Raw genomic sequence first — 243,793 nt, 5'->3', positions numbered from 1 at the left:
GAAGCAAGGCATTTATTTTTTTCTGATTTGTATTATATTTTATTTATTTATTAAAAAATTTTTAAATTGGAGTATAGTTGATTCACAATGTTGTGTTAGTTCCTGCTGTACAGCAAAGTGAATCAGTTATACACATAAATATATCCACTCTTTTTTAGATTCTTTTCCCATGTAGGCCATTACACAGTACTGAGTAGAGTTCCCTGTGCTATACAGTAGGTCCTTATTAGTTATTTATTTTATATAGAGTGTGTATATATCAATCCCAATCTCCCAATTTACCCCTACCCCTCTTACCCACTGGTAACCATAAGTTTGTTTTCTACATCTGTAGAATTTCTATTTCTGTTTTATAGATAAGTTCATTTTTACCCTTTTTTAGATTCCTCATAGCAATATCGTACGATATTTGTCTTTGTCTGACTTACTTCACTCAGTATGACAATTTCTGTTCCATCCATGTTGTTGCAAATGGCATTATTTCATTCTTTTTTATGGCTGAGTAATACTCCATTGTATATATGAATCACATCTTCTTTATCCATTCAACTGTCCATGGACATTTAAGTTGCTTCCATGTCCTGGTTATTGTAAATAGTGCTGCAATGAACATTGGGGTGTATGTATCTTTTCAAATTATGGTTTTCTCTGGATATATGCCCTGGAGCGGGATTGCTAGATCATATGGTAGCTCTATTTTTAGTTTTTTAAGGAACCTCCATACTGTGCTCCATAGTGGCTGTACCAATTTACATTCCCATCTAACAGCATAGGAGGGTTCCCTTTTCTCCACACCCTCTCTAACATTTATTTTTGTAGATTTGTTTGTAGATTTTTTGATGATGGCCATTCTGACCTGTGTGAGGTGATACTTACAATGAGGTATTTGATTTGCATTTCTCTAATAATTAGTGATGTTGAGCATATTTTCATGTGCTTACATAGGCAGAACACTCTTTGACATAAATTACAGCAAGATCCATTTCAATCCACCTCCTAGTGTAATGAAAATAAAAACAAAAATAAACAATGGGACCCAATTAAGCTTAAAAGTTTTTGTGCAGCAAAAGAAACCATAAACAAAACGAAAAGACAACCCTCAGAATGGGAGAAAATATTTGCAGATGAAGCAACCAACGAGGGATTAATATCCAAAATATACAAACAGCTCATATAGCTCAATATCAAAAAAACAAACAACCCAATTAGAAAATGGGTGGAAGATCTAAATAGACATTTCTCCAAAGAAGACATACAGATGGCTAAAAAGGAAGGCATTTCTTTGTGAAGGTTCTCCCCTGGGGAGAAATTAATTCACACATTCATTCAGCCCAGATTTATTGAGCACCTACTATATTCCAGGTATGGGTCTAGCTGCAGAGGATAAAGCTGGGAGCAAGACCAAGTCCCTGTCCTCTTAGAGCTCACCTTGAGACAGATGCAAGACACAAGAATGACTTGTTAGTAAAATTTCAGATAGTGATCTATTGAAAATAAAGTGGGGTGAGGGGATAGGAATGGTTGTGAGTGGCTCTGTCTGGAGGGGGGCAGGAAGAACTCTCTGGAAGGGACATTTGAGACATGAATGAAGAGAAGCAGGCACCTGTAATAAGGTCTGGGACAGAGTTTTGGAGGCAGAAGAAATAGCAAGTAATACTAGAACTCACTGCTGTGGATAAGGAAGGGCAAAAAGTCCCATGGGTCGGGGGGAGCAGGGTGAGAAGTGGGGCGAGTGACGGGTGAGAGCCAGCCGCGGCCAGAGCACGTTGGCGGGGAGGGGAGGCGGGGCGGGTCTAAGTGCATGATAGTTAAAGAACTTTCTGGCTGCTCTGTGAGCGATGGACTAAAAGGGGCAGAGCGCAGAGCATCCCCTTATCGGTCACCTTATTCCAGACCTTCCCTGTCACTCTTAAGTCCTCGAAGGTAACTGCCTATTTGAACATGAACTTCCCCTCAGGTTTTCTGGTAGCTTAGGTCAAAGGCAGGTCCACCAGTCAGCTGCTGGGCCGACCAAGAAGTGACTGACCCTGGAGTCCAGAGGCCGGGCAGGGGGCCTCCTTGTATCCACGCAGGTGATGCTCTCAGGTCCTGCTTCCCTCCGCCCTCATTCTTTCCACCTCTGAGTGGCCTTGACCTCTCCTCCTTCCCCTGAGTGCCTCAGCCCGCCTCTCCCCAGTCCTAGCGGGAGGAGAACTGAGCTGACTTCTACCAGGGTTCCCTAGGAGCTTGCACTGAGGATCCAGATCCAAAACCCACCCTCTGGCCGCTGCCCTCGGAAAGGGGGCGGGTGGGGACGCGAACCTTATCTCGGGCTCCGCCTCCAGGGGCCGGGAGTGTCCCTCGCGCGCTGCACCGGCCGCTGCGGGCAGACAGGCTCCGGGCTCCGGGAGGGCTGCTGATCCGCTCTAGCCCAGGTCGTGTCCGGGCCGCGACCATTCACTCCCGGGACACCACAGGCCCACGCGCAGCGCGCAGCGGCTGCGACGGCACCCCTGACCAGGGACGCGCGCCAGGTAAGGTGGCATCTCCTCCTCCAGTGTCCTCGCCCGAATGACAAACAGGGGACTTCAGGCTGGCCCTCTCGCGGCTGCAGTTTCCAGTTTGCACTCCCGAGGGTGCAGTTTCTTCCCGCTCGCGCGGAGGCGGTGGGTGAACTACGAGGTAGAATCCGCGCCCAGGCTGGAGGCTGGGACGCAGGATTTATCTGGCAAGGTTACTGGGTGGTCATATAATCTTGGGAGCCTCTCTGGGTTCGGATTTCTGTTTGGAGTGTTTGGCCTCTGGGAATGAATAATGCGCGGTGATTTACGCCCCTAAGCTCAACCCCCTGGGCCTCGGTCGGTCTTTCTGGAAGGGGCTCTGGTGCCCACACGTGGGGCGCGAGCGCACGGGGCGGTGGGCTGTGCGCGGTGCCCCCGAGGCTCTTTGAGGCTGCTGCCCAGGAAGCTCACTCAGGGGAGCTTAAAAAAATCTGGTGCTGCGGCAGCACCCAGATCAATTAAATCAGAATCTCCAGGAGTGGGGCTCAAAACTTCGCAGGTGATTGCTAGGTGGAGTAGTTTGGGAACCAGTGAGTGAGAGCCGTGGTTCTCCAAGGAAGGGCTGGGAGGGTCTCTGGACAGCAGCGGCAGCGTCACCTGGGAACTTTTAGAAATGCAAAATCTGGGGCCGGCTACGGAGGCCTAGACCTCCTGAATCTGAAACTCTGGAGGTAGGGACCCAGCCCTTTGTGTTTTCGTGGACCCTCCAGGTGATGCTAGCACTTGCTCACTTTTGAGAACTCTGGGCTGGATCTCAGTGGAGGGAAGGGCAGACACCTTCGAATTCCCCTTCAGAGGGAGGAGGGAACAGATCCCTTTTCAGAAAATCTTAGGTATTCATCAGTAGGGTTTTGCCCATATTAAAAAAAAAATGCCGTGGACTTTGGAGGATCCTATAAAGGGCAGAGACTTAGCCATCATCTCGAGCAATTTTTTGTCGTAGAGAACTTTTTCTTTTTTTTTTTTTTAGAGTTGAAGCCAAAGAAGAAATGTACCTAAGAATCTCCTGGCTGTAATAACATGAATGTTTGGCCCCTGATTCGATGCTCCCCATCACCCCTGTCATCAGTGCATGCTACAAGGCTCATATAAAGTACTTTTTTAAAAAGCAATTGGAGGTTTCAGGGATTCATGCCAATTCTCCAGAGTGAAAGGGAATTCAGCATTGCAGGTCTCTGGACTCTCTGAGTGGCTCCTTTTTTTTCTTTTAACAGAGATCTGAGATTTCAAAATTTCGGCGAAGAAAAATTCCAGCTGTTCCTAAGTCATTAGTACAGAAATAGAATGACTTTGCAAATAGGCTTAAATGGATTCAAAAATCTGACGTTGGATAAAAAAGCTAGAATAGGCATGACTGTGGTCCTAGAACATGTGTGCTGGGTGAAGACTGCTCAGTGTACAGAGACTTCCTGCGCAGAGAACATTTATTTTCCGTGCCAATTTGTAATGAGGTAGAGAGACCTTTAAGAGACAGGTCCTAAGCTTGTGTCTAGAGGCTGGCGGGAAATATAGGTAGTGGTGAGGACTAGGAGCCTGGATCTGAGGCCCAAGCTGCAGGTTCAAGACCTACTCTTCTGCCTCTCTGCACTCTGGGGCAGTGGCATAACTCTGCGAGCCTCACTTTCCTCATCTGTAAAATGGGGACTGCAGTAGTACAATGCATACTTCATAATTCTCATGTTGTCAGAGTTAAAGGAAATAATGCTTCCAGCAAGGCAATGAAATATTTGTTAGCTCAAAATGTGCACCCCCTCCCACACACACACAAACTAAAAACAAAACAAAAACCTAATCCCCAAACACTTTGGAATGAAAACTGTGTTGATAACATGGTCACATTTTTTTTTTTTTAATATTTATTTTTGGCTGTGTTGGGTCTTCGTTTCTGTGCGAGGGCTTTCTCTAGTTGCGGCGAGTGGGGGCCACTCTTCATCGCGGTGCGCGGGCCTCTCATTATCGCGGCCTCTCTTGTTGCGGAGCACAGGCTCCAGACGCACAGGCTCAGTAGTTGTGGCTCACGGGCCTAGCTGCTCCGCAGCATGTGGGATCTTCCCAGAGCAGGGCTCGAACCCGTGTCCCCTGCATTGGCAGGCGGATTCTCAACCACTGCGCCGCCAGGGAAGCCCAATGGTCACATTTTTTATCTACAAATATTTACATACCAACCTCACCCTTAGAATTTACAGTTTTTCCTTCTTACTAGAATGTGAACATATGGATGTCCTCCAATTATCTTCCTAATTTTATTACACGTTTTATATAGAACTTTCTAGAAAAAATTTTTTTAGTAGATTATCTTCAAGTCAACAGCCCAGTTATGTATCTACTCATTGTCTGTGGTAAAGGATTTTACCATCTGGTGGAATTTATAGTCTAGTCACATTCAGATTTAAATAGTCTTAAAATCTGGCTCTCCAGAATATCATTCCTTATAAAAGAAAATTCAAATGGTAGGCATGGCATGCTGTATCCCCCAAGAGAACCAGTCTAGAAGTACTGTCTGGTGTTTCCTAGGTACTTGAGAGGGAGAAAGAAATGAAACCTTATTCAGTTACATCAAGGTTTGTTCAAGATAATATAAGAGAAAGCAAATTGAGGACACATCAAGGACTAAACTGGCAAAAAGGGTAGGCGAGGTAGTTCAAGTGTCCTTTTCCTCCTTAAATGCAATAATTTCAAAACGCTTCAAAACCACATACAGAAAAAGCAATTTGATTGGAACTGATCTGGATGATCCTCTTAGGACCAAATATTTGTAGTAAAAAAAAATTTATGGGTATTAATTCCAAAAAAGATGCCAAATGATTCTGTACTTTGAAATGAGTCTTGATTCACCTTTAATTTCAGTTATAAATTGAATATTAGATTTCTAACTTAGGGTGCCTTTTTAGGACTCATCTCCCATCTTTAAATGTAAAAGGTTGTACCCTTGCAGTTTCCAATCTTCTGTGACTTCTAGAAAACTAAACATAATGCAAGTTTCACATATAAACATCTTAGTAACTCCTCCATTCAGGAAATCAGATCTTCATTAGGACACATTTAAAAGTACAATGTAATATTATTAAATTCAATATAATAAGAATGTAAGGTTATTAAATTAAATGTAAACAAATTAATGTAAGTAGGGTTTTCTCTTAGGCTCACTATGTATGAAATGAGGAGTGCCTCTGGGCATGAAAAGGGAAGATCAGAGGCACCTCACTTGATGGAAAAAATGAAGGCATGTGGAAGCCAATTCAAAGGCTTAGTAATCAAATTATGTATCCTGGATAATTTAACCGAAGAGCTGAGCATCTGTGATGTCGCAATTCAGCGACAAGATGTGGCAGCCCAGTGAGTGGCCAATTAGGAATGATCACTACTGCAATGCTCCACAATGATTTCATGATTCTCCACTTGCAGGCACAAGTCCCGGGGCAGAGATAATCAAAAAGAAGTTAGCTAATTGCATTTGTTTTTCATAATTTGGCTCACTTGGAAAGGCCTTGATGGCCTTCATTTCAGTGCATTTATTCTGAGCGCCCCATTTGTTCCAAAGTTGATGGTTTTACCACTAAGGCCAATCTGGAAAGTCTTGTGAGTAAAAACAAATCACAGGAAAGGGCTATATGTTTTTATTTTGTGTTTATTATCTTTGGATTATATTTCTCAGCATGAGTAGTAATTCTTTAGTTTGATTCATTAGCATTCTTGTGGGAAACAAGTTGAAATATTTATTTCTGGCAAGTGATCCAGTCTCACACAAAGAGAATTAGCCATGGAGGCTGAGTTCTCAAACTTTCTCCATCTCATGGTTAAGGACACTCATTCTGAATCCAAAATGCCAAGCCTTGAATCCTGACTCTGTCACTTACTAGTTGTTTGAACCCGGACAAGTTGCGTAACCTTTCTTTGCTTCTGTTTCCTCATTAGTAAAATTGGGGTAATGGTACCTATATCAGTGGGATTATCATGAGGAGTCAATGAGTTAATGTCTCTAACGTTCTACCAACAGTGCCTGGCTCACAGTCAAAGCTTAATAGGAATTTGCTATTCTTTCACCTTGGACGTTAATAAATGGTTTAAGCTGAAGCTCTCTTTTCTCTTTTCACCTCTGAAAACTGGATCCTGAAAAGGCAGTCCTACTTTAGGTTATGTTCATTTGATGCTTTTTCTGTTTTAGCTAGTGGGAGAATTTGTTTCTGAATAAGTGAAGTCCTTCAAGTTTCTCAGAAAATAATACAAGCTTTTGAACAACATTCTAAAGCTTCCCAAATGCTGCTGCTGCTGGCTTGAGACCACACTTTGAGAATCACTGCTTCACTCCACGAGTTCCCAAACTGGATTGCACACTGGAATTACCTGAGATCAGTGTGCTAGCATGTTGATCCTCAAACTGATTAAAAAGTTAACCAGTTGAGTTAATTTATTGCGAAAGTAGTAATCATGAAAAAGAAAAAGAGAGGCTGTGTAACAATACACATTAACTGTATACATGGAATTCCCGTATACTGATAGAATTTTTAAGGATATTAGAATTTGTTTAATCTGAATGAGGAAACAGGGTCTTGGAGACCTTATTCTTGGCTAAGGGCTCAGGAATAGTCAGTGGTGGCACCAGATGACAACAGGTTTCCTGTGTTCTACTCTGTACATTTTTCATTCAACTACCTTGTCTTCTGAAAACAGATAATGTGACAGTAGCACATAATCCAAGATAGGGTGTCCTGGGAATGCTATGGACCTGCCTGTCTCCCTTGACCCAGTTTGATTTCAGGGTTATTAATTGAAAAGCTTTTCTAAATGAAAAACCACTGATACCAATATGGTCAACTTGTAAGAAAATAAACCTATAGCTATCAATTGTGAGAAGGATGATTTTTTTCCCACTAGGTTTACCATTTCTAAGGATTCAATTGAGTTCTTCCTCTTTGCTGTTTCTTTAGCATTTTGGCTTTTACTAATGAAAAGCTCAGAGATATCTTTGAAAATTTCAGGAAACGTTGATAATTTCTCAAGTCCAAGTTTGGTGACCTTCTGGGAATCCTGCCAGTTGCTTGTGTTTGATTCATTGTTTAATTTTTGTTTTGACTTGTCGTGTTTTGATCTAGCTCAATATAGCCATGATTGCAGTGTTATGTTACCCGTTAACTGTTTGTTTTTACAGTTATTGGTGTCAAGAAGAAAAGATTAAGGAGCAACAATATTTTCTTTTTAAATTCAAAGTGAAAAGAAGTTCTAGTGAAGTTTGAGCTTTATAGGAAGTTCTAAATATATTTTTCAGAAATTTAGTCTTTTAACTTTTTATTAGGTAACTTTTTATTAGGTAAATAAAAACAAACACTCAGAATATATGTCTTATATTTTTATGTTAACTTTCAAATCCACATGTGATTCAATGATTGAAACAACTTATTGAATTATATACATTTAGAAATGCTAAACCTTGCTGTATATGTATTTTTCTACTTTATTAGGAAGAGAGAGTTTGATTCCACCTCGAGGGCATGTCTAGGCACGTACCAGTACCCAGAATTAGATAGAATATTAAAGATAAGGCAGGGAGGAACATTCTTTGTAAGTGTTCAGCCAATCATCACATAGCACTGAAGTGCCTACCCAGTGCTGGGCTATCCCAGGGGGATTCAGAGAAGTTGCTATGTTCAGTTTAGTAAGTCTATTAATAGCGAATTGGCAGTTTTCTTTTTTAAATGGAAAAATCCCTTTAATATATAAAAATAACATTTTGTACATATTTTTAAGTGAAAAAATGTATAAGGCAAAAATGGTTTTGATTTAAATTTAGAAAAATCAGCAAGCATGGCATGATGTGTCACTTTGTTTCTTCTCAAACCATTTTTGATTCCCATTTAACATAATGTCCTGAAGCAATCTTTAGAAAGGGTTGAATATGAATTAAAAAAAAAATCTCTTGAAATACAGTTGATTTATAATGTTGTGTTACTTTCAGTTGTACAGCACAGTGATTCAGTTATGTATATGTTGTTTTTTAGATTCTTTTCCATTATAGGTTATTACAAGATATTGAGTATAGTTCCCTGTGCTATACAGTAAATCCTTGTTGTTCATTTTATATATAGTAGTGTGTATCTGTTAATCCCAAACTCCTAATTTATCCCTCCCCCCCTTTTCCCTTTGGTAGTCATAAGTTTGTTTTCTATGTCTGTGGGCCTATTTCTGTTTTGTAAAATAAGTCCATTTGTACCATTTTTTTAAGAATTCACATGTAAGTGATATCATATGATATTTTTCTTTTGCTGTCTTACTTCACTTAGTATGATAATCTCTAGGGCCGACCATGTTGCTGCAAATGGCATTATTACATTCTTTTTTATGGCTGAGTAATACTCCATTGTGTATATATACCACATCATCTTTATCCATTGATACATGCACCGCAATGTTCATAGCAGCACTATTTACAATAGCCAAGACATGGAAGCAACCTAAGTCTCCATCGGCAGATGAGTATGACTTGAATTTTTATCTTGGCAAGAAGTGGAGAGGTTATCCCAGAGAGAGGCACTGCAGAGAAGAGAAACACCCACGATCCTGAGAAGGCAGGCAACTCCGTTACCTCCCTGTAGTAACTCCCCCTTTCCCTCGGACAGTTTGCCTTTCCATCCTTTCACAGTTCCTTCGCTTTTCATTCCCTGTTCAAATCACTTGTTAAACAGCACCTCTGGTTTGAAATGAGAGAGAATGAAAGATGCACTGTGGGGTGCAGTGATGCCACGGTAACTGTCAGCTAGAATGGTCTAGGCATTTTCTACTTAGGTCCCTTTGGAATGAGGAGGGAGCAGAGGTGAAAAGAAAAGGTGGGATTCAGAGCTCTTGATGGGATGTGGAGGCACATGGAACGTTATTCAAACTCCTATATATTTAGTGGCAGCAAGCATGTCAGTGTGGAATGTGAGCAAGGAAGTACCCACAACCTAAGTTATGTGTCATTTCTGTTCTACCGTATGAGTAACAGTATGGTAGAATAGCATTTATATATGAAGTACTAAATAAATAGACACCCTCATTATTTCCAAGAAGGCTATGGACCAGGAAATGGGAAACCTGGTTTCTCATTCCAGCCCACCACCAACTTACTAAGTTGGTAGCTTATCAGAAAAGCCTGCAGTAAGAGAGAGCTGGGAAGGTGTGATTGTAAAGTCTTATTTCATTTTGCTGTTCACATATTTTTCTTTTTCTTGGTGAAAAGCACCATTGGAGACCATCATGGAACATGTAAAGAATGGCAGATTAGAGCATCTGTGCCCAGAGTTTAAATCAATGTGGAGTAGCATCCTTTAGGAAATTAGTCTCCTGAGAAATACAGCATTCATTCCTAAAATTCCTATAACAATGTTCTTGAATGTTCACTGAAGATGGACGTTGCTGTGAATGAGAAATAATGAAATAACATCTTTTTATTTCAAGAAAATTGTATATTCCTTTTCATGAGGCCTAAACAAAAATTTTTTGGCCTCCATGTGGGAATTATGTAAAAAATATTCATTGGTCTTTTCAACACTTGAAAAAACATTTCTGATTCTTAATTATGAGTTTTGTAAGGGGAATCATGTTTATATGAGTAATCAAATTATATTTTTGAGCTCAAAATTGCATGTTTCCCAAAATGTTAACAGTTGCGTTTGGGAGGTAGCATGATAGATATTTTCTTTCCTGCTTTTCTTTGTTTTCTCTATTTTTTAATACATATGTATTACATTTATAATGCAATGATAAATGCATAACTACGTGCCTTGTACAAGGAAACATATGAAATGGTAATTTTGAATTCCTATACAAATGAGAGAGAATGATGTTACAGTGTGATTCATTTATGTTCCTGTAATTCACAAAGTACATGTTGTGCCAGATGTACTTTGAAATACCAGACACACTAATAACAGATAGTAAAATCTGGCTAAAATGACACAAGTAATTTTTCTTAAAATCAGAACATCACTTTATTACTCCTTGTGAATGCCAAAAGAATATTATGTACTCTAATACCTTAAAGCCATTGAAGATTATAGCTGAGATTGGGGTGGGCGTTATGTAGTCGTGGCCCTGACACTTAGCACCTGTGTGACCTTGTGCATGGTTTTTAACCTTTTAAAGCTTAATTTGCCCATCTGTCAAGAGAGGATCATAGGACCTTCTACATACTGTGGTCAGGAGGAGTAAATGGAATAATGCACATGAACCCTTTAGTATAGTGCCTGGCAGGTAAAAGTCCTCAAATTTGCTCAAATTAGTTATTATCATAAGTATTCTCCTTACTTCTAAGCTTGTTCACACGTGTGATTTGGATATCTACCTTGTGGAAAGTGGGTTGCTTCTTCAGATGAGGCTATCCTCTGGGTAGCCTGGGTCATGGAGGACAGGCAAATCCAGATTTTTACCCTTCTCTACTTGTGCTGGGAGATGCAGGGGAGGGTATCTCCTGAAGCTAGCAGTGTGCTAGGGGTGATGACAGAGGCTTTGGAGAGCAACTCCTATGACTCTAAGTGTTGATTCTGGAGTCTGGGAGTCTGGCACCCTTTGCCATATGGCACGGTCCCTGGTCACTGCAATTGTTGTGGGGGGTTGAGGGTGTCCTCAGGTCTGTCTTGCAGCTGCAGGTGGTTTTTCATGAGCTCCTGGATTTTAGCAGTTGTAGAGGTCTCTTTGGTCAGGACCCTGGATTGTCCGTCTTAGGCTCTGGGAAAATCAGAAGATCGCTTTGTCTCTGGGCAGAGGCAGCCCTGAGTTTCAGTACCCATTTGCCTCCTCAGCCAGGGGCCTTTGTGCAGCTGCAGCCCAGACTCTGGTGCATCTGTATAGGATATGCATTAATTCATCCGTCTGGCAAACAGTTTCTCCAGCTCTTTCTATAGATTAATCTAGATCCTAGGGATGCAACAAAAAATGACACATTCTGTTTGTAAATTTCCCCATGACTGCTTGGTATGTCAGGGTTGGTTGTTATACCACAGAGCTCCTAACCCTAGTCCAATGCTGCTCACAGTAGAGTGCTTAAAGAGGGGTGAAGTGGTTGACTTCATATGTTAATTGCTCCCACACCCACTAATCTGAAGGTTTATTATTAGGGTCCCTGGTTGGATCTATGTTTTCCTCAAAACTGCGATGAATTTTACATATATAATGTGCATCAGTAAGTTTCTACAAAGTGTTTAGACTAGGCACGTAATCTACCAATCCAAAAACTAAACTAAGCAAAAAACCATGATGAACTGAATTGAATTGACTGAGGTTTGACAGAAGGAAGTTATGGAGATACTGGGAAAATCAGACTCGATTATTTTTAGACTACACATGTCAGAGCCCTGGAAAAAAGTGTAAACATTTTTGAGCTCTGATTCTTCTCAATTAGTTAATTAAATGAATGTCTGGCCAGTTACCAATATAGGATATTGAGAGCCATTTGTGCATCTGTGTTTCCTTAACGGTGCCTCGAAATAATTTTAATTTTTAGCTGGATAGTGTAATTTCACATCGGACACTTTTTGGCCAGACCTATTACTTCATTAAATGCTAAGCTTGAGTAGGGCAATGAGTTTGTGCATTTTAAATGTTTCTACGTTGTCTCAGATAAGGCTGCCAAGTTGAATTCCACATCTTCCTTCTAGTAACCTACCATGTTTTAGATCTTTGGGCCTAAAGCAGTCTAAGTAAGACTAGTGAAGCAATTATGATTTCATATTTTCAAGCTTGATATGAATACTAATGACTTTAATTTAAAAATAAATGTGTGCATGCTTTCCCCTTTCTCCCCTCTTCCAGTTTTTCCCCAAAGATGAGCACATATCATAAAGGTAGCTGCAAGAAGAAACTTTTTCCTTTTCCTTTCTTTCATTGTTTTCATATTGCCAATCCTTAGGCAAGGCCAATCTGCTTTACTCAAGACAGTGTCTTCAAGGAATCTGGTTGTTACAGGACTGCAATCTTCCCAAAATGCAGTGAAGAGGAGACATAGCCCTGCTTCTCCAGACTGTAAGACTTTGCTACTATTACTCTAGACTCTAGAGAATTTCAAATTTTGACTTTTTTTTTTCCTTCAAAATCTTTCTCCTGGGATTTCCACTTTCTCAGAGCCACCTATTGATATGTGCTAAGGCAAAAGGGAAGACAGTGTATTTTATTTTCCACAAAAGCAGCAAGAATGGGTTTCAGTTTCTATAACCATTGTCTTCATTAGGGAGTTGGGAAGTTTTAAATGCAAAATAAGGAATTTTGATATATCAGGAGGGCAGAGGGGAAACAAGAACTCCCAAGGAAGCTGTTACTGTGTCTTTCATCTCATCACCATCACAAGGAGCTGTTGATAACTGTAAAAACGTTGATTTTGTGCTATATGGGATAAAAGTGCTGAGTCAGCAAGTTAAATTTCAATGGCTCCCTGGGTACCGAGTAGACTGAGGTTGGCCATGGTCCCAGGTTGCTTATGATACAGTTGGGAAATGGACTATTTCAAATATAATTTTGGGGAGCAAATAAGACTCTGTAACTGAGCTCCAAATGGTCTAATAGTGGAGGTAGGCACCTTGGAAGATATGGTCTGTTTTTGTGATGATTTGCTTCATGGAGGATGTGTGGCTTGAAGCTGCTCTTGAAATGTGGTTTAGTTTACACACACACCATAGTCAACATAAATCATAGGGCTGGAAATTATCTTACAAGTAATTGTTGTTTATAATACAAATGTTGTTTATACCAATGATGCTTGATGCGTTAACCTCTCCCTATAACAAAACTGATGAGCACATGATCTCCAGTCTGGTCGGCCTTCCCTGGACACACTGAGTTTTGATTCTTTCTGGCCATTGGTTGCTGAGTAGAAAGGGTGTAGCCCTGTTCTTTTCTCCCTGTAGCCCAAACTAATTTCTGGCAGCCAGCTCACACTAATAACTTCAGTTTATCATTAGCTAAGGACTTTTTGTCTCCTCAGCCCTCCTGCTGTTAGGCCAACAGATTCCTTTTAAGCATTCCACAATCCAGATTTTGGATTCCAGGATTTTTATGTGTTTCTTTTGAATTTTGTCTTATTGCCGTTGTCCCATTATTTATCCAGGTGAGATCTTATCCACAGGCTTTCATTCAGTCAGTTAGAGATCTTTCTCAGCTTTGCTTTGTCTAGAAATTTGATTTGCAGGTCATCATTTTCCTCGCTTGAATTGTGAATAACCAATAGACTGGACAGGGCGCATGCCAGAATTCTAAAACATCTCACTAGAAACCTCCTGCATCTGCTGTTACTCTCCATGGGGGAGCCATTTGATAAGTCTTATATCCAGATTACATTTATGTGCTTTTACTTTTGAAATACCATTAAGTACAGTATTCTACAGGTCATACTGTACAGCACAGGGAACTCTACTCAGTCTTCTATAATAACCTATATGGGAAAAGAATCTGAAAAGGAATGAATATATGTATATGTATAACTGAATCACTATGCTGTACACCTGAAACTAACACAACATTGTAAATCAAATATACTCCAATAAAATTTAAAAAAAATTAAAAAAAATGAAATGAAAAAAGTACAGGTCTGTTTGATGTGATTTATTCTTGGCACTTGACAAACATCGTGTAATGTTTAGGACTCATTCCTTTTGTAAGTTTTTGTAAGTAAGTGCTCACAGACAGGAGTGAGGCTTAGAATATCTAACAACCAGAAAAACCAGGGCATCAACCACCCAGCTCGGGCACAGGGCGGTCAGAAAAGATGGCAGGGCAGCACTGCTTCCTGCCAGCTCACAACTGTTTTAAACCCTCAGCCTTGGGGGTTTACCAGAGGCATATGTGCTCTTGACCTTCAGAGGTATTTCTTTTCTCCTTTCCGTAAGTTCCTGATGTTTATTACTCAGGCCCTGAGCACTGGTTTATATTTCACAAATTAAGATATGTTGTGAAAGAGGCTTAGAACTGGGAATGGGTATGGCTTGTTTAAGGAGCTTGATGGGAAGGGAGGGCTTAGAGTGGGGAGAGTAGGAAATGAGATATTTTGGTACATGGGGCCTGGAGCCCTTCCATAGAAAGCGGTCACTGAAGCAGTGAGGGTGTCTTTGTTTCTGGGCAAGGGGCAGTGGCCAATTGGCTGAGCACAGATCTGTTAATCACAGGCCAAAAAGAAAAAGTCCAGAAGAAGAAGACTAATCAAGACAAGGCCTATCTTTTAAGAGATAACTGAAGAAAAATTGCCAAGGGCACTGTAAAAGCATTGATTATCTCAAAGAAGAATAACTCTTGTGGAGGGTATGATCTTAAACAGAGGGAGATAACGGAGCAGGGTATGGGGCGTGGGTGAGGGAAGCCATTCATTTGGGAGATAAGGAGATCATTGATATTCAGGTGAGCATTTCCATTGGTGATGAGGATGTAAGCACAATTTTACTGAATTTTAGAAAAAAATGAATGATGAGCTTTTGAAGCTGTAAGACGTGTATAATAATTGCTTGCAATGTATGGTCAATGGAAAACAGTAGGGAAGAATCAAGAAGGGGCAGATTTAAGCAGAGAAACATAACCTTTCTGCCTTTCTAGTTACCATTACAGTTTCATTGTTACAAAATATTCCTTCATTAAAGAGAATACTTAATATGTCAGTGTGAATGCACGTTTCCCCGCTAAGTACCGCACTTGGAAAACCCTTGTGGCTCTATTATTCAAGTGCTAATTAATTTGCAGAATATCCTCCAAGTAAAAGTACAAAGATTTGTGTTCCTCCAATTTTAGAAATATTCAGTCCTGGCCATCTCTGAATCTGTGAAGGGGAAGGGATTTTGAATATAAAGAAGAAGGAGGGTATGTATGAGGACGCACCGGAGGAGCTGTGGAAAGTTTTCTGTGGGCCATTGTGAATTCCAAATATGACCTTCCAGATGGTTCTAGGCTATCATTGTACCTCACTTTAATACCTGAGCTACAAAGGGGAAAGGGGGGTGGGGAGAGGGATAAATCAGAGGTTGGGATTAACAGATACACACTACTATAAAAATAGATAACCAACAAAGACCTACTGTACAGCACGGAGAACTATACTCAATATTTTGTAATAACCTATAATGGAAGAGAATCTGAAGTTATCTATATCTATATCTATCTATATATCTGAATCTCTTTGTTATATACCTAAAACTAACATGATATTGTAAATCAACTATACTTTGATAACAAAATTAAAAAAAAAAAAACCTAAGTTAGAGAGCTCTTCTTCCCTAACATTTGCCTTGTGTTTATTTTATGGAGTTGGTATTCCTATTAAAAGAAATACTGAGAGGGAAGACAAAGGTTTGTAACACATTATTCAGGTTATTGTCAACTCATTCACAGAGATGATACATTTAATAGGGGAGAGCAGAGTCTGGCATTAACTGTGGACTGGTTGGTGTGCATGTTGTGGTTCCAAGCTCCTCAAAAGTGTCTGCATTGAGCTGGATAATATCAGTCAGTTCCCATGTAACCAGCATCCATTTCTCTTTCTGTCTGATGGCCTGAGGGTCTGAGAGTCTGAGGTTCAGTTGGCTGGTGGATCTGTCAGTTGGGTTACCAATTTCACTGCCTCTTTATCTTTCTTTCTTTTCTTTTTTTTAGAAAAAGTATCTCTAGAAGTGTTTATTATTGTACTATTTGTATAAGATATAGAAAATATCCAAAATGTTCAGTACTAGAGAGAAGGTTGATATTTGCATTGATTATGCAACAGCATTAAAAGTGATGTTTAACAGTAAACATGTCTTTAGATATAATAGGTAGAAAATAGTAAACAAACTTACATACAGAAATGTTCATGTCAAAATATTCAGAGAAAAATGGATACAGTTTTAGAACTTATTTCTTAGGAAATGGATCTTTTATAAATATGAAATATTCCTTTCTTGGCCCTGTTTAATACTTTTTTGCCTTCAATTCTATTTTACGTTGTATACCTATTTAGTTTTAATTTTATTTATTTTTGGCTGTGTTGGGTCTTCGTTTCTGTGCTAGGGATTTCTCTAGTTGCGGCGAGTGGGGGCCACTCTTCATCGCGGTGGGCGGGCCTTTCACTATCGCAGCCTCTCTTGTTGCGGAGCACGGGCTCCAGACGCGCAGGCTCAGCAATTGTGGCTCACGGGCCTAGTTGCTCTGCACCATGTAGGATCTTCCCAGACCAGGGCTTGAACCCGTGTCCCCTGCATTGGCAGGCAGATTCTCAACTACTGCGCCACCAGGGAAGCCCCTATTTAGTTTTATTAGCATTTGCCTAGTGAATTATTTTTCTGCCTCTTTATTATCAACATTTTCTGTCACTGAATTTTAGGTGGGTTTCTTGTAAGAAGTATATAGGTGGACTTAAAGAAAGTCCACAATCTGAAATATTTCTGAAATCGAAAGAGTCAAATGTAACTCATTGAATTTTGTTATGATTGCTAATATGTTACAACTCTTTCTCTGCATCTTACTTTATATTTTCCATGTTTAACATGCTTTCTTATTCTTTATTATAATTGTTACTCTTAGTTTTTCCTTCTTTGTTTGGAATTAATTTTATTTCATTTTCTTCCTCTACCAGTTATTTCTGTAAGTTACATTCTTATTTATATAATAGTGATTACTATTACATTTCTTTATATTAATTAAAACTTGTATTTTCCTACTAATAGCTAGTTGGTATCTATCCCCCTCCCCCAAGATAACTTACTTGTTCTATTTACATGATTTTTATCACCTTCACTGCCCTCCAACCCCATTCCACAACCAGCTCCCATTTTGAGGGCTTGTGTTTTATTTCCAGAATGTTATTAATATTTTTCTGGTAACGATTTTAGACTGAAGTTTATTTTGAAGGAATGGTTAGCGGAGGCCAGCAAATTTTGTTGATTTAAAAAAAATTTCTATCCCACATTTAGCTCTTTGTTTTATCTTCTTGTAATTTTTTTGAAGAGAGTGAATAGACAGTAGAGTTCTGAAGAGTTCAAATGTCCAAAATATTCAAAAATGAAAGTTTCTTTGGTTAAGTCCAAACCTATTTCCTTCAGGTACAGCAGAAACTAACACAACATTGAAAGCAACTGTATTCCAATAAACAAAACAAAAAACAAACAACAACAACAAAAACTATTTCCTTCAGAACTTTGAAGATTTTGATCCATTATTGTTTAGCTTCACTTTTGTGATAAGAAGGCTCTAGAAAGCTGAATTTTATTCCTTTTAGATATCCTCCCCATTCCTGCCCCCTACCACTCAGCCTTACAGAACCTCTTAGGATGTTTTGCTTTATCCTTTGAATTATGATTTTTCACCAATATTTGTATAAAAGGTCTTTTTCCTCCCCATTCAAGCAATTTGGTGATTGTCTGACCCTCTCAATCTGAAGATTCAAATTTTATTTAGCTCCAAAAGCTTTTATTTTACCTTTTCTTCCATTATTTCTACTTATGTGTCATTGTATATTTTTTCCTTCTGAAAACTCTTTTTTAATACTTTGTAAGATCTGTGTCCTTTGCATTGTGGTCTGGTAGAATTCTTCAGCTTGGTTTTCCATCTAGCTACTTCCCTCTTCAATTATTTTCATATACATCTCTGAATATATTAATATTCATATTCAAATATTCTTACACATATCTCTAAATATATGAATGGCATTTAAGCTAGTCTGTCTTCTTCAGACTGTTAACTCTTTCTATGGGTGTTAGTTACTACATCTGCTGAGTTTGTGGGCTTCCTCCACAGTGCTGGTTTTTATTGTTCACATCTTTGTGTTTGCAGTTTTGTGTTTACTACTGTACAGGTTTTTTTTCTGTTTACTGTAGCTTACTGCTACTGATTGTGGGTTGGGCAACATACTGGTGCCATGTCATCTGGACATGGCTATTTCCTGTTCCTCCTGGGTTTGTTCGTGGCACACCTAACTGAGACCGGTTCTGCCCATCCAATCCAAGAGCCCAGACTCATGGCTTCCCAGGGATCCAAAGGAAGAGAGCTGCATAATGTCCAAGAGGCCATGTTCTTCCTCATCTGCACAAATCACTTCCTCAGTCTGAGAGGTATCCATCTCGGTCAGGGTGTTCTTCCTCCTCCTGCTCTGAGAATCCTTTTTCTTCCAGCTCTGAGCAACGCTGTTCCTCTGACCTCCCCAGCAATATAGGCAATGGGGTTCTGAAAGGGTCACTTCCAGTGTTACTCTGACAATATTTTAAAGTGCCTGTAATTGTGGAAAGGAACAAAAGTCATTTTGGCACCTGGTTTATTACTTCCTCTCTGAAGTGAACATTCTGGACCAAGCAATATCTGGATAGCCATAATTGCTCCTTTGGGCTCTTGGGTGATATGGCTTTAGCGATATCATTTGCAATTTCTCGTGAACAGCATTTGGATGCTATAGAAAAAGAAGAACATCTCCTTTTGAACAATGTCTGACATATTGTAATTCTGAGTCTGCACTTGGCACTTGCTAGAGAAATGTCAGTTTTCCAGCAGGAACAAAGTCCAGTGCAGCTGTTTCTGCTTTCACCATGGAATTTGGAAGTCTGTATAAAGAGATTGTAACCAACCATTTTGGGGGTGAACAATGAGGTATGAGATTTTCCCACCTCATGAGTTTCTTGCATTGTAGATGGCAAATTTGATAGTAATGATACTATCTTGAGTTCGGGTATTATGATACCTTTTAGGGCTCCTTTCTGCAAGAATTTTTTTATAAGTATTTAATGACAATGTCACCTCCTATAATTCGTCCCACATAACGTCACACACACACTCATCTCACATAACAGGGATTTAAAGATATCTTTTTAAACATTGCACACTGTTCTCGTTTGCCAAGTTGTGGACCAAAATATTTACAAAGTAGAACGTTTTCTAGTTCTCTTGGGTTGGTTTTTCCCTAGGAAGGTTTCATATTTACTCAGTTTGAGGTACAGTATTGTCACTTTCCAGAATACCAGGCATAGTTTTATTAAACTGTAAGAATAAAACACATTTCAATGCCCAATTGCACATCCTCCACCCACACCCCCCACTCTCTGCCATCTAAGAATATCCGGACTAGTTCTCTCTGCCATCCCAGTTGGCAGAAAATCAAAATTCGACTGTGGTATTTGTTTGCTAACATTTGTGTGTGTGTGTGTGTGTGTGTGTGTGTGTAGAGGAGAACAATGTAAACTAGTTTAAGAAATGCCACATTTTAGGATTCAAAACCCTACTGCAAGCATTCAGTTGGATTTGTGTAGCACTTGTCATTTATTTAAAAGGATGACCATTTTCAAGGGATTCTTTTTTGGTCTGATAACTTAGCAATAATGAAAAAAAAAACTTTCATGGAAAGAGAATGATCAGTGACATCGTGCATATCTTTGGAGCTCTTTGAATGTAATAGAAATAGGTATGCTAATTTTGATTACAAAATACTAACTTAGAGAAAATTCAGAGTATATTAGATCTAGTAGATTCAGTTTGGAATAATGGAAAGAAATAACCTTTTGGGGGGATTTGTTTTAAGAAGCTAATTGTTAACCTTGTATTTAATGGAATAAATAATTCGATAAATTATTTAAGAGAACAGAACCGTGGCCAATTTGAAATGGAAGAGATCTTCTAGCTCACTCCTCTCTTCCCCTCTAGTTTGATAGAGGAGATACTGAAGTCCAGCCAGCCTTGTTTTCTTGCCCGGATTCCTATGGTGTCTTTGTGGCCTTGCTGGGTCTGGGATGCAGATGGTCCAGCTGCCAGTACAATCCCTTTTCCCCCACACCTAGCTGAATAAGGCCAGGAAGGAACTGAGTATTGTTGACTCATCACTTTTAAACAAGTTATTGTTATTGAACTCAATATAATGCTTCTTTAATTGGCAAATGCAGATGTTCATCATTTTCCATGCCAGAGCTTCCTTTTATATGGTAAAAAATTGCACACTAGTGTATTTTTGAGGATGGGCTTTTCATTTTCCATTCTTTTAATGCAGCTCATCATGTTTTATTTGGTTCCCTTGAATGTCAGGATGGTAGATTGTTCACGTTGGCTCTTTTTTTTCCTCAGGAAACATCTCTGGCATACCTAGTGAGGTAGTGGAGCCGTCTGGGAAGTAAAAGAAGATTGTACTGCATGAGATATTTATTTGTTATTCTTGGCTGTTTAGCAGTCATTTCCCCCATAGAAACAAAAGGCTGGCTTTTGGACTGGCAGTGCTGTGAAGGGTACATAGGAAAAGAGCATGACAGTGTATTTGGGGAAAAGGGTAAGGAAACACTGAAATTTGTTGAAAATCTTGCATTCAAATAAGCACTTACAAACATTTCACATGGAAGATAGAAAGTAAGAATTAAGATGAATTCATTTTGGAAAGGAGAAATTTGAAACTAAATAGATAAATACTTCATTTCCCCCATAAACGAACACATAGAATGTGCATATTTCACATTTGTATTTTCTTAGTTGAAGATAAAAAGTAGAATATTGGAAACTGGGAATATTAAGTCTGTGACAAGGAGTGAGATGCAGTAGTTATTTTGCAATTTTGAAATATGTGCTCTGCCCTTAAACATCAAAACATAAGTAAGCCTGATAAAAATCATACATGACAATAAGGTAATAGCAATACAAAGTAAAAATAATTTTTATTACCATTCATCTTGGTCAAGGGTGCCTTTTAAATTAATATAAGAATTGTATATATTCCTCACCAATATAATTAGGCTCTGTAGAATTAAGGAAAATCTTTTGAAACTTGAAATTTTTTATTTTAGGAGAAATAAAAAGTCATGGAATTCTTAAACCTTGGAAGGTGCTAAAAATATGTCACTTCATGATGGCATTTCATTTTTTAAAAATTTTATTGAAGTATAGTTGATTTACAATGTGTTAATTTCTGCTGTATAGAAAAGTGATTCAGTTATAAATATATATACATTCTTTTTTATATTCTTTTCCATTATGGTTTATCACAGGATATTGAATATAGTTCCCTGTGCTATAAGGTAGGACCTTGTTGTTTATCCCTCCTATATATAATAGTTTGCATCTGCTAATCCCAAACTTCCAATCCTTTCCTCCCCCACCCTTTATGGTATTTCTTAATTGATTTATTATTGAGAGAACATTATATTAAAGAAAGAGTAAAACTTGGACTCAGTTCTTTGAGATTGATACTATGGATGTAATACCATGTTTCCCTCAGTCTTCCATGGTAGTCATAGAACATTGGATTAAAGGAGCCCAGTGTGGATATTATTATGTTTCTATGTATTGGCTTAGTTGGGGCTCCATAGAACAATGGCTTTAAAACTTTTTTTTACAGGACCCATAGGAAGATATTTTATATTGTGGCACATCTGTATTATTTGATAGATGTATACCAAATGTTTCATGATAAATATCTACCTTTTCTACATGTATGATGTTCTGACATTTCCTCTTCCATTCATTCTATTAAAAAAACACTGGTAATGACCCACTAAATTGTTTTCACAATTGACTGATGGATCATGGTTTGCAGTTTGAATAACTGCTGTAAAAGTCCTCCATAATTTTCTTTTTTGGGGGGATGATGAATTTGTGATTATTATTAACTTTGTTTGCCAAATATATTTCGGGTACATGATCGGTTGACATCTCCTGACCCAATGTCAGTTCTGGTCAATGAGTTCAGTGGAAATCAACATATGTTTCTGGACTGGAACATTTAATTGCTGGTTCGAGACCCCCCAGAGCTCTTTACCTCTGTCATGGAAAATGGCCATGCTCCTTAGAAGGGGTCTGAAAATGAATAATGTGGAGTAGAGCCTGTAGCCAGCCCCCAGTGGACATAAAATATGAGCAAAATATAAACCTTTGTTGTTAAAAGGCACTACAGTTTTTGGATATATTTGCTATTCAGCGTAGCTTAACCTTTCCTGTTCACTAGATGATAATTCAATTACGTGTTCTGCTGGTGGAAAAGAACCTCCGTTTGAAATATTAACTTTGCCTAAAAACATATAGAAGTTTAAAAATAAGTTAATTATTTCGGATTTTAAAACAATATGTGTTCTTTATAGAAAAATTGGGAAAACATAATAAAAAAGTTACATAATCATGATGCTACTACCTAGAAAACAATTTTGAAATTTTTATGAAAGATATATATATATGTATATATTTACAAAATTAGCTTACTATGTAGTTTTGTATTTTGTTTTTTCTCTTACTGTTTTTTTTTATGTCATTAAATATTCTTGGAATACACAAATATCATGCCTCTGTATATGTGTATATCCATCCTATAGATGAACCAGGGTTTATTAAGTTATTCTTATACTCTTAGACATTTTAGTTTGGTTTAATACAGAGTTTCAATGTACTAAAATCTCAGCTCTGGGCACCCAACAGCAAATAGTAAGCCAGAGTAGGACCCGCACCCGCTAATGCTGCTTTGTGTCAATTGCATCTTCTCATAATCCCACTCTTGGCACATAGTGGGTCCACATATTAGCTGTCAAGTGAACAGTTCCATATGTATGTACCTCATATGAAGTTTATACTTAATTTTCTAAAAATTAAGAAGCTTTTTATTTCCTCTCCTCCTTCTCCCAGCAAACAATTTGGTTCTGCTTCTGAGTTCTTTCGCTTAGGAAGGACCAGAGGCGGGGTCATTCTCATTTCTCCCCTCCACACCGATATGATCCAGCACATGGCCTATCACAACTCCTGAATTTCTCTCAACTCCAGTCCCACCCCACATCCTGCCTCAGGCCCTCCTGACCGCAGAGGCCTTTCTGTTTTCTTGTACATCATTCTCTCTTTTGCTGCTGCAGTGAACTTCCTAAAATGTGAACCAGACTATGTCTACTGAAAATCTCTCTGTAGAATCCCAGAAAGAGCTTTAAAGACAAAATCCATCGCTCTTCACTTGATTTAAAAGGGCTTTCATGGATTGTTTCTTTCTTTCTTTTTTAAAAAAATTAATTAATTTATTTTTGGCTGTGTTGGGTCTTCGTTTCTGTTCAAGGGCTTTCTCTAGTTGTGGCAAGCCGGGGCCACTCTTCATCGCGGTGCACGGGCTTCTCACCATCGCGGCCTCTCTTGTTGCGGAGCACAGGCTCCAGACGCGCAGGCTCAGTAGTTGGGGCTCACGGGCCTAGTTGCTCCGCGGCATGTGGGATCTTCCCAGACCAGGGCTCGAACCCGTGTCCCCTGTATTGGCAGGCGGATTCTAGACCACTGCGCCACCAGGGAAGCCCTATGGATTGTTTCTTGAGGACCCTCTCCATCACTGTTATTCATTGCCCTCACCTCCTGCTGTGGACTGCATTGTGTCTTCTCCAAATTCACATGTTAAAGCCCTTACCTGTATTTGGAGGTAGGGCCACTAAAAAGAGAGAATTTAGGTTAAATGAGGACATAAGGGTGAGATCATAGGATTTGTACTCTTAAATGAAGAAACACCAGAGAGCTGGTACCCCACCACCCAACACACACACAGCCAGCAAGATGACAGCCCACCTACAGAGGGGTCTCAACGGAACCCACCATGCTGGCCCCTCATCTCGGACCTCCAGCCTCCAGAACTGTGAGGAAATAAGTGTCTGTTGTTTAAGCCCCCCAGTCTCTGAAATTTTGTAATAGCAGCCAGAGCTGATGAAAACATTGCCCCTCATCCCCTACAAGTACTTCACTCCAGAAATCTTACTCTAGGAAAGCTGTTTCACTGAGCGCATCCTGCTCTTTAATTGTTTTCCAGGCATAATCAGGTACTATCTTCCTCTCCTCCTAAGGTTACCTACAAATCCCTGGTTCTCCCTCAAGTCACAGGTCAGACTTTACCTCCTTCTGGAAGGCTTTCCCATCTCCCTTCCCAGGTGGAGTTAGGTCTTCATTTCTCTGAGCTCCCCTGGTGCCTTACCTACACCTCCATTAACATCTCTCCTCTTCTATGGCAACTGCCTAGTTGACGTCTTTCCACTGAACCCTACGTTTTTAAAAAATTTTATTGAAGTATAGTTGATTTACAATGTGTTAATTTCAGCTGTACAGAAAAGTGACTCAGTTATACATATATATGTACATTCTTTTTCATATTCTTTTCCATTATGGTTTATCACAGGATATTGAATATAGTTCCCTATGCTATACAGTAGAACCTTGTTGTTTATCCATTCTATGTATGAGAGTTTGCATCTGCTACTCCCAAACTCCCAGTGCATCTCTCCCTCCCCTCCGCTCCTCCCCCTTGGCATCCACAAGTCTGTTGTCTATGTCTGTCATCTGTTTCTGTTTCATAGATATGTTCATTTGTGTCGTATTTTAGATTCCATATATAAGTGATATCGTATAGTATTTGTCTTTCTCTTTCTGATTTACTTTTCGCTTAGTATGACAGTCTCGAGGTCCGTCCATGTTGCTGCAAATGGCATTATTTCATTCTTTTTTATGGCTGAGTAGTATTTTGTTGTATATATGTACCACATCTTCTTTATCCATTCATCTTTTGTTGGACATTTAGGTTGTTTCCATATCTTGGCTATTGTGAATAATGCTGCTATGAACATAAGGGTGCATGTATCTTTTTGAATTATAGTTTTGTCTGGCTATGTGCCCAGGAGTGGGATTGCTGGATCATATGGCAACTCTATTTTTAGTTTTTTGAGGAACCTCCATACTGTTTTCCATAGTGGCTGCACCAATATACATTCCCACCAACAATGTAGGAGGTGAACCCTACATTTTTAAAGGCCATTAATTGTGCTTTTCCATCTTTGTATCTCCAATGCTTAGGATGAATGCCCCATTGCCTGAAATGGGGTGGCCATAAATATTGTTGAATGAATAGATGAATAATAGTGGTAAGGGAGTTATTCATTTATTAACTTTTATCTTCTGAAGATTTTTTTTCCCTCTCTCTTACAATCCAAACAACCAAACTTCATGTGTTCTCCTTATCAAAACCAGCTGTCAAGACAGGATTTAAAATTCATTTACACTGAAGTATAAATAACTGATTAACAGTTTATGTCTCCCAAGGGAATTTCCATTTTAACAAGAGTAGAATTCTTAATCTACAAAAATAAATCTTTCTTGGTGGAATTTCAAGCTTAACAAGCATATGGGATTGGTTTTAATTAGGGGTGGGGGTGGGGCTTAAGAAGTTCTCTCTGCTCAAAATTCAGACCTTAAATGTGAGACCAGACCTATCACCTGCTGGCTCACGGAGGAGCTGGCATGTCAGATTACGCAGCAAATTCACTTTTGTTTCTATTGCTCAGCATGGATAGGATGAACTGCACATCTGGTAAACGTTTGCACATGAAATGTGTATCTGCCAAGCATTGTGGTTTCCTGGTACATCCCAGTGGCTCTGAGTCAAGGTCACAAAACCAGCGTTGCAGAGTTTTGGTGATCTGGAACTACATTCTGCTTTTAGTTATTGAGAAATTTGCTCCCTTAGTTTCTTTGAAGACCCTCCATGTCACCATTATAGGCTTGGAAAAGCCCTTGGGTGATTCAGAGCCCATTCAACTGTTTGAAGCCATCCCACAGGGATGAGAATCTTGTCTCCTTAAAAAAAAATCTCCCCAGAAAATGTTTCTCAGTTTTTCTCAATGACCCATTTTCATGTCTGATCGCTCATCAAATTTTCATTCTCTAAGAAAGAGGGGATATATGTATATGTATAACTGATTCACTTTGCTGTACAGCAGAAAGTAACACAACATTGTAAATCAACTATACTCCAATAAAATTTTTTAAAAAGTTTCATTCTCAATACTAACTTAAATCTTGCCTAATTTAGCTTTGACACCTTATTCTGTACTTCGTGAATGTGAAGAGCATCTGATTTTCATATAAACTGCAATAGTAGAGATACCAAGCAGTACGTTATTCCATAAAAGCAAAGCAAACCAACGAACACCATCACAAAAACAATTCAAGCTAAATTAAGTTAGGAAAATGGGGTTTTCTGAATACAATGTGACTCAAAGCAGACCTGCTGGTTAGCAAGTCTGCTGGTTAGACTGGAAGGCTAACATTTTGGTGTTGTTTATATTCTCAACATCCCCAATGAATTCTGTCCTGAAAAGCCAGATAACATCAAAATAATTGAGGAACTGGTTTATTTTATATTGTTTTAATTCAGAAAGCAGTTAAAACATTTCCTAGTAGTTGTCTTTTCTCCTCCAGGATTATGAAGGAGAAGGACAAATACTTATCTCTTGAAAAGTGGAATCATTTAGTAGATGCATCCATGTAAATTCAAGGATGAGGGAAATTTAGTTGGAAGTTACCTTTCTCTAGTTTCTAGAAAGAAATAATATGACATTACTATTATTCCAGGTGAGGGAATAAAAGTGACTGATCTTGGTGTAGACTTGACTGAAGCTACCCAGTTGGGTATTCTGCTATGCTTGATCATTTCAGTATTTTTCTATTTGGTGAGTGAATTAACAATTGGTAACTTTTTGGATGTTGGGTTTGAAAAATAAAAGTCAAGACATATGGATTCTTTAAACAATTCTGTTTAGTATTTGTATTGTATAAACAATTCTGTTTAGTATTTGTACTCTGTCTATTCTTGGGAAGAGTATTTAAAATATGACAGAAAAAAGCACAAAATAGCAGGCATAATACTGATGCTAACTTGTATAAGTATATACACCTTGAAAAATATAAGATGTTCTGTTAAATGATTAATGTATTTGAACATTAAAAGCCATGAATATATTTAAAGTTTTCAAAATTTTGCCTGTGATTCATATTAGTGATCCCTTCTTACCATCTGAAGTCCTTTTTTAAAAAAAGGTCTTTTTGTGCTCAGTCTTGACCAGATTCTTGTATAATGTAGTTGATTTTCTTTTCATTAAGTACCTGAAAACAATACCTCCTTTGGCCAGGAACAAGCTGAAAATTCTCCCAACTGGCAACTTGAGGAGGCCAAGTGCCAGGGCTCTGTGATCAGAGTAGGTTTTTGTTGCCCCCATTCTACCAATTACTGTAGGTTCTCTCTGTACTTGAGCAGAGAACTTAGCTACTTAAAGTTTTCCAGTTTCCTTACTTGATGAACCAATAGCAACTGCTGAAAGTGAAGCTCTGTAAAGGGTTTCAGAAACTTTGAGTCATTGTCTCACTCAACGGCAGGTGTTCTGAACCAATAGTGATCAGTTGACCCAGTGGTGAGATAGTTTCTCGTCAGCTCAGGGTTTCAAAATGATTTAAAGAAATGGTCATTTAGTACAGAGGAAGATGTTTGCTTGAATAGCAGCCTTATTGTAACTTGCATAACGTTAAAGGAAAATGGAATCTTTTAAGGGTTTTCTGGGGAGAAAATTTAAATTGTGGCTTCGAAGGAGTCAGTGGTGTTTAAACGAATTTAGTGGTTAGAATGATCACTTTTGGAGTTTTGAGGAAAAAAAATCCTGGAGGGTCAGGATTTTGTCTTTTTTCTCTGTTTATTGGCTTCAGTAGTTGTGTTATGCTATAATTTACGTTGCATGGTGTCTTACTCAAGAGCCTGCTATCCTCCATCATTGTCAGCTCCGAGAGAGTTAGGAAAAGTGGTTGGCGTGATTTGGTTCACTAGTCGTGATGTTTAAAGCACTATTTTTTGTTAAATACATTTATTTAAATACTGGAGTTACATAGAATGGGATACTGTCTAACTATAACATTTCAGCATAGTTGTACAAATGAAATCTATCAATAATATGTCATTATTTTCATCAAATGGCTCATCCTGATGTGTTTTTTCCAGTAAAGGACTTGGTAAAATAGAGCAGTGTTAGGAAAACAACAGCCCATAGTGTCAACTGTTTTTATGCTTTGATTCAGTCAAATCTGCTGATTTTTAGAAACACAATCCTTTTTTTGAGTATTAAATATGATTTTTTTGTTTGTGTCTACCATGTTCCAAAGAGATTGAGACTTGTTAAGTACCAGTCACTTATTGAAATAAAGTGTGTAGATATCAAAATGAAAAATATTAAAATAATCAGTATATTTTGTTTTAATTGTGCCTAAAAGTATAGACTGTAATGTATAACTTTGCTAAAGAAAATTGTAAATCTACATAATAAATAATGAAGTTCAGTTAGACACAGTAATTTGGCCTCTTTAACCAATAATTATTGTGTGTCTACTCTGCTTACATCAAAAATTGTGAAGAATCTGAGATTTTACCCTACATGCAATCTAAGAAGTTAGTCTGCCATAGTTTCAGATTGGCAGACTGGAGACTCTTGGGTCAGAGATAAAGGACTTTATTATTTACAACACAGCAGACTGTATGAGCTTCATATTTGCATTGGTTCATCTTGGTCCCCTGAGTCCCATGAGAGCCATGTGGAGGGACCCAGGTAGATGCTGCTTACACAGTGGTTTATGCCACAGCTGAGGAACTCTGAACTTAAGAAATACTTTTAATAAAAAGGATGCTAGAAAACTTGCCCAACATTTGTACTGGAGGAAGAAATCATCTTTACTAAACCAGTCAGGAAACAAATCCCTCATCTCAGGAGGGAGATACTATCTATCACCCAAGGCTATTTGGGATATTCCCAGCATCCTTGGAAATAGTCTGAACAAAAGCTGATTCAAGAGGCACAGAAACACCATGCAGAATTGTCTTTCAGTGCTTTACAGTTGAAAATTAAAATTCAAAATTTTAATATATATCAATTAATTTAGTTCTGATCAGGTGGAAATGTTTTTGATGATTGTCCAGAGGAACCATGGTGCATTTTGTTACTCTGGAATTAGCTAATGATATCATATTCCCGAGTATCTTTGATTTAAAGGTAGTTTACCATGAATACATTATGCAACTATAGTTTTACACTGATTAAAAATGTTATAGAGTTTTTGAAATTAGAATTATTCCTTTACCTGTGAAAACCAGTGTAATAACTGTACCAGAAACCATTTACTGGTGGCCTCCAGAAAATTTTAATGCACTTTGTTTGCCAACATATACAGCAAATGACATAAACCTAGTACCTAAATTCCTAGAAGAATTTCTTATAATTTTATGTTAAAATTTAATGATTTAGTTTCTTGGAAAAGCAAATAAACCAGTGTTTCTGCAAAGCATGTTATAGAATAAAGACTACTGCCTATCACATCCAAATAAAGCATGAATAAAAATATGAAATAAGAAATTACAGGCCTTTTCATTCATATTGCCTTCATGGAGGACACTTATACACTTCAGTGGAAAGGGAAAGATAAAATCAAGATGATAATTAAAGAAGCAAAGAGTATAGAAGAAAACATGTTACTGTCACCATCAGCCCTTCTTCAAATGAACACAACTAATACATGGATTGATTATCATGGAAAGTAATATTGGTAGGACTACTGTTTACGCCAGAGATGACTGGCCGCACCATAGCTTAGCTAGGGATTGCAACAGTTTTTTATTCTGAATAGACCAAGGATATGTCTCTCCTCAATATGTACCTTCTCAGCATTTAATAAAAAATAAAGGACTTCCCTGGTGGTCCAGTGGTTAAGACTCTGCGCTTCCACTGCAGGGGGGCACGGGTTCGATCCCTGGTTGGGGAAGTTCCACATGCCATGCAGTGTGGCAAAAAAACAAAACAAAAAAAAGCTCTCAAAAATAAATTATAAAAAATAAAAAAGTAATAAATAAATAAATAAATAAATAATAAAAATATGAGCCACTCACTTGGGATCTCTTTGGTATTAGAACAAAAATGCAAAGGATGGAAAAAGGAAAGGACATAGAATTACTGTAGTTCACTCACCTACCATTGCTAAAGTCATCAAGTAAGCTTAGTTTTTTGAAATCTGGGAGCTCTAATCTGTGTGATCCACTTTGAAATTCCTCCAAAACCTCTCAGAGTCCCTTTTTTTGAAAAAAAAATATGGGCTTAAACTTAATGAAAATATATCCAATTGACAATCACACGAAAATCCTCTAGGCTCAAAGCCAGAGAATCTTTTTGTACACGATTTTTTCTGAACCTTAAATGTAATCAGATGAATTTTTGTTTAGTACTATCCTACCCAACTGATTTAAATGAATAATACGTCTTCCAAGGAGAAATCTGCATTTCATCACAGAGATGGATTACATGCCTTAAACTTTACTCCATAGAGAAGCAGTACCTCTTTTGTATTATATTCTTTAAATATACTAGAGACTCAGATAATATAACAATTTTATTCTAGGCATGATATCTTAGAGCTTTGCAGATGTATGGATTGAGAAACATGAAAAATATAACCACCATTATCATGTGAGTGAAGAATAAAAAAAATTCTTACAGGCAACATTATTATAATGTTTTACAATTAGTTGTCTGTGAAACCAGAATAAAATAGAAGGAAAATACTTTCAATTTTAAAAGGACTCTCTTGTTCATGGTCAAAAAATGAAAAGCAAATACAAGCGATGGAACTGTGTGTGGTAGGTTTCTTTATTTCCTTTTAAATTATTATTATTTTTTGAAATATCGTATCTACTGTTTTAAGAACATTTGATTCTGAAATACAAGCAAAACCCTAGAAACCCTGATAGTAAAAGAATAGAGCTTATGTCAAGTCTGAAACAGAAAGGCTAACCAACAGATTCTTTTTAATGTCTTAAACAAAGTGTTGTTTTTACCTTATTGCTCTATTCTTTGGGCAAAGGATTATGAACATGGTGGTTGACTCCTAGTATGAAATCTAAGACTTACAAAGTTCAAATGCAGTTTCAATCATCAAGGTCTTCTAAGTGCCAATCCTTGAGGCAAGCCTGTATTGACTAAATTGGTGATTTTCAGTGGGGTTGATTTTGTCCCCTAGCCCTGTCTGGGAACACCTGTAGTTGTCACATTTGGGAGGGGGTACTACTGGCATCCAGTGGGTAGTAGTCCAGGGATGCTGCAAACATCTTAAATGCATAGGACAGACCCCGTGTTAAAGACTCATCTGGTCCCAAATGTCAATAGTTGAGAAACCCTGGACTAAATAAATAGTAGTGCATTTACTGCATAAAGAGGAACCACAGCATATCAATTAACAAGAGGCAGACTTTTGCCTCAAATGCAGCATTGATGGGTGTGGTAGAAAGCAGGGGCCATATGGCCTCAGAGGGACTTTGCTCAAACTTTTAGTTCTCCCTTTGTGTGACTAGGTTTTTAAAAATCTCTCTGAGACATGCCGTGCTATTGTAAATAGAACCAATAGTATAGTTGCTACTTCAAGGGCTTGTAGGATTAAGTGAAGTAATGTATATAGTTGCTTAGTCCATTGCCTGGTTCTTATAGGATCTCAGTGAAGTTAGCTATTATTCAGGAACTATCAGGAAGAACCTCGTAGCAATTAGAACTGTCTAAAGATTGATATTTAGGAGGCAGCAAGTTTCCTGTTCTTGAATAAGTTCAAGCAGAGTGTGGACAACATCTTGTGTTCCTTCTGACTCTATAAAATGTTCCATTTTTCTTAGTTATACAAGACTATTACTAGCTAAAACATAAAATGATTGATGGTTTTCCTTGAGTCTTTAAGAAATTTTAGGTAAGGTTGAGTAAGCATAGACAGCACTGATATTGTTACCGAAAGCAAGTTTGTGTGCCCGACACACAGGGAGGCCTAACAATATTGAAATGTCGGAGTTTGGAGCAGAGAAAGGTTTACTGCAGGGCCATGCAAGGAGACAGGTGGATCGTGCTGCCCAAAGCCCCAAACTCCCTGAAGGGTTTCAGCAAAGCACTTTTAAAGGCCAGGTAAGGGAGAGGCCTGGTTGGTTGTTGCAACCTTCCTGGTGTAGGAATCCTTTGTTCTTGCAGCTGTCCATGTAGGTCAGGTCACAATGTTCCTGCAAACCTCCAACCAGACAAAAGTTATTCTCTCTTCTGCAACTTTTTACCTTTATATGAATGGACCCTTAAAAGTCAGAGCCCTGAGAATAGGCTATCCTGTATATTTCAGGCTATTGGTAACATTCTTTTACAAAAGGTGCAGAGCCAGCATGACTAAGCACAAGCAGCAGAACAGATCTAATATGGAGTCAGACTTGTTCTTCCCTATTACAGCATTACTCAGTGATATTAAACTTGCTTTGTATTTTGATACTGAGATGATGACTCTCATTCCTTGCACACATGTTCCCTGAGTTCCCTCTGCCAACTAGTGTTAGTTATTTGCTTGGATTCCCCCAGGCTGTTTTCTGTGCTTCTACATCATCATATTTCTTTGTACATCTATTGTGTGCCCCTTGCCTAGTATTGATACAAGTCATGGCTGGCTATTTATCTTACCATCTAACATGACATTTATTGAACTCCCCTGTGTGCCAGGTGCCATGTAATGCACTGTACATGTGTTATATCATTAGTCAGACAGGCAATAAATGTTTGTTGAATTAATAAATTAAAAAATATTTTAAGAGTAAACACAATATTAATTAAGTCTTTACTATGTATTATGTAATATTATTAAAAATCAAAAAAAAATGATACATATCAGCCCATACCCTAAAAGCTCCTAATTTTATCGGAGAAACAGGATGTATTCATAATAACTTCCTCTACACAGTTAAGTGCTTTGATTAAAATGTGATTACTGCATCTTCATAATACCTTAGTGCTTATCAGGCTTTCAGTAAATGTCAGGTATTAAATAAATCAGGTACTCGATAAATGTTTTCTCAAGAAAAGAATAATAAAGTGCCATTCAGTGGATAGATCAGCAAAATATTTATTGGAATAAAGGTCAGCTGCTCGACAAATCTTAACTGTGTATCATAATTGTGTAATGAAATGGAATTTATCCTGATGATATAACAAAGGATAGATATGCTTCAATAAAGCAATAGATGTTGTATTGAAATTTTTGCTAATTACATTTTTGTAAACCAAATCAGATTTCTTTATCTTAAATGATTTAAGTTTGTAACAGCTTTCACCACTTTGGCTTGCAAACTCTGCCCATGTAAGTTGACTTTTCAAAGAAAAATTATAATGGGGACAACCTCCTTCCTCTAGAATGGTTTTTCTCCAAGAGTAAAGTGTCAGTTTGATGACCCTGCCATTAACCTAATCACTGATTTTAGTCAGTCACTTGGAGTACTTAAATACATACTTAAACCTAAACCAATTTAATTTTTTTCTTCCCGCTTTATGTGGACAGATATAAATACTAAACTTATGCCTGAGATAAAGACAGCACAAGAAGGAGAATCCCTTTAGTGTTACTTCTGAAAATAATACAATTCCAAGATTTAAAAACAAGTATGAAATAGTAAATACCAGTTCAAAAGCCCCAAACAGATGTGTTCAATATTTTATACCATATGCAACATAAAGAAAGGAGACATAATACTCCAAGAATTAAAAGACATTTCAAGAAGCTATATAACAACCCTCACTTCATACAAGGAAAAACAATTATTTTATTTATTTATTTTTAAAATTAATTAATTAATTAATATCCTTGGCTGTTCTGTGTCTCAGTTGCTGCGTGTGGGCTTTCTTTAGTTGCGGCGAGTGGGGGCTACTCCTCGTTGCTGTGGGCGGGCTTCTCATTGCAGTGGTTTCTCTTGTTGGAGCATGAGCTCTAGGCTCATGGGCTCAGTAGTTGTGGCTTGCGGGCTCTAAAGCGCAGGCTCAGTAGTTGTGGTGCACAGCAGGCTTCCTGGACCAGGGCTCGAACCCGTGTCCCCCGCCCTGGCAGGCGGATTCTTAACCACTGTGCCAACAGGGAAGCCCAAAACAATGATTTTAAAATGGTGATATGTGATAGGAGCTACAGAGTACTATATATATCCAGTGTTTTCTCTGTGATTGAAATGGATGAGGGATGCATTCTATTTCCATCTAAGAGGGAGATGTTACCTTGTAGATCTATAGCAATGACAACCCATATGGTGATTTTAATGCACAGTTAATTTAAGGAAAAGCTTTTGATTTTAAGAGGTGTTGGGAAAGGTACTAAGAAAAAAATGATACGGTGAACAACTTTCATGAAGTTATTCTGATGTTTTACTTATAGTTTCTTTTTTTTACAAAGAAACTGCTTTTTTTTTTTTTTTCTTACTTTTATGCCTGGAAATAATATTAGAGAAGAGTTAGACGTATAAAACTACTGAATATTCATCAAGTATGTTTTCTCTGTACTTTGAAAGCATGGTACCTTAGAAAAGTTTGGGTACCTTTCTAATATTTTGTACCAAGCTAGTGTTCTATAAATATTTTTAATGCACTCTTCTTTAAAGAAAAAGGTACTAAATTGTATTCAGATAGTTTTATAGTACAGATCAAGGACTGGGTATCTTATCATTTGGGGATACAGAATATTTAATACTTTGTATAGCATGTCACCATATGAGAAACTAAGATTATCACCTTTGGTCCTCATGGACTAGGATTGCCTCCTATCTCTGGATGCACCTGTGGCCTCTGGCTCTTAGAGGGGCCCTGTGACCAGGAGGATCAGGGATCTGATGCTTGGCAGAGCCTGGGCTAGAGTGTGATGTTTCTGCTCAGTCTTAAGGAATGGGTGGAGTTTTCTTGAGGTATCTTGAGATACTACAGGTGTATAAACCATAGTCTGACTCCTACAGGTTGCTTCTAGAACAAGAACATTGAACCTTTTCCCAGTTAAGGGGGGCAGTATGGTAGATGGGGGAGAACCCTATTTGGGAACACAGTTTCTGATGTTGGCTCTGTCACTGCATTTAATATTAGTTAGAATATTTAACCTCACTGAGTTCCAACTTCTTAAATCAATGAAATTGGGTATGAAGGACTTTCTAGTACCTTTCAGTCCTTTGGTTAATTTTTCTTAAGGGCCATTCCGTTTATTTTTCCCTTCCTAGGGAATTTCTTGTTCATTCAATGTATTTAATGCATACTCTTCTGACTGCCTGAGAAAAGTCAATCCTTGGTTTTCACTGCTGTGGTGCCCACAGTTGGACTGGATTTCTATTCTAACCTTGTGATTAAGTTAACTGAGATAAAGTCTGGACTTCACTAGTAATTTGTCTTCAGATGACCCAGCCGTGGGACCCCACCAAATGGAGTCCAGATAGAAGACACCATTCAGTGAAACTTATATAGTGTCCATTCATAGAAATCTCATTTTAATTAAAAAGCTAACATCATACTTCGATCACTTTTGAGACTATTCTCCAACACTAGTTCTTCTTATTTTGTAACTTAATATATTTTATAATTGGCACTCAAACTCTACACCTTAAAAAACGGACTGGCCATATTTTTATAAGAACTCACACATTTGAAGAATATGTGTACCACTGAATATGATATGTTTGATTAATATAGGAAATACTTGTAAGTTGCTTTGGAATATGTAATTAGGGCTCTTCTTCTAAATACACAAATTTGTTTTCTCATGTTCTTAATTTTCGGAAAGAAATGACTGTAATTATCTTACAATTTTAAAAATAATATGAAACAGAAACAGACTCACAGAAACAGAGAACAGACTTGTGGTTTCCAAGGGGAGGGGGAGTAGGGGAGGGATGGATTGGGAGTTTGGGATTAGCAGATGCAAACTATTATATATAAGATGAATAAACAACAAGGTCCTACCTTATAGCACAGGGAACTATATTCAATATCCTGTGATAAACCATAATGGAAAATAATATGAAAAAGAATATATGTATGTATAACTGAATCACTTTGCTGTACAGCAGAAATTAACACAACATTGTAAATCAACTATACTTCAATAAAATTTTTAAAAATAAAAACTAAAAATATGAAGAATGTTGAGGCAAATGATCTCATACTTTAAAAGATTTTTTGTTTACAAATGCAAACAGATGTGGAAGAATGCAGTTTAGCTCTCATGTGTTAAGAAGTTTTGACAATGTCAAGAAAACATAGCTTCAAGACTCTGCAGGTAGTTAGGGATGGGACTTGAATTGGAATCTTCCTATAGTCAGAGGCAGTGATAATGCTGACCCAGCACTGGCTACGTCCAACTGTCCACCCTCACATCTGTGTGAGGTTGACTGTAGTCAAGAGGCTCTGTGAGTATTCCAATGGGAATTATTGGGATAACAGAGCACAGAGTAGAAGGAGAGAGAATGGGATTCTCAGCATTTCTTTGAGTCATCCTAGTGTGGATTGGGTTTTAAGTCATCCTGGGCCAAAAAGGAAGTTTATGTGTATGTGAATAGGGAATGGATATCTTTTTGCTGTTTTTATATTTTGTTGTATTACCTTTTGGCTCTAGTTGGTTTACAATTTCAAAGCTAAAATATGAATTTTATAAAAATAAATTCTTATCCAAAAATAATAATGTTGATCTTCTTTGTGGAGTTGGATGGTATCTGGGCTGGCTAGGTTGGTTGGTTGGAACATGGCCACTGGTGTGGGAAAATGTCCCATGTGCCAGTTGACTTTGTAGCCCTCCACAACTGCATTCGGTACACTCTGTCCTAGCCAATCATTCCATGGATGTGTGACCCCAAAAGAAATCATCTTAGAAGGTGCAGATGGATTAGCATAGATCTATCACCATTTTGAAAACAAATAAAACTCAATACCAGTGGTGGATGAGCCATCAAAATATTAACTGATGGCCTCTAACATGTAAAGCATAGTGTGGTTTAGGGAATTAGTGGTTTTAAACCTTGCCCTCTAGGAACTCATGTTACCAAATGCAAGTTCATGTGCCCAGTGCACAGTGAGGCCAAAACGTCTGAGTTTGGAGCAGAGAAAGGTTTACTGTAGGGCCATGCAAGGAGACAGGTGGATCATGCCCCCAAAACCCCAAACTCCTCAAAGAGTTTCAACAAAGCATTTTTAAAGGCAAGGTGAGTGAGGGGTGTGGTTGTTTGTTGCAAACTTCCTGGTGTAGGAATCCTTTGTTCTTGCAGCTGTCCATGTAAGTCAGGTCACAATGTTCCTGCAAACCTCCAAGGAGACAAATATTATTCTCTGTTCTGCAACTTTTTATCTCTGTATGAATGGACCCTTAAAGGTCAGAGCCCTGAGAATAGGCTATCCTGTATGTTTCAGGCTATTGGCAGCATTCTTTTACAAAAGGTGCAGAGCTAGCATGACTAAGCACAAGCAACAGAACAGATCTAATGTGGAGTCAGATTCGTTCTTCCCTATTACAATCTTGAGAATTGCATTGAACTTATAGATTAATTTGAGGGAAGATCTGTCACCTTTATATTAAGTCTTGCCATATTAATGCACTTATTTTTCCATATATTTAGAACATTTTGTCCTTCAATTATAATTTTGTTGTATTCACCTAGATGTGCCATTATTTTTACTGCTACTGTGAATAAAGTCTGCAAAAATACATTTTTGAATTTCTTGCTGCTAGAATAAGGGATGGTATTTGATTTTAAAAAGCTCAGTTTTGTATGCAACAACTTTGCTGAACTCTGTTCTTATTTTAAATTATTTTTATGAGATTTTTTAATTTAGGTAATTTCCCCTAATAATGTTGATAATTTTATTTCTTTCTCAAACCTTACACCTTATTTTTATCTTATTTTCTTAGATAGAATGTCTAAGTGCTAAACAGAGATGATTGCAGGCCTCCTTGTATTACTTCTGACTTTATTCAAAGAGAATTCTTCTAACATTTTACCATTAATTATTATGGTTCCTAATGGTTTTTGGCTTTGTCATATTAAAAAATCTTGTCTTTTTATTTTAAAATAAGGAATGGGTATTGTATATTTCAATATAATGAATGTATTGAAATTCCCAAATGTTTCTTCTGCATCTATTTCAGTAGTGTGGTGGATATGAAATGATAAACCCCAAGCCTACAACAGTGACAGTGGATGTAGAGGATAGAGTCTTGAGGTTTTTTTTGTTTGTTGTGAGAGAGGATGGACAGAAAATAGCTTTGGGAAGATACTCGTGGTTCTGATTTAGGATAGCTGGGTAAATAGTGGAGTCATTACTTGAATAGAGAGTAGAAAGACAATAGCCATTTTTCAGGAATAGATTTTAAGCTCACGTCAAGATTTGTTGAAACTTTGAAACTGAGATGCATGTCGCTGTATAAAAGTTGATGTTCACTAGACTTTTGGATATAATTATTTAAAAATGGACTCTTGAATGAAAGAGTGAAGTGTGCTCTGGAGATAAACATTTGTGATCCAGTGGTATCAAAGTGGATGTTAGAGCTGTAGGGGAGGATACATTTCTCCAGTGACAGTTTGCAGAATAAGAAATGTAGAGACTCTGGCTAAACTCCAGGAACCTAAACACACAGTGGATAGTAGGAGGGACTTTCAGAGGAGTCTGGAAATAAGTCACTCCCAGGGTGAATGATGTCAGGAAGACTTAGGGAGAAAGTTAAAAAAAAAAACCAAAAAACACCTGTATGAGCCTAACACAGAGAGGTTAAGAAAGATGGCCGGAGAGAGTTGATTTACTTTGGCAATTAGGAAATCACTGGTGCCCTTGACAGGAGCAGTGTAGCAGTAGCACACTGGAGTCAGACATTGGATTGTAGTGGGTGAAGCTTTAGCAGGAGGTCGGGAAATGGAGGAAAACAGATGAAGACCTTGCTCATGACATTTGGCCATGAAGGGAAGGAGAGAAAGGAGCATGCACGCAAGACAGTCAAGGGAAGAGTGATCCTTTGAGAATTAATTGTTAGTTTCCCAGCTTTGAAATTGTTGGGTGGATAAAACCTAGAAGGCTCAACTTTAGTTACGTATGATTGTGAGCTGGTTACTGGATGCAGTGAAGAGTTGAGCTAGGTTGTGTGACTTGACAGGTTCCTTTCCCTTTCTCTTTCTTTCTTTCTTTCTTGTTCTTTCTTTCTTTCTTTCTTTTCTTTCTTTATTTTTTATAGTTGATTAGCAATGTTGTGTTCATTGCAGATGTGCAGCAAAGTGGTTCAGTTATACATATACATGCATCTATTCTTTTTCAAATTCTTTTCCCATTTAGGTTATTACAGAGTATTGAGCAGAGTTTGCTGTGTTATACAGTAGGTCCTTGTTGGTTACCTATTTTATATATAGCAGTGTGTACATTCAGAGTTGATTGTTTGGGTACATATATGCCTGGGCTTTGGCTCTTCTGACTTGTGTCTGAAAGCTAGAGTGATGCAAAAGAAATTCATAAGAAGCAAATTCAAAGGCTGGGGCCAATCCTTGTATGACAGTGAAGTCCTTAAATAAGAGTAAAGCCTTTAATGAAAGTAAAAAATAGGACAAAAATATTTTTTAAATCATTACTATAAAACATAAACATTTTGGTGACTTATTTGTGGCCGAATATGCCCGTGATCAAATGGATCTCTAATTTGAACAAAATAATCTACATGAAAAAAAGTAGCCTTGCTGTTTGGGATAGGATTGTGAGTCTATTTTGGTTATCATGATTCAGTGAAAGCTGTTAAACCCACAGACTCTGCTAGTCTGTAATAGAGGAAGTCTTTGTCCTTGTTCTTGCTCTAACATTAGAATCAGAGGAGAACCATATTCTAGATTCTGTTTATTCTGGCACAACTTAGTTCATTGGATTTGTTTCCAATTTAAATGATATCTTTGCCAGGTGAAGTTGGTAATGATTAAAGAAATTTAAAAATATGTCTTAAATCCAGTGAGGTGATTTCTATGTATTTAAATATTATTTGAAAATGATATTCATGATAAGATGGGGTAAATTTTTTTAAGTTGCCACATTTATTTTTATAGTTGAAATTAGCCAAAATTGCCAACTTAAGTTGGGCTGTAACAAACCATTTCAGGGTTTCTATGGAAACATGATTTCATCCCGTCTATGAAAACCCATTTTGTTTTTTCTCCTTTATCACGGAACTTGAATCACTGCAATGTTTTTCCTGTGAGTCCCGCTCCAAGAAAAAGAAAACAGGTTTCCAATTAGACAAAAATTTACTTTTTGCTCATTAGAGTTTAACTCTAAGGGACTTTCATCTAGGGTTATAAACAATGGCTATAACCTCAAATCTTTCCTATTTAGGTATGAATATGCATTTTTGTTAATTTGTATTGTATTTTTAAATACTCTGGTCAACCTCTAGTTAAAATTGTTCCAAGTTATGTGAGAATTACTTCATACTTCTAATATCCTTATGTGGTATCTAGCTGATTTACAAATCTCCAGTGAAAGAGCTGTAACATTCTTCTTCATTTTTACTTTCTCCCCATGCCTACCCCAAAGCCTGACACAAGTTTATTCTCAATAAATTCTTATTGAGTCAATGATGCTACAAATATTTCAGTGCCTTCTGAGAACTTAGTGCTGTTGAGGGCTCTGCAGGATACAAAAGACATATGTAAAATACTTTCTTGTTTGTAATTAGGAATCTAGGGAGGGTAAAGAGTGAAATGTAAAGTGCTTGTGACTTGCAATTTAACCTCACATGAGTGAGAGCTTTACTATCTCACGTAATCTTTACAATAGTCCTAGAAGGGGTGTTTCTTGTTTCAGATGAAGAAACTGACTAAACAGGGTTTGAGAACATGCCCAAGCTAGTGATTGGTGGACCAGGGTTTGAATACCAGCCCTGCATTAAGTACACGTACTAGTTGTAGAGACGATTCTTCTACACAGAAAACCATTAGTGAAGTAGGAGATGTTACTGGTTGGGAGGAGATCATACAAGGAACGATGAGGTGGATGAGAGTAATCATGAATAATTGTAAATGAAAGCACTATTTACTACATGGTGAACTTTAAACTGTATCTAATCAACACTGCATATTTGTATTTTATGCACTGGAATATAGTATCTTGGCTCTGATACTTGTTTCTTAAATGTCTATGATTTGTTTTTTTGTAAAGCAGCAATGCAATGGTATAATTATACTTTTGTTTAACCGCATGCTGCAACTAAGGAGTATGCATGCTGCAACTTAAAGATCTTGCATGCCACAACGAAGATCTCGCATGCTGCAACTAAGACCCAGTGCAGCCAAAATATAAATAAATAAATAAGCAAACAAAAAAATAAATAAACACAAAAGAATACATGTAAATTGATTTTGCTGATTATCACAGATTCATAGAATTTCAGACTGGTCAATCCTTTTCTTTTTATAGAAAAGAAACCAAGTCCCAGGGAGCAGTTCCAGCTGATTTTTTTCTTTCTCTCTTGCTTAAATTCTTATGATGGCAGAATCAGGCTAAATATCATCTTCCAACACCCAGTCTAATATTTTTAAGCCACATAATGCTTTCACTCATTGATTTGTAGCAGATAGGTATACATCATTAATGGATAAAGATAATTCTAATAATGTTTGAGTATATATCCTTTGTTTTCTCATGCTTCGATAAGCTACTGTAGAAATATCTAACTATGGAAACCATGCATATAACATCTTTATACAACATATTCTTAGAGATCACTAAGAACTTTAAGTACTGTATTAAATTAGATGACAATGATGCTTTGTGTTTATCCTTTGCCTATTTTTTGTGTGTGTGTGCCTCTTCCTTGGTGATATTTTGTTTCTTTGTCAATGACTTTAAATTTTAGTTTTTCCCTGTGTCTTCTCTTGGGTTCCATGCTAAGTGTCATGCATTTTTATTTTCCGTGATTAGTTGTTTTCCTTGAAAGGGAAAAATTGTAAGTTCAGAGAGGTAATTATAATCATATTCTAATTAACTGCTGTCTTTATCAACGTGTTATTTGTCTAACAAAACTAGAATTTCTTTTGTAAACCTAGAATACCTCAGAGTAGGATCAGTTATTGTATTTGTAGCAAAACTATAGTATAAAATCACTTAAGTGCTTCATATTCATTATAGAAATCTTACTATTTTGTAAGGGGCTCTGTTTCTGACTAGCAATTAATATTAAATAATATATCAGTGGTTAACTCTCAATAGCAGTCATAGAGCCATGATAATTCAAAATAGAAGAATAATGATCTAAACCTTTAAAAATGAACCTAAATACACAGTACATATCAATTATATGAGGCCCCAAGTTACTATAAAGCATTTCTAGGAAACCCTCTAATGTATCATAACTACAGTTTGAGAATAAGGAATGTTAATGAAATGCTTAGCACTAATTCTTTTAGAATTAAGAATGATTTAGGAGTAAATTATTCAGGTTAAACCAAGTCTCTTAAACTCTCCAGGAAATTTGAATTGGTGCCGTCCTTTTCTCCAGTGTTCACTTGACCATTTCACAATCTTTGAAACTCATCAAACTTGGTTAGAAAAATCAGTAAAATAACTACTCATATAGCATCATGCTTAGAATTGCTGATGTGGGCATAAACAGTCATTGAGTTTTGATAAAGGTATAGAGGTATTTCATTAATTAGGCAGCTTTAAATTAGTTTAATTTGAAACTAGTAACTGTGGGGGGGGGCCACTTAATGAAGAAAAATAAATTTGAATTTTCAGAGAATGACCCACTGAAATAACATTTGTTTTAAAAAAGGGAGGATAATTACACTAATTACTATGCATATCACATATACATTTAAGCTACAGCCCTCCCAATCCTTACCCCCAATTTGGTTAATTAGTTTAGAGTAGAAACACTGCAAACTAGATGAGGGTTTTTTTTTTTTGAATGGAGGTAAATACTTCAATATATTGCTTTCTTCCCTGCCATGGCTGGTGTTTACATTACTATCACACATGCTCTGTTAGTACAGTGCTGCTATTAGCCTCACCTAGGAATTTCATGGCATATTTTTTAGTAAACTCTGGCCATTAAAAAGATTTAAAGTGAGAATAAGACAAAACAAATTGGGTTTACTATTCATCTTAGAAAACATTTAGAATAGACAATTTGTGTTCTGGATACAATTTTGTGTTGATTATATCTGTTACAAATATTTTCCCCACTGGGTGGTTTATATTGATACTTTTATTATATCTTTTTTTCTTCAAACACCTAAGAAGCTAAAGCAAAAAAAACTACCATGCTACTATCACACCCAATGAATTTTTAAAAATGGTGCATATCATCTAATACCCAGTCCATGTTCAATTTTCTCTGTCTCAAAAATATGTACAGTTTGTTGTTTAAATCAGGATTCCAACAGAGTCCACAACTGCATTTAAGTCCCCTTACTTTTATTTTCTTGCCACTTATATATTAACTGCACAAGTTTTCACTTTCGCTGATTTCATCCTCTTGGTGTCATTTAATAGATGCCTGAATTTCTTATAACTGGGCGGATACAGAGAATTGAGTAGATTCAGGTGTTACTTTTTATTGACCAAAAATTATTCACAGATAGACATGTGCTCTTATTAGGTCATGTCTGGAGGAACATACGTCTTATTCTACTTTAATGATGCTAAGAAAGGTGAGTGGGTTCAGGTGTAGTCAAGTAATGCATCTGTCCTGATTTCCTCTCTAACCTTTCACCCAGTCATATCGGCACACTGGTGATCCTTGCCTACATCCATATTTCATTAGTGGTTGCAAAATATGATTTTCTAATTCTAATTATATTCTTCTGGCATTTATCATTAACTGTTTTATTACCCTGAAGTATTATCCATGTAGGAAAAGTAGGACAAATGCTTGATTCTTTTTCTTTATTTGTACCCTAGCAACCTCCAAAGGTGACCAATGGTTGTTTTTTGTTTTTTGTATTTATCATCATGAACTTATAGGTTTAGTAAATTGTTGTAAATCAGTCTATTGTAGTAACTATTATTTCTAATGATCAGACAGTTTTCTCTTTAGCTCATGGGAGCCCCTCAACTTAGCTCTTGGGTCCTTTTGATCTAATCCCAGTCGCTTTTGAGACATTCCTTGTTTTTAGAATGACAAGATTTCTCTGTCTCATGTCTTATGTCCCCCGGATCTGGAATCCGCTATTCTCCCTAAACAGCCTCATTTCTTTTGATGGGAAATGGTATTTAGAAATCATAATTGGGTGCTAGAGTTGCTTATTTTCTTCATATCACTTTAACATTAATTGCTTATTTCCACCCATTTTCTTTCACCCCAGCTCCTCTTTTATCTATCCATTTATTTTCCATTTATTATCCTGTATTGCTATTTAGCTTTGTAAATGCTTACATTTTATTTTCTAAGCAGGTAAACAAGGCACAGCTAGGACCGGAAGTCACATTGCATGACTTGTTATCCAGCATTCTTTTTTGTGTATCATAGAAGAATTGGAAGATTAGGAAGTTGGAGAACAATTTGACCTGAGTTCCAAGATCAAAATATTATTAGCTTTCCCTTTCTGAATGATGTCTTTGCTTTCCTGATACTTTATTGTAAAAATTAGAGCTGAGTTAAGAAAAAAAAAATAATAAAAATTAGGTTAATATATGTTAATATAAAAGGAATTTAGGGATAGGAAAAAGAGCTATATTTATAAACACAGCATAAAATTACTAACAGAATCCAATGGCCTGATTTTAGTGGATTTGCTGGCATAGGCAAATAAAGTACACTGTACTCCATGTTCCTTGGCTATTTTTTACTGGTCTCATTTCGAATGATTACACAGACATGTATATTCTTTCATTGCTTGAATATTTAGAAGCTGCTATGGCTTCTAAAGAAGAGATAGAAGTTTAAACCTCTCCACCAAACTACAATAACTCCACCAAGTTACTGCCATTCACTTTTTCTTGTGCAGCTTTAATGGATGCTATGTGATATACTCTATAAATGGATCAAGAAAGCAGTCATCCACTCTGCAGTGTGAAAGCAAACTCTGCAAAATGTAAAATAATAGCTTCTTGGAATCCCTTAGCCTCCTGTCTATAAAATGGGGATTTATAATTACCTGTCTGGCTACCATATTAGATTTTTGTTTAGAGAAGTATGATAACAAATGTCAGTTGTTTAGTTGACCATGAACTGTTAACACAATAAAGGTGACATTGATTAATTACATATTTTGAGGGGCATATTTTGACCTATGAAATTCCAAAAATTACGTTTAGTTCTGTTGTTTCAATGATCACTCAAACGAACCAAACTTTACATACATACATATGTACATGAACCCATTCTTAATTCTTTCACTGGTTTGCCAGCATTTTGCCTTTCTCAATTCTACCTGTCCCAATTGATGCTTCCTCCTACCACCTTAATGTTAAAAATATAGAACACAATAGGTGTGTGTGTGTGTGCATGTGTGTGTGTGTGTAAAAATGTGAGGACCAGAATTTCAGTTTCCCCACCTTTTCCTATTTTACAGTTTAGTTCAAAGACAGAGCATATAAAGAAGCATGAGTATTAGTGTCTCAAGAGGGGACTATTTTTAGTCTTCAAATTTATTTGAAGGTTTTACAACCAAGCTCAGCAACCACATTTTGAGATGGCATTTTTCCTGACAGTCCCTCGTTTGCAAAGCTTTTATGCATTCCTGGTGGCTCCTCATGCGAATTCCCATGCCTTTCCAGCCAGTGGACCCAATGAAAGATGCATTCATTGCAAGGAGACAAGGAAGTTGCTTTCATTTGTACCCACTGTTCTCAGAAACTGACTTACAAGTATTTATTTTGATTTTAATAAAATATTAGTGACAGTGGCAGTGGAATATGATATGACAGATAAATTTAGGAAATGGAAGAGAGAAAAGAGAGAAGAAAATTAAAAGAGGATAATTATCAATTGATCTCGTTTCTCTGAGAATCCACTAATTCTTAAATTTTAGAGAGCTCTTTGATTTTGAAAGTGGGATGCTCTACTCAATGTGAAAACCTCATCATGGTGCACATATGCTTCACACCCTCCATGGATTCACTTTGCATTTAAGGGAAACAGTTCAAAATGTAACATACCTCGTGGGGTCCTGCTACCTCCGTGTAGCTCCTGCCCTTCCTCCTCTTCCTCCCTCACTCCTTCACTGACCTTCCTTCTGTTCCTAGAACAAGCAAACTTGCTCCATCCACAGAAGAAAGTTTGGTTCCCAGTTCCTGGCAAGGATGGCTCCTTCACATTCCTTCAAGTGTCAGCTCACAGGTCATCCTTTCAGATGCCTTCTCTGAACTCCAAATTGAAAGCAGCTCTTCCTCTGCTCCTGGCCCAAGTTTACATTATTGTTTTCATTACTTTATAGCACCCACCACTATCTGAAATGATCTCACTCAATCATATATTTAAAATCTGGCACATAAACTCCATGAAAGCAGATTCCTTATCTAGCTTATCTGGGTCACTTCTGAATTCCCAGCACCTAAAAGAGTATCTGTCACATAATAGGTACTTGATAAATATTTGTCATTGAATGAATAGAGTGGAAAGAATTCTGGAGTGAGAGAACCTGAGTGTAAGTTGTGAGCCTGTTTCTTAGAGGCGAGCTGTGTTCTCTAAGTCAGCCTTATTTTCCTCAAACACTTGCCGAGACTAAATGACATAGTGTTGTCTCACACACTGTACATTGTAAATTTTCCTTATCACAATAATCCTATGAGGCTGTAGAATATGGATTATTGTCTGTAGTTAAAAGGAAGATTACAGATCACCAGTTTCATCTCCTTTTTTTTTGAACACTATAAGAAAGATATGAAATTATAGTGGGTTGGGGGCAGTGTTAAATCTATAACCTGGATTGCCTGGTGGATGGATAGTTAGCCTAGTATATATTCCACATTAGCAGGTGAGCTCAGTTTAAATTCCTACATTCCTACATTTTGTTAAAAGTAATTTCCTTTTTCATTATCCACTAAGAGCTCTTTATTTAGCATTAAAAAGTTAAATTTTTCCAAAACAGAATTTTCTATGTTGAAAGATGGCATATGTTCCTATATTCCTTAGAGGCCTTCATTCAAATGAACGATCTTAGGTGGTAAACCAAACCTACTGAATCAGAATGTGCATTTTAATGAATTTCTAACAGATTTGTATGCATATTAACATTTGAAAATTGGGGATGCTAAGGTTGCCTGACTACTCTCTGAGTAGCCAATCTTTAGAAAATTTTGATTGTAGAGATTCTCTGAGTTATGCTTTCCTATTTGGGGTTGCTAACTTACTTCTCTACTGGAGGAATAGGAGTTTTTTTTTCTTTTCTTATCATTTCTGCATTGCCTTATACCAGAATTTCTAGAACTTTGGTGGACATTAGCCTATGGGAGCCTTTTTACTTTATTTTATTTTAAATGTTTGGCCCTTTCCTTGCCCTGCAATCTGAAGCTAATGGGTAGGGCTAAGGCATCCATATGTTTAACAAGCTCCCCAGGTGATTAAAGTGAATGGTAAAACTTGATATGCCTCAGTTTATATGCATCGTGCATAAGCATTTGTACAATTAAATAGCCGTACAATATATTTATGAAATATATGAGTTATGTTTCAATGGTGAGGTAACATGGTGGCAGTATTTATTTAATGCCCTTTTCATATGGTCTACTTTAATGATTGTCAATCTAGAATATAATACAAGTAAACAATTCACTTTAGCCTAAGGATTCTGAAGGAATTAGATACTACATAGAAATAATGAGGATATTTTTGGTAGAGGAGCAGAATAACTTAATTTTGAGGCTTTTGGGGAGGAAATTAGTCAGTATTTATTAGTACACATTGTTGCCATAAAACAGTACATCCTGGTGATGACTCACCAAAAATGCTTCTCACTGACATCTTTTGACCTTTATAGCTCTTTGTCCAGAGGGCCAGCCTAATTTAAAAACTGGCAGTGATGATTTTGGACTCACTGTTTTTCACTGAGCTATAAATTATATACAACAATTTATATAGTTTTTAAGCCTTCAGCCTAATGGCCTTAGACAAATTTATGCACACAAATATCATCACTGCAAATGTAGACTATTTCTAACACCCAGTAAGTTTATTTGTGCCACATTCCAGTTGACTTCTCCCATCAAAGGCAAATGTTTCCTGATTTCTAACACTGCAGATTAGTTTTCTATCTTGGGACTCTGTATACCTGAAATCATGCTCTGTGTATTCTTTTGTGTTTGGTTCCTTTCATTAAATAGAATGTATTTTAAGTTATTCATGTTGTTGGGTATAAAGAAAGTTTATTATTTTTTTGTTGCTCTCTTCCATTATGCGAATATAACCACACAACTTGTTTATCTAATATTTTTCTGTGGATAGCATTTGAGTTATTTTTAGTTTGGAATTATTATGAATAAAACTACTATAAACACTGCTAAAGTCTCTTTGTTGGCACATGTTTTCATTTCTCTAGGTTATATACTTAGCAGAAGGGTTGCTGGTCATAGTTTAATTTTGTAAGAAACTGAACCTAACACTTCTCTGAAGGGGTTACATCATTTTTCACTCTTACCAAAAATATATGAGTTCCAATTTCTCCACATAGCCTCATAAACATTTGATACTGTCAGTCTTTTAATTTTAGCCATTTTAGTAGGTGTGAAATGATATCTTATTGTGGTTTTAGCACACACTTCTCTGATGACTAATGATGAGAACCATTTAATATGCTTATTGGCCATTTCTGTATTTTCTTAAGTAATAATTTAAAAAGTCTGTTGAAGACTTTTACTCATTTAAAAAATTGGATTGTTTTCTTTTTTATTGTTGATTTGTAGGAGTATTAAAAATATATTATCTTTATGAGAGTCATTTTTTGTAAGTATTTTATTCTGAATATTGACTTGTTAATGGTATCTTTTAATTTTGGTGAAATCTAATGTGTATCTATTTTTAAAATTGATAGTGGTTTTTGTGTCCTAAGAAATTTTGCCTAATCCCAAGGTTGTGAAAATAGTCCCACGTTTTCTTCTAGAAGCCTTATAGTTTTAGCTTTTACACTTAGATATATGCTTCATCTAATTTTTGCATATGGAATGAGATGGGGTCAAGGTTCATTTTATTGTTTATTCCATTGATCCAGCACCATTTATTGAATTTCCTTTCCTATTCAATTACCTTGACACTTTTATTGCAAATCACACATGTAAGTGTGGGTCTATTTCTGAACTCTTATTGTGTTCCATTTAGTATATTTATCCCTACACCAAGACACACTTTCTTGATTCCTGTAGCTAGATGACTGTAAGTCAAAATCAGATAGTATAAAGTCTCTCACTTAGTTCTTCTCAATCATGATTGTTTTTTATTCAGATTGTTCTTCTTCATTGAAGATTGTTCTGGTAATTCAAAATCATTTGTATTTTATAAGAATTTTAGAATGAGTTTGTCAGTTTCTTTTAGAAATCTGCTGGGATTTTGATTGGGATTGTGTTGAATCCTTAGATAAATTTGAGAATAAAGATGGAACCAATATTGAGTCTTTTAATCCATGAATATAGATTTCTCCACTTGTTTGCTTTCTTTAATTTCTCTCAACAATGTATTATATATTTTAGTGTAGAGGTCTTTCACATTTTTCATTCACTTTATTTCTAAGTTTATGATGCTTTGATACTATTGAATATATTATATCCCCCCCACCATTTTGTTGCTATTATATAGAAACACTTAAAAAAAAAAACTATTAACCTTGTGTCCTGTGACCTTGCTAAATTCACTTATTAGTTCTAATAGTGTTTTGGTAGATTTCAAATTTCTATGTAGATAATCATGTTGTCTGTAAATAATTACAGTTTTATTTCCTCCTTTATAGTCTTTATTTCTTATTTTGAGTATGGCACTGGCTAGGACTTCCTGTACATTTTTGAATAGAAGTGATGTGAGAATATATCCTTAACTTTTTACTGATTTGGGGGAAAAAACATTCAGTCTTTTACCACTCAATGTGATCTAAGCTGTAGATTTTTCATAGCATTTTATTTTGGCCTCATAGTAAAAGTTGAGAAGAGTTCCCTCTTCTATTTTCATTTAATGTTATTTCATAAAAATGTTTGATTATTATTTTTTTCCTTAAATGTTTGTAGAAATTACTGGTGAAACTATCTGGCACTGGAATTTTCTTTGTGGGAAAATTTTTGGTTAAAAATTCTATTTCTTTAATAATTTCAGTTTAGACCAGTTTTAATAAATAGTGTATCTTAAGACTTTGTCCATTTCATCTGTCTACTTATTATCCTTTTAAGGTCTGTAGGCTCTGTAGTGGCATCCCCTGTTTCGATATTGACTTAGGTAATTTATGTTTTCTGTCTTATTTCTTGATTATTCTTGCTAGGATTTATAAGCATATTTATTTGTTCAAAGAATTAACTCTTTAATTTTATTGTTTTTCAATTTTCTATCTCATTGATTATAATTTTCTTTCTTTTTTTCTTCTTCTTTTTCTTTTTACTCTTTAGTTTTAATTTGTTGTTCTTTCTCTATTTTCTTAAGGTGGAAGCTTAGATATTGATTTTTCATTTTTCTTCTTTTCTAGTATATGCTTTTAAAGCCAAACCTTCTCTCTTAGTAGTGCTTTAGCTGTATCATAAAATTTTGATTTTTTTAAACAATTATTGATCAGTTGAAATATTTTAAAATTTCCCCTCTGATATTTTTTAAAACCATGGATTATTTAGAAGTATATTGGTTAATTCCAAGTATTTTGGGACTTTCTTCCTTTTCTAATTAATACCATTTAGGTCAAAGAACATAATTTGCATGATTTCATTTCTTTGGAATTTGAGTCTTGTTTTTTCTCCAGCACATGGTCTATTTTGATGACTTTCATATGCATTACAAAAGAATGTATAGTCTGCTGTTGTTAGGTGGAGCATTCTATGAATGTCAACTAGGTGAAGTTGGTTGACAAAGTTTTTCAAAACTCTGTACTGTTACTAAATTTTTTTTATCTACTTCAAAAATCATTGAAAAGTGGATGTTTAAAATCTCACATTATGATTTGAATTTGTCTATTTCTTTTGTTTAGCTTTTTTTTCCATTTTTTCTTCAGGAATTCTGAAGCTTTATTATTAGATATCTACATATTTAGGATTTTTATATCTTTCTGATCCATTGCCCATTTTATTACCATGAAATTTCCATCTAAAATTCTTATTGTTGTTCCTCCGTATGTCATGTGTCTTTTTTTCTGTGGTTTGTTTCAAGAATTTACTCTTTTATTTTGACTTTCAACTGAGTATGATGTACCTAAGTATGACTTACTTTGTATTTTGCTTAGGGTGTGTTTGATCTGGTTGTTGGTAGCTGAGAATCACTTTCTCCTTTCCATCTGAGAAGCTAAATCAAGACCATTTGATACTGTCCCACAGATTTCAGATGCTCTGTTCCTTTTATTTCTCAACCCTCTTCCCCTGACTTTGGGTTTCATTTTGGATACTTTCTATTGACTTATCTTCAAGTTTACTGATCTTTCCCTCTGACGTATGCATGCTCACTGCATGATTTCTTTTTTGATATATATTTTCATTGCAAGCATTTCACTTGTATCCTTTTTTAATAGTTTCCATCCCTCTTTTGAAATTTCACATATTTTTGCAATTGTTGTCCATCTTATTCATTAGATCCTTTAACATGTTCATCATAGCCTTTTTATAAACACTGCTTGATACTTCTGACATTTAGATAATCTCTGGATCTTCTTATATTGAGTGTTTTTCTCCTGATCAGACATAAAACTTTGTATCTTCTCATATTTTGGGAGACCCTTGGGAGATTTCTCTCAGCTTGTCAGTATGGTTTCCAGCTTTTTGTATTTGAGTTCTATTTTTCTCTCTTGTCCTTTCTGCTTTTTGAGATATGTCTGTCCACTGTAGTGAAGGACTGGAGCACCTTGGAGGGACTTTTCTCAGTTCTGTGGCTTCTCCCCTAACCTTCAGCAAGACAAGGATTTGTATTTGAGGAATTCCCTGGGGACTTGAACAGGGAAAGGGAAGGAGAGGATCTCTCTAGACTGTTTTATACTGCTTTCAATATTCTCTGTGTTACCTGTCTATTCCGTGTACCCAGTTAAGGCTCCTGGGGAAGAATTGCCGGCTAGGGGCACCCTTGCTCTGTGGCTGAGACTCCTTGGGATTCTAATATGTCACTCCAGCTTTGACTGGTTGCTTCTGTACTGTAGCAAATTCTTCCTCCTCCTGAGCAGGGTTCCCTTTCTAGTAGGGACAAAAGCAGCCTTGAATCTTTTCTGTCCTATAAAGTATTAATAACTTTTGGAATTTAGCTCTTTTAGGTTTCTTTAAACCCTGTCTTATCTGCTGGGTCTTAAAAGCCTATAGTTTTATAGTTTATCTGACATGTTCTCATTGTTGAGAGTGACAGTCTTTGGCAATGTTCCACATTCTAACCAGGAGTGAAGTCCTTGGACTAACTTAGAAAACATATTAGTCTCATAACTGAGTGTTGATGAATTAAATAAAATAGATCCTAATGTTTACAAATATAGCCCATTAAAAAATTAAATCCTATTATTCAGCTTTATCCTATAGATATTTTTTACCAGATACCCTTTGAGTGTTTCTTAAATGCAAATACACATTTAAAAGAAGGGTATGTGCTACCACTGAGATAATAAAAAGAATGTGATAGGGCTCTGCAGGCTATGCTAAAAGGTGGATTCTAGTAAATATTTTGAGCAAAGCTTAAAGTTTTAGAAAAGTTTTTGCTTTTCCAAGATGATTATGAATTAAAAACTTGTCACATTCATCCTCAGCTCCCATTCATTGTTGTCTTGTATTATATATTTGAAATGTGGCTATTTTGGGCACATAAGTTAATTTTAAGGTTAGCAAAAATTAACTGTGCTTTGACTGGGTATTGCAATTTAACAATTCAAACTTATGATTGTTAGGTATTTGTCTTATTTTTCTAATATATTTAACTTTCTTTTTTTTTCTCTTTCTTTTTAGGAACCCTAAAACCAAAACATTGGAACAAAAACAGAAACATGGCTCACCATATTACATTTCTTTGGATAATTTTGGTCCTGCTTCTTCAGAATTCTGTATTAGCTGAAGATGGGGAAATAAGATCAAGTAAGAACTATCAGCATTGTCTTTTTGTTATCAACACATTGATTGTGGAAATCAAATTAGAGGAGCTCTAGCAATGGCTTTAAGGATCTTATTCTTAATTGTCTTTGATGCTGTGATTCCCTAAAATAAATGAATTGCTATGTTACACATTAACTGGGAGGAAAATCTATCAGAAGTCATTTTGAGAAAATTCTATGGTAATAGTGCATTTTATTGACCCAGGCTTTGGAATAAACACTCTGGTATTGAGTCCATGTTCAGCCATTTATATAAGCTTCATAATATGGAGATAAAGTACCTCCTTCACAGGATGGCTATCAGGACCATCCTATGAGTTTATCTCATAGAGATAATAAGATAATGCATATAAATGACTTAGCATGGTGACATTCAGTAAGTGGTGACTGTTATTCTGATTGCCTGTAGGAAAGCTTGCATGAGAGAAGTAGGCCATCCTACTTTTAAAAAGACACTTTTAAAAAGACAGCCTACTTCTTTTTAAAAGTGTGCTTATATGCATATTTTAAAACTCATAAACATAAACCCCCTAACTATAAATGAATTATGGTTTCTCTAACAGTTAAATCAGATGATTTGACAATTTGATTCAATTTGGCTTAAAATTTTTTAAAAAAATAATATTTAATGTTTGCATAACCCTTTTATAGTTTAATCCACCCAAGCACTTTATGGGGTAGATACTCTTTGTTTTTTGAGTGGGAAAAGAGAAGCATAAAATGTATGGGCCTTGCATAGTGTCATACATCTGGTTGGAGCTGTAACTAGTATTTGAACACTTCTTTTCATCCTCAGTGCATTCCTTTTCTATGACACTGGTGATTCACCTCTCTGAGGAGGAGGTTTCTTGGAGTGGTATTTTGTCTGGGGTTTATAAATGGCAGTACTTGCTTTTGTGTGCATGCTCTTGGCTAACCTTGCAGTTATGAAATATATGCCCCATGGCTCTGGAAAGGGGTAGAAAGGGCCAAGAATAACCCTGTAAGAATTTGTAACCACGAATCGAATGATACACAAACACTCGCAGGTCCAGGCAATAGTGAGCCTCATAGCATCGAGGAAGGGCAACCTCGAAGAGTCCTGCAAACACAACCTTCCTGTCCTTTTGTCTCTCCCACAAAACCCCAATAAAAGCATAACCCTGTCATCCCTGTTCAGCTTCCAAAAATAACAGGAAAACTTCATTCCCTTGGGTTAGAAAATATGCCTTTGGGCAGAATCCCATTTCTGCCTTCCCTACCCCGATGTCTGGCAGTGGTCACCATGACAGAGGTTGTTGGAATAGTGTCCCTCACACCCCCTGCACTGAGACACCATCTGACCTATAGCATCTTAAGATGGTGTCATAATCACAGTTATATTTGTGAGACAAATCCATGTTTTGGCAATTTTTTTTTTTTGGGAGGGGGGGAACTTCTTGACTGTGATACGTGTTCACCTGACAATAGTGTTTACTTCTGCTAGTTACTGTGATAAGTGAGTTGAGATAATGGTGAAATTGAGGCCTCTTCATGGGAGCTTTGTCATCCTCCCAAATATGTAAATGGACAAAGATAAGGAAAAGAATGGAAAGGAAGGAGAGGAAAGGAGGAAGTGAGGGAGGTGAAGAGAGGGAGAGGTTGGTTGATTGATTGACTTACTCCAAGGAGTTGCAAAAATACTAATTGTCACCAAACATTTTTTTCTCCGATACTGATCTTTGCAATTATAATATCTTATTTGCAATATATACAGAAAATAAACCATCCTTATTATAACTTTAAATTGGGCATCCAAACACTACTTAAGGGAGACCATTAACCTGGGTAAAACCACAGGATGTAAAATTTGTTATCTCATTACCTTGACTCACCTCATCCTCTTCTAACTCATCATGTCCAAGGACATGGGATCCTTGTCCCATGTAGTATTTTGGCTGCTTTGAGTGCAGAAGTTAGAGAAGAAGGCAGCAAGTACAGCTGTTCCTTCCTGTTGGCCACTTCAAACTGATAGAGGTAGATAGAGTAGGATAATTAAATAGTCAGTTTAGAAATCCCACTAGGGGATTAAAGACAGAAAGGGAATTTTAAGGGAGTTTGGGAGACCATTGTAAGCTAATGACCACTCAAGAAAAATATCCAGTAACCTAGCAACAATCTACCCTACCTTGAAGGAAGACCAGGTGCATCCAAGTGCCAGGCACACTCAAGCCACAAACTCTGATAGTTAAAATACAAGACAATAGATATGGGCTCTGAATCTTATTACATGAAGTCAGGGAGTTAATAGTCCTTGCAGAGTAGCGTTTCTGCATGTAACCAAGACAGAAATAGAGGTGAAAAGGGAAAGAAACCAGGTGAAAGGGGATATTATACCCAAACCTGAGATGAATTACCATATTTTAGTATATGTCACCACCCTTTTGCTAATATACATATGATTTAAATAGTGCCATGGCAGTTAGACCTGGTTAGACCGTATAGGGCCAAAGGAGGAACTAGTGATATGAGTCTTGACGTCTGCCCAAGAAAGAGGAAGAAGGTGGTCTTCTCCCCTCCCCACTTTTTCTTTGATTATAAAAACGTAGCCCTCTTTGTTCCTGGGGCTCTTTGTTCCTGGGGTTGCGCACCCTTGCCTGCCCGCTTATCTCTCACAAGCGTCCTATGCTAATAAACTCACTCTTTGCCTTCCACTTTGCCTCACGCTGAATTTCTTCTGTGAGGAGACAGAAGAACCTGAGCTTCAGTAAGTCCTGACCCCAGGTGAGTGGTTTTAATCCAAAGACAGTGGTTTTGAGTCCCCTCCTAGTCAGGGATCACGGGTTCAAGTCCCACTCTGAGGTGTGGGTGGGTTCAAGTCCTACCAGAGAAGGAGTGCAGTTTCAAAACCATTGGAATTACCCAAACAAACCAGTTTGTCTTTGGGTCTGTGTCTGTCTCTCACCTCTGGACCTTTGCACTTGCTGCTCCCTCTGATTAGAATGTCGTCCTCTTGACCTGGTTAAAACTCTGCTTTCTGATCTCAGCCTTCCAACAAAACTGCCCCTGGCTTGACATAGTTAGGTTGCCACCCTCTCCTCAATGTTCTCATAATTATTTGTACTTTCTCTAACCAGCCAGTTGTCCATCTTAACTAGGCTGGGAGCTTTTTGAGATATCTCAAGTATGTTTGAAGCCAGTACCTAGCATGATATCAAGGACAGAACAGGTATTCAATATATACATACTGAAAGAATGAGATAGGGTTAGAAGCATGTTGTGTACTGTGGAAAAGAGAGTTAAGGAAATCTTTTTTTTAATTGAAGTATAGTTGATTTACAATGTTGTGATAGTTTCTGCTGTACAGCAAAATGATTCAGCTATAAATATGTATACATTCTTTTTTATATTCTTTTCCATTATAGTTTATCATAGGATATTGAATATAGTTCTCTGTGCGATACAGTAGGACCATGTTGTTTATCCATTCTATACATAATAGTTTGTATTTACTAATCACAAACTCCCAGCCCATCCCTCCCCCACCCCCCTTTCCCCTTGGCAACCACAGGTCTGTTCTCTATGTCTGTGAGTCTGTTTCTGTTTCGTAGATAAGCTCATTTGTGCCATATTTTAGATTCCACATATAACTGATATCATATGGTATTTGTCTTTCTCCTTCTGACTTACTTCACTTAGTGTGATAATCTCTAGGTCCATGCATGTTGCTGCAAATGGCATTATTTTATTCTTTTTAATGGCTGAGTAATATTCCATTGTATGTATGAACCACATCTTCTTTATCCATTCATCTGTTGATGGACATTTAGGTTTTTTCCATGTCTTGGCTATTGTGAATAGTGCTGCTATGAACATAAGGGTGCATGTATCTTTTTGAATTATAGTTTTGTCCAGATATATGCCCAGTGGGATTGCTAGATCATATGGCAACACTATTTTCAGTTTTTTGAGGAACCTCCTTACTGTTTTCCATAGTGGCTACAAAGAAGATATTTTTTTCTTTTCACACGTGCTTAGAACTTGCCTGGGTATAACTTACACCACAGATAGTCTTTTTTTTTTTTTCCTGGTAGAACTCTAAGATGTGCTGATCACATGTTTCCTGGTATCTTGAAACAAGAATCTTTACAGAGAAAGGAATAGCTTTATGCCCTTGAACATAGATTCACTTCACACGAGCTATTGTTTTGGCTACATTTGTGACTGAAGATGAGCAATCAGACCTTTAAACATTCATCTTGCATGTAGTGCAAGAGTGACTGCTTTCGTAATCTTGGTTCATTTACATTTTCTCAACTATATCAAGAACGTGGATCTTTGCTGGTTACTTCAGTCCTGAAGATGGCAGAAAGTTTGTTTTTAATTTCTTCCCCCCATTCATTGGTTTATATAAATTTTTGTAAATATTTCAGGTTAGCATTAAACTAAACATATTTCACTGATAACTTAAAACAATGATGTTAGTCTATAGCTGAAAATCATTCATTTATTAAAATTTTGTGTGTTTTCATTTATTCAGTGGAGAAATACAATAAAATGTTGCTTTGTAGTAATACCTGCCCCTACAAAGAGGTATCTAGATATCATATTCATATACAGCATCCATTTTTTATTCCCTATTTTTATTTTTTTTTTATTTGGCCACATGGTGCAGTATGTGGGACCTTAGTTCCCGGACCAGGGGTCAAACCCGTACCCCCTGCAGTGGAAGTGCAGAGTCTTAACCACTGGACCACCAGGGAAGTCCCTATTCCCTATTTTTAAAGCTGAATCATTAATATTTAAATTAAGACAAGCTAATTAAAAAATATCAACAAAAATCATAGACCTCATTTATAAAGTATTTTCATAAGCTAGGCAGTGTATCATAGTTAATCTTTACAAAGCTCTTATGAACTGGTTACTATTATCTTTTTTTTTAAAAACTGAGCATTATTGAGGTATAATTGACATATAAAATTATAAGATAGTTGAACTATACATTGTGGCAACTTTACGTATATACATGTGAAAAAATTCCTCCTGTCTGGTTAATTAAAAATTCATGCATTTAAAGCCTCTAATTTTTGTTTTTTATGTAACACATATACTCTGATGGTTTTCTTTTTCACTTAGGTTGTCGTACTGCTCCAACAGATTTAGTTTTCATCTTGGATGGCTCTTACAGTGTTGGCCCAGAAAACTTTGAAATAGTGAAAAAGTGGCTTGTCAATATCACAAAAAACTTTGACATAGGACCGAAGTTTATTCAGGTTGGAGTGGTTCAGTATAGTGACTACCCCATCCTGGAGATTCCCCTTGGGAGCCATGAATCAGGAGAGAATTTGATGGCAGCCGTGGAGTCCATACACTACTTGGGAGGAAACACAAAGACTGGAAAGGCCATCCAGTTTGCCCTTGATTACCTTTTTGCCAAGTCTTCACGATTGCTGACTAAGATAGCAGTAGTCCTTACAGATGGTAAATCCCAAGATGAAGTCAAGGATGTGGCAGAAGCAGCAAGAGACAGTAAAATAACATTATTTGCCATCGGTGTTGGTTCAGAAACAGAAGAGGCAGAACTTAGAGCTATTGCCAACAAGCCTTCATCTACTTATGTGTTTTATGTGGAAGACTATATTGCAATATCCAAAATAAGGGAGGTGATGAAGCAGAAACTTTGTGAAGGTAAGCCTTAATATAATGTGGAAACAAGTAATAATGATGCTTTCTTACATTTTGGTATAACCTGTTCATTTGGGAACTGGGGAAGATGGTTATATTTAATGTCAAATTATTTAAGTTAGAAATGAGGTGAGCATACATTTTTGTGTTATATTTTTCTGGATAAATTTTGTTTTTAGAAACAATTGTTTTCTTATAAAATCTACAGTTGGAAAATATAATATTTTGTGTTTTCCTTTCAATTACAATATGTTTATTGTGGAGATGGTAGAAAATAAACACCTAAATAATAAAAATATATGTAAACCACACATGATCACATCGCTCCTGTTGACAAGTTTTTGTCTTTTTCATCCTAATCTTTTCCTCTTTTGATTTCAGTGTGTCTGAGAGTTTATTCATGTGCCTAAATAAAGATAATATTGTATATATAATTTCATACTCTATTTTCATATTATTTATACTCTTATTGTGTATATAATTTTAATACTCTATTAATATGAGTGGACAATCTTTTAAGATAATCTATTTAATAATTTCTCCATTTTTGTATGTTTGGTTTATTTCTAAGTTTTTCTAATACAAATAACAGTGAATATTCCTCTATCTAATTCTGAATGGGAATCTCTCATCATTTCTTCAGAAAACAAAGATCAAATTACTAACATTTTTAAAACTTTGGAAGAATGTTAAAAATTCCACTTGAGAAAAACTTAAACTCCCACCAGCAGTGAGGGAACATTTGAAAATACAGTACTTACCAGTCTATTAATTATGTTTATATCATTTCATAAAATCTGACTTCATGTGTATGATAGGTTCCCATGGGAAAGTTCCAGTTTTTGGTAAACATTAATCCTGTTAGTGTATAGACATGCTTGTGTTCACATTATTTTTGGGGAAGAATAATTTATTCATATCTTTTATTTTTAATATTATAGGCATTTAATATACTGTATACCTAAAAATAATGTTCATGTAGATGGAAATGCTTTTGTCCCAGTTTACCTACAAAATAATACACAAATAGTTTGGTTCACATTTGATAGAAAAATTTCTAAATGATTGTGGCTTAGAAAACAAATCAATTCCTTCATTTTCTTCATATTTGGGGGGTATGGTAGAGAAAAACATTTTAAAGCTTTTTGGATTATTTCTTTTAAAAAACATGGAAATATTAAACAACTACTTCAAAACAAAGAGGAAAAAAAAGCATAGAAGATTATTAAGCATTTCTTTAATAAAACTTTAAAAAAGGTACTAACAAGTAAGTACAAATGGTCATTACAGTTATTCATTTTATGAATCTCTAACAGTAAGACTGTGTTGACTTTTGTTGTGTTGAACAGGTCAAAGGGATTTATATTTTTAATATGTTGTTAGAATTCTTTGGTTTTGAAACTAGGTATATTTCATTATTAAAATAGACTTTTCATGGTGAAATTTCACTTACCATTCATCTTTTTCTTTTTTTATAAATTTATTTATTTATTTATTTATGGCTGCGTTGAGTCTTTGTTGCTGCGCACGGGCTTTCTCAGGTTGCGGTGAGCAGGGGCTACTCTTCGTTGCGTTGTGGTAGCTTCTCTTGTTGAGGAGCATGGGCTCCAGGCGTGCAGGCTTCAGTAGTTGTGGCTCATGGGCTCAGTAGTTGTGGCTTGCAGGCTTTAGAGCACAGGCTCAGTAGTGTGGCGCACGGGCTTAGTTGCTCCGTGGCATGTGGGATCTTCTGGGGCCAGGGCTCGAACCTGTGTCCCCTGCATTGGCAGGCGGATTCTTAACCACTGAGACACCAGGGAAGTCCCACTTACCATTCATCTTAATCCTAAAATATAAATTTGATTAAATATGTTTAGTATTTGCTTCAGAGACTTTTCCTGTAGATCTGTATTTTGGTAAATGCATTCTCTCTATATAAAAATTTTAAAATACACATGAAAGAGTTGCTGTGTGAAAACGGGTATAAATTCTTTCAGCTAAAATGTATGATCTGTAAAAAAAAAAAATCAAATTCGAAATCTTGCCAAATATTTCTTCATCTACACTCAGAAAAAGAATGTAAGTAATGTCTGTGTCTATTCAGTTCGCATATTCACTGTACAATAGACATCTTTTAAAATGTACTTTTTGAAATTGTACTTGTGGAAGATATGGGCTTTTTTGCACTTGACTTTTTGTACTGTATTAGATTATGATTAATGCACTAAATTAATGCATTGCTGTATTGCAGCTGCTTCAAATCATGTAATTTGTGTTTGATTATTTAACAAATTCACTTTTTTTTTTTGGACAAATAGTTAACTTCTACTTTGAGGTGTTTAGCATACAGGATTACTATTTCCTAATATCGTTCCCTTTTATACTGTACTGTGGTTGATCCATGATGTACAAAATATTATCCACCTCTTTGTTCCCACATGGATTATTTCATCTTCATGGACCTACTGTTTCCTCGGAGGTGTATTCTGCAATACACTCCTTATTTCAGGACCACTTAAGAGTGATGCGCAATGATTTCTTTGTTTATCTGAGAGTCTTTCTTCTAATTTGGGCTTAGTTTGTTCTTTCTTAGTTCTTTGACTTGTAAAGTTAGGCTGTTTATTTGAGATCTTTATTATTTTTTAATGTAGATTTTTATTGCTATGAATTTCCTTTTTAGTGCTGCTTTTGCAGCATCCCATAAGTTTTGGTATGTTGTGTTTTAGTATTTGTTTATCTCAAGATAATTTCTAATATCCCCTTTGACATAATGATTGTTCAAGAGCATATTGTTTAATTTCCACATATTTGTGAATTTTCCAGTTTTCTTCCTGACATTAATTTCTAGTTTCATTCCATTTTGGTTGGAACATATACCTGGTACGATTTCAATCTTCTTAAATTTGTTAAGACTTGTTTTTTTTTTTTGACCTAACATGTTATCTATCCTGGAGAAGTTTCATTTGTGCTTGAGAAGAATATGTATTCTGCTGCTGTGGTGGTGGGGAGTGGCAGTGGGTCGCTGTTCTATATGTCTGTTAGATCCATTTGGTCTATAGTGTTGTTCAAATTCTCTGTTTCCAGATCTGTTTCCAGACAGATCTTCTGTCTGGATGTTCTATCCATTATTAAAAGTGGAGCATTGAAGTCCCTTACTATTATTGTGTTGCTGTCTATTTATCCTTTCAGTTTTGTCAACGTTTGCCTCATATATTTGGATGCTGTAATGTAGAGTGCATATGTATTTATAATTGTTATGTTTTGCTGGTGAATTGACCATTTTTCATTGTTTAATGTCCTTCTTTGTCTCTTTTGACAGTTTTTGACTAATATAAGTGTCACCACCTTTGCTCTCTTTTGGTTAGCATTTGTATGGAGTATCTTATTCCATCCCTTTGCTTTTATCCTGTGTGTGTCCTTAATTCTAAAGTAAATTTCTTGCAGATAGTGTAGATCTTGTCGGTTTTTTTTAAATCCATTTAGCTACTCTATGCCTTTTATTGGGGATTTTAACCAATTCACATCTGAAGTAATTTCTGATAAGGAAGGATTTAATACTGTCATTTATTGTTTTCTGACAGCTTTTTTTTGTCACTCTTTTCTCTCTTGCTGTCTTCTGTGTTTCATTGATTTTTTTTTTTTGTAGTGACATGCTTTGTTTCCTTTTAAATATACTTTTGCATATCTTCTATAGGTATTTTCTTTGTGGTTACTATGGGGGTTACATAAAACATCATATAGTTATATCAATCTATTTTAAGTTGATAACTTCAAATGCTCTGTATTTTTGCTTATTCCTGTCCTCTTTACACTTTCTAATTGATGCCACAAATCACATCCTTTTATATTGTGTATCCATTAATACAATTTCACAGTTATAGTTTATACTTTAGTCTTTTAAATTCTGTATCAGAATTAAAAGTGATTTAAATACCACTGTTACAGTATTACAGTATTCTTGAGTTTGTCTCTATGTTTACTTTTATCAGCAAGTTTTATACTTTCCAGTGCTTCTGTGTTGCTGTTTAATATTCTTTCCTTTCAATTTGAAGGACTTCCTTAGTATTTCTTATAAGGCAGGTCTAGTGGTAATAAACTTCCTCAGCTTTTTTAAATCTGGGAAAGTGTTTATTTCTCTTTCTATTTTGAAGGACAGTTTTGCCAGATATAGTATTTTTGGGTGGCAGTTTTTTTTCTTTGAGCACTTTGAATATATTATCCTGTTCCCTTGTGACCTGTGAGATTTCTACTCAGAAATCTGGTGATTGTGTCATGGGGTGCCCTGTACATAGTGAGTTGCTTTTGTCTTGCTGCTTTCAAAGTTCTCTCTTTGTCTTTGGTTTTCGACAATTTGATTATAATGTGTCTTGATGTGGATATCTTTGAGTTCTTTAATCTGCATGTCCATTTCCTTTCCTAGATTTGAAAAGTTTTTGGCTATTATTTTTTTAAACAAGCTTGCTTCTTTCTTTCTTCTTCTTCTGCAGCTCCCATAATCTATATATTGGTCTACTTGATGGTGGGCATAAGACATTTAGGCTTTCTTCAATCTTTGTCATTCTTTAAAATTTTGCCTGGATAATTTCAAAGGACCTGTCTTCAAGTCTGCTGATTCTTTCTTCTACTTGAACAAGGCTGATTTTGAACCCCTCTAGTCAATTTTCCAGTTCAATTATTATTTTCTGCTCCAAAAATTTGTTTGGTTTTCCTTTACATTTTCTGTCTTTTTTCTCACTTTGTTGATGCATCATTTTCTTGAGCTCATAGAACATCCTATGATGTCTATTTTGAATTCTTTGTCAGATAATATACCTCCCTTTCTTTAGGGTCAGTATCTGGAGAGTTATTTTGTTCCTTTGATTGGGTCATGTGTCTCATAGTTTGTTTCAAGATTCACACATTTGAAAAAACCGTTATGTCTCCCAGTCTTTACCAACTGGCTTTGCACAGGGGAAATCCCTCAGCAATCACTCTGGCTAGAGATTCTGAAACCTTTTTTGGAGATATGTGATTTCTCTGTAATTGTGTGAGCAATTCATTAATTAGAGAGACTGGTTTCTTTTTCAGGAGCTCATAATCTTTCACTCCCTTTGGTGTCTGTCCCTTTGGTGTCTGTCTGTAATACTTCAAGTTCTCTAGTTCTCTAACCACAAGTTTCCCACTCCTTTGTTCTCAGTGGCCACCACGTGTCCAGGTATGCTGGTTCCCTGTCAGCACCCTTAGTCAGGCAAGACCAGTATCATTCCTTCAGGCAGCCCTTTGAAAATCTAGAATGCTGAATACATGCTCCACTCTTTTCTCTTTCTGAGGGAGAAGTCTCAGGTTGTGTGTCTTCTCTTGATCATGCTGAGCCATGCCAGCCACAACAAGCCACCCTCCCACTTTTATTTGTTCTCAGCAGTCCAGTATCCAAATGATTCTGGTTCCTTCAGTGCTGCAAATGAGGCAAGACAAGCTGAAAGCTGGAGCATTGGATGCGTGCTCCCCTTTTCTTTTTCCCTCCTGTGGGAGTCATTACAAGCTAGGGCATCTCTCCTGGCACTTATTTGTGTCAGCTTGGAGAGGGACTGATGTGGGTAAGGTGAAATTATTCTTAATTACCTGTTTCATTGAGGCTGTTCTTGGCTTTGTGCTCACCTGGGGAACTTCAGCTTCCTAACCAGAATCTCACAAAGGTATTTTGGTCCAATCTGTGTTTCAGTGGGGGAATGTGGGTTGGGACTTTCTATTCTGCCATCTTGCTGACTTCACTTCTCTGTTCTTTTATGAGTCAACCAGGCATGGGCTTGGTGCAACAGAATGAGGAGGGAAAAGAAAGTAATTTCCCCTTGTTCTCTGGAAGATACCTTCCTTAGGTGTCTTCAAGGGCTTCCAACAGCTTGTGGCTTGAATGATGAGGTTTCAAGGCCCATATTTTGATTCAGGTGAGCTGAACTTGCCTGTGCACAGGTGTGGGTTGTTAAAAGAGCAGGCCTTAGAAAACTGCCTGTGTATTCTTACTGTTCCATTTTCCACTATCTTGACTTTTGGATGAAGCAGGAAACTTATCTATTTCTTAAAAGAGTATAGGTGTTGACCCAAGAGGGACCAGAGGTCAGAATTAGCAATTAGCTGTGCAAATGTAGCCATATCTTGAGAGACAGAGAGATAGAAAGATGAAGAGATAGAGATAGATAGAGAGAGAGAGAGAGAGGGAGGGAGAGAGAGAGGGATACCACTTGCCCAAGTGGAACTTTGGTGTCTTTCATTCCATAAAACTTAGGGACTTTTTTCCCTCCAGTGCTTTCCACCATGATGCACTTTAACTTGGAATGATGTTCAGGACTTCTGAATTTCTTTTTCTCTCACCGAAAATTACTCATATTTTCTATGACTCTTTGCTTGGTGATTGCTGGATAATTTGATTATCTAATTTAAGTCTTATAATACTTTGTAATAATGGCCTGGTATATTACTCTACCCTACTCAGTTTAACTTGCATTTCAGTAGAAGACATAAAAGGTAAAGGTACACATATCAGGTGCCATGGCCAGGACAACTGAGTTGTTTTTGGAGGTAGTGAGTATTTTAGCTTACATGATTTCATAACATGTATGTGATTAATTTGTCTGCCCTCACATGAAACTCATATTCTTCCCTTCTGCTTCTCCACTATTCGTACACATATGCTTGAATTCACAACCACAGAGATGGGACATGGAAAAATGAGAGGTGGGAGGTGGGGTGAAGTTTGGCAGATGGGATATGATGGAGTATAATATTTCATTAAACCTCATAGAATATTCAATAGCTTTGTATTCTATCTGTAGGTTAAAAGAATTTAAATCTAATCTGAATTGGTGAAAACCTACATTGTCAAGGGCTTGTAGTATATCCCAAAATATGAATTTTCCATTCATTTAATTAGAGAGGCTAGAGCTATGTTTCAAATAAAGGAATATGATATGTTTATATTTTATGTGAAAAGCGATGTTTGGGTATTAAATTGGAAAAAGTAGGATGACTATGGCATGATTCAGAAAATATACAAATTATAGCATACAGACTTTTCTCTCAGTATTTATGATTGGATCTAGATGCAGCTGTATAAGTTAATTATTTCTAGGAAAGGAACAAACAAGAAAACATTCACAATAATTTTCTTAGGAATATGTAAAGCTTGTATAAAATGCTCATTCTCCCATCCTTTCTCTCTCTCTAAAATATGATGTATAATAGCTATCACCTAATTACCTATTTTATGCTCACAAGAGCTTCATCCTTTTTAAGTGACAGTTGGCATGCCAGTAGGAGTGAAAATTGGTACAACCACTTTGCGAAAGCCTTTGACATTATCTATTAGGGCTAATGTACTGCTATCTTATGAAACAGTAATTCTATCCTAGATATTTAACTATGAGAAATAAGTTCATATGTTCACCAAAAGACTATTCAAGAATGTTTATAGCAGCTTTATTTAAAATAACCCCAAACTGGAAACAACTCAAATGATTGCCCACAGAAAAATGGATATAAGTACATCATAGTATAATTCATATAGTAGAATACTACAGAGCAATACCATCAACAAAAACCACATCACTCTTATGTGCAAAACCATGGATAAATCCACAGGCATTATGTTGAGCAAGAGAAGTCAAATTTAAAAAAAGATACTGCATTGTTCATTTATATTAAGTTCAAGAACAGACAAAACTAAATTAATCAATGGGGAAAGAAATCATAACAGTGGTGGCTTCTGGTGGTGGTGGTTATCCTCTGTGAAGGATCATGAGGTTGCTTTCAAGGTGTTAGACAGATTCTGTGTCTTGTCTGGGGCTAGCTATGTGAGTGTAGGCATGTGTGGCAGTTGAACTATTGTATACTTGAGATTAAATCATTTTACTGAATGTAGGTTGTATCTTAATAAAAAAGTTTAAAAAAATTCAGTAAGCACAATGTCTATTAAAGTAAAGCACTTGAATGTTTTTTCTTTAAACCTGGGGCCATATGAATATGGTGGCCCAGCCCAATCTCTGGAGTCAGAATGAGATCCGGGTTTGGTTCCTGACTTTGTCAACGTCACTTTCTTGAACTGAAATCTTAGGCTAAGTGGCTGACTCCAACCTTGGTGATAGAGACCTTATTTTATCTCATTTTATTTTTTTGCAGTTTAAATAATAGTAACATTTATTATCTCATACAGTTCCTGTGGATCAGGGACATGGGTGAAGCTGGGCTGAATGGTCCTGATTCAGGTTCTCCCAAGGAATTGCAGTCAAGATGTCAGTTGAGGTGGCAGGCCACTGAAGGCATGACTGGGGCTAGAGGGTCTGCTTTTAAGGTGACTCACTCACAAGATTGGCGAGTCAGTGCTGGCTATTGGCAGGAGGCTTCAGTTCCTGGTCACATGGACGTCTCCAAGGAGCTGCTGGAGCATCCTTGCAACATGGCAGCTGGCTTCCCCCGAAGTGAGTGGTCCAAGAGAGCAAGGGGGAGCTGCAGCGTCTTTCATGGTCTAGACTTTGAAGCCACACCCCTTCATTTCTACAATATCCTATTGGTTATGAGGGCCAGCCCTGTCAGTGAGAGAGATCGCATCTCATGAACATTAATATCAGTATGCTAGATGTTAGAGCAGCAGAGGGACATGTTAAGATGCATGGATGTTTGTTTAAAAAAATAGAGTTTGTATGTTAAAATGATGCATAAATGTAATATCTGACAAAAATTCTTCCCATTCAAATTAAAAATGGAAAAGAAAAGGAGTAAAGAATGAGTTTCAGGAATTGGACACAGACTATTGTCTGGAAAAGTGTAAAGGCAAGACACACTACCTTTCTCCATCTATAGTATGTAGTCAGAGGAAAGAATAACTTAAAAACATTTCAGACTTCCCTGGTGGCACAGTGGTTAAGAATCTATCTGCCAGTGCATAGGACATGGGTTCGAGCCCTAGTCTGTGAAGATCCCACATGCCACAGAGCAACTAAGCCCGTGTGCCACACTACTGAGCCCGTGTGCCACAACTACTGAAGCCCATGTGCCTAGAGCCCGTGCTCCACAATAAGAGAAGCCACTGCAATGAGAAGCCCGCACACGACAATGAAGAGTAGCCCTCGCTCACCGCAACTAGAGAAAGCCCACCAGCAGCAACAAAGACCCAATGCAGCCAAAAAAAAAAAAAAAAAAAAAATTTCATTACATAATCAATGGTTTTACAATGAAAAATGGCAAAACCAGATGAGTTATTCTGTAATTTTGTAAGCCTTTAAAATTGTATTCTCCTTAGCTATTTTTTAAGACAAGGATGGGTTTCCATTTCTTATATTTTTTTCTTAGTGTTGAAAAATAATATATTCTATGTTGGTGAGGCTAATTACTGGTGAAAAAGATTTTGACTTTTCTGGTTTGTGCATAAGTTGTACTTAAGGCTAATTGGAGTTTATTGATCCCATTGACTCATCACTGAAAGGAGTGTTATAAAAATCTGCACTTACTATGTCCTACTGTCAGCCATGCGTTTGGCAGACATCTTCCTCTGATGAAGGATTCTAAATCAACCTATATTTCAAGACAGTGGGATTACTTGCTGGTAAAAGAGAATGAGATCATTCAGTCATGTGATGAGAAAAGAAACTTTGTGAAGTTGGGCTTTAGTAAGAGAATTTCTGCTTGGATAATTTATTTCAGATTTGCTATTGTTATTTTAGTGTATTTCCAATATGATGGGATGGAATCTAAGTTATCACAATCTTGGTGAATGTGCCTCCTTTTTTATGAATTTGTACATGATGTTAAAGTCCATGGTGATATAATAGACCTTCAGGAAGGCAAATGTTTTAAATTGCCACTGCACGCCACTGAGGGTTGTGTATCTTTGGCACCTATACTCATGTTTGCCTTACCATTAAAACCAAGTTCAATCCAGGAAAGTTTAAAGAAGCTGGCTTGCACAGACCTAAACTGTACCAGGGGCACCGTAGACAACTATGTTTTATTGGATTATCGGGTCTGGATCACTAAAATTACTTTTGGTCTCTGACCACAAATCTCCTTATAAAATTCCCAGTTGTCAGTAAAATATGTGACTTCTGCAGAGGACTGACTTACAAACAATCTTGCAATTGGATTAAGTAGGCACTTACAAACTAGGCTAGGTGTGATCTGGAATAATGTGTTCATTATTAATTAATATGATAGTCCCCCTATCATATTAACTTACAAGTAGAAAGCTGTAGCTAGACACATGTGATTTCCCTGGTTAGACTCAAGAGATACACAGTTTTTGTGTTCTTGTCCATGGCAGGATTTTAAATAAAACACATTTTTATGATCCTAATAAGACTGAATTACTTATACTATTAAGCCCTGGGATTTAACAGAAAGGAAATTATTACTGGGCCCCAGTGTTTAAAATAAGTGGACTAATGTGTGCTCCACCCCAGAAAGTGTTCCTTTTCTGAATACTCTCTGAACATATTAGAGTCAAATAAAATTATAACTGTGTAGTCTGTGTAGGAAACCGTTTGTGAACTTAGGGCTTTGAGGTTTTTTTTTGGTTCTTGCTTCTGAAGGCACTCCTTTAAACTAACTTGCTTTATCTAGATTGTTCTACTTACCTGTTATATGTGTTATAGCAAGTCCCAACTGACTCTCTCTTAGCATTTGATTTTCCTGGTACTTAAAATGACAGCTTCCAAGTTCCAGTTTTTAATTCCAGTTTCCATTCCCCTCTCTGTATGTGTTTGTATAGTTATACATAGATTTCTTTTTTTCTACACAATAGGGAAGTTAATTATTGACCTCTGTTTCCCTAGAAGTTTGTGGAAGAATTGTTGGTTGGTAATCAAAGTAGCTTTTTATATATGGAAACTTTCTTTTATCTGTTTCCTATAGCTAGGTATATGCAAACATACAAACTGTATTTGAGCATTTTACTTTTCAGTTTCCATGTGTAAGGGTATTTTATTATTCTTGTAGGTGAGCAAATTTGGAAGAAAAATTATTTCTTCAAAAAAATATGGGTGTACCAGGGGCTGAGAGGAGAGAGGAATGGGGAGTTATGGTCTAATGGGTACAAAGTTTCTATTTCTGAAAAATAAAACTTTTCTGGAAATAGTGGTGATGGTTATACAACATTTGAATGTAGTTAATGGCAATGAATTGTACACTTAAAAATAGTCAAAATGGTAAATTTTATTTTACGTATATTTTACAATTAAAAAAAATTGAAAGCCAAAAAAAAAAAAAGAAAATATAATTATCTAAATACATTTCTCCTAATGAGATGTGCTAGATGGTAATGAAAATGTGGCTGTATCGTGATTGTTAATTTACATTCCTGATTTCATGAACCATGCCACACTGTTTCCTATACAATTCTGGGGATTAGAATACCGTGCAAAAATTTGATTAAAGAAAAAGGATGAACACAATACTTGCTTTATCCCTCCCACTTGCATGCTATTTTGAAGTTACAAAGCATTTTTACATGCATCATCACATTTGATCCCCAAAAAACCCTGTGAAGGAGATCATTATTCTCACTTCACAGATGAGAAGCCAGAGGTTCATGAGAGGTTAAGAGAGAGGCTGAGGTCTAAACCTCAGGTTCTGGTCTTCAGTTGGAGCTCTTTGTTTAACATCTTATAACTTCTCTTTTGTAAAGCAAATCAGAGGAGCAATTCAAATCTAAATATTCGTATGATGTAATGTTTAACACATTTTCTTTTCAGCTGAACTTCTTTCTTGTGCAGTTTTAAATCAAGTGCATTTGAAGTGAGGCTTCCTATTGTTCTATATTACCCTGCCCCTTGCTAGAAACAAACCCTGCATCATAATGACAGGAAAAATTTAATTTAGTTTATTGATTTGTGATTTCAACTCAGTCATACAGTATTATTGGGACACTTATTCCCTGCTTCTTATGTTTTCATGTGGAGGGACTTCAGCCAGACTGACTTTTTTTTAAATAAGTCATCTTGATTTTATATTAAAAGTTTTAAAATTATAACAAATCTCAGTTTTAAGTAGAGGTGAAAAGGTTTGCTAAATAAAACACTAGTCCAGTAATGTAGTAAAGGAATAATATTTGTCAGAATAAGGATTATTTCAAAATGCAAAGATGGTTTAATAGCGAAGTGTGATTTGACACTCTTCTGCTCAAAATTCACCTGAATTGGCTTTTTTCTTGACTCAGGCAATTTCTTTTTGGTTCTCATTCTTCAAAATTAAAACCAATGCTGCAATGAGTATGTAGATTGACTTTTCTGATCTCTCCCCACCTTCTTTCACTCTTTACCACTGATGAGAAGATGCATTTTCGGATAAGGGAGTTTGATAAAAGAAGCTGGTCCTAGCTGGCAAAGTGCCTTAGACGTTCTTCCCTTTGTATCAGCAGGTCTGTGGAGCTGGTGTTCCGTTTCCTCTTTAGATCATATGTGAACTTAACAGGCAGTCCTGCTCCTGAGGTGGGTGGGGATTGAATCAGCCCTGCTGGGCTGCCAGGCAGGGGTGGTTAATTACAGTGTACAGTCTCATCAGACTCACTGGATCACCCTCTAACCAGCATCTTCTGTTTGACTGGTTCCTGTATCTTCCCATCAGTTGGCTCTAAGCTTCCCAGAGGAAGAAGAATGTGATTGAATAGGTCCCTTCAAAATTCAGCATCCTCAGACCTGAAGATGAAAATACCCCTCCTTTCCCAGGAACACATCTACTTTTATTTATATCAAACCTTTATTTTATTTCCACTATTAATGTTCCAAATGTCCATCAATAAGTATGCAGATAAATTGTGATGTATTCATACAATAGACTTACAATCAGCAGCAAAAAAGAATGAACTACTGAAACACACAACCAGAGTGGATCTAAAATAATCATGCTGAATGAAAGAAGCCAGACAAGAAGGAGTACATACAATATGTGTCCATTTTTATAGAACTATACAAAATTCAAACTTATTTGTAGTGACAGAAGGCATATCAGTGGTGCCTGAGAATGGGGATGGGAGTGGGGTAGTGAATGGTGACAGACAGAGATTGCAATGAACATGAGGAAACTTTTGGGGGTGATGCATATGTTCGTTATCTTGTCGGTGGTGATGGTTTTACAGGTGTATACATATGTCAAAACTAATCAGATGGTAAACTTTAGTTTACTGAGTATCAATTTACCTCAGTAAAGCTACTTCAAAAACAAACAAACAAACAAACAAAAACTCAGCATCCTCAGGCCTGAAGAGGAAAATGCTCCTCCCTTCCCAGGAATACAGCTAATTTTATTTATATCAAACCTTTATTTAATTTCTAATATTCTATGGTACAAGTTATGACAGTATTATTGGGCTAATAAAATTCATCTCCTTACTTTTTACTGTTTTATAAATATGATACTTTTCCCTTTTCTTAACGTTTTGTAAGAGAGTGATTATCTTAAGGTACATTTAGTGGAGTTTGTTGTTTTATTCTCTTAGCTGCTCTATAAAATATAAGCAGTCAGGCTCAATGTGTATGTTATACGATGGCTTTGGAAGAATCTGAAAATATTGCAACATTCTTACAGCATAACAGTTTAATAGCATTGCAACCAAACAAAATTTTCCACATAATTTGAGACACTGGTTTCCCAGAGAATTGAAAAGAATATCACATTTTTATAATTTATATAAATGACTGTATAACTAATAAGAACCTGCTGTATAAAAAAAATAAAATTAAATTGAAAAAAATGACTGTATAATGCAAACCTTAATGATTCTTCTTAAGGAAAAAGTCTTTATTCATTTATAAATGTGATTAATATAATATATAATCTGATTAATCATAGATGAGATAATAGGCCCATTTGAAGAATTTCCATGAACAGAAAAGACCTACAGTTAAGTTTTTTCCAGAGTGAGAGAACCAAGATATTTGAACTGTAGGATTATAAACTGCTAGAACTGGAAAGGATATTGGGAACAACACACATTTTTTACCCCTCAAATCCTGGGAATGCAAGAAAGCAATCAGAATTCATCTCCTAGATCCAAGAAATTTAAGAGCATTATCCAAGTGTGCGTGACTACCAGCAAATCTTGGATGAGAATCACGAATCCTGCTCCAGCCCTCTCCTACTGGCCAGGTGTTAGGTTGCCTCATATTCAAAATAGTGAGGTGTAAATTTCAGCATAGTGTTGCCCTTAAAACAATCCATGAACAAATGTGCCTTTTACATTTCTGTTTTCTTTCATCCCCCTTTAGGGAGAAAGAAGGCAATTGAGACTTCATTCTCAAATACCAAATACACTCCCGCATGTTTTCTCAGAAATACATTTACATACATTTGTGTGCATATAGAAATTTTATAATTCTATGTTCTTTAATATTCCTCCCTTGATTTTCTTTTTGTTGAAGTAACGCATGATTAATCAACTTCTACCCCTTTTGCTTTTGCTTTATAGAATCTGTCTGTCCAACACGAATTCCAGTGGCAGCTCGTGATGAGAAGGGGTTTGATATTCTTTTAGGCTTGGGTGTAAAGAAAAAGGCTAAGAAAAGAATTCAGCTTTCACCAACAAAGATAAAAGGATATGAAGTGACATCAAAAGTTGATTTATCAGAACTCACAAGGTAAACGTTATGTGTTGGTACAGCGTTTTCTTGATGTTTCTGTAGACATGTTGAGAATTCTTTAAGCTCATACATGTTCTTCTTTTTCCAGCAACGTTTTCCCAGAAGGTCTTCCTCCATCATATGTATTTGTCTCCACTCAGAGATTTAAGGTCAAGAAAGTGTGGGATTTATGGAGAATTTTAACCATTGATGGAAGGCCACAAATAGCAGTTACCTTAAATGGAGTGGATAAAACTTTATTATTTACAACAACCAGCATCATTAATGGCTCACAACTGGTCAACTTTGCTGACCCTCGAGTTAAGGTAAAGATGCTTGGGTATGATTATGGTATTCATGGGGAATGACCATCAGGCTTGTGTGTTTTGGGAGAGGAGAGCCATAATTTGAACCTGACAAAAAATATTGATTTCATACTTTAATTTTGCCTCACTGACTAAAAGGAACAAAGGAAGAATATTTGTTTCTTTTTTAATTGAAGTAGAGTTGATTTACAATGTGGTGTTAATTTCTGCTGTACAGAAAACTGATTCAGTTATACATATATATACGTATTCTTTTTCATATTCTTTTCCATTGTGGTTTATCACAGGATATTGAATACAGTTCCCTGTGCTATACAGTAGGACCTTGTTGTTTATCCATTCTGTACATAATAGTTTTATTTACTAATCCCAAACTCACAGCCCATCCCTCTCCCACCCCCCTTTCCCCTTGGCAACCGCAGTTCTGTTCTGTGTCTGTGAGTCTGTTTCTGTTTCATAGATAAGTTCATTTGTGTCATATTTTAGATTCCACATATGAGTGATATCGTATGATATTTGTCCTTTTCTGTTTTATTTAGTTCACTTAGTATGAAAATCTCTATCTCTAGGTCCATCCATGTTGCTGCAAATGGCATTATTTTGTTCTTTTTTATGGCTGAGTAATATTCTATTGTATATATGTACCATATCTTCTTTATCATTCATCTGTCAATGGATATTTAGGTTGCATCCATGTCTTGGCTATTGTAAATGGTGCTGCTAGGAACATAGGGTTGCATGTATCTTTTTGAATTATAGTTTTGTCCAGATATATGTCCAGGAGTGGGATTGCTGGATCATATATGGCAACTCTATTTTTAGTGAAAATTTGTTTTTTAATTCATATGAGATTAAGGGGTGCAGGAACTTACATTTTTGAGTGCCTGCTTCTAGGTGCCAGGAACATTTAATTATAATAATCACCCAGGGAAGAAGCTATTGCTCTCATTTCAAAGACAAAAAGCCAAAGTTCAAGGATATTAAATTCTCTTTCCAAGTAACATGGCTAGTAAGTGGTGACATCAGGAATTTAATTTAGGTCTGGTCACTTTCAAAGTCTGTGTTGGTCTATTTTGTACTGCCATGTCCTACAGAATATTGAGATAAATTCATATTTGTCAGAACATTAAATACAGGTAGGAAATATGTACAGAATTCACATTTATTTGGAGGACAGTTTATATTCCCAAAAGGAGCATATATTTAATAAAATTCATAAACTAAAAGTGTATTTTTCAAGTCAAATGTGTTCAGAATATAGATGTCATGATAAAAACAGTTACATTTTGATTATTACTGTAATTATGATAGTCAAATCATACATTATATAATTTAGGAAATATACAAGGCTGTACATGAAATTATGCATTTATTCAATTTCTTCATTTGGTAAGCAGAATAAATAAAAAAAAATTGTTGTCTACCATTTTCATTAAAGGCAATGTGCTAGAAATGACACATTGTGTGTAAGAAATGACAAATGAATAAGGCATGTTTCTAATCTTCAAGGAATTTATTTGTAATGGGATATTCAGTGCTTCTGGTATCTAATAGAAGTATGAAAAGCTAGTGGACTGTGTAAGGAAAAGTGGATTCTAATACAAAATGTGGGCCAGTCTTCATAAATGAGATGGTTTTTGGACTGGACTTTGAAGGATGTACAGGATTTTGATGGAGAGAGAGAGGGACACGGAAGTCAATGGTTCATTATTGAGTAATCATGTGTAGTGAAATGCAGGTTTTTATTTAGAGAATAGAATGTGGTGCCCCCTGTGTTTGGAGTATAAGATACATGAAAGCAAAAGCTAGAAAGGTATAAGCTCAGTTTGCATGGATGTGGGAACCATACAAAGGGTTTTGCATTTCAATCAGTGGATGACGGGATTCCATCAAAAGGTCTTGATCACAGGCGTGTCATGGTCAAAGTAGCTCTCTCCTCTCCTTCTTTCCCTTCTTCTTTCGTAAAGAATACTTTTGACTCTTTCCTGGAATTGGGCTAAGTCCTAGGAATACAGAAATTAATAATATTAATTCTAGTAGAGGTAAGAAGGTTGGCTTGGAGAGGGAAGTGGTAGGGATTGAGATGTGTTTGAACATTATTCAAATAAAGCAGGACATCTATGAGCCTAAATTATGGCAATGAGAATGGCAATGGAGAAGTGAATTTGAGTCGTGTTTCAGACACATCCTTGATAGAATTTTGCATCTATTTGTTATGGCAACTGAGGGAAGGGGAAAGAGGTAAAGGCACTTGTATGGTTTAGAAGCTGAGGATACTATTATTCCAGGGAAATCGGGAGAGGAAGAAAGTTTGGGGGATAGTTCAAGTTCATTTTGTTACATACTCTGTCAGACAGATTGTGAAACTCCTGGCAAAATTATTCTAGCCAATGTTAGAATTATAGGTACCATATGTGAGAAAGAGGTCCAGGCTGTCAATGTGGATATGGGAGATATTCCATAAAAGTTATAACTGAACTGTCGGAATGAATGAGATCATCGAGGGGAGAATGGAAAAGGTCAAGGACAGGCCTGTGGGGAATGCCCTCATTAAAAGGCAGGTTGAGGAAGATGAGCCCTCAAAGAGATAGAGAATGGACAGTTGGAGAAGAAGGAATGAAGGTGACCAAGATGGTTTGAATCACGGAAGCTGAGTGAGACCATCAATGCGGATGGACTAGTTACAGGGTCCACAGTTGCCATGAAGTAAATAAAATGAGGGAATGAAAGAAGCCACTTGGATTGGGACACTAGGAACTTATCTGTGACCTTGAGGGAGTTGTTTCAGTAAATACTTTGCTACAGCCACTTTGGGACGTGAAATGGAAATGCAGCTAGGGATTAAAATAATTGCTGGTTGGCCTTTGAGACCCAGCTTGGGTCAGGGTGAGTTAGAATATGGTACAATCAATCTGTGTGGTGTGGATTTACACTTGATGACAACAGAATAGAAACAAAGAAACAAAAAGATTGTTTGGAGCTCTATTTATGAATCTGCTGTATTTTCTTCCTACAGACATTATTTGATGAAGGCTGGCATCAAATTCGTCTCTTAGTAACCGAACAAGATGTAACTCTGTATATTGATGATCAACAAATTGAAAGCAAGCCCTTACATCCAGTTTTAGGGATGTTCATCAGTGGGCAAACCCAAATTGGAAAATACTCTGGGAAAGAAGAAACCGTTCAGGTGGATAAAAATGATCTGCTTTTCATATTATATAAAATGGAGCTTTGGTGATAGTATTTACTCCATTTAACTGTATTTAACTTAATTCCTTTAAGAGACTTAATGAAAATGTGGTCAGTTCATTAGTGAAATTGTGTGTTTGTGTGTGTGTATGAAAATGAAAAATCAAACTTAATATAATAATTCTTAGAAATTTGTTCCCCTAGGTGCAGGGTAGAATTCTATGTTCTTATGAACCATCAATTTCATATTTCCCAGGAGAAGCATAGAATATATCATGAATTTGGGAAAGGATTAGAGCTGTGAGTGGGGGTTATAAAAATTTCTTTGCAGCTGTGAGGATAAAATTAGATGAATGCATGTCAGTGTTCTTCATAAACAAAACGTTGACTTTTTTGGTATATCTTTAAACTAGAGTATCTGTGTGTGGGTTGAGAAGTGTGTATGTAAAAGATAGCCATTTCTTGAAAAATCCTTTATTTGAAAAGGTATGTCTTTCCTACTCTGTTTCTATTAAGGGAAGACCGTGTCATATTCAAATGTAGGATTACACGTATGGTCTCTATGTATTAATGTCACACGTCAAATTGTAGTAAATATTTAAATAGTGACAGGTGCTGGGCTCACTCATCACCCAATACTCCGTGCCAAGAACTAAATCTCTGAAACTAAAGATGGTTTCTTGAGCTGACTCTATGCAATCAGGGATGTGAAGAGATGTAGGGTAAACACAGAAAGCCTGGGAAAGCTTTTAAGTTGTCTAGGAAATGCTGTCTAGATGAGCTCTTAATAGAAGGATACTACAAAAGCTCCACTGGGTTTCCCAAAGAAGTCAGAGGTTTGTTTTTGGTGCTAGGGAAGTTTTTCTTAGGAGTTTTGTTGCATCACGTCTTTATACTGTATGTTAAGTATTTAAATTTTGTATGTTTATTGCTTATTGTATTTTTACTGTTAATGAAGCTAAGTGTTTCGATCTATATCTTACATGATTGCTAACTACACTGGCTGCTTCTGTGTATCTGAGTTGCTTTTATAAAACAATTTGCTTGGGCCTCAACTTTAACTTGATTGGTTTTATGTTTCTAGTTTGATGTCCAGAAGTTACGAATCTACTGTGACCCAGAGCAGAACAACCGGGAGACAGCATGTGAGATTCCTGGATTTGTGAGTAGGATGGGTTATCTTTTCCTAAGTGTTGCTTCAGTACTTTCAAAGCAAGAAATAAAATGCAAATAATATACGAGCTTTAATTTAACATATAGAGTTAATTTGTTTCTTCATTGTCAATGCAAATAAAATGACACTGATTAAAACATATTTTGAGGTTCATAATTGAAATAAAATTATAATATATGCTTGTACAAGTGTAAATGGAAGACCACAGGAAATATTTTCTCATCTCAGATTGATTGTTCCACTACACAAGTGAAGCAGGGATAGACCTGCTCTACAAAAACATAGAGTTCGTTGTCTGAATGTCCAGTACGTAAAATACATTTCTATACTTTATTAAATGTGTGGGTGAAATACCTCATGTGACACAATTCTGAAGAGTGGAAAATTATTCATTTTCCTGTTTACTAGCACGTTTTCTCAAACCATAATGAATATAAATTTTTCTTTCTATTGTTGTTGCCACCCAAGCAGGATTTTCTTATAATTCTAGGATATAAGCAAATTTCTATTTATTTAGCTATCTTCATTAATGCATTAGGAAGAAAAAGATTATAAGCTAAAATGTTATAGAGTCTGATCATATACGTGTGTGAGTATGTGTGTGTGTGTGTGTGTGTGTGTGTGTGATCAATCCCTTTTCTCCTGGGCAAGAAACAGTATATTGTTGCTAGTGAAAATAAGGTAAAATGTTGTAAAACTTTTTGGATTTCCAGTCATATTTGAGCCCTACGTGGTTCTTTTCATTTGTATAGTCATGCTGTCATCATTTTCTTATTTCCTATCAAACTGAATAAATTATGGATCCATATTCTGAAAATTTGAGGATGTAGAGCAGCACATTTGAAGGATCTGTAATAAAATCAAAGATGGAAGCTTCTAGAAATGATTCCTTCTGGATTTTCTACTTAAGTAATTGTTTAAACACTGTAACTTTTATTTTATATACTTATAATTTGGAAAATAAATCTCTTTTAACACTATAATATTTATTTTAGATACTTATAACTTGGAATATAAATCTCTCCTAAAAGCATTAAAAGTTATTTCATTTTGGGAGTCCATTGTACATACTTGATTTATTGCTATTTCTCCATTGATGTTATGCCATGACTATGACCCCCCATATAATAGAAGCACAGGGTGAGATTCTAGATTCTGTGTTCTCACATCCACTTTTCTGTGTTTTTATGGCTCCTCCCTCACTCTCAGGTATGACTTCTTCAGGCTTGTTTACCCTTTTCATCTTCATTCCCACCTTCTCATTTTCTGATCTAATCTGTTATTGTTTGGAAAGATTATTAACCTATTTTAAAATTGTGTGTCATTCAGTAAGAAATAGATTGCTTAGTAAGAAGCTTTTCTAAAGTAAATTGCATAAAATTGAATGCATGCAGTTTGTGACTTGCTTAGATGTGTTTTGGCTTTTTCTCTGGTTAAGTGATTCCCAGAAAGTTCAAGAGAGCGTATAAACCCCACCTTGAGGTATTTTTGTTCCTGTGTGGCCGTTATACCAAGCACACTCTCCATCATTGCTAATTTCCTTCCTTTATCCTATCATAAATGTAGGAATAGCATAAATAGGTAATTTTTTAGGATCGTTGCAAGCAAATGTTTTAGCTCTTGCTGGTTTTGATACTTCATTTATCTCTACCCTGGACAAGGAAATATCTGTAAATTAGGAAGATAATTTAGAAATTTAATTAGAAACATGTCTTAAAACACATTTGTTGTTGTTTTTCTTTCAGAACGGTGAGGTAGGCTTGGATACTATTATTCTCCTTAAGGTAATATTTGCATTGTGGGACTGTTTAGCTTCCTTCCAACAACTGTAAGTATGTTAGATAAATAGAACCCATTTTTATGTAGTTTGAATGTATCTAGTATTCATAGCTTTTTTGTGATTCTGAATTTCTTATTGGATTGGGCTAAATAAAATTGGACAGTAAATATAAGATATCTTTACCATTTCACACACACATACAGACATACACAGGCGCATGTGCACATATGTATGTGTCTTGCTGTGTGCCTTTATCTCCATTTTTGTCTTTTAGTGCCTCAATGGTCCCAGTGATGTAGGTTCAACGGCAGCTCCCTGTATTTGTCCTCCAGGAAAACCAGGACTACAAGGCCCCAAAGTGAGTAATACCTAACATGCTACTTTTGATAAAACACACAAATAAGAGCTGAGTAGACACCGAATTCCTAATCACCATTGACTCTGTTGTGAAATTTCTGCCTAATACCTTAGAATAGTTTAAAATGTGAGTTTTAGTGATTTTTTTAAAAAGTGATTCTAATCTGTAATTGCCTTTGAACCTAAAACTGATACCACGTAAAGTGAGGGAGTGTTATTGGTTTGTTTGCTTGTTTGTCTGTTTGTTTTTTCCCCTAATACCACTACTGTATCCCAAGAATGATACCTCCTTACAACCTGGTAAAAAATGAAGAAAGGTCATTTGTTAAAATATGTTCTAAATTCTTAAATGTCTAAATGCTTATTCTGTCAAAATGATTTTCAGATAGAAAAATGAAGTAAACAATTTTAAATTGGTTTGAATGTTGTGTTTGATGTCCAATTCTACAAAGAGAGGCAAGTGTGTATATGTGTGTACATGTGTATTGATTTATTTTACTTAATCATGTAATAATTACTTTTAGTCATATTCATACATGCATATCTCCCAGTTACATTTACATATTTATTTGTGTGTGTATCTGTATATATATTATTTGTGTGTATATGTGTTATTTGTGTGTGTATATATAAGAAAATTTACATATTCATCTGTGTACACATTTGTATATGATTGTCACCATGATGTGCATACTATTTTATAACTAGTCACTTTTTAACATAACAAATACTCTGAATATGTTTCTGTGTTATTAAATATGAATGACTAATATTTTTAAAGTAAGTTGATGCTAATCGTGGCATCACTTAGACACAGCCTAAGATATTGAGATGTTAAGTGGTTTGTCCACTATAGATAAATCTTGTTTATTTAATATTATTTAAAAAATCATCTAGATAAAAATAATGTCTAACTTGAAAGCAAGTATGACTTCCTAGCCAGAAAGAATGTTTCGTGTATTAATCATCTATTACTTGAAGTGACCATAATAAATTTTGTTAAATATGAGTTGTAATGTTCATTTAGATGGAATTTTCTGAGAGTTTTAATCATCACAACTAAACGTTTATAGTTTTTAGACTGATAATCTGAGAGTCGGATTCTTCCTGACTTTTGTGCATATTTCCCCATCTATTTTCAGGTGATAGTTTATGACCTACTTCAAACCTAGCTGTTAAAATCAAGAAAGAAATGCAATTTAAGAAATAAAAGAATGGGATTTCCCTGGCGGTCCAGTGGTTGAGACTTCACCTTCCAATATGGGGGTGTAGGTTTGATCCCTGGTCAGAGACCTAAGATCCCACATGCCTTGGGGCCAAAAAACCAAAAACATAAAACAGAAGCACTATTGTAACAAATTCAATAAAGACTTCAAAAAAAAAAAATGGTCCACATCAAAAAACAAATCTTAAAAAAAAAAGGAAATAAAAGAATACATTCAATACTTCATTCAAAGTAAATCTGTCTGGCTTGGAACTTGACTTCATTCCATTATAATCAATTTACTACTGTGAACAATTTTTAGATTGCCTTTAGGAAAGTTAATCCAAGTGTTCTTCTGTTAAAGTAACCGTGTTATTTAGGATGCCTGATACAAAGGAAAAATACCTATAAGATGTTTCTGGGAGAATTTACCTTGCAAGGCAGCATGGTGTGACCTACCAGCAGACTATCTTTTGAAACATAGTTATACAGCTTATTCAACTTGGGTTGTTATACATAGAAATGATTTGATCTACAAGAGATCAGAGTCCCATGACATCTGACTTCTCTAAGCCCAGAGGACCTTCCAGCCCCTCAGGCCACCCCCAGGGGCTCTAAGGGGCTGTCCACTTCTGGGTGGGGGGCACCTGATGCCTTTCATGTTTCCTGATTCATCATTAGTGGTCCATTAGGCATCTTGAAGTGACACCAATTTTTATGCCTGTATGTTTCTATAGCAAATTTTTAGCACACCCTTTGTCTTATCTGGGAAAGCCTCTGATTTTCAGTATTTCCAAGTTTCATGTGTTCCTCATTTTCATTCTCTTTTCTTAGTCATCATCTAGCCCCACTGCCACCTACTACTTTAAGTGAAATTGCAGTTTTCCACAGATCTTCCAGTTGGCGTGCCTACTGAATCTGCTTTCCATTTTCTTCAGAAAATCTGGCAGGAGGACAGGACACACACACACTCTTCCATCCTTTTAGGGCTCTTTCCCATGGAGGTGGTTCCTTATTCACATCAGGGACCTGCAAGTGAAAAACAGAATCCCTAGCAACACCCTGAATTGTTCTTCCTTTAGAGAATTTCTGGCCTGGGAAATTGATAGAGTTTTAATTAGTTCAACGGAATCAGAACTAAAACAGATGAATCGATTTTACTATAGATCCAACTGAGACGTATTGGCTGTTTTTGTGAGATGCTCTCTGGAAAGTTTTACAGATTTCCATCAAGCAGACTTACCTGTGCAGGAGAATCTAGTCTTCCCATTAGCCAGAAATCGGGTTCTTGGAGCTGAGAGTTTGGTTATAAAACTGAAACAGAGGAGAAATTTGTGTGTGGATAGGTGGGTAAGTGCTTATTCTAAGATAAAGTCGGTCATCTGCTTCAAGTTCTCTCAATTTCCAACAAATATGACATGCCTATTGTAAAACCAGGTTAAATTAACTATGATATCCCATACTTGGACTTTTCATGGCATTATAACTCTTCAGTATTCATAGAAAAATATATTTGTCACGGGGCTGTGAGCCCCTGTATGAGGCTGGCTTATTTATTCTGTGTCCTTAATGTGAAAGGGAGTGATTAAATTAATGAATCTCTGGGAATGATTTTTATATGCAAACACTTCACAATGAAGGTTAATACAAACTAAATTCTCCTTTGGAATTCCACTGTCTAGCACAGTGCTTAATAATAATGTATTTTTTATTTAACATTGAAAAAATAAGATTCACCCCTCCTCCTGATTAACCTATGTGGAATGCCTTTGTTCTATGTGAAAGATCCAGGCAATTCCCAATTTACAAACAGCTCCTTTCCAAAAGACCTATCCATGCAAATGGCAGCTTCTTCTCCCACTTCATAGCTGGAGGAACATTTATGGGGACAAACTCCCCACATTTGATCTAATCTTAAATGTTAGATCTATGAGTGCAGAAGTGGAAAGAAAGCATTTTTTTTCCCCTTTTTTAGGAAGGAGCAATTTCTTAATAACTTATTTTCTCTGAAATACCATTCTTTCTACAACTGTATTGATGCCCTTTGTTTCACCCTGATAATTCTTCTGATTAGAGACTCCTTTGGCTTATCAAAGTAGCCTCTGTCTAAAATACAAAGGCATTTGGGAAATTTCAGGAGCCACTGGGCATTCACATTCTTATGTTAATTTTCCCAAACCAAGTGGATTCCTTCTAGCTGAAGAGAATGTTTGAGTTTTGAGGGAGGGAAGAGGTTGGTTTTCGAGAAAGGAATAGGTCTTAGGTCAGATACTTTTGTGGAGGCCAGTAGTTAGTCTGAAGGCACAAGGGTTTTGAGAAGAGAGCTTGGAAACATGGGATTTGGACCTAGGAGACATTTGTTGTAGATGAGCAACTTAAAATATTAGCTTACTTTTGCAAGCATTACTGTTTCTCACTTTAATTATTCATATTTGCACACTTGCAAGGCCATGTGCAGGGATGTTTTAACTTAGTCCATGATGTTTCCATTCCTGTCAGCAACTCAGAAATCCTGTGGCACAAAATCAATTCATCATAAGTAAGAACTGCTTTTCAGCTGAATACTTATTTTTTAAAATTGCAAATGTTTGAACTAAATTAGAAGAAAGCAGATTGAGAATTTAGTCACAGTTATATAATTATAGGTCATATGTCTAATTTGATGTATTTGGAAAATTTTTTCCATGTTAAATTTGCTAGCTGTCCCTGGGTTGGGTTCTGATCAGTATATGCATTTTGATTTGGGCAGAGAGAGCAGTGTTTAGGAACATGGAGTCTGGAGCTGAATTGGCTGAGTTCTCATCTCTACTGCTGCTTTGTGACCTTGGGCAAGTTACCTAACCTTCCTGGGTCTCAGTTTTCTTATATGTAAAATGGGAACAGTAAAATTACCTGCTTCGTGGGGTTATTGTGAGAATTAAGTCATTTAATACATGTAAATCTCTTAGAGCAGTGCTTAGCATATAATAAACAGTCTGTAAAAGTTGGGTGTCAGATTTTATTACAGTAATAAAATTGAATTTTTATTCTAATTGGGCTTCTCTTCGAAAATCAGTTAGGGTTTTACTTTATTCTTCCAATTTTATGGAAACAACGGCAAACCTACCCGAGTTTTTGCAAATAAACCAGTAAGACAATAGTCAAAATAACCAGTAAAACCTACCAGAAATAATAGAACCTGCAAAAGAGATTATTTTCCCTCTTGGGGCTGTTGACCTGTTCCTTAAAAAGTCACATTGGATTTATCTTGTGGGTGATTTTTTTCTCTTGGAAACTTAGTTTTGATTCATTTAAAATATTATTGTTAAGTATATTTTGTACTTTTATGCAGCATAAAAACACAAATCCTGTTTCTTCTCATGCCAAAACTTTATTTCAGCCTCATCATCGTAGAAGTTAAAGCCTCTCAGATCCTTCTGATGGCCTAGATTTTGCTGATAATTAATATTCTGCAAGTAAAGAGGTCATTAACAGGAGGTTGGATCTGATTGGAAATAGTCAGCAAATAGTTATTGAACTTCTACTTGGTACCCAGCATTGTCCAAAAAAGGAGAAAATATTGACCATGTTTTCAAGGAGTCTCAATCCAAATGATAAATGAAGACCCATCAAGGGAAAATTTTGAGAAAACTCTTGTTATGAATAAATGATCAGTGATATGGGAGCTGCTGTAGCATTTCAGTAGAAAAAGACATCAGGAGAAAATGCAGTAACAAGGAAGGTGCAGTGATTGGAAATTTTGTTATATTAACTCAAATGGAAAAGGAAGAGTCTTCCCAGGAGAAAAAAAAAAAAAGATTGAATCTGTTGAAAGGCAGTGAGGCCAATCTGAACATGTTTAAAGAGAGATGGCAGGGAGGCCAGAAATTAGTGTGGAACCTCTCAAAATAAGAAGAAAAAAATCTAACACCCTAGAGAACAGGAATGCTGCTCCCTTAATGTCTGGCTGACACTGGGTGCCTTTGGATTAGAATTACAAATTGTACCTCTTCAGCAAGAAATTACATGTTCCTGCGTTATTTTTCTCCCTGGATTTACAGCTATTCTTTTTCTATCTCTTTTAAAAATGGCATTTCCCTTCTTCTCAGCCTTTCCACAAGCTAAACCTCTTGGGCAATCGTAGGTGAAAAACCCATCCTTTCTTCATTGGTTCCTTGATAGAGTTCACACAGTTCTTTCCATTTTTCCTGTTATGTTTCAGGAACAAACCTCCCTTGCCAGTAGCCTGAAGTAGAATTTCAGATCAGCATATTTGGCTCTGTGCAAATACCCTTAGCACTGGTGTTCAGTTAATGTATAATCACTGTGGTATGTGTGAATGATTTCTTGATGTAGATATGAAGCACTGTTGAATTGAAATCAGTTGTCTGTCTGTAGTAGTTTACCAATACTGATGGCCGAGACATGATGTTTTTTGGGGAAATACCCCATGTGGACCTCATGGACTCCATAATACATGGATATGATATTATTATTATTTTTATTATTACTACTACTATTATTATTATTTTGGCTACACCCCACAGCTTGTGGGATCTTAGTTCCCCGACCAGGGATCGAACCTGCACCCTCGGCAGTGAAAGCACAGAATCCTAACCATTGGACCACCAGGGAATTCCCTCATATTATTTTTTGAAGTATTTCTTAGAATTAAATGATAAAACACCCTCATTTCACAAAAAATGTTGCTTTCATTGCCTTTTTTCATGGGTGGTGACCATCTGACTGATCAGTACTGACCGTTGGGCCTGGGCTCGTTGCCAGGCTGTATGGAATAATGTTCCTTGAAGGTCTCTGGTTTGTGAGGGCAAAGGTCCTTTTTTAGGTGTGAAATGTACTCAGGGACTCTGGGGGTTGTGCAGAGTTCTTTGGCTTGGGCCTCGCTTTCATGAAAATATTCAAATCTAGAAGTTTATCATTATGTTAAAATGAGATTATAAATGTAGGCAGAGACACACTGACTGGACTGAAAGAAATAACTGTTGTGCAGCTGTAAACTTGAGTCCCACATGGAAGATCACATAGCCTATGGGCTGTTTTTTTCAAAAATACTTTTTTTTAAGGTAGAAATTCTTGTTTTTTATTGAAGTATACCTGATTTATAATTTTGTGTTAATTACTGCTGTACAGCAAACTGATTCAATTAAACATATATATATACACACACACACATATATATACACATTCTTACTCATATTCTTTTCTGTTATGGTTTATTACAGGATATTGAATATAGTTCCCTGTGCTATACAGTAGGACCTTGTTGTTTATCCATTCTATATCTAATAGTTTGCATCTGCTAATTCCAAACTCCCAATCCATCCCTCCCCCACCCCCCTTCCTCTTGGCAACCACAAGTCTGTCCTCTATCTATATCTGTGAGTCTGTTTCTGTTTCATAGATAAGTTCATTGGTGTCATATTTTAGGTTCCACCTATAAACGATATCATATTAAAAAATAATTATCAATTGAATTATTATATCATAGGTCATGGATATCTATAGTGTAACATCTAGAATAGAATTAAATCTATAGATTTCTGAGTGAAATACTACTGTCGTTGAAACCATAGTTGTTCTGACATTGCACAGTTTGTTCAGAATTCTAAAAATGTCTCTTGCTATAAATACTGATGTTTTACATCAGTGAAAAGTACTTCCCTTGTTATACCTGTTGTGCTCACAGAATTAAATCCCTGAAAGTTTTACATAATAAAAAGCCTTTAATTTTTAAGGTAGATATGATATCATTTTTCTAACCCTATTTTGGGATTTCCATCTTTGTTTGTTTATTTTTTGTTTGTTTGTTTTTCAATATACAAAAAGCTGCAAATAATGGAATTGGCTTTGAACCTTGATGGGCTCTGGCTGAATCAGTGTGGTTGGTTGTTTTGGACTGAGAACTTTTTTTCCTCTCTAGGGTGACCCTGGACAGCCTGGGAACCCTGGATACCCTGGACAACCTGGTCAAGATGGTAAGCCTGTGAGTACTGAAAGCTTAGTCATCTCCAGTACTGGGATTATAGGGTCAATGTAACATTGCACTGGGCGAAATTCAACAGGCAGGGAAGACTTTACTCAAGACTATTGTAATAGGGGAGAGAGGCTCAACTCCACGCAGCTGAAACAGGGGGAGGGAGGGCTCCTGAGGGCTGGGTGAGCTGGGAGAAAAGTACTGGAGGACTTTGAGGGGAGATTGATCAATGGGATGAGCAAATGGAGTTATTCCTGAGCATGACAAATGTCTTCCTCAAGGTTAGGCCATCTGTGTTTGCTACTTGGCACCTGTCCAAGTTAGGGTCATCTCCTCTGTTTCCTTAATGGGTGTTGTGGTGCTGTTTCCTTAATGGTTCCATTTCAACGGGATGGCTCTCAGGTCCTGGAGAAAGACCTGGCTTGTAAAACTGGCAAGAAGCTTTTTAAAAGATTTACATCTCAAAGGGGCAGATAAAGAATTTACGATTGATTTTCAGTTTTCTAAAATAAATGCTGTAGGAAAAGGGAGATCAGGGGTGTAGACTTGGGAGGAAGGCCGCTAAAGTTTAGTCAAGCTGAGGGCCACGTTAAGGCTAGCTTGGTCAATGGAAGTAGTGTTCTAGTCTCCTTTTAGGTATCTTCACAACTGCATGCATCTTTGCTACATTAAAAAATTGCCCAGTGAGTTCTCAATATCAATGAATATACGGGCTCAGAAATCCTTTTATTTTTTTCCCTTTGTGTCTTAAAGTTTTCAAGTTAAAAATCTTTCCAAAGGTGATGTTATTTTCCTAAGAATATATGCACTGGAGTATACTTATAATCTGACTTAAACAAATATCTTCTAAGGTTCAAGAGAATTTTAGGGATATTTATGAATTAAGGAAACAAAGCAAAACCACTTTAAAGCAACTTAGGCAAATTTTTACAGGTAAGTTAGCTTGTTTATCACAGTAAATATACATGAGGTAATAGCTTTTGAATGTTAAATAATTGTCGCCAAAAAAAGGTATCTCCTGGGAGACTTTATCACAGCACGTTAACTCTTTCCATGAAGCACGGGAAGGTTTATATACTGTGTGTCAGTAATTTTCAAGGCACGAAAGAACCACAGGCCTCATGTTAAACCACCAACACCCCAACCATCAGGATAGAAGGGAGTTTGTTCAGTCCCTGAGAGAGGTTTGCTGACAAATTTAATACAAAAAATACAGCCAACTTTCGAAGTGGCAGTGTGTTGGCACCTTTCACACCCGTGTTGCATGGGAAAGGGGTTAAATATACAGGTGAGCCTCTCTGAGAGAGATGTCAAAGAAAGGAGTCTGAAGAGGTGACAAAGTGGTGGCCAGCTTGGAGCTGAGGAGCTGCCAGGAGATGGGGATGGTGCTGTTGAGCCGACTCAGTGGGATTCACTCCAAGTGTGATGGATCCATGAGGGGGCCTGCAGAAAGGAAGTGACGTGGTCTGACTTACTATTTAGAAAGATAAATATGAATATTCTGTGGACAGCAGATTATATGTGTCAACTGAAAAAATGCACAACCTAAAAGTTGAGAATTATGTTTTATTTGGCGGACTTTCTGAGGACTTCAAGCCTGGAAGGCAGCCTCTCAGAGAGCTCTAAGGGACTGCTCTGAAGAGGTGAGGGAGGGGCCAGGATATATAGGGGTTTTTGCAACAAAGATCAGGGAGTCCAAACATCAAAAGATTACCGTTAATTAAAGAAAACCAGACATCTCAAGTTAAGGGATTTAGTGCTTTTCTATGTATGGGAAAATGCAAGAGTCCAGGCTCATTGAAATCATTCCTTTGATATGCCCCTCAGCTATCTGGGGTCAGTGTCCTGTGTTTTCCCACCCTGAGTCTCCTCAGGGTACATCATTGGGGGTGGCTGCAGTGGCTGAGGGCTTGATGGTGGGCATCCTGTTTCTATCCTGAGTTCCTTCAGGGATTACAGTCTGGGTGGTTGTAATGTGACGGCTTGATGGCTGCAACATCCTTTGTTTACTGATAGGGCAGGTGGCATTTTTCATTCACATAGGGCAAAAGTGGGAGCAGGAGACCATGGAGGAGGTTATTTCAACATTCTGAGTGAGAAGTAAGGGTGGCCTGGATTAGGGTGATGTGCTGGAAGAGGGGAGAAGTGGTCAGAGTCTGGAGTATTTTTTAATGTGAAGCTGAGAAGAATCACTGTCAAGTTAGATGTGAGGCATGAGAGAAAGTGCCAAGGAAGCCTCAGAGGATCTTAGCTTGGGCAGCCGAGTGAATTGTGGTGCCATTTCCTGAGCTGGGCGACACTGGCAGAGATGTAAGTTTTTTGGGGAGACATCGAGAATGCATTTGTGGACCTGCTGAAGGTGTCTTCTAGGATATTAGAAACAGGAATCTTGAGTCAGGAATGTGTTGGAGAATGAAAACACACAGTTAGGACTCTGTAGCATGTGGATGTATGTAAGCCTGCCAAAGCCGATGAGATCATTCAGGGAGTAAGTACAGATAACAGGAGAAGAGAAGGGGGCAGGGAGTTGAGCTTAGAGCTCTGTTACAGAGAAAAATAGGAGGAGGATCCAGCTGAGGAATTTGGGAAAGAATAGTCAGTGAAGTAGGAGGACCACAGGGAGGGTGTGGAATCCCAGAAGCCAAGTGCAGAATGCATTTGAAGAAGGGAGCCATTCATTGTGTCACTGCTGCCATGAGGTTGATAAAAATGAGCTCTGTGCCTAGACCATTGGATTTCCTTGATAGAGGTCATTAGGGACCTTGATAAATGGGGTTTCAGGGAAAAGCAGGATTAAACAATGGGTTCAAGAGAGACAGTGGGAGATAAAATGGTAACAGTGAACATAGATACTTCTGAGGGGTGTAACGGGGAACAGAGAACTGGAGCAGTAGCATGGGGAGAGTGTGGGATAAAGGGGTTTTTGAAACAATAGGAGATGTTAGAAAATGTTTTTATGATGATGAAAATGAGGCAGAAGGGGAAAATTCGGTGATTTGGGAGATAAGGGATATTTACAGGAAGAAAATCCTTGGGTAGGTAAGAGGGCATTGGTTCCAGTCACAAGAGGAAAACTGTGACCTGGATAAGAGTCTAGGCAGTTAAAGCTTCAAATGGGGGTTAGAGGGCCAAGCCAAAAAGTACAGAAATTGTTAGGTGCAAGGATAAGAAGTTTATCATCAGATTGATTCTATTTGAGTTGAATGAAATGAATAGATTCCAAACCTAGCATCTCCCCCTTTTGCCTTTATCCTCAACTCCCATTATGTGCCAACACTTGCCTTGTCGTTTGTCTTATAACCCATCCCTTTCTTGCGATAACTGCAGGTGTCATGTGACCTTGGTGAATTCCCTCACTGCAACCCCTTCATCCCGCTGAAGATACTGCCCGAGGGCCTGGGGGAGTTCTGCCCTGATCATACTGAGGGGGATGGGTTTTATGAAGATGAGCCCTCTGCCTGGAGACCCCTTCCATGGGACATGCTCTCTCTGTTGCTGGCAGCTGCAGTGGTGTCTCAACTCCAAAGCAGAGACATTTCACATTTCGACTTGTCACCTGCTGGCCTCTGGTGATGACATGGATCTCCCCTGACAGCACTGCCAAATTATTTAGGCTTTTGTCTTTCTAGTGGTGCAAAGTCCTAGGCAATATTGAGAGGTGAGTGCCTTCCACAGGCTATCAGCTCTAGTTTGCCCTTTTTGCCACGAATGAAGTACTGGAAATTAGTTATAATTAGCTTGATACAATAATCATGGATATTATACTCTGTGACTCTCATTTAAGCTATAGTAGGCTCATTGTCTCATCTCATTCAGTACATGTATATTTGTGTTTGTGTGTGTGTGTATGTATAGGTATAGCTCTGTAGTATCTGACATTAGATGTTAGATGCTATTAGGTAATATCTGATGTTAGAGAAAGAAGAAACCTACTGTAGTAGACAGAATAATGTCCACATCCTAACTCCAAGCCCTGTGAATATGTATGGTACCTTACATGGCAAAAGGTACTTTGAGATGAAGACATTTTCTTGGTTAATCTGAGTGGCCCAGTGTCATCACAAGGGTTCTTATAAGAGGAAGGCAGGAGTATCAGTCAGAGAAGGAGGTGTGGTGGTTGATGGAAGCAGAGATCAGAGGGAGGCAGTAGTATCAGTCAGAGAAGGAGATGTGGTGGGTGATGGAAGCAGAGATGAGAGGGAAGCAGCTGCGAGCCAAGGAATGCAGGCAGCTTCTAGAAGCTGGGAAAGGGAAGGGACAGATTCTCCCCTGGAGCCTCTGGAAGGAATTCAACCTCCCAGGGACACCAAGAATTTAGCTCCCTAAGACCCATTATGAACTTCTGACCTCCAGAAACATAAGTATGTGCTGTGTTAAGCCACTCTGTTTGAGGTAATTTGTTACATCAGCAGTGGGCAACTGATACACTACCCCAATCCTGTTTACCTAAAGGGATGACTTTTTCTTAAATATCTCCCCTTTCCCCTGTCTTTTTCCCTCTGCAGGAGATAAGAGGTTAGGTGACCAGGCAGGAAGAGAAAGTGAGCCTGGGAGCCAGAACAGCTGAGGGTCATTAGTGTGTGTCCAGGGCCAGCGCAGCGGGAGTGGGGCAGTGTGGGTGGGGCCTCTGGCTGGTGATTGAAGCCATCTGGCCAAGGAAACTTGGATGGAACAATTCTAAGGGAATTCTGCTTTGTTTGGATTTGGCTCTGTGCAACCCCCCTCAATCAGTAATTTGAATCTTTTTCACATAACCAGGCCAAGTCAACTGAAGCTTTAAATAGGAAATTATTCCACTCTGGAGAAATACTAATTTTCATAAGGAAAATGCCTTCAACCAAAATTAAAGAACTATTTTCAAATCCTTCCACTGCTTTCTAATTTCTCTATCAGTTAAATAACTTCTCTCAGCACAGTGTCTGAGCATATTACTATTTTACTATTTTATCATTATCAAAAAAGAGGCAGAGGAAATATTTATATATCCTGTTAGGTACTTCAGAGTAGTACAGCTATTAAAGGCACTGCACTGCTATGACATTGATTTTTTTTTTTAAAGAAGGCCATTTATGGAAACATAATAGGACTATTTTATGATTTTGTAGAAGTTTGTATTTTTATGGTGCTCATTTCCATCTGTTTTCTGTCGTCATTAATTACTCTTCATGAAGGAAAGTACTTCCCTGAACCCAAAGCCCCAGCTAGTTGTTGGAGAGATCTGGGGCTGTTTTGCCCTCTTCTTTGCTTTTGAAAGTTGGTTTGCTTTTATGGGCCTCAGTTTTTTCATCTGGAAAATAAGAAGGTTCTCTCCAATGCTGATTTTCTAAGATTTCATTAAAGTCATATTTGTTAAGAGAGAAAGGTGGGCTAGACCAAGCTTCAGCATTTTGGAGATAATTTTCCTTATTGGCCTTAAGAACTGACTCAGGAAGACTGACCATGCTGAAGACTGAAGACTGACTCATGTCTACTTCCAATAGACAAGAGTGCACTGGTCAACAGGACAACCTCAGTGATGCAGTGCCCCCCTCCATCCCCACACCCATCAGCGTGCCCCTGGATGGTCCAGAGATGCCAGAAGGGGCCCGCTTTCTCTGTGGGATTAAACTTTGTAGAAGTGGTAGTCAGCACAGGTGGGGAATTTCAAAGTTACAGGGCCTTCTCAAACCACACATAGAGGGGTGGGGCAGGTACTCGAGATGAAGGTGTAAGGTAGGTGGGAGGAAGGAGGGGCCTCCTAGAGCCTTCAGGCCCTTGTGACCACTTGACTTTGGTTTCAATTTGAGTGAACTCAGGAGCCATGGGAGGGTCTTGAATAAAGCTGTGATGTGACAAAACTTATTTGTAAAAGAAATGACTCTGACTTCTGAGTTGAAAATAGATGTTAGGGCGATGAGGGCAAAAACAGGGAGATGAGGACAGGAGGCTCTTGAAATAATCCAGGAATGAGATGAAGGTGACTGGCGTCAGGATGGTAGGAGCGAGGGGAAGGGAATTGCCTACACTCTGGGGATATTTTGAAGTTAGAGCCCCCAGGATTTACTGATGTATCAGATGTGAGTTTGCAAGAGAGCAGTCAAGGGTGACTCCAGTGAGATGTGGTAGAGAAAATCGGGGAAGGGGAGTCAGGAGTTTGCCTTTGGATAGATCAGAATTTTATGTTAGATGTTCAAGTAGAAATTGTAAGTGGGTGATTGAGTATAGAAGTCTGGCATTCAGAGGGAGTTCTCTTTGTGAACTGTCCTTTCTTGTATTTTGCATCTCAATTAATGCACTTCTTATACATTAAGATAATGAATCTTTTGCTATAGATGTTGTCAATAGTTCTTCTCTTTATTTGGTTTACAAATTTGGTTTTAATTTTTAGAAAAGTAAAATTTCCCCACAATTAAATATTTTCTCTTGCTGTTTCTTCCAGTGTTCTTTTTTTGAGCATTCGATACTCTATGTTCATTGATTTAATATGATTTTCAAGAATTTTTGATTCTTGATTTCATTTTGGGAATTTATTTTGGCATTTGGGGTGACATGACGATCCAAAAAGCTCTGGTCAACTTGGAGAATGGCCATTCTAACAAACTGAAATTCAACCAGAATATTTGTCTGTGAGACAGTATTTAAATTTAACCTTGTCGAAAGAGGAATTAACATATGTAATGTGTGGCCTCAAAGGCTAATGCAATTTTTGGTCTTCTTAGTAATATGTGATGTATGTATTATGGAAGACTACAGTCCTGCTTTTGCAGTGTTGGATTTGGTTTGGGATACTACACTTTAGGAGTACGTAGGATCTGGAATTCATTCAGAAGAAGAGAGTAAACTCAGAAGACAGCCGGGTGGGGAGGGGGGGCGCAGTTACTGAGCTTCAGGTGTTATCCCAGCAAAGATGCTCTTCTCAAATTCTAAAATCCTCCAGAATGGTGGTAGAGAGAAGGAGGAAAGGGAGGAGAACTAGGCTTGCAGAGTAAGTTTGACGGGGGGTGGATAATTAGTAATAGAACAATAGGACCCAGCAGACAAGCTTCTTATGCTTTCCTCTTTTCAGACTCTGAATTGAATATGGTAGCAACTGTGGACTCAATCTTTTAAGAGCTGTGGGGGTTTGGGGGTCAAGTGCCATGAAGATGAAGGACCTGGAAAATGGGATACATTAGGATACAGGCCAAAGAAATGGTTATGATGTAGCTTGGAATAAAGAATAACAGGAAGTGGCCTCATTATGAAGTATATGAAACATCCTTCTAGAGAGAACAGTTTCCACCTGAACTCACTTCCCTTCAGTCTTGGTTCCTTACCAAAACTGCTTATGGTCTCCCTGTCTCCCGCTGCCATTAAACAACACCCCCCCCCCCCCCGCCACACACACCTTCTGAACGTCTCACTGATAGATTAAAATGTGGACCATTTGCGTCAAATGAAGTATCCACTGCTTGAGCAGTTTATCTTCCTTTTTTCTAATAAAACGTTATTTAAAACTCATCTCTTCTATAAAGTTTTCCTAGACAAAGCTTAGTGGATTAGCTTCTTCATTTTCCTTCAATACACCCCTTATGTAAATCTCATATATGGATCTTTCCATGTTTATGTCATGCGTCTCTTAAATAGATTACATTATATTTTATATAGGTAGTATATACAATAATAATAATATGTGCATAATCATTACATGTATATGAATGCTAGCTGTATATTTAATTAAATAATTCAAGGAATTGTTTGGTGGCACATCTAGCACTTGTGATTTTAAAGGTCAATTCATGCCGACATTGTGTCTTCTTTTGATTGTAATCTATATGAATGCAGGGCTGTTTCTACTATTATTTTTAGAGCCCTAGGTACTGGTGACTGGTTGGACTCTACATATTTGCTTATTTATTTATTATTTCATTCATCCGCTCACATACTAGATATTTGTTGGGTGTTCTTCTAGGCTAAGGGAATATAGCAGTGAAGAAAACAGAAAAAATATCCTGCTGTTTTGAATATCACATTCCACTGGGGAGAGACAGGTAATAAATTCATAATTATAAAATAATAAATACGTAAATAATATCAGATGGTGGGAAGTACTATGAAAAAGATAGGACAGCAAGAGAGGGAATGAGGTTTAGCTATTGGTCATCGTCCTTTGAACACAAAGCATAACTATAGAGATTTAGGGTGGGAAATAAGAATTACTAAGAAGATATCAGTTACCTTAAAAAGCTGTGCATACTCCTTTTGAAACAAGCTTAGTATAACTTTAAGTGTAACCTCACTCAGGGAATGAGGCAGTTTAGCTAAGTTTAATTGCATCTGTGAATCTGAGAACAGAACCGTATCTGCAGAGATTACTTGTCAAAGGCAGGCAGTGTTTTCCTTTCATGTGCAAAGCTCAAGTCTGATTGTGTGACCCCCTGATTGAGTGGCTTGGATAGAGATCAAAGTCCTTCATCAGACCCACAATGCTGTGTGCATAGCCTCCATCCTCCCATTTTGGTCCTGTTTTGCAGGCTGCTTCCTCATGCTCTCTCTCTTCTTTCTTCTCCATGGATGTGTCTCATCCCGTCACACCGCAGGACACGTTGAAGGGCTCCCTCTGCTGCACTGTGCTTCCTTGACTGTTCCTTTGAGCCTGTGTCTTCTGGAAGCTTCCCCTGACTGCTACCCTTTGACCCTTATGGCATCACAGTTCTTCCTTAGATCTCAGCGCAGGTGATATTTTACAGATATTCATGTGATCTATTACTCAAGTAATTTGAGCAGTCAGTTAAAGCCTATAAACTCCTTGACTCATAGTTGGGTTAGGTGACAAACAAACTAGTTTCTATAGTAGATATACCTGGAAAGACAGATTTATGAATATTCGTAGAATTTAGTTGTGTAGAGTTATAAACTCTGCCAATGCCTACAGGAATCCACAGTGCACATTAAAAGCATACACTTAATTTTGGTTACCTAATTACCCTGGCTGGGTACATAAGAGCCTCTGTTGGAACTCTGGGAAACATTGAAGAAAATTATGTAATAGTATAAAATTTAAATCACCTTCTTATATTTTAAAAAGGAGAGTGACGTCCAAAGAGATTTCTCTAGATTTCATTCTCATTTTTAAGTTTAGAATATTTAAAGGAAACCAACGACTCTATCCTCACTACTGAAACAAATCTGTACACTTAGATTGGCAGAATATTTTATGGTATGGTTAGAACTGGGCTCAGAAGAGATTGTGACCCTTGCACATTTGATGATTTTATTTTCTTAATTTCCTTTTCAAAGCTATACATCTTTCCTGGAGCATCGGAACTCTGAATCATGGAAGAAAGTAAATTGATTCTGTATTCTTCAACCCTACAATTTGGCAGCGAGAATATTTTTTTCCTAAAAATGACTCATTTACAAAGAGACTTTGTGTGAACATGGAAAAGACTTACATACTCTCAGAAATCTTGCAGTTGGGGGTAGGGTGGGTATTTGGGCCTGCTAATAATTGCAAAATGGCAAAGTTAATGTTGAACAGTATTAGTTGGTCACTGATCATGTGAAAGCTACAGTTCTACAAGAAAAGACAGACACTTGTATATTCAGAAAAAGAAAAACTCAGTAAGCTATATAAAAAGCTTATCATTTTTCCTGTTTCAGGGCATTTTTCTTGTTTTAATGTACCCTGCTATGAGTCAACCAATGTTTTATTTTTTGCTCCTCTCGGAAAGTGTTCTGTGTTGTAATATTCCTCCCCATTAACCTTTATTTTCCTGATTTTTAGTCCAAAATTTGTTGTTCTGAATTTCATCCAATTTCTTCTGGTGATTTGCCCTGGGATCTCCCAGCTTGAATGTGGTTTTGGTTTTTCTTTATTTTGTTGCTAATCACGCTTCCTCTAGCTTCTAACATAATCATTGAATATCTTGATACAACTAAGTTTTCAAGAATGCATCTCATTGTACGTTAAGAAAACAACAACAAGCTGGTTCTTATAGTGTGGGAAGCATTGATTATTCCTGTATTGCAGTTCTTCTAAAGACAAAGTAAACAGGGCCATTAAAAAATACACAGAGACCTTGTTCACACGTTCAGCATTAGATCTGTATTCATGCTGAAGAAAGGTTGTCATGATGTGATGCCCAGCCATGTCATTCTTCATGCTCTAACTGTGGCCATTAAGACTACAAAATAACATTCTGCAGAAGTGTTCTCATGGCTTTGCACAATAGTCACTGAGTCTGAAGACAAGAAAGAAGCTCACCTTTACTGAGTTCCTTACGCCTGCCAGACTTTTTCACCTGTGAGTCCATTTGTTTCTTTTCAGAAGCAAAGTGGGTATTATTATCCTAGTTTATGGTGAGAAACTGAGGCTTAGCTAGGCAAAATGACTTAGCCCAAGTCCCACAGAAAGTCAAGAGAGGAGGAAAAATTCAGCCCCAGGTCTTTTCCAATTTCAAAATTCATTGCCTTTCCACTTCACTGTGTTGCCTCTCAGGATTTGGGGATGTGATGAGTCTGCCTGAGGTCACATTATAAGTCAGAGGTGAGCTGGGAACATTGTTTGGGGCATCTCCACATTGCTTTAATCCATTAAAATATGATGTGTCCTCTCTAACAAATGCAACACGTTCACTTATTTCTTCTTCGAAGGGGAGAGATGGCATGACAGCTTTTGATCCTCTACAAAAGGTTAACTTTCTGAAAAAAAATTAATAAAGCAGATATGACATTTGGCTTAACTTTTGAAAAAACTGAAAGCAAATAATTCATTAAATGTGAACTTTTCTGATGACCAACCATTTTGATACATAGTAACTTTCTTTTGAGTAATTTTATGAACATTCCTTTCCTCTGGGTCTTCAGAATTCTAACCAATTTAAAACTAGTCTGGCAAACGGACTCCCTTGAATCCAATGAATTGTTCTAGAATCCTAAGATTGGATGTGCCATGATGCATTTTCTGATAAGAGTGTATTTCCACCTGCTCTGTCAACTTACTTGTTATGCAACTTTTGGCAAGTTCTCAGTTTCCTCATCTGAAAATTGGGATAATGTAGAACCTACATTAAAGGGTGGATATGAGGATTAAGTGAATTAACATATATGAAATATGTAGTCTGGAACATGATAAATACTATATAAATCATTGTTACTATTATTTATTCCAGTTACAGTAGCATGTTGCAAGTCATGTCAGACTATCCAGAGAGTGCACATGGGTTTTGAAGGATCTAAAGAACATCCTAGGAGGTGGCATTTATAGGTAACCTGGTTCTGTGTAGGCATCTGCTAGCAGTGACAGCTGAAATACAATTCTAGGCCCATCTGATTCCAGAGTGAAGGAGATTCAGTGATAACTAGACTGGCAGAGATACCAGGCTGAACAAACTGTGTAGCTTGATTTTCTTCTTTCTCCTCACTGATCCTGAGAACGTGAGCCACGCGGTATTACTAACAGTTTCAATTTGCAACCGGAAGCAGCTCAAGCAAACGTGGTTCCTTGGGGAGAGTTTTTTCACACTTGCGTGCAGCATGGATGACTTGGAAGTGAATTCTTCCAACGTTTGATTAACAAAATATGTAGCAGATGCTCTGTTCAATGCTCTCTATACCTCTATAGAGATATAGAAATAAATGATACCTGGTCCCTAATCTCAAGGGAACATAATCCAGTGACACAGAGACAGTGCCAGCCCAAAGAGCAGATGATGAGTTTGAAAATTGCAGGTTGTTTTGTATGGAGTATGAAGAGGTTGGTTATGAGACTCGTTCACAATGAAGTAAAATGTTTAAGGATGGGACCAATGGACTCGAGAAATATTTGAGTTTGAGGAATATAGGAGAAAACATAATTCTGTGAACAACTGAATGGGGAAAGGCTGATGGTTGGTTATGGAAATTATATAGTCTGGGAAATTATATAGTCTTCATTCTGGGAGTAGCTGAGAGCATTTTACAAAATGAGAAATGCAAGTGCATATAAAAGGAGAAAAACAATAATCTAAGACTGATCTTTCTGGGACAACCATTAGTATTGTTATTATTGTTAGTACAGCTAGCAAAGAATAGTAAGAGGAATATTTGAAAATGGGACTGGAAAAGCAGGGCATTCTGATGTTTCTGATGTTTAGCTGAAATTACAGCTAAAAATGTACTGACAAGTGAGTGGGTGAATACAAAGATCCATGCAGACACCCATGAATAGCCACATGGAAATGAAGGTTTTAGATTCAAGAATGAAGATGTTATTGGAAACATTAATGAGATTTGTGTAAATAACTCTTGACAACAGAATACTGTACCCAAACAGTAAGATCCGAGGAAGATGGGATGTGAATAAGAGAGGTAAATGTTTGCCGGTGCCAAGTGGTCCAAGTCAACCCGACATTGACCCTGGTAAACCTAGATAAATGTTGAGGGACTGCAAGTTTGTTTTGGAGTTTAGTTGCCGTGTGCTGAGTGAAGATTGAATACTTTGCCTCTGTCTGAAAAAGTTGTGCTGTTTTACCAAAGCTCCAGATTCTGGAGGGATGTGTAGGAAGAAGTGGAGATGAAAGTGACCTCAGCAGATGGTTCAGCCTTGGAAGGTGTGGGGACATGTCACAGCCATGTTCGGGGGGTAAACTTTCTAAAATGGGCAAACCAAAGGCTGTTATAGACTTACCTTGAAGAATAATATTCATTCAGGTGTAGTTTATTCCAGAGGTTAACTCGGATGGCCATAAGGTAGTTTAAAAATGTATTACATTTGTTTAATCCTCCAATCCTAGATGTTTTTCTTTTGAATACATTGAATATGTTTCTAATGTGCAGAACATTTCTCCAGGAACTGTGAACATTGGCTCTCTATTTCCCTCCCAGAGCCTGCCTTTTAATCAAAGCATTTCTGGATAATTTTATTGAGCTAGAGATATTTCAGACCTTTTTTCCTAAAGACTGAAGGATGTGAATTCCTTATTAAGCATTTTGCCACTTTGTTATTTTGGTTTCTTAAACAGTCACGAAGTGAAGTCGTAAGGTGTGAGAAATGTGAGAAGGAATGAATTCTGAGATGGAGGGCTGCTCTGTGTAAATACGATGAAATATTAATTACTTCTTGTTTCCTCTTCTTCAGGGATATCAGGGAATGGCAGGATCACCAGGTGTTCCAGGATCCCCAGGAGTACAAGTATGTGATCTGTATATACATATTTTAGAAATACCATTTCTAGTGAACCAAAACACCTAACTAACAGAATTTTATTTTGTGGTTAATTTAGGGAGCACGAGGACTGCCAGGTTATAAAGGAGAATTGGGGAGAGATGGAGAAAAGGTAAATACATACAAGCAAAGGTGTGTTCAGTTGTTTTAGTCACTCAAAGACAAAGGATGCAATCTGTGATGACTCCCATTCAATAGTGTTCGTCTTGGTGAATTCCAAGATGTCAGCTCAGAAGTGTGTCAGTGGTCGTTGGCTGATCAAGCTCACAGGAGGTTTTTATCACTAGATCAAAGTGGTTATCACTAGATGACCACTGTCAGATGGTACAGGTATTGGCATTGTCCTGGTACCATGTTCCTTCTCTGTGATTAAGCTCTATAGGGAGCTACCTTCTTAGAGGGAAGAGCATTATGTGAATGGAGTGTGTTCCCGTGTTAGCCGCAGACAGCCATGTGTCCATCTCCACAGCAGAAATCTATCTTAGCCTTACTGGACTTCTTTCTCTTGTAGGGATTCAGTGGGTACAGACAACATTTGTCTGATTTCCTTTTTTACAGCTCTGAGATTTGCCATGTTCTTGAAATATGTTCAATATTTTAGTACCTCCCCAGGGATCTAGTCCTGCATCCAGGTAGCTGGTCCACGTCCAAGATGCCCATTGGAATTTGCTCAAATCCCCATGATGATTTGTTAGCTTAATTCCTAAAGCACAGTCTTATTTCTACGTTCTTTGAAGACCTTCTGTTTGCTCTTGATAAAAACCTGTACTAATTTTCTAGCTCCAATCCTTGCAAAATGATTACCTTTTAAAAATAGTGTGCACAGCATTCACACCTGAGAAACATTGATCTTGACTCCATCTATTTTATGTTTTTATGGTTGCTTATGCTGGTTATAGAAAATTGTAGCTGCTCAAGTACCATCTCTGGATGGACCCCTGGCAGATCTCATGATGGGTCTGCTGCTTTCAAACTGTTTGATCTTGGCACATGACTTGATGTCTTTGAATCTTATTTTCTACATTGACTCTGGGGATTTCTTTATAGCTTTGTTGTAAGGATTAAATGCGATAATATATGAAAAATACTTAGTGTGGTCCCTGGCACAGGGTTTTCCTTAAATAAATGCCTGTTGTTTTGTTCTGTTTTACTTATCAAGGAGCGAGGTTGTGGTTGATATGTCACATGGGGTGGGCTGGCATGTGTCATGGGCAAGAAATGTTAGAGCAAACAGAAGGGTTAGTGTCTGGAAAAGAAACAGAGAAGATGGAATAGGTCAGGGCAGCTCTGTAATGTGGGGAGAGCCAGGGAAGGCAGAACAACAGCAATAATTGATAGAACTCTGGAAGAAGTGGTACAAAATCCTCTTGTCTCCTCAGTGGCCCTGGGCCTCTATGAATCTTTTTAGCCACTGGCAATCTCTGCCTATTTAAAATGATGGAGGTGCATCTTAAGAGGTGCTGGAGAGCAGGCCTGGCCCACAGGAATGGAGAAGTCTTATATTTTTATGCTCTGGGGGTATCATGAGAGACCTCCAACCTCCTCTAGGAGAATGGGGGATTCCACTAGGAAGGTGTGGATACCTGTTCCTAGGAGACCACATGTCAGGCACCTCACTCACATTCTAGTCTACAAGATTGTTGCTGTTGCTTTAACATTCTCACAAGTAGCCTGATTTGGGGATGTGGGGAATATATAAAAGTATGCTTGTATGAATAAGTGTATTTAGGAATGGATGGATGAATACATTTATTTGTTTTTGTGTTGACTTGGGTTTTAGAGACCCAAAATAAAAAGGAGGCTTTTTATTCGTTTATCTTAAAAGAATTGGAGTAAAATACTTTATTTAAAAGTAAAGAACAATAATCTATGAAATAGAAGCAGACTCATAGACATAGAGAACAGACTTGTGGTTGCCAAGGGAGAGAGGGATGGATTGGGAGTTTGGGATTAGCAGATGCAAACTATTACATATAGGATGGATAAACAACAAGGTCCTACTGAATAGCACAGGGAACTATATCCAATATCCTGTGATAAACCAACCTGAAAAGAATATGAAAAAGAATTATGTATATATATATATAAAATCACTTTGACATACACCAGAAACTAACACAACATTGTAAATCAACTATACTTCAATAAAACAAAAATTTTTTAAAAAGAACAATACTTCTATTAGTCACATCTTAAGGTAACTGCTCTATCGTTTTGGGTCATTGCACTGTGTTTAAAATAGAAGTGGGTGACTTTTACAAAGCCACACATTCTATTAAAGAAGATAAGATGAATAAGACGTATGTTTATGTAAAGTTCTTTGTTTTCAGTCCAGTAGTGATTTCATTCAGTGTTGTTCTCTGAAGTTCATTGTTTGGGTGTCAGCTCTGATTGACATGGTCATTGTGGGCCTAAAATCACCACGTGCTGCCTCTAAATTCCCTCCTTATATTCCTTCTGGATGCAGGGATTTCTTTATTTAGAGCTACAATAATTTAGTGAGTTAGTTAAAGGCGTTTCCTTGGGTGTTCCTCTAGAATACAATTTGTTAACTTTCAGAAATGGGAAGGTTGAAAACATACCCTGGAGATGGCCTTGACTTGTGATCGCTCAGGGCATTTTTTCCAGGCATCACCCATGGCCTTTAGGGGATTGTTCCACACGGTAATGTTCTCTGTTAAGATATTTTCCCAGAATAATTTCCATTTTGTGGATTTCCACTGAAACTCCCATAGGAGTTTCCACTTAAGATAATTAAAATTATATGCACTTTCTTGCTGACTGTAACATTTGTTCCTCACATATCAGGAAATAGAATGTGTATAGATTTTGCATGGGGTTTTTTCCCCTGAATTTACAAAATTGAAAGGACCCTTTATCCACCAAATTGTCTTCAACTGGTAACTCATTTTATAACATGCTTTAAAGATATTCCTTGCACTCTAAGAAATACTTTAAGTACTTCAAAGAACTTCCTCAGCTTTAAGGAAACCTAATATATTTAAATCGTGTGGAGAAATATATTTTGTTAAAACTTACATTAAGGTGGGTTGGTTGGGTTTTATGGGTTTTCTAATTGAGTATTTCTAATTGGTTATATAGGTTTTGTAATTGAGTATGAAATGTTCTATGGCAATGCAATTCTGGAGACACAGGAAGTATTAATAATTTTTTTAATCTAGCCAGATTTGTACCAACTCATCACTTGGTTTCTCTGGGTTTAAGAAATAAAATATATTAATTCTATCTAAGATACATTTTGTTTAGTTTCTTCATTACAGTGTTAAACATTTGAATTGTCCTTTCAAGATCTCACTGTCCCGTTGCTCTCAGCATCCAGAACAGAGTATCATGTAATGAGCAAGCCTTTCTTACATGAATAAACCCCATTATCTGCACTTTGAAAGGCAAAAGCTGAAGTGATGTTATAGTGATATCTATTACATAGTTGGTCATAATCAAGGAACTCCAATATATATGTTGAGAGAACAGTAATAAAGGACCAAGCTGAAAAGAGTTATTAGAGAATAATATGTAAAAAATTTAACATGCTAGTGCCTTTATTTCTTGCAGAGTTCCTGAAGACAAAAAAAAAGTTTAAAAAATTAAAACAAAGCCAGTAATGACATAAGAGGGAGAGACAGAACTAACTTAGGGAAGTGGCCATCTTTCTCTTATTTCTCGAATAGGGAGAGTAATCTACCCGTGTAGCTTTCTGATAGCACCATGACCCAAACACGGGGTTATGTGTGTGTGTTTTGCAGGATGGAGAGGCTTAATGCAGTGACAGGTTCCAGGCTGTGCCCTGATTTCAGACTGCTTCACCTTCCTAGCCATACTTCTTAATCTCTTTAAACCTGGTTTCCCAAATCTAGAAAGTGGGACTATAAGTATTTCTTCATAGCCTTGCTGTAAAGACTAAATAAAATCATGCATGTACCTAGCCAAAATTAAACACTGTTAGTGACGATGACGATGATGATGATGGCGATTTGTAAATGTTTCCGAAAATATCTTTAGTTTATCCCTTATTGTTTCTCGCAGTGTTGAAGTGCCCCTTATGAAGCAATCAGACAGGAATTCCCTAAACCTCTTCCCACCCCACTTACCCTCTTTGCTGTGTGTGTACCTATATTCCACCCTCTCTTCTGTTAATATGGATGAACTGTCCATGTATAACGTCCAGCCCTCCTCTGTGCTCTGGGTCTCATCCTTCTCCATTACTTTGTGTTATTCATTAGCCCCTCTCTTCTGTGTCACTAGTTTTTTTCTTTCTTTTTTAAAAAATTTATTTTATTCCTGTCCTAAAGACGCAGATGTAGAGAATGGACTTGAGGACACGGGGAGGGGGAAGGGTAAGCTGGGATGAAGTGAGAGAGTGGCATGGACATATATACACTACCAATGTAAAATAGATAGCTAGTGGGAAGTAGCTGCATAGCACAGGGAGATCAACTCCGTGCTTTGTGACCACCTAGAGGGGTGGGATAGGGAGAATGGGAGGGAGACACAAGAAGGAGGAGATACGGGGATATATGTATACATATAGCTGATTCACTTTGTTATACAGCAGAAACTAACACACCATGGTAAAGCAATTATACTCTAATAAAGATGTTAAAATTTTTATTTTATTGAAATATAGTTGATTTACAATGTGTTAATTTTTGCTGCACAGCAAAGTGACTCAGTTATACACACACACACACACACACACACACACACATATATATACACACATAGTCTTTCTCATATTCTTTTCCATTATGATTTATCACAAGATATTCAATATAGTTCCCTATGCTCTACAGTAGGACCTTGTTGTTTATCCATTCTCTGCTTAATAGTTTGCATCTGCTAATCCCAAACTCCCAACCCCTTCCTGCCCCACCCCCCTTGGCAACCACAAGTCTGCGCTCTATGTCTGTGAGTCTGTTTCTGTTTCATAGATAAGTTCATTTGTGTCATATTTTAGATTCCACATATAAGTGATATCATATGATATCTGTCTTTCTCTTTCTTACTTCACTTAGTATGATCATCTCTAGTGTTGCTGCAAATGGCATTATTTCATTCTTTTTTATGGCTAAGTAGTATTCCATTGTATATGTACCACATCTTCCTCTCCTCCCTTAATAGAGTTTTTTATTGTAATATTATTATATGAGTTTAAATGTATGTGTCAAATATATATACATATTTGTGATAAGCATAGCAATAATTGATATATTGGTATAATTAATGGTATAATTCACATAATAAATAATAAAATATTATTAAATACATATTTATACACTCTTTTTTTCTAATAAAATATTTTGTTTCATCAGAATCTGGAGAAATTGTGAAATTGTTACAAGCAGGGATTTTTCAGAAAACTTTCCCTCCTTCTTATGGAAGGAGTGGTACCACATTTTCCTTCTTTCCTACCTCCTTTCCTCAGAGGCTTTTCTTCCAAAGCAGCAGGGCCTCTCAAAATGTTCTCTAAAGTCAGGCTTGGTTGAGCATCCCTCCGTCTGTCCATGTGGTGCTGACCTGTGTGTGCTCAGGTTTTCACTACTTCTGTGGACGTTTTTGCAAAGTTTTGATTGTTTCCTGATCTTTCAGCCTCTTTTCTTTTAGGGCCCTATAATGGATTAAGCATCTCAGTTTATGGTGATGAACCATTCATTCTATGTCCTGCCTCATTTCTTGGCTGCTCTGCTGCTTTCTGTCCTGTTTCCTTTTTCTCCACTGGCATCATTGGGAAACTTACAACTTTTTTTGAATTTTTACAGGATGCTTCATCTTGGTTCTAAACTCTTATTTCTCATCTTCATTTTGGGTGTGCTCTGTTTTATGGTCATTGATAAACTGTGGCAGGGATCGTATATTAGGAGCTTAGGAATCTACTTTTTTCCTAGACCTGAGTAGTCCAATGGTGATGCCCAAACCCAAGGGGAAGGCCCATCGCACTTTAGAGAGGGAACATTTTAGTAGATTTAAACACTTCTCAGGAAATCATTATTTGTCCTGGTCCTGTGTGACACTTAGTGGTTTTTAACTGAGAAGAGAAGGAACAGGAAGATGTGTAAGGCTTTTGACATGTTGGGTGCTGAAGGTGTTTCCTGTTGTGTGTACATTTTTCTGTTTTATTTTTAGACATGTCTTGTGTGGATATTATCCACATGCATTGCCTATCACATGCTGTCCTCGCAAAAAGTCCTATGAGGTTAGTAGAGTAAGTCATGCTCTGCCTGTTTTACATTAATTGTAAAGTAAATGAACCCTATTGTACAGTTTTGAAACTGAGAAATGAGGAACTTCAATCATCTGCCTGAAGTTACTCAAGGATCAGGGGTTGAAATAAAATGTCTGGATCTCAGTCTGGCTTTCTTTTCTTTTCTTTTCACCATATTTTTCTGCTTTGGCCAGAATTGTTTTTAACAATGTGATTTCTTCCTCTTTTGCTCTATGCCTGCAGCATGAGAAGGCCCAATGCCTGTGAGTAGCTGAGGAGGGGGAGGAGGGGGGGAAGAAGGCGGGGGAGGAGGGGAGGGAGGAGGAGGTTGGCTAGATGAGTGATAGTTTGCACTGATTGTGCCATGACAGTGGATTCATGGTCTTACTTTTGCATGTGTACCTGTGAGATGTTTCCTCCATGTCTCAAAAATAAAGGCTTTAAGAAAGAAAAAATACTCTCTCAAGGGAGGAGGGATAGTTCCCTGTAGATTGTAGATCATCAAACTTTTAAACTGCAAAATCTTTACAGTGAAAGTCTTTGGGGCATGTAGTCCCATATATATGTATGAATTATATGCTATGCTACTGAATAAAGGATTATGTGCATTGAAAACAGACACACTGAGAAATTTTGAAAGAATGAGATTTTTAAAATATTAGTTTACATATTCTCTTGCTACTCAAATAAATAATCTTGACGTAACTTTGGAGACTGAGACTAGATCAACCTGTGAGATTGGCATGCTTATCAAAGGCTTGTTATCAGTCAGGAAGCTTTGAGGCAACCTGGGGAAAATGGAACCAATTTATTGCAAATCTTGGATTCTCTTTGATTCTAATCTCCTGTAAACTCAGTGGGAATCAAGAGTGTGACTCCTCAAAATAATTTTTTTATTGGAATTTTCTTGGAGGACTCAAGAGTGTTTACTATATTTTAGAAAATGAAAGTATTTGCATATTCAGTAAATTATCATTAATCACAAGCAAGACATCAGCTAGGATAGAGTAGGTTATGTTGCAATAACACACAAATGCCAAATGCCAATGCCTTAAAACAAAAAAGGTTTATTGCTCATCAAACTGCACACTTATTAGCAGACTCAGGCTAACAAAAGTTTCACCCTCTAGATTATAACTAATTACAGTAGCAGGTCCCTAGAGAATCAAAGAGTGGCTCATAAACCACTTCCATTCATCTTTAATTAGCTAGAGCAAATTTTGTAAACCACACCAACTTCAAGAGTCAGGAAAGTGTGATTTCCCCCCCCCCCCATATGCTTAGAAGTAGAGAGAATCTGAATATTGATAAATAATAATCATGTCTACTAAGATGAAATAAGAATGCATCAAGAACGGATTATTTTCAAAGAGATTGGTGTCTAATAAAGCACACAACACATACAAAGTAACTATTTTAAGAGAGTAAATGTTAAGTGCCAGAGATGAGAGTTGAATAAAACTCTAGGAGTTGAGAGGAAAGTTGAAAATTCAAAAAGGCTTCATGAAAGAAACTGTAAACCGAAGGTTAATCATAGATACAGACTTATAGGGGCTGTTCCTACCCAATTTAAGAAACCTCTAACTTAGGGAGACTGTGGTTCCTTACTGTACTTTGTGTGTGCGTGTGTGTGTGTGCACACGTGCGTGTGTGTGTGTATGTGCGTGTGTGTGTGTGTATTATCAACAAGACTGTATGAACATCTTTGTATATATTTCTCAGTAACTTTTTCTGAGTGTATCCATAGGAAAATTTCCTGGAAGTGGAACTGATTAGACAATCAAAGGGTTAAGTTCATAATTAAATTTTGAGACAAATTGCCTATTTACCTTCCAGAAAATGTGTACTCCCCCAACAAGTGTTTGAAATATCTTTCTTCACACCCTTTATCAGCACTGAATTTCAATAAATTTCTGATTTTCATCAATATATGTTAAAAATGGTATTGGTTTGATTTGCAATCCTTTATTAGTGAATAAGGTAAAGTACCTGTCATATGATTTTTGGACATATTGCTACTTCTCTGTAATTTGCTTTGTATTTATATCCTTTATTTTTTCCTACTGGGCTGTTCATCTTTTTAAAAATTGATTTTTATATGCATGTCATAAATTGTGTGAAAATATTTTTTCTGGCTTATGTGTTTTGATTTGGGTTTTGGAATTTTAGACATACAGAAATTTTAACTATTTATATATATAAAGTTTTACTTCTTTTCTCCTATGTTTGTATCTGTATAGAAAGGTTCAGCATTCTAACATTTTGAATATAATTACTCCTGCTTTGATTTTTGGAATTTTTATTATTTTATATTTTAATCTTAAAATTTTCGATATTTGGAGTAAAGTTAGATGAGTATTCATATTTTCCCCTTTCTTTTCCTAAAAGGATAGCCAGTTGCTAAACAGAATTTTTGAAATTTCACTTTTTTTCTCATTTATTTGTAAAACCATCATTATCACTGAATTTCCTTTCTCATTTGGGTCTGCTGTTTTTGGCTTTCCGTTCTGTTCCATTTACCTGTCTACACCTTCTCCACTGCCAAACAGTTTTAATTATTGTCTCTTCATAATATGATTTAATACTGGCAGGCCTAGTCCTTCCTCATTATTCTTTATGATCAACATTTTCCTGGCTATTCTTACATGTTTATTTTTGCAGATAAAGCTCAGTATCTTTTCTTACCACTTATTGCTACCCATTACTTTTAAACCTTGGACACAACTTGACTGAGTATATTGTGTTTGGGTCACATTTTCTCATGTTTTGTATTTTGTAGATATTGTCTTAGTATTCCCCAAGCATTCTGCTAAATTTCTCTGCCCTTACCCCGTTTCATTGCTGTATGTTAACATGGATGCTCTGCCTTTTATTTTACTTAAAAATCTTGCTTATGCCCATGTGGGTAGCTTTGTCCAGATTATATATTTTTTTGGTTCCAATGTGGGTTAATGCTCCTGGTCTTTTCAGTTCATCTGAGATGAGTTTGTCTTATCTCCAGGAAAATAAAGTTTGAAGATGGTGTCTTCTATAAACTGTAGCCAGGGAAGGGAAGTCTTAGCTGGGACTTGGTTCATCCTTAAAGGGAATCCTGCTTTGCCCTTTTCTTCTGTACTTTTATTAAGTACTCATTGCCCAGCTAAGTTCCATCTTATCAAGAGTGTATCTTAGTCTACCTGGCCTTCAACTGCTCATCTCATTTCAGCCTGAGTTAGCGCAGGTGGTTCTCTCACCATTAATTTATTAGATAGTGCTGGAAACTGAAAATGGAGTAGTAATATTGCCTTTGAAGGGTTCTATGCCTTGAATAACTGTGTCACTCTTTAAAACATGGGGATAAATAACCTTCATTAAATTAAGATTTCTAAGAATTACATCCATCATAGATAACTGGTCACATCCTCTTCTCTCCCTACCAGACAAGCTAAGAAGATCATGAATTGTTTGTAGGCAATGATCTTAATTTGCCTAAATAAAAGTGAATTGAGGGGCTTCCCTGGTGGCGCAGTGGTTGAGAATCTGCCTGCCAATGCAAGGGACACGGGTTTGAGCCCTGGTCTGGGAAGATCCCACATGTCGCGGAGCAACTGGGCCCGTGAGCCACAATTACTCAGCCTGCGTGTATGGAGCCTGTGCTCTGCAACGAGAGAGGCCGCGATAGTGAGAGGCCCATGCACCGCAATGAAGAGTGGCCCCCACTCGCCGCAACTAGAGAAAGCCCTCGCACAGAAACAAAGACCCAACACAGCCATAAATAAATAAATAAATAAATAAATTTAAAAAAAAAAAAAGTGAATTGACCCAAATCTTGCTGTGCCAGCCATTGGGCTTCTCTTAACTGTGTCTTGACAATTAAGATTTTTGAAGCTAAGGCAATAGCACCCAGTATGTCCCACAGAAATAAGTCTTAAAACGATGTCCACTAAATATCAAGCTGTTGTGATTTTCTCCATCTCTCCTCCTTTGGAGAGATGGCCTTTCCTCTTCATAAACTCATCTGGATAGATACCTACTATGAACAATTTCCTAAGATCAGCAATTGGAAAAAAATTCCACAGAATCCTAGAGTGTTTTGAGACCTTTGGCTCAGGGTTTGTCCTCACTGAGCTGGGACCTCAGAGGCTGGCTCTCTCCACAGAGTCTTGGCACTTGATCATTTCTATTAACTCCTAGGCCTTGCCACTGTAAGAGCCTAAATATTTTTAGAATAGGTGGCTACTCTCTAAGGGTGGAGTCAGCATTGCTGATGAGATTCCCCTGGCCCCAAATACTTTCCTTCTCTGATTATAAATGAAACCCTGATAAGTGAGGATTGGTCTTTCATAGAGATAGGGTTTTAATGTAGATGTGCACTGAACAGTTTGCAGATTTATTTCCAATGAATTTTGACAAGAATGAGGTGGAAGACTATATGTTGATTTTTTTTAGGCTGAAATGTGTTTTCTTTAATTAATTTGTTTTATTTTCAGGGTGACCGTGGACTTCCTGGTTTTCCTGGGCTTCATGGAATGCCAGGATCAAAGGTTGAAGAAATCTGTTCTTCTTAAAATTAAGCAATGCCATATTTTACTTCAAATTGAAAGTCCTTTATGTTATAAATGGGTTATAAATAAATGTTGATATATAAATTAAAATATATTAAAGTAAATGACTGGGTTAAGATTAATAATCATAGTTTACATAAAGCTTTTACAAATTTCCTTTAAAATTTTCAGCCATAAATCTTATAGTATTTAAAAATTGGTGAGTAGTGTTTTCATTATATAGAAATTCTCTTAACTATAAACCTTTTACTATAAGTCCCTGTTATAGTAACAAATGCCCTGATTTTTCCTTGCTTTTGATTATAAAGCCTGGGAAATAGGACTTTTGTAAACAAACTTTAAATAATTTATTTCTATTTTATTTTGATGTGGACATATTAAACTCTGTTGTTTATAATTGGAATTGTTTTTTCTTTAATATATAAGTGAAATATTAATATTTCTCTAAAATTCAGGATTTATATTTTTATCTTTTAGGGTGAAATGGGTCCCAAAGGAGATAAAGGATCACCTGGATTTTATGGCAAAAAGGGAAGTATAGATCCCAAAACAAAGTATCCATATTGAACTTTCAATACAATGGAAATAGAAAATTTGAATTTCAGTCCCAGCCCACTGTTGTAGCAATTAGCTTTGTTCACCTTTCTCAGGGGATTTATTCAGAACCATGGAAAAATAACTGTTGACTGTTATGCATGGTATTCTATAAGAATACTTTGTGTTATTGAGCCTTCTGAACTTTAAAAATATTTACAGAGAGATTCCTTGGAAGTGATAGCTGTTTAACAGTGTCCATTGAGAATCCTATTTTTTCACATTGAAGGAAATGTTTAGTCTCTTTATAGTTAAGATGATCATTGCTTTTTACTTTTGCCAAGTAGTGGTTTCTGTGTTTAGATGCTTGTAATTCTGCATCCATCTTATCCTCAATGTCATGTGTCCTGGTAAAATAATGCTTTGCTGAAAGCTGCAGGACCAACACAAGCTGTGGTTCCATGAATTCTGTCACTCCATAAGGAAGTTAGCTTACTTTCCTATTTAAGTTCAAGTTGGAATTTTAAAGCCTTATTGTAAGGATTGTTTTTAAGTGTTTATTTTTAATACAGGGTGCAAAAGGTGAAAAGGGGAATGCTGGTTTTCCTGGCCTTCCTGGACGTGCTGTGAGTTTGACAGAAAAAGTTCTTAAGTATTTTACTTTAAATAAAATGTAACCTCTACTATCTTCTTTTAAAAAGAAAAATTAGTGCAAAAATATATTAAAATACTTGCATTTATTTTTTCAGGGAGAACCAGGAAGACATGGAAAGGATGGATTAATGGGTAGCCCTGGTTACAAGGTATTTACAAAAAAAAAAAAAAAAGATTTCTGTAACTTGTGAGTGAATATGAGAAAAATGTACAGATATTAGACTTTTTTAATGTATCACATTGGTATAAAATGAATGAACTAAAAGTTGTTTTAGTGTAATTTTAAAATGATTCTAAATTTATTTTGAGTCTCTCATGAATTCTTCTGTGTTGGAAATAAAATCCCAGGATATTGAAAGGTTGAGCTTCTTTGATGAGTCATTCAGGTGGGTTTGTTTGGTGGATTAGAGGCAGAAGTACTTAGCTGTGTCTCCCAAGGGATTCAGTTTCTTTTCAGAGAGTAGGGACGGAACCCTTAACCCTAACAATTTCAACCTTAACCCTGACAACTTGTGTGGTATGAATATGGGAGAATTAGAGCAAGAAGAACAGCAAAAGTGCCAATCACTCACCAGTCCTGAAAAAACTCAAAGGCACATGCCCTTACGATGGTGGGTTAACATCATCTTATTCTTACATAAAAAACTTCTTTGGGTCAATTATCAAATAGAAACAGGCTTTCTATAGTGTGGCTTATTAAATAAAAAGACATCAGGTAGGTATATGTATTCAAGTCAGTGTATCTGGAATGAGCCAACAATCCACCTCATTGTCCTACTGTACATTGTTTTGTTTTTGTTTTTGTTTTTTTTGATCCCTAAGGAGAGAATTTGTGTAAATCCATCAACCACCGAGACCACTTGATCAAGCGTTGGATTTAGAGATGACATCATTTTTCCTAATGGTCAGCACTTTGAAGGCCAAACTTGCTCAGAAATTCAGTCCAAATTTTCTTGGTCTATAGATATTTTCCCTTCCTTTGGAAACATTGTCCATTTTTTCACTTAAAGGTTATGAAAGTTCTCCAAATATCAATGATTCCTTAAAGATTATAGATAGTGCTTCCTGAATGTAAAATATGGGGGCCCATTTTCAAGAGCTCAGTCATGTGTTGTTAATTATATTTCACTGGTTTTGTATTTTATTTCCCACTTGTTTGTTGATTAAACAGATATTTATTGATATTTATTAGGTGCTGGACATATAGAAGAAAACAAAACTCTCATGGAGTTTATAATCTAGTTTCTCTAGGTTAGAGAACACAGATTCTTCTCCTTACCTGCAGATTAGGGATTCATCTAATTTAATTTTTCTTTGTCTTCTGTTATCAAAAGGCCCTGTGCCCCAAGAAATGAGATTATACTTTTTTGGGGGTGGTAGAGTTTAGAGAATAGAAGCGAGTTGGAGTTCCACCTCTCAATGACTTTTTCTAACTAGCTGTATGTCGTATGTCAAATTCTTTGACCTTCAGTTTTCTCCATTTCAAAAATGGAGTAAATGTTACCTACTTAGAATAGTATGGTAGAGACAGAGTAAGATAAAGGAATAAGTGTTCAATAAGGAATTCATTTACTGCCTATTTTTTGATTTGAACATAGCCTTAAGGTGCCTTTTTGAGCTTTTTTAAAAAAAACACTTTATTGAGGTATGATTGATATACAAAAACCTGTACATATTTAATGTAGGCAATTTGGTGAGTTTGTATGTAAGTATACGCAGTGAGCCATCACTGCAATCAATGCCATAAACATATCTGTCACCTCCAAAAATTTCCTTCCTCCCTCTTATTATTATTATTATATTTAAAAAAAAATAAATTTATTTATTTATTTATTTTTGGCTGTGTTGGGTCTTTGTTGCTGTGCGTGGGCTTTCTCTAGTTGTGTCGAGTGGGGGCTACTCTTCGTTGTGGTGCACTGGCTTCTCAATGCGGTAGCTTCTCTTGTTGTGGAGCATGGGCTCTAGGTGTGCAGGCTTTAGTAGTTGTGGCACGTGGGCTCAGTAGTTGTGGTGCACGGGCTTAGTTGCTCCGCTGCATGTGGGATCTTCCCGGACCAGGGCTCGAACCCGTGTCCCCTGTGTTGGCAGGCGGATTCTTAACCACTGTGCCACCAGGGAAGCCTTCTCCATGTCTTTTCATGACTTGATAGCTCATTTCTTAGTACTGAGTAATATTCTTGTCTGGATAGTCCACAGTTTATATTTCCTTTTTGGAATCTTTGGATAATGAATCATACCTAATTTTCTCTGACCGTAGTAATATCTATTTTCTTCCTCCCACCCAGATTTTTGTTTTGGAATTTTTCAGTGCTACAGAAAATTGAACCTCATAAATATATGAACATTTATTTCTATAATTTTTTTTTGTTGAGCCACTGGAAAGTAAATGAGACACCGTGCATTTCTCTCCTAAACACTTTAGCTTATATCTCCTAAGAATACTTTAATTCCATTATAATGCCCAAGAGATTTAATATCAATACAATACTATTTTCTAATATGAGCCCATATTCAAATTTTTCTAATTGTTTAAAAATTGTTCTAAATAGCTATTTTTTTCACCTGATACAATCAAGATTTGTGCCTTGCATTTGGTTGTGTATTAGTCAGGGTTGCTCCAGAGAAACAAAACCGATAGGATGTGTGTATGTGTGTGTGTATTTACATTGTTTATAATGTATTTGTCAATATATAAATGTATATTTTTATATCATATATATCAAAATAAATATCTTTTCATGTGTGTATATATATATATATTATATATAGAGAGAAGGGTAAGGGGGTGTTGGTGAGGGAAAGGGCGAGGGACAGGGAGGGATGGGGATTGATTAATTTATTCATTCATTCAAAGGAATTGTCTCATGCGATTTTGGGGACTCTGCTTTCTGTCACTATAGTTTTACCATTCTCACAATGTCAGTTAAATATAATCATACTGTATTTAGTCATATGGATATATGACAGTTGGTTTCTTCATCTATCAGCTGATGAACATTTGAATTGTTTCCTATATTTGGCACTTATGAATAATGTTGATATGAATATTCTTATGCACATCTGAGTTGAACAAGTTTTCATTTCTCTTGGGTTGATACCTAGTAGAATTGTTGGATTGTATGGTGAGTGTATATTTAACTTCCTAAGAAAATTCCTAACTATTTTCCAAAGTGGTTTCATTCTTCTCTATTGCCATCAGCAATTCAAGAGAATTCCAGTTTTACCACATCCTGCCAACACTTAATATTTTGTATTTTAGCTATTTTAGTTGGTACATCATGGCATCTCATGTGGTTTTAGTTTGCATTTTTCTGATGACTGACAGTGTTGACATCTTCTTATGGGCTTGTTGGCCATTTGTATATCTTCTTTTGTGAAGTATCTATTCAAAACATTTGACCATTTAAAAAAACTTTGGGTGGTTTGTTTTCTTATTGATGAATTGTAAGAGTTCTTTGTATATTCTGGATATTGGTCCTTTATCAGATATGTATTTGTGAATATTATCTCCCGACCTTTGGATTGCCTTTCTTCCTTCATGGTGTCTTTTGATGGGAAGAAGTGTTTCCTCTGGATGAAGTCTAACTTCTTAAAATATTTTTCGGTTCATGCCTTTTGTGTTCTATTTAATCTTTACCTAACTTAGGGGCAGAGATTTGCTCGTATCTTTTCTTCTAAAAGAAAATATTATCAAATTTTCTAAACGCACATATAGAACATCATATTTTCTAAAACTGTATCATCTTAGCTTACAAATTTAGCTCTATGATCCATTTTGATGATTTTAATTTCTATGTATGGTGTGAGGTAAAAGTTAAGGTTCTTTTTTTCCCCCATTTGGAGACCTGGTTTTTCCAGCACAATTTATTGAAGAGAGTATCATTTCCCATTGAATTACATGAGCATTTTTGCCAAGTATCAATTAATCAATATACATGTGAACCTATTTTTGGACTCTTGATTTTGTTCTACTCATCTATACTTCTATCGTTTTGTCAACAACACGCTGTCTTGATTATCATAACTTTAAATTAAGTCTGGGAATCAGTTAGTATAAGCATCTAAATTTGTTTTTCTTTTTAAAATTGTAATAGTCTAGGTCGATATAAATTTCGTATAAGCTTTAGTATCAGCTTGAAATTTTCTTACAAAAAAAGCCTTCTGAAACTTGTTAAAGAAACCTTTTAGTTTGGAATACTTTTAGATTTACTGAAAAGTTGTAGATAAATAAAGTTGTAAATAGTACAGAGACGTTTCCTTATACACCTTACCCAGTTTCTCCTGATGTTAACATATTACTATGATGCATTTGTCAAAAGTAAGAAATCAGTATTGTCAAATTGCTGTTAATGGAACTCCATACTTTGTTTGGATTTCATCAGTTTTTCCTCTAATGCCCTTTTGCAGTTCCAGGATCCAATCCAGGATATACCACATCGCATTTATTTTTGCCATGCCTCCTTAGTCTCCTCTAATCCGTGATGATTTATCAGTCTTTTCTTACTTTTTATGACTTAGTTTTGCAGAGCGTTAGTTAGGTTTTCTGTAGAATGTCACTCAATTTGGGTTTGTCTGATTAGACTGGAATTATTTTGGGAGTGGCAGAGAAGGATAACACAAAGGTCAGTGCCCTTCTCATCATATTAGAGAGTAAATACTATCCACATGTCTGATCATTGGTATGTTAACCTTGGTCCCTTGGTTATGGTATTATCCATGTTCAGTTTACCCATGATCAACGTGGGGGTCAGGGCCACTGACCCTCCCCACAGTTGAAAATCCTAGTATAATTTAAAGTTGGCCCTCTGTATATGTGGTTCCTCTGTATCCATGGATCCGAATCCGTGGATTCAACCAACCAGGGATCACGCGGTACTATACTATTTATTGTTGAAAAAAAACCGCATATAAGTGGACCCCTGTAGTTCAAACCTGTGTTGTTCAAGGGCCAAAGATATTTGTCAGGTTTCTCCACTGTGAAGTTACTGCTTTTTCCTTTCCACATTCCATTTGGAAGCGAGTCCACAAATCCAGCCCCTATTCAAGATGGGGAAGTATCAACACAGCATATCATTCCGCTTATGTTGGTTTTCTTTAATTTATCTCAGCAGTGTTATGTGGTTTTCAGTGTACATGTCTTGTATGTCTTTTGTTAAATTAATACTCGAGTATTTTATTTTTTATACTCTTACGAATAGTTTATTTTTAATTTATTTTTGTTTGTTGCTAGCATATGAAAATACAATTTGTTTTGGCATATTGATCATATATCCTGCAATATTGCTAAATCTGTTTATCAGTTCCTGCAACTTTCTTTGTAAATTCCTTATGCTTTTCTGCATAGATGATCATACTGTCTGCAAATCAAGAGAGTTTTCTTCTACTATACCAATTTATATTGATATGACTCTATTTTAATAGTTTTATTGCACTGACCCAGCCCTCCAATACAATATTGAGTAGAAGTGGTGAGAATGTACTTTCTTGCCTTGGTTTCTGACAAGGTGGAGAACCTTCAGTCTTTCACCAGTGTTACTTGCTGGTTTTACATAGAAACCCTACATCAAGTTGAAATTCCTTTTTATTACTACTCTCTTGAGCATTTTTTCTCTTTTTAATTATGACTAGGTGTTGAAATTCATCAAAAACCTTGTTTACATTTATTGAGTTGATTATATTGTTTTCCTCCCTTATTTCCTTAATATGATGTATAACATTGATTTTTGTATGTTATGTCAAACTTTCATTATTGGGATAAACCCCAATTGTTCATCTTATATTATTATTCTTACATATTGTTGGATTCAATTTGGAAATATTGTTTTAAAAGACTTTTGTGTCTATGTTCATGAGATATATGGTCAGTAGTTTTCTTGTCATATTTTTGTATGGCTTTGATATCAAAATAATACTGTCTTCTATTTTCTGAAAGAGTTTTTATAAAATTGGTATCATTTCTTCCTTATTTGGTACAATTCATTAGTGAAGCCATTTGGACCCGGGCTTTGTGGGTGTGAGGAAGATTTTAATTACTAATTCAATTCCATTGCTAAATATTGGGCTATTTAGAGTTTCTCTTTCTTCTCAATTAAGTTTTGGTAATTTGTACCTTTCAAGGATATAGTCCATTTCATTCAGTTTTCAAATTTGTTGACATATTTTGTTTATAACATTGCATTATTCTTGTCCTTTTGATGTAAGATTTGTAATGTCCTATCTTTCATTCCTGATATTATATATTTTATAATAATGACTTATTATTGGTAGTTACAGTTGAAATCAAACACCACAGGGTTTTTCCTTCATCTGGGCCTGGTGCTTTTTTGTTGAGTTTTTTCCTTGATAACGTCCTCTTATTTCTTACGTGAAAATTGCTTGGCTTAAGCAACGATAGTAAACTTCATTTTCTTAGAAAATTAACCATTCCATCCAGATTTTTCAAGTGACTTCTATCAAATTATGCAAATTCCTCTCATGATTTTTAAAAAGTTTTCTGTTTCAATGATTATTCTGTTGTTTCTTTGAATATTTATACTTTCCCTTTCTACTCTTTTTTGTGAGATTATGTAAGCTTTTGGTTTCTCTACTATGTTGGTTTTTATTTAAAGATCTAACATTGTAATTTAATTATTAACTTCATTGATATTTCCAGTTTGTTAAACTTGTTAATCTATATTCTTTCTATCTTTTTTTCTTATATTTTTTCTATATTTCATAATTGGGAATTAAATTTATTTATTATCATTCTTTCACTATTTTTTGCTCTTAGTATTTAAATTATAAATTTTTTTCTGATCATTCTCCAGTTAAACCCCCTTGATTTTAATGTGTAATGTTGTCATTAATATTGTTTTTTAGAATTTTTGCAATTTTGGTTCTATTTTTGTTTTTCCAAGAGTTATTTAAAAGTTAAAAAAAAGGTTTTTTTTAGGTTGAGAGGTGTTTAATTTTGATTCTGTTATCAATTTCTGGTCTTCTTACACTGCATCAGAGAATATTATTTGTATAATTTCTTCTTTATGGGATTTATTGAATTTTAGTCTTTGAACTATTATATGTTCAGTTTTCAGGAGTGTTCCCTGTGAATATGAGAAGGTGAATCTCTATTTTGAGATGTGAAACTCAGTATCCATTCATTAGATCTATTTCACTGACTATCTTTTTGAGATCATCTATATACTTAATTTCTGGTTTGTTTGACGTGCTTTGGACAGAGTGTGATTTGTTAGTGTCCCTCTTAATGCATTTCCATCAACTTCTCCTTCCATCTTCTGTTTCATGAAGGTGGTTTTTATGTTGTTTGTTGCATAGTTATTCGCAACTGTTAAACTTCATTTTGAATTGTGGCTTTAGCATTATAAAATGTCATTTTTGTCTCCTTTAATAATTTTTAGCTTGAATTCTGCCTTGTCTTTACCAGGATTACATTCATCCTTTCTGATTATTTGTATTGTTTGCAGAAACTTTGCCCGTCCTGCAGTTGTGTAGCTTTAAGCTTTTTGAATCACTTTGTTCTAGTTGTTTCTCTTTTATCAAGCATAGAATAGGTCTTTCCTTTCTAAAACAATCTGAAATATTTTTATTATTGACTGATAGGATTGGTCTTATCTCTGTCATAATGATTATGTTATAATTTTATTATACTTACTATGTGCATTATGCTGTATTTACTATACTTCTTTCTTAATGTGATCTGTTATATTTTCCTTTTTGCTTTTATTTTCTTTGGGATTTAGGAAAATTTGTATATTTTTCAGAGTGGTCTTTTTTTTCTTCCAGTTTTATTGAGATAATTGACATACAGCACTGTCTAAGTTACATATTGTGAGATGTTTACCACAATAAGTTTGGTGAACATGCATCAACTCATATAGATACAAAAATATAGAAAAAAAATTTTTCTTGTGATGAGAACTCTTAAGATCTACTCTCAACAACTTTCAAATATACTATATAGCAGTGTTAACTACTAATGATCTTTATACCAATACCTTTAGAAGTCTATAAAAAATACATTTTAGAGTTCCTTTATGCCCCCTTTGCCTTACTTAGGCATATATTATTTGTTTTGTTAACTTTAAATGATACCCTATCATCTATGTGGCAATTAATCAATTTATTCTATTTTCTTCTTTCCCTTTTCCTTTTCTTCTTAATTGTTTAATCATACTTTTACTTTGTCAGATCATATAATATTTATAAACTATTTTTCCACTCTTTCCCCACCTTTGTTTCAAATTTGCAATTAATATATTCAGTGTTCATCACCAGCCCCTTCACCAATATCCCATAGTCATCATTTGGGCTGGATGAAACTTCTCCTCTGGTATGTTCCTTAGGAAGGGCTTGTGAATACAGTATTCTCTGAATTCTTATATTTTAACATGTTTTTCTATATTCTTGTTACTTTAATAACAGCCTGATTGTCACTGTTTTGCCATTGCCATTATCCTTTTAAACACTTATCTGCTGATTTTCACTGCTTTTCTCTGAATTTCTTTGAAATGTTGCTTCATTGCTGTCCTGTATGTTGCTGAGACCAATGTAATTGTCTTTCCCTTGTAAGTGGCTTTGTCTTTTTGTATGAAAGCCCACAGTGTTAAAAAAATACTTTATGTTTAAAGTTTAATAGTATAAGTTGTGTCTCAGAATTAAGAATTTCAGTTATCCCAAATCCTGTCAATAAGTAGATTCAGGACTATTAATTCTGGACTATTCTCTTGGATTATAGTTTTAAATAGACATTCTATTACATTGTTTTTGTTTATATCTAAGAACTCCAATTATAGACATGTTAAGACTTCTTTGAATGTCTTCTAAGGGAGAAAGTGACAATAATACAATAATATTAGGGGACTTTAACACACCAATTGCATCAATGTAAGATCATTCAGACAGAAAATCAATAAGACAACACTGTTCTTAAGTGACACCATAAACCACTTATACTTAATAGATATCTATAGGACATTCCATCTAAAAACATCAGAATACACACTGTTTTCAAGTGCACATGGAATGTTCTCTAAGGTAGATCACATGCTAGGCCACAGAACACATCTCAACAAATTTAAGAGGATAGAAATTGCATCAAGCAATTTTTCTGTCCACAATAGTATGAAATGAGAAATCAATTACAGAAAGAAAATGGGAAAAACACAAACACAGAGAGACTAAACTTTCTACTAAAAAACCAATGGATCAATGAATAAATCAAAGAGAAAATCAGAAAATATTTACCTTGAGACAAATGAAAATGGAAACAAAACTTTCCAAAAGATATGGGATGCAGCAAAAGCAGCTGAGAGGGAAGTTCATAGCTATATAGGCCTTCCTCAATAAGTAAGAAAAATCTCAAATAATCAACCTAATCTACCACCTAGAAGGATAAGAAAAAGAAGGACAAATAAAGCCCAAAGTCAGCAAAAAGAAGGAAATAAAAAAGATCAAGAGGAAACAAATAAAATAGAGACAAAAAAAAAAAGAAGAAGAAGAAAGAAAGAGAAAATCCCAGAAAACATCAATGGAAACAAGATAAAGAAAACTGATAAATCTTTAGCCAGCCTCACCAACAAGGAGAGGATCCAAATAAACAAAATAAGAAAGGAAAGGAGAAATAACAACTGATACTGCAGAGAGAGAAAAAATCATAATACAATACTATGAATAATTATACACCAATAAATTGGACAACGTAGAAGAAATGGATAAATTTCTAAAATGTACAGTCTCTCAAGACTGAGTCAGAAGAATCAAATGATTTGAACAGACTGATCACTAGAAGTGAAATTGAATCTGTAATAAAAAAAAAGAAACTTCCAGTAAACAAAAGCCTAGGACTGGATGACTTCTCTAGGGTATTTTAGCAAACATATACAGAAGAATTTATACCTATACTTCTCAAACTATTCCAGAAAAATGAAGAGGAGGTAACATTCCCAAATTCAGTCTATGAGGCCACCATTACCCTGATGCTAAAATCAGACAAAGTCACTACAAAAAAAAAAAAAATTTACAGGCTAATATCTTTGATGAATGTAGATGCACATATCCTCAACAAAATATTAGTAAACTGTATTCAACAATACATAAAAAGGATCATACACTATGGTCAAGTTGGATGTATTCCAGGGTCACAGGAAGCTTCAACATATACATATCAATCAATATGATATATCACCTTAACAAAAGGAAAGACAAAAATCATATGATCATCTCAATAGATGCAGAAAAAGCATTTGACAAATTCAACATCCATTCATAATAAAAAACCCCCTCATCAACATGAATATAGAGGGAATATATCTCAACATAATAAAGGACAATTATGACAAACCCACAGCCAAAATAATACTAACAGTGGAAAGCTGAAAGCCTTCCCACTAAAATCAGAAACAAGACAAGGATACCCACTCACACCACTTCTATTCAACATAGTATTGGAAGTCCTAGCCACAGCAATCAGAAAAAAAAAAAAAAAAGAAATAAAAGTCATCCAAATTGGAAGGGAAGAAGTAAAACTGTCACTATTTCCAGATGACATGATACTATATAGAGAAAACCCACAAGTCTCCACCAAAAAGCTATTAGAACTAATAAATTCAGTAAAGTTGCAGGATTCAGGATTGATACATAAGAAGTCTGTTGCTTTTCTATGTACTAATAATGAACTAGCAGAAAGAGAAACCAAACAAAAATCCCATTTAAAGTTATACCAAAAAGAATAAAATACCTAGGAGTAAACTTATCCAAGGAGGTGAAAGAACTATACTCCAAAAACTATAAAACATTGATGAAAGAAATTGAAGATAACACAAAGAAATGGAAAGATGTTCCATGTTCTTGGATTGGAAGTGTGAATATTATTAAAATACCCATATTACACAAAGCAATCTACAAATTTAATGCAATCCCTATCAAAATACCCATGAGATTTTTCACAGAAGCAGAACAAATAATCCTAAAATTTATATGGAACCACAAAGTTCCTTGAATTGCCAAGGTTACCTTGAGAAAAAAGAACAAAGCTGGAGGTATCACACTCCCTGACTTCAGACTACACTACAAAGCTACTGTAATCAACACTGCCGCAAAAACAGACATACAGATCAATGGAACAGAACTGAGAGCCCATAAATAAACCCACACTCCTATGGTCAAAGGAATCAAGAATTTACAATGGAGAAAAGAGAGTCTCTTCAATAAATGGTGCTGGGATAACTAGACAGCTACATGTAACAGAATATAATTAGACCACTCTCTAACACCATAAACAAAATTAACTCAGAATGAATTAAAGACCTAAATGTAAGACCTGAAACCATAAAACTTCTAGAAGAGAACATAGGCAGAAGTCTCTTTGACATAAATCATAGCAATATTTTTTGGATCTGTCTTCTAAGGCAAAAAAAACAAAAGCAAAAATAAACAAATGGGAACTAATTAAACTTAAAAGCTATTGCACAGCACAGGAAACCAACAAAACAAAAAGACAACCTATTGAGTGAGAGAAAATATTTATAAATGATATGATGTACAAGGCATTAATATCTCAAATATATAAATAGCTCATACAACTCAATATCAAAAAAAAACCCAATTAAAAAATGGACAGAAGATCTGAATAGACATTTTTCCAAAGAAGACATACAGATGGACAGCAGACACATGAAAAATGCTCAACATCACTGTTAGACAAATGCAGATCAAAATCACAATGAGATATCACCTCATATCTGTCAGAATGGCTATCATCAAAAAGAAAAGAAATAACAAACGTTGGAGAGGATGTGGAGAAAAAGGAACACTTGTACACTGTTGGTGGGAATGTAAATTGATGCAGCCACTTTGGAAAACAGTACGGAGGCTTCTCAAAAAACTAAAAATAAAACTACCATGTGACCCAGCAGTTCTACTCCTGGGTATATATCTGAATAAATTAAAACACTAATTCAAAAAGATACATGCACCCCGGTGTTCATAGCAGCACTATTTACAATAGCTAAGATATAGAAGCAACCCAAGTGTCCATCAACAGATGAACGGATAAAGAAGATGTGGTGTATATACACAATGGAATATTACTCAGTCATAAAAAGAATGAAATTCTGCCATTTGCAACAATGTAGGTGGACCTAGAGTGCATTATGCTTAGTGAAATAAGTCAGAGAGAGGAAGAAAAACACTATATGTTATCACTTTTATGTGGAATCTAAAAAAATAAAATAAAAGCATTTATATAACAAAACAGAAACAGACTCACAGACATAGAGAACAAACTAGTGGTTACCAGTGGGAAGAAGGAAGAGAGGAGGGGCAAGATAGGGGTAAGGGATTAATAGATACAAAGTACTCTGTAAAGTAGACAAGCAACAAGGATATATTGTACAGCACAGGAAAATATAGCTGTTATTTTGTAATAACTTTAAAGAGAGTATAAACTATAAAAATATTGAATCACTATGCTGTACACTTGAAACTAATATAATATTGTAAATCAACTATATTTCAATAAAAATAAATACATAGATGAGAAGGAAAACGACATGAATATATAATTCTCAAAACCAAAAAGATGTAAAATGGCTCTTGAATGTATGAAGATGTTCAACTTCACTCATAATAAGAGAAATACAAATTGAAACCATGCCAAGATACAATTACCTACCCATTAGGTTGGCAAAAGTTCAAAAACTTGATAGTACAGTCTGCTTGGCAAGGCTGTGAGTAAACAGGCATTTTCATACATTGCTGGAAGCAAAGCAAAATAGTACAACCCTTACAGGGATATGTGACAATAATTGTGTCAGGCAGAACTGAAAGTGGCCACCACTTCCTGGTGCTCCAGCTTTTTCATAAACCCCTACCTTTGAGTGTGCCCAGGACCTATGACTTGCTTCTAGTCAACAGATGTCACTCCTGTAATGATGTTACATTATGAAAAGCTCCACTTAGAGCCTGCTTGCTCTGGGGAATTTCCTTGCTGTCTTGATGAAGTAAGTAGCCATTGGTGGCAATGAAACAAATTCTGCCAACAAAGTGAGTGAATGTGGACGAAGATACTTCTGCAGTCAAGCCTCTAGATGAGAACACAGCCCAGCAGACCTCCCAATTAGCACCTTATAAGACCCTACACAGAGAACTCAGTAAAGCCATGCCCAGACTTCTGGCCCCAGAAATTATGAAATAATCAATGTGTTGTTTCAAGCAGTTAAAAAATAATTCACTCTGCCTAAATTATAATGCCAAACCATAGCAGTACAAATTAAAAAATAACATTATTTGAAAATACTGTATCCTGAAACAAATCGTAAGAGTAAAGAACCATTAAAACTCCCATTCTTTGGTGGTAGCAGACTAGCTAACTTTTCTGGATCTCTCCTGTTTCTAGAGCTGTGCAAGGCACTTTCACAAAGGCTCTTATTTTATTTTCCTAAAAAAGAAATCTATGAAGTTGGGAATATCAATGTCATTTTTACATTAAGATCAGATTAAGAGCAATTAAAGAATTTACCCCAAAGTGCACAGTCAGTTACATGGCAGAGCCTGAATTCCGGGCCTGGTTTGTGTGATTCCCTTTATGCATGATGCTTTCCAAACTTCTTGTCTGTTTATTTGGTCAGCCAGGAGAAGCTTCCCCAGTCTTACATCTTCAATATTTTCTCTGGCATGCTAGAGATGTGTTTACATACTAAGAATAAACCATGCAGTAAGAACAAAGTCAAATTAAAGTATTTAATAACAAAGTAAGGCTCTTCTTCCAAATTAAATTATATTTTAATGGTCACACACCTTCCACCAGATTTTGAGGATTGCAATGGCCACAAACTAAATTAATCCCCATTCTTTTATTTTTTTGTGGGTGAGTACCGAAGACCACCACATGAAAGGAAATACACAAGCAATGCAAGTTTCACATCTCTGTTTTGGGTTAAATTTGCTTTTTAAAAATAACTGGTTTCTTGTGGAATAAATCATCTTTGACATTAGCTGCAGAGACTGGATTGAGGAATAATGTTAGCATGACATTTTCTCAATTATCTTATATCAAGCAGGAATTAATAATAGAATAGCAAAATGATAAATTAGAGGTAGAGACATGCTATATGCCCTTTTTTCCACCAGCCAAACATATTGGTTTATACCAGGATCTCCAGGCCATAGAAGCAATCAAGTGATCAGATTAAGTTCTGGTTACAGTATTGAATTTCATATACTAGTTGTGTATCACACTGGACAATTTTGTGGAAAATGACTAAGCAGAAATCATCATTTCATGTCCCAATGAAACATTATTAAAAGAATGAAGAGAACATTCCGAGGTAAAGATTACTGGCCATCATCTTGTCATAATTACACTGCATAATCTTCCAACAGCATATGTGTTAGCCCTATCTGCAAATGTTTTTCCCATTTCCTTTATCTTCTCAAAATCGAGTATTTAAGAATAAATCATCCATTCCTCCCTCCTTGATGTGCTCCAATGGTTGTAAAGCAGGGAACATATAGTCTTACCTATAGTCGTATATTGTGTTCAGCACTATTCTAAGTATTCTGGGAGATTAAAAACAAACAAACAAACAAACCTCATATAGGATGTGTTTCTTGCCTTTAAAAAATGTGCAAGCCAGGAAAACAGTTCCTACATAGAGACACCTGCTGAACAAGCTGGCCATTGTAAAACTCAGTACCAAGTGTAAAGCCATACAAAGCCACTGTGGTTCCACAGAAAGGAGTGGGTGAGGGCAGAAAGGGTGTGGAGTCTCTTTCTTAAGATCTGGGCTAGATCAGTGGTTCTCAAAGTGTCGTTGCAAGACCAGCAGTATCAGCACCTCCTGGAAACTTGTTAGAAATGAATATTCTTGGAATTCACCCCAGAACTACTGAATTAGAAAGTCTGAAATGGGGTCCGCCATCTGCAGTTTACCAAACACTCCAGGTGATTCTGATGCAGCTAGAGTTGGAGAATCACTGCCGTATATTATAAAGAGTAGATGCTGTTTTATTCATACGATTCTGTATCATTCTGATTATCTGTCCTAACAAGAAGCAGAAAGAATAAGAAGAAATTAAATTCTCAAATAATTGTGGAACTCCATTATTGATATATGTTGCCGATGGTTCCTTTTTAAAAAAAATCTCCTAATTAGAATAAAATATTAAGACTGGGTTAATGGTCACAAAAGTAAAAGGAGAGATCTTTACCAACCAAAGTAGCTATGTAATCCCAAATTAGTTGTTTCTGCTGTTGGACAAGTCTCCTCCTGCCTTTAATTTATATACAGATGATCTAAACTACAGATCTGCTTAAGTATGACGGTCACATATGACAGTACCTGGAGGTGAGAGAAGTTAAGTGACCTAATGACTTACAACTCTGCCATCGTTCTCAAATCATCAGAATTAGCTGTTCACATAAATTTCTGGGCCCTGCCATCCAGAGTTTCTGACTCAGTAGGTCTGCAGCAAGGCCTGAAAGTTTGCATTTTGAAGTTCCCAAGTGAGGCAAAGCTGATCTGGCTGGGGTGGGGACCATCCTTGAGAACCACTGACACGGGTGATTCCACCTGATGTTATCAAATTGGTCCCGCTGTTCACCACTTACAAAATCAATACTCATAAAATGTTGGTAGAGAGAAAAGTTGCCTTTAATCAGAATGCCAGCAATCTGGGGAGATGACGGACTCAGTGTCCTCCCAAAAACCACCTCCGAAGAGTCTGCTCAGCCATGAAAGCTTTTAAAGGGAAACAGGAAGTAATCTCAGTTAATCATTGGGCTAGGGGGTCAGAGTGGTTGCCAGCCCCCACTGTATGCCAGCTTGAGTGCAGACTTGTCAACTCCTTGTGATCTTTCTTTAAATCCTATCTTGTTCACACAGTGTGTGAGATTACTGAATGGGAAGGTAGGGAAAAGTTCTGGTCATCTGTTAATTACTTATTCTTCATTTCTACTTCTTTGATCTACGGAAAGAACCAACAAGTTAGGCAAAGTATTATGTGATCTAAAGATTTGAAAGGTGTGATAGGGCCAGAGATGAGTAAAGCACAGGGGTGCCTGGTGTAAGGTTAGTGTCAAGACAAAGGGGTGTCCCCTGCAGAAAGCTCTTTCCTGCAAAGAGTTTTTTCCTGCCCAAAGCTGCTTACACTGACCATTGCTGTGAGTGTCGAGTTCAGGATTGTTATTGTATAATTTCCCTCTGGCATTAGGACCTGCCATAGCCCTTTTCTCTAATCGTTTAGGCTTTTTAACCTGTGGCTTTTGTGAATCTAACATCCATCTCTGTTTCTCTGATATTTTCATAAGATTTTCTGTAGAACCGTTGGGTAGGCAGGACCTCCCTGCCCTCTAGTTTGGTTGATTTACAGGAAAACATTATCCTTTTCCCCTTCTATCCTCAACTGTCATCTAGTGTTTGTAAATAAAATTAGAACAGATGAAATATTTGGCTTTAGCTGGTATTTCACTGTGCCAATGAATTGCAAGAATTCATAAAAGTGGGGGAAGCAGTGTTTATATAATGTGATATGGCTGGATTTTTTTTTTTTCTAAGGGCTGATTTTGTTAGTCAAGTATTATTGGTTCTTCCCTCTGTGGTTCATTTTGTACAATTTAGGGAGTTCATTAGAATATGAAACTATGGAAAATGGTGTTGGCATATGCTTCAGCACATGTATTCTGAGACTTTGTCCCCCTTAAACTTATTTTGACTCAGGTATTTGAGTTATTTACAAGAAAAATATTTTCATTTTTGTTTTACTTTCTCTCTTGCTCTCATGTAGGATGAAATGTTCTCTCTGGTACAATGCCAAGTGTGGCACAGTTGTTTGCAGAGAACTTTGCTTGTTAAGATGTAACACTTTGCTGAGAAGACACACAGCATCAAGGCTCTTGATGACTGATAGGTTTCAAAAAGTCTAAATGTTTGAGGATGTGTGTGTGGTGTGTGTCTGTGTCTATTTCAAGGGAGTCTCCCCAACTGCTCTTTATTTTCATCCAGGCATTTTAATAGCTGTATTGATCTGTGGATATTATACATTTTAGGATTAAATTCAGCTAATACTTATTGTTTTAGTAGGCATAGTGTCAGATACGTTTTTACATGCTAGCAGTTGATTCATTTGGGAAAAACTTATAGCGTTCCAGAAAGTGGGTGTAAAATAAGGTGCATAAATAATTTGAGAAGAGTAATTTAAAGATATATAACTGAAAACTATTATAATTTGAACAGCTACTTAAAATACACATTTTAGATGTTTATTTTAAATAGATACTGGATTACAGTGCCAAATAATTTCAAGTAATAACCTGTAAATAGCTGCATTCTTAATGAAAGTTTTCTTTTGATTTTAAAATGCAACTCTTGAGAGGCAAGGTCACATTATGTCCGACAGGTGAAAAATTTTAAAGTAAAAATAAAAATAGATATGAAAAAGACTGATATAAATGTGATATAAGTCACATTTACTTTGAAGAGAAGCATAATCCTATTCTCATAAGAAGGAGTATACAAGTACCCCAGTTATTTTATAACAACTCAATTATCTGCTGATATAAATGTGATATAAGTCACATTTACTTTGAAGAGAAGCATAATCCTATTCTCATAAGAAGGAGTATACAAGTACCCCAGTTATTTTATAACAACTCAATTATCTGCTGTCATGTATAGATTTGATATTTATATAGTCACCTTATGAATTTCAGAATGAGTTATCTGATGTCAGGAAAAGTTGATATCAATAATCCAGACAACAAGGACCTACTGCATAGCACAGGGAACTATATTCAATATCTTGTAATAAACTATAATGGAAAAGAACCTGAAAAAAATATACATAAAACTGAATATATATGTATAACTGAATCACTTTGCTGTACACCTGAAACTAACACAACATTGTAAATCAACTATACTTCAATTTATAAAAAAGAAAGGAAAGAAAAGAAAATAATACAGAAGTAATTTTTGTTTTTGTTTATATTTAATATGCTTTAGTATGTAATGTCACATATTATTATTTTAGTGAGCATATGTGCAAATGGAATTCTCTCTTTCTTTTTATCATTAAAAGGGAGAAGCAGGACCTCCAGGTGCTCCAGGGCAGGATGGATCACGGGGTGAGCCTGTGAGTACCTTCTCAATTCAGTTCTAAAGGATGACGTCCTTCTCTTGTCATGAAATCCTTTGACTATTTAAGTTCTCCTCCCAGATGCCCTATGCTTGTTCAGTGACTTCCAGACTAGGATTGTAGAAGCTCTTTGTGGAATACTGTAAAATATTAAAATATTCAATCCTCTTTTACAAACTGGGAAGAGTTTTGCTAGCAGGAAATTTATGTGATGAGTCTAAATCACAAAGTTCTAAAAAAAGACAAGCACGGTGCTGAAGCAAGGAATCATGGCAGTAGGATAGTGGAGGTTATTTAGATACAATCTCTCCTCTTAAACCAGCAGATAGAAAACTGGGAGTTACTGAGTGAGACTTTATCCCCTCTCCCACCCCACCCCATCAGCTCAGAGAAGGCAAGAAAGGATCCCTTATTCCTTTTTCTCTGACTCCTCTGTCTTTCCTGCTGAATGGTGGAGAAGAAGCCAGGTTTGCTGTGCCAGGAGATGTACTCTGTTAGGAAAGTAATTAGTAGATTATGTGTCTAAAGTTTGCCCATGTTATCTGTATATAATTGTTCTGGGCTGCACTCTCTTCCAATTCAGAACATATAGCATTATGTTATTCTGTTATTTTGACAATTAATGAAAACTTGGTTGTTAGTAATATATCTCATGAAGATTGATCTTTACCATTTGTGAAAAAGCTTTGAAAACAGGAAAAAAATAAAAGAAAATTTATATATTTGGTGATGCAAAGAAATGAAGACTCTTGTGTTGTGTGTGCATGCTGGTTTTAAGTGTTTGTAATGAATGTTTTGGCCCCACTAAAAAGGATATATTTATTTGTTCTATAATGTGGCAGCCAAGAAAATTAGTGGTGCTTAAGTTGGAAGGATCAACACTCTTAGAAAAATGCTTTAAAGCTAATTAAACGCAGCTTATAGTAGCCAGATGGTGATTCATTCCTGCATGCAGATTGATAAATATGAACACTAACTCTTGGAATTCAAATTGAGGACAAAGGATGTATTTCATTGGGAAATGATTACATTGCTTTAAAGTACAATTACATGTACATGCCTGTGCTTTGAAATTTAAAGGCTGGTATTGGTCAATCCTAAGAGTAATTTAGTCCTTAGGGTAATTTACATTCTAAGTGACAAATGATACCCAGTTGACTTCAATCCAGGTGATAAACTCAGTTCTAACACTTGCTGGATTTATTATAATTTGTTTCAACTGTGTATCACTGTGTTTAAGGATTATAATCTTTTAGTCATTCATTCAACAAGCATTTACTGTCTGCTTTGTGCCAGACATTATATTAATTGAGGAGAAAATGTAGATGAATTTGTCATGGTCCTGCCCTCAGGAGTCAGATGAGCCAATAGATGCAAACATCGTATAAATGTTATAGAGGGAGGTGCGGGATGGGGGTGGGGGAGGCTTGCAAAGTTGTAGGAGATGTATATGATGCTAAATGAGTTTTGGGACATCATTGAAAAGGATGCATTCTTCTTGTTTAATAACCATTTATTGAGATATGATTCACATACTACTGTATAAAATTTACCTATTTAAAAAGTATAAGGATACATTCTTAAACAAGATGTTCTCTTAGCCAAATTGTGGAGTATAAATAGGAGTTGTCTTCTTGTTTGCCCCCTAAGGCAGGAACCTGTAACATGTTCCAAAATATAGAAATGAAAGAAATCGTGATACTTTGGGAAAACTGAAATTAGTTCAGATTGCTTAGGATAGATGGAGGGGATGAGATAGAAATACTAGATGAGGTTGCAGGGGTAGGGAGAGGCCAAATCAAGAAAGGCCTTGTATGTCTGTGCTATTTGGACTTAAATCTGAGAGTAATCGGAGGCATTCAGAGGTTCTAAGTAGGGAAGTGAGGTGTTCAGATTTAGAAAGTTTTAGAGAGGTCACTTGACAGCAGAAAAGAGAATGGGTAAAGGGGGACAGAGGTGGAGGGCAGAGCCCAGCAGCAGGTCAGCTGAGCCCTGCCACCTCCAACTCCAGCTAAGGCAAGAATATTCAGAGTTGTAAGAGAGAGAGTGGGACTGATCTGAAATGAACTAAAAAAGCATCAGCAGAGCTCAGGGATCGATTGGATGTGTGTAACATGAAAAAGGATGACTGTCAAAGTCTTGCTGTGTGGATGGAGGCACAGGAAGACCAAGCAATAAACAAGAAATAGAGCAAGAAGAATTAATTTCGTCTGGGGAGGTGATCCTATGATATCTTCACATGGGACAATAGCAAAGGCATTCAAATAAGAGGCCTATACTTTGCATCCTTAGAGTAGACATGGAAACATGGGGACTAATATAGTTCCAATAAGAAATAGTGGGTCAGATTCAAGACAGTTTTAGAAGAATTTCTGTGAATACTAGGTGTAGTAGGTTGAAAAGTGTTCCCCCACCAGGATATCAGATCCTAATAACTAAAACTGATAAATGTTATCATATTTGAACAAAGGGTATTTGCAGGTGTGATTAAATTAAGGGTCTTGGGGAGATTATCCTGGCTTGTCTGAAGGGAGGCTGATCTAATCAGTTGAAAGTCCTTAAGAGTAGAACTGAGGTTTCTCAGAGGAGGCAGTGAAATTGGAGTGATGTGGCCGCAAGTCAAGGAATGCTGGCAGAAGGCAGAAAAGGCAAGGGATGGATTCTCCCCTAGAGCTTCTGGGGGGAGTACAGATTTCCATCCTCCAGAACTGTGAGAGAATAACATTCTGTTGCTTTAAGCTACCAAGTTTCTGGTAAATTTTTTACAGAAGCCATAGTAGATGAATACACTGGGCTTCTCATCTAGTCTAATCTTTAACAATCATTTATGTAATGAATCTATGTAAAAAGCCTGTGAGTCCTACTGATACATATCAAACTCTTTGTAGCACATGTGTTGATCAAAAATATTTGGGCTTAAAGCAAGTAGATAAGCAGGTTTAAATGACAATTTGGTTAAAAGTGAGACTCCTCAATCACTAATATTTTCTGATTCATCAGTTTGTTAAACTGTCATATGTTTTGCAAAACTTCTTTTGTCCACTTCATATTTTTCTACATCTTTGCATTATTCTATTTAGTAACTTTTAGCCCATATGTCTTCTCTGTACTATTATTCATCATATTGCAAAATTGGAACAACTTAAATGTCTGATACTTAATGTATTATGTATGTAAACCATCATGTAAAAATATAATACTCTATGAATATATATAAATAAGGAAGGATCTACATGGCAAACATGTGGTTTAATCATGTTTTGGTTACTTTGCTTATTTCCAGCCATGTTGCTTTTTGATGTCTGTTATGTGCCATTTTTTGCTTGTCTGTGTTTTATTTTCTCCTGTGAGCATGTTATTGTTTTTGTAATACATTATTTAAAAATTAAGACCTGGCTTTTGAGTGTTGTGCAGTGTTTCTTTGTTTTTCAAACATATTAAGCTTGGCAGACTGCATTTCCATTTTTGTGCCAAGGAATGGAGAACCATCAGATTGCTCCAAGGAATGCTCAGTTGTTGGAAATGTGTTCCTAACTTGCAAAATCATTCTGACTTTACCTTGTGCAGTTAGGTGGATGGGGAGACAGGGCAATACAGGAGCAGCAGCACACCAAATTTACTCATAGTTGAAAAACAATAACTGCACACATTCATTTTTGACCAAATCAGCTTTTCGACCAAATTATCATATTGAACAGCTACTTGGCTTTGGCCAGTGGTTGTTGACCAAGTTACCTGAACTGTCATCATTTCCCCTGATGTTCATCATAGCTGTTCTATGCTGGTCCAAGCTCGATGACGTCCTGTGTTTAGTGTAGCATTTCTTCTCAGGCGTCTGATCCATCAGATCCCTAGTTTTCTGATCACCAGCCTGCCCACTGTGCACAGGGCATGATGACTCATGGTGAAGACTTGTAGGCAGGACTTGGGTTCTACTCTTGGAGCTGAGATCCCTGGAGCCCCATGAAGAGAGAAAGGATGCCACATTTCCTGGACCTACAGAGGTGAGCACATCTTTCTTAGTTAAGGATGCCTTAAGTCATTTTATTTTGGACACTTTTGCTGTATCATTTTTCCAGGGATGCAGATGTGAGGATCACTGTACTGTATTTGAGGACATTGGCTCATAGAGACTTTTGTTTCCTTTTCCTCATGCCTTTCAAATTCTTTCAAATTCTTTAGAAAGGCATGCCTTTCTAAACCACATCTTACGCTTGTCTTTATGGTGTGTGTTAGCTGCTGAGGCAGTTCAAGTCGTCATTTAGTTAAGAGACAAGTAGATCTTTTGTTTAATCACCTTTTCTATGGATCGATTATGTGACATGCCATGTTATGCATAGAGGTCAAAGGCATAAAATCCTCGGGGGAAGTTAATGTTGACTTGCTGTGGTGGTTTCCCACGTGGAATAATCCACTTTGTTATACTAGCTTTGTGGAGGTGTCTTTATTTACCCACTTCACTGTACTTTTTAATTTCGATTGAGGAGAAAGGTAGGAGGAAAAAGCCCCACTAGTTGTGATGCTGTTCTTATTTGATTTGCAATTGTATGGCAAGCTTTTTAAAGTCGGTACATGTTTGTAAGATTTTTTTTCCCACTCCTCTTTCAGGAACCAGGAGGGGCACATCCTCCGTATGTGTTGAGTGAAAGAACCTTAACCTGATATCTGCCATTAGGAATTTCATATGGCACTTAGTGTGAAGCCAGCCCACATTTAACAACTAAGAAAATTTGGAAAATTCAATTGTATTTATTTTTGTAATAATGCTAGTTCCAGGGTTATGTTTTAAAACCTGATTGAGAATAACTCTTAGAATGCATTTTGAATTGAACAACGCAAATGTCCAGTTTATCTACAGGAGTGACTACATTTGTAAGCAATATCTACAACTTTTTGGTCTCCCAAAGCTTGGCATTTGGCATTGTCATGACTGCAAAAATATTATATCTTTTTCCTTAACCTTACTAAGCAACTGTTGGCCCATTATCTGTACAAATTAATCAAGTCCCACTAGGTTTACTTATGGATGTTTCTTTTATACCATGAATGATTTTATTGATATAGTAAAACCAGACCACCATCAAATGACTTTAAAAAGCAACATCATGGATTTTAAATTTAGAAGCTCTGTGCCTATGGTACTGATCATTTTTTTACTGTTGTTCTGAAGAAATCTTTTTATCTGTGATCATTGTAAGACCATTAATAAGCATCAAAAGAATACTTATATGAATCTTCTTTATTCATTTCTTTGTTATTTGAAAGAGGCTTTATTGAACCTTGAAATGACAAGAGGAATTAATTCAATCAAACGTATGAAATTATGCATGATTAATTCTCAGAACGGGTGACATATCCTCCAAGTCAATAGAATGTCATCGCTGCTTCCAGGGGCTCTGTGTTCCCGTTGGCGTGGGGACTGATGACGCCCATCTCTGTTTTGAAGAGAGTGGGTGAGAGGAAAATTGGTACAAGATATTGAGTCTAGATTTCAAGCTTTTAGGACTTCGACTTTAAAATTATGTTCTGTAGTCATATGGGGCCAGGGGTGGTTTTGCACACTTTCATTAAAAACCTTTGGTATAAGGTCCTTATACGATATTCTTGAATTAGTCCAAATACGTTCTCCATTTTCAAAACATGAAAATACAGAATTAACAAAACAGTGTTTTTCAAGACAAGGCATATTTTATTTTAATACTCTGTTCATGATCCATATAGATGGCTGTGTTAGCAGGTGAAATGAGAAAGTTTTGCACTCAATCTACTTTCATGAGTGTGGAAATTATGTTTTTTTATATGATTTGATTAATGTACCCTTTGGTAACTAGATTGTTTCATTCTAAAGATCTCTTTCTTGGTTTTTATGTTTAAAAAATATTTTCAAAATGCTTCAGTGTGTACCACTCTGAACACTACACAAATGTTTGATGCCTTTGAAAGTTGACACCAGAAAATCACTGATGTTCTAGGTGTGTTTAAGTGATGTAAAAACACAGATGGGGAATTTCTGGGAAAGAGCACTTGAAAATTTTGCTTATATCAAAATACATTTTTATTTCTGAGAATCAGGGAAGCATCTAATAATTAGGTAACTGATTGCCAATAGTTCTAGATACTTAGATATTTATAAAATGATTTTTGTAACTTTGAATACTGAACTGAAGTGTTCCATTGTTTGAAGTAGAAATAGTTAAGTCATAGTTAGGTGTGTTACTCGGTTTTAATTTTGTTTCTTTAAAAGATTATGGCTTTGAAATGCTTTTGGCAAAGATACACACTTTGGGGGTTGTAGGAAAAAAAAACAAACATGGTACGTTTTAACAAAAGATTATATTAATCATGAGTAGACTAGTATTTATGAATACATTCCAGAAGTCCTGTAGTACTCTAATGGTTCACAATGAATTTAATCCAACAGAAATTATCAACACGAGATATTAGAATATAAATTTCTTTTAGTAACTAATTAGAACATAGGCACTAGACTTTTTCAATGAAAATATTTCTTGCAAATGAAGTATAAAGAGTAATTTGATGAACTAAAATTAAAATTAAACCAGGGGAAAGGAGTTGAACGATGATTTATTTGTTCTAAGAACTACGAATAATTTCTTTGTTGTGATAGAATTTTCTTCCTTTCTGCTGTCTGCATAAAAAGAAGGCACTTACTTGGTGGATTTAGGTGAAATGTGAAGAACTTCTGAACAATGTACCTCAAAAAACGGATTGAAACCGCCAGTAGAGAGCTTTGAAATTGTTGCAGATTCTTATTGAGATGTGTAGTCAGGTGCTAATATTTGCTGAACAATCACAGAATGTACAACATTGTACCAGGTGGTTTTGGATGGGACATTTATTCTCCAGTTAGGGAAGTAGAAAATTCACTCAAGAAACGTACTGTACAGAGGTGTATATCAAATTCCTACAGTGGATTAAGACTCTTAAAAGCCATTAAAGACAAGTGAAGTTAATCATGAAAGTCAGACTACTAAGATTTTTGATGAAGGTTTAAAGACTGGTAGGAAAATGAACTGTAGTAGTTTTTAACCAGAGGCATATGTAAATTATATGAAAATTCAATTGGTAGAAAATTATAAATCAAACAAGAAAACCCCTTGATAAATATCCTAGCTTAACCCTCAACACAAATAATTTTCAAGAGAGTCTTAAAAAAAATAGAGAGTACTGTGATCCAGAGAACTTTAGCCAGGATCACCAGAGATGGCTATTAAAATTCAGTTTCCTGGGACCATCCCCATCTTAATGAGTCAGAATCAGGGACTGAATCACAGGAAACTGCATTGTTTTGGGGTTTTTTTTAAACATCTTTATTGCAGTATAATTGCTTTACAATGGTGTGTTAGTTTCTGCTTTATAACAAAGTGAATCAGTTATACATATACATATGTTCCCATATCTCTTCCCTCTTGCGTCTCCCTCCCTCCCACCCTCCCTATCCCACCCCTCTAGGTGGTCACAAAGCACTGAGCTGATCTCCCTGTGCTATGTGGCTGCTTCCCACTAGCTATCTACTTTACGTTTGGTAGTGTATATATGTCCATGCCACTCTCTCACTTTGTCACAGCTTACCCTTCCCCCTCCCCATATCCTCAAGTCCATTCTCTAGTAGGTCTGTGTCTTTATTCCTGTCTTGCCCCTAGGTTCTTCATGACCATTTTTTTTTCTTAGATTCCATATATATGTGTTAGCATACGGTATTTGTTTTTCTCTTTCTAACTTACTTCACTCTTTATGACAGATTATAGGTCCATCCACCTCACGACAAATAACTCAATTTCGTTTCTTTTTATGGTTGAGTAATATTCCATTGTATATACGTGCCACATCTTCTTCATCCATTCATCTGTTGATGGACACTTAGGTTGCTTCCATGTCCTGGTTATTGTAAATAGAGCTGCAATGAACATTTTGGTACATGCCTCTTTTTGAATTATGGTTTTCTCAGGGTATATGCCCAGTAGTGGGATTGCTGGGTCGTATGGTAGTTCTATTTTTAGTTTTCTAAGGAACCTCCATACTGTTCTCCATCATGGCTGTATCAATTTACATTCCCACCAACAGTGCATTCTCCACACCCTCTCCAGCATTTATTGTTTGTAGACTTTTTGATGATGGGCATTCTGACTGATGTGAGATGATATCTCATTGTAGTTTTGATTTGCATTTCTCTAATGATTAATGATGTTGAGCATTCTTTCATGTGTCTGTTGACAATCTGTATATCTTCTTTGGAGAAATGTCTATTTAGGTCTTCTGCCCATTTTTGGATTGGGTTGTTTGTTTTTTTGATATTGAGCTGCATGAGCTGCTTGTAAATTTTGGAGATTAATCCTTTGTCAGTTGCTTCACTTGCAAATATTTTCTCCCATTCTGAGGGTTGTCTTTTGGTCTTGTTTATGGTTTCCTTTGCTGTGCAAAAGCTTTTAAGTTTCATTAGGTCCCATTTGTTTACTTTTGTTTTTATTTCCATTTCTCTAGGAGGTGGGTCAAAAAGGATCTTGCTGTGATTTATGTCATAGAGTGTTCTGCCTATGTTTTCCTCTAAGAATTTGATGGTGTCTGGCCTTACATTTAGGTCTTTAATCCATTTTGAGTTCATTTTTGTGTATGGTGTTAGGGAGTGTTCTAATTTCATTCTTTTACCTGTAGCTGTCCAGTTTTCCCAGCACCACTTATTGAAGAGGCTGTCTTTTCTCCACTGTATATTCTTGCCTCCTTTATCAAAGATAAGGTGACCATATGTACGTGCATTTATCTCTGGGCTTGCTATCCTGTTCCATTGATCTATATGTCTGTTTTTGTGCCAGTACCATACTGTCTTGATTACTGTATCTTTGTAGTATAGTCTGAAGTCAGGGAGCCTGATTCCTCCAGCTCCGTTTTTCTTTCTCAAGATTGCTTTGGCTATTCGGGGTCTTTTGTGTTTCCATACAAATTGTGAAATTTTTTGTTCTAGTTCTGTGAAAAATGCCAGAGGTAGTTTGATAGGGATTGCATTGAATCTGTAGATTGCTTTGGGTAGTAGAGTCATTTTCACAATGTTGATTCTTCCAATCCAAGAACATGGTATATCTCTCCATCTATTTGTATCATCCTTAATTTCTTTCATCAGTGTCTTATAATTTTCTGCATACAGGTCTTTTACCTCCTTAGGTAGGTCTATTCCTAGATATTTTATTCTTTTTGTTGCAGTGGTAAATGGGAGTGTTTCCTTAATTTCACTTTCAGATTTTTCATCATTAGTGTATAGGAATGCCAGAGATGTCTGTGCATTAATTTTGTATCCTGCTACTTTACCAAATTCATTGATTAGCTCTAGTAGTTTTCTGGTAGCATCTTTAGGATTCTCTATGTATAGTATCATGTCATCTGCAAACAGTGACAGCTTTACGTCTTCTTTTCCAATTTGGATTCCTTTTATTTCTTTGTCTTCTCTAATTGCTGTGGCTAAAACTGACAAAACTATGTTGAATAATAGTGGTGAGAGTGGGCAACCTTTTCTTGTTCCTGATCTTAGTGTAAATGGTTTCAGTCTTTCACCATTGAGGATGATGTTGGCTGTGGGTATGTCATATATGACCTTTATTATGTTGAGGAAAGTTCCCTCTATGCCTACTTTCTGGAGGGTTTTTATCATAAATGGTGTTGAATTTTGTCGAAAGCTTTCTCTGCATCTATTAAGATGATCATATGGATTTTCTCCTTCAATTTGTTCATATGGTGTATCCCATTGATTGATTTGCATATATTGAATAATCCTTGCATTCCTGGGATAAACCCCACTTGATCACGGTGTATGATCCTTTTAATGTGCTGTTGGATTCTGTTTCCTAGTATTTTCTTGAGGATTTTTGCATCTGTGTTCATCAATGATATTGGCTTGTAGTTTTCCTTCTTTGTGACATCTTTGTCTGGTTTTGGTATCAGGGTGATGGTGGCCTCATAGAATGAGTTTGGGAGTGTTCCTCCCTCTGCTATATTTTGGCAGAGTTTGAGAAGGATAGGTGTTAGCTCTTCTCTAAATGTTTGATAGAATTCACCTGTGAAGCCATCTGGTCCTCGGCTTTTGTTTGCTGGAAGATTTTTAATCACAGTTTCAACTTCAGTGCTTCTGATTGGATTGTTCATATTTTCTATTTCTTCCTGGTTCAGTCTCAGAAGGTTGTGCATTTCTAAGAATTTGTCCATTTCTTCCAGGTTGTCCATTTTATTGGCATAGAGTTACTTGTAATAATCTCTCATGATTCTTTGTATTTCTGCAGTGTCAGTTGTAACTTCTCCTTTTTCATTTCTAATTTTATTGATTTGAGTTCTCTCCCTTTTTCTCTTGATGAGTCTGGCTAATGGTTTATCAATTTTGTTTATCTTCTCAAAGAACCAGCTTTTAGTTTTATTGATCTTTGCTATCGTTTCCTTCATTTCTTTTTCATTTATTTCTGATCTGATCTTTATGATTTCTTTCCTTCTGCTAGCTTTGGAGTTTTTTTTTTTTTCTTCCTCCTCTAATTGCTTTAGGTGTAAGGTCAGGTTGTTTATTTGTGATGTTTCTTGTTTCTTAAGGTAGGATTGTATTGCTATAATCTTCGTTCTTAGAACTGCTTTTGCTGCATCCCATAGGTTTTGGGTCATCGTGTTTTCATTGTCATTTGTTTCTAGGTATTTTTTGATTTCCTCTTTGATTTCTTCAGTGATCTCTTGGTTATTAAGTTGTGTATTGTTTAGCCTCCATGTGTTTGTATTTTTTACAGATCTTTTCCTGTAATTGATATCTATTCTCAGCATTGTGGTCAGAAAAGATACTTGATACGATTTCAATTTTCTTAAATTTACCAAGGCCTGATTTGTGACCTAAGATATGATCTATCCTAGAGAATGTTCCATGAGCACTTGAGAAGAATGTGCATTCTGTTGTTTTTGGATGGAATGTCCTATAAATATCAATTAAGTCCATCTTGTTTAATGTATCATTTAAAGCTTGTGTTTCCTTATTTATTTTCATTTTGGATGATCTGCCCATTGGTGAAAGTGGAGTGTTAAAGTCCCCTACTATGATCGTGTTACTGTCGATTTCTCCTTTGTTGGCTGTTAATATTTGCCTTATATATTGAGGTGCTCCTATGTTGAGTGCATAAATATTTACAATTGTTATAGCTTCTTCTTGTATTGATCCCTTGATCATTTTGTAGTGTCCTTCTTTGTCTCTTGTAATAGTCTTTATTTTAAAGTCCATTTTGTCTGATATGAGAATTGCTACTCCAGCTTTCTTTTGATTTCCATTTGCATGGAATATCTTTTTCCATCCCCTCACTTTCAGTCTGTATGTGTCTCTAGGTCTGAAGTGGGTCTCTTGTAGACAGCATATATACGGGTCTTGTTTTTGTATCCATTCAGCCAGTCGATGTCTTTTGGTGGGAGCATTTAATCCATTTACATTTAAGGTAATTATCGATATGTATATTCCTATTACCATTTTCTGAATTGTTTTGGGTTTGTTATCATGGGTCTTTTCCTCATCCTGTGTTTCTTGCCTAGAGAAGTTCTTTTAGCATTTGTTGTAAAGCTGGTTTGGTGGTGCTGAATTCTCTTAGCTTTTGCTTGTCTGTAAAGGTTTTAATTTCTCCATCAAATCTGAATGAGATTCTTGCTGAGTAGAGTAATCTTGGTTGTAGGTTTTTCTCCTTCGTCACTTTAAATATGTCCTGCCACTCCCTTCTGGTTTGCAGAGTTTCTGCTGGAATATCAGCTCTTAACCTTATGGGGATTCCCTTGTGTGTTATTTGTTGTTTTTCCCTTGCTGCTTATAATATTTTTTCTTTGTATTTAATTTTTGATAGGTTGATTAATAAGTGTCTTGGCATGTTTCTCCTTGGACTTATCCTGTACGGGACTCTCTATGCTTCCTGGACTTGATTAACTATTTCCTTTCCCAAAATAGGGAAATTTTCAACTATAATCTCTTCAAATATTTTCTCAGTCCCTTTCTTTTTCTCTTCTTCTTCTGGGACCCCTATAATTCGAATGTTTGTGCATTTAATGTTGTCCCAGAGGTCTCTGAGACTGTCCTCAATTCTTTTCATTCTTTTTTCTTTATTCTGCTCTGCAGTAGTTATTTCCACTCTTTTATCTTCCAGGTCACTTATTCGTTCTTCTGCCTCAGTTATTCTGCTATTGATCCCTTCTAGAGAATTTTAAATTTCATTTATTGTGTTGTTCATCACTGTTTGTTTGCTCTTTAGTTCTTCTAGGTCCTTGTTAAAGGTTCTTGTATTTTCTCTATTCTATTTCCAATATTTTGGATCATCTTTACTATCATTATTCTGAATTCTTTCTCAGGTAGACTGCCTATTCCTATTTCCTCTTCATTTGTTAGGTCTGGTGGGTTTTTGTCTTGCTCCTTCATCTGCTGTGTGTTTCTCTGTCTTCTCATTTTGCTTAACTTTCTGTGTTTGGGGTCTCCTTTTCTCAGGCTGCAGGCTCGTAGTTCCCATTGTTTTTGGTGTCTCTCCCCAGTGGCTAAGGTTGGTTCAGTGGGGTGTGTAGGCTTCCTGGTGGAGGGAGCTAGTGCCTGTGTTCTGGTGGATGAGGCTGGATCTTGTCTTTCTGGTGGGCAGGTCCACGTCTGGTGGTGTGTTTTGGGGTGTCTCTGGCCTTATTATGATTTTAGGCAACCTGTCTGCTAATGGATGGGGTTGTGTTCCTATCTTGCTAGCTGTTTGGCATAAGGTGTCTAGCACTGTAGCTAGCTGGTCCTTGAGTGAAGCTGGGTCCTGGCATTGAGATGGAGATCTCTGGGAGATTTTTGCTGTTTGATATTACATGGAGCTGGGAGGTCTCTTGTGGACCAGTGTCCTGAACTTGGCTCTTCCACCTCAGAGGCACAACCCTGACACCTGGCTGGAGCACCAAGAGCCTTTCATCCACACGGCTCAGAATAAAAGGGAGAAAAAAAAAAGAAAGAGAGAAATAAATAAAATAAAATAAAATAAAGTAAAATAGTATAAAATAAAGTTATTAAAGTAAAAAATAATTATTAAGAACAAATTTTTAAAAAGTAATTAAAAAAAAACCAAACAAACACAGACAGAACCCTAGGGCAAATGGTAAAAGCAAAGCTATAAAGACAAAATCACACACAGAAGCATACACATACACACTCACAAAAAGAGAAAAAGGGGGAAAAATTATATATATCATTGCTCCCAAAATCCACCTCCTCAATTTGGGATGATTCGTTGTCTATTCAAGTATTCCACAATGCAGGGTACATCAAGTTGACTGTGGAGATTTAATCCGCTGCTCCTGAGGATGCTGGGAGAAATTTCCCTTTCTCTTCTTTGTTCGCACAGCTCCCGGGTTCAGCTTTGGATTTGGACCCGCCTCTGCGTGTAGGTCACCTGAGGGCGTCTGTTCTTCACTCAGACAGGAGGGCGTTAAAGGAGCAGCTGATTCAGGGGCTCTGCTCACTCAGGCCGGGGGAAGGGAGGGGTACGGATGTGGGGTGAGCCTGCAGCAGCAGAGGCCGGCATGACATTGCACCAGCCTGAGGCACGCCATGTGTTTTCCCGGGGGAAGTTGTCCCTGGATCACGGGACCCTGGCAGTGGCGGGTGGCACAGGCTCCCGGGAGGGGCAGTGTGGATAGTGACCTGTGCCTGCACACAGGCTTCTTGGTGACTGCAGCAGCAGCCTTAGCATCCCATGCCCCTCTCTGGGATCCGTGCTGATAGCCGTGGCTCGCACCCATCTCTGGAGCTCCTTTAAGCGGCACTCTGAATCCCCTCTCCTCACACACCAGGAAACAGAGGCAAGAAAAAGTCTCTTGCCTGTTCGGCAGCTCCAGACCTTTTCCCAGACTCTCTCCCGGCTAGCTGTGGCACACTAGCCCCTTCAGGCTGTGTTCACGCCGCCAACCCCAGTCCTCTCCCTGGGATCCGACCGAAGCCGGAGCCTCAGCTCCCAGCCCCCGCCCGCCCCGGCAGGTGAGCAGACAAGCCTCTCGGGCTGGTGAGTGCTGGTTGGCTGGTTGGCACCACCCCTCTGTGCGGGAATTTCTCTGCTTTTCCCTCCGCACCCCATTGCTGCGCTCTCCTCTGTGGCTCGGAAGCTTCCCCCTTCTGCCACCCGCAGTCTCCACCCGCGAAGGGGCTTCCTAGTGTGTGGAAACCTTTCCTCCTTCACAGCTCCTTCCCACTGGTGCAGGTTCTGTCCCTATTCTTTTGTCTCTGTTGTTTCTTTTTTCTTTTGCCCTACCCAGGTATGTGGGGAGTTTCTTGCCTTTTGGGAGGTCTGAGGTCTTCTGCCAGCATTCAGTAGGTGTTCTGTAGGAGCTGTTCCACATGTAGATGTATTTCTGATGTATTTGTGGAGAGGAAGGTGATCTCTGCACCTTACTCTTCCGCCATCTTGAAGCTGCTTCTCGGAAACTGCATTGTTAATGGCTTCCCTATGTGGGTCTGATGTAAAGTTTAATAACTAGTGAAATAGAGGCTATGTTACAGAATGATCAAAAAAGAGGAATATGAAGGTAGTAGAAAGACGAAAGTCACCTACTCGAGTAGGTTAATTAATGTCACTAAATTTAATTTTAGTGACATTGGTAGAGGAAAATGGAATCATGACATCTTATTATCCTTTTAGGCCATATGTGCTTTAATATCTTTCTCTGGCTAAATAAACTTTAATATTGTCATAAATGAGACTATGAAATATATTTCCAAATAGATTCAGTTCTCTTGGTATTTTTAAAGTACCTTATTAATTTTTGACAAAATCACAATTCTGTCTTGTACAACAAAGATGCATCTATATGCAATTGAACAAGACTAAATTTGTTTATATGACGATAGATAAAGATAGGAATTCGGTCATTTAAATTTGTTTTATTATATCTTCAACTTTACATGAATTTTTAGGCTATCAATTTTCCTGGAAATTTACTTTAAGATTATGTAGTATTTAAAGATATAACAATCTTTAGATCTGATGTATTAACATTTTTATTTTGGGAAAGTTAACCACTCTTACTGTAGGGAAATAGGTACATGCTCCCTGGTAAGGCTAATCTTGTCAAATGCCAAATTCCTAGCCTTTTTTTTTTTTTTTTTTATGAAATAAATTGCTTCTTAAACACAGTGTTGCCCTTTCCTAAGAAATATTGATGCCTTTGTCTAACAGTGTATCCTTAGCAATGTGTGAAAAATTGTCCGTGGAAATAACCTCCTGAGGCATGAAAACTAAGCAAATGTGTTACTAGTCTCTGAGGTCACAAGTGTGAGTCATGTTAAGAGGCTTCCAGCATTGATCTTCCATCTTGCAGTATACTTCTTGCTTGTTGTTTTAGATTTTTTGTTATTTTTCTTTTAAGCAAATGATAGCCACAACCATGAAAAAACTTGAAAGACTGATGTTTAACGATAATTTCTTGGATGACTTAAGTGTGAGGAAAAAAAATCTTAGAATTTTTTGAAAGATAAAAATTTTACAGGTTAACTATTATTTATTGTACATTTTAATCATATTTTATTCTATAGTTATATTTATTCTTTTTATTCATTATATTATTTATTATACATTTTTATGTATTTAACTGGTCTTAAATGGGCAAAAAATAAAGAAGTTGTGTTGTAAGTTTGAAAATCTGCCTTCACCTACCCAAATCCTATTCCCATCACCAAAGACAATAACTGTTACTCATTCAAAGAGATTCTTTCTAAACTTTTTCTTTGCATATGCAATGAAAGAATATTAGAAGTAAATTTGAAAATATTTTTAAAAACTACATAAAACACACGTTTTTAAAATAAAAAATTGTGTCCTTTGAAACTTTAACCTCACAATATTATGGACATTCTACCCTATCTGGTTATAAAAGAGAATATAAAATCAATCTCATCTCATTTTGTTTAAGCATGGATGCAATTCATTCAACTTCTATTGATGTCACTTATGTTTTCCTTGCCTGAGGCCACAGTCAGCCCCCAAATTTTTCTTCTTTTAGGGTTAAGGTTAGGGTTTTATTGCATAAAAAAGTTTATGCAATATTTTTGGGAAGGAAGTGTTCCTGTAAGTCTAATTTACAACTTCAAAATATAGCCTATGCTTTATTCCTGATTTTAAGCAGGAATGTCTAGTATTTCATCAAGTATGATGTTTACAATTGGTTTCTGATTGATTCAGATTCAGGTTTACAAAGTTCTAATGTTAGATTAGTAAGAGTTTTCACTAAATAATGCATGATAAATTTTACAGAATGCATTTTTAGTATCCTTTGAGAAGATTGTGTAGTGTTCTTCCTCTAAATTATTAATATAGTAACTTGCATGAACATAACATATTAATTGGATATATTTCTTGATGTTCAACACTCATTGCATCCTGAAACAAGCCCTATTTAATCATGCTTTACTTTTGTTCATATGCTGCTATATTTGATTTACTAACATTATAGTAAATCCATTTGCATTTGTATTAACAAATTAGTTTAGCTTGTAGATTTCTTTTTTTAGGTATTATTCTTGACTGGTTTTGTTATTAGGGTTATGATGGCCTCATAATTTGGATTTCGATGAGCTCCATCTTTTTTAATGCCCTGGATAAGTTTAAATAACATGGAAACTATCTGGTCCTAGGATATCAGATAATATTTCTGTGGTAGGGAAAATAATGACTCCCCCTCCCCCAAAAAATATCCATATCATAATCCCTGGAACCCTGGAGCATGTGAATATGTTACCCTCTATGGTAAATGAACATTGCAGATATAATTAAGGTTAATGACCTTGAGAGGAGGATATTATCTTGGATTATCTATGGGCCCAAACTATTCATGACTAATTAAACGTGGAAGAAGCTGAATGAGGAACGGGTCGAAAACATTCAACTTGAGAAGGACCTGACCGGCCATTGCTGGTGTTGAAGATGGAGCAAGGGGCCATGAACCAAGGAATGTGGATGCCTCCAGAAGCTGGGAATGGAGCTCTGCTTGCAGCCTTCAAGAAAATGGAGACTTTGGTCCCTTCAACTGCAAGGAATTAAATCCTGCCAGTAACCTGAATGGACAGGAAATAGATTCTTCCCTAGAGACTTCAGAAAGCTGTGCAGCCTTGCCAACTCCTTGAATTTAGCTCCGTGCTGGACTTGTGACCTACAGAACTGTAAGATAATAAATGTGTGTTGTGGTAATTTGTCATGGGTTAATAGAAAAGTAATATGAGTTCCTTAAATTTTTTTCCTTTAGTGAATCTATCATCTCATTATTTTTCAATAGGAAAAATGGGGATATGTATTACATAAACATAAAAAGATTCACGATGGGCTGAGTTACACAATGAAAAATACAGTGATTTAGATGTAACAGTATAGATAGACATAATTCAAAAATATGAGGTTATAGAAGATAGCAAATTAGATACAATTTTCAAATAAGTAGTTATTTACTTTTTACCATATAAATTAACTAAGGTTAAAAATTCATCTGTTTGTTTTCTTCATCAAACTAGCTTCACCTTTGATTTGGTGTTTTAAAATATTTTTATTTGGTGACTTCTATCATATGTGAAATTGCAAAAAACTTAAAACAATTTGCAGATTTCTCTGAAAAATGGTGTACAACTTCTACTTAGTCATTGAGTCAGCTAGAAAGGTCTTTGAAACATCCATTTTCAGTTTTCTCCTTAAGGAGAAATTCACCTTGATTTGTTTTGAGTTATACAGTAACATTCCATGGACCCAAAAGTATAGTCTGCACTTTTCAGATTTTCAGAGGGTCAAAGCTCACTTTAGAACAACTCTGGTATGATTTTGGAGTTTTTTTTCAAGTGGAATTGTTTTTCAGTTTTACATACATCTACATGCATATGTTCCTTTAACTCACTAAAGTACTTTACATGCTTCATCTCGGTTGACCGATGTAGAGGGTTAAGTTACTTTCCCAGATTTGGGGGTTCAGGGCAGTTATGTGACTTTACCACTGTGTGGCAGTGCTGATTCTGTCCCTGGCACTCTCATTCCTCTTCCCCACATCCTTTGGGTTTTCAGGTATGTTATTTTAATTTGCTAAACATTTTTCTTTTTTTCTTGTCTTGAAAAATGATATTTTTACAACAGCAAAATTGGTTAGAATATCTTCTTGGTTTTAAAAAAAAATAGGAGATTGGGATTAACATATACACACTACTGTATATAAAATAAATGACTAACAAGGAGGGACCTACTGTATAGCACAGGGAACTCTACTCAATATTCTGTAATAACCTGTATGGGAAAAGAATCTGAAAAATTATATATATATATATATATATATATATATATATACACACACACACATATATATACACACACACACATATGTGTATCTTCACTTTGCTGTACACCTGAAATTAACACAACATTGTAAATCAACTACATTCCAATAAAAATTTAAAAAGAAAAAAAAATGTAGAGATGTCTTTAAGTGCAAAAGAGAAATGCAAGTAACATGAAGCAACTTTACATGGGCTCCCAGCTGGTCTTCCTTCCTATGATAGCCCTGGTCTCATTCTGTAACTTACTATCAAACTGGTGGTATTGCTGTTGTCTGTAAACACAAGTAGATCAAAAATATTTACCAAGGCATTTTCTATTAAAATTATTTATCTTTGGGTAATTTGTGCCCAGTCCCATGTGAGTCCTGGTCTGTAGGCTGGGGAGAATAAATTCACCCATTATTACTTAGGTTACTTTTTTCCCCTTAAAGATGAAAGGGGGTAGTAAAACTGTATTAAAGTATTAAAGGGAGTAGTAAAACTGGTAATTTCCTTATTAAGGGTTTATTGCAAGTACTTGTATATTGGTTTCTTTTTGGTCTGGCAGCTATGATTTTGAATTATTTCTCTTTAGAGTTATCTTACCACAAAATAGTCCTTTGTACATCATTCATGATGATCTGTCAGTTAGTGTGGAATTTTAAAAAATTGGAAAACATTGTGGACTTACATGTTTGAAGCTTTTAGCCATATTTCTTTCTGAAAAAATAGTAATGAAATATACTTACGATGTTTAAAAAGCAAAAGTTATTATAGTATTTTTTCCCTTTTAAAAAATGAAGTATAGTTGACATGGAATATTACATTAGTTTCAGGTGTACAATATCACTATACTATATTACTATTAGACATTTCTGTACATTATAAGTTGATAACCACAATAAGTCTAATAACCATTCGTCACCATGCCAAGTTATTACAACATTATTGACTATATCCCCTGTGCTGTACAATACATCCCCACATCCCTGTGGTTTATTTATTTTATAACTCAAAGTTTGGGACCCTTAATCCCCTTCACCTATTTTGCTCAGCACCCCACCTCTCCCTTCTGCTGACCACCACTTTGTTCTTTGTATCTATGAGACTTTTTATGTTTTGTTTAGTTTGTTCATTTGTTTTGTTTAAAGATTCCTTGTATAAGTGAAATCATACGATATCTGTCTTTCTCTGTCTGACTTATTTCACTTTAGCATAATACTCTCCAGGTCCATCCATGTTGTTGCAAATGGCAAGATTCCATTCTTTGCTTGTAGCTGAGTAATATTCCATTGTGTACACATACCACAACTTCTTTATCCATTCATCTATTTATGGGCACTTAGGTTGCTTCCACATCTTGGCTGTTGTAAATAATGCTGCTGTGAACATAGGGATGCATATATCTTTCCAAATTAGTGTTTTTGTTTTCTTTGGATAAATACCCAGAAATGGAAGTGCTGGATCATATGGTAATCTATTTTTAATTTTTTGAGGAACCTCCATACTCTTCTCCATGGTGGGTGCACCAATTTACGTTCCCACCAACAGTGCACAAGGGTTCCCTTTTCTCCACATCCTTACCAACAGTTGTTATTTTTTGTCTTTTTTGTAATAGCCATTCTGACAGGTGTGAAGTGATATCTCATTATGATTTTGATTTGCATTTCCCTGATGTTTAGTGATGTTGAGCATCTTTTTATGTGTCTGTTGGTCTTTCTTGGAAAAATGTCTATTCAGGTCCTCTTCCAATTTTTTAATTGCATTATTTACTTTTTTGATGTTGAGTTGTATGAGTCCTTTGTGTATTTTGGATATTAACCCCTTATCACATATATAATTTGCAAATATCTTCTCCCATTCAGTAGGTGACATTTTCATTTTGTTGATGGTTGCCTTCTGTGCAAAAGCTTTTCAGTTTGATATAGTCTCATTTGTTTATTTTTGCTTTTGTTGCACTTACTTGAGGAGACAGGTCCAAAAAATTGCCAGGCCCAGTGTCAAAGAGCTTACTGCTTTTGTTTTCTTCTAGGAGTTTTATGGTTTCAGGTCTTACATTTAAGTCTTTAATCCGTTTCAAATTCATGGTGTCAAAAAGTGGTCCACTTTGATTATTTTTCATGTAGCTGTACAGTTCCCAATATCAATTATTGTAGAGGCTTTCTTTTCCCCACTATATTCTTTACTCCTTAGTTGTAAATTAATTGACCATGTAAGTGTGGGTTTCTTTCTGGGCTCTTTTGTGCCAGTACCACACTGTTATGATTACCATAGCTTTCCAGTACAGTTTGAAATCAGGGAGCATGATACCTCCAGCTTTGTTCTTCTTTCTTAAGACTGTTTCAGCTATTCGGGGTCTTTTGTGGTTCTATGTACATTTTAGGTTTATTTGTTCAAGTTCTATGAGAAAGGCCTTTTGATATTTTCTTAGAGATTGCATTGAATCTGTAGATTTCTTTGGATAGTATGGACATTTTAACAATATTAATTCTTCCAACCGTGAGCATGGTATATCTTTCCACTTATTTGTATCATCTTCAATTTCTTTCCCTAATGCCTTACAGTTTTCAGAGTACAGGTCTTTCACTTCCTTGGTTAAAATTATTCCTAGGTATTTTATTCTTTTTGATGCAATTGTAAATGGGATTGTTTTCTTAATTTCTGTTTCTGCTAGTTCTTTATTAGTATAAAGAAATTCAACAGATTCCTGTACAGTTGACCCTTAAATAATGAGGGAATTAGGAGCACCAACACTCCACGCAGTCAAAAATCTGCATATAGGGCTTCCCTGGTGGCACAGTGGTTGAGAATCTACCTGCTAATGCAGGGGACACGGGTTCGAGCCCTGGTCTGGGAAGATCCCACATGCCGTGGAGCAACTAGGCCCGTGAGCCACAACTACTGAGCCTGCGCGTCTGGAGCCTGTGCTCCACAACAAGAGAGGCCACGATAGTGAGAGGCCCGTGCACCACGATGAAGAGTGGCCCCCGCTTGCCGCAGCTAGAGGAAGCCCTCGCACAGAAACAAAGACCCAACACAGCCAAAATAAATAAATAAATAAATAATAATTAAAGGTGCTAATAATTAAAAAAAAAATCTGCATATAAATTTTAGTTGGCCCTCTATATACTCAGTTCCTTCGTATCCGTATCCGAGTTCCACATCCTTGGATTTGGCCAACTGCAGATCATGTAGTACTTACTATTGAAAAAAATCTTCATATAAGTGTACCTGTGCAGTTCAATCCAGTGTTCCTCAAGGTAACCATATAGTAATTTTGTATCCTGCAACTTTACTGAATTCATTGATCAGTTCTAATTGTTTTTCAGTGGAGATTTAGGGTTTTCCATATATAGTATGTCATCTGCAAATAGTGACAGTTTTACTTCTCTTCCAATTTGTATACTTTTTTCTCTTTTTCTTATCTAATTGGACTTCCAGTACTATACTGAAAAAAAGTGGAGAGACTGGGCATCCTTGTCTTATTCCCGATCTTACAGGAAAAGCTTTCAGCTTTTCACTTTGAGTATGATGTTAGCTGTGGGTTTGTCATATATGGCCTTTCTTATGTTAAGATATGTTCCCTCTATAACCACTTTGTAGACATGGGAACATTTGTTCATTTACATTTAAAGTAATTATTGATAGGTATACTTATTGCCATTTGGTTAATTGTTTTCTGGTTGTTTTTATAGTTCTTCTCTGTTTCTTTCTCTCTTGTCTCTTCCCTTTTGATTTGATGGCTTTCTTTAGTGTTATGTTTGCATTTCTCTTTATTTTCTGTGTACCTCTTACAGGTTTTTGGTTTGTATTTACCATGAAGTTCATATATAAAAACCTATGTATATAGCAGTCTATTTTAAGTTGATGGTTGCTTAAGTTGGGGCACATTCAAAAAGCACTACATTTTTACTCCCCCAACCATGTTTTATGTTTTTGATGTCATATTTTACATCTTTTTATTTTGTGTATCACTTAACTATTTTAGATATTATGATTTCACTGCTTTTGTCTTTAAAATTCATACTAGCTTTATAGTCGGTTGATCTACTACCTTTACTATGTTTGCCTTTAACAGTGAGAATTTTTTTCTTTCATAATTTTCTTGTTTCTAGTGATGACCTTTTTTTTTTCTATTTAAAGAAGTCCCTTTAGCATTTCTTGTAAGGTTGATTTAGTGGTGATGAACTCCGTTAGCTTTCACTTGTCTGGAAACTCTTTATCTCGCCTTCATTTCTGAATGATAACCTGGCAGGGTAGAGTATTCTTGGTAGTAAGTTTTTTTCCTTTCAGTACTTTGAATATATTGTGCCAGACCTTTCTGACCTGTAAAGTTTCTGTTGTAAAAGCTGATAGTATTATGGAGATCCCCTTGTGTGTAACTATTTGCTTTTCTCTTGCTGCTTTTAAGATGCTCTCTTTAATTTTTGATATCTTAATTATAATGTGTCATTGGATTCATCTTGTTTGTGACTCTCTGTGCTTCCTGGACTTGGTGTCTCTTTCCTTTGCCAGATTAGGAAAATTTTCAGCCATTATTTTTTTGAATATATTCTCTATCCATTTCTCTCTCTCTTCTCCTTCTGGAACCCTTATAATGCAAATGCTAGTATGCTTGATGGTGTCCCAGAGATCCCTTAAACTATCCTCGTGTGTGTGTGTGTGTGTGTGTGTGTGTGTGTGTGTGTGTTTCTTTTTTCCTGTTCCTATTGGGTGATTTCCACTACCTTGTCTTCCAGATCACTGATTTTTCTGCATCCTCTAATCTGCTGTTGATTCCCTCTAGTATATTTTTCACTTCAGTTATTGTATTCTTCTGTTCTGATTGGTTCTTTTTTATATTTTCTGTCTCTTTATTGAAGTTGTCACTGAGTTCAACCATTCTTCTCCAGAGTTCAATGAGCAGCTTTAAGACTATTACTTTGAACACTTTATCTGGTAAATTGCTTATCTCCATTTCATTTAGTTCTTTTTCTGAGGTTATGTCTTCTTCTTTCATGTGGAAGGTATTCCTTCATATCTTCATTTTACCTAAATCTCTATGTCTGTTTCTATGTATTAGGTATAACAGCTACATCTTCTGGTCTTGAAAGAGTGGTCTTATGTACAAGATGTCCCATGGGGCCCAGTGGTGCAGTCCCCTCTGTTCACCAGAGCCAGGTGCTCCTAGAGTATCCCCTGTGTGGGTCACATGTGCCCTCTTGTTGTGATTGAGCTGTGATTGCTGCAGGCACCCTGGTGTGCAGGGCTGGCCCCCTGGAGCAGGAGCTGCTTTGGAGGGGAGCTGGGGCAGTCTGCTGGGTATGATGGGGTGGGAGCTGCTTTAAAGGAGCTAACCTGGGCAGGTCCTCTGGGGAATGCTGGGCTGGGACGCATGGTGTTAGCTAGGTTGATGGAGAATGACAAAAGTAGTGCCCACCACCCCCAGGACAGCTAGGTAGAAGGAGAGTAAAAAAGAATGATGCCTCTCAGTGCTTCTGTCCCCAGAGCAGGTTCGACCAGATCCCTGTCCTTCCAGCATCTGCCATAAAATTAGTCAGTGAACCTCCTTCTCCTATGACCCAGATACTTTTAAAGCTGCTGTGTCTGTGCTAGGATTTGGAGTGAGTGTAACCCCACTGGTTTTCAAAGCCAGACATTATGGGGTTCATCTTCCCAACGCAGGGCCTCAGGCTGGGAAACCTGACATGGGGCTCACACCCCTCACTCCCCGGGGGCACCTCTCCAGCTGTGATACCCCTCCTGCTTGTGGGTCTTCACAATGGGGATGTGGGTTCTAACTAGACTGCTTCTCTGCCCCTCGATGTGTGGCCTTTTCTTTTTGTTCTTAGTTGTAGAAGGTCTGTCAAGCTAATCTTCAGGTTGTTCTCAGAGATGGTTCTTCCATATGTAGTTGTGGTTTTGGTGTGTCCACGAGAGGAGGTGAGCTCAGGATCTTTCTAATTTTCCATCTTGCTCCTGGAACCCCATAGTAGTATTTTTCTATAATCAAAGTCAGCCAAACATGAAGAGGCAAGGATAATGAATGAGGGGCAATGAAAACCTGTTGGTGCCTCCCAGTGGGAAGCCTAAGATTGCCAAAGTCATCTTGAATACAATGTAAACTTTGGGGAATGAAGTAGACAAAGGCAAGGTGGAAAAACATGTTAAAAAAAAAAAAGATATCCTCAAAATGGAGGAGGACAAATTTTGAGACATGAAAAAGAATTGACTTCATCTATTTTGTGACTTTCAAAGGTCAGGAAGGAGCTGTGAAAAGTCATGAAAATTTGTTCATTTTAGTCCCGGCACTGAGCTAAGTGCTTGCGAGAGCTAATTCATATAATGTAACAACCCTAGAGCTAAGTTCTATTATTTTTTCCCCATGTATAAGATGGGGACACTGAGATTCCAATTTAAATAACTGGCCTGGAGTCGATCAGCACGAGATAATTGGCTAGCTGACTCCAGCCTCTAAACTTTTAACTGCCTCTACTATGCTCTTTATTAATAATGATTGTAATCTTTGTAGCTAATAAGAATGATACTTTCAACATATGTGTTTTGTATTCATTGCATCTTTAATAATGAACAAATCACTTCTTGATATAATAGAAGAAAACATAATATGCTTCTAATATTTTGACAACTGTATGATATTAAATATCTCTACAACTGTGTAGAAAGGTTGACATTTTTTTATTTAAAAATACCATTAGTTGATTAGATTTGTTTTAAGCACATTGAAATTATTGCATTACTTAACAGCGGATTTGATCCAAGATGCTCTAATTTCACAAGTATTCCATTGCATGTGGAAAAGTATAAAGTGATATCCTGTCTTTTCTAAGTAATGCATCATAGACACATTTCCTTCATTATAAAGTGGTCTCTAGGAAATAGGGGCCAAACCCTTTATTCTAAATTATGCATTTCTATTTTTAATGACTTTTTTGTTATACAACAATGGTTTAATGGTTACAGAGAAGCTTCTAGAACATTTTTTCATGTCAGCATTCTTTGACCACAACATTACACAGATTTTCCATTTGACTTTCTGCTCTTCCTCAAACCCAAACTGAAATCACAGAAGTGGAGGAAATATGTCCCTTTATTCTCACCAAATGAAATTCTTGCTTCTGTCTTTACTTACACATGTTCACAGTTACCTGAACCCAAAACCACACAGGCTGAAAATGAAATATAAAATAGTTTGCTTGGAAAAACATTTACCCTATGAAGTAATTGTTGCTAAATACTTTTGGATCAACAAACTGGTAACTTTAAAATGGTTTTGAATAATATTTCTACTAATGTAAAATTGGCAAAGTTTAGTCAATTTCAATGAATGTATTGGGAGCCCAGGAAAATATTGTCTAGGAGAATTTTATTAACTAATATAGCTATGAGTGATTTCAGTTCTTCTGGTGAACCTCTCTCTCAACAGTTTTTTATTCCATGCATGCTCATGGCATTATATTAGTTTTGCCAAGAATTGCTTTTATAAATCAGTTTTACATTTTGTTTTTTAATATTATATAGTTTTATGTATTTTTTGCTTGGTATTTATAAAGTAAGTATTTAGTAGTTCTTGGTATAGTTGGACCTAGAGGATATTATGACTTTTTTTCATATCTATGACATGTATTCATGTTTTACTAACTTATGAACACAGGCAGTAAGAAAAAGAATCTTTTCTTCCTAATCTGAGATTCCCCCCAAATACTCTCAATATCGGATATGTTGAAATAATGTAAGATTTGTGGCTATGTCCTAATGCAGACCATGCTCAGAATTAGAATTATTCAGATAAAAGGTGTTAAATCAAATTCAGGGAGTGACCTGGGTGGGGGGGAGGGGGTGGCTCTCAAGATCTGCTGGGAGGTGAGGCCAGGGCACTGCTTGGGCATAATTTTATTTTTCCCCAGAGTGAGAATATAGCCTTGCTGACAGTGGGATTGGCTGCAAAAACAGGAGTAACTAATTCCTACTAATATAGATTGTGTAAGAGCATAGAAACTTGAATAGGGTTGAAACCTTAAGTAACAAAGAGTTCTGTGCAGCACGAAATTCAGCTTCTCAGGTCTGACGGTATCGGGGCAATTGCAGGATCACTTTAGAGATTCTTGGGGCCAAGCAACATGGCACTGACACAGCTGCAGAACCATGTATGGCCACCTTGCATCTGATAAGATTCTACAGACAGATTTTATTTGAATTTTATTTAAATTCAGAACTTAATCATTATGGTGAGTTTGTATGAGTGTGTATTTGAATGGGAGTTGGTTCTGGGTGGTTTCATGCCAAATCATGGTCTATTGAAATGGAAGCCTTTATTTTGAACAATATTGACTTTGATTGTGTTGAGAGTATGCATTTTCTGCTTTAGAAAGGATACAATTCGTTTCACTCTGTTTTTTTTATAATCGTAATTCAATTATTTACTCTTGCTTTATGTTTAGAGTGCTGATAGGGTATACTGTGCTCATGTTTTATAATGTTACTTTAAATTTTTATATCGTTTTATGTTATTCTCTAGTTAGTATGTTTATAAAGCGACCAGTATGTTAGTCCCTTGTTGATGGGCGTTGCTCTCATACAACTTTTCTCTGCAAAGGAGGTAGTGCCATGGTGAACTAATTGAGCCAAATAGGATCAAACTGAATTCCAATTTATCATTTAAGTTTGGATCTTAAAACTAGAACTGTGTGCCACATCTTGCACCGTAATTGTGGCTACCACATGGACCAGTATTGTATTAATAGTCAAGATTTGAAAATCAAAACAATGGCAGACTTTCCCTGTTGTTGAAGATACTTGATCTAGTTGCCCTGATTTACTGAGGACCACTGCTGTTCTTTGAAAGCCCTGAAGATGCAGAGGGCTTTCAAAGACATACTGATGGTGCCCACTTTCCCGGTCCTTTGAAATCCCTTTTCTGCCAAAGTCAATACATATATATATATAAACAAATGTTATTCATTATTTCAATTGAAGTATCATCAAGAAAGGAGCTAAGAAAAATGAATAAGAAATAAAAATTAATTAGTACCATCACTGTTTGATCGGGGTGATAAATGATCATTTTGGAAAATGCAGTGAATGACAATAGAACTGCTTTCCCATTATTAAATGTGCTCACGTTATTCTCAAATTCAGACAATTAGCATTAATTTTCTCTGAATCTTGCTAGAGAACGCATACATTTGGGCTCAGCCATGTGAAAGAGTTCTCTATTTCTTTCTTTCTGCCTCTCTACAAACTGGTCTGCATATGCTCCACGATTTTATCAGCAAGGGAATCATTAGGAGAAAGATTGCCATATCTTATACAAAGAGTTAGGTTCCTGGGTGTTTCAAGGCTCAATTTGGAGGAAATTATTTAGTTTCATTAGTTTTCAGTTATGGTTGTGAGACTATGAGGGCCTTTGGAACTGTTGTACTGAATCTGAACTCCTATGATTTGACAGTCTTTTTGCATTAATCATTATAATAACATAAGAAAGTGTTCAAATGAAATATTCTTATTTTATCACTTATGTTGGTCTGAAAGAAGAGCCAAGATTAATATCTTCATAGCTTTTTTTTTAAAGCCTGTATTTAAAACTTTAAATATCAGTAGATGTTCATATAATATTAAATCTCATAAAATTTTTCTTTTCCAAAATTTGATTAATATAAATAGTGGTTTCATGTAGTCAAGAGATATGTTTGATGATTTGCATTATTTACAAGTTAAAACTCCAATTATGGCCTATTCTTCTTTAATGATACAGTCTAAATTTTTTAAATTAAAAATCTACTTTATTTCTTTTTAGGGAATCCCAGGATTTCCTGGAAACCAAGGATTAATGGGACAAAAAGTAAGTACTAATGAAAGTTGAAAGATTTGGGCCTGGAATCTGATTATGAAAAGGGCAAAGTGGTGATGTCTCTTCACATAGAATACATTTTACCACATTCATGGCAACAGTTAATGGTTCAAACATGATATAATTTCAGAAGCTCTTATTTTGACCTTACAATTAGTTTTTGTTGTTGTTTTATACAGATAGTATAAATTTGAATTTACATACATGCTTTCTATTCTACTTAGTTACTTTCTATCTTGTGCTCTTAGACCATACTTTTGGGATAATTGTACTACTTCCTGAACTGTATTTTTAGAAATTCTTTTAGTACAAATACTTTGGTTATAAACTTTCAGTTTTTATTCAACTACCAGTATGTTTATTTTACTCTTGTTTTTGAGAGAGGATTTTGTAGAGTATACAGTTCAAGATTGATGATTATTTCCTCTTAATACACTGAAATTTTTCTACTGTCATCTCCTGGCTTCCATGGTTAACTGAAAAATCTGCTCTTGTTCTAATCATCATTCTTTTGTAAGTGATCTGTCCCTTCTTTGGGGATTCTTTTAAGGTATTTTATTTGTTTTTAGTGTTCTTAAAACTCACTGCGATGTATCTAGATATGGATTTCTCTTTATTCATCCGGGTGGGAATATAGTTTGCTTCCTGGCTCTATAGAATTATTTCCATTATCTCTGGAAGACATGAGCTGTTAATCTCCATGCTACTTCTCTTCATCCTTTGCTCTTCCCTCTTTCTGGAATTCTAGTTAGACATATTTTATTCCTTCTAATTTTGTCCTCTACATCTCTAAATTGCTTACTTCCATATCCTTGATTCTTAAATTCTGGTTAAATTGTTTGGATATATTTTCCAGTCTATTTATTCTCCCTTTACTATGTCTAATCTGCTGTTTAAACCATCAATTGATTTTTTAAAAAATCTAAATGATCATATTTTTCATTTCTAGAATTTCAAATTTTGATAACATCTTTTTATTCTTTTTTTATGGAAGTATAGTTGATTTACACCATTGTGTTAGTTTCAAGGGACAGCAAAGTGATTCAGTTATATATATATATATATATATATATATATATATATATATATATATACACATACATCCCTGTGCTATAACATCTTTTTATTCTTGATAGTCTAGTCTCTTGTTCTATCTTCAGTCCTAGTAATCATTCATGATTCCATTTTTTCATTTGTAAAGATTTCACATATAGTTCTAAATTCTCTTTCTAGCCATTCTGACAGCTGTGATTCATTGTTATTCCTCTTGAGTCTCAGTCTGTGGTTTTCTGCCTCTCCTGTCTTAATTGTTGATGCTGAGCTCATTGCTTCATCCTAGTTAGTGGGTGTCCTGTCAGCCTAACTGGGGCATGGAGAGCCTCCTGCTGGTAGCCACGGGTACCATTTCAGTGCCCTTTGAGGGTCCTGAGCCATTGTAGGTACTAAAGATTCCTGCCCTCTCCCCATGGCTGGCCCACTGTTCAGTTTCCTAAAAGCTGAGCATGTCCCCTCAGACACCTCCAGCCCTCTTATTTCCTGCAGCTCAACTTCTAGCGAGGTTTCTGCACACTTCCAAATCCTCATAATCACAATCTTAACCGAGCATATATTTTATTAAAGTGAGGGATCTTTGAAGACTTGCCCTGCTTCTCAAAGAGGATGTTCTTTCCAGGGTTTTTGTTCTGGAACCAGAAAATCCCTTGGAGCATCAGGTCAGCCACAATCCCAAAATTTGAAGTCTAAATGCTATTAAACTGTGTCCTAATTTTTCTTAATCTGTACTTACTATCATAGCTCTTAAATTATGGTAAATAAGAAATTTTTCCACTTGATTTTTTTCCCTCTGTTGTCTCACCTCACCAACTGTGTGTGAACTGCTAGGTCTTCCTTTGAAAGAATAACAATGCCGCTCCTGATTTCCTAATGAAAATATTTTCCTTAGTAATTCCACAGACCCTAGGCCTACGTCTTTAAGGTGTTAGATTCCTGATTTTTTACCTTGCATTGCTTCGTCTTACAGTAGAGGAAGGAAAGGCACACACATTGGGCTGATTGATATTGAGTTTTCATTTCATAATGCTTTGGTAGGAAATTTCTAAAGATGAATTGATACTCTGCAATTTTAAACTTGATCTGTATTTGATTTTTAGGGAGAAATTGGGCCTCCAGGACCACTAGGAAAAAAAGGAGCTCCGGGGATACCTGTATGTTAATGTCATTATTATTACTGGGGTGTTTGAAATATTGTCATTATGTACCAGGAGTTCTTATCCTGAAATTCACAAAACTGGTGGGAGGATTCAGCAATGAGATTTTTGGGATCCACAAATTCCATGCATTTGTATGAAAAAGATTATGTCCATTTTTCCAGAGGAGTCTAGATTTCTTCAGATTCTCAAAAAGTTGGCTACTCAAGTAAGGATTAAGAACCCTTACTGTAGATAAACCAGAAAACAAATATCCTAGCTAAAAGCAAATACTGAGTACCATGAGAAGATCTAAAACTCAATAAATATTCTTTGTTATTTTTTAGAAAATTTACAAATTTATTACACTAATGAGGGAGAACATATTCAGAACAGGTAGTATAGGAAGATCCTAAATTAGTGAACAAGTAATTTTGGAAGTTCTGGGAGTAAAGGGACATATGAGTATGACATTAGAAATTATGGTGTATAAAACTCCATAAAAATTTCTAAAAGTAAATTGTTAGAAGCGATGTGTATTTTAATCTATGAATCAAATTGCCTGTAATAGCTTTTTTTAAGTAAAAAAAATGGACAGTTTATGACTTTTCATTTAGTTATGTAAGTTAAAAAAGCAGATATTTTACCCAGTGAAAAGATTTGATAAAATCTTGGTGAAAGATTTGAATGGAATATTCTTCCTCTACCTCCATCATCAAGACCAAATTATTTTTTCATTGAAATATTAAGCGAAACTTGATTATTTACCAGTATTTAAGTTAGCCTCCAGAAAATGAAGGCATTGACTAGAACTTCATTGAACTTCAAGAATATCTATATTTAATATTTCTAATATTTCAAACACTATGCTATGACTAGTATATTTTACATTTTATAGTTGTAATAAATCCTGAATTGATAGCAAACCATAGTAGTGATGACATGCTGTTTTCAAAGTGACTATACTGAGATTCTGTTTTCTGATAATACTAATTGAATATTTTTTTGCTCATCTCATTTCCTTTGCTGTGATTAAGAGAAAGCAAATGTTTTTTATATATGTAATAGTATTTAAATGGAATCTAAATTAAATTAGTTCCTTGTTGCTAGAGTAGTTATCAGTGTCTTATTTTGAATCATTTGGTTACTAAAATATGGCCATTTGTAACTTGAATAGACATTCTTACATTCAGAGAAATTATTAGAAAAAATTAGATTTTAATTCTTTAAAATCATTATTCAAGAAAATAGGAAATGTAAATACAATTGACCAAAATAACATCTATGCAGAAATCTAATTCTTGGCCATCACGAGAACGGAAGCAAGTAGAGTGTAGAAAAAAGAAACTTTTCTTTACATTTGTCTCTTACTAGCTCTCCAGTCATTTTTGCTATTTGTAAGTGATTTAAGCAACCAAGTTTACAAGGGCTTTGCTAGTCTTCATGTTATCTTGCATAGTTTGATTCTTTATTATCCCTTATTTGGATGTATGTAGGGACATTTCCCATATCTTGCATTATATTTTAGTGGATTGATTATTATGGTAATGTATAACTTGAAAACTGATTGAATATTTTAAAAATATTATTCTCTAAATTGCTCTTGCAATTTCCACTTAAAATGTAGGGTTTGATGGGAAGCGACGGCTCACCAGGTCAGCCTGGAGCCCCAGGATCTAAGGTAAAGAAAATTAACAAGATTGAGGGCTTTGTGCAAAATGACCATTTAGGTACTTCAGTCAAAGTTTTAACTACATTGATTTTATTTTGAATGTGGTTTGAATTCTGTGAACAAGCACTTGTAGGAATGAAGTCTTAGGCAAAAACTAAGCATATTAAACACGCTAACGTAAAGCAGGCCTGGTTTAAGCTGGAAAACGTCCACGGTCCTGCATGACTCAGCCCTCTTCCCTTACTGGCAGCTCAGGGGACTGAGGAATACCCAGAGCTCTATGGGGCTCTGTACCCAGCCCACCATCTAGAACATCTGTAGTGACCACTGAGGGTAACTTTACCAACTTCCAAGTCCTTTTCTTGGTTGTTTATTTAGTGGAATGTATGTGGAATTTTTATTTGTAAATGCCTTGTAGTGAGTTTTATCCTCCCTCAGGACTGTGGATAAGATGGCACATTATCTTAACTTTCACATTTAAAAAGTAAGGCACGCTTGACAATATATTTAGGTGTCAGGTGAGGTTATTCTTAAGGTAGAACTGGAACTCTGAGTGCCATGATTCGACCGTTTTCTAGGTGTACAGAGTCATGTGTAAGAGAATTTCTTTTTATTAGAGGATCAGGCCGGGTACCTTCTGGCTCAACTCAAGAAACTATTCTCGACTACTTAATAAGTAGATTCTAGGATAGCCTTCCAAAAGGAAGTGATGGAATTGCTGTTTTGGAAGCATTCAACCTTTAACTAGACCAGGGAAATAGATCCTGGCATACAAAATGAGTAGATGGCCTAATCTACTCTACTTTTAATTCTAAAGTACCTAGAGAAAGAGATAGGATAAAATGTCATGGGGAGCCCAGTGATTAGGGAAAAGTAGCTGCCCTCTCACCAGAGGTGGACCCTGTGGGTGCTTGGAACACTGTGAGTCCTAGCAGTAGTAAGTGTACACTTGCCAAGTGGAGGTTCTCCATCATGTTGCAAGGTCATGTTGTAAGAAAAAATAGAGTAGTTGTATATTCCTTAAATAACTGGGGTACAATGGACTCTCCTATGATGTTCTGGATGCTCTAATTCTTAAGAACGCAGCCTAAGATTTTGTCAGCAGTTTTAATTAGCCACTCAGCATTGTTGGCTCACACTGAGCTGGAGGTCAACTAAACCTGCTAGATTTTCAATAAAAGACATTAGAACAATGTACTTGTGGCATCCACCACTTGGGTAGGTCTGCTGTTGTGGCTGGGGAGTCAAGTGGCTGATTCTGACATCACAGTTTGTTTTTACATAAATTACTATAAAGTTTGATTTCCCTCATCTTGTCCTTCTACGATTATTTTGTTAAAAATAGATTCAAGATGTTAAAATTATACCTTTTAAATGTAATCTTTTCAGTGAAACATTTCAACTTGTTTTCATGCAGTATATTACCTAAGGTCTTAGAAAGTTTTTCTGCCAAGGGCCAGATAGGACATGTTTTAATCTTTGAGGGCCATATAATTTCTGTTGCAGCCACTCAACTCTGCTATTGGAATGCAAAAGCAGCCACGGCATGGATGTGCCCGTGTTTCATACAAGTTTATTTACAAAAGGAGGCATTGGGCTGACTTAGCCCACAGGCCGTAGTTTACTTGCCTCTATGTTACCTTATCCCTCTGGTTTTGTCAACTAATGTATTTGTGAACTATGCCTTCAATATCAATTGATATAAGTTCAAGAGTAAGACAAAAATGCTGTGTTAAGCAAGGCAGGGATGAGGCTGAAATTCTGTGGTAGATCTTTAGAAAACTTCCGATTTAGATTGTAATACCTCTTTTAAAAATAGCCATTGAACCATTTATAAGTCTATTTTACCCTATCATATTCCAGTTTTATAAAATATTATCTAAATGACATCAGGGTATATTAACATAATCAAGTCATGTAGCTTTTGGCAAGTCCTGTCACCTCTGAGTTTCAGCTTAGTCACTTGTAAAATTAGAAAATTTAAGGAACCATTGTTCTATGGTATAATCATGCTGTTATGTGCGAAATGCTCTAATTAAGTCCAAATAGTATGCTCACGTGGTTCTCAACGTGAGCTGAGAATGAAAGTGGTTCCCTTTACTGATCAGTGAGCCTGACCTGGCTCTGGGTGATCATCGCCCCCCACTTCTAAGTGTCACACCAACCTCTTTAATTATAGGTTTTTGCCAGACATTGATTGGGTTGTGATTTCAGGTGTCCAAGTATATTTGAAAGCCAGAACCACCACTGACAATCTCTCCTGATGATCCAGGAGGCAGGTTGTCTTTTATAACCAATCCTCTTTTCCTATCTTACATTCTTTGCTCTGACAACTTGGTCTTGCTTTCCAAATGTCTGTTAGCAAGGACTGCACTGGAATCCTGAAAAAGAATGCAAACTAAAAGTTTTCTGATTCATGCTTCTTCCAAAAGCCACTCAAAAGTGCATTTGAGGCTAATTTTCTTTTTTCAGTTGCATACTGAAAATGAGTCATACAGAGAAAGCAAAACAGAGAAAGATGAAGATTTCCAGCCTAGAGCATGCTATTAAGATACATGGGTCTGGCTTGTGCAGCACAAAGACCTAGCTAATTAGTGCCTGTTCCTAAAGATTGGAATCTCTCTTTTTACTTGGAGCTGCCAACATCAGACAGGCTGGTAGAAAGCTTTATAAATATGTGGACTCACTTCCCTGCTTAAAAGAGTTTTTCTTAGTAAGTAGGCTTAACATATAGATTCTATATTTCAAACAATTGGCAAGTTGAAAATGTAAAAGTAGTTTAACATGTGTTCCCTTAAGTGTCTGTATCAGATATATGGTGACTAAATTCAAAAAAATTCAAATGGTTTTGATGCATTGACAGGGAAATAAAGGAGAACCTGGACTTCAAGGGCTGCCTGGGGCTTCTGGGCTCAAGGTAATTAATTTGTTTTGAAGCATTTGGGAATTTTTTCAAAGAAGTATGAGTTCCTCTCATTATTTGATGAGATTAACATTTGTATCCCTTATGAAAAGATAGATGAAATGAAGGATTACCTTTTATCATAAAATTAGGGTACCTGAAAGCCAGTGGTTAATGTGGGCCAATTTCATTTCTGTTTTTTGGATATTTTATCATAGTTTGGGTAATAAAGGCATGAAATATGCTTTAGTTTGGTTTTTCTAGAATTGGTAAAATTTGGATGCTAGTATGAACATCTTCTCTGGTCCAGAGAATATCACCCTCTTATGTGGCTGAATGAGTGTGTGTCTCCCCTGGTGGTGCCGTTTCTTTGTTTGCTGATTGATGGGACTTTATTTTCAGTCTGGGAGTCACAGTTGCCTTTACCAGTTTCCTCCAAACCAAATAGTTGATGTTTATTTCAATCAGATTTTCAATTCTCTTCTAGCCTTTAAAAATCTAGAGTAATATTCAACAGCTCACAGTGAGCAAAGAGAACAGAACTTAGTTTCCACAGAAGAGAGTTGTTTTTAGTTAATGTGACAGAGTTTGGGACTAATGGTAAAACAAATAAAGCAAAACCAAAACTCCATGAAGCATATTCAGGAGCATGTCTTATCTCTTACAATTTTAACCTAAATATTGTTGATACATCATCATTATATATTTCACACTGTAAGTCTTTCTTATTTAAGACTTTTTAAAAAAAGGAAATAATCTCTATGACATGATAGGGAGTAGAAAAATTGAGTTAAGATAACTTATGGACTATTCCTTGTTCTGAAAACAGCTCAAGAATTTATGTCTAAGAAAATAATATTCCACATACATAAAGTAAAAATCATAAACTTGCATATCTAACTTCAAGGGTGTTCACCCCAATATTGTTTATAAAAATAAAAACTGTGAAAGTAAATGTTTAACAATAGAAATTTTATTAAATATGGTAAATCAATATAGTTGAATACTATTCTGTAATTTAAAATTTAAAAAAACATATAATGGCATATAAAGAACTCACAATATTAATATATTTTGAAGTAAACGATAAAAAATTATGCATACACAGCACATTTTAGTATCTAAGTTGTGTATGTGTTTGTGATAGGTAGAGGGAAAAATATATAACCAAATAAAAATAGTGGGTAATGAGATTTTTAATAATTTTATTACTTCTCTTTACTTACCAGTTTTGTAACAATAAAATAAGTTTTTTTAAAGGAGGATTATGAGAAAAAGCAATTTCAAGGAGGACAGGAAAGTATTAGTAAATACAAAGAGAGATACGTGTGTTTATTATTTTCACTGCTTTATTATTTATTGTTGACATTATAAATATAATAAAAATAAAAATACCAAATGTTTATAAAATTTAAAAATATGATATGATCTCAGAATTTCTTAACTAGCAAAGATAGGAAAAAATATAAGAAGTTTTATTGGGACTTCAGTGAACTTTACTATTCTTTACTATTTCTATAGTAATAACTCTAACAAAATTTTTAACTATCAGTTTTAAATTTGAGATGTATATAGAGATAAAAACAGTGGGGTTTTTCACAAGCAGTAAGCCTGTGATCTTCATGTGAATTCTGTGTTACTTAGGGAGAACCCGGAGCAGTGGGTCTGCCAGGAGAACCAGGATACCTGGGTTTACCTGGAATTCAAGGGAAAAAGGTATGATATTTAGGACATATAATTCAATGTTAATCAGCTATTACCATGTAAGTTTTCTTTTTGTGCACATAGCATAGAAGGGCCAATTATGCATTCAATGATGAGCTGACCTATGTATTTGGTGTACATATCATGTGTTCGACCTCATGCTAAGAGCTGTGGCACCTTTCATGTCCCTGCATAGGTACTGTCTCCTAGATGAGGACCTTTGAAGAGACAGATCAAAACATATAAATGTACAATTAAATAATATCTTGTAAATTCAGATTGTTCTGTGGTCAATCCAGATGTGTCAAGAACTTTTTAGGGAAAGTATTCCATGTGAGGCACTCTTACCAAAATATGAATATCACTCTTACCAAAACTGAGGCAAAAGTCTGAGACAATAAAAATTACAGCCAGAATGCTTGACCATGGCGTTCCTATCTGTGAAACAATTATATTACATAATAGTTCACTTAAAAGTAATTTAAGGAGTTTAAAGTACAAAGCATATATATTCATATAAAATGTTTTGGTGAGATAAAACAGCATCACTTTGGGTTCTCTCTCTCCTGTTAAGTAAAGGAACTCTGAGCTGTATCTGTACAAATATTATTGTTGGCTTGAAGGCTTTGAGCAAGAACTGACTGCCCACCTGTCAGAGAAGTCCATGCCCCTGCAGATATATACAGTTCAGGTTAAAAGTGGATGTGTTTGCTTTTGTTCTGCAAAGGATACAAACTGTTATGTCTCCGTCTTTGTATCCCTTGCTCTTTCAGTTTTTCTATCATTTCATTTTTTCTATCCCTCATGTATTATCTGCTTAGCCCCTAGATTACTGTACCTAGTGTGATCCCTTTTGTTCTGATGAGTGGCAGGCAGTACTTGCTGACACAGGAATGACCCTCACAGTAGCAATTAAGTGTTAGACCATCAGTGAATATTAAGTAAATCTACTGTGAATATGTTTGGATTTAAAGAATTTCCTTGTTCAGAAACCTGCCAGTTAAAAGAAAATCTGTATTTTATTCGCCGTAAACACAAAACTCTACTCTTTGTGTTTGGATAGCATGGTAGAAAGGAAATTTGGAAAGAGCGTCCAAGTTCAACCTTGGGCAAATGCTTACCTTTCCTGATCTGTGGGTACATTATAAGAACAAAGACACTGAACTAGTTGGTTTCAAACATCTCTTCTAGCTGAGAAATTCCAGGAAACAATATTAGGGAATATGAATTTCCCCCCAAAAGTTAATTTTTGAAACATATGTTTTCTAAAATATTATTTCAACATTGTTTTATTTCGTTTTTTCCTATAAATTTGTGGCCATTATTAGCTTAATAGTAGAAGACTTTTCAGTTTGATTTCATAGAACAAGATTTGTCAAAATAAGTCCTCTCTTTGTTTAACTTCAGATTGTGATCAATATAGAAAAGTTTTCTTCTTCCTTATAAAATAGAAATTGTAGTAAATTTTCTTTTGAATGTAAGAGCACAAGAAAGTATTCATTTAGAACATCATCTTGACATAATGTGTTTTTACTCTCTTCTCAAATATCATGTTGGAGTCAACTTCTGTTTATAAGGCACTTGTCAAATTTGCATGAGACCATATATTTTTCTTGGCTGAAGAACAGCATGTTTATTTGAAAGGATACAAAATATATGACATTATGATACATATTAAATGGCCTTTTTGCAGGGGGACAAAGGGAATCAAGGAGAAAAGGGCATTCAGGTATGTTACTGGCTTTTTTTTTTTTTAGCTTGGCAAAAAACTCAGGGCTTCATTCTTTTTAATTTTTCCATGGCTTTTCCAGCTCCTTCCTGTTTTACTGTCAATATCTGTTAAATCCCAGCTTTCTCATTTTACTAAACTTCTCAAAACACATCAAATCTAACTTTAACATTCTTCACTACATCACTATTGTAGGAAACTTGGGAACCAAGCAATTCAACAGAATAATATACGGATTTTATCACATGCTTGTAATATCTATTTATTTATATATTTTATGGTGTGTTGGTTTCCACAAATGATTTGACATGGCTTATGGCATAAATAAATTTGATAAGAAACTGTTAACACCATATATAAAACATATTCAAACTAATAAACAGAAGGAGAATTATACCAGAAAATTAGATCAGGCTGAGGAAATCTAGGGTGATTTAGAAGGACGTTTGGTTTTGGGTGTCTTAGCAACAAAGGCAAAGGGGAGAAACATGCTACAGCTTTGGGAGATGAGGACAGTTTCACCTCAGTCCGAGTGGCCCTCAGACGGTTTTTTCATTAACTGAACCCTGACCCATGAGTAGGACACCACTGGCTGAATCAGTGACACACGGAGCAGGAATAAACTATATCTGTTGGTCTTTCAGTCTTTTAAGTTCTAGAAATGTAAGACTTTTCCAACCATCAATTACAAATCAAGTGTCCAGACAGTACTTTAATGATGTTTTTAAGATTACAAAGCTCAGCTATAGGGACTTCCCTGATGGTCCAGTGGTTAAGAATCTGTGCTCCCAATGCAGGGAGCACAGGTTTCATCCCTGGTCAGGAACTAAGATCCCCACATGCTGTGCGGTGTGGCCAAAAAAAAAAAGTTCAGCTATAGTGGCTGAGTCTTGCTACGTAAAACACTTTGCAAAATTCACAGAACTTTGAAAGCTTTAGAATATCTGGTGGCATAAAAGGAAATTTCAAATTTAGGTAATAATAGCATCAAAATCTGCTAAGGTCACAGTCTGAACACTGTTTCAGACAATGAAACTTGAACTAAGCCCCTTGCCCCCATCCCACTGCCCTGGCCATTTCTTGTCATGGGTCCTGGGTGACTGTAATATCCTTCTAACTGGTCTCCTTGAGTCCAGTCTACCCCTTCCCCCCACACTTTTACCAGCATCAATAACTAAGTTACACAACTTCTTAGAAGTCCTTCAGTGGTGCTCCACACACATTTCAAGATAAAGTCTGGCCCATAAAGTGCCTCCTTGCTGGACTGAATCTTCTTCTTTAGTCTTATCTCTTTGCCAGTCTACCCACTATTATCCACTCCTGCCCTGCTGCTTTAGCAGGAAGAAATTACACACCTCTGTCCTGTGTCTGCTCTCCCTGCCACACCCTCCCTATCTTCTCCAGTTGGGTACCACTTACACATCCCTGAGGGCTGCACTCAAGGTGCAGTCATTTTTCCTACCCTCTTTATCAGATGCCCCACCCTATGTCCCAGTAGTATCCATTCCAGATATATAATTATACACTGCATCCTTATCAGACAGTATTTTCATCATTCTTTTTCAAAATAGAATTCCAATAGAATTTAGCTGTATATATTTTTATTAATATAATTAACATATAACATTGTATAAGTTTAAGGTATACAGGGCACAATGTTAATATATAATAATGTATAAGTTTAAGGTGTACAAGGTGTAAGTTTAAGGTGTACGAGTTTAAGGTGTACAAGTTTAAGGTGATATAATTAACATATACCATTGTGTAAGTTTAAGGTGTACAAGGTGCAGTTTATATATTGCAATATGATTACTACTGTATGGTTAGATAACACCTTTATCATGTCATGTTAGTTTGTTTTTGTGTTGAGAACAGTTAAGATTTAGTATCTTAGCCACTTTGAAGTTTAGAATTTAACTGCTTATTAAAGAGATTAATTGCTTAGCTTTTGCACCACACAGTAAGCAACTTGAAGGCAACATGGGGACACTGCAACAGTGTCCCTACAGCAAATAGGGCCCCTGGGAATTCATTGATGTAAGTAAGTAAATGAAAAAACCTCTATGCAGGAGTGATTTACAATTTCAGTTACTAGATTTTTAATTGATTATATATCTAGGGGTATGTTTTGCTAGAAACTGCTAATTATCCTGTTCAACATAGGGATGAAATAGTAGTTTCAGGGTCTGGCGCAATGTCTTATACAAGGAGGATGTCCCGAAATATTAATTGAATGGACAAATGTGTTTATATCTTTATTAATTTTTTCTCTATTTGTCCTAATTTAAAGATCTTCATTCAAAATGTATTTCACAGTATATTTTTAATTTAAAAATATCCTTCAAGTGATCTTCTTGCCCTCACATGTGTATAATCAACACTGAACAAAAATAATGTCATTGAAATTAAGAAAATGACCACAGCCACTGGATTTTTAAATGATTTTCATGCTGTGAACATGGACTCAGCAGAACATCCTCAACTGTCTAACATTATTTACATGTTCCCCAAAGTCAGTAGTTTGTTCCTTGTCTTTATCCATTTTAACTGTAAGGTTAGGTTGACGTTCCTCTTACTTCTTTTTTTCTTCTCTTACATCATTTTACATATTTGCATCACTGCTCTTGTGACCTTTCTTCTAGACGACAGCACAGTACATAGTTTGTGTTGTATATGTGATTGCATCATATGTGTGCAAATTAATGAATAACGTTTATTCAATTTTAAAGGGTCAAAAGGGAGAGAATGGAAGACCAGGGATTCCAGGGCCACAGGTATTTTTTTTATGGAAAATGAAATAATGAATCACATAACGAACAATACTGAGAGAAGGTTACTTGCAAATAATAATAGGTGGGGAGAAGGGGAGATGTAGCCTGCATGCTAAGTGCCCAAGGATGAGAATTCTAGGGGTGATGGTGATCACAACTTTACTCTTTTGATTTATATTTTCATTTTCCCATGATGATACTCTCAGTGGCTGTGAAACTTGATTTTCAATGCTTTTCTTCTGACCAAATAAATGACTAAAGGTAGACAGTTCCACCCATTTCTTGGAGTAGTATTGGCCCAAGGCAGCCATACATGGCAGCATCTCTGTACCTACTGTTGAGTTTTGATTTTCTTCTTGAAATGTGAGTAGTTGAGGCCATACATAGTGAAGGAATGTCCTTGTTTCCCTCTAGTTTGTTCAAAGATATAATTTACTACACTAGAGATGAATTAAAATGCCATCTTGAGGAACGGTGTTGTGCAATAGATACATAATAAGATTGCCTTGCTTCTTCCTTGACTAAACTCTCCTCATGAAGCCATGTTTCAGTGAGATTGCCAAGTGGCATGTAGGTTCAGTCAGAGCCAAATTGGACAAATAAAAGCATCCAACTGATTAGGGAGTGTGGGTGGGAGAAAGATTCAGTGATTACACTGACTCTGGAGGTAGGGGGATAAAACTGTGAGGTGACGTCTCCAAGGACAGGGGTCTCTGGGTCCCTCACTTGGAGGAATCGGGGAGACCATTGGTGGCGGGGGGAGTCTTTGAAAGCACATGGCCCCAAGGTTGTCTAAGATGGAGGGTGAGTGTTACATGTCAAGAAATTGAGAACTTAGCAGTGAACTTCAGAGCAAGAGTCACTGAAAGGAGAAATGGACAGAGTTTGCCTGTGCACAGTTATGTGCAATACAAAAGGTCTTCATTTTCCTGTCCCTTCACTCCACTCACACCACTGGATGACAACCAGCTCTGTCCCTATTCCCCTCTGACCTGCTCTGTTTCCCTGAGTTAATCACACAGCATCTTTAAACAGCTCTACTCGTAGGAGGACCCTCACCCCTTCTTCCATCACCCTCCGCAACCTAGGCCTTTTACCCCAAATTGTTATTCACAGTAACTCTCTGATAGAAGGAGATTCTTTTTGGATTTTGAGTTCACAACTTGGCTAGCTCACTGGTTGACAGATGACACTCTCTGCAAGTTTCCCCTAACTTGTTTTTTTTAATCTCACTTCTCAAGGAAAAGAGGAAGTCTGCTCCCCCAAGGCAGGATTTGGGTTCCCTAGAAAGCTTCTGTCCTGGGTGTATTGGAAGCTGCGTTTTCCACCACCAGGAACTGAGTCTACAGGGAGAATGGCGGGGGGCGGGGTGGGGGAGAGCAGGACAGCCATTGCCTCTCAGCAGCTGAATAGTTGTCCCAATCTCTCAAAGTAAACAAAGTCCTAGTTAGCTGTCATCCTACCAAGGGCTGCACGTGTGTGATTTTTCTGGCGTTCCCGTTGTGAATGGGGTCCAAGCGAATGTTTCCCTCATGAAATCATCTTAGTGGATTCTCCGATGACAGCTGTTTTCAGTTTTAGCTCTCATTTGGTTCTAGTCCAGAGAGCTTACTATTTTATCTTTCCTCTTACTCTGGCTCCATTTGTAATATTCTGTCTGGTAGAAACCCCTGCATTTCTTCAGAAACTTCCATATTTAAAGAATGGCCTTACAGAGAGTGTTTTACTTGCTGATCGATTTTTTTTTTATACATCTTTATTGGAGTATAATTGCTTTACAATGGTGTGTTAGTTTCTGCTTTATAACAAAGTGAATCAGCTATATCCCTATATCTCCTCCCTCTTGTTTCCCCCTCCCACCCTCCCTATCCCACCCCTCTAGGTGGTCACAAAGCACAGAGCTGATCTCCCTGTGCTATGCGGCTACTTCCCACTAGCTATCTATTTTACATTTGGTAGTGTATATATGTCCATGCCACTCTCTCACTTCATCCCAGCTTACCCTTTCCCCTCCCTGTGTCCTCAAGTCCATTCTCTACGTCTGCATCTTTATTCCTGTCCTGCTTCTAGGTTCTTCAGAACCATTTTTTTTTTTTTTTTTTTAGATTCCATATATATGAGTTAGCATACGGTATTTGTTTTTCTCTTTCTGACTTACTTCACTCTGTATGACAGACTCTAGGTCCATCCACCTCACTACAAATATAGCAAAGGGAGGAACACTCCCAAACTCACTCTACGAGGCCACCATCACCGTGATACCAAAACCAGATAAAGATGTTACAAAGAAAGAAAACTACAGGCCAATATCACCGATGAACATAGATCCAAACTGAAAATTAAAGTTTGATTAAATGTGTGGTAAAGGGTGCATGCCACATTGCTAGTACTGTAGCTTGCACATTTATTTATTTATTTATTTTTTCCCTATTAATTTTCAAAGGGAATTCAAGGCCATCATGGTACAAAAGGAGAGGTATGTTTCTTCATGTATTATGCTGTCTGTTCAGTCCTCATGGCTTGATTTTTAATACTGTATAAATCTAGCTATTGACATCACAAACAGAAAATATCTTTCATGTTCTTTAGTAGTTCCTAAATAGAGATTTTCAGAATATGTAGATTCACTGAATTAGGTATGAAATGTTACATATTTGCCAGTAATATTGATTCTTCTTCTAAATTAGGAGCTAAGTGTTTCTGCATGTTTTTCAATGAAGAATATTGTGTATTTCTACATCTATCTCTCTAGGATTTAAACTCCTTGGGGACAGAACTGTGTCACATTCATCATTGTATCTCTGGCACTATGCATATTGCTTAATCAATATATGTACTAGGTAGTAGTTATTTGTAGGGTTGGATGGATGGATAAATGACAGTTTAATATAATATGAAATTTCCTTCCTGATCAATTACAGTGTTTCCCAACAGTTTCCTATATAACTTAGATATATGTTTGTATATTTTCATATCCATATCCTTAAGACTTTTATGATGCATTAATACCTCCTGAAATATTTAAATAGAACTTTTGAAGATTTCTTTTGTTTTTAGAGAGGTGAAAAGGGAGAGCCTGGTGCCAGAGGTGCCACTGGACCCAAAGGAGAGTCTGGAGTGGATGGTCTGATGGGGCCTACGGGTCCCCAGGGGCAACCCGGGGAAGCAGGTCCTCAGGGACCCCCAGGACTGGATGGGAAGCCCGTATGTATTCTGCTTCTTTCACAGTTTTCATATTTCTGTTGCTTTTTACTTGGTATGTCAATGTTATAACCCTTAATAATTTGATGCAGGGGAGAGAATTTTCAGAACAGTTTATTCGACAAGTTTGCACTGATGTATTAAGAGGTAAGTCTCCAACATAGAGATTTTAATAACTTTCAAATTTCAAAAGTAATACAAATTCTTTGTAGAAATTATAAAAGATATAAGTAAGATGAAGAAAATAACGGACATTTATCAACCTCTGTTTTGTTTTTCCAGATAAGTATTTTTATAAAGGTAAAATGTTATATGTACCCTTTGTAATCTTTTTAATAAAGCAATTTAGCATTATTTTACCATTGATTAAATTTTCTTCCCTGACATAATTCTGGTAATTTTATTCATAATGTGAGGTCTATAATTTAATTTACCAGTTTCTATTAGAGGGGCACTTCCTTTTTTCCCTTACTTGAAGTAATTGCCACAATAAAGGTATTGCATAGAGCAATGGATATTTCCATAGTTAAATTTTTAGAAATGAAATTATTGGCCAAGAGATATGCATCTATAAATTTAGAAAAAAATATGAGTGATATTATTAATGCTCATTCACCATTTAAACATAAAGAATGGGGTTTCTTTGCTTTTAAGCCCAGCTACCTGTCTTACTTCAAAGTGGAAGAATTCAGGGTTGTGATCACTGCCAGTCCCAGCACGGCTCCCCTGGTATTCCTGGGCCACCTGGTCCCATGGGCCCAGAAGGTCCCCGAGGATTCCCTGGTTTGCCAGGAAGAGATGGTGTTCCTGGATTAATGGGAGCTCCGGGACGCCCAGGTGCCAAAGGATTAAAAGGTACTTAGTTTGTATGTGTAAGCAAATAAACAACAGAAAAGGGTATTTTTTGTATTCACATCCTAAACTTATTTAACAGGCAAGAGTTCCTGTTTGTTTTCTTGAAGACAAAAAATTTTTCTATCCCTAAGTCTTTAAATAATTTGTCAGCTGAGTTAAAGAACAGTCATTCTATTTCATGAAAGAATATCCTAAAGTCAAGAGAGAGGTCAATGTTATGAAGCATGTGAACCTGTAAATCAGAAAATGTTGACAATGCACTTAGAAATTTTGCTTGAGTCTAATTAAGTCTTTAAATAGAACATGACAGACACCATTTCCTTTATTTTGACTTTGGTAACTTCTGTAACCATATTCAAAATTGTTTTCTATAAATTTCTATAAGAAAAATGATGCTTTGCAACCAAACTTCCTAATAGCCCACAACTTACTGCTCTTTGTTTTTGAATATTTATGTGAAATGTTGGTTGATAATTCTTTCCTTTTAATTTAATATTATAGGAACAATTTAGATGTTTCATCAAAGTAATAAAAGAACAACTATGAGTAACAAAAAGAGCTAATAATTCCAAACCATTTTCCTTTCTTAATATTTAATCTTCATTAAGTTTTTCTAGACCACTTATCATTTTATAAATTTTTGCTTCAAAAATTCTGTGTCCTGTTAATAATAATAAATAGGTGGCAGGCTAATTTTTAAAGATTTATTTTTCTTTTAATGTATGTATTAACAGCTTTGAAAGAAACAATCTAGGAGGAAGTGATTTTATGGGAAAAGTAAGCTTACTCCCCTCTCTGACACTCTGCAGGCCTACCAGGACGAAATGGGGCAAAGGGGAGCCAAGGGTTTGGGTACCCTGGAGCACAAGGTCCTCCTGGTCCCCCAGGTATGAACTGATGATGCTCATAAGTGTTGCTGCACATTTTGCGTTAAGAAAATCATCATAAATCTCTGTCCAAAGATTTGAAACCAAGACTTTCGTTTCCTTTTTTGAGTGATTCACATTCAACACATTGAGTTCTAACTACTAGAAGTTTTATCCTATATTATATTCATTAATCATTCAGGATTCTCTCTCACTTATCATTTAGACTCCTTAGAATACTACTCCTTAGAATAGTTCTCGGATGGTTCCAGTCGCCCAGGTTTACCTAGTGTATATCACTGTTTAATCTTTATGATTCTCAGGGAAGCAGAATAATGCTGAGATGGACTTGTAAGCCAGCCTCTGCTAGCTGTGTTATTTAACTTCTCCATGTGTCAGTTTCCTCATTTGTAAAATAGTGATGAGATGTCTTTTGCATCATGACATTGGTGGAAGATTAAATGAATTAATACATGTCGTGCTTTCAGAACAGTGCATGAAAAAGTTATGTTTTCAATAAATGTGTACTATCATTATTATTTTAGATGTTATTACTGCTCGAGGCTTTTGGGTGGATCAAATGACTTAATACTTTGTATGTAAAGCATTTTGAACAATACCTACAATTGTAGTTTAGTGCTGAATAAATGTTTATTAGTAGTAGTAGCAGGAAGTATTAGTGGTAGAAAGTGCCCCAGCCCACTCTGCTCCATCCCCAAACCTAAATATTTTGTTTTTGTTATTTTGGGTCATCAACTTTAAAAGACCAATATCTTGAGTTAGTTTTTCTTTTTTTGAACATGCTAATTGAACTAAGTTATGGTTCACAAATTAGTGTTATAATACCTCTGTGTATTGATTACTAGTATACTATGGTAATGACAATGTATTTCATTGTGGAAACTAAAAAAAATATATATATGTATATAGTGGAAATAGTCATTTTGACTACAAATATGGCATAAAAGTGAGTTTATTAGAGTTTTAGCTTACTGATATATTACCTACTAATTTATAATAATATTGGCAAAAGATAAGCTGAGAGGAAGAAATAGTTTGGACAATCCACAAATTGAAATATTAGAATGTTAGCTCTGTGTCTTCAGCAGCAGCATGATTGCATATTAACATAGCTTGGCCTAGTTTTACAAAAATTACTTTTGGATAGTTCTTTTCAAAATGGAAGGTGTATAGAATTAGCAATAGGATACCTCCTCTTTTCACATTAGTGCAAATATGTAAAATTTTCAAGGGAGTCTTTTTACCAGTTTACATGTTTTGCAGATTCAGCTGTGTCAGCAACAAAACCAAACTCCTCTGTTCATATATTGTTAATGTCTCATCCTAGGTCCAGAGGGCCTCCCTGGAATAAGCAAAGAAGGTCCTCCAGGAGACCCAGGTCTCCCCGGCAAAGACGGAGACCACGGAAAACCTGGAATCCAAGGGCAGCCAGGACCCCCTGGCATCTGTGATCCATCACTGTGTTTTAGTGTCATTGTCAGAAGAGATCCCTTTAGAAAAGGACCAAACTATTAGTGTCGGATGCCTCATTCAGCAGCCTAGGCATGGTGCTCTTCTTTTGTGGTCTTTGCATCTCAGGAAGATAACAACAATAATCCCTTGAAAAGAAACTCATGTACCTCGGTGTTTTTATTATTGTTTTTTTCCTTAAGGAAAAATATAGACAAGGTCACATATACTGATTTTAAAGGCTCCTCAGTTCTTCAGAGCCTTTAGATTAGTAGCATTAACTAAATCTCAAGGGTTTCTTGTAAGTCCATTCATTTTAATCAAAGTCAAATATAAAAAACCACCATTGCCTGTCAGCCAGTCAATTTCAGTCACTGTGAAAAATTTCACATTCAGCCTCCATGCAGCAGAGTATTTGAGTTCAACTTCCTGTCTGTGTGAATTTCATGTTTCATAGCTCATAGCTCACACTTCTACATTAGTCCACATGTGCATCTGGACATGGGAGATGAGATCAGGGCTGATACACAGTTTGGGAACAGACCGTATTGCCATATCAGCACTTACTCCAGTATCTGTGCTTACCAGATAGGGGTGATGGACTGTTGGTTGTTCAGTGTTTTGAATATCACCTCTGAACATTCTGGAAAAAAAGTTTCACTGGACCTGGTCGATATGTTCAAAGGAATTGTAAGTTCAGAAATACCAAAAAGACTTTCTTCTTCATACTTGCTTAGTAATTGGAATGTTTGTTGCATGCCTTCATTTTCCATTTCAGTTATTACATGTGTACATTCATATATGTTAACTTTTATTGTAGCAAAGCTAGTGGGAATCAATGCTCTAGTTGACAGGAAAGGTAACTCCACAAATCCTAGGATGTCTTGATATTTTTAGCAGACTTTAAAATATTATAAACAGTCTTTGTGTACTGTACTTAATGCTTTTGTAAGGAACATAATTTGAGATATTCCATCCTTTATCATGCTCTAAATTTTGTTACTTTGCTTATTATTCAAAGTACAATAAAGTTTTGTACAGGCCTGAATGCAGTGTCTTTTTTTTATACTTAATTTTAACTGATTCTTGAGTATATTATCCATTTGACATGGTCATTTATTCAATGGGTATAATTTATTAAATTATTTACCCTATTTTTAAATCACTGATTCATACGTAATAAGAACTTAGAAATTGGGTTGTGTGCTACTCACCTGGATGGGTACAGCGTCTGCTTCCTGGCCCAGGAATGGCTGGTAATCAGAGTTTAGCCTAACTGATGACGTGTCCTTCTGTGACTTTGATGAGAACCTTGGAGGTGAGTGAAGCCCATACATTCAGCAGCTGAATTAGCTTAAGGCTTGTTTTGATGTTCTGTCTCCAGCAAAGCCCCAGATATCTGTTAGACCTGACCAACATACTCCCCCTGATAGTTACAGCATTTCCTGGTAGACCTGGTGAAGGGGCAGAATAGGAACTTCCTTCTGCCCCTTGTTCATTCAACCAGCTTTGAGCACATGTGATGCCGAAAACTTGGTCTCTATGCACCAGTGCCAAATCGAATCTCAGAGACAGAGTTTTGGGTGAAGTAGAAAAAAATAGCTTTATTGCTTTGCCAGGCAAAGGGGGACACAACAGGCTCATGCCCTGAAAAACTATGTGTCCCAACTTGGGAGGATTTAGTGAGGAATTTTATAGCAATGATTCAAAGATGGGGTTGCTGATAAGATTAGGGTGTGTGCAGGGCCTACACTCCTTTAATCTGGCCTCTTGATGAGCTTCTCTGGTTCCTTTAATCTGGCCTCAGGGGGTCTTCTCTGGAATGAAGAATGCTGACATATCCCATTTATTGGGAGTTTTAGTTCTGTAAAGAGCTCAAAGACATTGTTATGTGTATCTCTTAAGGTGGAACTTGGACCCTGCCCCAAGGCTGCACTATCATTTCTTGACTGCTCCTCCCTTGTCTCTGCATCCCCCTCTCTTCCCTGATTAGCAACTGTTTGAACCTGCCCTTTGGAACTCAGGGAAGGTCATGGAGGCTGGAGTCTATTCCCTACAAACAAGAGATGGGGAACAGAAAGGCTTCCATGCCCAGGAACCCCACAGGGTCCTGCTCTGTTTCACATGGCCATGTAATGCCTGGGACTGGGCCAGGGATACAATGGTGACATAGTCATGTGGTCTGGCCTGAGGACACTCATGTCTAATGAGGCACAGATAGGAAAACAGGTGATTGCTATACATTCTAAGAAAGGAGAAAGTGCTATAGAAATGTATAGGGTGATGCTATGGACTAAATTGTGTTCCTCCCAAATTCATATATTGAAGCCTTAACCCTCATGGGACCCTGTTTGGAGGTAGGACTTTTAGACTCTGATTAAGGTTAAATAAGGTCGTAAGGATGGCGTACTAATCCTATATGATTGGTGGCTTTATAAAAGGAGGAAGAAGGAAATCCCTTTTTCTCCACATGCACACATATGACAAAAGACCATGTGAGCACACAGTGATAAGGTGATGATTTAAGAGCCAGGAATTATCATACTAAGTGAAGTAAGCCAGACAGAGAAAGACAAAAATGATACAAATGAACTTATTTCAAAAGAGAAATAGATTCACAGACATAGAAAACAAACTTATGGTTACCAAAGTGGAAAGGTGGGAGGAGGGACAAATTAGGAGTTTGGGAGTAACATATACACGTACGACTGTATATAAAATAGATAACAAACAAGGCCATCCTGTATCGTACAGGGAACTATACTCAATATCCTGTAATAACCTATAATGGAAAAGAATCTGAAAAAGAATAGATTCATATGCATAGCTGAATCACTTTGCTGTACACCTGAAACTAACACAACCTTGTAAATCAACTATACTTCAATTTTTAAAAATTGCATTAAAAAAAAAAAGAGCCAGGAAGATCACCCACCCTGATCTTGCACTTCTGGCCTCTAGAACTAAACGCAAATCCATTTCTCTTGTGTAGGCCACCCCATGTGTGGTGTTTTGTGTGGGAGCCCAAGTCATAAAACAGATGAGCGTGGGGAAAGCTTCCCTAAAGCAATAGTTATAAACTGAGATTTGAAAGGCCAGGAGACATTAGCAGCCCACCAAGTCATGTCAAGGGAATAAAAATGAGCAAAGTCTAGGGGATTAGAAATGGCCTGGAGAACTGAGAACAAAACCTAGTGAAACTGAGTAGGACTCTGTGGGGCTTCTGGGCACGGAAGCCTTTCCGTGTTCCTTGTTTCTTGTTTGTAGGGAACAGCTTCCAGCCTCCACAACCTTCCCTGAGTCCCAAAGGGCAGATTCTAGCAGTTGCTAATCAGGGAAGGGAGGGAGATGCAGAGACAAGGGAAGAGCAGCCAAGAAACCACAGGAGGCCAGATTAAAGGAACCAGAGAAGCTCATCAAGATTAGGAGATCACCTGGCCAGATTAAAGGAGTGCAGGGCCTGCACACACCCTAATCTTATCAGCAACCCCACCTTTGAATCATTGCTATAAAACTCCTCACCAAATCCTCCCAGGTTGGGACACATAGTTTTTCAGGGCATGAGCCTGTTGTGTCCCCCTTTGCCTGGCAAAGCAATAAAGCGATTCTTTTCTACTTCACCCAAAACTCTGTCTCCAAGATTCGATTAGCCACCAATGCACAGAGGAATCAGTAGGGAATATAAATTGTATTTACTTTCAGTATCTGCTTTTAAAATTGGTACCTCAAGTTGAAATATTTCTGTAATTTATCATGGTATATATGTCCTAACATATTTTTGCCTTGTACAAATTCGAGACTAACTCATAAAACACTGATGTTTAAGAATGAATAGGTGAATGGTTTTGTCCTGCAAATACATTTTGACCATAATGGTGTACCAGCATCTTACATGCAAGGCCTTTTAGCGTAGTTACAAGGGCATGGCTTCCATAGTGAGGTTGCCTGTGTTCAAATTCCCACTGTTTTTTTCCAGTAGGAGCCTTCAGAAAGTGTATTTATCTTTTTGTGCCTAAGTCTCTTCATATATTAAATAAGGAATATTAATAGTACTTGCCTAATAGTAAGGATTAGGATTATGAGGATTCAATGAGATAAAACAAAAAAATTAATCCATAGAATAAAGTCTGATCATCTACCAGAGCCACACAGAAAATGTGAGATTAGCAAATTTTGAGATGAAATATTTAAAAAACTTATTCAAAACATTTTATATTTGTACAACTAACACTGATAAAGTTAATTTGATTCATTGCCATTAAGAATGAAACTCTCAGTCTTAAGGGTAACAACAATTCTCAGTAAAGGCTCTCTTGACCAGATTTTGATTCATCCTGGTCTATAACGTAAAGTGGGAACAATTTAGGGGGAAAAAAATCAACAAACCCCTGAGGTTTATAGTCTTTAGTTATTTTATCTGTATTTTATTCTATTAGCTGTATTTATATCAACTGTATTTTATCCTTGGTTCTTAGAACTATACCAGGTAATTATTTCATTTCCATCATGAAGAGATTTTCAATTGAGATGGAGCTGCAGATCATTCTTTTTATCCCCAGTAGAGGGCAGCAAAATACATATATACCCACATACACAGAAATAAGCTATGATAACTTCCTCTCATTATATTAATCATATAAACTATCACTGTGTATATTTAGCCTGAACATTTTCTCGGTTTTGTAAGCATAGTTAGATTTATATCCTTAAAACCTTAATTATTCCAAAGGAGAAAATAATCACAAGTTTTTTATAAATTGAACACCTAAGCCAGAGTTCATGAAGCCGTTTATATTTTGATACCTTGCCTATCTGCTTTACCTTGGTATTATTTAGTTTATTGACTTAAAGTGCCCTGGCTAGGACCTTTGATTATAGCTTCAGAGTGGTAACTTTATTGTCAGGGAGTGGTTCTGAAGCTCGCTGCTGGGATTCCTCAGTTGTAGATCCGGCCCTTAGCTGCTATTCAGCTGTGTTGTGTCTGAGGCAGGCAGAAAACTGTCCTTGTCGTTATATAGAGATTACAGTGAAGAGTCAAACCACACATCCTATGGTCTGGTACAGCACATGGTGTAAGCTGTCAACACAGCAAAGTACCCACTCTGTGGCTGAGACACTGAGAGCCTAATCTTCGAAGGCTCTGAGGTGTGATGGGGAGACAGAGGGAAATTCAAATGAACAGTCTGTCTGTAGTTTACAAAGACCAGGTATAAACCTGTACTTTAGTAAAATGGAGCTGCAAAGGTTTTAACAAATTTTTATCTTAAAAGCTACATAGAGAATATTATTTTGCCCCGCATAACACATTTGAAATAAGGAACGTTACTGTTCCTACTCACTAAATTATGTCTGGGTTCTGCCTTCCCCAAGGTAGGTTTCACCGAGAAATTTTGAGTAAATAGATTTCAAAAGGACAACTTGAAGTAGCTGACTGGAGTGTCATTCTGAATAAGCGAGAATGACAAGCAACAACAAGGTTTTTCCATCGTGTCCCCAGTTCAGTTGCCATTTCAAAATAATATTAAATCAAATTTGAAAAGTATCTATAGATCTTATACATTGTAATTTAAAGTGAAATTTTGAAATAAATCTTTTGACAAAAGAAAAAAAAAGTTAAAGAGTGGTCTGTGATATGTGACCTTGGATAAATCTGATAACTTCCCTGAATTAGTTTTTTTAATCTTTAAAACAAAGGGTTGAAGTTACTGTGTTTTTAAACCCTGGCTGTACTTTAGAATCACCAGGAGAGCTTTAAAAAATTCCCTTGCTGGGGTTCCACCAGACATTCTGGGATCACTGCCTTGCCTTAGAGGCTTCCAACCAGAGAACACAGCTCCATGGGAGTGATAGTCATTCTGTATTTTTAGGTTTTGGAAAGCTGGTGTTGAGGGTGGCAAGAGATAAGAATGGAGATATAGGGAATGGGAAAAGGGCTGGAGAAGGAGAAAGCAGATACCAAAGAATCTTTCAAGATTGTAATGAGGAAATAGCAGGAAGAGGTGTGCATTGCAGATAAATCACTCTGGCAGCAGTGAGAATAGATGAAACCAGACAAGATTGGAAGTGGAAAAGCTAATTAAATACCATTCCAGTGGCCCTGGGGATAAAAGGATAAGACAGAAGCAGAGGGGATAGGGGAAAAGAACATCAACATATTGATGCCAAAAACTTGGCCTCTGTGTGCCAGTGCCGAACTGAAATCAAAGAGTTTTGGGTGAAGTAGGAAAGAGTAGCTTTATTGATTTGCCAGGCAAAGGGGGACACAACGGTCTGGTGCCCTCAGAAACTGTGTGTCCCAACCTGGGGGGGATTTGGTGAGGAGTTTAATAGCAATGGTTCAAGGGCGGGGTTGCTGATAAGGGTCAGGGTGTGTGCAGGGCCTGTATTCCTTAAATCTGGCCTCAGGTGGTCTCCTGATGAGCTGTGGTCCTTGAGGTTATCAAACTGTGACCTTCTTTCTAGAATCAAGTACTTAACATCTTCCATTTGGTGGGGGCTTTAGTTCTGCAGAAGAGCTCAAAGATATTATTATGTGTATCCCTTAAGGTGGAACCGGAACCCTGCCCCAAGGCTGCACTATTGTTTCTTGACTGCTCCTCCCTTGTTTCTGCATCCCCTCCCTTCCCTGATTAGCAACTGTTTGAATCTGTCCTTTGGAACTCAGGGAAGGTCATGGAGGCTGAAGCCTATTCTCTGCGAACATGAAATGGGGGACACAGAAAGGCTTCCGTGCCCAGGAGCCCCAGAGGGTCCTGCTTGGTTTCAGTATTAGTCCTACTAAAATCATGGAAAACTCCCAGAATCTACGCACCATGTCCTCGGTGACCCCAAGGAGGTGAGGGCTTATGAAACAGGCTTCCTAGGAATAATCTGCCATCACGCAACTGCGAATGTGTAGAACAGAATTCCTGTTTTTCACCCTTGCTACTTTAATGCCAGCAAAACCATTGGTAACACCCCTGTTACCCTAGCCAACTAGGGAACTGCTCTCTTTTACACTAACTAAGCAGGCTGCCTGCAGTCCAGATTGTGGCTTCTGTGGTCCCTTGTCAGCAGTGCCAATGGGCAATGCTGCACAGTTCCTGGAAGAGGTGATAACATTTTTTCCTGAATAAATGCATCTGACTTGACTAAGATTGTGTGGAATCAAACCTCATTGTTGTTGATAATTGCCACTATTTCTCCTATTTCATCTATTTACTCATTCAATTCATTCATTAAATAACTCCTTGGAAGTAGAGTACTTACTTTCTTCTGTGCTTCTGGTGAAACTGGTTTTTATTATTTGAGTGAAACTTGCTGTATCTAGATAACAAAAAATGTACTCGAACATATTTTTTTCCATTTTAAATTTTGTGAAAAGCAAAAAACACTGTGATGTCTTTGTTAACATACCCAAATCCCATATTGTTTTAAAGTCAATAGGAAAATGAGGCTTTGAAGAATTTTAAGCATTCAAGCTAATTAAATGCCTTGAAACTAGAGGCATTTGAAAATATTGAACACTAGATAGAAAATTAGTCAGCTTGGCGAAAAGGAGGGGGTGGTGGATAATAGGAAAAAAATACACATGCTGTTAAGGAAAATCATAATTTCCAGTTTCATTTTTTCTGAAGTTTAATGTTGGTGCTTTCTAAGGACGTGACCACATTATCTAATTGTCAGTGGAATAATGTGGCTTTCTGGGCCAAATTCTGAATTCCACAAGACCAACTGCTGATGAAATTAGAAGAGCTTATTGAATTTAGAGATTCTGGTCTTTAGGCATGGAAATTTAAAAAAAGTATTTAACCACATAACTTTTTATGCCTAGTATTATCTAATTTCTGTGTTGGAAATTGGCAAAGAAACATTATTTCCCAAATATATGTATTTATATGAAAATCTGCATAAATGCCTATGAAATGAAATTTGTGCATAATATTACTCAGGGGAAAGAAAATTCTGAGGGCAAAAATAATTGCAATGGTTTTGTATCTCTGAGTACACAAAAGATCCTCAAATAAAAATAAACAAATCAAATAACTATTTCACTCTCCCCTCATTTCACAATTTCAAAACTGCCTGAAATTGATCTGTATTCTATTTTTTTATCTCCTGCCTTTCTCTTTTCTCTCCTTTTCTTCCTAAAGTCTAAAATATAAACTAAAACTTGATTTTGTTTACTGTATGTATTTAATAAATATAATAGGCTAACTTTAAAAACAACTTGATTGAGGGATAATTTACATACAATAAAATACATCTGTTTTTAAGTCTATATTTTGATAGGTTTTAACAAATGTATGTGCCTGTGAAACCATCACCACAGTTAAGCTATAGAACATTTGCATCACCCCCAAAACATTTTCTTGAGCCTTTCTCTAGATAATTTACCCCTCTTCCAGCTGCATTAACCCCTGATCTGCTTTCTGACACTATTGATTGAGAACTTTCTTTTCTAGAGTTCCATATACACGGAATCATACACTACATATTCTTTTGTTTCTGGCTTCTTTCATTAAGCATAACATTTTTGAGATTCATCAATGATGCTGTATCTACCAATAGTTTATTCCCTTTTTTGTTGCTGAATAGCATTCCTTTGTATGACTACATTTCAATTATCATTCACCTGTTTATAGAAAGTTGGGTTATTTCCAGTGTGGGACTCTTCTGAGTCACATTGCTATGAATATTCATTTACAAGTCTGGATGGAGATGCTTTCATTTCTCTTAGGTATTAGGAGAAGAGAGAAAATTGACTGTGAAAGAAAGAAGGGAGAGAGAAACATTTATATGGAAGTACTTTCAAAAGTCAAGTGAAGTACCATCCTGTTTGTGGATTTCAGTAAAGAGCAAGGGAGCTGGCTGAACTTTGAAATGAGGACACTAGGTATCTCTAAAGTTGCTGCAACTTCACAGCACTGTATTTCAATTGGTGTGTGGAGAGAATGGTGAAATCCACTTGGATGTGGCCGCGGCTGGAAAGAATGACCTTACTCCAATGTGGAAGGCCATGTTTCCTTCAATGTTTATAGACACCAAACGCACCATGTACTGAAAACTCAACATTACGAGATTTTCTTTTCAATTCAAAATTAAATGTGTGTGTCTATAGTTTTTGTAAAGAAAAGGAAAGAAAAGGAGTAAGTTAGAAAACACTTGTATTTGTTGAAAACAGCTTGTCAAAAAGACAGTATGTTTGGAAGGAAAATGTTACTGGTATCTTTAGAGAAGTCTTCTTTACAAAGAAAGCTTACCCCCTATGAAAACAATAGTGTGAGGATTTTAAACTCATTTTAGATAAGGATACTGAGGCAAAAAATTGTCAAGGTCACAAATATAAAGTATCTGGTTAAAAATAGAGAATATACCAACGCTTTGACCTCTTAGTTCTCAGTGCAATGTACTTTCTTTCTTCTTATCTCTGCTGCCTTACTCTGTGCCCATATCAAAATAATCTTTAAAAATCTTGCATAAATCTATATTTAAAGCAGTCTAAGGCAATATCAATAAACATTTTATTAGTTTTAATAGGCTTTGAATAGATGCACATAATGTAGACCTTGGATTTGAACAATAAGAATTTAATACATATCTTTTAATGCATGCAAGTTAATTTCTTGAAATAGTCATGTTTCCCAATTGTGAAGTTCATTATACTGTTCTTTCTTAATATGAAGATTAGAGCATATTTGATTATTTTTATTGACATATTTTTCACACTGTAGCACATTTATATGAACTTTGAAGCTATCCACTCTGGGGATTACAATTATTTTTTCACTTGGATTTTCAAGAATTGAGAATCTTGGCACATCATCTGTAGCTCTGCATTCCAATAAATAGTCTGGATAATCATGATATTGAAGAAAGATCATATTTGGAACTAATTTTTACTTTGGCTTCTGCTTTTCCAGAACATGTACTCACAATTCCTCTGAAATGCATATAATCCCTCAGGTTTTTGAAATAAAATTAAAAGATACAATGAATAGAGCTTGAAGCCTAGAATAACTGGTAAAGAAGTAGTCATTGATTACTTTTTCAAACCTTGTTTGGACCTTTATTCAAACATAACTGAAACAAAACGTCTTTGAGACAACTGGTAAATTTGAATACAGACTGGTATTACACAATACTGTTGATGTGTTAAATTTGGCGATGTCCTGGTGTCTTTGATTTTTTTTTAAGTACTTATTTAAAAATGCAAGCTGAAGTATTTATGGATAAATAAAAAAGAATTATAAGAGTTGGTAATTATTGATGTTGGATAACAGATGCATGAGGGAGAGTATTTATACTATTCCTCCTCATTTTGTATATGTTTGAAAATTTCTATAATACAAAGCTTTTTTAAAAAGTAAAAGGCAATGAATGGGGGTGATGGGATGGGTAAGAGGTGTTCCAAGACCAAGTAGGGAGATCAGGGAGGCCTCACTAAGGCGAACTTGAAGCAAAGATTTGAAGAAAGGAGCTGTGTGGATCTCTGGGGAAGGACGTTCCGGGCAGAAGGAGGGGTTAGTGCAGAGCCCTGAGGTGGAGGTGGGCCTGTCATATTCCAGAAACAGGAAGTCCAGTGGCTGAACGGGAGCAGGTAACAGATGAAATAGTGGGAGGTGGCATTGAAGAGTCACCAGGGGTGGGTGGGGAGGAGAGGAAATGCATGCAAGATTACATCCGACAGAGAGTGCATATCCAATGCATATAAAGAACATTTCCAAGGCAAGAGGGAAAACAAAGCAGGCAACTCAACACAAAAATGGGCAAAAGATTTGAACAGGCCCTTTACAGAGAGGAAATGGTCAATTAGAACATGCAAAGATGCTCTGCTTCATTAGACATCAGAGAAATGCAAATTAAAACCACAATGCTACATCAGGACACATATGCAGAAAGGTTAAAGTTAGAAAGGCAGGCAATACTAGGTATTAGAGAGGAAACAACTCACACCCTGGTGTTGGGTGTTTAAATTGGTATAAACTGTGGTATCTATTAAAATTAAAAATATGCATCCTTATAAACTAGCAATTCCATTGCTAGGTATATATCCAACAAAAAAGAACAGATGTGCAAGCTGAAAGAGCTGGACAAGAATGTTTAGAGCAGTATTATTCTTAATATCCTCAAACTGAGAACCACTCAAATGCCCAGGAACAGTTGAATAGATAAGCAAATTGCATTACAGTCACAAAATGGGCTACTACACAGCATTTAGAATAGCCAAATAAACAGTATAGCTAAATCTCACAAAAATATTGAGCAAAGGAAACAGACACAAAGGACTTAATGCTGTGTGATTCTACTTGTGTAAAATTTAAAAATTAATCATCTATTCTGTTAACAGCATGGTAGATACTCTTGGGGAGGATGTGACTGAGAAGGAGGCTGGGGGAAACTGGGGAGCTGGTATCGTTCTATTTCTATTTCTTGATCTGGATGCTGGTTGAATAAGGAGTTCAATGTGTGAACAGCTATCAAGCTGTACTGATGATTTGTGCACCTTTCTGAATCTAGATTATACATCAATAAACAGTTGTAAAAAAAATCATGTAGGAGCATCTTGGTTCCCTCCCTTGAGGTACTGGTGCCATGTCCATGACCCTGCTACCCATGCTGAATAAAAGGGATGTGGGGCATGATGGATTGTCCATTTAAAGAAGAAAATGTAGAAGACTTGCTTTCCCAACTTACAGCTGTAAACTCTATATTTAAAGATACTGAAACATATATACATAGCATGTTCTTTGGCTCTTGAAAAGGAGTAATCTATTCCAAGGCAACTGGAAAATCTGTAAATAAAAAATGAAACTATGATGAAAGCTGTCTTTCCTTCAGATTTATGGATGTCAGTCATGCACCTTCTGCAACAGAACATTCTCATATGGCATCATGATGCCAGTTAAATGTTGGCATCATTTTGACACTAATCACTCAGAGTTTACAGAGAAAAAAATGGAAAATTTTAAGTATAGATATCATGAGCTCTTTGAGAGCCAAAAATTATTACAGATTTTCAATCTAGAAATGAAAAGGCCACTGAAGCATCCTATAGGTTTTAATTCCCAATAAAGGAGATACTGATATCTACAACCCATATAAACCAAAAAATCTTTGAGATCCTTGATTTTTTGAGAGTAAAGTGTCCTTGAGACCAAAATATGAGAAAACCATTGTGGATTATCCCAGGCTTGAAAGGTCCATTCCCTGCTCCTTTCTAGACCATTGTTATGGAATTCCAAGTCCCTGTTTTAAGGCCATGGTTAGGCCTACATGTGTGATCCTTCTAAATGGTTTTTGATGACCTGAGGGACTTTGATTCAAGTCAGCTTTTCTCCTCCTTGGCATGGTGGGTTTCTTGTCTGTATTATTATTATTAGTTTGTGTTTTTCCTTTACTCTTTTTTTTCTCCTCACTTTTTTCTTCTTTTCTTAATTAAAAAAATTTTTTTCTTTGTTCTTTTTCTCATTTTTTCCTTTATCTTTTATTTTTATTTTTCTCATTTTTAAAATTTAGTTTCCTAGTACATTGTTTTGACTTCATTATGAAGATCAGTTCATTAGGTGGGCTTTGGAAGTGATTTTCTTTTAAGGTGATTTGGACCAAGTTTTTCACCAGTTTTTTCAAATTTTAAGATGACCCTGGGACACGACTCCAAGGTCAACAGTAAGTCCAACATGCTGCAGTGCCTCTCAGCTACCCTATCTGCTGAAGAGGAGACCCATGTGGGCAGCCCCTGATTTCTCAAGAACATTGGCAAGGGTAACCTCACGGAGGTAACCTCACCAAGGGCAGCTGAGACAGGTGAGTGACCAGCAGCATTTGCCCTGTGGTGTGACCCCACCCTCTCCCTCTGACAACAGCCAAGGCTGGCAGGGGCCTGTTGGGAGCTCCTTCAACAAGTTCAGCTTCAAGTTTAAACCCAGAAATCTATGTATCAGGTTTGCCAGAAGGAACCTGAATGAACCTGAAACCACAGACCAATTAGAGATGCTCCAACCTCACAGGGTGGATGCCAAGACAATGACTGGGGGGTGGGGGGGGAGAAGGAAGGAAGGAGAAAGGAAGGAAGGAAGGAGGGAAGGAAGGGAGGAAGGGAGGGAGGGAAGAAGAAAGAGCAGAAGGAAAGGAGTTTTCAGAGGCTACCTGTGCTCACTGCACTTTACACGTAATATGAAAATCCCCAGCCCATGGAGCGCAACGAGATGACTGTGGAGATGAGCCAGGGCTGCCAGCTCAGCTGAGATAGAAATCCCTGCTGCTGCGCAGGCATGGTGCAGAGCCCAGAGGATTTCCTGCCACAGAAGACAGATGTGCAAACAGCGTGGGAGGTCTCTCAACCAGGTTCACTTTGAGTATCCACATCGCCATGGCCTTCAAAAGCATTGCCTCCAAAATAACCAAGAACTTAAGATTTTTAAGGCTGCCAGGAGTTGCCTGCGAGACCAGAAGAGGGGCCAGCTGGCCCTGGCTGCCCTCTGGCCACTCCACCCCTACCTGGGCCAGGTGGCAGAGACTAACCAGGTGTGTTTCCCCTGAGACAAACCCGACCCCACAGCTTCCTCCCCACCCCCTTCTCCCTCTTTTTTTGTGTTTGTGCGGGAGGGGAGATGTTTCTTCCAGACAAAATGATTCATCTAGTCATTGACAGAGAAGGGGGTCTCCTATTTCCTCAAAAGAAAAGAGGCACTGGAATAAGAAACATCTTGATAATGTCACAGCATCTCAGCTTCAGCCGCTTCACCCTTTGCCCACACAGCTGCTCTCCACTGAAGAGCTTTTGGGGTGGAAGGATGGGATGAAGACCATGTCCATCCTCTGAAGATGAATTCTGAACTTACGTTTTAGATCAAAGTGTAAAACCACAGTAGGCAAGGATTTTTGTGTAGTCATTTGTGTATCTGAAGATTTCCAGTGTGCTTTGCTCATGACAAAATCGTCCAATTTTTTCCCCCTCCTCAAAACACTTTTGGATCTGTGTTAGAGACCACAAAATCTCCTCAGTCTATTTCTGCATCTTGCATGAGAGGCTAGTAAACTCGGAGAAGCCAGGGGGCGTGAGATGTTCCATGCTTTTGTGCTCAGGTCAAGCCCTTCGTGTCCCTGGTAGAATTTCTAACCCTGCTCACCACTTTTGATAATTGCTACTTGAGGGGAAAGGGTTGCAAAAGAAGGAATTGCTCCCATGAAGTGGAATGATGAGTAGCTACAGCAGGAGAAGTCTTGTCTTTGCTTCTAGTTACGTACATTCCCTTCTGCCATGAGAGTTAAGGGCCATCCAAGTGCAATGAGATGTCAGAGGAGACAGTTCCTTCCCTGGAAAGGAATTTGTACCAACTTGCTAGCACTTTGCCACTCCTTTCTCTCTTCTCTTTTTAAAAGTAGAGAAAGGAGCCACTGGGAAATATGACGCATTTCTACACCTGAAGGCACCTAAGATGATAGAGCTCTGTCACCAGGATGATTTGCTTCTGAACGTGTTTGTAACATCACCTTTCCTACTCAGAGCCATGAGCTTTCCATTTCTCTTTTACCAACCTTTCCCAGGTGAGTTTTTGACCCTTGATGTTTGGCTAAATTTTCTGTCCTTATGAAAGATGCAAGCTTAGTAAACTGCTGTTGCTCAAGTCTTTTTTTTTTTTTTTTTTTAAGATATTTAAAATCCAACATCACTTTTATAAACTGTCATCTTTGTCCCAATTCAATTCCTAAGCTGTACCATGCTTCCCACAAATGACTTTCTGGACCACTGTTCTTTCTGTATCATGATGCTAATAAAGTAATTGTTGCCATTGTTAAACGTCTCACTAATCAACAATGGAAAGAGCTGCTTAAAGGGAAACTTGATTTGCACCGAGGTGGGAAATCTTTGGGGTCAATGTTCCCAGCAGGGAGTTTGTTAAAGGGTCTTGTGTTGTAGAGAAAGCCCAAGACAGAGGCTGAAAATGCACAATTGCATTTTCATGATGATTTAGTTGGCATCATCCACTCAGCAGCTGGTCCTGAAACTTAGAGATGCTCATTCCCTCGTGTGGAATTTAGTTGCAAAAATCTTCAGGCTAAACATCATTTGTAGATCAAGGACCTTCCATTTATATTATTCTTCTCAATGAAATAGGCTAAAGACATCTAAAATGGTGTTCTAATTTCATGTTGGATTTCCTGGAACTTGAGATTACACCATAGTGTGTGTATACACCTCTTCTGCCCTAGGCTCCAAAATCATCACATTGCCACCAATGTGGGCTAGAGCAAAAAGGGAAAAGAACCAGGAATCAGGGAACTTGAGTGCTCGTACTAATTTTTCAACTTTGTGACTCCAGACAAACCAATTGTAATATGGACCTTCCTTGTGATGATTAAAAGAAAAAAACAAAACTCTACATCAAGGGCTTAGTATAGTAACTAAGTAGGTGCTTCATAAATGCAGGTCTTACTGTCCACTATATTCCACAGCCCTTCTTGTGGTTCTGTGTGGCCATGTGACCAAGCTCTGCCCCCTGGGATGTGCTCAGAAGTGACTAGGGGCTATTTATAGGTTGTGCTCACACAGTGGGAGAACTTGCCCTCTCTGTCACCTTCCTCTATCCTGTTTCTTGGAATGTGGACATAATCGCAAGTCCTCAGACTATGTAGATCAGGCCAGTATGCTAGAGACAGCAGACCAACAGATGACTTGGTGAAACGGATTCTTCATACCAGCTTTGGACCATTCATGGCCAGACTGTTACCAGACGACAGAGAAATAAATTTCTTGCTTAGTTTAGAAATCTACTGTATACTCCCGAATGTGTATTCTAATAAACATTAAATTAACTACCAAAATAATTGGTTTGTCAATATACAAATAATACCAATTGTTCTTTCATGTGAACCATACTACCTTTTTACATGAAGTACAATAACACATGTGCACATTTTAAATACAAGTCATTACTTTATTCACTTTGCATATGACACTAAACACATTTTCTGTGTCCTCTGTCATAACTGTTGCTTGTTATTCCTATATTAACATACACATGTACACACACACATACACACCATATAGTATTATATATATATACATATATGCACCAAATTTTAAATAGCTTTTAGTCTTATCTTTCTGTATTTGATACCATACAACCCTCATGTAAGACAAGGTTTGCAATTCACTTAAATTACTACAAATTATAAACATTTTTGAGGTATTGCTTTATTACAGGAAACTGATGTTTTAAAACCTTATTAGAATTAGAGATTTGTTTTAGCCAAGTTTATATTGTGCCGCTTTCCAATAGTCTAACTCCATTTAGACACATAATGTAGGCTTGATATCTTACCAGTTTCCCAACCTATAGTTAGTTCAAAAACCCAGAGCTTCTGTAATGAAAAAAGATCAGTCATCCTTGAGAAAGTACACTGTGATACCACCACAAGAGGATGACAGGAGAGGGCTGCTTCAGAGGGGGAGTCAGAGAGAGTCAAAGTATAAAAAGTGTTGATCGGCCATTTCTGGCTTTGAAGATGAAGGGGGTCATGAGCCAGAGAGTGCAGGTGGCCTCTAGAAGGTGGGAGTGACCCCTGCATGAAAGCCAGCAAGGACCTGAGGACCTCAGTTCAACAAGTGCATGGAACTCAACTCTGCCAACAACTGAATAGAGCCTGGAAGTGACATCTTGGTTTTAACCTGCTGAGACCTCTGTCATAATTCTACCCTACTCAACTGAGAGATTATAAATTTGCATTATTTTAGGCATCTAAATATGTGATCATTTTTTACATCAACAAAAGAAAACTGACACCGATACCCAGAACATCTTTTTGATTCACCAGTCATGATGGGCTAAAAGGGAGCAGAGGTTAGGTGATAAATGGAATTTTGGCTCAGGACCATGTCACTGTGGGCCAGTCAGATGTGAAAACACAGCTTTCCGTTATTCATTCTATTTCTTAAATATATTGTTGGATTAGACATACTCAGTCGATTTCCAAAATGGCTTTAAGACTGTTATGGAGTCAAGTGGTAAATACTGGAATATTAGTTCCCCACCAAAATATAAGCTGAAGAAATACTGTGTCCCTGAATCCCAGAGATTAGATGCTCTATCAAAACTTGAAAGATGTAGGTGTGATTATCCTTGTCACAGGCTCGCTTCTTGTTGTACTTGGGCCTTGGAGAATAAGGGTTTGAATACAAGCTTAATCAAGTGGGGATTCCACTGAAGATGTAGTCGTTTTACCAGAGCAAATTGACACAGCCCCTGGTACTTGATATGCAGCTATTGATCTGGAAAATACATCCTCCTCACCCTCATTTCAATAATTGAACGAGAAAGAGTTGGCTTTCCCCCTGCAGAGACAGCCGTACCACTTCAAGTTCAACAGGAGTAGGATCTGGTACCATGACTCCCAGACGTAATCTTTGCTTCTTAATAATAATCATTGTTTCTTAGCTCTCATTTTGGGAGAGAACAAGGGAGGCCAAAGGTGATGAATGAAAAAGGTGACAATGAACCCTCTGATTGAACTCTGCTCTATTCTATGATCTTGTTTTATACTGTGTAGCACCCACACTAATGAAGTCTGGCTGGCTCAGATGATGCAGTTCCTGGTACATATCCAGACTAGCCTATGTGAAGAGCTTTTCCGGGTTTAAATATATGACATTGGGATAAAGGGGAGCATTTGAGCTTTCTGGAAGTTTGACACAAATATCAATCAGACTTTTCACCTGCAATTATTCCCGTTTTTAGGAGATCATGCGAATTCATACTGAAATCTGTTAAAAGATGATGTTACTGATTTCTTGGCAATATTCTGATGGCACTAACTTCTTTCTATGGCAAGATGAGTAAACTTTACTAGATAACTAAACCTTATTTTATTTCCCTATGTCATGTCTGTGTCTGCTCTCATCATCCATCTGAAATTACTATTAATATTTGTTAACATGGTGGTCTCATCGCTCAGTGCAGATGTTCCTCCATAAAAGCTGGCCAGGCCACTGGCACTGCTAAGTGCCTAGGTTTCCAGCAGCAGCACCCAACCCTGACGCCAGCCCTCTCCTTCCCGTCCCTGCCACCTCAACCCTGCCCTACACAAAACTTGGCGGACTGGCTGCCAACTGAGGGCAGGCTGAGTATAATGACACCTTCTATCAGGGACAGGAAAGCACTTTGTCTTTAATGGAATACACATTTGGATTTAGGTATGCCTTTCCTGACCACCATACTTCTGAAACTTTCCTCTCATCAGACATGTCCATGTGGACCATGGATTCAGAAGTGAGCAATGTGAAGAAGAAGTGATCAGATCCCACCCTTGAAAACTAAGTCTCCAAGTGTAACAGGGACAGACAAATCTGACTCCATACTGGATCCCTTTCTTTTACTTTAACATTTGTATACTATTGTTTTTGCTACAATTTAATCACTAAAGGGATGTTGCCTATAGCTTGAAGTATACATAATGGCCCATCTCAGGGAACCCTGTCTCCCATGCCTGAGTATTAAGCTAAAATACCTTTGTTTAGCTCACAGGAAGCATCCTGACCATCCCTCCTGTGAACGGCTGCAGGAAAGAAGAAATTAACGCATCCCCTCCAGAGTCTGGTTGGAACCAGAAAATGTTTGCAACAACTTATTGCCTTTTCTACTTTACCTCCTCGCCTCCCCCTCTTTGTTCTATAAAAGAGACTAGCATCCAAACCTGGGCAAGATGGGTCTTTGGGACACTAGTCCCCCATCTTCTCGGTCTGCTGGCTTTCCAAATAAAGTCACTATTCCTTGTCCCAACAACTCACCTCTTGATTTTTTGGCCTCTTGTGCAGCCAGCAGTATGAACTTGGACTCAGTAATACAAGTGGCCAGGATGTTGCTGCTGATAGCTCTCAGCTGAGTCTGTCTCCAGGAATTACCCACAGTGGGCAGCCAAGGCCCCCTCCTGAGAGATAGCTTGTATGTGATGACTGGTTGATTCTAAGGGTCTAATCTCTTGGTCTGAATCTGGGACAGTTCAGAATGTCCAGAGCTCCCTAAGGGATGGAGTGAGGTTTCTGCTGCAACTTTATTACAGTTCAACTTCTCCCTCTGCTCAATGTGACTGCCCTCACTCTCTCATAGGTGCTGTTCCCCAGTGTATTTCCCAATAAACTTCCTGCACCAAAATCTTTGACCAAGGGTTTTCCCCAATAACTGGACCTAAGGCATCAGATTAGTACAGCATCTGTGCACAGTGTTCTGTGGGAAGTAGTGTTGGACTTTCTAGAATCTAGTCTCAGGCACTTGTTGAGATTTTAATAGTCATCTTTATTAATTCTGAATGTGTGCATTAGGTATTTTTGATCAGAGACAGATTTCATGTTTATTACCTTACCATTAATACAAGTGTGATTCTCTCTCACTTCAGTCCTTACCCATGAGGGGATGTGATGGGAGCCAGATGGAAAATCCTCCTCCATAAGCAGCTGGACACTCCATTGGTGAGTGGAGTGGACTCTCTCCTTATACACAGGACAGCTGCCTTCCCCGAAAGGAGGGAGAGAAACCTCTGCCCTGTGGAGATGGGATGGGGAGGACCCTAGGTTCTCACTGTAACCTTCTGGAATGTACACACATCTCTCCAGGAGCTGCATGAGCCTTGTGTATCTCTCTGACTTTTTACGACCTACAGATGCCTCCAAGGTCCTGGGCCTCATTTTCTCTTGAAATGCAAACATATACCTTCGGGGTTAGGTCAATCTTTCAGGAAGTCTCTCACCATAATATCCCAGGATCCCAAGTTTTCAGCAAAATGTATTCAGGAAACCCAAAAGATGCAGAAACACAAAAAATATTTTCTCTAGATCCCACAGTATCACAGATGCTGCTTAGAAACATTGATGTTTTCATTAAAGCAAGTTTTGTGATGTGGTTGGATTGTGTAGTTTCACAATGTAGTTTCTGCATTTTTGAGAGTTCTGGAGGATTCTATGAACTACTTAATTTTCAACCTTAATTCCTTTCTGCTTGAATGAACCTAAGTAGATTCTTTTGCGTTTGCAACTAAAATTCTCAGCTGATGAAGATACTATTTATATAATATTATAAAATGCAAATAAATCTATATATTGTTTAATTTAACAGACATGTTTAGTAAAACTATAAAGACATATCTAGGAATAATAAACATCAAATTCAGGATTACTTGATAGTTACTTCAGAGGTTGGGTAAAGGAAGAATTTTGACTGGTAAAGAGCACAAAGGAACCATAACCATGTTGGTAATGTTTCATTGATTATAAGAATGAAGGGTATGAGGGTGGTCACTGTTTTATCATATATATGATATTGCTCAATACATATAAAAATACCTGCAGAAAATCTTGTAATGTAAAACTTCAGTTGCTAGAACAAAGAGCCTCCCAAATGCCACAGCTTAAAGAAAAATTAATTTATTCCTCTCTCACATAAGAATCCTTAGAGAAACAGTCCAGGTTGTTGAGGAAGCTCTGCTCCACAGAGTCATGCAGGGCCTTATTCCTACAAGGCTCTGTCTTCATTGGCACAGTGTACACTGGATCACAGGTGTGTCCACTCCAGCTCACAGGAGGGAAGAAAAGACCATGAACTTGCAAGGTTAAAACAAGACCCAGACCAGAAAGAATGGATGCCCATTGATAGAGCAGACTGGAAGGGCATCTGGGAAGTGTCTTTCCAGCCCAGCAATAAGCCCATCTTCAACTTTCTTGCTGAGGAAGAAAGAAGGAATATATTTTGATGAAAACCAGCCATTTTTTTCTGAAGGGACTTTTTGAAAACTGTGTACAAAGAATGATTTAATAAGACATCAATACCTATGTACAATTTTCTTCGTTGCTCAAAAATCTACAAATACTATCAAATACAAATAAATCTACCATTTAATCTTCCTTGAGAGGAGAAATTCTGCATTTTAGAGTCAGAATAACTCCAGAGAATATGCCTTGTCTGGCTCTGTAGGCTCAAGGACTTTATCTGAGAAACAACCTATTTAAGACTTAAGAGAAAAGTAATTAACATCTTTTATAACCCTCCTCAGTGGATCTCTTGCCATTATTTACTAACTTCTTTGTGAGGAAACTTAGTTGTCTGCTACACGTCTTTTGCTGGTCTATGTGGTTGGTTTTAAATTCACCTTTCAATCGCATGTTCTCACTTATCTTCTCACAACAAAGAATGAAGAGCGGGGAAGATTGTTTCCTTCTTACACGTTAGAACTTGTGAACATCTTGCCCAAATGAGAAAAAGTTACCTTGGCAATGGTGTGTCTAAATTATTTTCTCCAACTAACTAATCCAGATTGCCATCTATGCTTAAATAAAAACAATCATTTGCTGGAGCAGAATTACAGCTGTTCTACAAATCATTTGGTGCATGTAGCACAGATTTTCTCTTTTAATATTTCTGGTTTTCTTTCTGAATCTTAGAACCATTTTTGAATAAAACAGTTTCTAGGTAGAAAAATGTGGTTATTTCTACATCTTCTACTCCTTTCTTCTGTAAAAGAACTAGAAAAAAGATCAAAGTAATAGAGGCAACCCTCTCCCATCACCTCCATTTTACCAGTAAGGTTTCAATAGGTTGGGGCTTAAGTTGGAGTCATAACTTCAGGTATGGGTTAACACAAATCAAGATACCAAGGATTCAGGTTTGATTTAAAACACTCCATATTAAGACATCTTACCATAATCACTACAGCCTTTCTTTCCTGTCATATCTTGACAGCATGTTTTTCCTCCTTTTTAAAGTTGGACATAAACAAAATATTGATGGATCTGTATCTGTGGTTAATAGCGTCTTCCAAACATGTTACACGTGGCATATAATCCTTAATAGCTGGAGGAGTAGGTAAACACTTAGGCAGATCTCTAAACTGTGCTCAACCTTTCATGTTGTTAAGTCATGAGACTTCTTTATGGAATTATTCTAGCTACTGATGTGAAAACAATAAACAATGATTTCTTCTTGAAACACATCAACATTTTGTTTTTGTACATCCATATGTGGAGGATGATTGTAATGTTCCCAGTAAGCAAAACTCTTAACAGGCTTTTCAATCAGATTTTATGACAATCCTGAATTATGTCTTCTCACTCAATTTTTCGAAGAAAAAACATCATGTTGGGTTATATATTTACAATGTTTTCATGTTCTTAATACTCTTAAAGTGTTGATTCCTTAAAATGCATGTGTATACTTTGCACAGACTTAAAATGATAAAACTGAAAATAAATTTCGATATAAGGTCATCCAACACTGTTGTTTTACAGCTAGTGAAACTGAAAAAAAGACATGGGGAAAATCACACAGCTGATCACCTGTGGGCAATGTTGCTTAGGACAGAGATGCCACACATTCAGGACTCCCTCCCTCCACCTATAAACACACTTCTTCCCATACCTGTCTGTGGTAAAAATTGCTAATTAGTATTGAAACAAAGCAGGACCCTGTGGGGCTCTTAGGCACAAAAGTCTTTCTGTGTCCCCCGTTTCTTATTTGTAGGAGATAGGCTTCATTCAGCCTCCATGACCTTCCCTGAGTTCCAAAAGGCAGATTCAAACAGTTGCTAATCAGGGAAGGGAGGGGATGCAGAAACAAGGGAGGAGCAGTCAAGAAACAATAGTGCAGCCTTGGGGCAGGGTCCTGGTTCCCCCTCAAGGGATACAGATAACAATATCTTTGAGCTATTTTGCAAATACATTAAGTCCCCTACATATGAACAAGTTCCGTTCTGAGAGTGCATTTGTAAGTCCAATTTGTTCATAAGTCCAGCAAAGTTAGCCTATGTACCCAACTTTTACAGATAATTTCAGACACATGAACTAACTTACGTGATTGGACATGCAAATGCACGTTAGCATCTTTGAAAGTTCTCAACTTGAAGGTTTGTATGTAGGGGACTTACTGTACTGAAACCCTCACCAGGTGGGAGAAGTTAACTGTATGCATCCCACAAGCATGTAGACCCCAGACCAGTTGGAACCAGAAGGTTGATGATGCTGACTCCCACTTACCTCACCACCAACCAATCAGAAGAATGTCCACAAGCTGACCACACCTTCTTTGAACCATTACTATAAAACGCCTCAATACCCCCTCCAGGTTGGAACACACAGTTTTGAAGGCATTAGCCTGCTGTGGTCCCCTTTGCCTGGCAAAGCAATAAAACTATTCTTTTCTACTTCACCCAAAACTCTGTCTCCAAGATTTGATTTGGTGTCATTGTACAGAGGCTGGATTCAGCATCAGTATTTGTCTTACTGAACCCAGCTATGGTCCATAACTCATTCTCAACAAAATGTTCCAAGTGGTTCCTGTTATTTGGAATTAATACTTGAGCTGAAGCCAGATCTAGTCTAATTCCTTGTCTTTTGTACTGTAGTCCAGTACCTTTATATTTACTACACTGCAATTTTCACTGTTATACAAATGATTTAGATGTTTTATTTCAGGCTCTATGAATGTTGTCTATAAATCAAACTACCTTTGTTGTATCACATTATTCTCAAGCACAATTATTTCATTGATAAAAAATAAAGTTTAGAATTCTGCCTCACAGTTTTTACACTTGAATTATATGACACTTGAATAATTTTGTTCTTGAATTATGTTTCTCTTCTTGAGTTATTTTAACAATGGATCCCTTAAATAACTGGGTACCCTACGACCTTTCCTGACAGGCAAAATGTATTTGCATAAACATGAGCTAGTGATGATTAAAATACATACATGCCCATACACTATAGAAAAATATGTCTGAACTGAATAAATTCTTAATATCTCCTATTTTCAAAATGTGTTGCATAATTCTAGCTTTTTTTCCAGAATATACTAACAGATATGCCAACAACTGACAGTTAAGGCAATGGCTGTTGAACCAGAAAAATGTGACAAACAAACAAAACTGGATCCGCCTAAGACAGGATATTGGGTCAAATTCTACCATAAATCCACACATGAGACTTTTTGTAAGGCATCCTTTCCACAATTAAGGGCACAATTTAGATTTTGGTGGTTATGTCTGTGTACAGCCTGAGGGGTAAAAAAAGAAGAGGTTGAAATAATTTAGTTCCACCATTGTTCTTGTCTATGTTTTTGGTAGACTTTGCAAATAGTTTGAATTGGACTTCAAGAAGAAAGACCACACAGAAAAACAATCTTGCATCTTATTTCAACTTTACAAGTCAGTTTCTCCATCTCTTGTGATAATGCATACACATTTAAGACAAGGAAATTGGCTATTCAAATTTCCATGCTCTCATCACCCAGCCAGGAATGCCATGCTGCTCAGATTACAGCCTCCAGAGTCAGAGGGACTGCTACCTCCTGGTGCCTTGAATTAACATTGACGTTTTGAGTATCATTTTATGCCTCCCTGTGAACCAAGAATACTGCTTCTTTTAGAAAGGAAACTGATATTAATTTAAGGCCTCATTAGATTGTTGGTGATTTTCATGTATTAGTAATTGTGTTGATGGATGATGCAGGATTAATTATAAATCATAGTAAATAAGGGCTTCCCTGGTGGCGCAGTGGTTGAGAATCTGCCTGCCAATGCAGGGGACACGGGTTCGAGCCATGGTCTGGGAAGATCCCACATGCCGTGGAACAACTAGGCCCGTGAGCCACAATTACAGAGCCTGCGCATCTGGAACCTGTGCTCTGCAACAAGAGAGGCCGCGATAATGAGAGGCCAGCGCACCGCGATGAAGAGTGGCCCCCACTTGCCGCAACTAGAGAAAGCCCTCGCACAGAAACGAAGACCCAACACAGCCATAACTAAATAAATAAATAATTAATTAATTAATTAAAAAAAATCATAGTAAATAAGAATTCAAGCTTATACCTTTGCATTATGCCCACAAATAACTTTCTAAATGTTTTTTCTGAGTTTTTCTTGGATCCAAGCATCTTTCTTTTAACGTGGTTTATTTATGGTATTCAATGAGAAGGCTTACTGTGTTGCATCTTCCATCCTGTTCCTTAGTGCTGCCCTCTTCTGGTGGAGGATGGAGTGGCAGCAGTATAGATAAGGGAGTTTTCTCACTGTCATTTTTTCAGTTTGTTATTTTTCCTTATAGTGAGTTCTTTGTAGGGTCCTAAACAGTTATAACTTCAAAAGAGTTTAGGAATACATTCTGTCTAATCTATTTATTTTACAAATAGAACAATGGATTTTTATCACACTTTACCTTTCCTTTAGTTTCCATTTTCCTGAAAGAAAGAAGATACCTCTGCATTTTCCATATTATTCTTTCAAAATTACAAGTAATTTTAATCTTCCTCCACTTCCAGCTTAAATTCTTATCACTTATTGTTTTCTTTAACCACAGTCCCATGATTAAGGATGGCATCCTGTATTCCCAAGTTTCCACAATGAAAATTGTTGACAAAAAAAATATTGTCTACAAATTTAACACAGTTCCCTTAATATAATATGAAGGGCTATGTTTATGGGACTAAAAATTTCTAACATTATATTTTCACACCTGAATTATGATTTAAAAGGTTGTGTAAATTCCAGTTTTTTGTCTAAATCTGTAGGACATTCTTTGAAATTCACCCACCTTGCCATTGCCATTGACAGAAATATAATTTATTGACTTGTACCTTCAGCAATGAATATCTTATTTCAACCTTTTCTCTAGAGTGGCAGTGGTAATGTGCCATTATCTCTCTTTTCCAACTGTCAAATTCCTGGGAGACAGATTCCAAATGGCCCAGTTCAGGTCAGGAAATGACCCATGGAGTAACTAATATTGTGGCCAGAGTGCCTGGTGTCTTAGCCCAAATACAGCCCCTGAACACCCACACCTGCATGGAAAAGATATCCTCAGAGCAGAATGAATTAATGTGAATTGAGTGCCCCCTCCTTGTAGTACTATGTATCTATTGTCCTATAATAAATTGCTACAAATGTATAGGCTTAAAACAATATACATGTATTATTGTACAGTTTCTGTAGGTCAGGAGTCTGGGCAAGGTTTCACTGGGTTCTCTGCTTCAGGGTCTGTCATGAGGCTGCAGTCAAGATGTCAACCAGGGCTGGGGTCTCATCCAAAGGCTTGACTGAGGAAGGAGAAACTGACAGATTAAGGGCTGTTGGTTTGAAGGTCTCAGTACCTAGCTGGCTGTTGGTGATACCTTGTCCTGTGGATCTCTCCAACACAACATCTTGCTCCACCAAAGTAGGCAGAAAAGCTACATAGTCTGCTAGCAAGATGGAACTTGCTAACTTAAGCATGGAAATGAGTTTCCATCACAAATGGAAATTTTGTTGGTTAAGAACTAGTCACAGGCTCTGTCTACACTCAAATGAAGAGGATTACAGAGGGTATGAGCACCAGGAAGCAGAGATCATGGGGGGTGGTGTCTACCACATGCCCCATAAGTACTATCAATCAACCACAAAAGTATTTACTTACTTCAGCAAGTCCCATATATCAGGCACTATTTTAGATGATTGGGGATTAAAAAAAAAAAAAAAAAACAGTGATGAAGTTCCTGACACTTCCCTTAGAAAATCTGTAGTTTAGCACATGAACCAATAGACTGTGAAAACAATATAGAAATAATAATTCAGGCCATATATCCCTCTGCTTTAAAATTTTAATTGCTTCATGTTGCTCTGAGACTAAAATACGATTTCTTACCATGGCTCAGCAGAACCTGTGTTATCTAGTTCTTTTTCTACTTTGACATTCTTATTGTGTTTCCCCCATTTTCCCACTAGGTTCTACCCATCTTAGCATCTGACAAATCCCAGGACATGTGCATGTTTGAAAACATTAAAAAAATAAAGTTAAAAAGTTATGTCATTAAATTTCCACCATTAAAGCCTCAATCATCCAATGAATGTCTAGCTTTAAACCTTATAATTTCATGTTGTGACCACTAAGAAAAACTAGTTGTCAAAATGTACCCTTTGATAATGAACTGTACCGAAATGCTTTGTAGGACTGTTAGCTGTATGCTGGCTGATTGTTGAAAGCAGCCTTCCAAAAACGAATGCTTTGATTTAAAGAAGTAACCCACTAGACCTCAGAGTTCTTGGAACACTCTGGAGGAGTTGGAAAGATTCTTATGGGTTATATCTACCAATATCTTCTATTTATTGTTTAGTTTTTCTCCCTCTGCATCACATAATATCTTCTTACTGAGCAACCACAGAAGAAATTCTCTCCGTTTCAAGAGAAGTTTCTTCTCAGTAACTGTTTTTAGTTCATCTTATGGATACTTAATTGTGTAACTGATCAGAATCCTGTTTTTCTTTGTCAAAAGACAAACTTGGAGTCATAGCCACAACTGAAACCTACATAGTGACTCCAAAACCTGTGATCTTTCTTTATATGGAGGTCACATCTTTTTCCCTAAATTGCTTTATCTTCATCTTAAAGTTCACCCAAGTCAATACAATGTTCCTATATTATAAAAGCCCCTTTTCCTTTCTAGTCCTTCTCCTTTGTAGTATAAAGTCCATCAAAGTATGACCATGATCTATCTAAGGTTCTGGAAGATTTGGGGTGACACACAATGTCTCTCTTACACATTTTCTCTATTTTTTCTTTGTCACTTTGATGTAAAGAGTCGGACTCAAGAATTACGAATGGATAAGTAGAAGAAAAGTCTCTCTCTCTCTCTCCCTCTCCTCTTCCCTCCATCCTTCTCTCTGTTCTCCTCCTCTTTCTTCAATTTCTTCCTCCACCATCTACTAGATTTTTGATATTTTTGTGGTATGGTACCTACATTCAAGGTAGAATGCATAAACTTTGAACAAAAACCCCTCAGGTTCTATCAGAAAGTCTATAAATTGGCAAATTGTACATTTACTTCTTGCCCTCCTTCCTTCTTCGTATAATTATCTATGTCACTTGGGGACATCTATAAAACATAGATGTCTCCTGGTATAATAGGGAAGAACAAATTTGACTCCATGTTGGATCTGTTTCTTTTACTTTAACCTTTGTCCTCTGTTGCCTGTCATGCTGGCTCAGCACCTTTCATAAAAGAATGTTGCCTATAGCCTGAAATATACAGGATAACCCATTCTCAAGGCTCTGACCTTTAAAGGTATAAGTAACAATTTTCCATTCATATAGAGATAAAAAGTTGCAGAACAGAGAATAACATTTGTCTTGTTAGAGGTTTACAGGAACATCATGACCTGACCTACCGGGACAGATGCAAGAACAAGTGATTCTGACACCAGAAGTTTGCAACAAGCAGCCACACTCCCTCCCCTTTTAGTATAAAAGAAGCCTGAATTCTAACTCCTGGAAGATGGTTCTCTAGGACGTTAGTCTGCCATCTTCTTGGTTGCTGACTTTCCATATAAAGTCGCTATTCATTGCTCCAACAACTTGTCTCCCGATTTATTGGCCTGTTGTGCAGTGAGCAGAAAGAGTTTAAACTTGGTAACACTGGTATAGGAGAAAAAAGGAGGAAAAGGGAAGGACAGAGAAGAATGACTTCATAATTAGCCCGAGGATATGGGCTTTCTGAGAGTGAGTTACACAGGGAGCAGCATTTCCAGTCAAGTGAGAACTGATTTGGAAATGGATTTGGATACACGTTTTAGGTCTCTATGGGACTTTGATTTTATTTTTGCTATTTAAAGAGGATCACTCTCTGGGTGAGCCAAGTTGAGGCCAAAAGAAAAAGGCTCCCCTGGCTCTCCTGAAAGTGTTGAGATTTATTTCTCTGGGGTGGCCTAAGTGTGTCCTGATTCATTCCAACAAATCATCCTGTTTTCAGTTAGAGATGAATATGTTACCATATATCACCCAAAGAAAACTGGCAGAATTTGTAATGATATATTTGAGAGCCATCTCACCATAAAATAAATTGGAAACATAGGGCCTTTTGTATGAGTAGATATACAGAGAATTGCATGGGATTACCTAAAGGAATAATTTTGAAGCATAGGTCAGAGTGTCACAGAATTAAAATATCTCAGTTTCACGTAACTTTATGAGAAACCACCCGAGGAGTTGCATTTTAGGACTAACAATCTGTGTTATATAGATTTCCACTTTCACTGTTGGGATTTATTTACATCAATCCCTTCCCACTTAAACATGATTTGTTCACTTATTCAGTCAACTAATTTAGTAAATATTTATTGTGTGCTAAATGCATGCTGTAGCTTAGGATAGAAAGATTTATAAGATGTGATACCTGCCTCAAGGAGTTTGTAGACTGTTGAGACTCTGAGGAAGCCTGTTCCCCTTCCTCACCACCCCCATGGGAGGAGTGGAGGAAAATAATGATGAAGCAAGATTTAATGCTATTTTGCAATTAAAAGATTGATCTAGAGTGCAATCCACTCATATGATCATAATATTTAATTTTCTCAAAACTGTCCAATTCTGTACTTACGTACTTTAGGGCAGATTCCTTCCCTTTCCTCCTTGAGATCTACTCCCAGCGTCAATGGTTTCCTTGACTTCTGGCTTCTTTGAGCTGGTTTACCAACAGGAGCCCCAGCAGATCAGAGGGAGGCAGGCAGTGAGGTAGGCATTGACTCCTTCCTCCCTGGGGGTTCATCTTGAGATGATGGTGACTTTCCACCAAAGGTCATTTCCCTTCCCCATGTAGATTTCCCTACAAGACTCTGGTCCTGGGCTCCATGTCCTCTCACTGCTGTATTTGAGCTTCTTTTTAGTAAACTCTAAGTGCTGTAATGTTCCTGTGCTTCCTTTACCCTCTGCCTGCCCTTCTGAAAATAGTTCCTTTGTAAATCAACACTCCTAGAATTTTTCTATTTTGAATGTTGGGATTGATTATTACAGTGATCTTTCAGTCTTCTTACAGTATCTTATTTGAGTCTTGCCTTACTCTAAAAAAAAACCCTAAGAAAATCTATGTGGTTTTAATTGTTTTTAAATACAAAATTATAATTTTTAAACTATCTGAATCTAACTAAATATTACAAACATAAAAATAATATTCTTTTCCTAAACCAAAGTATTTTCTTACACATTTTCATGTACTTTATCATGATTATCAGTATAAACAACAAAAATACAGATCTTACATACAAAATGAGATGGATAAAATTGTGTTCTAAACAGAAATCATTTACTCTTTGGGCTTTCTTGGTGTTTCTTCTTCTTGTTTTATTCTCTTCCATTCTTCAAAAGAGAAATGAAATAATACTTCTTTGAGTTCTTCTCTGACTTTTAATGGAGCAAGTGTAGGCTCACAGCCTGACAAATCTGGCCAGATTTCTTAAAAGAAACAGAAGTAACACTGCTTGACCAACAGGTGTTTTGTTATTCTCACAGGCCTGATCAAATGACTGAGTTAAAAGTTCAGATGAAGTTTAGCAGACTGGTTTCAGTCTAAAGAACAGTTTTGTTAAAATGGCTCAACTAAGATTTCTGAAAGTGGAGTATAAATCACGGTAGATTCAAAGACTTTGTAATTTTCATGTATTACAAATGTTTAATACATTCATGTTTATTCACTTTATGGAATATTTTGATATGTTTACAAACAGATTTGTGTTTATAGTCAACAGAATTAGAGTACATTCTGGTTTTCTCAAAATATGACCTTTCAATTCTATAAAATTTATGGTAACCTGACTAAGATTTCTCCTTGCCCTAAAGCTATAGACATCAAAGCTATGTAATCAGGGGCTCTTAACCTAGAGTCTCTGGCCTCTGGTCCTTGGGGACAGTACAGAGATTTCACAAGGCCTAGGATATTATATGAAAAATATTCATGTTTGTTACATATATATATATATATATATTTTTTTTTCTGGGAAGATGTCATCAGAATTCAAAGGAGATTAAGAACCACTAGTTTAATTTTTATTGAGCATGGTAGATTTTAGAATTGTTGAAAATATTCAGGAAACTTACAAGTGGGGCCCCTCTTTACAGGGACCTATATCCAGACATGGGACTAGTTTCGGTCAATAAAATATGGATAAATATCCTGTGAGCCATATCTGAGCAGAAGCTATAAAACATTTTGCTGTTTCAGTGCCTTCAGATTTACCTCTGCCATCAGGCTAGCTATGTCCCAGATGGAGGGTGCTCAGTCAGCCTGGGTCCTGTCATGCAGCAGTAAGTGGACTTGGAGGGTTTTCTTTGTTTCTGCTGCAAAAATTACCCTAAGCTGCCTGATAAGTAAGATAGTCAATTTCCCCGTTTCTAGAGCAGACTAAACACATTTTCCTGTGCTTGGGTTAAACAGTAAATCAGTTAAATTTTATTCATTATTTTCCATGCTATTCCACAAAGCCTGGAGTGTTAGCATCTACAATTATCTCAACATAAGGCTTTCCTTCTTCCAAAAATATTTCATGAACCCTTCCTTGTTAAAATCAGTTCAATCACTTTGCTTCTAGCAGAGAACGAATAATAGGGACCATATTTATCACCCCCTCCCCGAAGCAACAATAAGAAAAATATAGACAAAATGTATGAAACAAGTTTTCAAGATACTGAACATCAGACAAGAAAAGACAGTGGTCCCTGAGAGACAGGAAACAAAGGAGGTGAGTCCTATCTGATAAAAATCCTTCAACTGATCTATTAAACTACTAATATTTGACGTTGCAAATTAGTTTAGCCCATGAAATAGTAAGTTTAAACCCAGAAACATTCATTTCTTTCATATTGAAGGTATTTTCATTGCTTGGCTAGCCTCATCAACAGAATCTTGAAAGTGATTTAAACATATGTTGATTTAATACTAAAATAGCTGAAGTCATTTATTCTGCAGCCAAACAATTTGCAGTTTATTGAACTGTAGGAAAATTAAATTCAGATGACAATTATACAGCTTCTGAGTGTGAGTGAGATTTGAGGATTCTAACTTGAAACTCTCATCAAAAAGGACTTCCACAAGAGTTGGCTTGCAAAATCCAGCTTGTTTCTTGTTCATTTGGAAACTCACATTTCATCCTAATATTAAATTATGACACTTTTTACAATAAAACGAGTAAGAGCAACTGGAAACCTCTTCGTTGAAATTAAAGATTTTATATACTCTGGGATTCTATTAGGAAATGAGACAGAGTTTTCTACAAGAATATGTTTAAGGGAATTCTTATTTGATATTTTTATTTAGAAAATCACAAAAGTAGAAAATATACAAGATATTTTGATGCTGGAAAGTTGTTCTCAAACATGAAAATTATGTACATATAAGTTTCAAAAAGCAGAACACAAAATTATTTTTAAAATTTTGAGATTTATTTCAGAATAAGAAGATCTTTATAATGAGACATAAAGCAGGAGAGAAATGGAGAAGCAAGAATTTGAGTCTGTTCTCAGATTTGCCACCAGCTTCTCTAAGGCTGTGAGCAAGGCAATTAATTTAGCTGTGCTTTGTTTCTGCAGTCATTTATTAATTTATTTAGTTTTCTAAAGTATAGCTGATTTACAATGTTGTGTTAATTTCAGGTGTACAGCAAAGTGATTCAGCTGTACATATGAATGTATTCTTTTTCAGATTCTTTTCCACTGTAGGTTATTACAAGGTATTGAATATAGTTCCCTGTGCTATACAGTAGGTCCTTGTTGGTTATCTGTTTTATATATAGTAGTATGTATCTTTTAACCCCAAACTCCTAATTTATCCCTCCCCCCTTTCTCCTTTGTTTCTGCTTCTTTAAATTCCCTCCTAATTAGAAAGTCCTCTTACATTATTAAATAACCTATGAAAGCTTTGCAAAGGAATAAAATATAATTGTCAGCAATGTCAAGATGTGACATAGCTTTCCAACAACTGCCATGTCCTCATGATACATGAGAACAACTAAATGAGGTTTGTAGTTTGCATTTGGAATTCTAACTCATTCTTATCCATAAACAGATTTTTCCAGAGCTAATAAATTCTAGATATTATAATATATGACCATGTTGTGAAGGATGAATTCAATTTTAAACATTTTGGTTTTGTTAAAAACATACACATATATGTACCTCCATAGACAATAAGCATTTGTTAGAAACATTAGTCTGACACAGACTTTGGTTGTATGCCTCTGACAGCATTTTCTAGAAAATACAGAGAGGCGTCCCCAGAGCCATACACTTTGGCCAGCCTAAAACCCAGGTGGGTTGGGGTTCCCTTCTCTGCTTTCTCTGGTATTGACTCAGGTTTTTAGCATTTCATTTAGATTCCAGGAAGCCATTATTATTATTATTATTATTTATAAATGAACATTTTGGGGGTTGCTATTGCATAAATAAATGTACAGCTACCAGGAATATTATCATCAATATTTTGATGTGTTGCTTGAAATAAACAATCAGGCAATTCAAACTTGTACCTAAACTTACAGATAAGACTCTACAAATGAATTTTTCAGTTAATCATGAACATAATTGTGACTCTAATGAGGTCACTTCGTGGACTTACCAAATATTTGAGCATTTCAGCTTAAAATTATGTTTCAGATAACTATGATGGGAATATATTGGTCTGGATAATTAATGCCAGCAACCCCCCAAACTCAGTTACTTAGCACGATAAAAGTTCATTCTTTGCCGACATCCAATCTCATGAGGGTGAGGCAGCGCTTTTGTGGCTTTCCTGCCGTCACTAATTCAGGGGTTCAGGTTTCTTCTGCTGGGAAGCGCCAGCATCCACAAAAGAGGAGCGGGGTGTGGAGTACATCACTGGAAGATTGCAGGGCAGGCCTGAGGGTATGGTCCTCCTCCTCCTTCCACATCCCATTGGTTGGAAACTACCCGGATGGTTGGTCTCAGCTTAAAGCAAAGGATGGCTGGGAAGTGTAACCTTCGTGACCGCCCAGGAAGAGGAAGCAGGATCAGACAGCATTTGGTCAGCCTCCACCACAAGAGATACAATTTTAACATTTCAAAATCGATATTTTTCCATTCTTCTCTCCCCAAATTCATGTTCCCCGTCAGCCATTCTGCCCTTCCTCAGGAAAGGAGAAAAACAAATGCCTCTGTCTGGGAAAGGGTGAGTGAGATGCGGGGATGCCCTGAAAGCGTAGAAGAGGAGGTACCACGTCTCTTGTAGGGACCCCATGGATGGCAGGGAGATGAAGGGACACACAAGTGGGGGGTTTCTCACAAGTTTTTAAATAGAAAGCCTGAAAATCCTCCTAGTAAGACACCTAGAAATGCTAGAAAGAGAATTTTTTTCATGGAGCTAGAGGCGCTCAAAAGAAAGTAAGGGAAATACAGAGGAGCCACAAACAAAGGCAGAGCGTGATGCTCCGGGCACGGATGTTGGTCTCAGTGTTCCGGGATCTTGAGTGTTGTATCCGAGTGGGGAATAGGAGACTGGGTCCATGGAAAGCAAGGAGTTTAAACTAAAATCTCAAGATAAATCATGTCCCTTGGAAGGCTAGAAGAAATTTATCCACTTGGGGAAGGAAGATGCTAAAGGAATTTGTCCATATCAGCCTGGACTCTGATGATCTAATCTTTTTAAATTAAAGCTTCCTTTTCATCGTCAGAATACTTTTTACTGATTTCATCACTTGTCATTATTACTTTTGTTTCTTGTTCCAGAAAGTGAAAAGTGCTATGGGAGGAGATGAGGGACAGGAAAGGAGAAGGTTAATACTAGTAACGAAAGGAGTTGTGCTCAAATTCAGTTCCATCTTATACTAGCCGTGTGCTCCCAAGCAAAGCAAGGTACTCAGTTTCCTCTTCTGTAAAATGGGGCAATAATACCCCCTCATAAATTTGCTTTGAGAATTAGTCTTTACATGTAAAGTGCTTAGAACACTGCCTGGAATAATATAAATGTTAACTAGAAATATTAACATACTGTGTGCTTTATAAGCATATAAGTTAAGATATTGAGATAATATATTTTAAACATTTAAAAAATTTACTAATATCAAAAGCATTTTCGGACATCTTCAGAGACATCTTCACATTAGAGTTTTATCTTCTTATTCTGCATGTTTGCTTTTAAGTGTCTTGTTGTGAAGAATGTCTTCTTATTAGCACTAAGTAATATCTTAAGGCATAACATGCCTTTAGGACAAGGATGTAAACCTACATTTCAATATTCCTCTTGTGCAGTAAAAATAATTTACAGTAGCTTCTTGGCACATAATCGTTAGATCACCATTATTTTACCTTTTAATGAGGCTGACTATATGTTCATACTAGGAACAGAACTCTAAGCCTTCCTTTTTGTTTTTCTCTTGAGTGTGTGTTATTAAGACGATATGCTTTGAAAATTTTTTGCGGGAATAATTTAAAACTGAGTGCCATTTAATTAGATTAGATTATGTGTGAATTGATCTGAAATCCACTCATCAGATCACAGAGGAGCTGAATCATTTTGTTTCTCCTTTATCACCCACATATTTCCAGTGCCAGATGCCATAGGACATTTTTGTATCCTTACTTTTGTGTCTTTCACCCTTGTGCTTTGATGCTGGGTGAGTTGGAGGAGGGGGACAGTTCCTGGACACCATTCATACACTGAGATGGTTAACAAGTATTTAACTCTACATGAGAGTGACCGCAAACCACGTGAAGATAACCCATCAAACCAAAACTAATGGGACACCCAGCTGTACATCCTCTCAGACAGATTCTCAGAATGTCCACGCCCCTGCAGCATGACCTGGTGTAAGGAGAGGTGTGATGGGGAGGAGGTCTGTGTGACTAGAGAACCTTCAAGGGCCTTGAAAAAGGCCCCTGCACATTAAAGATACTGAAGTTTTTTGCCCCACAGCATATGGAATCTTAGTTCCCCCACCAGGGATTGAACCTGAGCCCCCTGCAGTGGAAGCACAGAGTCATAGCCACTGGACCACCAGGGAAGTCCCGAAAGATGCTGAAGTTTTTAGTTTACTAGTGTTACAGTAAATCTATTTTGGCGTAGAAGACTATAAATAACAGAATTTTCTAATTCCAGGTTCAAAGTCCAGATTAACTTCAACTGTCTCAGAGTGTAAATTCCTGAAGATTAAGGCCAGGACAGGGCTGACATTCATCCTAGTGGATTGTTAACAATTAGTTACCTGATTTTTAGCTTGTTAGTTTATTCTATTCCATGATCTTAAATGGTAATTTTTATAATGCCAAGCAGCTGTACATTTTGTTGACAAATAGAATATTGTGTTACAGCAGTGAAGGAGACTTTGTGATTTTTGGCTGCCAGAGTGAAACTTTTTTTCAGTTTTAATTTCCACTTGGGCACTGTGATTGGTATTGGGCATTAGAAGATCTTCAAAACCTTCTGCTCTTTGAATTTCTTAGTACTGAGCCATGAGTGTCAACTCTATATACCTATGTTTAACCTGAGCAGTATTGATAGGATATTTTGCAGAAGAATTTAAAAACAATACTGAAGACTTTTTACTGCCATTGTTCTATGGACCTTGATTTTGGAGGGTGTTTCAGAGTCTTTAAAAAGTAAAAACATTTATGTTTATTCTCCAAATCTTATTTGAGATTACAGCTTAATAAAAGTTTCAAAATTTGAGAAAGTCATAAAAGATATTGATAATAAAACTGATAAAAGTATTAATCTGGTTAGGAATTTTAACATGTTTATGCATGACATTATTTCTAATTACTTTCCTTTTTTGTAGAAAATGCCTGCAGTCAAGCATTGGGCTGTCATTGATCTCTGTCATGTAATAGTCCCTTGTTCCAAAAGTAGTTAAATCTCTCATTGGAAGACTGGGCTGCCTTGATTCCTTGTAAACAAAGGCTGCACCCCTCTGGAAGTGATGGGTTCAGTTCATGGATTTTGAGCAGTCAACCATACTGAATGATTATGGATTTTTATACAGCAAAAATCTGTTATTACTGAAGATCTGCAAAGACATTTTGAAGTGAGAGGCATCTGATACTTGTATAACTTCACTGGGTGCCCTGTTCATGAAAATAATTGGTACTTGAAACTTATTTCAGATGAATCAAGATTCTTTAAATGTTGTCCCCCAAATAGTGATAGGACAAATGTCAAAGATCTAATGACCAAATTGTTCTTGTTTCTTTCTGGGATAAATCTTAGGCCAGCTTTAAGACATCTTTAGACTTCCCTAATTCTACAAGGATTTCAGAGATTTTTTTCAATATATGAGTGAATAGTTACATAATTATGACACTCCTGGGAATCAATTTGAAATCATTCATTGCTCTCTCAATGAATTCCAAGGAATCTTTATACTTTTGTTTGACCAACTGTTCAACCTTAAAAGGTCAAAGTTGATCACATTCATTTGAATACATCGTATGAACTGTGTATAGGAATTCATATCTCAAAACACTTTTAGCCCCTACATACCAAGAAGGTTGTTACCACTGATGATATGGTCATGAGTAGTTAAAACAGAAAAGCTGGCTATTTGAGCGCAATTTTATATTTTCATATCACCCTAAGTCAGATGCTTTGTTTTCTCATGGGAAAATGCTCTAGAAACATCCCTACTCTGGGAATGGCTTTGGCATTCGCACACCAAGGTTAATACAGAATGTCTTGGAGTTAGAGTTATTAGAATTATTTTTAACACAGACAGAAGTCATGCTGTGGGGATTCTGAAATGTGAGAGAGTCATTCTCTCTGCAATCATATCTCAGATAGTATGAACAGGTGATGCTCATTCCTTGCATGCAATCTTGGTTTTACACAAATCTAAAACTGGCAAGTCTATCTTGGAAAATATCAATTCATCACAGCATTTGCAAAAACAAATGGGATTTGATGCAAGAAGTGTTTGACTTGAGCAAATTAGATGGAATTAGAACTCAGTGTAGAAACATAAGTTCAATGTCCTCCTTTCCTCCTTCTCTCACCACCCAACCCCCAGCTTGGTAAGAGTGGAAAGAAGGGATCAAACATTTAACAGGTGTTCTGCAAATGCCAAACTATCAACGGAAACCAATATCCACTCTTAAAAAACAGCAAATTTGCTACTTATTTCCTGGCTTTAAAGGAAACATATGTTTATGGTAGACAGTTCTGAAAACAGAGTAAAAGACCAAGAAGAAATAAAAACTATCCCATTTAAACCACTGGCTGAAAAGAAAACCTACTGTTAACATGTTGATGTACAACTTTACAGATATTTGTGTCTGCAGACATATGAATTGTTGGTTGTTTTGCAGATATTTTTGTGTGCATGCATCTGCAAATGTTGGTGTTTAAAATTTTGACACGTGTTCTTTTTGTAGTATTTTTAAAAATTTAATTCCAGGCCATCAGGCTCTTTGTTTTGTTCACTGATGTATCCCAGTGCCTGGCACATAGCAGGCCATCAATAAATATTTGTTGAACTTACCAGTACAGTATGACTTTTACTCACTATCAGTAAATATTCTTTGAAAACATCATATTTAATGGCTGCATGATAGTCCATTAAGTAGTGCATTGTAACTTATATAACAAACATACTATTGCTGTGAATTTAGATTGTTTCAAGTTTTTTATGCATAAAATTACTAGAACATCTCTTGTGCATGATTCCTTTTTTTGTACAAATTTGATTACTGGAAATAAATTAAAAAGTTGGATTTCTTTGAAATTCCTTATTTTAAAAAGGCTTCCATAAAAATGAAATTAATGGATGCCCTACCCTCATGGAAATTGTATTGTCTGTTTCCTTTGATGAACCTTCCTTCTGGTATCCTCATCCAGCATGTTTGGAGAGATTGGCTCCATCTGTGAAGCCATCCTTCTGGCCAGAGTGAACGGCTCAGGGATGGACCCGAGACTTAACTCAGGGCATTGAGATGAGAAATATGTACTTTCTCAGGACTATTGGGAAAATCATTCTCTTTGTTCCTTGATGGAAAGGAGGAAGAATACAGCTGTGGGAATTGCTGGCAGTCTTGTGGTATATGGGGAGTCAACTTTGGGTAAAGTGGACATCACAGAATGCAGAAAGGAGAGGCAGAAAGAAGGCACATTTTTATTCACTGGAGCCAGGCCTTACTTGACGCTTGACCTAACTTTGAACTTTCAGACACCTGAGCCAAAAGGTTCCCTCTTGTCTCAGTTGAGATGAGTTTTCTATTAGCTGCCATAAAAAGAGCGTGTTACAATGAATATCCCTCACAGTGCATACAGGATCATTTTCCCCAAATCTACTCAATATTGGTTGTCTTTATATCGGCTGATTTCATAGGAAACACATTTTATCTCGTGTTGATTCATGTTTCTTCAACTGCTGGTGAGGTGAACATTTTGTGTATGACAATCTCTATTTAATTCTTCTTTTATAGTTTCAGTTCCTTGGGAGGCATTTCAACCACTTGGGTCTGTGAGATACATCAGTATCCTTTTGGTGTTTTTATATAACTTATCATTTTGGAATAATGTCAAATTTACACAAAAGTTGCAAAGGTATTTCAGCAAGTTCCTGCATGTCCTTCACTCTCCTTCCCTAACATCCTACACAACCATGGTGCATTCATCAGAATGAAGAAATAAACATTGGGGCAGTGCTAATAACTAAACTACAGGCTCTATTTGGGTTTCAGCAGTTGTTCTGTTAATGTCCTTTTTCTGTTCCAGGACCCAATCAAAGTTATATTTAGACCAGTTACCCTTGTTAGTGGATTCCCCCCTGAAGACACTTAAATTCTTGCAACCCAATTCCACTTGGCTGAGTCAATCATGAACTTACAAAGTGCTAAGTGATCCTTAACATTAGGCAAATTCGAGAAAGATTTCCATTTGATCATGCTTTCATTATTTTTGCTTTTATTGTTGATAATACTGCTCTGCAAGTATCCAGAATGATACAGAGAAGATTGAATCTATCTTTGGCAATGAGTAGGCTAATTCTCTGGTTTGGATACAAGATGAATAAGATAATTTCTGAAGTCCGCTTCAAATTCACTTTGCAAAAAGTACTGAACTTCAAATACTAGCATATGTACCAGCTGTGTACGATCCTGGGCAAGTTACCTAAATAATTATCTTTGGGTTCCTTGCTTGTAGACAATCACTTTATTAGGCCTTCCACATTTAACATGCGGAACTAGGAACACTTGATTCCTTCTCCCTTTCCCCTTGTGCTTCAAATTGTCCATTCTCTCCCCTTAGTAAACAGCATCCTTTCCTGTCCCACTGGATGCCCAGCCCAAAACAGAGGTGTCATCTGTCAAGTTACACTGCTGCAATCTTGAAGATCCCAGATGGTGGCTGAATCAAGTCAAAGGACCAATCCGGCATCTGCCATGGTCTTCCCATCTCCCTTCCTCCCTCTATCAGAGATGTAGTGTCCACCGTTCCTGCAAGGCACTGACGACATTGGGTGAAGAAAACAGACATATTTTCTGCCCTCTCTCATGTAGCTTACAGGAGGGAGTAAGCATTAATCACAGAATTGCAAGGTGCCTGATCGCAATCAGAGACAGATGCTCTGAACAGCTCAAGCTGCTCTAAGAGTCAAAGGATCTGGCTTTCTGAGAGGCAGGCTCTGGCCAGGGGTGGCAGATGGTCTTCTCGAGGAAGTTGACATTTGCTGGAGACCTGAAGAGTGAATGGGAGGTACGTACAGGTAAATGAAGTGTGGAATGGGGTCAGGTGGGCATCAAGGGTTCTGGGATGTGTTGTGAGAAATCTCCAGGCAGAGAATGGCAGGTGTGACAGCTCTGGAGTCTAGGAGCTGAAGGTGAGCCAGTGAGCCTGGATGCACAGAGTGAGAGGGAGAGAGGGAGGCAGCAGAAGTGTCCTTCGGAGAAGAATGCGAGAGGTATGCAAAGTGGGTGGAGCCAGCTCTGGGTGCTCAGGCTGGAAAGTGGGGGAGGTGTGTGTGGATGTAGAGAAGGATGAAGTGAGGGTGATTCTATGAAGTGAGAAAACAGGGATTCTACTCACTCTCCAACTTTGCCCAAGACCAGCTTGCCCTTCCGTCCACGAGATTTTGTATTGGAAACTTTATATCTCCTCCTAAAACCCATAACCTCAGTCTCATCATGAGAACAGCATCAGACAAACCCAAACTGAGTGACATTCTACAAAGTAGCTGACAAGTGCTACTCACAACTGTCATCAGACACAAGGACAGAGAAACTGTCAGAGCCTCCAGGAGCCTGAGGGGACATAAATATTTGTCACGTGGTATCCTGGATGGGGCCCTGGGACAGAAAAAGGACATCTGGTAACAACTAAGGAAATATGAATAAAGTATAAATTTTAGCTAATAATAATGTATCAATGTAACCTTATTAATTATAACAATTATATCACACTGATCTTAAGATATTTAAAAATAGAGAAAACTGGGTGCGGGTGGTATGAGATCTCTCCGTTCTAGCTTACATTTTTTTTCTGTAAATCCAAAACTCTTCTAAAATGAAAAGTGCAGGGCCCAGGGCAGGAGCCTGAGGAGAGTACCAGCTGAGTAGGGCTGAAACTATGATCATTTAATTTTTGTCTTCATCAAACATTTATTGAATTGTCACTATAAACTGGACCCTAATGTATGTACAGAAGAAACAGCTGGGTGGACAGGACAGTCTCTGTATCCATGGGGTTTTCATGCATACACAGCCACTTCCGGTTTCACGGAGGTCTTTCAGTTTCATGGAGGTCTTCCCCAATATGTCTGTGAAGGAGCATCTCACCAGTTAATATGAATAATTCACTGATGATTATACTTCTTTAAATATGCTAAATAAATGTTATGCTGCTAATATCAGAAGTAGGTTTTGTAATTATTACCGAGTTTCAAGTAAATTTGTAGTCTAATGTTATTCTTATGTAAATTTGATCTTCAAGATAAATGAAATAGGACTTCATCTTAAAAGATCGCAAGGGTCCATTACTTAGAGTGCACTGCCCTCTGGTGGTTACAATGCAGTGGTTTTCTTTGGTTTTTCAGTTTACCCCAAGGCTCCCTAGTAAGGAAAGTTCCGTGTATTTTTGTTGACGAGATTTTTGACGTTCTGAATTTTCTCATTATACTTATTTTTCCATTTATTGCTGTTTTCTTGCAAAAAGTCTCATAGTTATTGAAATTGTGTTAAAATAAAATCAGACAAAATAACTACCTGGTGGAGTTGTTTAAACAATATTCAGAGAATCCCAGAACCAATTCCAAGAGATTAGGGGAGAAAACCATTTTCAGTTTTAAGATTTATCAGAAAAAATAAACATGAAAGAATGGTCGAGAAACTGGAATGCTCCACCTAAAAAACAGGAACCTCTTAAAATATGAATACAAGATATTATAATACAAAAGTCATTATCTAGGCATGGTAATTTTAAAAAGGTCAAAATAGAGAGATAAATGACACAGGACACCTCCCCCCCAAATCTAGAGACAGTCACAATAATTTTTTTTGGTATTTAAAATGTAGCATTTCAAGGCTATTGGTCTATTTATTAACCATTATCACCATTATTGTTTCGCCCAGAGATTCCATATAGGAATTGCTTAGTAGATACATGCTTTGGGGGTGAGAGAAAAACTGGAAAAAAAATTTTTTTTTTAAATTTCGGAGACAAGGAATCTTGACAAATAGTAGTTCAGATTTTACTCTAGTGTTACCTTAGCTCCAAATACATTCTTACCAACTAGAAATCCTGTACCCTGGATTTTACTGTAAACTAGTTTTCTGTCTAAAAAATCATTCATTAACCTTATCTTGTATCTGTTTTTTGTTTTTAATTATTATTTATTTATTTATTTTGGCTGTGTTGGGTCTTCGTTTCTGTGCGAGGGCTTCCTCTAGCTGCGGCAAGCGGGGACCACTCTTCATCGTGGTGCGCGGGCCTCTCACTATCGTGGCCTCTCTTGTTGCGGAGCACAGGCTCCAGACGCGCAGGCTCAGTAGTTGTGGCTCACGGGCCCAGTTGCTCCGCGGCATGTGGGATCTTCCCAGACCAGGGCTCGAACCCGTGTCTGCTGCATTAGCAGGCAGATTCTCAACCACTGCGCCACCAGGGAAGCCCCCCTTATCTTGTATCTTGTGGCTAAAGTTATAGTTTATGGTCTGGGATGGCCTACATTTCTCATTTTCCAGGTTCTGTTAGTCATCTTATATAGGGGTCATATTTTCAGTCGACTTCTTGCTTCTGAGAACATATTAGTAAGGCAGAAAGACCTTCACCTTTTCTAATATGCTTACTTAGAGAATAGTTTTTATTAAGTCGTTTCTATTGAAGATCTTGTTTCCATTCTTTCTTCTCTGCACAATGCTGGTGGACAGTTTCACTATGTAAAGAGAATAAGACTTTTGTAATAACTTTAAATGGAGTATAATTTATAAAAATATTGAATCACTATGTTGTACACCTGAAACTAATATAATATTGTAAATCAACTCTATGTCATTTAAGAAAATAAATAAATACATAAATAGAATAAGGCAGTGTTGCTCCAAGGTATGGGCATTTGGCCTCTGGTCTTCATCCTTTCCTTCATGGCCAAGGGCCCCTGCATTTGGAGGTGATGGAGAAGTACTTAAAAGCTCTTGAGAAGTTGGGGTGTAAACTAACAAGGACCTCGTGGTGGGGGGCACCACCTTCACACTTCCTTTGGATTATGATTATAATATACCCCTCTGGCAGCAGCAAGGGGTTATCTGGTTGACTGTTTCATGCCAATATTCATAGAGATGCTATATCTATGTTTGTGTATCAGTGCTTTAGCAATATACAAACTTGAGTGATCATTTATTTAGAGAAGTACTCATTGAGTATATGGTTCTAACCAGTCTGCATGTGTTTCTGCTTTCCAAACACGTGCTACCCTTTCTGAGACCTAGTAAACCACATTCCTCTGGGGATCAGTAAGCAAAAATGTCAAAGCTTCACAGCATGTATAATTGATTGATTGATTGAACAAACCATGATAAATCCTCTTAGTTCCTCTCTGTTATTTCTGGTTAAAATTGTCTGGGGAAGGAAGTTCCCCAGGAGTTCTGCTGGATGTCTACACTTAGCCCCAAGTTAATCTGACAATCACAAGAGGAGTCTTGCTGCTTTATTGGAAAGGAACTCTTTTTTATCAAAGTTAAAGGACCAGTATGAGGAACTGTTAGTTGTTTTGTTGTTCATCTTCAATAAATATAGCTTTTTTTTGATGATGGAAAAATATGGACCCTTTTGAGGGGCAATTTTGTGGCATTTGATAAATTTTAGATAAATATACACTATAACCAGCCAATTCTGTTTTTAAGATTCTTTGAACCTGTGTGAGTAGTTAGAGGTATGATGAAGAGTTTTCATTTCAGTATTTTTATGATAGTTAAACAAAAAAAGGAAAACTCAGTATAAGTGCCTACCAATAGGGAGATGAATACATGCATTTTGTTATATCATAATGTGGAATACTATGCCACTCTTAAAATGGGAATTAAAAAGGTATATATGAACTAACTTGAAAAGCTAACCACATCGATATATTGTGAAGTGAAAAAAAGGATTTTGAAAACAATATATATCCACTATAAAACCACTAGTCCTAATAAACGAGTTCAGCAGGATTGTAGGATATAAGATCAATATGTAAAAATCAGTTGCATGTCTATACATTCTCAATGAATAATCTGAAAATGAAATTAAGAAAGCAATTCCAATTTTATTCAAAAATAATAAAATTACATGGGAATAAATTTACCAAAAGAAGTTTGAGACTTGTACACTAAAGAACTACAAAATATAATGGGAAAACTTAAAGAAGATCTAAATAAATGGGAAAGCATCTGTGTTCATAGATCAGAAGACTCAATATTGTTAAAATGGACATGCAGATCAATAAAATATAATTGAGAGCCCAGAAATACACCCTTACATTAGTAGTCAATTGATTTTCAACAAGGTACCTAGACAATTCACAGGGGAAAATACTCTTTTCCACAAATGGTACTGGAATTAGATATCCACATTCAGAAGAATTCATTTGGACCCTGTATTCACACCAGATGCAAAACAACTCAGAATGAATCAACGAACAAAGTGCAAGAGTTAAAACATAAAACTCATAGAAGAAAACATAGACACAAATCTTCATGATTTTGGATTAGTCAATGATGTCTTAGAAACCAAAAGTATAAGCCATAAAAGAAAAACAGGTTGGACTTCATCAAAATTAGAAATCTGTGCTTCACACTATTTACAAAGTGGAAAGACAACCCACAGACTGGGAGAAAATATTTGCAAATCGTATATCATATATCTAATAAGGGACTTCTCAGTGATGCCCAACATCATTAATCATCAGGGAAATGCAAATCGAAACCACAATGAGATATTACCTCATACCTGTCAGAATGGCCATCATCAAAAAGAACACACATAACAAATGTTGGTGAGGATGTGGAGAAAAGGGAACGCTTGTACACTGTTGGTGGGAATGTAGGTTGGTGCAGCCACTGTGGAAAATGGTATGAAGTGTTCTCAAAAAACTAAAAATAGAACTACCATATGACCCTCCTGGGTATATGCCTGAAAAAAAACAACAACACTAATTTGAAAAGATATATGCACCCCAATGTTCATAGCAGCATTATTTATAATTGCCAAGGATGGAAGCAACCTAAGTGTCCATCAACAGATGAACGGATAAAGAAGATGTGGTATATATATATATATATATATGTGTGTATATATATATATATATATATATATATATATACACACATACATATTACTCAGCCATAAAAAAGAACAAAATTTTGCCATTTGCAGCAACATGGATGGACTTGGAGGACATTATGCTAAGTGAAGTAAGTCAGACAGAGAAAAACAAACACTGTATGTTATCACTTATAGGTAGAATCTAAAAAAATACAACAAACTAGTGAATATTAAAAAAAAAAAGAAACAGACTCACAGATACAGAGAACAAACTAGTGGTTTGTTACCAGTGGGAGGAGGAATATAGAAGTGGGGAGGAGGGGGGTACAAACTATTGGGTGTAAGATAGGCTACAAGGATGTGTTGTACAACATGGGGAATATAGACAATATTTTGTAATAACTGTAAATGCAGTGTACCTTTTAAAAATTGTATAAAAAAAGATATGTCACTGTTATCATACACACAAAAGCATAGCATGGTTCCAGTATGGCTATGCTTAGAAAAATATTGGCAGAAAAGATGGCAAAATTTTAAAAAAGTGGTGGCCTAGCATAATAGCAATATGAATGATTCAACATATGTACAGTACCTCATTTATCCTTTGTCTTTTGAAATTTTGTAAGAAGTTTTCCAAGTCTCTGTTCTAGTAGAAGTCTGTGTTCTACTGTCTACTCTGGTGGGAAGGGAAGGTCTGGTCGTCGCCTTGTGGCTCAGGTCCTTTAGATTTGGTGATAAAAGCAAGAGCTACAATCAGATCTCCTCTTTCCCCTTCATAGAGATATTTTCTTCTCACTAAATCTAAATTTATTTCCTTCTCTACTTCTCTCCCTTTTACTCCCTTCCTTCCTATTGGGGACTTTTCTATTATTATCATCAAGTTTTTCTTTTCTTTTAAGAATTATAATTATTTATGCCTCTGGTGAATAAATATGATAGATTTAGATATTGGTTCAAATACTTATTTTAAAATAAATATTTATTTTAAAATCTATCAGATTTATTCACAAGATCTTTCTTTATATCAGCCGTCCTTAGTAATAGGCTAATAACAGGTAAGTAAACAGTTTGGTGTGGGGGATTTCTTTTGTTTTTTCTTAAAATTTATTGAAAAGCATTATATTTTCATGGCACTTAGTTTTATATCATTTGTCAATTAATCAAGGTACATGAGCTGGAATGGAAACTCACAGGCTTCCTTCCTTAAAGGTCCCCCACTTTAAGAGCTGTGAGAAGCACTGAGCCATGGGCACTGATTGTCTTCAGAGGGGAGCGATGCAGTTTCATTAGGATCACTTCATCTTCTGCAATTCACCCTCTATTTCTTAAATTCTTAGCTTTTAAGTCTGCTCTTCTCTGTATCTTACAACCTGCCACCTCCCCTCTAGCATATCCTCTTCTTAATTCAGTTTATTTCACATGTCAGTTTGCTCCTGGGTTTCCTTTAAGGATCTCCACTTCCCATGGCAAGCTTTTACATTTATTTTTTTCATCAAGCTTTGCTCATCTTCAGGGAAAAATGTCATTTGCCAAATTATCTGTTTTTCAGTTCACCCCTACATGACAACTCATCATTCAGCTGGGGTTGTCAATATAGCCTCTATCTTCAACTCTTGTTACTACAGGGTTTATCTGTGAGGCATCCATCATTTTCAATTTCCTCACACCACTGGTCTGCTAGTTGGCTGAATTTATCTCATCTCCATCCATTTCCTTTCTTATCAGATATGCCTTGAGATTCAGAATCAGTAACAAGCTCCATCATCAGTAAAGTGCAATTATTCAGACTAATTTCACTCATATTGTGAGCTAGAAGTTGGATGTCTGAGATTTCTGACTTAATTTGGTTTGTTCACTGAACTCAGTATGTGGGTCATTCCAGATGTCTGCTTCCCGCTCTATGTTCTTCTTAAGCCCGACATTTTCTTCTTAAACACAAGGAGTTTGTACTTGATTTTTTCCTCATTTAGTTTCATTAGGGGAAACTTTGAAAATTTTATTGACTTCCTTACAAGAGTAGATGAGCTGAAATAATAAACAATACAATACAATACAACACGATATAACACTGGTTCTATTATTTCCTAATTAGAGTACATTTAAGAGATTTAAGAAAATATTCTAGTTTCATAAAAACTTCATGATATCAATTACAAATATTCACTTTTCAACTCCCACCTGTAAGTAATAACAAATGCATCAGTCATTACCATGTGACCATAGAAGGTTTTTGACTTCTTTTACTTTAAATTCCCAACATCTGTTAATTACATCAACTGTGAATGAGATTCTTTAAAAAATGGCTTGGAGGTTAATATATTTCTTTATAGTCTATCCCAGTGGCTCTCAAACATCAGTATTTATCAGAATCACCTGGAGGGCTTGTGACCCTGATTGCCACCCCCTCCCCCAGCAGAGTTTCTAATTCAGTAGGTCTGGGGTATAGAAGAAGAATTGGCATTTCTCAAAGATTCCCTGGTGATACCAATGTTGCTGGTGTAGGGATCACATCAATTGTGCTAATGTAAAAGTTAGTAAAAAATTTTGTTTGTATTTATATTTTACTGAATTTTTAATTTGTATCAATGTTCTTCATTTTCTAAGTTTTAAAATCCGATGTTTTATATAGAAAAGCAATAGCTAAAATCTCGTTACAACACACACACATGCAAGACAGGTTCCTGGCCTTCCTTACACTTTCCAAGAAGCAAGCATTGTCAACTCTAAGGCCTCTTCACAGAAATGAGGTCAGGCTGATGTTAGTCAGCCAGGGCAGCCAGTGGTGTGTGGAAAATCTCCACTATCAAAGGCTCTAAGACCTGGTGGATCTTCTTTGTAGCCAATCCTCTAAGTCTGTAGGGGTATCTTTGTTGATACTTATGGCTGAACCTTCCTCAGTACTCAGTTCCTGGGTGGCTTCCTAGATTACTAGGATGGATTCTCTGATCTCACAAAGTGAAAATGACCAGTGTCTCTAAACATGTCCTTATTCTCTTCGGCATTTTCATTCTAACGCCTACTTTTGTGTTTATCCTATGTTGGCTTCTTTTTGTTCCATAGTAGGAAACTATTCTCACCTTTTTTAGGCTACTGGTTTGGTTTCCTGACATCCGTTGGGTTTGTCTTATAGTCTTAAGTGGGTCTTACACAGCATTTGTCTACAGGCTCACCTGTGGTCAGTGAGATACCTCCTTCTATTACAGAACAAAACTTGGGTCCACTTGCCCATGCACAGTAAAGCCAACCTACTGACACATGGTTGTGGTGGAGGAAAGTGCAGCATTTATTGCAGGGTGCCAGGCAAGGAGTATGGGCCACTGATGCTCAAAAGACCCGACTCCCCATTGGCTTTCAGGAAAAGTTCTTAAAGACAGGGTGAGGGAGAGGGTTGCAGGGTGTGTGCATTATCAGCTTGTGCATAATTCTCTGATTGGTTGGTGGTGAGGTAATTGGAAGTCAACAATATCAACCTTCTGGTTCCAATCAGTCTGGGGTCTGCATGTTTGTGGTCAGCATGCATTTAACTTCTTCCACCTGGTGGGGGTTTCAGTATCTGCAAAACAGCTTGGAATATTATCTCAGAATATATGGCTCAAAATATTATCTACAGCCCTTGAGGAGGAACTAAAGGTCCTTGACTTTGTTTTATGTCTTCCTTGACTGCTTTCCTTTGTTTCTGCTTTGTCTCACTTCTCTGATCAAATTTTCTCTTTGGAACTCAGGGAAGGCATAGAAGGCTAAAGTTTTTCTAGCAAAAAGAGGCAGGGGACACGGCAGGGTGCTGCTGAAGAATTATGGTAACTGACAAAAAGAGTCAGGGTTGGATCAGCACTCAAAGAGAGGCCTCTTTAGCTAACTGATGGATGAGCTCCTTAATTCTCAGGTTTTGATTCCCAGTCACTCTAGCATCTAGCGTTTTCTCTATTAAATCCACAATATGTGGATTGAAAGAGAAAAGGGTCTTGTCTGGGCTCACCTACTGAATCAGTATTAAGTCTGACTCTATGGCACGAAGATGTCTTCTGTCTGGTGAACACTTGGATACCAGAGGTAATCTTTGTACTGTCCTAGAAGCCTGTGTTCATCCAAGAAGCCTTGAGGTAATGGCTTGACTGAGCCATTCGTTCTGGAGTCTGAATTGCCAGGTATAATTTAATGTTTTTAGAATCTGGTGATTCATTAAATCCATGAATTCTTCCATGTTCTCAGGGTCCTCTTGAAAGAATTCTTTTATCTCAGGTTTTTCTGAAAGAGAAAGTTCTTTTTCTTTTTAATGTGTTCACTCTCATATTATTATGACTCCTTTTACTTAAGTATTAAGTATGAATCTTTAAAAAAATTACCATTAATCACTTTTATGTAATTATTTTAAATGTGTTGCTTACAAACAAACAAACTTTGTGAGTCTTCTTATTTCCCTATTACAGTTGTCCCTCAGTATCTGTAAGGGAATTGGTTCCAGGACCCCCCAAGATACCAAAATCCTCAGACACCCAATCCTTTGTATAAAATGGTGTGATATTTGCATATAACCTATGCACATCCTCCCATATACTCTAAATCATCTCTAGATTACTTATAATACCTAATACAATGTAAATAGTTGAAAATACAATGTAAATATTATGTAAGTAGTTGTAAATACAGTGTAAATGTTATGTAAATAGTTGCTTGCCCAGCAAACTCTAAGTTTTGCTTTTTGGAACTTTTAAAAAAACTATTTTTGGTAATTCTCTGGTGGTCCAGTGGTTAGGACTCAGTGCTTCCACTGCCAGGGGCCTGGGTTCAGTCCCTGGTCGGGGAACTAAGATCCTGCAAGCTGTGTGGTGCAGCAACAAAACCAAACAAAACAAAACATAAAAAAGTATTTTTGATCCACGGTTGGTTGAATCTGCAGATACAGAAACTGGAGGTGCAGAAGGCTGACTGTATTTGCTGATTGGTTCTTTTTACAACTTTTCAAGCTTTTTCTATTGAAGATCCTAATGTAGGCAGTGTATTTCACAGATCAGGTACCTCATGAAAATTATGAAAAGAAAATCCAGGTCAGTAGCAATAGTTGAAAAAAAGAAGGCATAATTAACAATATATATTGGCATCTGAGGGGTTTAATAATGTTACACCATTTACCTTTAAATTTCAGAATTAATTGAGAACTAAGACACCAGTATCCAGCAAATGCCTATTGCTATATCTGCTTATTACAGACAAAATTTAATTTAGATCCCAACTATGGCTGGGATCTGGGGCCAAGTGGCATTTTCTAGTATTTCATTCTAAATTTAAGTTATTATGCATAGCCAGAGTTGGATGACTGCAGCTCCATTCTCTACCCACCCTGGTTTCGGTGACAATGGAGTGAACCCTACAACATCACCGCTTGATGGAGCAGAAATGTGTGTTTCTTGAGGAAAAGCCATTGTCAAAGAGAAGGAGAAGGAGAGAGGCCCCAGAAGGGGGAAAATGTGTGCTTAATTCCTTCTCCCGAGCTCACCAGTCAAGATACGTTGATGGGGCTCTGAACAGGAAGATTACTTATATCATCTCTAAATTTTCTGAGACACAGAGCTGTCCAAGAGACAGTAGGTTTGGAAAGTATATATTGTAGAGATCAGGTATAAATTTTACAATCTAAGTTTCTTAAGAGAAATAGTGCTTTTTTGCTCTTTCTGCAGCTTTCATACTGCAAGATAGGGGATAATGCACTGTGAAATACACAAATACAAATAATGATCCCCCCAAAGTACTCAGGTTTGTTTTTAAAAAGCAGAGGTGCTAAAATGAAAAGAAAAATGCATAGGAATGCTGCCCAAAGGAATAGAAGTTGGTAACAACACTTTCTAAAAACCACAAAAATAGATGGGGCCCTTATCTGAACTCCTTAGAATTAGCTTGGGTAGAGTAAAATTAGAGGTTAGACATGTAGATGGATTCAGAGGACTTGCAACTAATGCATGTTACTAATATCAACTAAATTCTTAGGACAAACTTCATAATTTTGAGGTTTCATCCATGGTCATCCATAAGGCAATGAAATACTCTCTTGGGAACTGTTTCAGCTGACAATCCAAGATAGCTCAAGTTTATACATTCTGCTGGCATATAATCATACAGAATAAAGATATCCATAAGGCATACTCCCTTTGGGAGCATTTCAGCATCCAAGTTCAAAAGTGGACCACAGAGAGCTGCCAAGGGAAAGAAGTTGACAGCCTGGAAATATTGCCATGACCTATGAGAACAAATTTCAAAGGAGGATTTTTGTCTACCTACCTACAATAAGTCTAATGAGCGTACATCTATATTTTAGTGCACCACAGGTACTTGGACAATATGTGCAGTCTGACTCTTCTAGGCTTCATGAAGGAAGCTGAGTGCAGTGATTGCTTATTTTAAATCACATATTAATATAATTTGAATTAAAATTAATGAAACTTCAAACATTTTCCATTAATTCTTTCAATCATTTCAAATCATTCATTCATTAACGTTTATTGAAAACTGATAGGTACTATATACATCATAAGAGTTAGAGGGGATATAAAACTATATATGACATTGTTCAATCAAGAAATTCAAAGGTCCTTTGGGGAGATAGGCTTTCAAAAAACAATTAAAATATGTATATGTATAAAGTTTGATAAGAAATATATATTAGCAATCAACAAAACAAGCAATCAACTCAGGAGAAATCAGGGAAGTTTTTATAAAAATATAGAGGAAACCAATTTTTCATAAAATACTTCTATAACATTCAAATACAATCTATAACGTGTCACATAGGGTAATTTTTCAGATGATAAATTTTTAAAAAATTTTTATTTATTTATTTATATTTTTTGGCTGCATTGGGTCTTTGTTGCTGCATGCTGGCTTTCTCTAGTTGTGGTAAGCGGGGGCTACTCTTTGTTGCGGTGTGCGGGCTTTTCATTGCGGTGGCTTCTCTTGTTGCGGAGCACGGACTGTAGGGGCACGGGCTTCAGTTGTTGTGGCTTCCAGGCTCTAGAGCGCAGACTCAGTAGTTCTGGCTCACGGGCTTAGTTGTTCCGCGGCATGTGGGATCTTCCCGGGCCAGGGATCAAACACGTGTCCCCTGCATTGGCAGGCAGATTCTTAACAACTGCGCCACCAGGGAAGTCTCACAGATGATAAATTTTTGATAATATTATTAAGCATAGTTCAAGGAATGGATGAAAATTGTTTACTTAAATATATTTATTACAAAGAAGAAAGTTGCTAATGAGTAAAGGTTTGTTTTGTTTTTGTGCTTTTGTTGTCATTTTTCTACATGGAAGGAGACAGCATAATGTAGAGGAAATTCATAATAACTTCCTCCCTGACTTTAATGAAACTCATTTTCAAGACGAGCCCAAGGTCAAAACTTGGGATTAAGCTGATAGGTTCTATGCTTTCATTCTTTCCTCTATGTTTAAGAATTTAATAATTATGAGATTAGATTTTGCCAAAAATGTGAGGCATTTTCAACTTATTTTTCTATGATGTGGAAACTGAAAAGATGCATGATGAGAAGACATAAAATTCCAGTTTCTTTGTTCTGAAGGAGCAGTTTACAGGCCAAGTTGCACCAGTGATTGATATTTACTAGATGGCAGAACACTCAAAGAATATTCTGGCATGGTACAGTTGGTTTCACAAATATGCTAGGTAATTTGATATAAGGGTCTTCATATCTCTGCAAAATTCAATGATTCGTTAAGTGACGTCAAATATATATGACTATTCTAAAATAGTCCCTGCAACAGATGAAGGTAGTTTCTCTAAGTAAATAATAGAATCTTTAATTTGTAAGGGACCTTTTGTCATCCCATTTCCTCTGGCAAGCCCCCAAATCTTTGTGTTCTTCTGTGTTTCCTAGAACAGTTGTTTTCTTAAATAACTGTTATTTAAGAAATAACATTCTTAAATCCTTCCTCTTTCTCACCCATTTTAACACAATATTAAATATCGTGAACTAACATCTGTTGATCTACTTCAACAGCTGGCCTTTCTGATAGGGCCTTTCCTCTTGTTTATTCCTCCCAGTGCATTCATGGCAGTGCCCTGTGTAAGTCATGCTCGTCTCTTACACAGTTTGTTGTCATTGTCTCCTATCTGTCCTTTCTGTCTTGAATCTTGGTGTGACCAAGCTAACCTCTGTGCTGCCTCATCATGATCTTTCCCAAACACATGTTTCATCACATCAGGCTATTTTTAAAATACTGTAGAGATCACTTTTTACTTATCAGATGGGCAGAAAATTTAAAAACAAAATTTGATGAAAACTCACCACTGGTGGGAATGTGTGGTTAACAGGTACAGATGGGAGGGCTGTTGAACTTCTCTATTTATAAACAGGTGATTGTGCCATATTTTGAATATTAAAAATAAATATTTCCTTTGAGCAATTCTTCTGCTATTATTTTTGTTGCAGCATTATTTCTGAGACCCAAACCTGTAAGGAATGTTAATATTAATCAATATAGATATGTTTAAGTATAGTTTGGAATGTTAACATAATGGAATACTGTGCAGTCCTTAAGAATAAAGTGGATCAAAATGTGTTGACAAGGAATTACCTTCAAGGTATGTTACTAATTGAAAGAACAAGGTTCAGAGTAAAATGTAGAGTATGAGTCAGTTGTGTTAGAATATTTATTTCATGTTTTTTGCATGCATACATGCAAACTCATGTAAGTATTGGAGACAATGTAGCCTAGTGGTTAACAGCATAGATTGTGGAGCTGTACTGGCTGGGTTCAAAGCCTAACTCTACCCCTTACTAGTTCTATGACTCTGGGCAAATTGGTTAGTCTTTCTGGGCCTCAGTTTCCTCTTTGTAAAATGGAAATGATAATAGTAACTCCCTAATAAAGCTGTTGTAAGAATTATGTGGGTTAATAAATATACCGTACTTTGAACAGCATCTGGTATATAACAAGATCTATATTAGTGTTTACTCCAAATTTCTGCTTTATTCAATCTCTTTATGGATGGATGTGTAAGAAACATTTCTGGGGAATTCCCTGGCAGTCCAATTGTTAGGACTCCGTACTTCCACTGCAGGGGGCACAGATTTGATCCCTGGTCTGGGAACTAAGATCCGCCTGCCGTGGGGTGTGGCCAAAAAAAAAAAAAACCAAAACATACCTGGAAGGTGGGTCTAGGGGCTGAAGGATGTATTTTTATACATATATATTGCATAAGTAATATTCAAAAGGGATGTTAAAAAGGGAATATCTTTTAAAGATCCTTTAGTGGTTCTCCATCACTTTAGGGTGAATATGAAATTAACTGGGGTGCCATGTCTTCTGCTTGAAGCATTTAGTCTATTTAAAGTGATTGTAGGTAGGTAGGTATGTACTTACTGCCATTTCTTTACGTGTTTTCTGGTTGTTTTTGTAGTTCTCATCTGTTCTTTTCTTCTTTTAGTTTATTCCCTTGTTGTTTGGCGAGGGCCAGAGCCAGGTGTGAGCTGGGGTCACTCCTCTGCTCAGTGGCCATCACTGCCGGAACGAGGGAGGGTCAGGTCCCAAGTTGCTGGAGCAGAAGCCCTGATGGTCAGGTCTGAGCCAGGTCCATTCCCTTGTGTGCTCTCCCTGCTCCCAGAACCGGCACCCTGGCCCCAGAGGGGAGCAGTGCTGGAGCAAGAGGGGCTGGTGTGGGTACTCGGTGGGGGTCTGGGCATGGGCTGTGTTGGACAAGCTGCAGTTAGCCACCCGGAGTGCTTCTGAGGTGCTGCCTGTTTTAGCAGCAGTAATGTTCCCCCCAACCCCAGGTCTGAGTCCCCTTTGTGCCTCACAGCCCTTCTCTCTCCTTGGCCGCTGCAGCCCTCACCCCAGTGTGAAGCTGCATCGTGAATCTCGTGGGGCCCGAGCAGTTGCTAGGTTCAGGCTGGGGTGTGTGCCAGGGCAGTCGTGGGACTGCCAGTGACTTTTTTTTGTCAGTTTCATTCCACCCTCTCTGCCCTGTTTTGGGAGTAAGCAAGCCTGTGCACATTCTTCATGAGAGGAATTCAGACTTCCCACAACCCTCTTGTTAGTCCCATTGGCCCTCCAACCAGCCAAGAGGACTCATCTTCCCCGTGTTGGACCCCAGGGCTGGGGTCTCCAATATGCAGCTTGAACTGTTTACTCCCTGGGGCTGGTCTCTGCCCATGTAATCTTCCTCTTCTGTGTCCCCTCCCCCACCTGATTGCTTCTTTTCCTTTCCTACCAGATTATGTGTGGATCCTTCTTACAGCCTTGGTTGTATAAGAGTCTTTCTGCCAGTCTCCAGGTAGTTTCCAGTGAGAATTGCTCCACATGTATGCTTGATGTGTTTTGTTTTATTTTTTTTAACATCTTTATTGGAGTATAATTGCTTTACAATGGTGTGTTAGTTTCTGCTTTATAACAAAGTGAATCAGTTATACATATACATATGTTCCCATATCTCTTCCCTCTTGCATCTCCCTCCCTCCCACCCTCCCTATGGGAGGTGAGCTCCACAACCTCCTACGCTGCCATCTTGATCTCCTCCCTTGTTTTTGTTTTTCAATTTCTGTGTGGAAAGACCTGTGCTTGGAAATGTAAATATTCAATGCAATTGGCCCAAGCCTCTAACCCTCATCCTATCAAATACACAACGATTTTCCTGTGATTTCTGTGAATTCTCAGATTACTAAAAATGTCTTAGTCCAAGTTGAGTCAGCCACATCCAATCTGAGAAGCAATACAAATATTGGGAGAATTTCTTCTCTTGTGTCCAGAAGTGAACAGTTAGGGAGTGAGACAACTTGTCCCATTTACTCTTCTTTACTTTCAACTGCATCCAAATAAATAGACTTACTCCACACCCTCTTCTTCATAGTCCCCCATGGTGAGATTGTTTATATTGTTCAAAACATGCAGATGGACTGTGGAAAACTGAAGCATTCTAGATTTAATCACAAAAACTATCTCAGAAGCCAATTCTAGAACATATGTCTATTAAAATGATAAAAGTATTTTTTTTAACGTTTAGAAAGTAGTTTTTAAAGAATGTACAGAGTTGAAAAAAAGAGCAAGAATTTTAGAAGACACTTTGGTTTGAAATTGTATGTATTAAAGTTCTTAATTTAGTAATTAAATTGTGTGACTTTATAAATTAGTGAGCTTTATAAACTAGTGAGCTTAGTTTTAATTATAATATTTAGATGAAATCTGAAACCAATAATAAATCACCCAAGAGCATGGTAGGTATCCTAGGAAATTAGTTAAACCTACATTCTAAAGATTTAATTAAGTCATTTGAGAATATCATCCTTTGTTTTTGGTTATCAAGGTAAGAGATAGTGGTAGTCTCCTTATATAACACCTTTCCTGAGTCCTAATATACAATATGAATGTTTGAATGTAGGTCTGATTCATTTGGAATTAGTTCTAAATGAAGTGAAAAAATCAGCAGCTTAAATTAATAAGGCACTTAAAATGTATTATCAAATAAATCAACATGCCCTGAAATCTTATGTTTACATAGGAGAACAAAGCAAGTAAAGACAATACCTAAGCCTATTAGATTATCAGTACAATATTGAGTAGATATGGTGAGTGGAATGGAAATTGTTTAAAATCCCCTTTGAAGAAGAATAAATCAGTAGCATCCTGAGAAAATGCAAAATAAAAATGAGTAATTGGTAGGTCTGTTGAAGCTGAGAGTTTAAGCTGAGTGTTAATAGTGACTTCATCTATGATTGTGTAATGGAAATTTAACAGCTCAGTGCATCTTCAGTAGCAATGGTGTAATTTTATAATATAATTAAAAGATAAAATGCATGAAAAATGACTGAAATAAAGACTTTATACCTTATTTTATAAGGAAAATTAACTCCTGGGTAAATATGCCAAATTTATAATTTGGAATGTTTAATTGGGCATTAATCAAGTATAACATAGCACATTAGCTCTTGTACACTTTAAATAAATACTCTGAAAGGGAACATTTAAGCAAATCATCTAAAGTTTATTTGGATGGTTCATGGGATTTGGAAACTAAGAACTAAAATTTATTATATAGGATCTTTAAACCTAATGCCTGTTTTGAATTGTGCTGGTAGAACCACGTAAGCTTTAGTCAGAGAAGGGTTATTGAATTCCCAGTTTCCAGATGAAACAGAGAGAGGAAGTGGAGTGAAATCTATCTCTACATAAACAAATCATGCCCCTTACTAATAATGCTTCAGCTCTACAGGATAAACCAGTAGGATTTGTAATACCTCAAGTCTATTATTCAGTAAAAACAAGGAAAATGCAAATCATAATCCAGGATTTTTCTTGAATAAATGAGAGATTATTTGGTTAAAGCGACCATTGTGTGGAAGATGAGGAGGAGAAATAGAACTAGAACTAAGTAGAAATAGAAATAAAGCAAGAACTCCAGGAGAGGGTGGAGGAGGGGAGGAGGGAGGTATATTTTTACCTTATCACATTCAATCTAGGAATACACAGGAAAAATGGAGAACACAGCCCAAGTGATGGTATTTTTTGTCAACCTTGCAGACATCTCATATACATTTCATTAGGATGAGGGCTAGTTGGCATGTTGGTCTTGGGAAATTTCCCAGTGGTTATCTCATTACCTTATTTTCTAGAAATTCTTGGAAATTATCAGGCTATCAAAGATTTTAAAGAACTGAGCTATTTTCTGATGATTTGGTCTCTGCTGACACAAGTCTGTGGCTTGAACATTTGCTCGTTCTAGGTGATGGACGGGAACATTAGGGAATCACTCAGCTGCTGTAGAATCATCCAAGCCTATAGGTATCCATCATATGACGTCAGTGCTTCCCAGAACACCTAATTTGATCTAAAGCACGGACCAAATATCCAACCCATAGCCATTTAGAATTTTATCATAGAATTCTCTGACTTTCAAAGTCATATAAACCTTCTCATTTTCTGCTCTTTACGCTTCACTAGTCACCCCCTTCTTTTTCCACTTCAGAAATTATCAGAAAACTGCAAAGTTTGCTGCCAGAGAGTTGAGAAAGTAAGCAGAGGAGATTCATGTCTTCAACAAATATTTACTGAGAACCTATGCAGCAGGAGATGGGATGATGCTGAAATATTGTTTTAATTATTCAGAAAACTTGTAGAACCCATGCCTCAAAGATTTGTGACAGAGGGAGAAATCCTGTGCAAAAAATCATGAAATCCACACCCAATCTGGCTAATCCTGCTTGGGGGGAAAAACAGTGACAATGCACATAAAAATAAAGCAAACTTATCAGATGTCCAACAGAAAGGGGATTTTTGCTCTGTTTTCCAATATTCCAATATTGTAGTCTAATCAGTGCACATTTGAAATAAATCTCTGTCAGCTTTTCTTTCTTTCTTTTTTTTGGTTATTAAGCACATTTTAATTTTTTTATTTAAAAAGTTTTTTTTTTTTACTGAAGTATAGTTGATTTACAATGTGTTAATTTCTGCTGTACAACAAAGTAATTCAGTTATACATATTTATATATACATTCCTTTTAAAATATTCTTTTCCATTGTGGTTTATCATAGGATATTGAATATAGTTATCTGTGCTGTACAGTAAGACCTTGTTATTTACCATTCTATATATAGAAGCTTTAAAAAAATATATTTTTAACCATCTTTATTGAGATAATTTACATACTGTAAAATTTACCTATTTTAAGAGCACAACGATTTTTAGTAAAATTACAGCACAATCCAGTTTCAGAGCATTTCCATCCCACCAAAAAGATCCCTACTGTTTGTTTGCTGTTGATCCCGGCCTGCTCTTACCCACAGCCCCAGGTCTGCCTAATTAGTGTATTTTACTGAGTAAAGATGACCTTACAGACCCCAGATAACTCTTAAAAGGAAGCCAGGACCGGACTCCCAGCGAATGTGAAGATGGGGGCATATATGGATGTTTTATCAGTGCACCAACTATTATCCAGGCTGGATCTGTATGTGAGAAATTCTGTCATTCGTCCACTGAGCAAAACACAGTTGGCTGCCCTACTTGGGGCTTATTATCTAAAGGACGCAAAAGCAGAAAGTGGGAGCCTCTAGAGGTGGCACGCGTGCATCTGTGTAGGAGGCGAGCGCACACCCTGTGCCAGGACGTAATGGTAACGTGACACCCAAGACCGAGGACCAGCCGGTGCCCTGTGCGCCTGCGCAGTTCTGGGAGCACCTACAAACGGGTCACTGAAACTCCCTGCTCCAGACCTGTCAGTTCTGCTCTTGGGGCGCCTCCGTCTCAGACCCGAGTGTCCACCCGTGACACCCAGCGAACCCAGGTTTGGTAGGTAACCCCCTCACCCCCTGGCTTCCCCAACCCAGAGCTCACAAGGAGCACCAAGGTTGTCAGGCCGCGCACCCTGAAGTTTTCTGTCAGCTTTTTTTTGGAAAGAAAAAGAATGTTCACACTTTAAGAATTTTTATGCAGTTCAGCTTCCCCATCAAATCATTGTTTGAGTTTCTTCAGTGTTTCTGGCACTTTCAATTACTAACAAATTTTCCCGCCACTTTGATAATATATCCTTTGCTAAATTAATTGACTACATTAACCCTTCACAGCCATCTGACAGAGAGAATCAGTATTGGTCCTTTTATACTTTCTTGTATTCTCAGGTTGTTTTAATATTCTGGTGCTGACAGCTATTTGTTCATTCATTCATTCATTCATTCTTCTACAGAATGGACTCCAATGGGAAAGTCTGCTTTTCATTTTCTTCTGAGGCTTGCAGCTTCCTCTGCTTAAACCCCACTAGAGAATCTGGACCAGGTACCAATCAAAGCAGGCTTTCCAAACTGAGTGAAAAACTGCAACATTTAAAACGTTTCTGCTGGTCTCCCTGTATTTTTTTGTATGGACTGGAGAAGTGAATAGAGAGGGAAGAAATGAAAGAGATGACCAGAGAGGAACCAAGCAGAGAGATGGACAGAGAGCCCTGACTGCATTCAGATGCCAGCTTCCAGTTGTACCTAAGACCCAACTCTGGTCCCACTCTTGGAATTGTGAGAGTTTCCCTTAACCTTTCTATAAATTCCCTTGCATTTAACCTCTTCTCAGTGGGGAGCTTCTTACTTGTAAACAGTTCACTTCTAGCCAGTCCAACTCAATATTGCTAAATGGATATTATTGGGCTGCTAATAGTTACTGGGCTCTGTAGTAAGCACTAGGAAACAAAGATAAATCAGACACGACCACCGATCTCAAGATCTCAAGTGCCCTTGATTTATATAAACACTCACAAGCACCAGGACATGCAGAGAAGGGTTAGTCTAGTGATGGATTTCTCATAATACCTGAAAAGGTCAATAGGGGTCTCTCATGATTCACTGAACCACTTTTCACTATAACTTACAAAGCACTAAGTATTTATGGATTTACACACTTTCTTTTCATGATCTTGGGAATAGATTATACTAAGCAACTGTAGATGGGTAAATGAGACAGATTTGACTTTACAGTGCTAAAACAGCCTTTACAATCCCATGCAATTCTGAAGATATTTTCTTAGTAATTGAAGAGTTGAAGTTTCCTTTTCAAAGACGGAGTTATTAGAACAAGCATCTTAGTTGTTACTGATGGGATTGCAGTAGACACATGAGGTGCAAGAAGGCACAATTAAGACAAGAGACTCTCCCACACAAGGTACTCATCAAGACTAGAGAACAAATAATCTTTAAGAAATAGAAAACAGAGATGAAAATGAAAATGTTGCCAGTATTACTGTTGACAATATGTTCACTGGAAATAAGATGAATTCTTTTTCTTGTTTTCCCCTTCATGTGGTTTTTAACCAGGGTGATGTGAAATTCTTAACTACTGAAGAGAGAGCTTAGCCTTTGATTTTCAAAAATATTTTTCTGATTCCTCTTAATCAATTAGTTCCTGTTGTCTGAAGCCACGTGTGTGCCTTCTACAGATAACTAGCTGGGTAGGTGATTAAAGAAAATAGGGAATGAGACTGGTTATGTGATGCTTTGGGCTTGGAATCCAGGGAAGCAGACCTACATCTTTAACAAAGTACCACAGACTGGGTAGCTTACACAACAGAAATGGATTTTCTCACGGTTCTGGAGGCTGGAAGTCTGAGATCAAGGTGTTGGCAAGGTTGGTTTCTTCTGAGGCCTCTCTCCTTGGCTTGTAGATGATCATCTTCTCCCTGTGTCCTCACACGGTCTTCCCTCTGTGCTCTCTGATGTCTGTACCCTAATCTCTTCCTACAAGGATGCCGATCATATTGGATTAGGGCCCACTGGAGGGACCTCATTTTCTCTTAATTACTTCCCAATCCAGTCACATTCTGAGGTCCTGGGGGGTAGGACTTCCACATATGAATTTTGGGGGGAGACAATTCAGTCCATGATGGGCACTTAGCCATACTGCCATCTACAGATGATGGCAGGTAGGTGATTAAAGAAAACAGGTTACTGAGGCTGGTTATGTCATATGCCCTGGGACAAGAATCCTGTACACCAGCCCAGTCCTGTTGCCACGTTAAAAAGAGAGTCAGTGACTGGCCCTGTGGTTACCTAGGCCTGGGCTCAGGCTTTGAAGCTGTTTGAGAATATTGGTTTTTCTAAGATCTGGCCCTGTTTTAACTCACAGTTTAAAATGTATTTCTTAATCTCTTCCATATGTAAAAAATTACTGACAAATCTAATTAATGTCATGGACTAAAGTGTGGGTGTGGGTGTGGGTATGTACAGCTTCTAAACTGAGTATTCCTTGGATGTTCACTAATAAACACTCTTCAGACTTCAGCTAATACAGAATTTACTACTAAAATACACATAGGTAGCTATTATGTTTCTCTTTAAGCATGGATCCTTGGAGAATTATATTCTCAAACACCAAAAGCAGTCCGCTCAGTAGAGGAACTGGTAACCATCTGCTATTAAGTAGTACTGCCTCCAAAAAGTGGAAAAAAAAAAAAAAAAAGAAAAAGAGGGCCATCTGGGATACAAGAACATGTGTTTATGGGTCTCCACAGGATCCTTGCGAGAGTGCACACGGTAAGAGAGAAGTCCAAAGTTTTGGAAACTAAAAAAAGATTTAGAAAAAAAGAAAAATATTTTCTGAAAAGAAGGCAGACAAAAATCATGCAATACTTCCTATGTGATAGATAGTTTGAAGTTACAAATCAGTTATGTTTTTCAACTCTTTGTGTACTTAATGTTTATTTCAGTAGAGAAGTATTTATTTTTAAAGATTTATTTTCAGCTTTCCAGTGCTTTCTCAAAAATTATTCGATGCAATATGCCATGGATGTTACTATTAAAATTGTGAATGGTCAGGCAGTAGGTAGGTTTATACTGACTGAGCCACAGGCTGTGTAAAGTGACCCTGAGAAGTTATAAGAAGTGCTTTATAATCTCCAAAATCTTTAGTAGTTTTGCTACAAAACTATAACACATCAACAAGCATTTGAAGAACAGAATATCTTCCATTAACTCCAGAAAGACAATTTAAAGGCAATTATGAATGCAATACAGATTTTACAAATCTGCTATAAATATGGAGCATCTTCCATTTAATCAGTCATTAAGTGTGGGTCTGGAAAAAACATTGGACGAGCTTTCTTATATTCAAAGGTAGAAAATTGGTCAAATGCCATTTCTTTGAAATATTACCTCTACATCATTTATAACAATGCAGAGAGAGATTTCAACTGAAGAAAAAGTAATGTAGGATCTTACAAGTTGGACTAGTTGCTTGGAAAGATTGTGTACTTGTTGGCTTTCTAAGAGTACTCATGTCTCATGCCTTGGCTCACAAGCAGGGAGGAGAGAAGGGTCTAGTGTTCATCTGAGCACAGCTCTTAGAGGGCTCTAAATAGTAATAATACCATATACTTAGTATGTTACCTGCTAGGAAAGTAAGTGGCCAGCCGCAGCTCCCTGCTGAATACTTCATGCTTGTTCCTAGACACTCCTTACTTTAACTCCTGGCTGCTCTGAGTATGAAAAATGATGCTTTTACCACCATTGCAGTTCTAAGCTGGTTCTTGATTTGTGTGTGTGTGTGCGTGTGTGTGTGTGCGTGTGTGTGTGTGTGTTTTGTTCGGCTCGTTATAAACAAATATGTAATAAAAAACAATTCCTACACAGAGTTGTGGACATCAGTAATGGATAGTGACTCTATATGAATGGATGTCATTAAAAGAGACATATGGGCACAGTGGTGAGGAGCATGGGCTGCAGAGTCAGACCGCCTAGATTCAAACCCTCCCCCTGCCAGTGTGATCTGAGCAGGTTATGTCATCTCCCCTTGCCTTCAGTTCTCCTCTGCAAAATGAGTATCATAAGAGTATGGTTGCCTTGTATGGTTGTAAGAATCGAATTGATTAATACATGCAAGAAACTTGGAGTAGCATTTATCACACTGTGAGCATGATAAAAGTGATACCACTGTTTGCCAAATAAAGTACCTATAATTAACTATCCTAATAGACTTTTTTTGGTTCATATCCTAAATCTTTATGTTGTTGCTGATCTCTCCTGCTGGGCTTTATCAAGGCCCGTGCAGGTCTGATACGTTTGCAAAGACCTCTGGGAATATCTCCAGACCCCAGCTGCTCCAGAGAGCCAGGCTTCTCTCTCCTTCCTTCCCTTTTTTTCCTTCTCACACTTACAGTGTGGCAAACTCTGCACTTGGCAGGTAGGAAGGAAGGAGTACTAGGAGTTTGATGGCAAAATATCTGGGAGAATTTGGGACCAGGAATCAGGTGACCGGGAAAGGAGCCGTAAGCTTCATAGGAGCAGAGACTTTGTAGGTGAACATGGAACAGCGAAGGACTAGGGTGTGGAAAGGAAGTCATCCCCCAGGGAGGCTGTGGCAGGAACTATGTCTGGGGAGAGCTGGGTTTTCCTTAAAGAATGCAGGTGCAGAGCATGCTGGGGAGGGCTGGCAGTGAAGATGTGTTTGGTTTAAATAGAATGAAGGTCTCCAGTAAACAAATCCGGTTGACCCTTGAACAACAGGGGGGTTAGGGGCGCCAACCCCAGCACATTCCAAAATCCACATGTAACTTTACAGTTGGCCCTCCATGTGAACCCCTTCTGCATCCTCAGATTCAACCAACTGTGGAAGGTATAGTCCTATAGTATGTATTTAGTCAAAAAAAAAAAAAAGTGTGTATCATTGGACCCGGTACAGTTCAAACCTGAGTTGTTCAAGGATCGACTGTAGCTGATTGTGAAGAGAATGGTGGAAAATGGAGTGTACCTAACAGTGTAGAAGTGACCATACAGGAAGAGGAAAGATGGTCAGAGAGATGGGCGTTTAGCAGTGACCCAGGATCAGCAGAGGTCTGATATGAAGATGCTCCCAGGCAGCCCAGACTGAGAAGGAGGTGGGTGCATTGCTTTATTTTTTTTAAAATGTAAACTTTTATTATTTTTGCTATTGCACACTCATCACTGACTATAGTCATGCATTTAAAATTTTTTTTAATTAAAAGTGTTTTAAAATGTTATATTGGGGTATATTTGATTAACAGTGTCGTGTTAGTTTCGGGTGTACAGCAAAGTGATTCGGTTATACATGTATCTATTCTTTTTCAAATTCTTTCCCCATTTAGGTTGTTGCAGAATATTGAGTAGAGTTCCTTGTGCTATACAGTAGGTCCTTGTTGGTTATCTATTTTAAATATAGTAGTGTGAGGTGGGTGCGTTTTGACAACCACAGTGTGAGCCTTGGCATCCTGGCACTGAAGACATCCCTCCTGGCACTAGAGGCTTGGTTTAATCAAGTGTTCTTGTGACTGGATTGAATTAGACACTTTTCCCTTGTCTCACAGTTGAGAAGCTTGACAGAGTGTGACTGTAACAGATCCATTCTGCCTCTGCCTTGTCCCTACCTGTTTAGGGATGAGAGTTATTAATTTCTATGGTGGAATTAAAAGAAGTAAACAAACTTTTCTTGAGCACCCACTATAATCCCAGAACCTTTGAATCTCTTATATTACCTCCATTATTTTACACATAAGGAAACAGATTCATCGGGTGTAAGATCTTCAGACCCACCTAGCTATGAGGTCACAGAGCAGGAATGGCTCCCTGAGTAGGT

General features: G+C 36.9%; 1 protein-coding gene across 1 annotated transcript; it reads left to right on the top strand.

Moving 5' to 3' along the window:
- The first annotated feature begins 2,193 nt into the window (after positions 1-2,193).
- Positions 2,194-179,292, top strand: COL21A1 (collagen type XXI alpha 1 chain). Its single transcript, XM_082414385.1, has 30 exons — positions 2,194-2,513; positions 53,138-53,263; positions 58,375-58,926; positions 73,331-73,499; positions 73,591-73,807; positions 76,824-76,997; positions 78,084-78,161; positions 79,919-79,927; positions 80,228-80,311; positions 87,435-87,497; positions 100,567-100,620; positions 100,712-100,765; positions 111,343-111,396; positions 111,895-111,950; positions 112,526-112,577; positions 112,701-112,754; positions 130,678-130,731; positions 158,835-158,879; positions 161,039-161,092; positions 162,702-162,755; positions 165,610-165,663; positions 167,293-167,364; positions 169,046-169,081; positions 171,811-171,855; positions 174,296-174,328; positions 174,910-175,056; positions 175,146-175,200; positions 175,708-175,908; positions 176,718-176,795; positions 178,123-179,292. The coding sequence occupies exons 2-30, from the start codon at positions 53,176-53,178 to the stop codon at positions 178,308-178,310; spliced, it is 2,874 nt and encodes a 957-aa protein (XP_082270511.1). The 5' UTR covers positions 2,194-2,513; positions 53,138-53,175; the 3' UTR covers positions 178,311-179,292.
- The last annotated feature ends 64,501 nt before the right edge of the window (positions 179,293-243,793 follow it).

Source organism: Balaenoptera physalus (genome assembly GCF_965194825.1).
Source record: "Balaenoptera physalus genome assembly, chromosome: 11".
Lineage (NCBI taxonomy): Eukaryota > Metazoa > Chordata > Mammalia > Artiodactyla > Balaenopteridae > Balaenoptera > Balaenoptera physalus.
This window is presented reverse-complemented; position numbering and strand designations above follow the sequence as displayed.

What these genes read in the sequence shown, in the direction of transcription:
- COL21A1 (XM_082414385.1), top strand. Translation starts at nt 53,176, where the DNA reads ATGGCTCACCATATTACATTTCTTTGGATAATTTTGGTCCTGCTTCTT. An exon ending in AAGGATTAATGGGACAAAAA is followed by an intron (nt 158,880 to 161,038) that starts GTAAGTACTAAT and finishes TTTGATTTTTAG; the next exon opens with GGAGAAATTGGGCCTCCAGG. An exon ending in CAGGGATTCCAGGGCCACAG is followed by an intron (nt 171,856 to 174,295) that starts GTATTTTTTTTA and finishes TAATTTTCAAAG; the next exon opens with GGAATTCAAGGCCATCATGG.